Here is a 243,793-nt window from a genome sequence, read left to right on the forward strand (position 1 = left end):
AAAGATCTGCCTCAATGACGGGTGACTTGGGCTGCCAATCTTCAGGAGAAAAACTCAATGGGCTGAGGGAGGCAGTGATCTGACCCTGCACTTGTTAGAACTGAGGACTTGAGGGGGGCGCCTGGGTGGCTCAGTTGGTTGGGCATCTGCCTTCGGCTCAGGTCATGGTCTCAGGGTTCTGGGATCGAGTTCCGAGGCGGGCTCTCTGCTCAGCAGGGGGCCTATTTCCCTCTCTCACTCTCTCTCTCTGTCTGCCTCTCTGCCTACCTGTGATCTATCTCTCTGTCAAATAAATAAATAAAATCTTAAAAAAAAAAAAAAAAGGAAAACCCAGAGGATAATAATAGGGAGCATTTCCCATATGTACTAGAGATTGGGATTTCCCAACCCAATCCTGAGAAATAAAAGTCACATTTTATGAGAGCAAGATAGACAGAAGAGTAAAATGTCACATGTGTTCCTGATAAATCTGACCTTGGAGAATGTGGATTTTCTCTGTAGGCAGAAATACTAAGCTCACAATTAGACAGACCCACTCACCCAGTCTTGGAGGCGCTAGACGCGCTCCTCCACACCCCAACCCTTGTAAAAATTAGATGCATGGAAGCAGGACAGGGCTTGCGCTCTCTCACTCCAGAGAGAAAGAGGGAGGAGGGGTCTGGGCTACGTGTCATCTGTTCATGTTCCTCAATTTACCAGTCACTCTGTCCTGCCAGGAGAGAAGTGAGTGAGGGGCCTAGAAAGGCCAGGAAAGTTCTCCTCCCAACGAAACAGCAGGAATGAGGAATGGGTATTCCCCCTTAAGTACAGCTACTCTGCTCATGGATAATCTGAATTAAACCTCAGCAACCCGGGCGCCTGGATGGCTCAGTAGGTTAAGCCTCTGCCTTCGGCTCAGATCCTGATCCCGCATTGGGATCTCTGCTCAGTGGTGACCCTGCTTCCCTCTCTCTCTCTCTCTGCCTGCCTCTCTGCCTACTTGTGATCTCTGTCAAACAAATAAATAAAAAGTCTTAAACCTTCAACAATTTTATGAAGCTGGGATTACCACCATTCATGTTTACAAATGAGAAAGTGAAGCCCAGGTAGGTTAAATAATCACCTGGTGTCAACAAAGCCAAGTATGTGACAGGACCCGGCTGCCAAGGATCCTAACTCCAGAGACCAGAGTCTTAGCTCCCAGTCATGAATGTCATGAGGACGTGGTCTTTCACGGGAGAGAGAGAATAAAGAGTGGCTGACAGATCAGGACTCCATGAGCAAGCGAGCACACGAAGTCAGCCACCGATGGAGGCCGAGCTGGGGGACGGGGGGAAGGTATCCCCCCTCTCTAACTGTGGCCGGAGGGAAGGGTGTAGAAGGGGGAAGCGGAGGGCCTTCTCTTCTGATGGCTTTCTCAGTGAACGGAGAGTCTAGGTGCAATTACTTGAAAACATGTGTAGTTTCCCTCCTCTTGAATACAGTCAGGTCTTGGTAACTCCAGTGGGTAGAATGCCGTGGAAAGACTTTGTGTCTTCTCGATGCTGGTTCACATAAGGCAATATAGTTTCCATCTGGTTCATTCTCTTGGACACTTGCTCCCAGGACCCAGCCACCATGCTGTGAGAAATCCCAAGCCACACAGGGAGGAAATAAGGAACTGTTCTGTCCAGTAGCCCCATCTGAGGTCCCAGATGATGACCAGCATCAAATGCCGGATGTATAACGAAGAGTTCAAGGTGACTTCAGCCACAGCCACCATATGCTTATGACTGTATGAGATGCCCTCAGTGAGAGCCACCTCGCTGAGCTCAGTTAGCCCCAAGAACCATGAAAGATAATAATACTAAAGTGGTTGTTGTTTTAAGTCACTAAGATGTGAGGTGATTTCCCATCAGCAATAGAGAATTAGAACAGAATTAGAGGTGTGACGCTATTGTGAAAACAGACAACAACCCTAAAACATGAGCTGTTGGCTTTAGGACCAGGTGGTGGGTAGAAGCTGAAAAGAAGTTGAGGAGGCTAAGTATTGAGGAGTCTGTAGCCTGACAATCCTGGTGGGGGCTGTTCTCTCTCTCTCCCCCTTTACCCAGATTAAATTCCATATTCAGTCATTATCATCACTCTCCTTCAGAGAACCTGCACTCTCTTGCCTCCTTTTTTTTTTTTTTATTTTATTTTATTTTATTTTTTTAAAATATTTTATTTATATATTCGACAGAGAGAGATCACAGTAGATGGAGAGGCAGGCAGAGAGAGAGAGAGAGAGAGGGAAGCAGGCTCCCTGCTGAGCAGGGAGCCCGATGCGGGACTCGATCCCAGGACCCTGGGATCATGACCTGAGCCGAAGGCAGCAGCTTAACCCACTGAGCCACCCAGGCACCCTTTTTTTTTTTTTTAAACAAACATATAATGTATTATTTGCTTTAGGGGTACAGGTCTGTGAATCATCAGTCTTACACACTTCACAGCACTCACCATAGCACATCCCCTCCGCAAGGTCCATCACCCAGCCGCCCTATCCTTCCTACCTTCCTCCCCTCCAGCAACCCTCGGTTTGTTTCCCGAGATTAAGAGTCTCTTATGGTTTGTCTTGTTTCATTTTCCCCTGCCTTCCCCTATGATCCTCTGTCTTGTTTCTCAAATTCCTCGTATCAGTGAGATCATATGATAATTGTTTCTCTGACTGACTTATTTCACTTAGCATAATACCCTCTAGTTCCATCCACAATGTCGCAAATTCTCTTGTCTCCTTTGACTTTATTCCTCTTACTTGGCAAAACCACCATCTTGATCTAATTCAACTCTCAGTCCCCTCCAATCAGCATCTGTGCTGATTAACAGCCACTCTGTCCTCAGTCTCTGTCTGTGGTTCATCATGGGGCCAATTTTGCCACCACATCTGGGAACATTTGGCAATGTCTGGAGGCATACCGATTGTCACAACTGGGGAGAGGTGCCCTGGCATCTAAGGGGAGAGGCCAAGTATGCTAAGTATCCAGTTAAAGGCGGGACAGCGCCCCACAGCAAAGACTTATTGAGGCTAACATGTCAGTAATGCGGAGATGAGAAACTCTAGCCTTGATCACTGATCATGCATCCCAAGGGGGCCTTAGGGTCGACAATTACTCTGCCTTTCCCTAGTTGGTTCATTCTCCTGTTCTCTCAGCGGATCATCGCACGTCCTCAGTCATGTCACACCTCCACCTCCTTTCCCATTCCTTGCTCTTATTTGAGGACCCTTTTTCCTATTTCGCCGACAGAATGGAAACAATCAGAAGAGAACCCCTGACGCCTCTCACTGCCTCCTGCCCCTTAGCACCCTCCACGCCTGGACCCTTCACCTTTCTCCTTTACCATTTCAGATGAACTGTCTGTGCTCCTGGCTGCGGCCAACCCCTCATTCATGCCCTAAATACCCTCCCATCTCCCCTCCCCTCTCCCTTACTCCAGCAAATCCCTCCTCCCCTCCTCAGCATGTTCCTCTTTACTTGATTATCCGCATGGCCGTGTAACTGTGCTTTTCTTTCTTCCATCTTATACCACCAACAACACAAAACTCTCTTTTGACCCATATTCCCATCTAGCTACTACTGCCCATTCCTCTGCTCCCCTTAATGGCAAAGAGCTGTCCGTCTTAGTGGTGTCCTAAACTCAGTCAGGCTTTGGTGTCCCCACTGACAATGCTCTAACCAATGTCCTCAGCGACCTTCGTCATGTTAAATCCAAGTCTCAGTCCTGATCTCCCTGATCTAGCAGTGGACATGACACCACTGATCACATCCTCCTCCTTGAGACACTGTCTTTGCCAGGCTTGAATTGGACACCACCTCAGGGACTGTCCTTCTCAGACTCCTTTCCCGGGGCGTCTTCGTCTCCCTAATGTCAGTGTTGGAGTGCCCAGAGCTCAGTGCTTGCTCTTTTCTATCTCCACTTCCTGTCACAGTGACATTACTTAGCTGCACGGTATTAAACGCCATCTACGTCTGACCTCCCCTGAGGTCCAGACTCCCATGTCCCGCTGCCTCCGTGATATCTCTACTTGCCACTCCAACTCCATATGCTCAAACCCAACTTGCAACCTCCCTCTTAAAACACCTCTTCCATAATCAATGCAAACTTCTTTTTGTTATTCAAGCCAAAGACCTTAGCATCATCCTTGACTCCTCTCTTTCTCTCATGGGTCATATCCTATCTGGACACAATCCTGTTGTCTCTACATTCAAAACACATCAAGAATCCAACCACTTCACCCATCTCCTCTGCGGCCAACCAGATCTCTTAACCCCAAAGCCTCCTAATTGTTCCAGCCTTGAGAGCTAGTGGATCCTTTGCTCCATCTGAAGCTTCCCTCCCCATCAGAGGAGAAGCTGAGGTCCTGCCAGGGGTAGGTGAGGCCAGACTCCCGCTGTGGCCTCACCTCTCTGACGGCACTGACTGCTTCCTGCTCTGCTAGACACTCAGACCTTATGGCTCTGGAACATGCTGTTGCCTCAGAGCTTTCAACCTCCTCTTCTTTCTGCCTGGAGGCCTCTCCAGACCAGATGCTTTACTGTCTCACTTCTTGTGAGTCTTTGTTTAAATGTGACCTCCTGGGGCGCCTGGGTGGCTCAGTGGGTTAGAGTCTCTGCTTTCGGCTCAGGTCAGGGTCCTGAGATTGAGTCCCATGTCAGGCCCTCTGCTCAGCAGGGAGCCTGCTTCCCTCCCTCTCTCTCTGTCTGCCTCTGTGCCTACTTGTGATCTCTGTCTGTCAAATAAATAAATTAAATATTTAAATAAATAAATAAATAAATAAATGTGACCTCCTCTGCGAAGTCCCCCTATCTCCGTGATTAAAATGGCAACCCAGGGGCGCCTGGGTGGCTCAGTGGGTTAAGCCGCTGCCTTCGGCTCAGGTCATGATCTCAGGGTCCTGGGATCGAGTCCCGCATCGGGCTCTCTGCTCGGCAGGGAGCCTGCTTCCCTCTCTCTCTCTCTCTCTCTGCCTGCCTCTCCGACTGCTTGTGATTTCTCTCTGTCAAATAAATAAATAAAATCTTTTAAAAAAATAAAATAAAATAAAATAAAATGGCAACCCGTCCCGCACTTCCGCCCTGCCGGCACTCCTCATCCTCTGCTCTCGTTTCGGTGCTTTCTCCACCGCATTAATCTTGATCAGACACACCATATCGAGGTTTCTTTCTTTCTTTTTGTCAACTGACCTTCTCTCCCATGAATCTGTATGCTTCTCGAAGCTGTAACTTTTTTTTTTTTTAAAGATTTTATTTTTATTTATTTGACAGAGGGAGATCACAAGTAGACAGAGAGGCAGGCAGAGAGAGAGAGAGAGGGAAGCAGGCCCTCTGCTGAGCAGAGAGCCCGATGCGGGACTTGATCCCAGGACCCCGAGATCATGACCTGAGCCGAAGGCAGCGGCTTAACCCACTGAGCCACCCAGGCGCCCCGAAGCTGTAACTTTTTGCCCATTTTGTCACAAGGCCACAGTGTGGACAAGACATTCAATAAATAATGTATTGAATAAATGAGTGGACCCACTTCATACTTCCTACGGAAATTCATAACCATTAGTTATCGTCTTTGCCCCCTCCTCCCTGGTGACCTCTGGCAAGGCTGAGGACCTTTAGCTCTAACCAACAGATAAAAGATTGGCCTCTTTGCTACCGTGGTCTTTTCTTTGTCGGAGTTTTGGGAGAGATGAGGAAACTGTGTGAATGAGCTCATCACAGGCCTTCCTCTCAGAACGGACAGGGCCTGGGGTTTGCCAGGAATTTGTATGAAAAGGCAGAGGGATGGAGGGTAGGGTGTGGAGGCTAAGCTGGGGGACCAGAGGGAGGGGAGGGCCACCGGGGGCAGCAGGCAAGATGGTGCTGTGGTTCAGAGCCTTGGAGCCAACCTGCGTGGGGCAGAGTCCTCAGTTGGCCTTGCTGCTGCGTGGTCCTAAGGCAGGTTCTAGCTTCCCTGACTCTGAAACAAGGCTATACTCATATCCGTCTCCTGGGGCTGTTCTGAGGATTAAACAGGGTCATTGGTGTAAAGCACCTGACACACCTTAGGGCCTTACCAGCAGAGACAGTAGGCCAAGGGAGCTTCTGGTCTGTCCTTATTGGGGAGTAAGGATGGGAGCTTGGGGTCATGGCAGAGCCAGGACTAAGGTCTACAGACTCCCAATGCAGGGCTCTGTCCTCAGTTCCTGGATTGTCTCCAACCGTTTCTTCTCTTGCCTTGCCACACGGCCTGCCCCCACCACCAGGTCCCCTCAAATTAGGTGGAAGGGCTCTTCCAGATTCCCTTTCCTTTTTCAATTTTTTTTTAAAAAGATTTTATTTATTTATTTGACAGAGAGAGAGATCACAAGTAGGCAGAGCAGCAGGCAGAGAGAGAGGGGAAAGCAGGCTCCCTGCCGAGCAGGGAGCCCGCTGGGGGGCTCGATCCCAGGATCCCGAGATCATGACCTGAGCCACCCAGGCGCCCCTTCCTTTTTTAAAATTTAATTTAATTTTTTAAGATTTTATTTATTTGTTTGAGACTGAGCATGAGCGGGAGGGGGAGGGGCAGAGCAGACGCAGGGCTCCATCCCAGGACCATGACCTGAGCCAAAGGCAGACACTTAACCGACTGGGCCACCCAGGTGCCCCAAGATTCTCTCTCTGCCCTTCCTCTTGCTGTGCTGGGAGCTGGGGCTGGGTTTACGGGAGGGGGTTCCACGACAGAGCTAGGGTGGGGAAAGGGTGACTTTAGTCCGGAATGTGCCCTTAGTTCAAGAAAGCACCCCCTGTTCCCCACCCACTCGAGGTCTGGCCAGGGTAGCGGCCTCGGGAAGGGTCAGGGTGACATCAGCCTCACGATGCAGGCTGGGCTGGTTTGCTGCAGGAATTACCTCTCCCGAGTGAGCCGGGATTACCTCACCCTGGAGCAGAGCAAATGGTTAACCAGATGCAAATGGCACCAGGGGGCCGGCAGCCAGGGTGCGCTGAGCCTTAAAGACCTGGCTTGGCGGAGGGCACGTCCACAGGGCAAGAGACAGAGGAAACCCCTTGGCCCGAGCTGGGTACACGACAGTCCCTGCCTTACTATCTGTTACTTCTGGGATGCCAGGGTGGCTCAGTCAGTTAAGTGTCTGCCATTGGCTCAGATCATGATCCCAGAGTCCTGGGATCAAGTCCCGCATCAGGCTTCTCGCTCAGCAGGGAGCCTGCTTCTCCCTCCACCCGCTACTCCCCGTACTTGTGCTCTCTCCCTGACTAATAAATAAAATCTTAAAAAAAATTCTTTACCTGCATTACTGCTTATGAGCATTGTAATTTGACCACATGTGACCACAGGATATATAAATACACACGTGATATGGAAGGTTTCCTGACGGCAAACCACATTTTACACTTTGCATAGGCTCAGGTGGTTTTATATTCATTCAGTATTGTCAAAAAGCATGTATTTATATCTAAACCATGTAGAGCATTTATTGTTAAAATACCTTCTAACACTTAATGGGGCACCTCAGTGGGGCAGTCCAAGTCTCGATTTCGGCTGGGGCTGTGATCTCAGGGTCGTGAGGTCGAGCCCAAGGGGCCCAACACAGAGTCTGCTTGAGATTCTCTGTCCCTCCCCCACCCAATTAATCAATAAATAAATCTTAAAACACATACTTTGTACCACTTAAGATCTCAGTGTAGGGGCGCCTGGGTGGCTCAGTGGGTTGGGCTGCTGCCTTTGGCTCGGGTCGTGATCTCGGGGTCCTGGGATCGAGTCCCGCATCGGGCTTTCTGCTCGGCGGGGAGCCTGCTTCTCCCCCTCTCTCTGCCTGCTTGTGATCTTTCTCTCTCTCTGTGTCAAATAAATAAATAAAATCTTTAAAAAAAAAAAAGATCTCAGTGTAGTCTCTCTTCCCTTCATCATTCTTCAGATTCTCCATGACACCCAAAGTACTTCCGCCCCAGAAGGAGACCCGAGATTGAAATAAAATAACGAAATGGGATCAGCAACTTGCAACGGAAAGTTCTTGACTGGGGACAAACATGGAATTCCTCTCATGAAGAAATGTTGTTTCCCACGGGGAACGTTGCCTAACAAGGACTTGGACTGGAGTTCCTTTCCTCACCCACGAAAACTCCATTCATGTCTGAATTGGGTCCTCCTTCAAAAGAAGACTTCTCAGGATTCTTGTAATTTTTTTTTTAAAGATTTTATTTATTCATTTGACAGAGATCACAAGTAGGCAGAGAGGCAGGCAGAGAGAGAGGAAGAGAAGCAGGCCCCCCGCTGAGCAGAGAGCCCAATGTGGGACTCGATCCCAGGACCCTGAGATCATGACCTGAGCCGAAGGCAGCGGCCCAACCCACTGAGCCACCCAGGCACCCCGGATTCTTGTAATTTTTAAAAAAGAAACTACTTTCCCAGACAGTGTGCCTGTTGTGTAGCCGTTCCATTTTCTGAGGTAGACAAGGGCTGATTCTTAGAATCCGTCCCAGCAGTGCAGATGCAAATTTTTTATATTTTAGAAAGCGAATTTTTTTCTCAAAAATTTCTCAAGAATCTAGATGTTGGGGCACCTGGTTGGCTCAGTTGTTAAGCGTCTGCCTTCGGCTCAGGTCATGATCCCAGGGTCCTGGGTTGGAGCCCCGCATCGGGCTCCCTGCTCAGCAGTAGACCCGCTTCCTCCTCTTCCACTTCCCCTGCTTGTGTTCCTTTTCTCTCTGTCTCTGTCAAATAAATAAATAAAATCTTAAAAAAAAAAAAAAAAGAACCTAGATGTTTACAAAGCTAGATATATGAAGCTAAAAATTATATGTTTACACAAACACACATACTTTACATACATACATGCATATACTTACATTGTATATCTTTACCTATCATATATGTTAATATTACATATTTTTAAAAGAACAGTAAAGAAAGATGCAAATTCAGTAGAAGATATCAGAGCCGATGATCATGTGTACGTTGATTCATCCCACAGATTTTCATGAGCTACATCACCTTTCTAGATACACTGAGTCCTATGCTAGAAAGAGGGTACCGTGGGGGAATAGAACAGGGCTTATCTCTTCTCTCAAGGCTTTCCAGTCTGTGCGATTAAAGAATGATATTCTGGGCGCCTGGGTGGCTCAGTGGGTTAAGCCTCTGCTTTCGGCTCAGGTCATGGTCTCAGGGTCCTGGGATCGAGACCCGCATTGGACTCTCTGCTCATCAGGGAGCCTGTTTCCCCTCTCTCTCTACCTGCCTCTCTGCCTACGTGTGATCTGTCAAATAAATAAATAAAATCTTAAAAAAAAAATGATATCCTACAGCTGCACAGCTGGGGGAGGTCTGGCTGCTAGTTAGAGCTGACCTGAGTCAGAAACTAACTGATCCTGCCAGGCGAGACTGCTCTGAGGGGTCCACACCACAGACACAGCGGTAGTCCCTCCCATAGACCCAAGAGCACTCACCCACTCAGCACAAAGCACCTTGTGGAGAGTACATGACATTTTTAAGAAAATTCCAGACAATGATTTCTCAGAGAGAAATCATACATCCTGACATTTCTGGTTCACTCGGGTATGGTGCTGGGAGTTTGCCTACTCTGACCTTGTGTCCGGACTCTGCCAGGACCCCAACCCTCAGGGAAGATCTGGCCTCCCTCTCTATTCTGAAAATGCTTTTATTTGTTGCAATCTCTGGAGCTTAGTCCCTGGGGATTTTCCAGCCTGTCTTCTGTCTGCTTGGTTCCTGCCTGAAGGATTATTATCTCCCTACTAACTCAGATCCTTGAGCTATGTGACTCCTGGTCATTGGTTTCCACTCGGTGTCTTGGACATACCTGGGTTAGCACCAGCTCGAAGTCCCTTGGATGATATCGCTTGGGCCTTGCCCGGTTATATGGGTGGAAAAAAATGGCACCAGAAGGCTTGGAATGGAACCAGATGTAGCCTGTAGATTGGGCCATCTATCAGCTGCCCATCAGGCATTCACAGAGTGGACAGCCAATCCTCAGGCTCTGGGAGTGCAAAGTCTCCCAGAATAGTCCAGTTAATTCTTCACATAAGGAATTTATGTTTGGCTCCTTCTCTGCCTCCTTCACTGCCTCCTCTTTCTGGTGTCCCTGACATGTTTTCTGCACAGCCGGGCATAGCAGATGGAGTTCTGGCTTGTCCTCTGAAGACAGAAGCGGTGGAAAGTCTTCTGCTCTCCCAGCCTGACAATTCCCCATCTTATTCACCCCCCATGCCCTTGCCACATCTGCAGACCAACTAAGCTATTTATTTATTCTGCTATTCTCCTCTTTTATTTGGCTTTAATTTTATTTTTTATAAAGATTTTGTTTATTTATTAGACAGACAGAGACACAGCGAAAGAGGGAACACAAGCAGGGGGAGGGGAAGAGGAAGAAGCAGGCTTCCCACTGAGCAGGGAGCCCGATGTAGGGCTCGATCGCAGGACCCTGAGATCATGACCTGAGCTGAAGGCAGACGCTTAACAACTGAGCCACCCAGGCCCCCCATTCTCTTCTATTTTAAAGATATTTATTTATTTATTTATTTGAGAAAGAGAGAGCGCACGAGTGAGCAGGGGGAGAGCAGGAGGAAAGGGAGAGAGAGAATCTCAAGCAGACTCCCTCCTGTGTGGGGAGCCCGACTCAGGGCTCCACCTCACAACCCATGGGACCACGACCTGAGCTGAAATCAAGAGTCAGATGCTTAACGGACTGAGCCACCCGGCGCCCTCCTCTATTTTAAATAGGTTTCCCTTGATATTATAAGCGAAATAACCCAGACATATAAGGACAAAGACTGGGTACCTATACGAGGTACCCAGAATAGTCAAGGGCATAGAGACAGAAGGTCGGGGCTGGGGAGTGGGGGGCTGGGGAGTCACTGTTTAGTGGGGACAGAGTTTCAGTTGGGACGATGAAGTTCTAGAGTCGGGTAGGGTGATGGTTGCAGACTAATGTGAACATACTTTGCGCCACTGAACTTTACACTTACAAATGATAGAACGGATGGGGCGCCTGGGTGGCTCAGTCGGTTAAGCATCCGACTCTGGATTTTGGCACAGGCCCTGGTCTCAGGGTCATGAGATTGAGCCACTTTGGTGCAGAATCTGCTTAAGACTCTCTCTCATTCTCCCTCTGCCCCGCGCCCTCCTGCATGTGTGCTCTCTCATATAAAGAAATAAATCTTTTAAAAATGGAAGGATGGTCAATTTTTGTTTGTATATTTTACCAAAATTAAGAAAAAACCCTAGTTTATCAACACATAACATTTTTTAAAAGGATGTTATTTATTTATTTGACAGAGAGATAGAGAGAGATCACAAGTAGGCAGAGAGGCAGGCAGAGAGAGGGAGAAGCAGGCTCTCCGCTCAGCAGGGAGCCCAAGTGGGGCTCAATCCCAGGACCCCGGGATCATGACCCGAGCAGAAGGCAATTGCTTAACCAACTGAGCCACCCAGGCACCCTAAACATAACATTTTTATGTGATACCTAGAAAAGTTCAATTAGAAGGGGATTGTGACCTTCAAAAAAAGCTCCCCCTTTTACGTAAATAAATCTAATTCGAAAAAAAACTTCACATTTCTATTTCTCATCAAGGGTTTGACATGCTAGTTACCATTTTCCTGGTATGCATTAAAACGAATGCACATCTACTGAGTTTTTAGAAATGTTTGTCCTTGTACCCCGAGGACCAGTGAGGACGACCTTGAGTCATCAGCAGTACACTTGCCCACACCTTGCGATAGCCCGCCTTCGGGGAGGCAGCCTAGGGTACAAGCAAGCGCCCACTGAGGAGGTCAGGCAGACCTTGGATCCTCTCCTACCACTGCCACTGCCACATTTAAGCTACATAACCTTGAGCAAGTGGCTGATCTCTCTGAGCCTTAATTTCCTTAGCTGTCAAATGGGGATGCTAAGAGTTTCTGCCTCCTGGAATCAGCAAGAAGATCTGTTGGCGTAACGCAGGTAAAGCGTGCAGAGCAGCATGGCATCTCTCCTAAGCATCTACTACTAGAGTTATAACGGGGCAAAGGAAGGAGTGATATTTGGTCAGCTTTGGGTGGAAACCTTGGAAACCTTCACTGGCACCCTCCTCCACTACCCTGGACCAGGTTAGGGACATACTCCCGTGCGCTCCCTGACTCCTTGGGAATGTCGCCATCACCACATTTGGATCCAGTAGCCGTTAGGGGTAAGTCTGTAGCATAGCGACTCATGGGGTGGGCTGGCCCTAGGACAGCCAGTCGCTTTAGGGAAATGTGCGGGGGGTGGCTCTGTCACTCCGGCAAGGTGGCAGGTGTGTGTGCTCGGTGAACAACGCAGATTCAACAGACGAGGGATGGTTAGCGGGGGTGGTGTAGGAGCAGTCGCTTCCGTTCCCTCATTAGGGTCAGCCCACCAGCTCCCCCACCTCCAAGCCCCCATGCCATGCCATAAAAGTTCACCCTTCAAGACCTCAGGTGGCCTCTTTGCTCTGCCCCCATGCTCTCTCTTCAAGATTCGGCAGGACAGGGGCACCTGGGTGGCTCAGTGGGTTAAGCTGCTGCCTTCGGCTCAGGTCATGATCTCAGGGTCCTGGGATCGAGTCCCGCATCGGGCTCTCTGCTCAGCAGGGAGCCTGCTTCCCTCTCTCTCTCTGCCTGCCTCTCCGACTACTTGTGATTTCTCTCTGTCAAATAAATAAATGAAATCTTTGGGGAAAAAAAAAAAAAGATTCGGCAGGACAACTGCCTCACTGTCTTCAGGTCCTTACTCAAATAACCTCTGGGGGAGGCTGCCCTGGCCGCCCCTCCCCCAGCTCTCTGCTTCATCATTCTCCTCCGCACTTGCCGTGTTTTCATGCACAGGGCGTTGATGGATTTCTCTTGAATGTCTCCCGTCCCACTAGAGTGGACACTAATGTGGACAGGTAGGGTCTTTGTTTTGTCCACTGATGGATCCTGGCACCTAAGAGAGCGCTTGACCATGGTAGGTAGTCAGCAAATGTCTGCTGAGTGCGTGGAATTTTTCTGAATTTCCTATGGCCCTGGGTACTCCTGAGCATCTGAGATGGACCGCCCTTGGGAGGCAGGGAGCAGTGCTCTTCTCTTTCTGTCTGGGTTCCTAGCTGGTTCTTGCCGAGGCCCTTCCAGATGTCCTCAGCCTTCGGTCTGCCACCTCCTCTCAACTCCTTGAAATGGGGAGCTGAAGCCAAAAGGGCGTCCTTGCTCAGGGCAGGCCACCTGGCAAACCGGTGTCTCAGCCCCTGTTGCTCTCTAGCTGTGTCCTGGAGAGAGGCTGCGGGGTAGGACCTTGCCTGAGGCTGAGACCACAGACAGACAGACGGCCGGCCGTGAGAGAGGACAGGTGGGCCAAGGACAGGCCCAGGAGAGGGGAAGGGGGACCTGTGGAGGGAAAGCGCAGATGGCTCTGGCCCTGCATGCTGCCCCTCAGTATGTCCCCAGGTCTCTGGGTGTCAGCCCCCCTGGGGTGTGATGTGAGCAGCCTCTGGGCCGAGTGAGGTGCAAACAAAAGACTCCAGTCGCCTTTGTCCTCCGCCCGCCCCTTGTCCTCTGTTCACATCCTTCCTTCCCGTAAGTGAGTTGGGCACTGGGCCCCGCTGGCTGCCAGCCAGACACACCTGTAGGACAGGTTGGGCAGAGCTCCTGGGGGTGGGGAGCCGGCAGCCAGGCTGGCAGGTGACTTGGGCCCTTGGGGAGTGAGCTCTGCTCCTTTCCCTAGCACCACTGGGGCCAGGCTTGCTGCCTTGGGCCAGGGATTCTTAGCCAACTCCAAGAGGATGAGATGCCTCCAGGGTGTGTGGGGGGGGCTCCCTTGCCCAGAGAACACCAGGAAATCATGGCCAAGTCCCCAGAGGCTGGAGGACCAGCAACTCTGTTCTCAGTGGGCATATCCTAGAGGGAAAGTGAGGTCGAGGGAGAGAGAGGGTAGAGTTGGCAATAAGAGCCATGCTCGACCCACTGGACATCTCGATGAGAGACCCTGCCGTGCCCTGGGTGAGGCGGCTGCCATGGGGCTGGGCTCAGTCCCACCTTGGAACCAGGGGAGGCGCTCCCTCTCTGGGCTTTGTGGGGTCAGTCGAGCCAGTGAGGGTGAACCTGGAGTTTGTGCCTGTGGAGAGAGCAGGAGGAGAAGGCAGGTGGGGGAAGGGGTGGATGGGGGTACCAAAAGTGTCAGGTGAGGCCCATCTGGGGGAGACTTAGGAAGTCGAATCTCTATCCCCAAAGAGGGAAGATGGCGGGGGGGGGCCAGCCCCCAGGTTTATTTCCTGCAGGTCTAAGTAAGGCTGGGACTTGAGGGGGTGTGACTCAGTGGGGAGAAGTTTCCTCCTCCACAGGGAATGATTAACTGACCAAGTTCATGCAACGTGTGTTTCCCCATGGTCCCTTCTGTTGACGACTGGCCACTCAGTCACCACGTAGGTACTGACTGCCCACTACCCACGCAGCACGTTGTTGGGATCCGATCGCTGGCTCTGTGTTCACTGGTGTCTATCCCATCCCCGCACCCCATCGGTCAGAGCTGTCCCCGTCGGCGCCCCCTCCCGCTCCCCCAACACCCCCCAGTCCTCTTTTCCAGTGCCTGTAACCCAACCTCCTCATTTCCCCTCCCCAAATGATCTTGCTGTTTCCTTCACCAGAATAGTCGGGAAATCTGACAGGACACCCTTTGGTTTCCGGCCCATTGAATCTGCACCCACACCACCTTCTTTCCCAGTGGGGTGGGAGGGGGTGTGCCATCTCCACCCTCTTTGCAGGGGGCCCCTCTCAGGATGGGGGGCGGTGGTCAGCACACAGAAGCTCCACCCGAAGAGCCTCAGGGGTCCTACTTCAGGGGACCCTGCTGTGCGGGTAAGGAGGCCCCACGTGCCCAGCTGCCCGCTGTATTAGGATGCCCGTGCCAAGGCCTGCAAGCCCCTCTATGTCCCGGACACAATTTCTTGGATTTCATTTTCACCTGCTTCTTGTCGAAGACAGTGCCTGATGCCGCAGCAGGCCTCCGGGAGTGAATTTCTCTCCTCTCCTCCATGGTGGCCCCAAGACGAGGCCCCGGGGAGCCCGAGACCAGAGATTTCCTGGTTCCCGCCACCTGGGGAGTGTCAGGAGCTGTATCCCCAGGTCTCTGGCCACATCACCTCCCAGTAGCCCGTTCCTGCTTTGGCCACCCAGTTTGTCTCCCCCAAGGCCATGGCCAGTGGCCACTTCCCCCAAGCCTGCTGTGCCCCAGACCGAGGGAGAGCATGTCCGCAGACGTGGGCCAGCAGCCTGTTCCTGCCCCTGCAGCCCCCCGCATGGCAGGCTGCGGTCTACCCGCTGCTGGATTCACAGCCCACAGACTCTACTCCCCCAAGCCGCTGGGCTCCCACACCTTGCCCCCACGGGCCCCACTGGGTACCTCAGTGGCCTGGCGGTCCCTGAGCAGTGGCAGGCCGCCCACAGGGGATGCCAGGGTGCCAACAGCTGGCCAACTAAGGACTGGGCTGAGGAGCTGCCTGCAGCTGGGACCTCTGCCCCAAAGGGCACAGACTCTAAGGGAGACAGGCCCTCCCGGGAGGCCGAGCGCCTCTGCCCGGCTCTTGGTCCCTCCACAAGGGACTTTGCAGCTCTGCTTGCTGCCTCTCTGGCTCTTCAGAGCCGTGACTCTGCCTGTCTCCAGCCATGATTGCTCCATCTGTTTGTCTGTCACGAGGTTTCTCCTGTCCCTTAGAACATATGTCCCAGACTCCGCAGAAGGGATGGGAGGAAGGGGCCGGGGGTGCGGGAGCAGCTGCGTCTCCCATATGTGAGCGGCTTCCATATGTGGTCTCATCCCCATCCGACAGAAGCCCTGTGAAGTAAGTATCAGGATCCCGCGTGTACTGATGAGGACCTGGAGAGCCTCACGGGACAGCCAGGTCACCTAAGGCCAAAGTGTCAGCACCCAGCAGCGGGGAGCCTGGACACCAGCCCAGTCTCCCTTACTAGAGTCTCTCAAACTGTTTGTAGTGAAAGGACAGTTTGGTTTGGGTTTGTTTTGATTTTTCAATCAAATACTGTTGCAAGAGGCAATCAAAATGAGTAATTACACAAAAGAAAAGGAAAAAAAATGTTTCACAAAGTGTGAGCCCCTTTTTTGTTGTTGTTCTAGCAGCAGATACAAAATTATACCCCCGGATTGCTGTAAAAATGTTTAAACCCGGGCTGGCTCTGGTCTGTGGGGCAGTCACATGCTGTCTGAAGAGGATCTGGGTGACCCGTCCTCAGGGCAGCCATCCTCAGGGACAGGACCTGGCAGGTGGGGGGTGGGGTGGGGGAGGGGGAGGCTTGGAGGGAAAGCAGCCATTGGGTTACTGAGGGTAATATCACTGGTAATGGCAGGATTTAAAAAAAAAAAAAAATAGGGACTTCTTTAGTTTCTGGGGTGGGATGGCTGGACTATGGGTTATCAGGACTCGCTGATGGCAGCCAGCTCCTCGGGGAAGCCCAGGAAGCCGGAGGTAGCCTCTTAACCCCCCTGAGAGAGCACAGTCTTGGAGACACTCGAGGGGCTCACATTTCAAAGCCTAGGGGAAGACTTTGGACTCCTCTGGACCTTTGTTTATTCAATGCAAAATGGGGTGGATGGGGCCTTCTTATCTATTGACATTCAATAGACGTTTAGGAAAACACAAAGGAACTGAGGCCCAGGAGATGTTTTATAAATTCTAAAATTACCCCAGGGCAGCGGGGAGATGGTTTCTGACATGACTCTTCACAACGTCCGGGACCTTTCGGAGAGCTGCTCCGGGTCAAATTTACTCTGTAATTTAACTATTCAGTTTATGTATTAATTCATTGTGTTTGCATTCTTCATCCTGGAGGCTCCCTGCTGGAGTCCGAGGGAGGCAATGGAGGCAGCAAGACGCAGGTCCACCTTCCAGAGTGCCCTTGGGTTCTCTACCCTGGGGGGTGGGGGTGGGGATGGGATCATACGAAATGAGGTCTCTGTGACTGGCTTCTTGGATTCGGCACAACGGCTTCAAGGTTCATCTGTGTTGGTGCCTGCACAGTGGGCTCTTGAGCAGCACAGGTGTGGACGGTGGGGTCCACCTGGACGCGTGTTTTCTATGGCCCAGGGCCCAGGGCTGTCTGTGCATGCATTTCCTCTTCCTTATGATCGTCTTCCTAATGTTCTTCCCTCTAGCTTATTTTATTGTAAAAATGCGGTATGGGGCACCTGGGTGGCTCGGTACGTTAAGCATCTGCCTTCAGTTCGGGTCATGATCCCAGGGTCCTGGGATCAAGCCCCACATCGGGCTCCTTGCTCAGTGGGAAGCCTGCTTCTCCCTCTCCCACTCCCCATGCTTATGCTTTCTCTCTCTCTGTGTCAAATAAATACAGTATAAATACATATAGTGTACAAAATATGTGTCAGTCAACTGTTTAGGTTATCAAAAGGGCCTCCAGGCAACAACAAGCCATTGGTAGTTAAGTTTTTGAAGAGTTGAAAGTTATATATGGATTTTTGACTTTATAGGGGGCCGGTCCCCAACCTTCAGGGCACTCAAGGATCAACTGACGGTACTTCTTTCCTCTTTGTTACTGAATACTATCTCAACTACGTATTACTATTACAAATATTTTACGAAAGACCCGGTAGGCCCTGAGTGTGGCACAGAAATGAGAAACTGTCTAAGTTGTTAGCATAGCTCGTTTCTCAGAAACGCTTCTGTTGAGCATCTCTCCTCTGAAACACCGGAGATACACGTGTGAGCGTGACGAGAAAGATCTGGGCCCTCAGGTGCCTTATATTTGAGTCAACCAGGGACAGATAATAACCAAGTAAGGAAAGACGCTGAATAATTTCAGGAGACTGTAAGTGCTCTGAAGAGGACAGGACGACGTGTTAGAGAGATGGGGTGGAGTTGGGAAGAAGGTCTGCCTTTGGTTGGGTGTTGGGTGAAGGCCTCTCTGAAGAGGTGAGATGAAGCTAAGACTTGTGTAAAGGTGAGTGAGGAAACAGAGGAGGGCCCTGAGACCGGGCCAAACTGGGTGTTTTTAATAAGCAGCAATGCTGTGTGTTCAGGCCAGTCAACGCATGGGGTACCAGAAGAGACCGGAGAGGTAGACTTGGAGGGCCAGAATGCACAGGGTCTTGTGGCCCAAAGTGAAGAGTTGGGTGGCATTCCAAGGGAGACAGGATGCCATAGCTGTATGCTGGGGAGTAACCCAATCCGATCTCTGCTTGTAAAAGCTCACTCTGGGGACCACATGGAGAACGCAGGTGGGTGCAAGCCTGGAGGCGGGACACCGGTCAGGAGGCCATTGCCACGGTCCTGGGTGCAGGCGGTGGTGCATGTACTGGAGTGGGGATGTGGGAAATGGGCAGATTGGGATTATACTTTGGTGGTGGAACGGAAAGGGTTTGTTGATGGATTTGTGTATGCACGAGAGACAGAGGAACCAACGAGGGTGTCAAGGTGTTTGCTTAGGGGATGGTAATGCTGCAGTGGGGCCGGGCCCAGATGACAAAAGGTTGCTGTGACTGTTGCTCTGATCTGAACTCCCTTTTCCCAGACCTCATGGGGTCAAGACAGGGAGAGGCTAGGACTGGCACAGAGGCTAGACTTAGGTGTGCAGGGCAAGTACGGACAAGCCCCATGTGGCTTGATGAGGCCCCAAACCGTGTATCCTGGAAAAGGAAATGAAGCTGCCCCAAGATTCTGGTATCTATGACAACCAAGGTCACTGCGCATTCTCACTATTCTCCAGGAGACCTCAGAGAAAGTCCTGCTGGGTTCCTCACGCACCCAGGCTACGTGGGGACTGGGGTGAGGCCCTCCTGCCCGCCCAGTCCTTGGCCTCCCTTGTAACCATAGACACACCGATGTAACCTGAGCTGGTCTCACTGGTGTGCGGGTGGGTGTGGCCGTGTGGGCCTGGGGCCAGAGAACTAAGCTGAGCGTCAGACCTGTTGGCCAGCTGAGCCGGGTGCCAGTACTCTGCAAATAGACTGGAGTCACGAACCCAACAAAACACTGAGCCGGGTTGTCATCTCGGCACAGAGGGCAAATGTGACCGCAGAGGGTGGGGCTGGTCACACCGCGCTGACCAGAGTGTCCTTGCTGTGGTCAGGTGAGGGTTATCCTCTTGAGGGCAGACGAATGAGCTGATTGGGGGTGGCCTGGGGGATCCTGTGGCCCTCACTGGAAACATATCCCGGGGAAAGGAAGGCAGGTGGGGAGCTCGCCAAACTGCCTTTTCTGGTTTCGGGAATGGAAAGAAAGGAAGAGTGGAGCCCACGTGCCTGATCTGCCAGCGGGCGGGATGGGAGACCCAGCGTCGTCTGGCCACAATGAGGGGACAGTTTCATATTAATTCAATAAACACCTGTGGAGCACTTATTTATGTGGAAGACAAAGCTGAATGAAACAAGGGTTCTGCCCCTGCGGAGCTTAAAATCTAGTGAAGCTAAGCCACGGATGTCAATTCCTTATCCTGTGCCTACTTTCCTCTCAGCTTCTGTGTCTTCCCTCTCCTCTCTCCGCTCATCCATCCAACCATCCATCCGTTCATCCATCCGTCCGTCCATCCGTCCGTCCATCCGTCCGTCCATCCATCTGTCCGTCCATCCGTCCGTCCATCCATCCGTCCATCCATCTGTCCATCCGTCCGTTCGTCCATCCATCCATCCATTCATCCGCTTATCAGAGCCCTTATCACATTGTTTTATCACAGTTGGTGGACCTGCCTGTCTCCCTCACCCAAACTAATCAGGGATGGTGTCTTGGGCACTATTTTGTACTCAGCACTTACTACAAAATCTGGCACTTTGAAGGTCCTCAGTAGAAGTTTGTTGATTAAGTAAATAAATGTATGATTGACTATAATATGACATAATCTGAGATAAGTGCCTTCAGAGAGATTTTGTGGGGCGCCTGGGTGGCTCAGTGGGTTAAGCCTCTGCCTTCAGTTTAGGTCATGATCCCAGGGTCCTGGGATCCAGCCCCACATGGGGCTCTCTGCTCAGCAGGGAGCCTGCTTCTCCCCTCTCTCTGCCTGCCTCTCTGCCCACTATGTGATCTCTGTCTGTCAAATAAATAAAGAATTTAAAAAAAGAGAGAGAGAGAGGTTTTGTGTCTTTATTGCTCACTATTAAATCTCAGAGTCTGGAGCATAGTGGTTGCTCAATAAACATTAATTAATTAATTTATTTATTTATTTAACAGAGAGAGAGAGAGAGGCAGAGAGGCGGGCAGAGAGAGAGAGGGGGAAGCAGGCTCCCTGCTGAGCAGAGAGCCCAATGCTGGGCTCGATCCCAGGACCCTGGGATCATGACCTGAGCTGAAGGCAGAGGCTTAACCCACTGAGCCACCCAGGTGCCCCAATAAACATTAATTTTTTTTTTAAGATTTTATTTATTTATTTGTCAGAGAGAGAGGGAGCAAGAGCGAGCACAGGCGGACAGAATAGCAGGCAGAGGCAGAGGGAGAAGCAGGCTCCCTGCCGAGCAAGGAGCCCGATGTGGGACTCGATCCCAGGATGCTGGGATCACGACCTGAGCCGAAGGCAGCTGCTTAACCAACTGAGCCACCCAGGCATCCCTAAACATTAATTTTTTAAAAATGTTTTTGGCTCTGCTTTTGGCTCAGGTCATGATCTCGGGGTCCTGGGATCGAGCCCCGCATTGGGCTCTCTGCTCAGCAGGGAGCCGGCTTCCTCCTCTCTCTCTCTGCCTGCCTCTCTGCCTACTTATGCTCTCTCTCTCTGTCAAATAAATAAATAAAATCTTTTATAAAAATAAAATTAAAAAATAAACAAGTGAATGAATGAATGAATGGAGCTGTGAAGAGTCCCAAGAGGGGAACAAGCAGGTCCTCCTGGAGAAAAGGACATAAGATCAGAAAAGAAAGCTCTTGTATCTGAGAAGGCTTTCTGATGATGGGTCATCTGAAGGACCCTAGGAAGGTCTTTGACGTAGTAAGGACACCTTGCAGCACAAAATCACATTGAAAAAAACCTGGCTCTAGTCTTTGGGACCTATTGCAGAACTGATCCTTCTTGCTGGCGGCTTGTGGAATTGTTCTTGCCTTGGTATCTATCGCTAGGAAAAAATGTCAAATGCTTGAAGTGGGGAAGCAGGGAAGTGGGGCACTCTGCTATAGCTGACCAGACGACAAATCAGGGACCAATGAGCACAGATCACGTGAAGACGGATGTTGTCTTAGTAGAATTCCAGCCAGAGGATGGTCAGTTTCCTTCTGAAAAGGGAACACCGAGGTATGTAAGCAAAGGCTAGATGTCAAGAGCGCAAAGCCTTACGAACCTACCACTCTCATTAACAGCCACCGACGTGTGGGCTGCCTGGGTGGCTCAGTGGGTTAATGCCTCTGCCTTCCGCTCAGGTCATGATCTCAGGGTCCTGGGATCGAGCCCTGCATTGGGCTCTCTGCTCAGCAGGGAGCCTGCTTCCTCCGCTCTCTCTGCCTTTAAATAGCCACCAATGTGAACGAGGTCTGCTGTGGCTAAACCCATGGTCTTGTTATCCTCAGTCTGTCTGGTCATCTCTGTCCTCCAGGATGCCCAGCCCCTTTGTGCTAGAGACTTGATCCAACCTCCCATTCTCTCCCCACCTCCCACCAAACCCTCCTTACTTTCTGACCTCAGTGAAACTTGGCTCCATTCTGGGGTCAGTTCTGCCCCCTGCAGCCTGGTCACATCGAGAGGAGAGTGCTCCTGTCTCCTGTTTTGTGCGCTCGGGGGCCAGAGGTGAAGTAAACACTGTCTTCCCTCTCAGCTCAGTAACTGGCACTTCCATGGTCGCTGCAGCCCCAAATCACATTATCTTTGCCTCTTCTATACCTTCCTACTTCATATTTAATTTATCAGAAAATTCTATCAAACTTTAATTTTTTTTTTTTTTTTTTGTGACAGAGAGAGAGATCACAAGTAGGCAGAGGCAGGCAGTGGGGGAAGCAGGCTCCCTGCTGAGCAGAGAGCCCGATGCGGGGTTCGATCCCAGGATCCTGAGACCATGACCTGAGCGGAAGGCAGAGGCTTAACCCACTAAGCCACCCAGATGCCCTCTATCAAACTTTAAAAGTATTTTAGACTTATTCAATTCTCCCTATCTTCACCCCTCAGATCCTAGGTTTAGCTTTGGTCATCTCCCACCTGGGCTACTTACTACAAAAGCCCCTCAACTGGTCTCCTTGTTTCCATCCTTGACCTGCAAACATTCTCCACAGATTAGTCAAAACGGGTTTTAGAAACTCTTCTGAAAGAAAAACGTTTCCTACTCAAAATTCTTCACCGAGCTAAACTATTGTCCAAGTGGGAGAGTGGAATGGACGTTTTCAGCTATTAATAATCTCAGTAAAGCTACTTTCCTTACATTCTTTCTCAGAATGCTACTGGGAGGTGGACCTCACTAAAATGAGGACCTGAAACAATTTTGATTTTTGATCATATTTGGATACGCTGTCTGTCTCTGGCCATTTGTATAAGCTTGTAGGGCCTCTTGCTCTATTCCTGGAGTTCTAAAAGGTAACTGTGATGTATCTTAGTATATTTCTATTTTCAAACACTGTCCTGGGTACTTGCTGCCCTTTGAACTTGGAAATTGAAGGATATTTCAGTTCAGTTTGGGGAAATTTTCTTAGACTCTTTCAGGGATGATTTTTCTTACTTATGTTTTCTCTCTTCCAAGAACCCCTAATTTATTTTCAGAAGTTTAGCTCTCTGGGACTCATTAATTTTCTCATCTGTTGACTCTTATTTTTAATCTCATTGCCTTGTAGGTCTATCTTCTGGAAGACTTCTCAATTTTAAAAAAGATTTTATTTATTTATTTATTTATTTGAGAGAGAGAGAGAGAGAACTTGTGAGAGAGCACAAGCAGGGAGAGAGGCAGAGAGAAAGGGAGAAAGCAGGCTCCCCGCTGAGCAGGGAGCTCAATGAGGGCCTCCATCCCAGGACCCTGAGACCATGACCTGAGCTGAAGGCAGACGCTTAACTGGCTCAGGAACCCAGGTGCCCCAAGACTTTCTCAATTTCATTTTCCAACTATTTTCTATCACTTTCATAGCATTCTTTTCTTGCACATTTGTGTTACATTACTACATAGCACATTATTCCGAAACTCAGAGATTGAGATCAACAATAAACCTCTATTGTCTCACAATTTCTTTGGGTCAGAAATTCTGGAGGGGCTTTCTGGGTGGGTTCTGGGTCAGAATCTCCCAAAAGATTTCAGTCAAGATGTTGACTGGACGCTTGAGGGGACCAGAGTGTCCATTTACTCACGTTCTATTCTTTTTTTTTTTTTTTAATTTATTTTTTTGTCAGAGAGAGAGAGAGAGCGCGAGCGAAAGCGCACAGGCAGACAGAGTGGTAGAGGGAGAAGCAGGCTCCCTACAGAACAAGAAGCCCAATGTGGGACTCGATCCCAGGACGCTAGGATCATGACTTGAGCCGAAGGCAGCTGCTCAACGAACTCAGCCACCCAGGCGTCCCTACTCACGTTCTATTCTTATAAATGAAGTTGTCTCTGGCCTTTCCCACTACTGTGGGATTCGGTATGTCAATGTGACACAGGCACCAGTGGTCAAAGCTGGAACGATCTGAACAACGAAGTGAACAAAGTGGTATTGGGCTATAGCCAAGCACATCAGGTAAATGTCCAGACACCCGCACCATTATAAATAAATGCTTGTCCTACTGGACGGCTCTTGGTATCCAGCTTTTGCCTTTCCAACCCCATTTTTTTTTTAAAGAGTTTATTGATTTATTTCACAAATAAATCACAAGCAGGCAGAGGCAGGCAGAGAAAGAGAGGGGAAAGCAGGCTCCCTGATGAGCAGAGAGCCCGATGTGGGGCTCGATCCCAGGACCCTGAGATCATGACCTGGGCCGAAGGCAGAGGCTTTAACCCACTGAGTCATGTGCCCCTCCAAAGCCGTTTTTGATCTTGAGAGAAACAAAGACAAATCTCATTTGAGGGGCATTTCCCAAAATATCTGACCAGGAGTCTTCAAAATTTTGACGGTCATCAAAAACAAGGAAAGCCTAAGAAACTGTTGTGGCCAAGGAGAGTCCAAGGAGATATGACAGCTAACTTTAATCTGGCATCCTGGGTAGGATCTTGGAACAGAAGAAGGACATTAGGTAAAAACTAAGGAAACCTGGGGCACCTGTGTGGCTCAGTGGGTTAAAGCTTCTGCCTTTGGCTCAGGTCATGATCCCAGGGTCCTGGCATCGAGCCCCACATCGGGCTCTCTGCTCAGCGGGGGGCCTGCTTCCTCCGTTCTCTCTGCCTGCTTCTCTGCCTACTTGTGATCTTTGTCAAATAAATAAATAAAATCTTAAAAAAAAAAATACTAAGGAAACCGAACTACACTACAGCGGTGCCCCTTCGTCTGTGGTCTCAGTTTCCTCTGTCAGTCGCATGCAGGAGGCAGACGACCCGCCTTCTGAAGAGTCCTCAGAAGGTCACAGCAGCCTCACGTGACGTCACAGCGCCTGCGTCATTCCCCACACCGCGGCTCATCGCATAGGCATTTTATCATCTTACACCATCACAGGAACGGTGAATCCAGTATAGTAAGAGGTTATGAGAGAGAAACCACATTCACCTAACTTTGATTACAATCTGTTGTTATAATTATTGTATTTTATTATTAGTTATCGTTGTTAATCTCTTATTGTGCCTAATTTAGAAATTAAACTTTATCACAGGTAGGTATGTATAGGAAAAACAATATATATGGGGTTCAGTACTGTGGGTGGTTTCAGGCATCCACTGGGGGGGAACACACCCTCCGCAGATAAAGAGAGATTACTACACGGTATGGAATTTGGTTAAGAATACTATATCAGGGGGGCGCCTGAGTGGCTCAATGGGTTAAAGCCTCTGCCTTCAGCTCAGGTCATGATCCCAGGGTCCTGGGATCAAGCCCCACGTCGGGCTCTCTGCTCAGTGGAGAGCCTGCTTCTTCTTCTGCCTGTCTCTCTGCCTACTTGTGTTCTGTCTCTCTGTCAACTAAATAAATAAAATCTTTATTAAAAATAACACTGTATCAGTATCATTACCTTAATTGTGTCCAATGTACCATACTAAAGTAAGATGTTAATAATAAGGGACACTGCATATGGGGTATATGGGAACTCTTGGTATTTTCTCAATTTTTCCAGAAATTGAAAATTAGTCTAAAATTAAAAGTTTAGGGGTGCCCGGGGGTCTCTGCTCCCTGCTCCATGGGAAGCCTGCTTCTCCCTCTCCTGCTTTCCCTGCTTGTATTCCCTCTCTCACTGTATCTCTGTCTGTGTCAAATAAATAAATAGAATCTTTTTTTTAAATATTTTTTTTAGGGGCGCCTGGGTGGCTCAGTGGGTTAAGCCTCTGCTTTCAGCTCAGGTCGTGATCCCAGGGTCCTGGGATCAAGCCCCACATCGGGCTCCCTGTTCAGCAGGGAACCTGCTTCCCTTCCTCTCTCTGCCTGCTTCTCTGCCTACCTGTGATCTCTGTCTGTCAAATAAATAAATACAATCTTAAAAAAAAAAAAGATTTTATTTATTTATTTGACAGAGAGAGACCACAAGTAGGCAGAACAGCAGACAGAGAGAGGGGGAAGCAGGCTCCCTGCTGAGCAGAGAGCCCGATGCGGGGCTTGATCCCAAGACCCTGGGATCACGACCTGAGCTGAAAGCAGAGGCTTAACCCACTGAGCCAACCAGGTGCCCCAATAAATAAAATCTTTAAAAAAAATAAAATAGGGGCGCCTGGGTGGCTCAGTGGGTTAAGCCGCTGCCTTCGGCTCAGGTCATGATCTCAGGGTCCTGGGATCGAGTCCCGCATCGGGCTCTCTGCTCGGCAGGGAGCCTGCTTCCTCCTCTCTCTCTCTCTGCCTGCCTCTCTGCCTACTTGTGATCTCTCTCTGTCAAATATATAAAAAAAATAAATAAATAAAATAAAATAAAATAAAAAGTTTATTTTCAAAAGAGAGCTATAAACCAGATATGTCACTTGCCTGCTTAATTTCCAGTGACTTTCTATCACTCTTGAAGTAAAATCCAAATCCCTTCTCCTGGCCCATAGAGGTTAACAAAATCTGGCTACTGGCAACATTTCCAGTCTCATTTCCCACCACTTTCCCTGAGCCAGTCTGCTTCAGTTTTCTTTTCTTTTTTTTTTTTTTTTTAAAGATTTTATTTATTTATTTGACAGAGAGAAATCACAAGTAGACGGAGAGGCAGGCAGAGAGAGAGAGAGGGAAGCAGGCTCCCTGCTGAGCAGAGAGTCCAATGCGGGACTCGATACCAGGACCCTGAGATCATGACCTGAGCCGAAGGCAGCGGCTTAACCCACTGAGCCACACAGGCGCCCTTCAGTTTTCTTGGGGCTCCTTGAGCAGGTCATGCTGGGTTTTACCAGAGAGCTTTTGCAATGGCAGTTTCCTCTGACTTCTGGTCTTTCTGCTCTCCGTCGAAATGTCACCTTCTGGGGGAGGGGGCAACCTCCAAATCTAAAGCAGTCCCTGGTCTCTTGGAACCAGCTCTGTCACTGCAAAGCCCTGATTACCTTCTGATGTTTTTCTTGGTTAGTTGTTTTTCTGTGGTCTGTCTCCATCGGTGGGAATGCAAATGCCAGGAGAGTAGGACCCTGTCTGTCTTTTGTGCTGCTTTAATCCCCAGAATGTGGAAAACTTGGCATGTAAAAGGTACTGAATATTTGTTCAATAAGGGCAGAATTGGGGCACCTGGTTGGCTTAGTCAGTGGAGTATGCGACTCTTGATTGCAGGGTTGTAAATTCAAGCCCCATGTTGGGTGGACAGACTATGTAAACATAAAATCTTTAAAAATAATAAATAAAGGCAGGATCTTCAAAAGATATTTCAGGTTCAAATATTCTGTTGTCAGATTCTGCAGCTCTGGTTTGGTTATCAAAATATGATATATAAATGATTTATATATAAATATATAAATGAATGAAATACCATTCATTTAGACTGATCAATCCCATCCCTATGATTTATTGCTTTGTCTTGTCAGTTATTTTGTGATGTTGCCCTCATCAGTAATTTCAAACTACACTTTACGAAGTTCTAGTAGTTTCAGGAACTTTCATCATTAGGGGTAGGCTTTGGGGAAGACACTGGACAGAGTGACAGCTTAAGCCTTAGATCCCATCACCCTCCACCAACCCTAAGCCCCAGTTCTGTGTCTTGTGTATTAGACTTTCCTGTAAACTCTCCTCTGAAAAAGGAATTCTAAGTCTCAAGCAAGTGTGAAAAACCCTAAAAGGGAACATTTTAATTCCAAGCTAAAAGTATTGAGGCTAGCAATAACCACATGATAAGACGCTAACATCATTAGGCACTAGGGAACTGCAAATCAAAACCACAGTGAGACATCCCCAAGGGGGACTGTAATAAAAAAGACAGACAATCACAGGTGTTGGCAAGGACGGGAAGAAACTGGAACTCTCCTATACTGTGGGCGGCACTGTAAAATGGCGAGGTCACTTTGGAAAAGCAATCTAGCAGTTCCTCAAAATATCAAACATAGAGTTATCTCATGACTTAGCAATTCACTCCCAGGCCAGAGAACTGAAAACAGATGTTCACAGAAAACGTACACACAAATGTTCACAGCAGCATCATAGATCAAAGGTAAAAATTCTTCAACTGGCAAATGAATACACAAAATGATGTGGATCCCTACAGAGGAATATTATTCAGCCATGAAAATGAATGGAGGACTGATACGCTATGTGGAGGAACCTTGAAAATATGGCACTAAGGGAGAGAACCAGTCACAAGACACCACATGTTGTATTATTCTATTTATATGAAATGCCCAGAATAAAAGGTAGATTCCTGGTTGCTTAGGGCTAGGGGGTGTGGGAAGAATGGGGAGCAGCTGTGAACTTCTGTGGGGCTTCCTTTGGGAGTGATGAAAATGTTCTAGAAGTGATTGTGGTGGTTTTATAGCAGCAATGTCCACAATAGCCAAACTATGGGAAGAGCCCAGATGTCCATTGACAAATGAATGGATAAAGAAGATGTGGTGTATGCATACAATGGAATACTATACAGCCATCAAAAATGCAATATTGTGGGATGCCTGGGTGGCTCAGTTGGTTAAGCAGCTGCCTTCGGCTTGAGTCATGATCCCAGGGTCCTGGGATCGAGTCCCGCATGGGGGGGGTCCTTGCTCAGCAGGGAGTCTGCTTCCTCCTCTGCCTCTGTCTGCCTCTGCCTGCCTGTGCTCTCTCACTCGCTCTCTCTCTGACAAATAAATAAATAGGATCTTTAAAAAAATGCAATCTTGCCATTTGCAATGACGTGGATGGAACTAGAGGGTATTATGCTGAGCGAAATAAGTCAGAGAAAGACAACTACCATATGATCTCACTGATGCGTGGAATTCAAGAAACAAAACAGAGAATCATAGGAGAAGAGAAGAAAAAATAAAACAAGATGAAATCAGAGAGGGAGATAAACCATAAGAGACTCTTGATCATAGGAAACAAGCTGAGGATTTCTGGAAGGGAGGGAGGGAAGGTGATGGGGTAACTGGGTGATGGACACCTGTGATGTAATGAGCACTGGGTGTTATATAAGACCGATGAATCATTGACTTCTATCTCAGACACCAATAATACATCATTATGTTCATTAGCTGAATTTAAATTAAACAATGAAAAAATAAAATTGTGGTAAGGGTTGCATAACTGTGTGAATATACTGCAAACCATTGAACTGTGTACTCTAACTGGCTGAATTGTATAGTAGGTGAATTATATCTCAGTAAAGCTGTTTAGAAATATGATGGTCAAGGCCATGCTACATGGAGTGTAACTTTGGGGCTTCGATTCCTCATTCTTCACACATAAAAACAGGCCTATAACAATTAGTAGAAGAATGTTGCCCCTAGTTGAACAGAATGTTAAATCACAGGGCTCCATGAAAGAGAGAGAGAGAGACAGACTTTGTCCCCACCCTTCTGTGTCTGGGGACCAGAACAGTGCTTGGTAGACCATGTTTGTTGAATGGGTCATGTTGACTTGCTCCTTGGCAGTTATAGACAGACGATGCCTGGATCCCCTTTAGGGAAGATCTTGCTGTGTGGAGTAGGAAGCGACATCACCAGAAACTCCCAGTTCCAAGACAGCCTGGATCCAGACCCCGTGAGCCGAGTGAGAGAACAGCCGCCATCTTGCCCCAGCACAGGCCAACCCTGCAGCCAGTACTCCCTCCCGAACTCCCCGCTGCTCAGCCCTGGCTTTCATGGCACTTCTATTCCTCTGTCCAGCCCTGTTCTTCTCCCTGTCCTTCCAGAAGTGTCGGTCCTTCATACATTTCTTATATTCCAGCTCTGTCTCAGCGTCTGCTTCCAGAGAACCCAGTGGGGAGTGGTCCGAGAAAGCAGGTAGGGAGGTGGGTTTGGGGGCTGGATGCCTCCCTGCCTGGCGGGCAGTGGAGACCCCATGGCTGTGGTCAGCAGGTCACGCAGCCCCCCCATGGCTCGAGGTGCATCACTGAAACCTCGGCCGGTGGTAAATCGGGATGGGGTGTCCGTGGGAGAGAATGTACTAGAAGCTCTGACGAGCTTGGAGTCTGATAGATGTCAGAGAAACGGCATCTGTGAGGAGAAGGATATTGAAGGCCACTGCTAAGTTACCGATGCTGTACAGAAAAGTAAGGAACAGCTGAGGGGAATAGCAGGCAACTGAAAGTCAGGGGTCGAAGTCCCGAGGGCCTCTTTGGTAGGACACAGAGGAACACTGCAATGAATGGGGAGGCCCAGAAAACTGAAGCCCCGGCCTAGGATTTAAAAGTCAGAACATCTGGATTTCAAAGCTTAAATAGTCAATTAGGACAAGTCTATTATACCAAAGTCAGAGCCCTGGTTAGAAACTTCTGGAACCCTGACACATGGGATGCAGACGTCTGTGGATGGAGACCTGTGAGTGAACACCTAAGATGTTGATGTCCCAAGTCTGCAGATGTGGTCCGGCCCTCCATATTTAGAGCTAACACTGTCCTTCTCCACCACACCCCCACCCACCTGAAGTCAGGGACGAGGCCTCTCCCCCACCAGACAGCATGCACCCCATCAGGACCCACCCCCACCTCTTATCCTGGTTACTTGGCCTTTGAGTCTTAACTTAACCCAGCTGGGGAAGACCTGGGCCTGGTGCCAGAGCCAAGGGACCATATTCCAAATGAGCGGCAAGAGCCGGTGAGAGAGCTGAGCCAGGGGAGTCTGCCCAGAACCGGATCCTGAGGAAGCCGGATTGAGGGGCTGGAACAGAAAATGGAGTAAAAAGAATGTACTGACTTCTGGAGTCATCCTGAGACACAGGATTTAGTACCCCGGTGAGGACGCCGGGAGATAGTATGACCTTGCTACGGTGATAGCGTCTGGAAGCATGGGAAAAGTGACCGTCCGCAGGGCATGACATTGCAGTAGGAGCATTACTGTGCCTATGGGGAAGAAAGGATGAGGGGAGCAGGGCAGGGGGACGACTGACACGGATACACTGGGTCCTGTCAAAAGACCCACCTGGCCCTCATGCTCCATGGAAAGCCCTAAGGACACATCTTTGACCAAGACCATGGGAATGCGCTGTTCAGGGGGGCAAGGGTGACTGTAAATGGTAAGTACAATGACCCCACTCTGCAAAGGGCGCGATGACCAGCGGCTCAGGGAGCCCTGGGAGCCACACCTGGTGAGCCAGCTCCTGAGGCCTCCAGCGGGCTGGAGGTGAGCGACTCTAGAATGGATGTTGGAAGGCAGAGAAGGCTAGTGTTTATGGCTGATCAGAGACCAGAGGCAGCCCCTGAAAGTGTCGGCTGTCCCCCGACTCCCGCCAAGCTCCCCAGCAGGAAGCAAGGTCCAGGGCACCTGGGTGGCTTAGTTGGTTAAGTGTCTGCCTCTGGCTCACGTCATGATCTCACAGTCCTGGGATGGAGCCCTGTATCAGTCTCCTTGATCAGCAGGGAGCCTGCTTCCCCCTCTCCATATGCCGCCCACACTCGTGCTCTCTCTCAAATAAATAAAGTCTTAAAAAAAAAAAAAAAGAAATGGAAGCGAGGTCCTCCAGGATCCCAGAGCTGTGGCCCAGACAGACATGGAGATGTGCACCGGAGTACCAGGAGGACAGGCTGCCCCAGATGCGAAGACACAGGGCTCCAGTCCCTTTCCCCTTCCAGGAGGGACTTGTCGCTCTGCTGTCATGGGGGGTGGGGGAAGGCGGGGAGCCTGCCATCAGCAGCCAGCCTTCAGTTGTGACCTCTTTTGGGCTCTTCCTGGGTACCCACATCGGGTCAACGAGGACAGTGGCGGGGTATAAAGTCCTGGCAATCTCAGCCCTGCATCAGACGAGCCTGAGAGGTGACACTCCTGAGCTCCATGCCAGGTTGACGGAGGCCTTACTGGACCCACACTGCCGTTTGGCCTCTCCCTCTGCCTGGTTCTGTTGTTCCTCCCCTTCCGTTCCTGGGAAGCATGTTGCATCCCAAACTGTGACTCAGTGGCTGCTTCTTAAGAACCCAAGCAATGAGGGGTGCCTGGGTGGATCAGTGGGTTAAAGCCTCTGACTTCGGCTCAGGTCATGATCCCAGGGTCCTGGGATCGAGCCCCGCGTTGGGCTCTCTGCTCAGCAAGGAGCCTGCTTCCTCCTCTCTCTCTGCCTGCTTCTTGCCTACTTGTGATCTCTGTCTGTCAAATAAATGAATAAAATCTTAAAAAAAAAAAAAAATAAGAACCCAAGCAACGACGCGCGCCCAGGGACCGTCAGGAGACAGTCTCTGTGTAACTGCTTGGCGGCTCTCTCTGGAGCTCCGTGAGAGATTGTCTTCGGGACCGATGGGTTCATCTATTCCTCTAGTCTAGGTGGTCTTCCCCGGAGTACCCGGGACCCTGCCAAAGGTTGTCTCAGCCCCTTCTAGGGCACTATGGGTGATAAGAAGGGACACTGGATATGCCCAGGAGCCCCTGAGTTTGCTGGTTTAGAGTTCGGCAGAGAATTCCAGGTTCAGGAGACCTCACCAGATAGCGGAGGGTGTGCGACTGAGGACTCAGGGAAGGGACTCAGACGCGAGAAGAGGGCTCACAGGCGGGGTGGAGGGGAGGATTGCCATGCCTTCTAGAAGAAGGAAGAAATGCCAGCAAGGGATACTTTGAGAAATAAGACTGCTCCAGATGGGGCTTAGGCCCACTGACTCTTGGGGATCGGTGTGGGATGGCTTAGAATAAAGGGTAATAGGGTCTCCTGGGTGGCTCAGTCTGTTAAGCCTCCATACTCTTGGTTTAGGTTCAGGTCATGATCTCAGGGTCATGGAATTGAGCCCCATGTTGGGATCTGCGCTGCTGTGGAGTCTGCTTTAGATTCTCTCTTTCCTGGGGCGCCTGGGTAGCTCAGTGGGTTAAAGCCTCTGCCTTCAGCTTGGGTCATGATCTCAGGGTCTTGAGATCGAGCCCCGCATTGGGCTTTCTGCTCGGCGGGGAGCCTGCTTAAATATTTAAAAAAAAAAAAAGATTCTCTCTCTCCTTCTTCTCCTGTCCCCACCCCTGTCTGCAGGCACACTCTCTCTCAAAAAAAAAAAAAAAAAAAAAAAAAAGGACACCAAGGCTGAGACAGTATAGTACAGCACGTGGACACCTTCTGCTTCCACCATTACCATCTGGGTGGCTTAAGACACATTACCTAGACACTCTGGGCTTTGGTTTTCTCACCTGTAAAATGGTGGCTCTCCACCTGTAGAGTAGGTAAATCTATTTCCTGTGAGGATCATATGATGTAAAGCATCTAGAACCTTCCAGCTCACAGGAAGAGCCGATGAATGCCGGCTCTGACAGTTATTCCTGGTTCGAGGCACTTGTATACAGAACCTAGGGTGACCTTACTTCCCCATGTGCCCGGGACTATCTGGATTTATGTCTGTTGTTCCAGCATTATTGCTAACAGCGGGCCCCTGTCATTCTCCGATGTATCCCAGCTTGGATAATAAATTATATGGTCACCTTAACATTTTCCGATTTAATCATTGACATTCTATGAGTTAGATATTGCGATCCCAATGTGCAGATAAAGAATGGTGAGGCCTGGGGAATATGATTGTCTGCCAGCGGGTCGGTCTGAATTCCTGGTGACAGTCTGTCCTTTACTTCCAAGGGCTCCCATCCCTCATTGGAGAGCAACTCCAGAAAATTCAGGGCAGGTTTGTTGGGGAGGCAGGAGAAGGCAGACCCTAGAGGGGTGGGGGCAAGTGTTCCCATCCAGCCTGGGCCAGCTGAGGCTCCCAGGACCTGGCTGCTGGGCAGGCTGGTGGCGGGCCCCTGACGGTTGGCTGTGCCACACCAATGCACACGGGCACTCCCAGCAGACTCGAGGTCCCTCCCACTGCTGTCACCACCCTGACCTGCCTTCCCTTTGTTTTTAAAATATTTATTTATTTGAGAGAGAGCAGGGGGAGGGTCAGAGGGAAAGGGAGAGAGAGAATCCCCAGCAGACTCCCCACTGAGTACGGAGCCCAATGTGGGGGTTCAACAGAGGGCTTGGGTCATAATCTCAGCATCCTGAGACCAAGCCCTGAGCCCAAACCACCTGTCCAACTCTTAACCGACTGAGCCACTCGGGTGCCACACCAGCCTTCCTTTTTGTTTTGGTTTTCTCAATCCTTGGTTTTATAAATTGAAAAAAATGTTATCTTCACTTTGAATCTTAGTGACACCTAGGGCATCTTATCTTCCTAATCAGTGCTAAATGGCTGGCTTTCGGATTCCGGGAGTGGGAACATTGTGGGTGAGGCCAGACTAATAAAGTTATTGATTTGACCTTTGCCAAACCATGCATTGCCTGATTGCCTTCATCCATCCCCTAATGAATACGTCCTAGTTCTGCCTTCCTTTCCCCGAGTGGAAACTGAAACCGAGGGGGTGTCCCAGGTCCTCTTGACATCCTGCAGCCAGGATTTGGACCCTGATTCCTCTGAGGTCCCTGGGTGAGCCCTTGGCTACAACAGAGTGTGCGGGGGAGACTCAGAAGTGAGCATGTGTGTCCTGTGGTTCCTCAAGGGCTCGGACAGGGCTGATCCGTTCTCTCCACAAGCACCTTTTAAGCACTTACTGTGTGCCTGGCACTGAGGACACTGAAATGAAAAGGACCCAGGACGAGCCCTCAGGGCGTGAGTGTGCAGCTGGTGGAGACTGAAACACCAGGGTTACGGCAGGACCACCTGCCTGCTACCTTAGAAGTGTGCACCCCACATCGTGGGAGGTAAAAGAGGGGGCGATTAATTCTGCAGGGCATCAAACACACACGCTGATGGAGGGGTTGCCACGGGCCAGGCACTGTGCTGGGGGTCAAACAAGGACCCAAGAGGGACAGCAACGCCCCTAGACAGAGGGGACAGCAGCCACACTGTGGTTTGGAGGCGAGGGGCACTGTGGTCCCCTGGAGGGGGGAGGAGGAGGTGAAGAGAAGGAGACAGACGGGCTTGCAGCCACATCATGGAAGACGGTGCTGTCTACGTAAGGGGTTTGCCTTTTACCCCGTAACCACACACTCACCCAGCCATTTGGGATGTGAAGACCTTTTTGGGAAAAAAAAAAAAACACAGTTTAAAAATTTCTAAGGACCCTCTACGTCCTAGGAGTTCGGCTTCTGGTATCTTTAGGCGAAGAAAGACACATGCACTTGTGCCCTTTCTCAAGGTGTCTATTCCCCCCCCCCCCCCCCCCCCGTGCTGGCTCCAGAGTCTTTCCTGCAAGCCTGAGTCTCTCCCCTCGGAGTGCCCTCCCCCCACTCTCCACAGCCAGAGGACCTGTCAAAGCTGCAGATCTGGTCCTGTCTAGCGCCCACAGACAGCCTTTGGCAGCTTTGCTTTGTCCCTAGGGTCCAGTCTACACTCCTGACCCCGGCTCAGCAGACCTGAGAGGAGCCCATCTCCCCAGCCTCATCTTGAGCCTTGTGCCTTTCCCTCTCTCTGCTCCAGTCCCACTGGCCTTTCTTTGCTGATACGCTGCTCTGTATTGGTGTTGACGAGGTGTTCCTAAGTCTCCTTCTGTACGTTCTCCTTTTCTTGGTTGGCATTCGTCTGCTTCTCAGTGGAAGGGCACAAGGCGGGGAGGGGTCTGGTCGACTTCTGCAGATGTCGCACAAGCCTACAGCTAATCGAAGGAAGGCAGCCGTGGAAGGCAATGCACAAGTCCTTTGGGGCATGCAATGCTGTGCCCTCTCCCCCGTCCCCTCTCCTGCCCCTGCTCCCAGCTGTAGGGAGAGTCAGGGCCCTGGCTCTCCTATCTCAATGGGGCCTGGGCCAAGGCACCACCTGGTGTGAAATAAGGTGAGGCAGCTGTCAGCCTTGGCCTTCTGGACTTTGTTTGAGCTTCATGGGGGGGTCGGTGTTCTGCTGGGGATGGCGAGGAGACAGAATCCAAGGGCCTGGTCTCTGGGGCGGTGTGACCCAGTCTCCCCCCTGCTCACTGGGCGTCAGAGTCATAACGCTGACTTGGGCAGGTGGGAGGTGATTTCCAGGGGAAGGGTAGACCAGCACACCCTGCTCTAGTTCTCCCTGGCAAACTTCTCTTCCTTCCAAAGGATGTTGCACAGCAGGGTATTCTTAGAGGAAGCCTAACATCCAGGGCAGGTTTTGAGATCCCATGGCTCAGGCTGTAAGAGGAGGCCTAGTACCTGTCCTGAGCAGGTTAGTGATGACCAGCTGGACCCCTGGCTACAGCTTTTAGCTCTGATCCCACCTGAGGGGGCTTCCTGGAGATTCAGCCTGTTCCCCTGTCTCTCCCTAGGCAGTGGTCAGGACCATGGGGCTGAGAGTCTGGGGCCCTGATGAGTGAAGGGAGGGCAGGCACACAGCAGCCTTCCCCACGCCAGGCTAGAGACCTGGCACTGGGCTCCTAGCAGCCTGGAAAGCTGTTATTCTACAACCTAATAACTGCCTGGGCTGGGCTGAAGATAAGGGGCAGCTGTTTGAAGTCCAGAGAGATAAGAACTTCAGAGAAAGTTGATAAGAGGAGTGAGATGCACAGGGTTAGGCCCCCCGTCTGGCCTGCTTGCCTTTTGCCAGTCCCAGTGCCAATGTTCTACCCCCGAGTCAGCTCCCTCAGCACCGCCAGGAGCCTCTGTGGCCCCGGTCTCCTGTGCCTCCACCTGGCGTCCTGGAGTCCATCTCTGGACCTGCGGGCCTCTGCTCCCGTCCTAAGGATGCCTGTTGGCAGTGAGCTCTGCCTTCCCGACCTCACTTCTTTGCTTCCCAAACGCATTCACTCATATATTCGTTCATTCATTTAACAAATATTTTATGAGTGCGCACTTCGTGCCGGGCCCTGTTCTGAGCCTCAGAGATCCAGCAGGGAGCCCACCCGGCACAGTCTCTGCTCTCATGGGGTTGATGCTCTGGGGGGGCGGGGGGCGGCGGCTGGGGACAGACCATTAACGAGCGATGACAGTGAGTGGTGAGTGCCGTGGAGGAAATGGGGAGCAGGTGGTGGAGGCTAACGGGGGGCAGCAGCTGGAGTCCTTGAGATAGATTGGCTCAGATGTGGCCTTTCTAAGGAGACCTGGAGGATGCAAAGGGGCCAAGGGAAAACTTTTCTGGAGAGAGAAAGTGCAAAGGCCCTGGGGTCAGAGGGAGTGTGATCTGTCTGGGGGAGAAGCAGAAGCAGGATGGGGGACAAGTGTGGTAGCAAAGGATAGGCGCCAAGTGAAGGCAGCCAGACAGGCCCGCGTACGAGGTTTGGAGATGGTTACATGCACAATGGGAAGCCGTGGAAAGCTGATACACATCTTGAAAATTTCATTTTCGGGGACACCTGGGTGGCTCTGTTGGTTAAGCAGCTGCCTTTGGCTCAGGTTATGATCCCAGTGTTCTGGGACTGAGTCCCACATCGGACTCCTTGCTCAGCAGGAAGCCTGCTTCTCCCTCTGCCTCTGCCTGCCACTCTCTCTGCCTGTGCTCGCTCTCTCCTTCTCTGACAAATAAATAAATAAAATCTTTAAAAAAAAAAAAAAAGAAAATTTCATTTTCGTGGCTGCCTGGAGACAGGAAGGAAGGGACAGGCTTGAAAACAGAAAGCACAGAGTGGCACTATGAATCCGGGCTCTGCCACGCGTTGTCTGTTGGACGCTGGGCCAGTCACTTCACCTCTCTGTGCCTCTGTTTTCAAAGGCTGAAAACGGGCTTTCTTCAGCCTGTTTTAATGGCGTGGCCCCTGTGCCCAGATGCTGTTCTGCAGGCTCATGCGGGGGTGAACCGGGCCAGGACCTGGCTGACGTAGGGCTTGCATCCTAATGGGGAAGTCAGACGTGGAAGCAGAAAGCCAGCGAGGAGGCCCCGGTGCTTTGTGGGGAATTAAAACAGGACACCTGTGGGAAGGTGACTGGGTGTGGCCTTAAAGGTGGCTGGAGGAGGTGACATTCAGCCCAGCCCGGGACCCACCTGCCCCTGGAAGGGCCTCTCAGCAGTGAAGGGCCTGAGGAGGGAAGGGGCTTGAGGGAAGGTGACAACAGCTCCCGGGCCGGGGCCGGAAGGATTAAACAGGGGCCGGGAACAGGCCCTGGCCTGTGGAAAGTGCCCAGCGAGCTCATGTTTAGAAAGGTGGCCTTCTGGCAGGAGGACTGGGAAGACCTGGGGGTTTGAAAGCTGATGTGAGGGAAAAGAAAGGATCCAGAAGACCCCTGGGGCTTTGGCTTTATGGTAAAGTGAGGGTGGTTCTTTATTGAAGCCCTGCTTGCCGCTTGAAGGGTCCCTTGCCCTAACCTGAGGCTGCCCTCACCCTTAGGCCCTATCTCATTCCTGGGAAGTCTGAAATGTTCTGGATAGGCCCTTACCAAGGTCCACCTCCTGCCCCTCCCTGCACACCCTGCCTCACCTGGTGACCCACGGCCTGGTTCTCAGGATCTGGAAGCGAGCCGGCCCTCACAGCCCCCCTGAAGCCATCCCGCACCGCCTGTCTGGCACCCACAGACCCACAGAATCCTAGAGATCCGGTCTCATCCCCTCCTGTCTTCCGTGTGGGGAGACCGGGGCTGTGTGATTTACCTAGCACTCCTCTCCCTGGATTCCTTCAGCAATTGTCCTTCAAATACTTAGGGGCTCCCACTCTGTGCTATTTTAGATACTGGAGACACAGCACCGAATCGAACAAAACTGACCAAAAAAAAACCCCCTTCAGGAGGCCAGCATTCTACTTGGGGCAACTAACAATAAAAATGTAATGACCCATCAATAAGCACATGGTTATGTCATGCGTCGGCATGTCCCCTGAAGAAGAATAAAGCAGGGCCAAGGGACCCAGCGGAAGCCGGGGCGAAGGTGTGGGCTCCTGGTGAAAGGAGTGTGTGGCCAGGGACCCGAGCACGCCAGCCGTGGGGCCACCGTGGGGAAGCGGATCCGAGCGGAGAGCCCTGCCAGGGTGCGTGAGGCTAATGTGAGAAGACCTGTGCGGCTGGGACAAAGCACAGGGTGGGAGGAGACGGGGTCCAGAGCGGGCGCAGATCTTGTAGGGTCTTTGTAGGGCTTTGGCTTTCAATCTGAGTAAGATGCGGGGCCGCTGGATGACCTGGCTGCCGCGTGGGGACTAGCCCATGGGGACCTCTCTCAAGAGGATAGAACGTGTCTTTGAGCAGGATCTCTGCCTCCTTCCTCTCTCTCCAGAGTCCAGGCCACACACACGGACCCAGTCAGGGGCTCGGTTCACGAATGGTCTGCTGGCTGCCTGCCTCGCTGGGCTGCTGTCCTTGACCCCCGCGGGGGTCCCTCAGGTACCTCAATTGGGACTCACCCAGAATGCCGGACTAGTGTCCCCGTCAGGCGATGGAGGTGTGGATTTGCTGCCCCCAGCCTGCATGGTCCTGATGCCTGGCCAGGCGTCATGACATCACAGCCCTGCAGGCCAGCCTCCCTCCAGGTACAAGGTTTCATGTTCCCCGTGGTAGGCATGGTTTTCATGTAATCTCGTGCATTACAGTAACCGTGTGTTTACTCATGTCCCCATCGGTTAGCTCTTATCTGTCCCATCTCTGCTTGACTGTAAGCTTCCTCAGGGGAGGGACTAGGTTTGCCTGACATCTGGATCAATCTTGACTTTGCAAAAGGTCGTACACCCCTGGGGGTGGCTGCTGGCCGGGAGACAGCCATACAGAGGGAAGAGCAGGGATTCACATCCGTACCCTGGGAGTTAGGGGATCTTTGCCACTAACCTTGCTGAGTGACTTCCGCACTCTGACCCTCAGTTTCCCCATATGTAAAGTGGTGTGGACTGGGCGACGTCAGTGATTCCTTTTTTTTGTTTTGTTTTTTGGTTTTTGGTTTTTTTTGACGTCAGTGATTCTTACATTATTTTGAAATATCAACAAAATCTGTGGTTCTCCCTAGAATAACGAATAGAGACATCCAAAGGCCTGTGATGGGGAGGGGCGGGCTAACAAGCTTCTAGATTTGTCTCTAAGGCCTCATCCAATTCTGAGAATGTGATTTTGTTGGTGCTTTCATTGTAACACTGGGTCTGGGTGGGGGCTCCAACCTTGAGGGACGGACTGATTTTGACTTCCATGTGATAGAGGACTTATTTTTGTTGGTTTCTTTAAAAAGGTACATGGGATCCATTCGTGGAGGCAGAGAAGTTTGTGGTTCAGAGCCTGTGTCCTTAGTCTCCTCCTCTGGACACCAGCGGTGATGGAGAAGGGAGGCCCCCCAGATGCTGGCTGAGAGTCGTTCCCACGTGGGAGGGGCAGGGAAGGGGCGAAGGGCCACAAGGTGAGGTAGCACGGGGCTAGGAACTGGGAGGAGGCAGGGGTTGGAGGAGGCGACAGGAAGAGGGCTGCAGAGCTGGGGCAGAACAGAGAACCTGGGCCCCTGTGTCTTGGGGTAGAGACTCACCCTGCATCAAAGCAAATTCGAGAAGAGGCCCCTGAGAATCTGAGGCATGGCCCGCCCCCTTGACTGAGGATCTGGGAGATGGGGGTGGCGCTGGGCCAAACCAGGCACCACCCTTTCTCACCAAGTAGTGCCTCTCTGCACGTTCACACCCAACGCTGTGCTGGCAAGGGCTGTAAATTGAGCCCCGAGTGCTGGGGGAGGCGGCAGGAGGGGTGCCGGGGACCCGCCCTGTCCTCCTCCATCTCCCCCAACTCCCTTCCACTCCGAGGTTCCCACAGGCCCAGCCCAGGGAAGAAAGTGTGTTTTCAGTGGGCTCAGGACGGGTCGGATTAGGGGCTCAGGACAGCTTGTCAGCCAGGCTGAGGACAGCTCCATAATCCCCAGCACCACGCACGCACTGCCGTGCCCTTTGATCCAGCCTCTGAAAGCTTGATTATGAGACACAGCCCATGTTTCCATAAAGGGGAGAACAATTGTTTCCAACCCAGACAAAGGACTCTTTGTACAGCCCTGGGACCTGAGAGAGAGCCCCGGGAGCCGCTGGGGGCGAGGAAGGACAGCCCCGCCCCGAGGTGGCAATGTTGGAGGGGGAGGCGGGGAGGGCTGGGTGAGGCTCCCACTGAGCCTGCCCCTGATGGGCAAAGGGCATTAGTGACGTCCACGGCCTGCCTGAGGGGCACGCCCAGGCCCGGATCGGGTAGATGGGGGCTCCTCTCTGAATTGCTTCAGCCTTGGACTCAGCATGCACACAGCCTCTATCCCTGTGAGGGCTGGCGTCAGGGGGGATTCGGCTGCTCTCCTCTGTTGGAGAGAAGAGCTGGCTCCTCCAGGTGCCCAGTTTCCCCCACCTGACCACGCAGGTATCAGGGTAGAGAGTGAGCGATGGGGAGTAAGAGTATCTGGGGGTCAGGAGAATTGGGAGAAGGTTTGGAAGTAGAAGGGAAGAAGCGGGCATTTGGGGGGAGGCGGTAACTCTCTTCGTGCAGTGGAATGGGTCCAGCTGGAGCTTCTTCCTACTCTTCCCCACCTGCTCTGGTGGCTTCCCTGGGGCCCAGGTATAGAATATCCTCAGGTTTTGCAAAACAAATCAGGCTGTTGGAGGGGGTGGGGTTTGGCTCTCCTTCCAGCACAAGGGAGAGAAGTCTGGATTGGTGGGGATTCTGTCCACCCCCAGATGGACCCCTCACCCATTTGTTAGTTAAATCCAACCCCTTCCCTCCCTTCCACCTCTTCTGTCTGCAGGGGACAAGGGGGGGCAGGGGGGGCCGTGCAGGGCAGGGCCTGGCTCTGGATTGGCCCCCTGGGGTAGGGGGGGCAGCTCTAGGGCAGGGAGCTGGGTTTGGCCTCAAGGAACTCAGGAGACACACTGTTCAGGGGGGCTGCAGACAAGTTTGGGGTCTTACTAGGGCTGCCCTGCAGAGGCCAGAATGAGTCATCTCAGGGAGAAGATAACAGAGTGTTGAATGTCTACGCTCCAAATATTACCAGCACAGCCTACTGATAACACAAAGCCCAGTTCACCCTTTACCTTGGTGAGGGATGGGGGCCATCCCAGCAGGGGTCTGGCAGCCTCTAGAGCCAGGACAGCAAGGTCCAACTGTTTTGAGAATTGGGAGTTCGTCCCAATACAGCAGTCAGGGACTGGTAGAAACAGCAAAGTGAGCATTTCTGAAGCAGAAGATCTAAAGAATTTAAGGGAGCAGACTGTCGAAGTCTTTTTATCTGGAATTAGTAAGGTTATGCTACTGGACATACGGGACATACTGGACATACTGGACAACGGGACAGTAAGGTCATATTTAAAAAGTCATGTAAGGGGCGCCTGGGTGGCTCAGTGGGTTAAGCCGCTGCCTTCAGCTCAGGTCATGATCTCAGGGTCCTGGGATCGAGTCCCGCATCGGGCTCTCTGCTCAGCAGGGAGCCTGCTTCCCTCTCTCTCTCTCTGCCTGCCTCTCTGACTGCGTCTCTGTCTACTGTGATCTCTCTCTGTCAAATAAATAAATTAAATCTTTAAAAAAAAAAAAGTCATGTAAAATTGTGAAGATAAGTAGTCTCTGTCTTAGGTGGAAGTGGGGAGGGTGAATTCTCTAGGGGCTTTTTGGGGGTTTGCAGTTGAGTGGCTGGCGTTGCTATGGTCCTAAAGAGTGGGGACCGGACTGATGGAGACAGAGAACTTTTATACCTGGAGAAGTTGGGGCAGGGGGGTTGGGAAGGAACTCCAGCTGACCCCAGAAGAGGCCAAGACCCAAGTATTGGGCTACAGGTGCCAAACCAGTCCCTGCCCATTGAGACAGGCTGTGTTGACTTTGGCAGCCCCACCCCGAGTCTGCTTCTACCCCAGAAGGGCCTGAAACTGACACTGGGCCCTGCGGGAGCTGGAGATGTTCCCAGTCCATCCTGCTTGGGCCGGCTGGGGCAGGCTGCGGTCCTGGCAATGGAAGCCCAAGGCGGGGGTGTGGAGGGGGCGGCTGCCCCGGGGGTGAGATGCAGGGGTCGGGGGTGGGAGGGTGTCCCGGGGGCCCTGCTCACTGAGACCAGAGCTGGGGGACATCAGAGCTGGAATGAGAGACCTCTTCTTGGTTTCAGACTGAATACCTGGGCAGACAAGGCAGGGGGAGGAGAGAGAAGGGCAGCGGGGACGCCAGCTGGTGTCCTATGAGGTTCTTCTAACGGTGGGTGCATCTACAATGAGCTGAAATGTAGGGACGCATTCCTCACTTGTCACAACAAACCATTTATGGGGGCGCCTGGGTGGCTCATTCGATAAGTGTCTGCCTTTGGCTCAGGTCATGATCCTGGGGTCCCGGGATCAAGCCCCAGGATCGAGCCCCATGATGTCACTTTCCCTCCCCCACTTCCCCTGCTTGTGTTCCTTCTCTTGCTATGTCTCCTTCTGCCAAATAAAGAAATAAAATCTTTTTTAAAAATTATAAAGAAACAGAGGTGTTGGGGCGCCTGGGTGGCTCAGTCAGTTGAGCGTCTGACTCTTGGTTTCAGCTCAGGTGCCGATCTCAGGGTGGTGAGACGGAGCCGCGGAGGCCCTGAGCATGGGGCCCTGAGCCAAGCGTGGATCCTGTTTAGGCTTCTCTCGATCCTTCTCCCTCTGCCCCTCCCTGGGCACTTGCTCTCCGTCAAAAAAAAAAAAAAAAAAAAGCAAAGCAAAGAAAAGAAAAGGAAAAAAGAAACAGAAGCGCAGAGAGCTTCAGTGCTTTGGACAGACTGGGATGAAGTCATAGTCAAGTTCCTGTGGCTTCCAAGGCCACCTCTCTGTGGTGCCACTTGGCAGCATCCCTTGCGCTTTCCAGGATGTTGTTCCCGTGGAAGCCAAGAGGGGAAGCTCAGATCACTCCCGTCTTGGCTAAAGGGAGGAGGTGACAGGCAGACACAGATATGGGAAGAACAGTGAGAGGAGTGAGGGAAAGGGGAGTCCGTTCAGAGGGGTGGGCAGGAACAGAGACAGGGAAGACGGCCTGGAGGGTGTAGCCAGAGAATGCATGTGTACAAGTGTGCACAGGGGCACACATATACGTGTGCAAAACTAATAGCGTTCTGAAGTTTGAAAATCACCTTCTGCCTACTGCCCCTTTCCTCAGAGAGACAGGAGCAGGTGGAGTGAGGCCTTAAGGGAGCCAGTGAAGGACAGAGAACTCCGACAGTGCAGAACTGGGGAGAGCGTGGTTGCTGGTGATGGGGACGGCCGGCCAAGGACTCTGTCTCCTGCCTCCGCCGCCCCTGGCTAGTCCTCCGGACAGAGACTGCGCCTTGCTGCAGGCTGAGAGGTGGGGTGGGAATGAGCATGAGGCCCCCTGCTAGGGGGGTCTGAGACGCTGATAGGAGGAGTCAGGTGGGTATCCTGGGTTCCCACGGACAATGGGATGGTTTGTCTCCCCAGCGGAGGCTTCCTGTCTCGTAACGACAGACTCTATTTTCAATGAAGAGAAAGCCTGGGTCCTATGAGAAGCCAAGGGCCATCTTTCTTGAGGAGGGGCAGGCAGGGCCAGGAAGAGAGGAAGACTGGGAACTGGGACCCCTGGGTTTCTCACACCCTATGATCTCAGCCTCATATCATCGCTCAGCCATGCCTCTCAGCCTTCCCAAAGGGACTTAATTATAACAATAAGAAAAGTAAGAGCAACTATCGTTCACTAAAAACATACCGTTGGCCAGACACTTGGTTAAGTGACTTACTTTAATTTTATTTCTTTTTTTTTTTTTTCTCAATTTTATTCCTAAAATTTGCAACAACCTGGCAAGTTAGGTATTCTTTTTCTTTTTTTTTTTTTTAAAGGCAGGTTTTAATTTTTTTTTTTTAAAGATTTCATTTATTTATTTGACAGGCAGAATCACAAGTAGGTGGAGAGGCAGGCAGGGAGAGAGAGAGGAGGAAGCAGGCTCCCTGCTGAGCAGAGAGCCCGATGCGGGGCTCGATTCCAGGACCCTGGGATCATGACCCGAGCCGAAGGCAGAGGCTTTAACCCACTGAGCCACCCAGGCGCCCCGCAAGTTAGGTATTCTTATACCCATTTTATAAGTAAGGAAACTGAGTCCCAAAGAGGTTAAATCACTTTCTCACTTGGTCTAGGATTCCTTTTATTATTATTATTTTTTAAGATTTATTTATTTTAGAGAGACAGAGACAAAGACAGAGTGTGTGGAGGAGAGGGAGAGAGAGAGAGTCCTAAGAGAGTCCACGCTGAGCGTGGAGCCAGATACGGGGTTCAATCCCATGACCCCGAGATCATGACCTGAGCCAAAACAAAGAGTTGGACACTCACCCAACTGTGCCACTCAGGAATCCCTAGGATTCCTTCAAAGCACCTCAGGTTTGTCTAGGTCTGATCCCTGCCCCAGACACCAACCCACCCTCATGGCCAGCTTTCTGTGGAGGCTGTCCTCCCCAGAGGCAGGCCACACAGCCACCGAGCCCCAGCCTCCCCATCAGGCTTGCAGATTAAATCTTTGCACACAGATTCACTCCCCATAGGCTCATCCCCTTGCTGGCCTGAGCTTCCTCTCTCCAGACCAAGCCTTCCACTATTTCCTTTTGCTCTAGACTTTTCCTTTTTGCCATCTAAAAGTCTTTTTTTTTTTTTTTTAAGATTTTATTTATTCATTTGACAGAATTCACAAGTAGGCAGAGAGGCAGGCAGAGAGAGAGGGAAGCAGGCTCCCTACCGAGCAGAGAGCTCCATGCAGGGCTCGATCCCAGGACCCTGGGATCAAGACCTGAGCCGAAGGCAGAGGCTTTAACCCACTGAGCCACCCAGGTGCCCCACCATCGAAAAGTCTTGACCCATGAAAATTCTCTACATGCTCCACTCAGCCCTTTGATGGATTTTTCCCAGCACCTATGGCCTCAATAGACACCTGGCTCCTCTGAGGCCCCCAGTTCCCAGCAGCATCCCAGGGCAGCTGTGACTCTCCTACCTTCCAGGTGCTGAAGGCAGACCTTGCCTACTAGTGTCACTTTCAGGGGTTCTGATGAGGCCCCTTCCCTCTGGCTTTGCTATCTATCCTCTCTTTGTCACTCTTTTCTACCACCTGCTGGTCACTTGGCCTCTTTCTTTATGGATGGGAGACCTGTGTGGGGGTGTGTCCTCATCCTGCTATTATTCTGGGTGGTTTCAAAGTCCCTGGAGACAACATCCACTCCAGTAACCTCTTTGTTTCTTGACCTCAACCCCAAAGATCTTCCCTCCCATCTCTGTCAGCTGTCTATCTCTGTGACCATGTCCTGTATTTTGTCATCAGTCAGAACTGCCCTACGACTTCAATCTTAAATTCAAATATCCCATGACCTCCTCTTCCCCTCTACAGCTCTCCTGGTCTCTATAATACAGAATTTTGAAACCTCCAGTCCCTAGGGCACTTCTGCCTTATTCCTAAATCCATCAGATACTTTCTGCTTTTGTTCGCTACAAATCCAATTCAGACCTCAGCCTGTTGCTCTAATCCCTTTTTAGCCCCCTTGCTCCTTAGTTATTCTTTTGCAACAGTTGTTAAGTGCACTCGATTGCAAACAATAGAAAGCATTCTATTTTAAGCAACAGGGAACATTTTTTTAAAGCATAAGACTAGGGGCACCTGGGTGGCTCAGTGGGTTAAAGCCTCTGCCTTCAGCTCAGGTCATGATCTCAGGGTCCTGGGATCAAGCCCTGCATCGGGCTCTCTGCTCCACAGGGAGCCTGCTTCCTCCTCTCTCTCTCTGCCTGCCTCTCTGTCTACTTGTGATCTCTGTCTGTCAAATAAATAAATAAAATCTTTAAAAAAAAAAAAAAAAGCATAAGACTAGCTTCCAGAATTGTTGGAAGGGCTCAGCACACAGAATCTAGGCTGAGCTTCCGGAAAAAAATGCCCCAGATCACATCATGGCATTAGGCTGCCCCTGTGCTGATGCCTGGTCTGTACTGGGGGATGGGGGAGCGGGGAGCCATTCCCACCTTGCCGGATGGCTCGCACCTGCCCCTCTGCCGTGATTCCCACCAGCCAATGCCAATCTGTTAGGGGTCTACTCCACCATGTTGGGAGTGGAACTGGCCTTTAGTCTTTGCTTTAAGTATTTTGAAGAACACGCATTTCTTTTGTAATTAAAACCAATTTCGAAATTGAAATTGGTTTTAATTACAAAATTGAAATTGACGGCCCACCATCAACCTTGGCTTTCATGCAGACATCAATGCCTATTGCCTGGTCCACTCTAACAGCCTGCAGATGGGTTTTCCAGCCGTCAGCCTGGTGCCCGCTCCCCAGCCACCTCCCACCTCCAATTTATTCTCTACCGTGCAATCAAGAAATCTTTCTGAAGTATACCTCTGACTTCAAAACTCTTATTTTTTTTTAAAGATTTTATTTATTTATTTAACAGAGAGAGATCACAAGTAGGCAGAGAGGCAGGCAGAGAGAGAGAGGAGGAAGCAGGCTCCCCGCTGAGCAGAGAGCCCGATGTGGGACTTGATCCCAGGACCCTGAGATCATGACCCGAGCCGAAGGCAGCGGCTTAACCCACTGAGCCACCCAGGCGCCCCTCAAAACTCTTATTTAATTCCTTCCGTGGCTCTCCATTGGCCACAGGATGAAGCCAGGACAAGGTCTATCCTGGTCTGACTGCAGGTCTCTCTCGGCATCCCTTCCCCCTCCCCCAAAACTCTACTCCACGGTGGGCTTGCCAAACCCCTCTCCATGTCTCCAATTTTGCAATTTTATTTCCTCAGCTGGGAAAACTCATCTTTCCTGTCCTTGCCTGACTCACGCTTACTTTCTTCCTAAGGAGGCCATAGCTTAGATGGCACCTTTTCCAGGAAGCATTCCTGGATTACACATGCCACCCTCAACACCTCCCCGCCCCCCGATTAGTTTCCCCTTCTGGTTATTCTGCAGAGCACTGTGCCACTCTGTTTCATCATAATCTGTCTCCCAACCAGACTGTAAACTCCTGGCAGGATTGTGCCTTGTTTCCTGCTTCAGGCCAACAGCTAGTAGAACTTGGTGACAGTCAATGCATGTGAAATGAACGAATGAATACTTAATTCATTAATTAGGAAATGCCCCAAGCTCACATAGCTAGGAGGTGTCAGACAAACCAAGATCTGTCATTTTCCTTCATGCCATTCTGCTTCTCTGAATAAGTCAGGACAATCTGGTTCTCAGGGTTTTTTTTTTTTTCTTTTCTTTTTTTAATATTTTATGTATTTGACAGAGGGAGACAGAGTGCGAGAGGGAACACAAGCAGGGGCAGTAGGTGAGGGAGAAGCAGGCTTCCCGCCGAGCAAGGAGCCAGATGCAGGGCTTGATCCCAGGACCCTGAGATCACTACTCAAGCCCAAGGCAGACGCTTAACTATCTTAGCCACCTAGGCACCCCTCATCCCATCTCATTTTTACCTCTCTTCCTCCATGATCCTCTGCCTTATTTCTCACATTCCACATACTGTGAGATCATGTGATCATTGTCTTTCTCTGATTGACTTAATTCAGTTAGCATAATACCCTGTAGTTCCATCCAAACCATTGTAAATGGCAAGTTTTTTTGATGACTGCATTATATATATATATATATGTATGTATATACACCACATCTTCTTTATCCATTCATCTGTTGAAGGATATCTGGGCTCTTTCCATAGTTCGGCTATTGTGGACATTGCTGCTATAAACATTGGGGTGCAGGTACCCCTTCTTTTCACCACATCTGTATCTTTGGGGTAAATATTCAGTAGTGCAATTGCTGGGTCATAGGTAAGCTCTATTTTCAACTTTTTGAGGGACCTCCATACTATTTTCCAGAGTGGTTGCACCAACTTGCATTCCCACCAACAGTGTAGGAGGGTTCAAAATGGGGATGATTCTAATGGTGCTTACCAGAAAAGATTTTTGAGGATTGAACCAGCTTATGCATGGAAAATATTTACAACAGTGCCTGGCACATGAAAAGTGCCCCATAAATATAAGGAGGGGATCAGAGTATGTCTTCCCAAAACATGCCACTTTGGCATAGAGATTCTTTTGAACTGAAGGCAACTGAGAGAAAGCAGATACAGAAAAGCTCTCTGCCCTTCCCCTAGCAGCCTAAAAGCAGGGCATAAGTCTCCCTTGTGAAGCTGTCCCCCCACTCTGGTACTAGGAAAAGAAGAACAATCCTTATCACCAGAGATGAATCTGCATAAACCAAATCTTACTAAATAATCCTTATCTTCCATTAGTTTCCCATATATAATTCCCTTCCTACAATTTACCACCCCTAGAAGCCCAAACCCCTTTTCCTTTGTCTTCTAATGCCTACAGTTTTTTCCTGTTAAAATGATAAGCTTTTTATTTTTATTTATTTTTTATTTTTTTTTATTTATTTGACAGAGAGATCACAAGTAGGCAGAGAGGCAGACAAAGAGAGAGGGGGAAGCAGGCTCCCTGCTGAGCAGAGAGCCCGATGTGGGGCTCGATCCCAGGACCCTGAGATCATGACCTGAGCCGAAGGCAGCGGCTTAACCTACTGAGCCACCCAGGTGTCCCAAAATGATAAGCTTTTTAAAAAAGCATTTATTATATAAATAACCTCTGCCTGTAACATGGGGCTCAAACTCACCACCCTGAGATCAAGAATCACACGCTCTGGGGCGCCCGGGTGGCTCAGTAGGTTAAGCCTCTGCCTTTGGCTCAGGTCATGATCTCAGGGTCCTGGGATCGAGTCCCGCATCAGGCTCTCTGCTCAGTGGGGAGCCTGCTTCTCCCTCTCTCTCTGCCTGCCTGTCTGTCTACTTGTGATTTCTCTCTCTGCCAAATAAATAAAATAAAAAGTCTTAAAAAAAAAAAAAAAGAATCACACGCTCTTGGGGTGCATGGGTGGCTTGGTGGATTAAGCAACTGCCTTCAGTTCGGGTCATGATCTCAGAGTCCTGGGATGGAGCCCCGTATCGAGCTCTCTGCTCAGCAGAGACCCTGCTTCCCTCTCTCCATCTGTCTGCCTCTCTGCCTACTTGTGATCGCTCTCTCTATGTCAAACAAATAAATAAATAAAAATATTTTAAAAAAGAAAAAGAATCACACGCTCTTCCAAGCGAGCCAACGGGGCGCCCCTAAAATGGTACGTTTAACTCACTCTTTATATCTTCATTTCTCTGAAGACCTGCGTGCACATAAATATTAAAACATTAACATCAAATAAGTGTTTATACTTGTATGCCTTTTCTCCTGTTAATTTGTTTTTCATTAGCTTTATTTGCATATCCTAGTCCCTGAACCTAAGAGGGAAGAGAAAAAGCTTTTTCTTCCTCCACCTTATCATCCTTGGTTGTAGCAGCAAACAGCCTATTAAACAGTCCAGAAAAGCAGAAAATGGCACCAAGAAGAGCCCTCAAGTTTTAAAGCTTTTATTTTAAAACCTCCAGGGGTGCCTGGGTGGCTCAGTGGGTTGAGCCTCTGCCTTCAGCTCAGGTCATAATCCCAGGGTCCTGGGATCGAGCCCCACATCGGGCTCTCTGCTCAGCAGGGAGCCTGCTTCCCCTCTCTCTCTCTGCCTGCCTCTCTGCCTACTTGTGATCTCTGTCAAATAAATAAATAAAATCTTAAAAAAATAAATAAATAAAATAAAAAAATAAAACCTCCAAGCATCAGCAACAGCTATCGTACCTTTTGCAGGATAACTTCCACAGGGACCACGAGGAACCCAAAATAGACATGAGGTCCCCGTCTTCAAAGAGTTCACAACCAAACACGCCATGCCCGGGCCTGAGGAAGTGGGGGGGAAGTAGATAAGAGCTCTGGGATCTTCTCTCACCTTTCCCATTTATGGCCCCTGCAGTAAAGTGTTTTCACGTGCATTTTCAGATTTTATCCTCCCAATAATCTTGTGATGGTAGGCAGGGGAAAGGATTAATATCCATCTTTCCAAAGGAAGAAGCTGAGACTTGGAGAACTTCCGGGAATTAGCCACGGGTGGAAAAGATAGAGCCAAGATAAGAAGGCAGACCTCTAGGGCCTGTCTGGTGTCCTTTCTGAAACACTATCGTGATTTGCATCATGCAGGAGATGGAAGGCTCGAACACCAAGCAGAGTGCTTTCCACTCTAACGCAGAGCTGGGGACCTGCCCTGACAAAGCCTGCTCCCACCTGCAGACACCTGCGGATTCCAGCCCTGTTATCTCCTTCCCACCCTTCTCAGCAGAAGAGGAACACCCTCTTTCCCTGCTTTCCCAACCCTTCCTCCAGGGCTCCCAGGGACCTTTCCCTTCTCCCCTGCTTTTTTTTTTTTTTTTTTTTTTTTTAAGAGCAACTTACTGGAGGGGCACCTGGGTGGCTCAGTGGTTTAAGCCTCTGCCTTCCACTCAGGTCATGATCTCAGGGTCCTGGGATCGAGCCCCACATCGGGCTCTCTGCTCAGCGGGGAGCCTGCTTCCCCCTCTCTCTCTGCCTGCCTTCTGCCTACTTGTGATCTCTCTCTGTCTATCAAATGAATAAATAAATAAAAATCTTTAAAAAAAAAAAAAAGCAACTTACTGGAGATACCAGTTCCAAACAAAATACACTCATTTCACATATCCTCCCGATGAGTTCGGCTCATGCATGTAATCCTGTATCAACCACCACTATCACTACCAGCCTTAGGTGTTTCCATCTCCCCCTGAGTCCCCCTGGAGCTCCTTTGCTGTGTGTCTCCTCCTTCCTTCCCCAGCCCCAGACAAACCATCAGTCTTCTTTCCCTTGCTATGGTTTCGCTTCTTCTAGAATAGACATGGAATCCTGCAGTCTGTACTCTTTGTGTCTGGCTGCTTCTAACCAGAATCTGAATGTTTCTGAGGTCTGCCCGGGATGTTTTATATACCAGCAGTTTATTCCTTAGTGTTGCTGAGCAGTGTTCCACTGTGCGATATACCAGAATATGTTTATCGGTTCCATTGTTGCTAAACACCGGATCGATTCCAGTTTTGGGCTAGTATGAATGATGCTGCTGTGAACATTTCTGGATGTGGCTTTGTGTGGACATACGCTTTCATTTCTCTTGGGTAGACACTAGGAATGGCATTACCAGGTTGTATGATAAGGGTATGTTCATAAAAAAACCACCCGAACAGTCTGCTAGTGTACTATTAAGTCAAACGTCCACTCACCTCTATTTGAACATGACACACACAGCCCTCCTTTGCCACCGTGACTTTGTATGCACGCCATCAAAGTACTGCTTTCAAGGGCACCTGGGTGGCTCAGTGGTTAAAGCCTTTTCCTTCAGCTCAGGTCATGATCCCAGGGTCCTGGGATCGAGGCTCGCATCAGGCTCTCTGCTCCATGGGGAGCCTGCTTCCCTTCCTCTCTCTCTCTGCCTGCCTCTCTGCCTGCTTGGGCTCTCTGTCTGTCAAATAAGTAAATAAAAATCTTAAAAAACAAAAAACAAAGTACTGCTTTCAGAACATGAAAAACATGAATGGCTATGAATAGTAAGCATCCATCAAAGCTTCAGTTTAAGTGTGAAGCAGGTTCAGCAGCCAGTACGAGAGACCCCATGTATCTAGTCAGTGGGAAGCAGCTTACTGGAAGAAGATGGTAGAGTTAGGTACGAAGTTGGTTGTTGTCTTATAAAACAATAATACCCACTCTTTGATAGGATTTTTTTCCACCAGTTAAAAATTACTTGCCATGGGCGCCTGGGTGGCTCAGTGGGTTAAGCCGCTGCCTTCGGCTCAGGTCATGATCTCAGGGTCCTGGGATAGAGTCCCGCATCGGGTTCTCTGCTCCGCAGGGAGCCTGCTTCCTCCTCTCTCTCTCTCTGCCTGCCTCTCTGCCTACTGGTGATCTCTCTGTGTCAAATGAATAAATAAAATCTTTCAAAAAAAAAAATTACTTGCCACTTATCAGTTTCCTGCAAGTTAGCACCTACATTTTTACAAAAGATTTTATTTATTTGACTGAGAGAGACACAGTGAGAGAGGAAACACAAGCAGAGGGAGAGTGGGAGAGGGAGAAGCGGGCTTCCCGCCAAGCAGGGAGCCCGATGTGGGGCTTGATCCCAGGACCCCGGGATCACAACCTGAGCCAAAGGCAGATGCTTAACAACTGAGCCACCCAGTTGCCCCAGTATCTACATTTAGACAGCCCTATGGGACCTTACTCAGTCATGAATAGTAAGTCAAACCGAGCTGTCTCCCCTAAAGCATCTGGGCATCCTTGCATGGGCTTGTTAATGCCGTGCCGTAGGGTATTTCTGAAAGATCACGCAGTCATCCTTTGCCTTATTCCCAGTTTGGGGGTAGTTTTTCTTAAGGAGGAATATTAAAAGGAGCATCTCTATACTTACTGGATGGGATGCTGTCCAATTTGTGAATGGCTTAATAAGGCCAATTACATCTTCAAAAGAAAAAAGAAGGCATATTAAAATCCTCCAGGTTCTAGAAATATCCCGCCCTTCCGTGTCTCTTTGGGGTAGGGGGTCTGTCTCCTCTCAGCGAGCTGACTCAATTCCTCCTTCAGACCTGAGGTCAGATGTCCTGTCTCTGACATATCCCCCCTACCCCCCATCTCCCCCAGTTTCTGGGCTTGGGAACTTTCTGGGCTCTGCCACCACCCCTGGCTTCCCTCCATCCCGACATCCCAGCCAGCTTGCTTCTTGGTCTCCTCCCCTCCGGAAGCTTGCCGCCTTTCACGGGGCGGGGCTGTTTTTTCATTTCTGTATCCCCAGGGCCTAGCCCAGTGCTTGGCACCCCATAAAGCTAAATCAATGTTTGCTGAATAAATTGAATGAGGTGCTGGCTAGATGCCTCCTCAAGGTCTCTTCTAGACTTGATGAATCTTCATTTATGGATTGGTTGCTGTGGTTACTCATTTATTCTCCCTAACCCCCTTCCTCCCTCCTACTCTCCCCTTCCCTCTCCCCTCCCCGTCCGCACCCCCCCAACATTTCCCCTCTTCTCCTCCTGCACTGAAATACAAAGGAAACAGAAAAGGTCTTTCCATGTGAGCTGGTGGATGTGGAGAAACTGAGGCATCTCTCCGCGCCCCCTCAAGCCCTTCCCCTGAGAGGTCGTTCAGCCGAGCACGGGAGAAGAGGGTCCATACTGGTGTGGATTTGGGAGGAGGGGTCCCAAGTCTCCTCGCCTTTCCCCTGGGCACTTTGGGGCTGGGCACTCACTCACTCTAGGGGGGTAGCTAGCTCCCCCTGAGAACTCTTGCAGCTTTAGCAACAAAAAGAGCTTGATTGTAAGGTGATTTCCTCTTTACATATTTATCCTGGGCCTACTGAATTCGCTGGAACTTCACTGTCTTTTAGTTTTGGCTTCCTTAATTCAAAAAGCCCCAGAGTGTGAGGAGAGGAACTTTTCTGCTGGGAGGCACTTCACTCTGGTCCGTCTGCCCCACAGGTGTCTTCGTTGTCCCCTGTCCCCTACAACCCCGGCCCAGGCCCGGATAGCGCATTCTACCAGTGACCCACAGCACATCTGGGAAACTGAACAAAGGGGTGACAAAAAGGAAACAACGGAGAAGACTAACACGAAATCTCTGGTTGGCAAGACCGTGTCTCCTGTCCAGGGTTCTCAGGCCTGGGGTGACTGACTGTCACTCTTTAAAACTGGACAGCCTGGGACGTGAAGGGGGGCGCAATGAACAATCCTATGGACAGCAGCCTACACTGTGACTGTCCAGGGCGCTCTGAGATGGACAGTCCGTTAAGCCCTTCACCCTACACAGACCGGAGAAACAGGTCATGGAGAGAGCCTTGCAGTCCATGCATTCATGGGGCAAATGTTTGCTCTTATCTCTAATGGGAATTCAAGATAGCAAGAGGTCTCTGGCCTAGGGAAGCTTCCAGTTGAGATGACAACTCATCGGAGAGTGTGTGGAATGCTTGGATAGGCACGGTGACAAATGGCAAGAAAGGAAGCACGGGGGCTGTGGGTGCCTGTGGGAGGGCAACGCCCCCCCCCCCGAGGGGGTGTTGTTGCTCTGTGTCAGCCTCTCTGGGGGTTTGAGGGAGGAGTAGAAATGAACTGGTAACGAAGAGGTTGAGAGTGAACAGTGAAGAGTTGTAGTCAGAAAACACAGGTCCCCCGTAGGCACAGAGAGGAAAGGATGCACGGATGTGTGCAGTAGCCAGAATGCTCCTGCTGTTCTCTGGCCTTCCTCTCAGTGAGATCCTGGAGCTCTGCTTCTGGAGGAGGGGCCCCACGTTAACTCCATTAGCCACGGTGGCCACAGGCACCTCCTCAATGACTTTCAGAAAAATGTGGCATACAGGAAAGACAAAGAGTCCACACTATTCGTCTCTGTTAAAAACTCGGGGCAAATTAGAGTCCTCTTCTCTACTATTTTTAGCTTCCAGAAATCAACCCCCTATTGTGATATGCCAGAACTTGCCCCGGATTTTTATACTTGGGTCACTCCTTCAATTGTCCACAACAGTTCTGCGAGGTAGACGTTCTCATCTCGGCGTCACAGAGGAGGCTCAGTAAGGCCAGAAACCTGCCTCGGTCTCCGCGGACCGGACCTGACAAGTGAGATTTGCCAGCATGACCTGCTCCTCTCATGTCGCTAAATGCCCCCCCTCCTAACCGCAGTAGCACACGTACTCAGGAGAGGCCGGACTTTGTTATTCATAGCTTGGCCCCAGAAGACTGACTCAGTCAGCCTGGGTGCAGCACCCAGAGGGTCCTGGGTTTCAGGAGGAGGGAGGTGGGCAGCAGGAAGAACATTTGGGGAGTTTCGGTCCCCCTCCCTTGGTGGGTTTGCTGCCTCCTGTGGCGTAGGGGGTAGGAAGAGCTGGCTCTGGCCTCCAACACAAAGCCAGACCTGGATCCTTCCACACCCCCCTCATCAGGGTGGAACCGTTCTTTCCAGCAGAGCAGGTCCAGCCCCATGACGTCACGCCATTGGGCAGGGCTTCTGGGGATTGGTGACACCCTGCTGACCGCTAATGGCAGGGGCAGGGATGGGGCAGGGCCCCACGCACGCGCACCCACGTCTCCCCTGTGCCCAGGGTAGCTTTGGGACTGTCTGCTTCTTTAGCAATGGTTACAGTTACAAATCTCTCTCCCGACTCCTTCCCGGTAGCCTGTGGGGTCTGATTCTGGGCAGGGCAAGCCTGCTGGGAGCTCAGTTTCTGGCTCTGGGATTCAAACCCACAGCTCAGAAGTCCCAAGACCAGCGATATGCCGTGTGTTTCTAGATAAGTCACCTGTCCTCCCTGGAGCTTCTCTAGGGCTCAGTCCCCTAACTCAACAAAATAAAGATGTCAGAAAAGAGATTTCGGAGGACACTTTCAGAAGTCCCAGAGGAGGGGCTTGTGGAACCTGCGTCAGCCTGTGTTGTGGCCCCATCTGTCCTTACCCCATCCTCCACTCCCCGTCTCATCCCTGGTGGCCTCAGAGTGAGAAAGTGAGTCATCTGGCTCCTGGCACCCAGTTTCAGCCTCGCCCCGCCCCTGCCGTGGGCCTTGCATTTGCTGTTTACTCCCAGGAGCAGGTGCACCTGGGTCATTTCACGGTGGGAGGGAGATGGGACCTGGAGACACCAGGGGCTCTGTCTAACTCCATACCCCCACAGGTGCCCCAAGGCCAGGATGGCATCTTGGGGCTCCCAAGCCAGTGGAGAGATTTGAGTGGCCTAGAAAGCCCCTCCCTGCCCCCATCACATGCTCTGCCACTCCCAGAGGCTCTAGGTTTCAGGCACCCCCCCCCCTCCACTCCCCACCAGCTGCTGAGTCCTCAGCTATCTGCCTCTAATCTCTTCCCCCGGAGTCTTCCAGACTTCCCTGGTCACCGGTGGTTTCAGTATTTGTCATTCAGCAGCTACTCCTAGGGCAACTCTGGCCCCACCCTTGACCCCAAAGCCCCCCGCAAGGGAGTGCTCAGCTTGGGCAGGGGCGGGGCTGGGGAGAGCACCCTGAAGGTGGTGAGCCTCCCAGAGCTGCTTCTCACATTGAGGAGGTGTGGAGGGGAGGCGGGCCCTACAAACCCTGCGCCAAAAAGAGGACAAGGGGCTCCTTGGTGGCTTAGTGGGTTAAGCATCTGACTTCGGCTTGGGTCATGATCTCGGGGTCCCAACTCAGGCTCTGTGCTCAGTGGGGCGTGAGCTCATTCCTCTCCCTCTGCCCCTCCACCCACTTGTCCTCTCTCTCTCCCGAATAAATAAATTGAAAATCTTAAAAAGAAGAAGGAGGAGGAGGAGAAGGGGAAGGAAAGCAGGGCTGGGAGATGGGTACCCCAAGTTAATGTGAGATCAGGAGCGAGAAGAGGAGAAGAAAGCTCTGGGGGATGACTAGAAGGTGTGGTCAAAGACACTGGAATGTGAGTCTGGAAACCCGGATTTGAGTCCTGGCTTGGCCACCACCTCCTTGTGTAACCTGGGGCATACCCATTAATCTCTAGGTGCCTCATGGCCCCATCTCTACAAGGCAGGGTGAGCCTTGGGTGAGCCAAGACTCCTTCTAACCCTGGTGCTCTGTTGGGCACCCATGTGGGCTTCACAGCCAAGTGACAACTTAAGCTCCCACATCTCTCTATAGAGGAAAGGAGAGACCTTGTCAGCGGCCGTGGAATAAGCCAAGAGTTGGTTAGTCTTGGGTGAGGTCACCCAAGACAACCTAGGGGCTCTCCTCCATGTACCTGAGGAGGCCTGCCCCACCCCAGGCCCAGGCTCCAGACCACAGAGTGGACAACAAAGCCAGGCAGGTGGAAAATTCCCTCTGGCATTCTGCCCAGGCGTCCCGGACGGCATCTGTGCCAGTCTGGGTGGGCAGGGGCTGGGTGTCCAGGGGACTACTGAACAGCTTGGCAGCCACGAGGAGCTGGCCAGGGGCCTGCCAAGGCCTCTCAGCACAATCCTGCCCCACTGCCCAGACACAAAACTTGTATTCTGCTCAGGTAGGCAGAGGGAGGAGGAGGGATAGGGAAGCTCGTGGTTGTTTGTTGAAATCCCGGAGCTTCTCAGAAGTCGCAGCCCTCATTCAAGACAACAGTGAGCCAGCTCCAGAGTCCATGCCGAGTGGTCCCTGGACACAAAGGGAGGACTGAGGGTGGCAGCTGCTGCCGTGGCCAGGCAGGAAGAGAGCTTCGAGAAGTGCTGCTGGGGGCGGATGTCCCTGTGTCCGCTCCTGCTGGCTGCTGATCTCCATCCTGTGACTTAGGCCCTGTGTATCCCTGTCAAGGCCTTGCTCTGTCCCATTTCAAACATGGGGATAGACGTGTGGGCCCATCCCTCACAGGCTGAGGGGGCGGGGGGGCATGAAGCCACACCCACAGAGGGCCTAGGGAAAGGGAGAAGCGCTGTGTGTACCTGTGGCCTGAGACTGGGAGACAATGCACTTCCCACGGCCTATGTGTCTGGGGGTGTCTCGTGTCTGAAAAGCCAGGGTAGAGGGCCCTTTCTCCCACCTCTCTCCTCCTCTTTATTAGACCCTCAGAAATTGCTGAGTTACCATGGCCACATTTCCCTGCCCGGCTCCCTGGAGGCCTTTCCCAGAATCTGGAATTACCTTCTAGAATGTTTACCCACAAACATTTTATGTTGTTAGTCAGTTCAGGTGAGGCTTTCAGATCTGAGGAAACCCCTTTGTGGCTCTGCCAGGCTACAGCCGGCCAGCGAACAGGCCCCTCGAATCACTCCCAGGGTGGGTGCCACTGGGCACAGAAGGCTTGAAGTGTCGGGGTGTAGCAAGGTCAAGGTGAAACCACGGACTGCTGGGAAAGCTACCCACGGGGACATGTCCCACTGACCCGCAGTCAGCAGCCTGAAAGCGTCATTGCCGATACAGGGAACATTGTCCGTCTGGGCTGGCCGGGGAAGGCTCTAAAGATAAGGCAGGGCATGAACCTGACTCCATGACAGCCCATTAGCTCTGCCCCAGGGACCCAGCTCCAGTGACTCACGGACAGCCAATCAGAAGGCGCTGAGCCAGAGACCTTTTTCAGCCAGACACACCTGTAACCTGCTCGCCATCTGTTGGACCACACCCCTGCCCCAACCATTCCAGAAAGAAATGTAAATCTCTGTGTATAGTTGCCTTTGGAGAGCTCTGTAACTGTAACATGGAAGGGGAGGCACACCAATCCTATCGACCTCAGACACATACACGGTGCCATCCGCCTGGGCTAGAATCGGCAAAAGAGAAAAAGTCCAGGGGATTGCAAAACAGACTTGCATATGTCTCTCCACCGTCTGGTGCCTGCTTTCTATGAACCATTCCTCACCCAAGAAACAAAAGCAAACAGACAAAAATATCAACTAGGTTCATTCATTGACGTTCCACTGTGAAATACTGACTTTGAAAAGGACTGAGAGTTCTTCCAGCAAAGCCTACGTTTATAGGCGATGGCTGGGTCCCAGCAGGGGAATTCTCTACCCAAAGGAAGGCACAGTGCTCCTTATTGTTGGCAAGGGCATCTTGCCAAAGTCCTAGGAGCCAGGTCAGACTTTGGCCACATGGGCCCATCTGGGGGATGTCCTGAGTGGGGACTCCCGAAGTGGCAGTGGTGAGTCAGGCATGCCCACATATGGGGGAGACACGGGAAAGGGGCAATGTATTGTCTTCCCAACCTTCTTACCCTGAAGCCTGCCCAAGTGTTGAGAAGTCTGGGATTTCCTGTCATTTCCGATGGACAAATGGCCGGAGTTGTGGTAAGTTCGTAGGAGCCACAGCTCAGGGTTGTGGGCTAGAGGGACCTCAACAGAGGGAGACGGGGACAGCCTACCACACGGTAACCTAGGAAGAGGGTTCGGAAGAAATCCACACATACTAAGTCTTCCCGAGGCTGGCTGTCTTTGCTGCAAGTGGTGAGCTTTTCTGCATGGTCTGGACTGCACAGCCCTGCTAAAAACAAAAACGATGAGTACGTATGAAGTGCAGACTTAATGTCAGGAGCCCCGCTGGGCACCGGGGTGCAGCAGCTAACCAGGCACCCAGGCACCTGTCTCCCTGCCGTCCATTCCCTCATCAGGTAGCTTCAGCAAAGGCCTTCCCTTCCCGGTTCCCATGGTCACAGGATTCAAAGTCAGGCAAAACCACGAACGAGTCTGCAAGGAGACCGGCAGGACTTTGGGGCTGGTTTAGACAGGAAAGAAAACTCCTGAATCCCAAAGGATTCAGAAGGGGAAGATCTGACCTCTGCCGCCCAGGCGAGCCAGAAGTGGGAGGAGTTTTGCCTGAGGCCAGAAATCGTTCTGTCCACCCATGGGGTCAAGTCTCACTAGAGACCTTGGACAGCTGGCTTGGATCTGCTAATTCCGGGGAATGGGCTGGGCTGGGATTCCAGGGCTAGAGAAGCCCAACCCCGGGTGGGGTCTCTGAGTCTGTCGTTAGCCTCCTTTGCATACGGGGGAGTCTCCTCCATGGGTCCTACAGGGGGCTGCAGCCAGGGTCTTCTAGCTCCCCTCCCTTTGGAGCGTCTTCTCCTTCTCCACCCCGGTCTGGGGCAATGATCAAGGTGGGCACAGATGAAACCTCTCCCCCTAGGAGAAGCAGAGAAGACCCTCGAGCTCATTCCAGGGTCCCTCAGAGTCCCGGGATCTTGGCAACATGGAATGGGGTCCCATCAGCAACCCGAGTTGGGCTGCGTGGCCAGGCCAGTTGGACAGCAGGTCCAGAGGCCTCACAATGTGGAGAATCCTGGGGCAGAACATTGTGCTTCTTGTGGCACCAGAGGAATGCGGACTGGTGTCATGGACAGGCTAGGACTACATGGAGACAGGAAGAAAATTGACAATGAATTGATATTTATAAAAAACTTGCTTTGGTCAGGGATGTCACTTGAGTTGTATAATTTAAGGTTCAGAACCACCCTCTGAAGTTTGTATTACTGTTCTCATTTACCATCAGGAACCCTGAGGGTCAGGGAGGTTAAGTGACTTGCCCAAGGCTACAGGCAGGAACTACGGAAAGAGTGGTCTGTGTGAATCTAACTTCGTGCTGTGTCTAGGACGTTCCACCAACTCCAGACGGTGCCGCTCTTGGGCTCAAGGACTCAAGAGCAGAGAAGTTCAGGGGCGCCTGGCTGGCTCAGCTGGGAGAGCGTGTGATCTCGGGGTGGTGAGTTTGAGCCCCGCATTGGGCTTGGAGCCTACTTTACAAAAAAAAAGCAAGAAAAGAAAAAGAAAGACAAAGTAGAAGTTCAGCTGTCTGTTCCCGCAAGCCCGACCCTATCTGCACCCTGAATGCCGCCCAGGCAAGGGTTAACCCCTCCTCCTTGGCTCCACACTGCATTCTTTTGTGCTGAGCCCCGACTGGCAGCTCAAGTCAGGACATCAGGGCAAGAAAGCAGAAAGGACATGGCCAGGGCACCTGGCAATGAATAATCTGCTTGTCCTGGCCCGGCTGCCCCAAGGCTGTGCGGTGAGGGCTGGGGAGGAGAGATGGCCGCCAGCGCCAGCACCTGAGGGCAAGGGGCTGTGGGGGCGGGGAGCTCAGGGAGGCCGTGGGGGTGGTGTGGGGGCAGGACCCTGGAACAACACTGTGTCTGGAACTTGCTTCATCTCCCAGGCTGTCACCGCTTAAACAGAAACTTCAGTGGCTTTCCCCACATCCCCATGGCTGCAGCCACACCTCTGAGAGTCACAGCCTGGGGCTTGGCTCTCCCCCGGATTTATCCCAGCCAGGTCCCAGCTCCAGAGAGCCCTCCAACCTGCTCCTGGGGGCGAGAATCCAGTAGAGGTATCCTAGGGAACAGCCCAGTATGTCAGGGACTTAGGTGGCCTCGTGCTAGAGAGCACCCGGAAAGGACCAGACGAGAGAGGACAGAGGACCGCCTTCCGTGCGTTCCCCAGACGCCCTCAGCCTCACCCCGATGCCGCCCAGCTCTTCACCTGCCTGCTGTTGTGACTCCGGGGCCAGGCTCGCTCCTCGGGCTGGGTGACACTCTGCTTCACCCAACAGGCTGGATCTGCCTGGAATCAAACCCTCCTCCCCACCTCCCTGCCAGGAAATTTTGCCCCACCTCCTTTCTGCCAAACCAGCTCCCTCACTTCCATCCAGACTCTGCTCCAGAAGAAATCCCCTGTAAGACTTCTCTCTAGGAAGCCTTCTTTGACTCATTGAAGACCTGCTGTTGGCCCTCGCTCTTGTCCTGCTGGTGTCCTACACACACCTCTGCCCGTCGCTGGGGCCAGTCCTACTCCTTATGGAATTGATTTTGGGTCCGCTGAGTATCTCACACTAGATGATGTGTGTGTGTGTGTGTGTGTGTGTGTGTGTGTGTGTTTTCTGTCTCCTCCAGGGAACAGATCCAGAACCAATGGGTGGGTCTTCCTGGAGTCACATTTCTAATAAAGGAGCAACTTCCACATGATTATAGCATCTAAAATGGGAATGGGCTGCCTCAAATGGTAGTGACCTCTCTGTCCAGAAAGGGTTTCAAAGAATGGCTTGTTGCTCATCAGTGACAAATGCTTTTGAACATTAATTATGTGTCTGGCACATAGTAGGCTTTCGATAAACATTTGTTAAACACGTCCAGCATGACCCACTCCCTTCCTACAGTAGGTAAAAATTTGGGATTTTGTGCTGATGGAGCCCAGCAGTTGGGTCCTGAAAGTCAGGGTGATCTCTAAAGCATCCTGATGGGGGAACCTTAACCCAGAGGGTAGTCTAGGTGGGCAAGAGAGGACTCTGGTCACCCCTGGAGGTGAGTAGTACCTATACTGAGCTCCTGGTGCTGGCTGCTTGCTGGGAACCACAGTGGAGGTGCTCAGGGATCTGGAAGGTAAAATGACACCTTGTTGGCCACACTGCCAGATTCCTTGTAACGAGCTATGCTTAGATCAATGAGGCAACCCGAACCTTTCCCCAAGTCTGAGCATTCCCGCCTTGGTTCAGCTGTACTGCAGAGGGCTGGGGAACGGGGAGATGTGTCTAGAACATGGCTTTCTGGGCGGGGGTGGGGTGTTTAGGGGTGTGGCCACGCCTGGGCAAGAGCTCTCATGAGAGACACCCTGGTGTGGACGTCTTCCCACTGACTACCTTGACTGTGGTAAGTCTTCCTTTTGTTGAGAAAACCAGGGGTTTCCTCCCCAGTGAGGGAACTTGGGTATCACAAAACAAGTAAGATTTGGTGAGTCGTTTTATGACTCTACTTACCGTTTATTTGTTCTCTCTCTCTCTCTCTCTCTGTCTTTTTTTTTTTTTTTTTCCTTAAACACATATATCAAGCATCCACAATGCCAAGGACTGAGGAAACTGACGGGAAGATACCAGAGCTCTGTGAGTCGGTGTTCTGGGAGCTCCCAGGGCCAGTTTCTTCCCTCTGCCCCCTCCACCAGCACAGCCCAGAGGGGTCTGCAGAGACACTCCCACCCACCGCCACTGGAATTCCTTACACACGGCTTCTCAAGTGCAGCACGCATTGCAGTCCTCCGCAGAGTCTGCTGCAACGTGGGTCCCTGCGCCTGCCTCCAGAGCTTCTGATGGAGCGGGTCGGGGAGGGGCCTGAGAATATGCATTTCCACTAAGTTTCCAGATGTTGGTGAACCCCTGCCATACAGTACCGTGGTCGTCTTTCCTTTGGCAAATGCCTTCACAAACGCCCACATTTCATTGCAACAGCATCCTCAGGAGACCTCTGGGCCGAGATGATGCTCCTTACCTTTTATGGAGAAATCGGGAGGACAGAGAGGTTCCCCGACCCCAGGGCACCATCCTTTTACCGTCCGTGTCCCCACACTTCGTCGGCATGCTTTGTGGTGGTTAGTTTCTTCAGTGGCTGCCTCCTTTCCTTCACATGAATGGGAATATGAGGGGGGCAGCGGTCATGCCTGTATTGTCCACTGTTTCCTGAGTATTTAAGATGATGTCAGGCACATAGTAGATGCTCAATAAGTATGTGTTAAATAAATGAATGAGTGATTACTGAGGTTACAGGCAGGCTAGCAGCAGAGTTGGAACCAGATGTCAGATGCCTTGACTTTTAGAAACACGCTGTCCCATTTGGGGCCCTTTGCCTGTCCTCCAGAGCGGGACTCCAGTGCCTATTGGGCCTGGGAGCGCAGAGTATGGAGAGCTGGCCTGGGGGGGATCCAATGCGGTCAGAGGTGTGTACACCTCCCCTCGTCCCCATCCTCGTCTGGTGCCGGCTGCCGTCCCTGTTCAGGCTGAGAGCCTGGCAGGGGGAAACCTGGCTCTGCATTCCTCTCCTGCCTCTCTGGGCTTCGGTTTCCCAATCTGTGACAGTGAGGATAAAAGCCCCTGCTTCAGAAGGTTGCTGCGGGAATTCAGTGAGCTGTCACGGCCGCGAGCGCTTTGCTTACTTTGTGCCAGATGTTGTGCTGGTGATTTACCTACCTGAGCTCATTTCACCTCCACAGCAAGCCTGCTGTTACCCCCAAGATATAGACGGAGAAACTGAGGCACAGAGAGGTTCAGTGCTTGACCAAAGTCTCTCTCTCTTCCTCTCTCTCTCTCTCTCTCTCTCTCTCTCTCTCTCTCTCTCTCACACACACACACACACACACCCCGAGTCAGGGCACAGCCATTGAGCAGTTACATCCGGACAGGCTAGTTTCAGAGTGTGCACTCCGCCGGAGAGCGCATGCGCAGAGCCTGCTCCACGAAACGCTAGCTCCGATGATTCCAGAAGGCACTGCCACCACGGTCCAGACACCTTCACCTTGCTCAGTGCCAGGGGACAGTCCCAGGCTCTCTCCCACCCTGTCCCACCTCACTAGCTGTTCTGCCAGCTCTGGGGAAATTCCCAGGGAGAGGAATGGGGGAATTCCTGAGATCCGGGAGAGAGACATTCCCAAGGGCTAGGGAAGCCTCTGCCTTCTGCTTGGTGTGCTTGCTGAAAGCGGGAGGCACTTGCAGCTGGCCCAGGGAGAGGACTCCCCAAAGCAGAAGCTGGCAGGGATAGGAGAAGAGCACCTCTGGCGGACTTGTGCTGGGGGCCCTCAAGGTGGCGTGAAACGGTAGGTAGGGGATAGTGAACCCCCACCCCCGCCCCCTGGAACCCCCACCCCGGGCTATTGGGAACCCACCCTGTCACAGCTCCAGACTGCCCCCTCAGACAGCTGCAGAGAGTCTGAGGACAGGTCTTGGGCAGGGTGGGGTGGGAAGGAGGGGAGACAGGATGCACTTAACTTCCATCACTGAACATCTGGTTCCACCTAGTGGCCTCTGAGGTTCCAACAGCCCTAGCTGCACCCACGAAGCTCAGGACCTGCAGAGGGGGTGCCCTTTGAGCCAATGGATGTTTCTGGAGCACCTGCTCCGTGCCAGGCATACTCTGCCATGCAATGGGGGCGTATCCATAAGTATAAAGAAGTGGGGGGCTAACATTTTCCTGGCTCACCCCATGGCAGTCCTGGTCTACGGGTGACACTGTGTTTGCACACGCCTGACACAGAGCACTGGGTGTCAGAGTCTCGCCTTGACTTCTCTGGATTTCAGTTTCCACTTCTGAAAAGTGACAGGGCTGGTGAACATCATCCTTAGGGTCTCCTCCTGGATAAAAATTCTGTAAGGCTACACAAAGGAGTGGTTGAGGGTTTTAGCTTCGGAGTTGGACAAACCTGCATCTGGATTTCAGCTGGTGTTCGCGAGCTGTGTGCCCCTGGGCAAGTGACTTTACCTCTCTGAGCCTGGGGTACTAATATCAAGGTTAAGTGTGAAAATTATATCAAGTGTTCAGTACAGGGCCCGGCATTTGGTGAGTGCTCAGTGAACAGTGGTGATGATGTGGGTTGTGACTCTGTTTACCAAAAGAGCCATACCACAAGGCAGAAGGTCGTTTGAACAATACCCCAAGTGTCATGGGCATTTGGAAGGAGCTGGCCCACTCGGGGGCAGGTCCAGGGGTCAGTTCTCCAGTGGGACTGAGAAAGCACAATTCCAAGGGGGGACATCATGATGCTGGGGATGAGGGCTGCGGCGCATCTCCTCCAGCCCCTCCTCCACCCTTCCCCAGGATGTGACCTTGAGTCCTGGCTGCTCTGCTCTGCTGGGGGGTGGGGTGCTGCCAGGGGGCTGCTGGCAACAAAGGAGACAGCGGAGTCCTTGGCTGACCTGACTTCTGAACCCCAGACAAGGTCAGTCCTGCGGCCACCTGGGCCTCTTGTCCCCACGAAAAGGATGACCAGTAGGAAGCCAGAAAGACAAGTGTTGAAAAGGCTGAAGACGCTTCCCTGACCTTGTCGGAGTGTATGTCAGTGTTTCTCTTTTCTTCTCCTCCACCTCTTCATTTTTTTTTCTTGTGATTCCTATTTTCACGCAGCAGGTCGGGGCCCCTGTGGGTGTGGAGGCTTTGCTGGTCAGGAAGTCTTCCAGGAAAGTCCCTTCCAAGATGCTCTGCTCCTGGGAGGCCCTGGTTAATGTTTGCTGAGAGCTCAAGTGACCTGCAGCTCAGGCCCCAGAGGTCTAGCAGCTCTTGTCTTGCTCTGGCTGGGAGGCATGGGACACCGCAGCCTGCCCTCTCCTTGTTTTTTGTCCATTTTCTTCCTGCGCCCCTTCCTCAGGCTGCCTGTGGGTGAGGGGGCCCTCAAGCCTCACCCCGCACCCTCCCCTCAGTGTGCTCACTCTCTCTGGCCCCCTGACCCACACCTCCACCCTCCCATTCCACATCCAGCTCTAGCCTAGATCTTGACCCAAATGACTGTGGCCCTTGCAGTTCCACGAGCACAAAGCCGAGGTTTTCTCCCACCATCACACCACGTTCTCCCCCGCACAGATGAGTGTCTCCCGGTCCACCTCACGCCCAGGGATCAGCCAGAGCCCCTAACGCTGGCAGTTTTCCTGTGCTCTGTTCTTTGCCACCCTCCAGACTGCTGCCTCCCGCAAGGGTGCCCCTGCCTCCCGTCCTCCTGCACCCCCCACCCTCCAGCCCCCGGCTACCTGCCATGACCCCAGGTGGCCATCAGGGAGCCCTGGAAATAACCCACAGAAGGCACTGTTCGTCTGCTCAGCAGCCTGCAGCACTCTTCACGGCCTTTGGGCTAAATGGAAACCCCCCGGCCTGGCAGACACAGTCCTTCCCGGAACCAGTTGTTCTGACCTGTCCAGGCTCCCCAAGCTCCCAGGCTCTCTCCCACAGCCCCCTGTATCCCTGTCTCCTTGACATTCCTGCTGGCTCTCAGGTGCATTGCCCCTGTCGCATCACTGAGCCATCGCCCTGCTGTATCCTCCGCCCAGAGCACTGCCTTCCCCATCATCTGTGTGGCAGACTCAGTCACATCTCAGGCACCATTCAAATGCCTGTTCGTCTGGGAGGCCTTCCAGATCCCTCCAGGCCCCTGTGGGTTCCCTCAGCGACTTGTCCTTTGCCTTTCACAACATCTATTACACTGAATTATAATTATTTATTGACATGTTCCTTTCCCCTTCAGAGAGAAAGCTGCCTGGTGTCAGAGGTCTTTTATACTTCTGTTTTCTGACTGTCTGGGCATAGCAGGTGCTCAGTAAATATTGGTTATTGTGAATGTCCATCCATCGCGTGCCTGGATCAGAAAGTGGTTTTTTTTTTTTTTTTTTTTTAAAGATTTTTATTTATTTATTTGACAGAGAGAGACACAGAGAGAGAGGGAACACAAGCAGGGCAGGTGGGAGAGGGAGAAGCAGGGCCTCCGCTGAGCAGGGATCCCGACTTGAGGCTCGATCCCAGGACCCCGGAATCATGACCTGAGCTGAAGGCAGATGCTTAACAAGTGAACCACCCAAGCGCCCCAGAATGTGGTTTTAAAGTTTTGATTTTGCTGCTTTCCGAGAGGAGTTCATGTGCTGAAGAGGCAGGCGGGTGGACCAGTGCCTGTTGAGTTACAAGCTCTAGAATTGGACCCGGGGGTCCTGGGCTGGGCTCCAGCGCAGGTAAGCTGTGTTCTAAGTCACTGACCTCTGCAAGCCTGAGAAATGGCAATGGTAGTATTTGTGTAGTCGAGCAGTTGTGAGCATTAATGGGAAGTCTGTGGGGGGCTAGGATTAAGGACAGCGAGTGTCATCGGCAGGTTTCAAGTGGAAGGAGCTGCCTGAGAAGTGTGTCCTGAGGCCAAGGCTGGAGGCCCATTGTTTCGGTCCCGGCTTGGGTTTTGGTCCCGCCTCGGTCTCTGCGCACCGTGGGACCCTAGGCCAGCCACGTTCCCTCTCTGGCTTCCGTGGCAGGAGCAGGTGGTCTCCACGGGCTCCGAAGGTCTGATCTGCTGCTACCCTTTGGGGCTCCGAGGAGGAGGACAAGGAGGAGGAGGTGGAGGAGGAGAAGGAGGAGTGTCCTGGAGGGTGAGACATGCGAGGGTAGCCAAGAGTGCTGTATGCCCAGCAGAGGGCCCTGCCCAGCCCGTGGCCGGCGGGGTGGGAGGGAGCCGCTGGAGTCTACTGGAGCAGGCTGGTGATGCCAGACGCCTGACAGGAGGCGGACCAAGAGGCCAGCTGTCTCTCTCTCTCTCTCTCTCTCTCTCTTCTCGGTCAGCCCCTCACTTGGGTCCGGCGCCCTCACCTGCTCCTCTGGGGGCAGCTGCCTCCTGCGCCTCCGGCCATGCGGCAGCTATGGTCGCTGGCCATCTCTCTCGCCGTGGTACTGGCCGCGGGGCTGATCAGCGTCTCCGGGGGTGCCGAGGCCCTGGAGTCGCAGAACCGGTCCAAGAGAGGCACAGAGGACGATGAGGCCAAGGGGGTACAGCAATATGTGCCTGAGGAGTGGGCCGAGTACCCCCGGCCCATGCACCCTGCTGGCCTGCAGCCCACCAAGCCCTTGGTGGCCACCAGCCCCGACCCAGACAAGGATGGGGGCACAGCAGGCAGCGGCCAGGAGCCTCGGGCCAATCTGACAGGGATGCCGGGCCAGAGGCTACAGATTCAGAACCCCCTGTACCCGGTAACTGAGAGCTCCTACGGGGCGTACGCCATCATGCTCCTGGCCCTGGTGGTGTTCGCCGTGGGCATCGTGGGAAACCTGTCGGTCATGTGCGTCGTGTGGCACAGCTACTACCTGAAGAGTGCCTGGAACTCCATCCTGGCCAGCGTGGCTCTCTGGGATTTTCTGGTCCTCTTTTTCTGCCTCCCTGTGGTCATCTTCAATGAGCTCACCAAGCAGAGGTTGCTGGGTGACGCCTCTTGCCGGGCCGTGCCCTTCATGGAGGTGAGTGTGCGTCCTGCTGGAGCTTGGCCAGGGGCTGGCGGAAGTGGGCTCTGTGGGTGCGCAGGAGCCCAGGGGCCTGGAGCTCTATCTCGTTTCTCCTCCGGTTTGGGCAAGGAGACAGATGCTGCGTTGGTTGGTTCCTGGTAGCTCTCAAGTAACCGTGGCCAGCTGAGGGGAGCAGGGAGTTGAGCAGGAGCCCTGGGGTTCAGACCCAGCCTGGGCTCTTGCTTCCAGAGCAGCCTCAAGGAGCATCTCTCCCATTTCTCTTTCCTCTGAGCTGCCCCCTCCCCCGCCTTAACCCCCCTTCATTTGTCCACCCAGGAAATCGCTCTGTCCGCAGTTTCTCTCCTTTCCCTCCCTCTGCCACTGCCGCTGCCCTGCCCTTCTTTACTTCTGAATATCCTGCTTCTGTGAGTGAAGAGTGAAGGGAGATCCCAGTTTCCTGCAATCCCCCCAAAATCAAGTCAGTGTCCAATCCCCATGAATGCAAAAGCCAGAAAGAAAGTCTCTTCCCTACTATGATGGTCGTTGCTCTCTGAAAGGGTGCTGGAGTCCGGGGGCAGGGGTTCAGTATCAGCTCTGTCTCCGACACACTGGGTATCCCTGGGCAGGGCACATCTCCTGTCTTGTTTGCTTAGCTCCCGACCACGGGGTAGACCAGAAGGCCCCTCTGACAGGTTCCTTCCACAGTTCCAAAGTAAACCATCATCCTCACCTTTGGGGACTTCCACCTTAAGACAGGTGCACGGGTGATGATGGAGGTGTGACCATACAGACAGCTTAACCAAAAACTTACAAAAATATACCAATCTATGTGCGTTTAGGCAAGACCCAGCGAGGCAGGCCACTGTGTCTGTCCAGGAGCACAAAGTAGGCAAACGGCCTTTTAGTGAGTGGCCTCCCCGTGAAGGCTGCTGCTCTTCCTGAGAGTGGAGGGTACTTTGGGACGTGGGTGACTTGCCGGGGCAGAGAAGGAACCAGGATCAGGTGTCTGGGCCCTATTCCCTACTCGGTCCCCAGTTCCCTGTGCATTTAGCAATGATTTCGTATTTGGACGGCCTGAGGCTCAGCAGTCAGCGTAGCCCTTTGTGTCCTTTTCAGCCCAGGGAGACCACCTACCTGGGACCCAAAGGTACTCAAACCTCAGAGACGATCTGCCCCTGGGGCTATCCTTGGCCTCTTAGTTAGCACGGAGGGTGCCGAGCGTAGGGGCCCTGTGAGAGGTTGGATGCAAGGACTAGGTCAGGACTTGGGGTTTGGCCCTCTGTAGCTGAATGACTCAGGTAAGTGACCTAACCTGTCTTTACTCAGTTTTGCCCTCTGTAAGTTGGGGGTAATAATAATTAAAACTGTCTGAATGAATTCTTGAAGGATTAAGTGGATACTAGTTATAAAGTCCTTAGAATTAACATAATTCAGGAAGTGTTGGGTTTGGCCAGGAGAGGAGGAGGGTAGATGCATGGGAACTCTTGTCTGCATGGAGCCTGGCCCTGCCTGACTGTGGGTCTCAGCATTCCTAATACCCAGGCTGTGGCCTCCCTCCTCCTCGAGGATGGAGATATCACGAGCTGATAGACCCTCCGGTTAGGCCAAGTGATGGAGTAGGAGTTAAAATAACCTGTTCTGGAACCCTTTTATAGGGAGGATCTGAGGATGGTCCCCAGGAGGGTGCAGGAGAAGGCAACTTGGAATTTGGGTTTTTTTGGTTTTGTCCAAGCCCCAAAGTCTGCTCCTCCTCGGGCCTGGGGTTCCCTGCCATGGGAGGGGCACGGGTTCTCACAAAGATCATTCGGTGGCAATGTTAATGAGCCAGAAGAGGGAAGAATTTAGACAGAAGGGGGGATCTGAGCACAATCCCTGAGTGTGGTCAAGCACCACCCAGCAGCCTGGGAGGGTTCTCCTCTTCCTCTCTTCTCTCTGGCACTTTCTTCCCCTGCTGCTCTGGCCTCTTTCTCTTGGCTCCCAGGGTGATTTTCCTCAGTGCTCAATGAATAGCATTGGGGAGGGTGGGCACAGGCTGTTTTGGAGGGAGGCTGCTTCCCCTTACAGCCAGGCCCTGGGCTTTTCTGGCTAGGATGGGGAGAGTGAGTCTGTACGTGAATGTGTGTGCGTGTGCATGTGCGTGTGCGTGTATCTCAGCCATGTGTCGAAAACCTTTCACCTGATGCACATAATGGGATGTGGGAATGGAAGGGCCTGCAAAGACCCAGAACTTCTATGTCTTTGTCTGGATGCTTCAGTAGAGATGATTTTCCAAGGTCTCAGAGAGCATAAGGGTCTCTGGGACCCAGGCCGTCCATTCCCTTGCCCAAGAGGCAAAGAAGCAGGCTGGAAAGGGTCAGGCCAGTCTGCACGTGGACCTCAACTCTGCCATTGACAGAGTCACTCGTCTTGCCTCTGCTAGTTTCTTCCCCTGTGGGATGGTTGGCTGCAAGGATCGGGTGACAGGTGTGAAATGCCTGTTGCCTAACGCGTGAGAAATGCTCACTAAATATCATTCCTATCATTTCTACACTTGCCATTCAGCTCCCTGTCTAGGCTGGAGACCAGGCACGGCCCCCCACCCCCGGGGCCCCCTGGGTTTGACCACGTGCTCTTCTCCTCCACGCCTTTGCCCCCAGGTCACATCGCTGGGAGTCACCACCTTCAGCCTCTGCGCCCTAGGCATCGACCGCTTCCACGTAGCCACCAGCACCCTGCCCAAGGTGAGGCCCATCGAGCGGTGCCAGTCCATCGTGGCCAAGCTGGCCGTCATCTGGGTGGGCTCCATGATCCTGGCCGTGCCGGAGCTCCTGCTGTGGCAGCTGTCACAGGAGCCCTCCGCCACCGCGGGCACGCTGGACTCGTGCATCATGAAGCCGTCGGCCAGCCTGCCCGAGTCTCTCTACTCGCTGGTGATGACCTACCAGAACGCCCGCATGTGGTGGTACTTCGGCTGCTACTTCTGCCTGCCCATCCTCTTCACCGTCACCTGCCAGCTGGTGACGTGGCGGGTGCGGGGCCCTCCGGGGAGGAAGCCCGAGTGCCGGGCCGGCAAGCACGAGCAGTGTGAGAGCCAGCTCAGCAGTACCTTGGTGGGCCTGACGGTGGTCTACGCCCTCTGCACGCTCCCCGAGAACGTCTGCAACATCGTGGTGGCCTACCTGTCCACGGAGCTGACGCGCCAGACCCTGGACCTCCTGGGCCTCATCAACCAGTTCTCCACCTTCTTCAAGGGAGCCATCACGCCCGTGCTCCTGCTGTGCCTCTGCAGGCCGCTGGGCCGGGCCTTCCTAGGCTGCTGCTGCTGCTGCTGCGGGCAGTGCGACGGCCCGGAGGCCTCAGCCGCCGGCGGCTCGGACAGCAAGCTCAAGACCGAGATGCCTTCCTCCATCTACTTCCACAAGCCCAGGGAGTCGCCCCCGCTCCTGCCCCTGGGCACACCTTGCTGAGGCCAGGCTCCAGCTGGGGGGCGGATGGGAGCAGGGGCACGGAGGGGCAGGGAGGGTGCCCCCCCCCACAGCCTGGGTCTGGTGTTTCTGTCCCCAGAGGTCTTGCTTCTCGGCCGTCTTGCCGTCTAGAGGTGGACTTCGTTCCTCTTGCTGGGGTTCGGTTTCAGGTATGGCAAAGCCCCCTCCCCCAGCAGGATCACTCTCTGGGGGCTTCCAAACCCTGTTCCAAACCCGCTCGCAGCGGGTGGGTGGTGATGCTTCCAGGTCCTTAGAACTGCCTAGAAACTCTTAGTCCCCTACCAGCCAGGACTTCACCTGTCTCTGTTGTGGAATCTGCTAGACTTTAGTTAGGCCCTCTCTAAGTAGTGTCTCCCTGACACTCATCCATCCTAGAATACAGGGCCTTTGGGGGCCAGGCCTACCTTGGTCTTCTCTGGACCAGATCTCCCTAGTCCTGGACACCTCCTTTCCCTCCTGTCAACTGCCTCCCCACCCCTCGCTTCCAGAGGATTTCTCTCTCCTTCCTCTTCCTCCTTTGACCTATCCTGGGTTGTGCTGTCCCCACCTCCCCTGGTAGGTCCCCCCCTATAGCAGGCCCTGCTTCACAAACAATAAACTAGGTAGAACTATCCCTGTGCCCACTGGAGTTTCTTGTGCCACACCCTGACAGTGCCCAGAGGCACCTGGCCCTTCTCCAGGACAGGTGGGACCCTAGGGGGATTCCTCCTGGCCCCTTTGACCCTGTCTGGCCTGTGGCTGATATCCTCCCTGGCCCTACAGCTTTATGGCTTTTGAGGGGCAGAGTGGAAGGAGGGCTTGGGAAGTGGAGACCAAGTCTTCATCCTGACACAAACCCGAGCATCCTTGGGAAGTCAAAAGGCTGCAAACTTGTCTCTTCTGAAGCCCTGCCCTCTGCTCCTGGCTCTCCACCAAGTCCCCATTTTAGAGAACCCCGCAGCCCTCCTTCCCTGAGCCCAGGGGGTCCAGCCTCTGACTCTGAGAGCTGCTCTCATTCAGCTTCTTAGAACAGACTGTTTCGCCTGTAGACGGCCCAGCTGCTTGTTCCCCGTCTGCCCCAACCCCGCCCCCATCGCACCCCATCCTGGCAGCCAGAGCTCCATCCTGTGCCCCCAGAGGCCCTCCAGGTCCTCCTGCCCGTCCGGCCCCGAGTATCCCGCTTCTGCTGGGTTCCCTCTCTGGGCCCCTTAACCCTGTCTGGGCCCAGAGAAGCAGGCCCAAGGTCAACCAGAAGGGGCACCTCGGCCTAATCACTCCCTGCCTTCTGCCTTCTGAGCCCAGCTTCCTTCAGAACCACCCTTCCCAGTGCAGAGTGCCTCTCCGGGTCGCACCGGCAACTTCTGCCTGCCAGATCTACCTAGAACCTCTGCAGGGGGCCTTGGAAGGGTCCCAGGGACCCGGCATGATGAGGGACAGTGGTTGCTGAGGGCCCCATTCTTCTCTGTCCACCCCACCCACACCCCTTGGCCTCAGCCCAGCCCGGACCCAAGCCTCCTTCCCCCCCTCTCTTGGGGATCTTAATGGCCTTGTTCTTTCTTCCTGGCACCCACCCCCAGGACGGGTGACGCCAAGAGAGAGGGAGGCCGTTGCTAAGTGATGAGGCTGCCATGCGCACACTCTTTGTGCCGGAGAATGACACCCACCCATTTCTCAGCAGACCTGTTGCCACAGTGACTGAAGCCCTCAGCTTTGTCTGGAGAAACTTGAGATGGGTGGGTGGGGGGCAGGCTGAAGAGGGGGCCAGGCTTACGCCACTGAGGTTACCGGGGCCATCTCCCCCACACCCCCACCTCCCTCTCTGCCCCAGTCCCACCCCCAGTCCTAGACTCTCCAGGAGCTTCCTATGGGGTGGGGGGGACAGGGTGAACTGAGGTGAAGTCTGGCACTGGGATAGGCCTGAGGATGGAAGCCTGAGGGAAGGGGAGGGGGGGGCGCCTCAGCATCCTGTTTGTGGAGGCCTTTTCCACAGAGGGCACCCCCCACACCCCTGCCTCTCCCCTCTGCTGGTTGGCCAGCTCAGAGCTGAAGCGGGGGGATGGTGTCTCCGAGGCCCTGCCACCACCGCGCCTCCCAGGCCTGCCAACGTGAATGGCTTGCAAGATCAGTCAGCAGCCCAGCAGGGCCTTGGGAAAGAGCCACTGTCCCTCCAGCCTGGGCCAGCTGGGGGAACAATGTGGCATTTGTTGCTTAGGGGTCCCAGGCTTGGAATGGGGGGGGGCAGGTTGGCACAGCAGTGGGCGGTGGATTTGAGCTGGGATGCTCAGAGGCAGGGCAGACATTATCCCACCCCCTTAGGGCAAGCTTTAGGCCAGCTCCCAGCCCCTGATGCAACCCACCTAGCCTCTCCCCTCAGCTGGGAGTGCGGAGCAGAGAGCACGTGCACTTAGCGAGGATAGTCGCCTCCCTCTGACCAGACTGGACACGGTTATGAGCCTCTCAGTTTCCTCATCTGTAAAACGGGAACAACCCCTCTCTCCCGGAGGACTACAGTCATTAAATGGGACAAGATATATAAAGCATCTGGCATGACGCCTGGCACCTTTTCTTTCTTCCTTTTGGGAACTGAATTCTCTAGTACTACAGAGTAGGCTTGGCCAGGGTGCTCCCAGAACTCATCCGGGCTTTTGGCACCTTGAAGGGCCCCAAGCACGAGGATTTACATATGTTCGCACAGTCCGCTCCCTGTCCAAGTTTCCCAAGTTCTTTAGGTCCTATTAGGCACCAGGCCCAATGGCAGGAGGGCCGCTTGCTGGTCACCAGCTCATCCTCTCTAATCTCCAATCTCACCCCTCATCAGGGGATTCAGGACAGGGGAAGGCAGGTCAACCCCGACACCTGCCCCGTCCTGCCCAGCCCCCCAACCCCGTATGAGTGACAGGCCTCTTCCAGCCTCCCGGGCCAGGGGCAGCCTCTGCAGCCAGGAACCCACAGGCAGACCCTGGCCCCAGCTTCAACCTCCTTAAGCAGGAGGCACGTTTCCTATTCCCCAGAGCTGGAAGACACCTTCAAATCCTTTTGCTCCCTTTGCCAAAATCTACCTGCCTTCTTTCCTCAGACTCCGGTGGGAGCTAGCTCTCCAGGCGAGTCATTTCTGACTAGTAAAGTGCCTCTAGGAGAAAGCCCTGGGCCCCAAGAAAGGGCTGGTGAAGTTCAGAGTAAACAAGTCAGGCTCGGGACCCTGAGCCCTGGGATCCCTGCTCCCAGATCTTGGTGAACCCTGTGGCTCCTTCTTCCTACAGAGGCAGGACAAGAGGGCATGGGGACAGGGCTGCTGTAGGGGCCTGCTCCATTTTCCAGGGGGAAGGGAGGCTGAGGAGGGGCGGAGCAGGGGGGAGGCGGGGCTTGCTGCAAAACTGGGTCAAGATGGCCCCGGATTTGGGTAAACAGGACCCACAAGGCTCTCAGGGAGCAGCTGTGGGCGAGGAGGGGAGGGTGAGCAGCGCTGGAGGTTGGGGTCAAGTGGGGAGAGGACTGGGACTGGGCAGAATGATAAGGGGACAGCCTCTCCCAGAAAACCAGGAGCACCGACAGCAGCAGGGGAGCAGGGAAGGAGGGACACCACCGGGGTCTGAAGGCGACGCACTGGCCCTGGAAGCCGAGTGACTGACTGGCTTATCGTTGGGGGGGGATGGAGTTCTGGCTTCGGCCCAGCTCTGGCTGCAGGTGGGGTTCTGAATGGACTCTCGGGAACCAGAGGCTCAGGCACCCCCCACACGGGGGACGCAGCTCCACACCCCCCCACGCTGACCCCAGCCCACGGACTCGCGGGGCTCCCCTTGGCAGCTGCAAGCAGAGAGCCGGGACCGCGTGCGAGTCTGACGAGGGAGGGAGGCGGCGGCCGGGCGAGGCCCCGGCGCACGTGCGGGAGGCAGCTTTGTGAAGTGCCATTGTGTGCCCAGTGTGAGCGCGTGCCTCGCTCTCTGTGGTGTTTGTGCCCAGCACGCAGGCCCGCCAGTCATCCCGCGGCGTCTGCGGACAAATAACCAGCCCCGGACACCTCCCCAACACAAAACTGGTCATTTTATTCTTGTTGTTAGGAGGCAAAAAAATGTACAATTACAAGAATCATTTTCCAAACAGAGGTTAAATATGAGCTAAAAGTGTAAAAAAGGAAGAGGAACATCACTTTACAAATCATTAAATTAAACAAATAAACAAACAGAAAACAAAACCCAAAGAACCAACCCCCCATGCTGAGTTCTCTCCTTGTGCAACTCTGCAAAACGAGAACAGAAAATGAGGTGGCCCATGGAGTTGCGGGCCCTAGGGAGGGGCAGGAGCTGGAGCCGGGAGCGGGCGGGACGTGCTCCCGGGGTCATGTGGACGCTGGCTTCCTGTTGGCCGGTGATCTCTCCGGCACTTGGGTATGCCCAGTGGCCCTACTGAGGCTGGGGGCAGAGAGGGGCGCCTCTGGAGGCTCCTGTCGGCCTGTGTCATTCAAGCACGGCAGGGATAAGCCAGACTGGGAAGTGGAAACAAACGGGACATGGGGACGGTCACCAGTGCCCAGGCTGGCACCTGCCCCAGATGCTAGCTCTCGCCTTCCCAATCTCGACCTGCCCGGAGCCAGCCCTGCCTCTCTTGCCTTCTTCCCACACCGCCCCCCTCCCAGAGCCTGACGGGCCCCTGCAGCATCAAATGGTTGATTTTTAGTCTTTGCTTAAATTAAAAAATTAAAATATATATACATATATATACTGTACACACAGGACGATAACAGAAGAGTGTTGAAAAGGGCAGCATAGGGGCGGGACACGGGAGAGAGGAGGGCAGGGGCTGTGGGGCCTGGGCTGTTAAGGGAACGGAAGCAGGGGGGGCAAAGGGCAGAGAGAAGGGGGGAGGGCCAGAGGTTAGGGGGCCCAGAATGGGAGCAGTTTATTTTACAATAAAATCAGGAGTTCAAACCTCAGCAGAACAGGACTCTGGGATCCCCAGAGGGCCCCTCCCCACGCTGAGTGAGGAGCGGCGGGCTTATGGGGGACGGTGGGGTGGGCGGGGAGCGCGACTTCGGGTTTGGATGACAGCAGGTCCCTGGTCCGAGGGGGAAGGACTGCAGTCTCAGCTTCTCCGTGACTTTGAGTGCTGAATAAGCCACTGTAAGGTGATGTCTGGGTGGGGGACAACAGAGAAGTTTAGAGGCCTTCCTGTGCTGGGCCGACTGGGGACACAGTGAGCAAATACCCAGCCCAGGGCTTCCGAAACTGTAACTGGGGATCAACTCTAAGGGCACCAAAAGCCAAGAGCCGTGGGGTGCCACAGACAGAAGGGGCCTGGAAATTGCCTGGTCCGACCCGTATAGTGGGGGAAGTGAGGCCCAGAGAAGGGAATGATTTGCCTAAGATCACAAAACCAGTCGAGGGCATAACAGGGGTAATGCTCAGATGCTAAGTTTCCTAGATACTGTCCTACCCCAAAAGGTTCGAGCTTTGGTCTTCAAGGAAAGTTGTGCAGGGAAAGGCTTTGAGAGCCACTGTTCTAGAACACCCAGGAGGGCCTCTCTGCCCCTCCCCTCGCCCTGTCTGTTCCCAGAATGCCAGCAACTCCCCCATACACACGCGCACCAATGTTGTCCTTTTCTTTGCAAGAGATGGAGTAGCAGCAGATCTCTCGGTCCTGGATGGCAGAAAGATTCCTGGGGGGAAACCAGAGCAGAACCTGCTGAAGCTAGGACTGCCCAGGGGGCCTGGGGCTGGGGTCAACAGAGACCTTTTCTTGCCAAAGGAGCTACAACGGTGAGGGCGAGGCTCCTGGAGAGGTGGGCTCTGCTGCCACCGTGTGGCAAGTACTGAGAGCAGCAGCAAGCCGTCTCTCTGGTGCCTGGAAAATTCAGGGAGCAAGGAGGGACAGAGAAGAGTAACCAAACTCACATTTTCTCAATCAGCTCCTTCTCATCCAACGCTCCTGGGAGGTCCCGCTTGTTACCCAGGACTAAGACCTACAGAGAAGGGAGAACAGGGACTACTAGGTCAAGGGCCCCTGTGTCAGCTTGTCCATTTCCCCTCCCCCATGCCTGGCCTTCACCTGCCTCCCCCCCTTCCCCTGGGGCCACTTCCCAGCGGGCTCCCTCCCCTCCTGCTCCACTAGGGTGCTGACCGGGATGCCCTGCAGCTGGGGTTTGTCCAGTAGATTATGCAACTCATTCTTGGAGGCCTCAATCTTCTCCTGGTCAGCGGCGTCCACCATGTACCTGGGGGACAGCGGGTGGGGACAAGCATGTTGACATTACAGGCTGAGAGGTAGGAAGGACAGCTGTGCTTGCAGCAGGAAACATCTTTCTGGAGCTTGGTCACCTCTGGATCTATGGGCCACCTGGTTCTCCTCCATCATGGGCCATTATCCTGCCATCCGAAAGTCCCCTTTGAACAAGGTGTCCCGCGGGGGCGCGGTGGAGTGGGGGAAGCTTGGCCCTTTAAGATTAGGTGTAAATCCCTCCCGAAATGACCCCCTTACAGACCCCTTAGGTCTGTATAGGAAGAATAGCCCTGGTTGAGTCAAAAAATCAAAGGCAGCCCCAGATTTTTTTGCAGCAAGATACTTCTAAAAAATGAGGTTAAAACAATGAAAACAAAACAATCTTTTGTTGGGCATATACATGTAGGATAAAATTATTTTTAAAAAGCAAGGAAACAAACCATTTAAATCATACAGAATCTGGAAGAATGGTGACTCTAGGCTGGGGAAGGCAGGGGGACAGAGGGACTTGGGGCGGATCAATGCTGTCAGGCTCTCAGGTTGGGCAGTGCATGCTCGGAGTGGTTTTGCAGATAAGAAACACACAGCCCGGGGAGTAAAGGCAGGCTTCGTATGGACAGAACAGTGAATCCTGAACCAAGGATGGTGACTAACCCCGTTCTGCGCCTGTGGTCCCTGCAGGCAGTGAGGCTGGGGGAAAAACCAGGGAGGGGTCCCTACAGGTAGTGAGGTTGGGGGCGGGGTGGGGGGAAGCCAGGGGAGCCCCCAACTCCGGCCCAGCCCTACACTTACACGATGGCACTCACTCCTCGGCAGTAGCGCTCCCACATGCTGCGGAATCGGGGCTGTCCCCCAATGTCCCAGAGCTAAGTGAGAAGAGGGCGACATGGTCTCAGCTGGAGGCAGGCAACCAAACCCAATGGCTCCAATTCCCCCTCCCCCAGATTGCCAGGGATTGGTCTGCTGTCCATCCCTCCTATGCCTACACCCCTCAGAGTGCCTTAGAAGTCTTGCGTACTTTTCCCACCTCTCCAAGCCCCTGCTCTCCTCCAGCTTCTTCCAGGGTCTCAGATACCCTCCCCAACTCCTTCCTTGTGGGCGCCCCGCCCCAGCAGGCATGCAGGTGCGCTTCCGTGGCCCCGAGACCTTGTGCCCAGAGTTTTGGCTTCCTGACACTCACCTTGATGGTCACATTCCCTTTGGTGATTTTGCGCATGTTGAAACCCACGGTGGGGATCATATCCTCATTGAACTGTCCTGACTGGGAAGGAAGAGTCAGAATTGGGAAAGGGGTACATATCGACAGAACCCCGCTGTGCCATCCCTGGTAGCCACAGCCACAAGGACGCAAGAATAAAGCAGTGTCGCAGGCACCCCTTTGTAAGGGGCATGGGGGCATCTCCTGAGTGTCCCTTGCTTTCAGGCAGGACGGCCATAAACAACTCAGGTGTCTCTCCTGTGAACAAGAGGCCACATCTTCTCCAGGCCCCCTCAAAGTTTCTCAGCCTAGACTGAGAAAAAATTCTTCCTAAGGTCTAACCAACATCTCTCCATCGGAATGGAAGCCCCTTTACTGAACCGAGGCTCCAGTGGAGCAGAAGAACAATTAGCTGCCAGCAAAAGGACCTCAAACAAATCACGGCAAACAGTGGGGATCACAAGGAAGCAGACATATCTTCAAACAAGCAGTAAAATTTTGAGGGAAGGTAATTAGGCCACCCCAAAAGGCGCCTGTACACCAAGAAACTTGGATTATCCTTGCTTCTGGTTTCTCTGCACTATACTCTGTTTGTTAGGACGGACAACCCACACCCCACATTCCCTGTTGACTCACGGGTCTCCCACTAGACTGAGAGTTTCCTGGGGAGGGGAACCATGCCCCCGTTAACAATGCTAGCAAATGTTTGCTGAATAATTTGGACTCTAATTCCATATCCTGGAACCCATTTTCAAATTCTAATGATCTTCCTGTCTTCCCCTCTGAATTATCTCCAGGATGTCTAGATTGCTTTAAACTAGCCCCAGGCCAGGCCAAACTCCTTCCAAGGTCATCTCCACGTTTGTAGGTAGGACACTTCTGCTTACCACTCTCCTTCCCCACATGCAGGAGACGGGACTTTACTTAACCTTGAATCTTCTGAGGGTGACAGCCTCGTCTCTGTACCATGCCATTTTCTTCTTCTAGGTAGCAGGAGTAATTTGCCTGTCACAGAAGTCGGGAGCTCTGACCATTAACCAAGGTGTAAGAGACGATAAATTCTTACTCAGAGCCTGTAGGCCTGAGGGAATACTCCTGAGGTCCCATCTGAATGAGAGTGACTGATTCTTTTTCATCTGCAGGAATCACCAAGGCCCTTGGAAGTGAGAAGTGAGCCCCCAAGATGGATGCTTGTTACAAGGCAGACCAAGAGTTCCTAACCTGTGGGCCACAGACTGACTTCAGAGAGTCCCCAAACCCCCTGAAATTGCACCTAATCTGCATATGCAAAATTTCTGTTTGTATGGCCACTCCTCTGTAGAGTGTGTATGGAATACTTCTATGTGTCTTGGTTTTTTTTTTTAGAGAGGGAGAGTGAGTGAGCAGGGGGTAGAGGAGCAGAGGAAGAGAGAAACTCTTAAGCTGGCTCCATGCCCAGTGTGGAGCCTGAGGCAAGGGCTCGATCTCACAACCCTGAGATGAGATCATCACTCGAGCCCCGAAACCAAGAGTCGGACGTTTAACGGACTGAGCCACCCAGGCATCCCAAGGGTCTCGTATTTTTATCAGCTAATCAAAAGGGCCCGAGAGCCTTAGAAGTTAGGAATCACTGAGAGAAAGGAATGCTCTGATGGAGGACAGCTTCTCTTCTCGCTAAGGATGGAGACCCTAACCACATGCGGCCCAAGTGCCAAACCCCAGCAGGGTGCCAGGGTGGGGATGGGGGCACCTGCTGGACCAAAGCCTATTCCTCTCCATCTGAGCTCATGAAGAACCTAAGGGTCTGAAGAAGAAAGCCTAGTTTTTGTTAATCACTCATCGTGGAGGAGCTTGGACAAGGACCTTTAACCTCTGTGGACCTCAAGGTTTCCTTCTGTGAAACGGGGAGAAAGGTTCTCGTTTCCTAGAGACTGGCAAATAGGGCTCACAGAGTGCTTGGAAATGGCCTGGATATAGCACAAGGACCCATTTGGCATCTCTGGGAACTAGAAGCCCTACAGGCTCCCATATAAAGGAAAAGCCTAGCCCGGCTGAATGTGTTCTTGGGTAGTAGGACCCCCAGGGACCCAGGCTCCCCGGCACCCATATTTCCAGGGCAGCTGTGAACCAATGCTAAGATGGAACCAGGTTATGACTTCATTTCCCTGCTAATGCCTCCTGATCTCATGAGCTCTTCATTTAACACTGGAAGTAACCTCAAAGTCAAGCGGTCTAACCTCTGATCTTGGGTGGGCTCCACCTCTCTGAGAGTTCTTCACAATGAGTCAAAAGTCCATCTTCCTGTGACTCCCACCCCTTGTTCCAAAGGCTTGGGTACCCTGAGACTAGTTCTTCCACAGGATAGTCTTTTACATAATTAAATGGCTTGAAATATTTGAAAACGGCTCCCTTGATTCCCTCGGGCAAAACATCTCCTACTTTGTACATCGCGACTTCTTCAGAAGATCTCAAAAGATCAGTTTTAGGTTCTTAGAAGCACTGTGAAGTCTCTATATAATTTTTTTTTTCCCAGTTCACATTAGGTGCTGAGTGGTTAGACACATCAACTCAATTTCTATTTACTGTCAGACCTCATAGAGCCAGCAGACAAAGCCAAAAGGGGGGAAAGTTGAGACAAACAGATGCCAAATGAACAGGCAAAGGTGATTCAGAGTCACTAGCGGTCACAGGAACAGAGCCCACGGGTCCCAATTCTTCATCTCTTTCTGAAAGACACTCTACCGTAGTCATACACAAGGTGGGCAGAAATGCCAGTGCAGGTGCCCAGGGAGACCCGAGAATACCAATTCCCCTGATGCTAGAACTCCCACTGAAGTCCACAAGGGGTGGTTTTTCTTGGAAGCCTCTTTAAAGGGAAATTTTGCTTGCACTTTTAGGATGTGCAAGCCCAAGTGGAAAACTGACTATCAAAAAGGGGAACGCATGGCTTAGGAGCGGGGTGCGTTCCTGCTCCTCCCAGCAACTCTGCCCCTGGCAGTGTCGTCTGTGACTCCTGCGTTCTGTTCCTGTTTTGGACATGATGCACGTCTAGGAGAGGCCCTCCTGACCAGGAAGTGGAACCCCCCAGGGGACCTGTGGGTCTCTGGCCAGGAGCATGGCTTTCATAAATGCTCCACGAGGAGAGTTCCCCTGGGGACTGGAGGTGACACCGAGGCTGAGCCATTAGAGCCACAGCAAGTTGTTCTTCCTCTTGGCCTTACCCCGGAGACACCTCCCAGATCGAAATGCCTAGAAGCCAAGCCACCTAGGCCTGCAGGATCAGAGTCCAGGCATTATACTCCTGCCCAAGGGGCCCTAGGGGCCCAAGAGGCCAAGTCAATGCCTGATTTAACTAGGCGGCCAGACTCCAGGCCCAGAGCCTGGGCACACTGGAGCTCAGGGGCACCTGCTAGCCAGGAAACATCTCATGCCAAAACACCCGCATGGGCCTGAAGGTCCTGCCCTGTCAGACGAGGAGCCAGGAGCCATGCGGTGGAGGAAGGGGCAGAGGGCATCTGCAAAGCATGTTTGGAAAAGGAAGCGGGTGCCCAAACTTGTGGCCGTGGGGTACCCGGAGCCTTCCTTCCCTCTGCCCTCCTGCCTCAGGCAGCGTTCCTTCCGGGATGCCGAGATACGTCAGGGGCTCTCTTCTTCAGGATGGGCAGCAACAAAGGCGCAGGGAGGTACCTAGGCTGACTGGCCATACTTCTTTGACCCCCTCTCTTACGGTGCGCGGTTTGGGCCAGTACGAGGCCAATTCGCAATTCTCAGAAACCCTAGTATGGGGACGGCGATAACCCCAGCGCCCCCTGCCCCAAGCCTCCCTCAACCCCACTCGCCCAGTCCTGCCAGGCTCCTCCATGCAGGCCGCAGCCATTACTGCAGCCTTAGCTCACACACCCGTGGAGCTCTGTCTTCCCTTTTTTTGAGATAGATTTTTTAACTCCTTCCCCACCACTCCCTGGCGGCAAAAGACAGAAAATTGCCCACCTCGGACTTGACTACCCAAAGCCCTCAGAGCCACTCTCTCCCCTGTCCCCAGAGTGGGCAGAGCCCCTCTAGCTCATCCTCCGGGCCAAGATACCTCCAGCTGCAACTTCTGAGCCAAGCGGAGACTCCAAACTCCCTTTACGACGCCGTCCTCCCCGGACCCCCAGCTAAGTCGCCGCGGGTTCCTGGAGAGGAGGAGTCTGGGCTGGAGCCAAAGGCCTCAGCTGAGTCCACTACCCCTAGGGGGTACGTCCCCTCCTCCTCAAGAGCGCGGGGCTTCCTCTTCCGGCAGAGAGGGGTTAAAGCCTCTGGGTGGGGCTGGGCTCGCCCAAGCCCCCTCCCCAAGCCGCTCCCGCTGCCGGGTCCCGCGACCCTCCGCACGCGGGGCGGGAAGGCCCGGGCACTTTCGCCCCGTCATGCCCCCCTGCGCGGGGACCGGAGGGGGCCTGTCTCTGCAGGCGCCGGTTCCCTTCTGCCTCGTGACCCCTTGGGGCCGCCAGTCCCAGGGCCCCAGCCCGTGTCCGCGTCCCCCTTCTCCGCCCCCAGCCGTGCCACCCGGCCCGGGCGGGAGAGCGGGTCGCGCGCCACCCGGGTCCCCCACGGGCCGTGCTAGGCCCCAAGCGCCCTGGCCCGCTCCTCCCCCGCCCGGCGCCCGGCGGTGCCCGGCCATGCCAGGCGGCAACCCCGGCTCCCCAGGGCGCGGCGCCGGCGGAGACAGGCCCGACCCTCGGCCGGCGCCCCGCGCCCCGCGCCCCCGTACCGCGATCACGTTGACGAAGGTGGTCTTGCCCGAGTACTGCAGCCCGACCAGTGTGAGCTCCATCTCCTCCTTCCAGAACAGGGCCTTGAACCAGTCCAGCAGCTTGTTGAACAAAGCGATCATGGTCGCTGCCGCCGGCCCCGCCCGGTGCCGGCTGCCCGCCGCCCCTCGCTGCCCTCGCGCTGCGGCCCGGAGCGGCCCCTCCCCGGTGCGGCCCGGGTCCCGCGGCTCGGTGCGGGCGGAGGCTCGAGCGCAGCGGCCGACGACTCGCTGCCCCCGGATCCGCTCGCCGATGGGTGTGGCTTCAGCGCCCTCCTCCTCCTCCTCCTCCTCCTCCTCCGCCGCCGCCGCCGCCGCCGCCCTCCCGCGCCGCCGCTGCCGGGCCGTGTCCGGCTCGCACCCGGCCGCGCGCCCCTCCCGAGCCCCGATCCCGGCGGGCGGGTGGGGTGCGCGGTGGGCCCTCGTGCCGCCGGGGTACGGCCTGAGCCTGCTGGCGTCCGCGGGCACTCGGGGAAAGAGGTCCAGGCTATTTCCCCTCCTTCTCGGGCTGCCGCGCCCTGGGTGGCACTCCCTTCCTCCCTAAAGGGTGGTGGGCCGAGGTGGGTGAGGTCTCTGTTAAGCGGGGTGGAGGAGCAGGGGCCACCCACTTTCCAGGACCCGGAGATGAGATCTCTGTGAAGGACAGGCGAATGGAGGCTTTTTGTTCCCCGAGTCCTTGCCTCTTGAACATCTCAGGGGGGACTGAGCTTTACCCTCTCCAAACCTGACCCACGGAGAGTAACAGCCGGGTTTGGGCGTGTTAATGCTCCATCTTGTTTTGCTAACCACAGTTTACCAGGACTGCTTGTTTAGGAAGCCTCTGGCCCCAAGTGAAATAAAGAGGTGTTTGAGGCCCGACGCTGATTTTCCCTAGAATCACCGTAATTCGCAGATAAAATCCTGCTTGGGGGCTGGGAATTCCAGTGAAAAAGTTGGCCTGTTTTGGTGAGAGCCAAAGTTTCCTTCAGGAGGACAGCTGTCGGTGGGAGGTGGAGGGCAGGCGCCCAGGCCCCAGGCTTCTGAGGTTAGAGCCACAGGGCCTGTTAATCCCAGGGCTGGCTGTTCCCTCATGGTCCCAGGCTTCAGGACAGTCCCCGGGCCTAGGATGAGTGCTCCTTAGTTCTTGGTTTTATTTCTAAGATATTATCTATTTATTTGAAAGAGAAAGCATGGGGCGGAGGGACACAGGGAGAGGGAGAAGCAGACTTCTGGTTGACCAGGGTTGCCACCCCCCCACCCCCAATGTGGGGCTTCATCACAGGACCCTGAGATCATGACCCCAGTGGAAAGCCTGGGGACTGAGCCACCCAAGCGCCCCAGTATCTGGTTTTCAAACTTATACACATGTAGTCTATTGTTGTAGTTAAAAGCACATAAATTGGGGAGCCTGGGTGGCTCAGTGGGTTAAAGCCTCTGCCTTTGGCTCAGGTCATGATCCTGGGGTCCTGGGATAGAGTCTCGCATTGGGCATTGGGCTTTCTGCTCAGCAGGGAGCCTGCCTCCCCCTCTCTCTGTGCCTGCCTCTCTGCCTACTTGTGATTTCTGTCTGTCAAATAAATAAATAAAATCTTAAAAAAAAAAAAACCACATAAATTATCGACTTAAACAGGATCTGTCAAAAGTACCCAAGATGACCCTCAATGACCAGACAGTGGCCAAAGAGGATGGATCACAAAGTATCATCTTTCTAGCTTTTGCCCCTTATAGTTCCCTATCTAGCTCCTAAGGGTACACCTGTGCCCCATTTCCTAAAGTGACCCCAGTAGCACTTTGGTGTGTCTCAGGAAGTTCTAGAAATGTGCATGTCCTGGCACAAGGATCTGCAGTCTCTTCCTGATGTATGGATTCTTACTCTATTGCTCTAAAGAGGCTCCAGGGGCCCGAGAAAAAGATGGAAAGAAGAAATGAATCAGTCATCCACAAAGCCTTTATTCTCCCACTTGGTTCCTTTTCCAGAGCTTGTACTTTTCTAAGTTCTAGAACGGGGTCAGGGCGACAGTGCCTGGGAGGGGAGCCTCTGGGCCCATGCCCGTACATGGTGTGAACTCCTTGCCCAGCTTCATGAGCCCAGGCTGTGCATGCCTCGCACAGGGGTTAGACAAGTTGTGGGTGCAGGAGAGCCCACTCCCGGGGCTGTAAAGAAGGAGGAATTCCATTGTAAGACCAAGCAGAAGCGTTAAGAAAATTAACCCCAGTTTCAACACTGCAGGTTCTTCCGAAGAGATGTCATGAATGAGGAGGCTCAGCTGTTCTCCAGGACCCAGTCCCTCAGGGGGTTCCTCAGAGAACTGGCATCAGCCGAAGCAGACCCAGGGGCTGGGTTCCCGGAGAGCTGCTGCCTTCCTTCATCCCCATAGGCAGCCCATCTTGGACCCAAGGATGAAGGATTTGGAGGTCTTCCCAGCAGTGTGGAGGTGAGCCTTCAGACAGATGTGGGGTGCCCTGGAACTTGTGTTGCTACGGAGATGCTGAAGGTAGTTCATTCTCTGGAATAGACCATGGGGACCCCAATTTTGTCTGAGCCCCCAGGTCTGCATGGAATGTGTTCACCCTCATCATTCGTGGACTCAGCCAGGCTCTCCAGGTGCATTCTGCAAATGCAAGGGGCTGGTTTTCTAGTCAGGCCAAGCTCTTTGTTTCTCCATCACTTCTTCTTCTTTTGTACCTCCTGCTACCAGTGATCTTCCAAGGCCATGGAAGAAAGACAGAGGATGCTGGGCCTCCCTAGGGAGTAGCTGGAGTGAGTGGCTGGCAGGGGTAGCCCTCTGGACCTCTGAGGGGTCCCCACACTTTCCCTCTTCCAGAGGTTTCAACTGCCTGGCTTGGTCACCTGTGTAGCCTGAACCCAAAACTCAAGTGTGGGCACAGGAGTCGTCTGGGTCTTGTTCTCTTGGGTGTGGTGTCCGGCCCACCTCACGGATGCAGGGTGAAGAAGCAGAGTCACTGGTGGGATGTCAAGATCTTGGCCATGGTCAGGACCAGACTTTTCCCAGCTCTGGCATCTGGCCTATGCTTGGGCAGGCCCCAGGCGGAAGAGCTGGGGATCACTGTCTTGCCAGCCCCAGGAAGGGGATCTAGGTGGAGCGGCTTCTAGGAACTTCTGTGATTGCTTTTAACTATGTGAGCAAAACACCTAATGTCTGTGTCCTAGACCGAGAGATGAAACACCAGGACTCCTGGGCTCCTTCCTCAGCTCTGTGGTCAATGCCGGCTCCTGGCTCGCAAGTCAGAGAGACATGGGAGGTCCCCCCAAGTGTCCGTCTGGGGCTAGTTGAGGAAGCAGAAGAGCGGCCCATCTTTAAGACCTGGAGCCCAGTCCCAGTCCTTGCTGATGTAGCTCCCAGTGACTGTGTGTGCCCCCAAGGAGACACCCCTTCCCCGGGCCCATCCAAGGGGTCCCTCAGATCCAGAGGCCCACTCTGCCCGACCCCCCTACACCCAGGCCTGGGGGACTTTGGTTCCGGGGCTGGTGGAGGGCACCAGGGCTCAGGGGCAGGGCTCATCAGGGAGCTGGGCCGCATACAGGGCCAGCGTGTGATGTAGGAACTGGTACTGCTCCGTGGTCTGGATCATTCCACCCCTGTGAGGGAAGCATAGAGGTCATGAGTGGAGGAGGAGGGTCAGGCCCGACATCTTCATAATTCACCAGGGAGGTTCTCTCAAAGAACCCGTCAACTACTCCATATAGTCCTCCTCTGGGCTTCCTACTCCTGCTTGCTGCCCCTCACACCTTCCCCACAAGGAGAGTCCCTTGGCCCCACACCTGGGGCTGAGCCCCTCAGCCGGCTGTGCCAAGGAGGAGACACCCCACACTGGAACTCTCTGACCCGTCAGCCTCCTGGGGCAGAACCAGGTCCCTGATTCCTCGGGCTGGGCCAGGAATATTCCTGAGCCTCCAAGTTTCCTCCTCCCCATCTGTGAAGTAAACATGGTAATTCCCTATTTGTGTGTAATAGGTTCTCATATTCGAAAAACACATTCACAGTGAGTTAACGCATTCCTTACAACAGCTCTCTGAGGAAAGGAGCCATTATTTCTCTCTAGATAAAGGCCCAGAGGCCCAGAGAAATATCATGACAGCTCAGTGAGGTACAAGGCAGAGTCTGCACCTCGGTTCCCCGTCCCCAGATCTGGGGACTTCTGTGCGCTCTCTGTGTCTGCGTTCATGTCCCCTCTTCCCCCACCTTTCCCTGAGTAGGGAATCTGGAAATACAACACCAAAACAGAGACAAGGCTCGGCTATCTGCAGACTGGCATTCTAGATAGAGGTTATTCCCTGGGTGTTAGTGGCAAAAGAAACGATTCTTTAAGCCAAGGGCCCCTTCTTTTCTCAAGGGAGGTGCTTGAGGGGGACGTGCCTCTGAGTGCTCTGGGGCCCAGGAAGCAGGAAGGCTACACCTTAACGTTGTCGGTCCCGTCCTCATCCACAGACCCACCTGTCCAGCCGCAGCTGGCACACGATGCCCAGAATGTCCACTTCCCCGCGGGCCTTCAGTTGCTGACAGCCAATTCGGGTGGCGATGAAGCAGCCAGTCCGGCCAATCCCTGCACTGGACACAGCCAGGGAGGCGACAGGGAGGTCACAGGAGACCAGGGAACATGGGGGCCAGGTGAGTGAGGGAATATGGGAGACGGGACCAGGGAACATGGGGGCTGGGCCTTAAACTGCAGAGAAAAGCCACAGGCACTTAGGGCCTCTGTTTTGGGGGGTGTGGACCTGAGGAAGGATGAATGCGGCAGGATCTTCGCAGGTGAGAGCAGGCATTAGAGGAGTTGACATTTTTTACTGGCCCCTCCATAAACCTATCCCGGGTCCCCCTCCAGTCCCTGTGGAGATTCCAAGGAGCCGTCTTCTGCGCAGCTGCAGGCAGCAGCGGTTTCCAGCTGTCAGGCCTGCTGAGCTCCTGGGTCCGCCTTCTACCATGACCTCATCCCCCCAGCGGCTAACACTCAGCCCCCTTTCCCAGCCCTGCATCCTTCCCACAGTTGGCCCTCCACTCTGCTCTGTCTTGCTCTTTATTTCCAAACCTGCCTGGCCCCCCTTTTTGGGGAAGGCTTCTCATCTGGAGCCCTGATAGAAGCCCCTCAGGACTTCCCAGCACTTAAGGTCCAGGTGTCACCTGCGGGGTGGGGGCTCATGAGTCCCCTCGGTCTGTCACCTCGGTCTGTACTTTTTTTTTTTTTTAAGATTTAATTATTTATTTGTCAGAGAAGGGGTGGACGGAGAGAGAGAGATGCAGAGGGAGAAGCAGCCTTCCCACTGAGCAGGGAGCCCAATGTGGGGCTCGATCCCAGGACCCCGGGGGGAAGGCAGACACTTACTGAGCCACCAGGCATCCCACCTCTGTCTGTACTTCTGCGACTATGTTCTATTTAGGGCATGTACTCCCGAATGGTTTCGTTATTATAAGCTTGTCCCCTGTATTACCCGTGACTCCATCCCAATCAGATTCTTATTCCGTAGTCAAAGTATCCCTTTGGCTAAATCCAAATTTCTTAGCCAGTCCTCTGAGGTCCCTGGCCTTTCAGACTTATCTTTTACCCCTCTCCTCCCTTCCCTCACGTGACCTCCAGGCCCCCATCCTCTAACTCCACTCTCAGCAGTGTGTCCATTTAGAAATGTCATCTAGGGCACTGGGTGACTCAGTCAGTTAAGCGTCTGTCTTTAGCTCAGGTCACGATCCCAGAGTCCTGGGATTGAGCCTGCGCTGGGCTCCGCTCAGTGAGGAGCCTGCTTCTCCCTCTCCCTCTGCCTACTGCTCCCCCGGCCTGTACTCACTCTCTCTCTCTGTCAGATAAATAAACAAGATCTTTAAAAAAATAAAAATGTCAGGGTGCCTGGGTGGCTCAGTGGGTTAAAGCCTCTGCTTTCAGCTTAGGTCATGATCTCAGGGTCCTGGGATCGAGCCCCGCATCGCCTGCTTCCCCGCCACCCCCCCCCCCCGCCTGCTTCTCTGCCTACTTGTGATCTCTGTCTGTCAAATAAATAAATAAAATCTTAAAAAAAAAAACAAAAACAAAATAAATAAAGAAATAAAAATGTCATCGAGGAGCCTTTGTACATCCTGTTCCATCTCTTTGGAACGCTTCCCTTTTCCACTCTTCACCTGGCTAATTCACCGCGCAGGTTTTCACTTAGTTTAAATGTCCTTTTTCCTGGAAAACCTTCTCTAGCCCAAGTCTGGGATGGGTGACTTGGTCCTGTGCTCCCGGACACTGCCATCAGAGCCCTCGCCACACTTGCTGGGCAGCTTTACTTTATCTCCAGACTGTAAGCCTGTCAGGGCAGAAGCCGAGCTGTCTCCTTCGCATCTATCACTGTGCCTGATGATAACAGGTTTTCAATAAGCATTGGCTGAATAAATGAGTTTCTCAGCAGCAGGGACCATGTTGACCTCTCCCTGCCCCAACCCTGTCCTGAACAGACTGCAAAGCTTTCTGATACTCTGTCCCCTCTGTGGCTTGTGCCCGAATGTCCTGCCCACATGCCAGGTTTTTCGTGAAGGAGAGAATAAACACAGGGCACTTTGCAGAATGATCTAGAGAGTCCCATCCTGGGAAGAATTGGGCCTGCCTGATGCCATCCTTCCTGAATGCATTCTAAGGAGAGACCCAACAACAGGGGAAGGGGGGCCTGTGTCCATGGCTCACCATGGGGGGAGAGGGGGCATACCTGCAGTGGACCACGATGGGCCCAGTGTTGGCAGCTGTCTCTGGGCTCTCTTCCACCTCGGCCACCAGGCGCAGCAGGGGGCCAGCCGACTCTGGGGTCTGGTGGTCAGGCCAGGCAGAGAAGAGGACGTGCTTCACTCCCCGACACTCCTCCTGGTGCTGGCAGAGCAACAGGGCATGAGAACCAGGGTCGTGGAGGGGCCACTGCCAGCCTTTTCTGGTGCCCAGAGGTCAAGGGCTAGAATGATTCCATGGCACAGTCAGGGACCGTGAGCAGGCAAGGTCAGCCCTCCCTTCTCCTGCGCATCAGACTTCACAATTCCCTCCCCTGAAAGGCTGGAAGAAACGCTGTCCAGGGATGGGGGGAAAGACCCAAGTTCAAGTCCTGCCTCTGCCTCTGCCTCTAACTAGCACATGACTTTGAGCAGAATCCCTTAACCTCATTCTCTTCACTTAGAAAAAGACAGTGATAGCTTGTTGATTGACTTCTCTGGGTGCTTGGAGGATAAGGAGTTGATAGAGAAATGCTTTGAAAAGTACAAAATGCTATACGATAATAGAAGGCATTTAAAGCACGTCGCATGTGTCATCATCCGTCTCTCTGGACTTCCTGGGGCTCCTTCAGCATGACTCCGGGACCCCACCTCTCCTTTCCCAACCCATTCAGTGCAGGTGAATCGGCCTTCCCAGCGGCTCCTGCTGGGTTTGTTGGCTCTGCCCTATTAGACCAGAGTGGTACCCGTGTTCCTCTTTCTTCTGTGCCTCAAGCTCTTCTTTTAGATTCGTGTTCAAGAAGGTTTAGATGAGCCAACCCTGGGATCCCAGGGAAGGCGGGGCCTGAGTTTCAGAGAAGCCAGAGATGGCCTGACCTTCCCGTACCTGGATGGTGAGCTGTCGCACGGTGTACTCTGGACACTCTTTCGTGTCTTGGATGCGGAGCCGGAAGGGACCATAGGTTTCCTCTTCTGTGGGCCAGTAGTGGACACATTTCTAGGAGGGAGGGAGCTGGGAGTCAGAAGGGGGAAGTGTCTGTCAGCCCATGAAGGGGCCAGGACAGCAGAAAGGGTAGTGGGGCCCCTCCCCATCTCCCACCCCTGTTGGAGGGGCTGCTACTGCCCGGGTCAGGACCTGGGACAGGCTCTCCTGAGCTTGGCACTGTGCAGAGGACATGCTCATCCCATCCCCCATTATGGCTGTGGAAAACCCCCATGGCATATAGCTCGGAAACTTTTCTAAGACGTGCAAGCTGGGCCCAACAATAGCTATTGTCAGTTCCCGGGGAGCCCCTAGTCCTGAGGTGCCCTGAGTAGGGGCATGTGTGGCGGAGTAAGATGTAGCCCTTTCTGGGTTCACTAAGGACCATGGCTCCTACCTCCTTGCCCTCTCGGAGCTGAGTGAGCATGACGATGAGTGACACTTCTTCCTGCCACACCATCTCCCAGAAGTCTGACACGGTGTTGGGCATGGGGCCCTGGGTCGCGATGTAGACCTTCTCCTGCCCATCATAGCCCTGGGGAGGTTGAGGAACAAAAGGAGGAGTGGGAAGCAGTGAGTGTGTTAGCTCTCTGGGGACTCTGCAGGTCCTGGGATCAGGCCTAAGCCATTGGACGTGCACACAAGACGCACACGTGTGTGCACTGGAAGCCACGTGGTGGAGAGGACACAGGTTCCAGAGGGAGGAACATGTGGGTTCAAATCCTTGTTCTGTGCTCCCTGGCTATGCCACCATAAGCAGGTTACCTAGCCTCCTTAAGCCTCAACTTTCTCATCTATCAATTGGGCATAATATCTAACTTGCAGGCATAGAGTACAGATTACATTCCACAAAGCATATGACGAGGCTAGCACATACCAGATCCTTTGTCAGTGAGTGCCCCTTTCCTCCCCTGCTGCTTTCTACTAGCACAAAATAAGAAAACCGTGTTCAACATTGCTGGAGCGAATGTTTCACTTCTATGTATTACTTTTATGTATTTAGTAGCCAGATGTAGCACACTCTTGCTGGGCCCTTCCTCTCCCTTCCAGAATCTCAGCTTCTCAGGATGACGAAATCCAAACAGACCTCCCTTCACCAAGTTTCCGGGACAAATGGGAGGTCTTCTTTCCTCAGGGGGCCCTGGCTGACAGCTTTCCATCTCTTGGCACCTCGGAGCGCTGTCTTACCCACTTTGAGCCACTAGGGGGTGCTGCTTTTACAGCTACTTAGGGCTCTGGAGTTGGGGGTGCTGGGGTAGAGAGGCCACCTTGCCTCCCTGGCTCCTATAGTTTGATGTTAAATCATCCCCACAAAGGAGGGGCTGCTTTGGAGAGTAGTTAAGGCTAGAGAGCGAGAGAGAAAAGAGAGACAGCTCAGAGCTCTTGTTTGTGCAAGCACCTCCCAAGCAGAGCTAAGAGGGTCGAGCCCTGGGGATAGGCGGGAGTAGGTTCAGCAATGCAACTTCCTCCCTGCGTAGAGGGTGAGCAGGGATGAAGTGATCGCGTGCGTGGAGACTGGGTGGTTTCTTCTCAGCTTAATATCTCCTCTGTCTTCTTGGTTGGTGGCTTGGGGCCTCTTCAGGGTCTGCCCCTGCTTGGCGTCCGTGATTTGAAGCAGGAACCCACAGTTGGAAGATGTTCTCTGCTCCCCCCTCTTCCCTCCCCCTCCGCCAGCCCTCACACCCCCACTCCCTGCAGGGCAGCCACAGCCAGGCCACTCACTCGGATGTAGTTGGCGTTGATGTAGTCTCCGTCTTCTTGGCTCTGTGCCCGGCCTAGACAGACCCGGCTCTGGGGATCTAGGAAGTAAAAATCAGCAGAGGTCAGGGGTCAAAAGGGGACCAACGAATGCACATGCCAGCAGGGTCAGGAAGAGGTGAGTTCCTGTGCTTATCACAGTATCTCCGGCATAGCAGGTGGCCAGAGACCCACTAAATTATTTTATATGCAGACAATAGGGAGCCACAGAAGGTTTCGGAGCAGTGGAGTGACACGATCAAAGGAATAACTGGGGAAGGTTAACTGGGTGGTGCCGTGTAGGACAGACTATTAAGGAAAGGGAATGGAGCAGCAGGGCCTAATGGGTGCTGAGTGAGTTATTCTAGCCCTGAGATCGGTAGGGGTGTGGAGCAGAAGGTACCAACAGGAACAGAAAACGAGATGCCCTGGAGAAAGAGTTTTTTTCTGCTGGTGAATACCGGATTTGGATGAGTGACTTGGCCTAAAATCCCAAAGTGGGGAAGCAGGACAGAACTTCCGCTTCATTCCGCTACTGGGTGTGTCAGCCTCTCCCTCGAAGAGGGAAGGCTTTCTCCAAATCCAATTCAAGCAGGGACAGAGAACCTAGCTTGTGAGCAAAGGAGACTAGCTCTCCCGGTGCTGGTGCTGGCTTGGATCTGGACAAAGGGGGATTTCAGGCAGAGGGACCTCTCCCGTCTCTCACGGCCGCAGGCTGGTTAGACTTGGGCCAAGCACAAGGGCTGCTCCCTCCCCCTCACTCCGGTGGATGCTGGCCCACCCCTGCGGGCACAGGGCTGGAACCACAGGAGCTGGTGGTGAGCTAAGGGCTCCGAGACTGGGAGCTGCTGGAGATGGGTTGGCCAGACAAGGCTGCCCTGAGTGGGGGCGGGAGAGAGCCTGTGAGGGTCTCACGCTTGCCTCTGAAAAGTGGGAGGTACTGATCCCTGGGTCCTTTGAGCTTGTGGGGACAACCCCTTACAGCTCCTGGACTCCCATCTCCAAACCTGTCCCCGCTTTCCTGCATCTGAGCGGCTCAAAGCCCTCTCTCTGGGAGCCCTCGTGATTGTGCCTTTCCTACTGCCTCTGCGGGGTGTTTCCCACAGTGGAGGAAAAGCAGAAAGAAGTCCTGATCTTGGGCAAGTTATGCAACCTTTCTGAGACTCTGTTGCCTTGTTTGTAAAAGGGGGGCATCAACTTCATGGGGTCATTTAGAGAAATGAGCTACTGTCAGGGGCTTTCAGCGCTGCCAGGCCCTCAGTAAGCATCTACTATGAGTGGCCGTGTTCTAACTGTGGTTAGGGTTCTCGCTCCTTCTTCCCCCAGCCAGGGCAGGTACCGGGATTTCCCTGCTGAAAGCAGGTGCCCCTGTGAGGGAGCTCTTCCCCAGCTGAGCCGGTGTGTCTTTCCTTCTGAACTTTGCAGCCCCAGGGACAGCACTACCTCCCTTAATGGCTGCCACAGTTCTTACTTGGCAAGATGGTCTTATATCTGTCTTTGGAGGCGTGGCCAGGAATATCCAGTTCTTCAGGGTTGACAAAGTTTGAGGGGATCTTCTGGCAGAGGGAGGAAAAGAGTGAATAGCCCATACCTCTTCCCAGCCTCCTTCCCCTCCCCCACGTTCTCCACCCTGATCTAGTGGAGCTGGTCCTGGCTGGCCCCTCCTGGCTTTAGGTCTGTGTGGGGTGGAGGGCAGAAAGTGGGGAGCAGGGGGTGGTTTTTCTCCCTCAGCACTAGGGTTCTTGTCGTTCCGGAGGGCCCGAAGAGGAGACATACCTGTAGTGCCCAAGATAGTACGGTGTGGGCTGGCTGTCTCTGATTCAGAAGGGCAGAGTGACTCGGAGGGGACCCTAAGTTCTTACCAAGAATTCCTCTTCCAGCTGCTTGGGGCTGGGTGGCTGGTGCTGCAGGGCCCAGCGGGTGAGGGGGTGTCCAGCTGTGCGCAGAAAGTGTAGGGTGACCTCCCGGGGTGTGTTCACCGAGCAGATGGGTTCCACAGCCCCCAGGGACCGTACATCAAGCATCAGAGCAACATTGGAGCCCCGCCTGCAGACATAGGCGACCAGCGCCTTGTGAGCGCCCAGGAACAAGGGCTGCTTTAGCCATTCTTACCCAGACCCCCAGGAGATTCAAGGGTTCAGCAGCCCCCCATGCCTTTTTTTTTTTTTTAAAGATTTTATTTATTTATTTATTTGACAGAGAGAAATTACAAGTAGATGGAGAGGCAGGCAGAGAGAGACAGAGGGAAGCAGGCTCCCCGCTGAGCAGAGAGCCCGATGCGGGACTCGATCCCAGCACCCTGAGATCATGACCTGAGCCAAAGGCAGCGGCTTAACCCACTGAGCCACCCAGGCGCCCCCCCCATGCCTTTTATTTGTCTCTCAGATCAAGAAGCCTTGAACCTCCAGCTGCCCACCCCTGCCAGTTCCTTGCAGGCCCCTAAAGCTCAGACCTATAACCAGATCAGCTCTTTACCTATAGCTCAGACCTATATCCAGATCTACATAGGTAGATCCTCGGCCCAACTTAGGGTTTGGGGAGCAGGCGCAGGGTTGACATGAAATGTTATATCCCAGACATGAAAATGACATGCAAACGACACGCAAATGAACACATCGGGTTTCCTTTCCTGATTGGAGTCAACAGCTGAGGGCCCTCTGGACCCAGCTGTCAGAGCTGGAGGGGCTAATGGAGGGAACCGAGCGGGGTCCCAGGGCTGGGAAGAGACCCTTCTCCCAGGCAAGATCTCACCTCTCCTGAAGCCTCACATGCTTCTTGACCGGTGCCTTGGTGGGTGGAGGCTGGGTCATGGCTGCCTCCGAAGACCAGGTCGGCAGCTGTGCTCGGGAGCACCCACCACGGTCCTGGACCATGCTGGGGGGGAGGGTGTGCTGGGCCTCACTCATCCATGAGGTTCACCTGAAACACAGGACCCTTCAGCTGCTGACCTCTGGCCTGTCCACCTGGCCAGGGGAAGGCTCCCACGCCCAGGCCGGCTGCCTGCTTTTTGGCACCCCTGTTATCACTGGGGTGTCCTCTGTTCCCTGAGCAGTTCTGTCATTATCATTACAGGAAGGCCGGGATCTCTACAGGAGGACCCAGGGCGGTGGGCAGTCTGGGGTTGGGGTAGGGACCAGACAAGGCACAGAGACTCCAGAAGGACAGTGAGAGGGGACAAGAGGCTGCCTGAGGCCAGAGTGCAGAGGGCTCAAAGTTGGGGCCCCGGCAGCCGAGAAGGCAAGGGAGGAAACAGAAACGATGTGTTCTGTGTAGAAGGGAGAGAGAAAGCTCCCAGAAACCACCTCTAGTCCAGGCCTTCTCTGAAATGAGAGGGTTGAGGCCTCCCGCACCCCTGGAGCCAGTTGGGGACCCTTGTAGACCCTGTCCTAACTGCTGGCAGTTCCCAAGTTCATTCTGGCTTCTGGGGTCTCTGTCCAGGGAGGTAGACTATGGTGGGGGGGGGTGTTTCCTTCTTCCTCTGCCCATCCCCCCATCTCCCGCCTCTGTAACTGTCACAGGAAATGGCCTCACCAAGCCCTTGAGCGGCAGTGCATGGTGAGGCGACAGCTGGGGCACAAGAGGGGGACATGGAGGTGGTGGGGCCCCTCTCCTCTTGGGGGACGGTCCCCAGCTTCCAGAGCCAGGTCACAGCTTCCGAGGGGTGGTGGCGGTGTGAGAGTCGCTAAGCCCACAGGCACAGAGGTGAGGGGACAGGGTGGGCCCGGCTCAGATGTATGTGGCAGAGAGAAGCTCTCCCAAAGCAGGCAGGGGGTTGTTGACCTCTGCTCGCCCTGCAGCCCCCCTGTGGCTCCCCTGCCCCGTGCTCCTCGGGGATATCAGCTAGGTCAGCGCCCATTCCCCAGCCGGGCACTGTAGCTCCCAATGCAACCTTACTCACACCGGCCTTGGAGATGCCCACCCGCCTGCCCCCCCAGGACTCACCCCCCCACCCCGGACCACAGGGCCCCTCCTCCCCCCATTCAGGTACTTACTGAAGCAGCTGTGTCCCCCCAGGCTGCCTCTTGCCAGCTGTCTGTCTGTCTGTTGGTCGGTCTTTGAGGGCTGAGGAGGCTTCAGGAAGCCAGCTTCCTCCCTCTGCCCCTCCTTGCTGCCACCCACGCACACCCCAGCTGCGTGCTGCCCTCCTGCGCCCGCTGCCACCACCAGGGGTCGGGTGCCTCTTGCCTGTGCCCCTCTGGGGGTGGGCTGGCTGTGGCCTGGCACTTCTGTCACGGGCCTAAGGCCCTGCTCCGTGGGGATGGAGAGGGAGGGGCCGGCCCATTCCTGACCACCCTGGTCCCCCAGCTGCCAAACCCCCTTGCTCCCTGGACTGCTTGTCCTCTGGGCCTTTGTCACATCCAGTCCCTGCCCGCTTCCTAGGCGGAGCTCAGCTGACCCCTAGCTCCACGCTGGCCCACACAGAAACCCCAAGTTTTTCCTGCTGAAGCTGGCCCTGTCCAGAGACTGACTTCTACTCTTCTTCTGCCTCTAAGCCCCCATCCCGGAAGCCCTTGCCCCTTCAAGTCCTGTGAGTTCATGGTCAGGTACATGTTGTACCTTCTCAAAGCAGAGCAGGGTGTGGACTTGAGGTGGGCTGGGAGGTGAGGAAGGAGGCAGGACTCCTTGCGCCACGCTGGGGAAGAAAGGCCCAGGCTGGACCAGAAGGTCCTCGATTCCCCAGGATTCGAGCCACACCCCAGCTGTCAGCTACCGGTGGCTGGAGATAGACCAGCTGGCCAGGAAGTAGAGAGGAGACAGGTTGTAGGAGAGTCTGGGGGGGCTTTGTCTCTGGCCCTAGCCCCTCCAAGCTTCCTCCCAGAATCCTGACATCTATTAGAAGACTTACAGAGAGTGGACAGTCTCTGGCCCTCACACCAGGGGGACTCCCGTGTCTTCTTCGCTTCTGGGGCGCCTGGATGACTGGGGCCCGGGAAGTGGCTCCCGCGTCCAAGACTCCACTGCCCCCGACCCCTGCCTCGCCTTGGCAGGCCCCTTGCTGGCCAGCAGCCCAGCCAGTTCATGCTCGCTGCACGGCTTCTTCTACCTTGTAGCGTTCCAAACACCCTTCCCTTCCGGCCCCAACGCGCGCCATCCCCATCCTCTCTCTTCCTCCCGCTTCTCTGATTCAGCTGTCAAATGGTGACAGCGAAAAAGAAATGATTTACAGTAGACACAGGGGGTGCACACACAGGAAGGATGGTGGGGAGGGGGCTGGCCTCTGCTGCTGGCCCGTAGGGAGTTGCGGGGGGACAAAGACCAGAATGACCCTTTGGAGCTCGGGAGACCTCCTAGTGCCTGTTGCTCCCAGAAGGGGTGGGGGTGGGGGACCAGGCACTGGCTCCTTTCTGAGCCCCTCCAGGGCCTGCTGGTCCTGGACCCTTCTTCACTCTGGGGAGTGGGTGGTTTCCCTGAAAGGAGGGGCCAGAGTGGCAGTCAGCCCTGGTAGCCAGGACAGGATAGGGGCGGGGGGCAGGAGAGCCTGGGAATCCCTGGTAAATCTGTGGGAAGTGACCCGAAGCTGACTTCTCCTCAACTGCTCCCCAAACCCACCCGTCTGTCTGGACAAATGGGCCACGGGGCCCTGGGGATCAAAAAAGGGGTCAGGAGGGGATCACAAAGAGGTCCACCCCCGCAGGGCCAGGCTGTTGATTGTTATCAAGAACAGGAAGCTAGGATACCACAGGGGTGAGGAGGAGGAAGCAGGCAAAGCCTTCCCCCTCACTGGTCCACCAGTACCTCCAGGTTTCTACCAAGTTTCCAGGGTCTGAGCCCCGTGGTGAGTGGTGAGCCGTGAGCCCACCCTCTACCCTCCCAAGGCTGGGCCGAGCAGCAGTTTGAGGAGCCGGAAGCTGAGCTCTCTGGGGAAGAGCAAGGAAGCTGGGGGCCAGGAGGTGGGAGAGGGAGTTGGGGGTGGGGGTGGGGGCGATGGCATTGGGCAAGACCCTGAGGATCTCTCAGTTCCCTTTGGGTGTGTTTGGGGTTGGGGGGATAGTCAGTCCTTGCCCCCTGTCCTTGCTCTCTCCCTTCTGCTTAGAGATGCCTGGACATTCATGGCAGTGTGTGGCTAGAGCTCACAAGGTGTCCTGCAGCAGCTCCTCCCCAGACCAGCCAGGTTGCTGGAACGGGGGAAGGCCTGGTGTTCCCTCAGAGAGACTCCTCCGCCCCCAGAACCTTCCTCGTTCCTGGGGTGGAACAGCCCCAGACAGCTCTCAAAGCTCATCTCTCCAGGAGCTGATTTGCCTTCCAGAACTGGGGTTTAGGTCCCCGCCATCCCTTGACCCCAAAGAAAGCACAGCGATCGTTGAAAGCCAGATTGTGTCATGTGCAATGACTTGAAACTGTGCCACATTAGCTGTGTGACGAGAGGCTCAGTCTCCACATCAGGCTATCAGGCTTCTCCCTCCCCATGGGGAGGATCCTGGCTCTTCTCTGATCCATCGAGCGGGGCTGGGCCTCTGAAGGGCTCAGGAGCTGTCGGGGGTGGGGGGGTGCAGCAAGCCTAAGGAGGGGTCCAGGGGAGGAATGTCTGGTGGGAGGATCCATGTCTCCTCTCTCCCAGACCCCCTTCCTCCAGACTGCTCCCTTCCTCCAGCCAGTCTGCAGGGACAGAGCAGCCTGGGCCCATGCCCCCTGCCCCCCCGGCTTGGGCCGCCCCCACTCCATTCCCCAGTCCCAGGGCTGCCAGCCACAACTTGCTGTCCCCAGTGTCAGAAGCCCCTTGGAGGGGCAGCTGTGTCCTTCCCAGAGGTTCCTTGCTCTCTGGCAGCACCTGGGGAACAGGCCAGGCGGCCACCAGCTCCGGAGTCAAAGGCTGCCACCCTATAAAATTCCAGAGGGGAAGGATCTTGGGTACTGGACCTGCTGCTGGGGCGCCAGGACTCTGGGCCCCCACCCACTCCACCTGTCTTGTTCCCCTCCCTAGCCCTCTTCATGCCTCTCTCAAGAAGCCCTAGGATCATAGCTCCTCCCCCACATCGCCCCCAAATCCTGGGCCAGCCGAGGCCTGCCTCCGCCCCAGTGCTGCAGGCTCCTGCTTGCCCTGGCTGTGTGGGGGAGACAGAGATGCAGAGAGCTAGGAGCCGGGAGACCTCATCCTACAGAAGCGGGGAGGCCCTGGAGGAGAGACCCTGGGTGAGTGGGGCAGACTGTCGCTGTTAGGCCGTGTGGCCATGATCTGGGCCCGCTGGTGTGAAGTCTGGAAGGAAGAGGGAGACCCAGGGCCCTACCTTTGCTCCAGCCATCCCAGAAGCTCATCCCCCGCCCGACCCACTTTCCCTGACACCTTTTGGGGACCCGTTGGTGAAGGGGACTTTCCCATACCCCAACCCCCGCCAAAGGACCAGTGAGTCAGGCCAGCTCAGCACCTGGGGAGCCAAGGCCAGCCTGCCTGGAGATCCAGGAAAATGTCCCATTCTTGGCCAGCTTGCTGGAACTCAGGTCCCTTGTTGGAGGACTCTAGGACGGAAGAGAGTCCCTCCCTCTCTCCCAAGGCCAGAGCTGGTGAGATGGACATCTGTTGTACAACAGGGTCCTTCCTTCCTCCCAGGGACCCTCCTGTCCCTCTTCCCCCGACGATGTCCTTGGACACCCCCATATACACACAGATGCCTACATGAGGACGTTCATCCAGATAGGCATGTGCACCCTCGCGGCTCACGCATGCACACACACGCACAGAGTGTGTCCCTCCACACTCGTGCCCAGGCTGCCGGTTCTCCATGCACCCATCTCACCGGTCTGTAGCCTCCTGCCCCTTGCTGTCTTCCCACAGCCCGGCCAGAGGAATCTAGGCCTCCCCCCTCCCTGGTGACCTTCCCCAGGACGTGGGAGGAAGAGTAGGAGACTTGGCTGTCCGGATCCATCTACTCCTCTCCTGCCTGGTGATTATCTTCCCCTAGCGCGGGGGATGCCCAAGGCCGGGCTTTAGGCCATGGGAGAGGAGGGGGAGGGCCGGAAGGGAGCCGTGTGGGACAGCTGCAGGGAGAGCCAGGGCTGGCTCACAGTTGGGAATCAAGATGCCTGGACCTGTCTCTTGCCCTCTTCTGCCTCCCGGGTGGTTCTCTCCAGAAGGAATCAGTAAGGTGCTTTGAGACCTTAGGAGGACCCCAGGGGTTCTCTAGGGAGAGGATGTGGGTTTGTCTGTGGGAGGGGTTACCGGGCAGAAGACTCAGCCCTTGTGGTCCTTTTTTTGCTGAATGGAGAGGCTTGGGCTGGGTAGGCGGCATCTCATCTGTCAGATCCTTTCTACCCCCTCTTTGGAGTCCCTCTTCCATCCACAGGGCTGGCAGGGGCCTGACAGGTGTGCCTTCGGTGGCCGGGTGCCTCCTCCGGGACTGTCCACAAGACCGGCTGTGGAGTCCTGGGTGTTCTCAACAAGCCCCTCTTTTGGGGGGAGACTCTCAGGCAGGGTCTAAGACCTGCCCCCCCCCTTACCTACAACCGCGTCCTGCCATAGCTCTTCTTAGATTCTGAATTAGGATGTTTCCGCCCGCCCCCCTCTTCTCCCCTGTGCTGCTGCTGCTGGACACTCTGCTAGAAAGAGTAGAGTGAGGTGACCCAGGGGAGGTGGGGTGGACCTCTTGGCCAGGCCAGGATCTTGTCTTTTGTATCAGCTTCCCCAGTGGCTCTCTGCGCCTCCCCACTGCTCCCCTTTGAAAGAGCACATGCGTGCATGGATATAGACACACACACACACACACACACACACACACGCTGCCTGGAAAATCTGATGATTTTGCAGTGCTCAGTTTCCAGGCCCCTGTCCAGAGGCCGGGTGGGTGGCTCTGAGGTTTGGGGCTGGGTGGAGTGGGGGAAGGGCAGGCAGCCCCTGGTTCTGAACTGAGCCAGAGAGAGACTGAGCGGGTCTCCATGCAGGCCTGTCCTTCCTGCTGGGGCTGGCCCCTGAGAGCCTGGCTCCCACCAAGGGGTCTTGGTGTTCGGTTTCTATACCTGCCTGTTTTCTGCCTATTCCCCCTCCCCATTTCCTGAGTTGGCGTCTGAGTCCTGGGCCTCTTTCCCGGGGCCCAGAGCCATTTCTTCCCCTTCTGTTCTTTCTCCCCTCCCCCTCCCCACCGTCAGCTGTCTTGGGGTGGGGACACATGGGTGAGCAGTTCCAGGTGAGGAGCTGGATTTAGGCCCAGGTGAAGCCGTCTTGCTTCTAGGCCAAGCCTCAGGGAAGCTCCCCTGGGCCTTCACCTGCCTGCAGCCTGGTGGGGCCTGGGTGGGGGAGGGGTGGGAGGCGTCAGGGGAGTAGGTGGGCACCACTGACCTAGGTGGGCGGGGGAAGGAAAGCAGATATCCTAGAGATTTAAGTAGCTCCTCAGAGAAGTTCAAGCTGAGGGGACCCCAATTTGGGGGTGAGGACCAGGATTTGCCTTCTGGGGCTGGGCTCTACCCTCTCTGGAAATGAGCTTCCTCATCTGGGCGGTGAGAATATGGGAACAGATTGGTCCCAAGGTCCAGGTGGGCTCTTCTAGATCTATAATCCCTGTGACTCACAGTCTTTCGAACGTGCTCCTGTGACTCTGTCCACAAAGGCATGGTGCCACATGGATGCCCAGAAGGGGACACAGACTCCCAGCAGGTCCCTCCACTCCACAGTGACACACATCCACGTGGTGTCACCAGGATCCACCCCTCCCCCCACAACAGAACCCAAACAGCCTATCTTCTGTTGATAGAGTCAACAGAACCGCACTCTTCCTCTGGGGTCAGGGAATGGGGAGCCAGCTGCCTCTGCCCTGTGTGTCCACTGGCAAGGCCATCTCTTGTCTTGGTCTTTCCTGAGGCCTCCCTGGAAAGTCAAGTTCTGGAGGAGGGGTGGAGGCGGGGGAGGCAGCGGGAGTGGTGGGCTTGTCTGAGGCCTGACAGGTGCCGTCCCCTTCTACCTCCCGGGGCCTGGGGTCTTTCTCCCCTCACAGAAACTTGCCAAGTTTCTGCTGCTGCACTGGGTGCAGTGAGCGGTTAGGGTCTGGCCTGAGAGGCAGCCCCTCGCTCTTTGGCTTCCTGCTGCCTGCCATCTGCCTGGAACTCGGCCTTCCCAACCTTGCCCGCCTGCCCATCCACCCGCCAGCCCGTCCGCCCGCCGGCACGCCAGCGGGGCAAGGGGAGGGTTGGGGGGACTGGCTCCTCCCCTGCTGCATCTTGTCTTTCCTTTACAGACGTCGGGATGAGGCCCTCAATCCTGTTTGCTGCCTTGCTCTGGCTCCAGGGTTTCTTGGCCAAGGTATGGTGGGTGCTGGGGGCAGGTGGGCGGGTAGGACCCTGTCCTCTGGGGCCTGTCCAGGCTCCCACCTCTCTGCAGGGGCCCACAGCTGGTCTACATTAGGCAGAGCCGAGGCTGCTGCTCCTTCCTAGCTGCTGGCTCTGAGCACAGCAAGAACGAATTGCTTCTGCCTGCCCGGGGCTGCCTCCTGAGCCATCTCAAAAGGGGTGATGTCCTTTTGGCCCTGTCTGGGGGAGGGCCGGACAAGAGGACAGCCTTCTCTCTGATCCTGGCGCTGTCCCCCAGTGGCTTTCACAGAGGCTTAGGGTTCTGGGGTCTCCTCTCCCCTCCTCCCTTCCTTCCCACAGGGAGATGAGTGTTATTCCCTGGCCAGGAGCCCGGACGGAGAGAGTGGAGGTAGGTGTCTTCAACGGGGGAGGGAGGTCTGGGAGGTAGGGAGTGGGGGCAGGCTCAGTTTCTCCGTGCTAGACTTGGCCTCTACTCTGCCCGCCTCCCTTTACGTTTTCCTTCCGTCCTTTTTTAGAGGAGAAGGGGCTTTGGGAGACTCTGAGTGCACCCTCTTTCCCCAGGACCACCTCTGAAAGTCAACGTCAGCAGCCAGGGCAGGCCTACTAGCCTCTTTCTGAGCTGGGCAGCCCCAGGGCCAGACAAGCTGAGCCATGCCCTCCGCCTCACCCGCCTGAGTCCCCTGGGCTCTCCAGAAGGGCAGCCGCTCCAGGCCCACACCAACGCATCCAGCTTTGAGTTCCGGGACCTGGTGCCAGGAAGTCGCTACCTGCTGGAGGTGACCGCCCTGCAAGCCTGTGGACAGAACACCACTATCACCATTGCCACCCGCACCGGTGTGTGGTCCACAGGCTAGGGGGGCAGGAGTGGGCTGGCATCGCCCGGGGTCCGAGCAGGAGGTGGCTGTCCTGGAGGGTTGGCCAAGGAGGGCAACTTCTCTGAGGACCATGCCTGGTCCAGTGATCCATGTAGAAGCACTAGAAGAACAGGGGTGATACCCCTTTGGCCCTGACCTTGGTGCTTCTCTCCACCTCTGACACAGCCCCTTCAACTGTCTGCAACTTGCGGTTCTACAGCCCTGGGAGCCCATCCAGCCTCGAGGCCTCGTGGGGGGCTGCCCCCGGGGAGCAGGATGGCTACCAACTTCTCCTCTACCACCCAGAATCCCAGACGCTGGTGCACAATATCTCCATGCCACTGGGCACCCTGTCCTATAATTTCAGCCACCTCTTAGCAGGTAGTGAGTATGTTCTGGAGGTTACTACCTGGGCTGGCAACCTCCAGGCGAAGACCAGCGTCCACCAGTGGACAGGTAAGGCAGGCACCTGGCAGGGCACGGGTGGCAGCCGATATGGGAGCGATAGAGGCCATCCAGAGCCTCAGGGGCAACTCTGTCGCCACACAGCTGGTTGACGCTGGGACGGCCTGGGCTGGCGACAGGGTCCGACTCCAGGGCTCTTTCTCAAGCCTGGCTTTGTTCTCGCCATCCTTCCTCCAGCCCCTGTGTCTCCTCCCAAGCTGGTGCTGCGGACCCTGGGCACCAGTGCCCTACAAGCCTCCTGGAACAGCTCCGAGGGGGCTGCCTGGCTCCGCCTCGTGCTCACGGACCTCCTGGGTGGCACCAACCTGACCGCGGTGGTCAGACGCGGGGTCTCCAATCACACCTTCCTGCACCTCTCTCCAGGCACCCCCTACGAGCTGACGCTCAGTGCTGTGGCCGGGCCCCAGCAGGTGGCGGGGCCCAATGCCACTGAGTGGACCTGTGAGTGCTTTGCGGGGCGTCTGGGGGATACAGCAGAGGCTCCTCAGCTCCTCTCTGGCAGAGGGGGAGAAGGGGGAGGGATATAACAGGTGGAGACGGGTGGCTTTGGATTCCGCGGGGAAGGGGTGAGGCTCGCAGGGAGCACCCCCTCCTGCTGGCCGGTGGGGCGTCCACGTGAGGCAGCGCATGGGGGTACTTAGAACCCCGCTGACATAGATACCCCTGGTCACTGGATGTGTCGTTATTTCTGTGACCATTGTTCGGGGACAGATCCCAGAATTCACCCAGAATGGTAAATGGCGTGTGCCTGCCCCGGGACAAGACACTTTCTGGTGCAAACGGGTGGAAGCTGCCACGAGGAGGGGAGGATGGCTCTCGTCCACCATTTGGGTTTTTCTGCACATATTTGCTCTTTGCCCCCCTAGATCCCTCTGCCCCTCTGGACCTGGTGCTCATTCCCCTGCCCTCTGCACTCTGGGCAAGCTGGAAGGCAGGGCCGGGTGCCCGCGATGGCTACCTGCTCAGGCTGAGCGGGCAAGTGGAAAAGAACAGCACTCGGGGTCCTGGAGCCCTCAATGCTACATTCCCGGGGCCCCTGCCTGCTGGACACTACGTTCTGGAGCTGAGGGCTCTGGCTGGGCCCTACAGTGCCTGGGCCCGGGCTAGTGCCTGGCTGCATGGTGAGTTTGGGCTGGTGGGGAACAGGCTGGGGTCCTGCCCTGGGGCACCTGTGAGGAGAAGCAGCCAGGTCCTCACTCCTCAGAAACAGCGTCCTCTGCAGATTCTGCTGCCCAGCCCAGACAGAGCAACGGGACCAAGTTACAGCTGGATAGGCTGGTGGCCACTGGGGAGCCCAGGAGGCAGGCACAGCTCTATGATGAGGGAGCCCCAGGCCTCCTTGGAAACACCTCTGTGCCACCTGCCACCACCCAGAGCACGACCCAGAGCCTCACAGACCATACCAGTGAGTGCCAGCTACTGACCCCGGGGTGAGGGGTCACCCCTGGGGTCCTCACCCTGACCCCGGGGTGAGGCCTTTCCTTGGGGAGGGACCTCTGGGTAGGGGGGAAGCTCAGGAAAGCTGGGAAGGGGCTTCTCAGGGCCACAGACACTATATGGCCCCCTGACCAAACTGCGCCTCCCTTCAGAGCCCCTGGTGCCCCAGGGGTCACTGGCAGGAGCAGCCCCTCTTACCTGGCTGTGGGTTGGGCCCCAGTATATCAGGGGCAGCAAGAAGGCTCCAGGGCCACCTGGCATCAGGAGGGCAGCCAGAGGTCATGGGGCAGTCTTGTTGCCTTGGGACCAGAGAGTTGCAGCCTGACTCCCAGGTCTCTAATCCCGCTACATTGTGTCAGTGTGGACCTGGGCAGGGAACCCCAGCTCTAGCATTGTGAGGACGCGTGCCTGCCCCCATGAGTTCCTGGACTGCAGCCTTTGGGAGGCTGGCCCAGGACCGTGGGGCTGGGGTCCTGGCTTCCTTTACTGTCTGCTCTTCTGTGTGCATGTTCTGGATTTGGAGGGTCATGTGCCCGTCCAAGGGGGCTTTTGGTGAATCTGTTTGCAAGTATTTTCTACTTCGTACCCTCGGGTCGGCCATCCATCCACCCATTTAGCCAACAAATATTTAGTGTTTCCCATGTTTTAGGTATGGGGCTAGGTGCTGAGGCTAAAAATCATGAATAAGACAATCTAGAAAGGAAGACTGACAAGTAAACAGAAGAGTATATATACATGCACACACATATTCTATGCTATTTTATGTATCGGATCACAAACGTAAACATGGGATAGAGATATGCACGATGTATTTCAAACCATATGCAGACTCTCTTCTTACAGGTTAAAATTGATGACTATCAGGGATTTTGGGTGGTTCAGTCTAATCTTTTAGGACTCAGAAAAGGGAAACCTGCTTAGGGAGTCAGAGAAGGCTTCCTGGAGGAGGAGGAGGAGGAGAGTGAGCTGAGAAGGCTATGGTCTGAGTCAGACAGACAAGGGCTTTCTGGAGAGGCTAAGCATGCACCAGGGCCCTCAGGAGAGGTGGTGTGGCAGGGGGGAGGGTGAGAGAGAAAAGGAGAAAGAGGGAGAGAGAGAGAGAATGAGCTTGTGGGAACTGAATGTCAGCAGGTGAGCTGACCAGGGCCCTAGGGGCTTAAAGAGGTGGGTGCTGGGTCTTGTGGGGACCCTGTGAGCCAGACATCACACCCTCAAGGAACTGACAGTGTGGGGAGGAGGTAGGGGAGCAGACAGGGCAGAGATCCATGTTTTTCAAGTGGTTTTCTTCCTTCCTTCCTCTTTCCTTCCTTTCTTTCCCTCTTTCTTTCTTTCAGATTTATTTAGCTATTTGAGAGTAGTGGGGAGGGGCCTCGGGGAGGGGGAGAGAGAATCTCAAGCAGACTTCCTGCTCAGGGTAGAGCCGGATGCAGGGCTGGATCTCACGACCCTGAGATCATGACCTGAGCTGAAATCAGGAGTCAGAGGCTTAACCAGCTGAGCCACCCAGGTGGCCTTTTCTTGGGAAAGAAAATTGAGCGTGCTTAGAGCCCCACAGAAGCTGGATTTGTGGGCTGGCCATGTTTGGGGCTCTTGTGGAGACCCAGGAAAAGGGTGCAGGCAGTGGGGAGGGAGACAATGGTAAGGCATTTGGGTCATTCCTATTCTGTTTCTTCCTTGACCTTGCAGTCCCTGCTCCTCCTGCCAACCTGAGCCTGGGCCTCGCCTCCCAGCCTCCTGCCCTGATGGCCTCCTGGAGCCCCCCACCCGGGGACAGGGATGGCTTCCAGCTGTGGCTTTACCGCTTGCGGACCCTGACTCTGGAAAGCAGGGAGACTCTGCCTCCGGAAGCTCAGAACTTCTCCTGGGCCCGGCTGCCCCCAGGCACCGAGTTCCTGGTTCAGCTGGCCACCCTGCGGGGGCCAGATGAGAGCAGCAGAGCCAATGCCACAGGCTGGACGCGTGAGTGCCACCCGCACACCCCGCACACCCCTTTCTCCCTGGCCACCCTTGCTGGCTGGATTCCCCGGAAACATGTGTTCTCCTCGATGTCTTTGTCCATCCCAGGGACCATGTGACCTCAGACAGGCCTGAGAAGAAGCTGGAAAGAGCTCTGGCCTAGGAGGCAGGAGACCTGGGTGCTAGCTAGGGCTCCAACCCCAGAGCAAACCTTGTTCCTCTCTGAGCCTCAGTTTTCCCAGTTGCAAAGGAGGTGCCGACTAGGTGACTGGGCCAGGCTTATGTGACTCCGGGGCCTGGGCTCCAGCTGAGGGTGAAGGGGTGCCACTTGGGCCCCCAGGCATTGCCTGTCCTTGAGAACCTGCACAGTCACATGGGGGTCTTTAAAAGCTGCTTGGGTACAGGGTCTGGAGCTGGGAAAAAGCACCTGATTTAATCCTGGGGCTGTCCAGTCCAGCCCTGTGTCCGGGAGTGGTGCTCTGGTAGGGAGAGGGCCTGATTCATTCGTGCACTCCTGGGTGAGCTTGTGCGCGGCTGTCAGGGACGAACCGTGAGCCGTGATGTGGGGCCGCTTCTGTTGGGGAGACTCTATTGGGGAGATGCTAGGGCTCACCTGAGCTGCTGTTTCCTGACCAGGGAGGATGGGGGGGACACCCAAGGGAGGAGGGAGCCAGAGATTTGGTTTGCTTTCTTCTGCATTCATTTACCAGTGCTGCCATCACAGAGCACCCCAGGTGGGGCGGTGGGGGTGGGGCTGGGGCTCCAGTAGCAGAAATGTATTGTCTCCCAGTTCTGGAAGCAGGAATTCTGAGATCAAAGTGTTGGCAAGTTTGGTTTCTTCTGAGGGCCCTGAGGGAAGGACGGGTCCCCAGCCTCTCTCCTTGGTTTGCAAATGGCCATCTTGTCCCTGTGTCTTCCCCTGGTCTCCCCTCTATGCGTGGGTGTGTCTGAATTTCCTCTTCTTACGAGGACATCGGTCCTGTTGTGACCTCATTTTACTTAATGATCTCTCTGAAGACCTTATCCCCCCTCGCAAAATGGTCATATTCTGAGGTCTTGGGGGTTAGGACCTCAACATGAATTTGGGGGGGGATGTGGTTTGGCCCATAACACCCCTCTTCTCATCAACCTTCCCATATCTTGCTCTCCCCACAGCCCCCCTTGCCCCTCCTCTGGTAAACGTGACCCCTGAAGGTCCCACCCAGCTCCGGGCATCCTGGGTCCATGCTCCTGGGTCACGAGATGGCTACCAGGTGACTCTGTACCAGGCAGGGGCCCAGGCAGGGGTCAGCACCATGGGAGCTGAGGTGGACAGCATGAGCTTCTCAGCCCTGACCCCAGGCACCCAGTACGAGGTGGAGATTGTCTCGAAGGCTGGGCCCCTCCGCACGGCAGCTGCCAACGCTTCCGGCTGGACCTGTGAGTGGGGGCTGGAGAGGTGGGCAGGGCTGCCTCTGAGACCCCCGGATTCTTTTCTTGATAGTCCCTGAGCCCCCACGTTAGTTCCATTTCCGAAACTCCACACCCGAGGGCCCCACCTGGGGTCAGCGGGCCTGTGGCCTCGCGCGCTGGGCCCTCAGCAGCCGGCTTCACCCGCTCTCCTTCTCTCCACAGCCCCGCTCACGCCCAGTGAGCTGCTGGTGTCCATGCAGGCGAGCAGCGCCGTAATCAGCCTGGCCTGGGCCAGCGGCCCCCGGGGGCACGGGCTGTGCCATGCCCAACTCTCAGAGGCTGGCCGCCTCTCCTGGGAGCAGCCCCTGGGGCTCGGCCAGGCCCACCTCATTCTAAGGGACCTCACACCCGGACGTAATCTCTCCCTGTCCATCCTGTGCCAGGCGGGGCCGCTCCGGGCGTCCACTCACCCCGTGGTGCTGCCTGTTGGTATGTCGGTGTCTGTCGGGGGAGAAGGCCATAAACGCCCGGTCCCTTTGTATCTGCTGGTTTTGAGAGCTGCTGACCCAGACGCCAGCCTCTTGGGGTGTCCCGACGCCCACACAACACCAGCCCTTTGCTTCCCGCAGAGCCTGGCCCTGTGGAGGACGTGCAGTGTCAGCCCGAGGCTGCTCACCTGGCCCTGAACTGGATGGTGCCCTCGGGGGACGTGGACGTCTGTCTGGTGGTGGCGGAGCAGCTGGCCACCGGAGGGGACGCGCATCTCGTCTTTCAGGCCAACACCTCGGGGGACACGCTCCTCGTGCCCAGCCTCGTGCCTGCCACGTCCTACCGCCTCAGCCTCACTGTGCTGGGCAGGAACGGCCTGTGGAGTCGTGTGGTCACCCTGGTGTGCGCCACTTCTGCGGAGGGTAAGTGCTTCCCATGACCTGGGGAGCCCCCTCTGTTCCCTTAGCTCCCCTCCAGCATTGCCCACGGGGGTTCTCCCTGCCCTGGCTCTCCCTGTTCCCCAGCCCCCAAGGCTTTCTTTGGCCCTGATCCACATACCATAGGCTCTTGAGCTCCTACCCGGACCCCTTGCCTGGGGGTGGGGGGTGTCCTAGTCTTTATTTAGTTGTGCGCATCTGATATTAGTTGCCAAGCATTGAAAGAAGTGCCGGAGACATGACTGCATGGCCCATGCCCTTGACTCTGGCACCTAGTTAGGACCTCACTCTTCCCCTCGCCATCCCCAGGCTGGCACCCCCCAGACTTAGCTGCAGCCCCCCAACTGGAGCCGGAGGCAGGGACAGGAGTGATGATCACACGGGGTATGTTTGGCAAGGACGATGGGCAGATTCAGTGGTACGGCATCATTGCTACTACCAACATGTCACGTGAGTCCTGGCCCTGGAGGGGATGGGGAGAGCCTGGCCCATGCCTAGCATGAGACGGGCGAGGGGGCTCCAGACCCTGGGCTGGTAAAATGCAACATCCGAGGCTGGCGTGAGCGCTGGAGCAGGAAGGGAGACCCAGAACATTCTTATGGATAGGACTGCTGTTGTGCTGTGCATGGTGGGAATATGTGAGAGAAATGGGGTAGCTGCTTTGTGGTGGGGAGAGTGGCTTCAGCCCCACGGCTGACTCTGCTCTGCCCCTTTCCTGTTCCTCTGCAGTGGTTCGGCCCCCCCAGGAAGCCATCAACCACACGTGGTACGACCACTACTATGGAGGATGTGACTCCTACCTGGCCATCCTGCTTCCCAACCCCTTCTACCCGGGGCCCTGGGCTGTGCCGAGATCCTGGATGGTGCCTATGGGTACAGAGGACTGTGGCCAGACCCAGGAGATATGTAATGGGCAACTCAAGCCGGGCTCCCAGTACCGGTGAGGGCTGTCACTGAAGGGCGGGGGGGTCCATTTCACAAGTGAGTTTCATTTACGGGTTGTTTGCACATTTTCTCCATAAAAGATCTGGACTGACTTACAAAGAGAAAGCATTTGCTGGTCCATAAGAGTCCAGAGAGTTATTTTGACTGGGTCTCCTGGCAGGCGAGGCAAAAAAGGGAACACCCATCTGTTGCATGGTTCTTTTTTTCAGAAAAAACAAAAAAACAAAACAAACACAAACAAAAACAGGAGTGGGGATGACTTCTGTTTCAGCTTGCCAAGGGTATGCAGACACTTATTTCTAGGGCTTCTTGCTGTTAGAATAGGGCAGGGGAGATGGAAGGGCAGTTAGGGGTGGCTTGTTCTAAACTTGCCACGTGACACATAGCCTGTTAGCCGGTGAGGGGCCCTCTCACTTTCTGAGTGTCTACTGCTCATAACTCCATTTTCTGGAAACGGCTCTGCCCTCTTTGCCCCTCCCCAACAGAAGGTCCTGTTTCTCTGTCCCAGGTTCAGTGTTGTGGCTTTTACCAGACACAGCCCTCCTGAGACCATTATCTCCTTCTCGGCCTTTTCAGGTAGGGTGGGCACCTGGCTACAGTCCCAGCTGGGCCCTGGGGGAGGGAAAGAGTGCTGGGGACCCCCCTCCCTTTCTGAGGCTGGAGGAGGAATTGAGCATAGACTCCAGAGAGAGCAATGTCCTACCCAGCAGAGCTGGGAGACCCAGAGCCAGGCATACAAGTGCTCCTGGCACCACACTTGGCCTGGGTGGGCTGAGGGGGCGAGTAGAAGAGGCAGGGACATTAGTGAAACAGTGTGTCACTCCCCATGATCCAACTACCTTCCAGCACTGCCCTTCTCTGTGCTGCCGCTCCCAGATCATCGAGGTTCTAGAACAGTCCAACAGTCTAGAACAGTCCGATAGAAAGAGAAAGCAAGCCCCAAGTGTGAGCCATATATGTCACTCAATATTCCTCTGTAGCTACATGAGACAGGTAAAAACAAACAGGTGAAACTAATTTTAGTAACATTTTATTTAAACCCAGAGATTAAAAAATTATCGTAACCACATGGGATCAGTTTAAAAATTATTAATGAGATATTTTACACTCTTTTTTCTATTACTAAGTCTTTGAAATCCTATGTGTATTTTATACTTAGAGCAAATCTTAATTTGGAGCAGCCGTATTTCAAGCACACAGTAGCTCCACGTGGACCCCTAGCTACCATACTGGACAGTGCGGTTCTAGAAGGTCTAGGAAGCCAGGTCCTGACCCTCTTCTTTTCTTTGAGAGGGTCAGAGAGGGGCGGAGAGTCTTTGGGGCATGCTCAGAAGCCAGGGGCAGGGAGAGCTGGCTGGGTGTCCTTGGTCCCCGTGCAGGACGGTCCTGTCGATAGCCATCTCTGGCCTTGGGCTGGAATTTGGGACTTCAGAGGCGGGTTGTCGCCGTGCCCTCCATCCAGAGGTTTCAAGTCCAGGAGAGGTTGGCCTGTCACCACAGGGGGACAAGGGCTACTCCATTCCACCCTTTCCTTCGCCCTTCCTAGAGCCCCGGGCCAGCATCTCCGGGGCAGCCATGCCCCTCCCCGCGGCGGTGGCCATCATGGGGGGCTGTGTCCTCACTGTCTGTACCGTGCTGGGCCTGCTGTGCTGGAGGAGGGTGAAGGGGCACAGGTGAGTGCGAGGGCGGGTGGGGGCCAGCATGGCTGGGGGAGGAGGGGCTTCTTCCCTGAGAAGCTCCCTACGCCCCTGCTCCCTTGGGCTCGCTCCCACAGGCCTCTCCATCCTTCACAGGGCAGAGAAAACTCGGTTTTCCCAAGAGCTGACAGCTTACAACCTGCGGTGAGGGCGTCTTCCCATCTCTCTTTGTGGCGTGCTGGGCAGTGAGGGCCTGCCCTGCGCCGGCCACGAGGCCACTGCGCCCGCTGTCCCCGGCAGCCTGTCCCCTGGGCCCGCATCCCTTCCTGGTCTCTTCACACCTTTGTCACACCTTCGCAACGGTGTCCCACCCAGAGCTCTCTGGCTCCTCTCTGCCCTTTCAGCCTCCTCCTCAGCTGCTGCCCTTGACCCTGACAAACCACCTGCCAGGCGTGGGGCTGAATACATTTCTCTCCTTTCCTTCTCGGGGGATGTGAGATCTGTCCCTCCACGCTCTGTCCCTCCTGCACTCCCTGACGTTGACCTCATCAATTCATCAACTGTTGAACTGACATCAGGGAGCGGCGGCTGTGCACCGAGGATGGCGTCTGCCAGACTCGAGGGCGCCTTCCCGCATGGAGCCTGACTGCCCTGCCCTCCTCCCGCCATCCCCTTGCTGTCTCTTTGCATTGGGGGTTGGCAGCCCCGAGGTGCGGTCCAGGTCTATCTGTCCACGCGTGCTCCCACCTGACCAGGTTGAGCTGCCAGGACTGAGGTCGGTCAGTGGCTCTGTTCCCACCATCCACTGAGCTCAGGGTGGGGCTCCGCTATCATCCTACCCTCTCCCCTTCCCACCAGGCGGACCCATCGGCCCATCCCAATTCAAAGCTTCCGGCAGAGCTATGAGGCCAAGAGTGCGCATGCTCACCAGGCTTTCTTTCAGGAGTTCGAGGTAAGGCCGCTAGCACCCTCGGGCTCAGAGCAGAGAGGACCTGAGGCCCCTGGCTCAGGCTGGACCTGCTCCCAGCTGTGCACCCCTGCCCCCATCCCTCTCCGGGGGTGGGGTGAGATGGGTCCTCTTCAGCAGCCACGGCCTGCTTCCCAATCTCTGCAGGAGCTGAAGGAGGTGGGCAAGGAGCAGCCCAGACTGGAGGCGGAGCACCCGGCCAATGCCACGAAGAACCGTTACCCACACGTGCTACCCTGTGAGGGCCGGAGCAGGGCAGTGGGCAGGGGCAGGGGGCCGTGTGTCCACCCGGCCCCGGACACTGAGGTTTTCCCGTCTGCAGATGACCACTCCCGGGTCAGGCTGACCCAGCTGGAAGGAGAGCCGCACTCCGACTACATCAATGCCAACTTCGTCCCAGTAAGGGCCACCTGCAGGGCTGTCTGTGGGGGGTGTCTGCTTGGAGACGGGCGCCTTTGCAGGACACACTGTCCCACCCTAGCTCCAGCAATTGTCCTCGAAGATCACCAGCTTGTGTTCCTCTAATCAAGCCAGCGGGTATTTGCTGAGGGCCTACTGTGTGCCAGACACTGTACTGGGCCTGCCAGGGGCAGAGCTGGCTACCTGTAGTCTCGGCTTCAAAGGAGCACACTGTGTGCGTGTGTGTGTGTGTGTGCGCGCGTGCACTGCGTGAGTGTGTCACCTCTACTGCTCCACATGACAAGTGCTGTGTTAAGCGAACAAACATGGTACTCAAAGCACATAGAAGAAGAAATTAAGTCTACCTGAGGAATCAAGAAAGGCTTCCTGGAGGAGGGGACATGTACTTGCTTGAAGGATGAGTAGAATTTTGATAAGAGATAAAAGAGGGGAAGGGCATTCCGGCTGGCAGGAATAGCCAGAGAAGAGCTGGGTGGGAGCGTACAGGTGGGGTGTGGCGCTGAGGTTGCCTGGTGGTGGCACACGAGACAGGAAAGGCACATTGGGTCTGGATGAAGGAGGGACTTGAATGTTAAGCTAAGGGCTCTGGATTTTACTTGGGCAATGGGGAGCCATGGAAGATTTTGAGCATGGAAGAAACATGAGTTTGGTTTGAGAGAGGGGCTGGTGAAGAGGTTGGACTGGGGACACTATTTCTGGCACATGAAGACCTTGTTATTTTCATGTGGGTTGTTCTGGCCCCTTAAAGGTCATGCTAGGGCGGTAGTGGCAGGGTCTCTGAAGCCCCCTTCCTGATCTGAATTCTTGGTGTGCACGTGTGTTCACGTGTTTGCACACATGTAGGCACAGTATCTCCCTCCTGGAGATCTTACCTAGGACATTTACTGCTGTATGCTCACTGGGGCCTGGGGGACCAAGGGGTCACCGAGGAACACGTTCCTGTCTTCCACCCCCACAGGGCTACACCGACCCTCAGGAATTTATTGCCACCCAGGGGCCTCTCAAGAAAACTCTGGAGGACTTCTGGCGGCTTGTGTGGGAGCAGCAAGTTCACATCATTGTCATGCTGACTGTGGGCATGGAGAATGGGAGGGTGAGCATGCCCTGCAGTGTCCCGGAACGGCCACCAGGTGGCAAACGTTCTCCTTACAGGAGTGGCCCTCCTGCTGTCTCAGCCTTAGGTCTGGGAATGTGGGTCAGGCAGGAGTGAAGCCAGTTAGGCTTAGAGGTTGGTGCGGGTCCCCAGAGCCACCCAGAAGAGGGAGGTGGGAGGAAGGACTAGGTACTTAAGCTCTCAGGTCGACTCCGTTTCTCCTGACCTTTGCTGTTTCTCAGTTTCTCCACTTCCTCTTGCTCTAGGCAGAGAGGGGCAAAGAGGTTAGGAGAGAGAATGGGGTACGGATGGCCCCAGGGTGGGCATCAAAGATAGGGCATTCTGCATCCTTTCTTTCAAGAAGCCCAGTGGATGTGTCCTCCGTGCACTGCTCAATGCAGGGCCCTGGGACAGAGAGAACACCTGCTGGGTCTGTCCTCTAGCTGGCACTGTGAGGCAAGGCCAGACAGCCTTAAATAAAGCCACCTAGTTTTGCAAAGGAGCCCAGCAGCTGCCCTGAAGTCCTAAGGGTCATATGAGAGGTGCGGGGGTGATGGTGCCAGAGGCCAGCCAGAGGAGAGTGGCTTCTGGACGAGGTAGCCATGGAGCTGGGTTGGTACAGAGAGCAGAATTTCAGCAGGGGGACAGTGACCAGAAAGATGGGTGGGAAGGGTCATCAGGATAAAGCCATAGCCACCCCCTCTGCTCTGACCCTCTGACCGTAGGTGCTGTGTGAGCATTACTGGCCAGCAGACCCTACCCCCATCACCCATGGTCACATCATGGTCCACCTGCTGGCCGAGGAGCCCGAGGATGAGTGGACGAAGCGGGAATTCCAGCTGCAGCATGTGCGTGCCCCAGGGGACAGGGCGGCGGGCACCGTCCAGGGAAGCTGGTTAGGGAGGGGAGAGGGAGGCACGAGGCACGGAAAGGTTAAAGTTTTCTCCAAAGCTGCATAGTGAGAGGTAGAGCTCAGGGCTTCCTGCCTCACCCACCCCCCTCATGCTCACGTGCCTTGCCAGGCTGTGACAAGGGCAGACCAGGGCAGGAAAGCCAGGGACTGGCATCACCCCTCTGCCTGGGCACCCCGAGAGGCAGAGACTACCCAGGAGGCTGGGAAAGGAAGGGGCAAGGGAAGCATCAGATCTGAGGAGTGGGCATCAGCCACTCTGCCCTCAGGGATCTGGTGAAGAAAGCTGAGGGGGGAGCAGAGGGAGCTCAGGGTTAGGCTCCCCCTTCTTGATGCCCCCCCACCCCCGTCAGGTTGCCCAGCAACAGCAGCGGAGGGTGAAGCAGCTGCAATTCACCACCTGGCCGGACCACAGCGTCCCCGAGGCCCCCCGCTCCCTGCTCACCTTTGTGGAACTGGTACGGGAGCAGGCGAGGGTCATCCAGGGCACGGGCCCCATCCTGGTGCACTGCAGGTGAGGGCAGGCGGGCCTGGGGGGTGGGGCTTGGGGCCGTTGGGTGGGGGGACTCCCCTCCACCCACTCAGCCTGGGTTGTCCCCACAGTGCGGGTGTGGGCCGCACGGGCACCTTCGTGGCCCTGTCAAGGCTGTTGCGGCAGCTGGAGGAGGAGCAGACGGTGGATGTGTTCAACGCTGTGTATGCGCTGCGGCTGTACCGGCCCCTCATGATCCAGACCCCGGTGAGGGCTCCGCAGGGACCTGAAGGAGTGGGCGGGACGTGAGTGGCCCTGGGGCCACGGGCGGTGGTGGTTGGGGCAAGGGGGGGGGTGGGTAACGGGGGGGGGGGGGGTGGTGGCAGGAAAAGGAATCTCAGGGACACACAGGGGACCTAAGGGCAGGGCTTGAACAGGTAGCCACCCTATCTGTCTCCCTTTCTGTCAGAGGGGAGGTGGGACAGTCCCCTGCCAGCTTTAACCCCTTGCGGCAGCGTGGGCAAAGTTCCCAGACGCCCGCCTTCCTCACTCCATCCCTGCCTTGCTGGTCGGAGGCTGGAAAATCTCCGCGCTGGGTCCTGCTCCCTCAGCTGACCCAGGCCTCCTTCTCCTGCCAGAGCCAATACATCTTCCTGCACAACTGCCTCCTGAACAAGATTCTAGAAGGGCCCTCTGCCACCTTTGAGTGAGTCGTAGCTCCCTTGGGGCCCTTGTGGTGGGAGAGGGCACAGGAAACCTGTGCCCCCTCCCACCAACAGGCCCCCGATCCTGTCCATGGGCAGAGCTGAGAAGACTAGAAGCGGGAGCTGGGGAACCCCGTGTGCCTTGTCCACTGTCCACCCCTCCCCCAGGTCCCAGCCCATCTCGGTGACAAACTTTGCACAGGCCTGCGCCAAGAGGGCGGCCAATGGCAACGCTGGCTTCTTGAAGGAGTATAAGGTGTGTTTCAGACCAGGGGGGTGGCAACCAGGGGGGGCTGTCCCTGCCCAATCGGCCCTTCTGTGGGGTCTGTCCGCTGAGCCTCCTAACGCCCTTCTCCACTGGGCCAGCTCCTGCTCCAGGCCATCAAGGACGTGGCTGACTCTTCTGCGCCCCCTCCTGGCTATGAGCAGGACAGCATGGGCTCCTGTGAGTGCCTGTGGTCCCACTGGGTCCCCCCCCCCCCCCGCCCCCGCCCCACAACAGGCGTGGGTGGAGGGCTTTTGGCACCCTCACCCTCCCCATCTCCCCTCAGACAACGACTATCAAGTGCGGTTTTCTCCGGTGGAGGACAGCCCCCCTAATGAGATGCTGGAAGCCTGTCTTTTCTCTGTGAGATGATGCCCTATCCCTTGCCCTCTCTGGTCATTTGTGCTTCTTGGGCTGGAGCTGGGGTTTCTGGGGGCTCCCTAGAGCTGTGATGGACAGGGAGCGCCCTCAGTCCCTGGGAGCCAATGTCGTGTGCTCCACAGGGTGGGCCTTCGGGCCATGACCACGTTGTGCTGACTGGCCCTGCCGGGCCCCAAGAGTTCTGGGAGCTGGTGTGGGAGCACGGGGCCCATGTGCTGGTCTCCCTGTGCCCACCTGACACCTGGGAGAAGGTGAGGAGGGGCAGAGAGACGATGGTGGGGGGAAGCCTCAGTGTTGGGGCAGGGCTGGGGGAGCTCATGGCGGGGCTTATGACCAGGGGTGGGCAGAGAGCTTGGGAAGCCACCTGAGCGGCTCTGACTTGGTCCCTGGTCACAGGAGTTCTGGCCAACGGAGACGCGGCCTATTGTCACAGACATGGTGACCGTGCACTGGGTGGCCGAGAGCAACACGGCAGGCTGGCCCTGTACCCTCCTAAGGGTCACACATGTAGGTGTCAGACCCACAGACTGCGGGGTGCTGGGCTGTGTGGGGAAGAGGCTTGTGCTGGTTTTCCTCTGCTCCTCCCTGGGCTGGTGCCAATGGCTTTGCCCCCAGGGGAAGAGCAGGAAGGAGAGGCAGGTGCAGAGACTGCTGTTCCCTCGCTGGGAGCCAGGGCGGGAGCTCCCGGCCACCACCCTGCTGCCCTTCTTGGCTGCCGTGGGCCGGTGCTGCTCTCGGGACAAGACGAAGCCGGGCACGCTGCTCAGCCACTCCAGGTGCTGCTGGACAAAGAAAAGGCTGGGGGGGGGGGGTGGGAGTGGGTGCCCAAACCCCCTCACTGCCTCTGCAGCAGGCCCTCACATTTCATCAAGCCCTACTTGAGTGATGGGTCAAAAGGGCACACTTTCCCAGTGCTCCCATCTCCTTACTCTGCCCTGATATCTCTGGGGAGTATGACATCTTTTGGGAATTTACCCCCTCCTGGCTCAGACCCCGGCCTGTTGGCCCACTAGGTGCCCAGGGGTCCCTTCCCAGTCCCCAGGCCCAGGTGGGGTTTCCCCATATACCTGGATAGCCCAGCGTTCTCTGCCCCTCCCCCCGCCCCTGGACCCCATCCGACCAGAGGTCAATTGCAGCAAGGGTGTGGCCCAGCTGGGCACCTTCCTGGCCATGGACCAGCTGCTACAGCAGGCGGGGGCTGAGTGCACCGTGGACATCTTTAACATGGCCTTGCAGCAGTCCCTGGCCTGTGGCCTCATGACCCCAACACTGGTGAGAGGCCCCCAGGGATCAGCTGTGGGAAGGGGTGAGGGAGCAGGGAAGGTTCCAGGAGCCGTCTCTAGGCAGCACACTTTGGGCAGCCACTAGGTGGTGCTGGGGACCACGATGATCTCAGATGGAAGCCTAAGGGTTGGGAGACGCAAGGGAGCCTTTCTGCCCTAGATGTGGCAGGTAGGGTGAAGCTCCTTCCCCCACGTCTGCCCCCAGGAGCAGTATATATACCTCTACAACTGTCTGAACAGCGCACTCATGGACGGGCTGCCTTGAGTCAGCACTGGTCACCGTGCTCATGCGGGAGCAGAAGAGGTCTGGGCCCTGCCAGGCAGGGACCAGCAGCCCTCAGCACACCCACTGGGGCCTGGCTTCCCCAGGAGGGCAGCCTGCACACTGAGCACTGTGTTGTGACGGGCAGAGTTGAGGAATAAAGAATGTGGTCAAGCCTGAGACTGAATGTGTTCTGTCCGTCCACCCTCCATAGAGGAAAAGAATGGCCTCTAAGACTTGTGCGACATGGGGCCCAATGGGAGGGCCTGGTGGGCAACCGTGAGCAGGGTAGGGTCTGGCTGAAGGGTCTGACGCGCAGCCTGCATGCTGGTGGCTTTTCCTGCGGAGCAGACCCTGCTGCCTCATCTTCCAGTTTTCCAGTAGCCTTAGACCTGAGTCTCTGGAGTCTTGGGGTGCCCCAGATTCAGACCCCTGGTTACTCAGGGTTCTCCTGCCCCACCTCCCACCCCTGTATGCAGTAGGACCAATGGTGTTTCCTTCTAGCATTTGCTTGCCTTCTCCTGCCATCCCCAGCCGTCTTACCTGCCAGTGTTTGCAGGGTCGCCCTCAACCCCTCTCTGCTGCCCCCAGAGTGCAGGAGCCGCAGGCTCGCCGAAGAAGAAGGCAGGAGCTGGGGGCTTTGCTGCTTCATGGGAGGTGGCTGCTCAGGCCAGAGTGGCCAAGTTTTCTCTGCTCCTTTGCCCTCTTCTTCCTCCCTTCTGCCATAGGAGGGAAGGAGGAGAGAAAGCAGGGAGGGAATTTTGGAAGGGAGGAAAACCGGGAGGAGAAACGGAAAACAGGGTGGGGTTGAGGACCTGGGAGAAAGCAGTTTGTCCCACCCTGTAGGACTGGACTGCACAGCACATGACATGATATGGCCTCATGAGCTCCTGTCCGACTTCCAGACTAGGCCGCACAATTTTGAACAGCAAGTTGCCTAATACTCAACATCAGTTGTCCCTGGTGGAAGGCCCTGGGGTGGGGGTCGGGGCACAGAGAGAGCCTGGACTAATCAGAGCGGGAGGCCCTGAAACGCAGTTAGAACCCCAAATGGAAGAGGAGGCAGAGCTCTCACTGGCCAACCTGAGTTCCTAGTAAAGTACGAGGGGTCAGCGGTGAGAGAGGGCCTTTCTCAGGCCTGGTTGGAGAAGGGGAACAGAGGAAGAGCTCTCTGCTCCATCAGGACCCTTCCCAGGATGAGGTTAGGCTCTGGTGCTCCCCAGGGGGAATGGAGGTCATGGCCTCTTCCAAACTTCATTAGGAGTCCCAGAGGTAGGCCCCATCATGACCCTCAAATTGGCGGGCTGGAGATTAGCTCTGAGTCCCCCAAACCCCCCATGAAGGGCTGCTGCTGAGGTTGAAACAGGGCTCAAGCATGGTTTTTCCAGTCTGGGCCCCTCCTCACACTGGAGCAGCGGGAGCTGCAAACAGGCAGGGGAATGGAGCCAAGCTATGGATGAGTGAGGCCGGAAACAGAGGCTGATCTGGGAAGGCAGGGCGGCTTGCATTTCTGGGTCTTTTCTGGTAATGAGAGCCAGGACCATCCGTGCAGGACCTTCTCGGGCCTTCCTAGGGGGCTCAGCCCCATTCAGGGCCATGGACCCAATTGGACCCTGGGGTCAGGATGCACTGGCTGACCTGGGGACCTTGGGGGTTAACAGCAGAGGCAGAGAATGGGATGGGGGGATGGTTGATGTGAGGTATGAAGGGGTCTGGAGGTATGGGGTAGAAGGAATAATGGCTGCCTCTGAGTCTCCAGGCTTTGGGATACTCTCTGGCTGGGCCACGGGAAGGTAGAACCCAAATGAGAGACAGGGCAAGCTCTAGCTCCCTACTGGGGTCTGGTTCAGCATGGGAGAGAACAGAGAAAGCAAAAGGCTACATGAAGGAAGCACGGCCATCCCAGTCTGGTCTAAGAAGAGAGCAGAGATTGATGCCCCCCTTAGTCACCATCTGCCCTGCCTGTCAAGGCCCTGGGACTCACCAGAAGGCCCCCCCTGGAGCTCAGCCTCAGGGCAGCTGGGCTGCAGTTGCAGCGCTGGACTCCAGGTGGCGCCCATTCGCGGATTATCTGGAAGCCTCCGATAACCCAGCCCAGCTTAGTGTCTACCTAGTTTGGTCCCCAGGACAGGATCCAGTTGATCCCAGGGCCTTGGACCTGAGTGGGGTTGCATGCATGCAAAGTACATTCAGTGGGTGGAAATCCGCACTTCCTTTGGTGGCAAGCCCCGATGGGCTCAGTGAGAAGGCCCTTCCTTTTTGCCCACTGCTCCCCTCCTTGCATAAGGTGGAAACTTTCACCACCTGACCCCTTTCAGGATGACGCCTCACTTCCCTCCTCTAGGAGACACGACGACAAGGACAGGCCCTGAATTCCAGTTCTGGGAATCCCCCCTTCCCCAAGCCATGTGACGTTGAACAAATCACTTCCCTCTTGGGTCTCTGTGGAAAATGTGGTAGAGGGGTTGGGGTCTCATGGGAACTCTTAAGGTTGCTTCCAGAGAGGCTCCTCCAAGTCCCTGGGACCCGTGGCTGACCCCGCAGGCAAGAGGGTCCCCAGCCCGCAAGCCTAGGTCCTGGGACATCCCATAGTTTCCAAACAAGTGCAAGAGCAGGTCCCTGACGTGCCATCTCTGCTCACTCTCTTAGAGTCTCTTTGCCTTTCTTTCTTTCTTTTTTTTTTTTTTTTTTTCTTTCCTGGATGAAATTCCTGCCAGCTCGGAAGGAAGGAGGGAAGGGGAGCGAGCCACAGCGCAGAAAGTTTCCTTGACTCCTCCTCCGCCTGTGTCTCCCTCCCTTGCCAAGCCCAGCCTGTGAAACTGAATAACGAAGATCACTCAACAATGCCTGCCCCTCTCTGACTGCACGGTCCCCGCGCTGCCGCCGCCGCCACCACCACCCAACAGAGCCCGCGGGGCGGTCCCCACCGACGGCGCAGCCCGCCGGCCCGGCCGCGGGACCCAGAGGCAAGCAGCGGCCGCCACTGCGCCGGAGCGCTCGCCCGTCCTCCGGTCGGTCCGCCAGGTGCTCCGGCCCCAAGATGCCCAGCCCGCCGGGACTGCGGGCGCTGTGGCTGTGCGCCGCGCTGTGCGCCTCCCCGTGCGCTGGCGGCGCCCCCCAGCCCGGCCCAGCGTCCGCCGCTTGCCCGGCCCCCTGCCACTGCCAGGAGGACGGCATCATGTTGTCGGCCGACTGCTCGGAGCTTGGGCTCTCCGCCGTGCCCCGGGACCTGGACCCCCTGACGGCTTACCTGTGAGTACTAGCCCGCACGTCCCTCCCTGCTCCCGCCTGACCGCCCGCTAGCGCCCAGCCTTGGCCTCCGGCTAGGGCACCTGCCAGGCTGCTGCCGGGAGGCATGGGCGTCTGGGGAGGGCTCTTCCCCTTCCAAGTGGACTGCAGCGGGACAGCAGTCAGGCGGGCCGGGGGGTGGGGTGGGGGGAATCTGAGACTGCGGATCAGACAAGTGGTGAGGCTGGGCTTCCCTTGGTTTCTCAGTGGCCCCTGCCTGTGGTTCACTGTGGGAGCTGGGACTTGGTAAGAGGTTGGTGTCTGGACCGTGAAGCTGGAGGGCTCAGGGGCTGGCCTGCCCTCCTCTTGCTGCTTTCTCCCCGGCGCCCCAGTGCCCAGGACCGGGGATGAGTGTGAAGCTGACTGATTTGGTGACAGAGGAGAGAGGAGGGCCTCCAGTGGGGTGCAGAGATTGTCTGTTCCTCTGCATGGCAAGGAGAGAGGAGCTGTCACACAGAGGCTGGGTGGCGTGGTTGGTGGGGAGGGGGGGTTATCCCAGAAGCTGAGAGAGGGGCCTTGATCACTCTTGGCTTCTCCAAAAGCGCCCCTGCCAGCACCATCTCCCTCTGCTGAGGCCTCCTGGCTCCCCCAGGGGCCTCCCTGAAGTCATGTCCCAAGAGGCCGTGTTGGAGACACTAATTTGTGGGCAGGCGCTGAGGCTGAAAACCAGAGAACCATTTTTAGAGCTGAGTTGGGGTGAGATGGACTTGTGAGGGGACCCTATTGGGGACAGCTGTCCCAAGGAAGGCTCAGAGGAGCTTCCCCTTCAGAGACTGAGGGCTGGGGGCTCTCCCTGCTCCCACCTGGGCAAGAAGAGGGTGTGAGAGCGCATTCCAGACCACCTAACCCCACCCCCACCTCAGTCTGTGGAGGAAATCCGCGCCCCCCACCCCCACCCCCGGACCCCCAGCCCTGCCCAGGCTCCTTCACCTTTTCTCAGAGAAGTTCAGGTGGGAAAGTCTGGGACCATCTGTCCCAGGGACAGGCTCCGGGGCTCCAGGACCTAGAAGCCCTGAGGGAGAGGGGCTGGGCTAGTTTTCACAGGAGTCTGGCAGGTGTCTGTTGAGCTAGATGGGATCAGCGCGATCAGCTGTGGGGCTGTCCTGGTGGCCTGTGGAGGGCCCTGAATTGCAACCCTTCATGGAGCTCCCCTCCCAGTCCTTCTGTCCCTAGCTGGATGTCCCTCTTGACTTCAAGAGGCACAAGCTGGGGACCAGGGCAGAGAGTGAGAGGAGAAAATAGTGTTCGTATTCCAAAAGGGCAAATTGAATCCTTCAGAGCCCAGGAGATGAAGGCAGGGGTAAACCCTGTGTGTCCCTTGAGGGGCTAAGAGGGTGTCCCCACAGCTGCCAGAGGAGGACTGGCCCTGGCCCCCGTGTCTGCAAAAGCTAGGGCAGCCCCACTTTTAGCCATTTTATATCTTGGGGGTATATGACATTGCTTCATTTGAAGACAGGGTTCTGGGGCTAGGAAGTGTTTGGCAATGGCATCTGTCTTTCTCCAGGGGAGCAGAAGGAAGGGTCTTTTTCTGGGTTGCATGGGGGGTGGGGAATAGGGCCTTCCAGAAATTGGGTGCTCCAACCTCCTTTCTTAGGACCTGTCTTTCCAGACGGAACCTTTTTCTGGAAGAACTTGGGGAAAGAGAGATACGATGCCACCTTTGGAATCCAAGCGTCCCAGCATCTATGCTGATGGAAGGTTTTCCACCGCCTTGTCACAGTTCCCAGGGGCTGTGAGGTCTGCATCTGGGTCCAGTGGAGGTGGCACCTTCTGAATTTGTCTTGCGGGTCTGTGGAAATAGAGGAAAGCTCTCTCTCCCAAGACTCAGACCTGTGGGAGTGGGGAGGAGACGGAGTAGGGTCCTGAGGCAATGTGGGGGATTTAGTGGTGGGCTCTGGAATACTGGAGGGAGGTGGTAGAGAACCACGGCCGCTGCCCTGGGCTGCGGATGGGTCCCATGTGGGTAGTGGATGAAGGGCTCTCTGTTGGGGGCAGCTGGCCTGAGGGTGGCTCACAGGATGAGGCTTCTTCCTTTGCCTCTCAGGAATGAGGGTTTGTCACTGAGAAGAGTGAGGGCAGGGAGGTCATGGAGCTCCCTTCCTTCTCAGCAATGTCCAGCAATGCCCAGTCTGGCCCCACCTTGAGGAGCCCAGCCCTAGTGGAGGACGGTGCAGATTGATGATGGAACCAGCGGGGCCTCTCGGTCTGGGCCCCCACATCCTGGTTCCTTCCCAGCTTTGCCACCTACTGAGTCACTGAGCTCCTCTGAGCCTTGGGCTCATCATTTGTGTACAGAGAGAAGCGGGTAGCAGGGAGGATTAAGTGAGATAATAGGTCTATAAGAAGTCCCCAGAACAGTGCCTGACACACAAGGGGTGATGTAGAAATAGTGGCTATTATTATCATGCCTGCTGTTGGGTGTGCAGTGGAGGTGGGAACAAGCCCCCAGGACACTTCACACAGGAGGGAAATTGAGTCCACGGGTGGGTATAGAACTCAAGGGCGGGGCACCTGGCTGGCTCAGTCAGTTGAGCATCCAACTCCTAATTTTGGCTCAGGTCATGATCTCGGGCCCCACATTGGTTGGGCTCTCCGCTCAGCATGGAGTCCACTCGTCCATTCTCCTCTGTTTCTCCCCGCCTCCACCAACTCTCTCTTTCTCAGATAAATAAATAAATTAAATATTCAAATAAAATGAACCCAGAGGGAATGGTCTGTGGCAGAAAGAAGAGAGGTGTGTGCTAGGAAGTCATCTGCAGGTGCTGGTCTTAGTCAATGCTTGGTTGTTCGGGGGCCCTGGGGTCCAAGGTATTGGTTGACAGTGGGGGAGGGGATGGGAGGGGAGGGAACACTTACATCTTCCTGACACTGGGTGGAGAAGGTGAAAGATAAGATTAAAGCACTTGGGTGTACAGGAAGTGGCAGGCCTGAGGTACCTGAAGATTCTTAGAAGGGGCCGTAGATTGAACCGTAGGAGGCACCAACGAACTATGGACTCCAGAAGATACCTGGCAGTCCTAGATCCACCCCAATCAAAATTACTTCACATCTGCCTCCTCACCCTGGGAAGGTGAGGCTCTGTCCTTCTAGCCAGTGACCTCTCATGGTGCACACACCTCTGCCTTCCTCCATCTTGGTTCTAGCAAAGACTGGAAAGTCTTCTTTATCCCCCACTGCTACCCTTTGCTTTGACACCTAAGTCCAAAAATTATGATTCTTTTGGGGCCCAATGCCAGCTCTGTTTGATCAAGCTTGGGAGGTCAGATTTGAAATACCCACAATTTTCAAGTATCTCTCATTTTTTGAAGTCTTCTCCCAAACTGAGTTGCCATGAGGTTCCCTGGGGGTTGGACCTTCTTCCTGAGTAGAGTGTCCTGGGAACCCATCTGGAGGAGGTAGAGCTCTGGGGCATCCCAGTTTGATGGTGACACGAAGACATGATGCCTCTTGCTGTATTCTACCCCACATACACACAGTGAAGGGACAGGAATGCCCAGATAGCAAATACTGGTTGGCTAAGTCTCAGAGGTGTCCCCGAGTGGGAGAATCCAGGTGGTTACTCTGTGTTCCTCATTTTGCTCCCAATGTCCAGCCATATCAGGAGCGGGTGGTGGGAGCAAAGCCTTCTTGGGAGGCAAGTTGTAAAAGGCCTGAGGCTCCTACACTTGTACTTGGCCCCGAGCATCTGTCTCCATCACCCACTGCTTCGGGGGCTAAGAGAGGGGCGGCCCTTCTGGGCAGTCCTAGTCAGGCTGCTCCCAGCATGTCCCCATGGGCCTTGCCTAGCACAGGAAGAAGCAGAGAAGCATGAACAAGCTGCTTCAGTGGATGAGAGCTGGCCTTGGGCAGGATGAACCCAGGAGCTCAGTGTGCCTGGTCTCCTGTCTCACCTCCAAGGCTATCCTTCCTGGCTTAGGCCTCAGTTTCCCTTTCTGGTAGATTCAAAGAGCCTGAGCATCTCTGCCTTCCTGGAACTCGGGGTCTGTGAGTTCTAATCCTCGGTCCCTCCGTTGCTGTGAGGCGAGCTCCCACACTTTCCTGGACCTCAGTGTCTACACATTTCATGGAAAAACTGGAGTGGGAGAGGCAGGGAGAAATCAGTCCCGAGCCTGCTCCCTTGAGGCAGGATGGAGAAAGCCTCCAGGGAGAACTGCTTGGCGGAGGTGGGCAGTAGAGCAAGGGACTGAGGGAAGAGGAGGATCCAGACGGTGCCCAGACCAGGACAGAGAGGAGGAGGGCAAAGCTGGGGAAAGTGATTCCAGGAAACGGGGTGCCAGCCTTCCTCCAAAGGGCAGCCCGGGGGGACGGTCCCATCAGAGGGCAGTCCTGGGGGGTCGCTGGAGGAGGGTGAGTGCGTGGAGGAGCCAACACCCCAGTTCAAAGGAAAGGCAGGAAACAACCCTAGGCAAAAGAAAAAGGAAACCTCTGGGCTCTGGCAGCAGCGGGTGCTGGGCGCGGCCGGGTGGGGCGGCTGGCGGAGGAGAAGAAGGCCTGGCTCTGAGCAGAGTTGGCCCCCAGCCCACCCCCTGCTCAACCCGCCTTCCCGCGTGCCATGGGCTCTCAACCTTGATGGCCCCACATGAGCCGCAGTCTGCTTCCCGACTGCCCCGTGCCCACCAGGCCAAGGGACGGACAGGACCCGGGACCTGGGACCGGGCGCTGCGTGGGGAGGCCCTGCCCTGGAGGCAGGGGAGCACCGCCTGTGGTCTCCAGTCTTTGCCCCAGTGGCTAGGGGCTGTGCGTCTTTGAACTAGTCACTTAACCTCTCCACAGTTCGCTTCTTCATCTTGAACCTGGAAGCAGGAACAGTATTTGCTCCGAAGGGGAGGGGGCAGCTCATGAGACAAAGCGGAGCACGGTGTCTTTCCTGTTCAGACCCACTTTCAAATGGTGACGATTTTTATGGCTTTTCTCCATCTTTTCACCTGCAAATGATCTGCTGAGGCCCAGAAAGAGAAGAACAGAGCCACTTGGGACAGGGTGGGGATGTAAGGTGCCTGTGTGATCTTCTAGAGCCCCCCCAGATCACCTGCCCACCTGCCTCCCTTGCTCCCTCCTTCCGTACTAATAACGCCCCCTCCCGCTGCCCTTCAGGGACTTGGGCCTTTCACGGAGCCCAGTCAGCTCCTGAGCTCCCAGCCCCCGGGAGGATGGAGGAAGCGATCCTCCCCACTCGTGAGGAGATGAGCCCTGGCCTGACACCTGGCGCAAGACTTCCCCAGAGGCGAAGTCGGAGCTTTCACGTCACTCCTGTCTGCAGAGTCCAGCTTCTCCCCAGAATCGGGAGTTCTGTGGAACTAGAGCCTTCTCTGGTACAGCCTGAGGAAAAGAAGGTGTTCGGGGCGGGGGGGGGCACTGGGATTTCTGCCTGGGGACATGCCCTTAGGGGCCCATAAGGATTCTCCTCTGAGTCCATCCCTAACGGGCTGTGTGACCTTAGGCTAGTAACTCACTCCATTGGGTGCCAGGCCAAGGCAAGGATCGCACTGGGGATTTGGGAAGGTATAAGAGACGGGGGTGGGGGAGAAATTTCCAATTCTCTTTTTTCAAGTGGGTAATGATGCCAAACTGAAACGGGCTCATTGACTCAGGGGCTTTCAGGGTTGCGGGAGCCCCTTTGTGCTAACTAGTTCCTTGCTAAAAAAAAGGGGGTGGTCTCCAATTTCTAATGACAATTCAGGTCTTTCCTACCGCCCTTCAGACATGGGAGAACAGGTCTCAGGAGAAGAAAAACACCCAAGAGGCCAAACTTGGGCAGGGAGCAGAGTTATTTTGGAAGCAGCGAAAGGACATGGGGGGAGGGTAGCGGGTAGGGCTCAGGGGTTGGCACTGCGCCCCCCGGAGCCATGCCAGAGCAGGCCACGGGCGGGCTGGCAGCGGGCAGGTGGGGGCTGGGCCTGGCTCCTCCGAGACAGGGCACCTCCAGAGCCGCCGAGGTGTCGTCTGGGAGCTAAGAAGGAAGCTAAGTCCTCCAGGGCTAAGAAGGAAGGCCTGTATCTTGACTCTCCTCCGCCCTGGGGCATCGGGGCTTCCTCTGATGAATCGTGTGAGATACAAAATCTAAGACTGAGGCCAGGGAAGCACCTCACGCCCAGTTTCCTACCTTTCCTGTCTGCTCTCGTGCATGGTGGGGATGCCTTCCTGGTGGACATTTTCATTCCCGGGACCGTAGGTTTTCTTCAAGGAAGAAACCAGATTGTCAAGAAGGTCATCCTTGGGGCCCAACAGACATACCCAGGAAAAGGCCATTGCGAGGACCTCCCTGCCTTAACCTGCAGTGGGTACTAGCTGGCAGTGACTCCATTTGGGTAACTCTCCTCACATCCTCTCGCAGAAACCCCGGGGGAGGGGTACTGGTGTTATCCCCATCCTATGGATGAGGAAACTGAGGTTTTTAGATATTAAGGGTTTGACCTGAGGCCGCCAGCCAGTAGCCGGATTTCACCCCAATCACTGCCACTCAGGGGGGTCAGAGCTGGGGATTTGGAGCTCTGAGCGAATGGGCGAGACTCTGGGCACGTTAAACCCCCAGGCAGAGCAGTCCCTTAAAGTCTGTTTCCAGTTTCTTGTCTTTCTCGAGAAGTGTCAATGGTTTCATATCTATCCCATCAGCCAGCAGGGTCTCTGGGAGCTCCTCCGTGGGGGTGGCTTGAAGGGATGGTGCTGGGTCTCTTTGAGGCAGTCAGGATGCGGAGGGGGATGTTAGAGGAGACAGGAAGAGTTGGCTCACCATTCCAGATGGTCATGGGGAGTGTCCCCAGAGGACCAGCAATAAGGACAGGAGCACTTTGAGGACAGGGAGGACCGTGTTGGTCAGGGGAGACCCTGTCCTGAGTCCTGAAGGACCAGGGGATTCAGACAGGGAGCAGACAGGGAAGGCCCTCCAGGAGAAGGGAAAGCAGGAGTCTCGAACACAGCACACTGGGGCTCTGCTCCTTCCTCACCACAGACTTTCCGTCTCACTCCTCGAGGCAGGATATGCCAGAGCAGGCTCTCGGCCTTTTTCACCTCAGGCCACACGTTTAAAAAATAAAAACGGATTCAAGGTGTTTAGCAGCTGGGATAAATCAGCTAGGCTGCTCCCAGCCAAAGGCATCTAGCCAACCCCGGCAGCATCCGGACCCCCAGGGCCTGAGACCCTCTCTCTCTCTCCCTCTCTATCTCTGTCTATCTCCCAGCCACACCTGGAAGCAGTCTTTCAGAGGAAGAGGCTTGAATTTGCAGCCTGACTGCACAGGTTCAGATCTCAACTCCAGCGCTAACTCGCTGCATGGCCCTCCCGGATTCTTTACCTCTCGGAGCCTCTACTGCCTTAGCTTCGAAATGGCCGTAAGAATATCAAGCTCTTTGAAGGACATTTGCAATTTGGCAAGCGTGCTTGGCACCTGGCACATGCCCGATCCTCGGGAGCTATGGTCATTACTAACCCTGGTCTTCCTTGGAAGGAGGAGACTTGCAAGGAGAAACTGAGGCAGGCACAAAGAGGCCCGGCGTCTTACCGATGCAAGTCGGCCAGTCTAGGGCTGAGCTGGGAGTGAACCCAGAGGGCTGGATCTAGAACACAGCTCTCATCCTCACCCGTTCGTGCCTCTGTCCCCTCCTCTTTGCCCTTGGAGGCACTGGAGGAGGTGGGGGTGTCCCTGAGAGTGTCCAGACAGGCAGATGGGAGGACGGTGTTGAGTGCCTTTCATTGCACTCGTGTTAGGGATTTGGACATGGTCCCTAGGCCCAAAGCCAAGGCAGATGGACTACTGAAGGGGGAAGAGGGGAGGAGTGGTGGTGCAAAGAAGGTGCCATCACCATTCCCATCTCCCACCCTAGCCCCGTGCATTGCCAGAGTCACCGCAGGGCAGGGAGGAGGTGCTTGCTCTGGTGTCCCACGGAGGATCAAGACTGTCTGAGCTGTATTCCACCTCCCTGTGTGATTGGCTAGTTTGAATGGTCCCCCGACCTGAGTCATCACTGACTCCTGGGAAACAGGCCAACCCTGCAGCCGCTAAGGGGCTTTTAACACCTCCTGTAGGAAGGAAGCCTTCCCTTAGGTTGACCCAGACTAAGGATTCTTTCCCCCAGGTCCTGGGGTCTGTCCCAATTTGCTTCATGTTCCTTGGCATATAGGATCATGCCGTTCAGTGGGGATATCTCTGGGGGTAGAGTGCGTTTAACCCCGGGTTCAAGGGCAGTTGCTGTAAGGCGCTGTTAGCATCCTGATAACACCTCTCCCCCCAGCTCACGCAGTGCTCTCCCCTTCCCCTTTGTTAATGGTCAGCAATCATGCCACTTAAACTCCCGAGCTGTGTGGGGAGCAAACATCCGTTTGAGAGCACCGTGCTGAAGCCTTTCTCGTGTGTCCACCCTCATGGACCGGCACTGTCCCATCCTTCCTTCCCGTCTGAGACGGGGAGGGGGACACCCAGTGCAGGGGGACAGCCAAGGTTAGAGGTAAGCTTGGGCACTCCGAAGCCCATGCTCTTTCCTCTGTCCCTGGGGGCTCGGAGAGGGAGAGAAGACAAGCACACAAAGAACGGTGACACTTTGCGGAGAGTGTGACGTGCACCAGGCAGCTCTAGATGAGGAATGGAGGGAGGACGGGCGCTTGGAGGAAGGAGAGCTCATGCTAACTGATGCCACTGATGCAGAAACCCCTGGAGAGGCAGTTGTGCAAGGGAAAAACCATGGGAGTGGGTGCTAGAAGCTCTAGATGGACACTCACTTGCAAAACAGAATCTCATCTCTCCCGGATGACATGGTTGTGTTATGCAAGCTCCCATGTGGATGAATGCTTAGCACATAGAGGATGTTATTTCCATTACCCTCTGCTGCCCCGCTGCTGCAGAAATACCAAGTAGGACTGCATACCCATGTCTGTTGAGGGTGTGTGTGTGTCCACCTGTCTGTCCACCGGCCTCATCAGATTCAGACTGGGGGCAGGAGTGGTGCCTCTTTGCATTAGAAGTCAAAGCTCTCAGGGGAAAGGCCAGAACTAAGGCTTCAGACTGGGAGCTTCCTGAAGGCAGGATCTGTGCTCTGGGTTCCGTTCTTCTTAGGACCTCATTAGACGCCCCCACCCAACTTCAAACACATAGGTATGTGTGTGTACACACACACACACACACACACACACACACACACACACCCCAGCCTCTGCCTGCAGGGGGCACTCTGAACAGGGCCATCAACACCAGAGGACTATGCATTCAGTCTTTCTCCCTCCCCCTCAGCTCCAGATCTGGGGCAGCCCAAGGGTGGGGGTGTCTGAGGAAGGGGAAGTGGATCGAGTGTCCAGGGATTGTGAAGGTTGAGGCAGGAAGGGGCCGTAAACTAATCCCCTGCCTTTGTGGTGGACAGAGCCGATTAGGAGGCTGGGAGGAGAGAAGAAAGGAAGGGGACTATTGTCTAGGACAAAAGCAAGAGAGAACAAGAATTGGGACAGGGCCTGGGCTCCCGCCCTCATCTACCTGGGGGCAGATCCGGGAGAGCCCCGAGCCGGGAGCCAGCTGGCTTCTCAGCCGGGACTGGACCCCAGCTCTCCCGGCACGGTGACCAGCTTCTGCCCTTGTGAACTGGGTGACTTGGGTTCACCCCTTAGACCTCCTTCACAGACGCGGGCCTCTGCCTCCACACGGGCCCTGTGCTTGGGTGAATGCTGTCTGCTCATGCCATCTGACAATTCTCATCACTTTTTTTTTTTAATTTTTATTTTTTATAAACATATAATGTATTATATATTTATAAACATATAATGTATTATATAGCCCCAGGGGTACAGGTCTGTGAATCACCAGGTTTACACACTTCACAGTACTCATCATAGCACATACCCTCCCCAATGTCCATAAACCCACCCCCCTCTCCCAACCCCCCCTCCCCCCAGCAACCCTCAGTTTGTTTTGTGAGATTAAGAGTCACTTATGGTTTGTCTCCCTCCCAATCCCATCTTGTTTCATTTATTCTTCTCCTACCCCCTTAACCCCCCCACATTGCATCTCCACTTCCTCATATCAGGGAGATCATATGATAGTTGTCTTTCTCCGATTGACTTACTTTGTTAAGCATGATACCCTCTAGTTCCATCCACGTTGTCACAAATGGCAAGATTTCATTTCTTTTGATGGCTGCATAGTATTCCATTGTGTATATATACCACATCTTCTTTATCCATGCATCAGTTGATGGACATCTCAGTTTGGCTATTGTGGACATCACCACTTTTAAACAAGCGGCCTCACATTTTTGTTTTGCTCTGGGTCTTGTAAATTGCCCGGCTCTTCACCTCTCTGAGCCTTGTAGTTCTGGTTTGTAGAATGAGGAAACCTCTTGACCGGCCTCCCATCTCCCATTTCGAGTGGTCACAGATTCAAACGAGACCCTTTTCTGTGCTCTGTCCTCAGATTCCTAACATGGCAGTTACGTGGCTTCTGTTCTTACAGTTCTGCTAGAGGAGGACAAGGGCAGCCATGGATGGGAGGAAGGGTCTCCTGAGAGATGGCAGAGGGTAGAAGAGGCAGCTTGTGTCCAGATGCGCCTGATGTGGCCCTGGGGCTGGAAGGGACACTGGTATCACTGGGCTGGGGGCGCTCCTTGGCCTAAGCATAACATCCGGAGGGGACAAGGGTTATGGGGTGCGCTGTGCCAAGGTGAGGCATGGGGCACACCTGAATCTTAGAGTAACTCTGGGGGGCAAGGTCTTTGCTTGAATGGGAGGGCCTCTGTGTGAGTTGTGTTGCGTTTCAGTTTTCCCGAGAACAGCAGAGCGGTTAAGTGCATGAGCTCTGGAGCTGCCCCTCCAGGACTCTGATCCTGGCTGGGCATTTCATCAATCTTTGGGGAAGGATTTACTCTTTGGTGCCTTAATTTCCTCACCTGGAAATGACAGGGACCATAATGAGAGCCCCCTCCCAGGGCTGTTGCGAGGGCTGAATGAGTTAATATATAGAAAAGGCTTAGAACGGTGTCTGACGCATAGTAACCTTGATGGCTGTTAACTATTATTATTCATTCATTTATTCAACTGATTGACTTTTACGGAGCATATACTCCCTCAGAGGCACAGCTGTGCTCGGCACGCTGTCTTATACCAACAGTTTTCTTCTACATAACAGCCACAGTTGGCTGGTCCAGGCTGGGAGACAAAGATTTCGTGCCCTGTGCAAGCCCCCTCCCAAGATCTTTCCACCCACCTGCAGAAACCTGCTAGCTCTGCTCTTCCACCCTCTAGCTACCATGCAGTGAGGGGCTGCTCATTCTGGAAGAATGGGGAGAGGGGAATGTCAATAGGTCCCCTCCTCCAATTCTGTCGGAGACTCCGTGGGCACAGGGCCCACCCGAGCTGGAGGTCTGCTCTCTGTTCAGTGGAACAGGAACCAGGAGACCCTGGGCTAGAATTCGTCTTTGCCACCAACGTGCTGAGGACCTTTGGGCAAGTTTTCTGATCTCTCTGGGCCTGTCTCCCGTCGGGCTGGCAGTTCCTGATCCCAGGATATTATAAAGATAAATGATCGTGTATAAATGGAGCAGGAGAGGGAAGAGAAGGAGCATGAGCGAGGCCATGTTGAGACGGGATTGAGGGAGGTGTCAGGATCCCCAGAGATTTGCGATTTCACTCAGTGAGACTTGAGATTCCGGGGGCTGGGACAAGGCACAGCCATCACCAGCACCTCCAGGGCTGCGTGCCCGGCCAGAACAAGGCCCCCCATTAACTATGTGCAGCCAGCGGAAAGAGGAATGCCCACCCCCCCGCCAGCCGACGCCACGCCAACCCTCGCTTCATTGCTGGCTCCCCTGATCTGAATGCAGAAGCCCAGGGTGCCGCCTCCCCCTCTGCCTGTCCTGCCTCTACCTGCCAGAAAGTATTAGCCTCATCCTCCAGATTGGCATGGGGGTGCAGAGGCACCATGCTGCGGGGCCCGGGGGACCTGCTGGGGGTGGGGCTTGGGGTCAGGAAATACCTGGGCTAACCCCTAGAACCCTGGTGTGCCCGGCACTGATGGACAGCCTGGGAGCCCGTAGGGGGCAGGGGGTAAAGAATATAGCAAAGGGGAAAGTTTTGGAGACTCAGAAGCTTGCCCTGGGGGCCCTCCTGAGGTTTGGTCCTAACCCAAGCTAGAACCCCCTGCACAGGCAGACCAAGTCCTTCACCACCACCACCACTTGCTTTTAGCGTGGCCCTTCAAAATGTGATCCCTGGGAAGTTCTTCCTGGTGTCCCTGCATCCTTCCTGTTGTAATATCCCTGAGTTTCCTTCCTGTTCTGGTCAGAGGGGAGTGAGCCAGCAGCTACCCCTGCTTCGTTAGCCTCAAACGCATGGGGGTGCGGGGGGGGGGCGTGTACTGGGTTTCACTTCACTTGCTCCAAGATGAAGTGAACCAACCTTACGGAGGCAAGCTCAGACACAGGAGGCAGAGATGGGGTGCAGTGCCCAGGGATCCTGGAGGGGTTCCCGAGTGTCTCTGTCCACCCCTCCACAGGGGCACTGGATAGCCCTGCAGCTTCCTGCCCCACAACCCCCTGGGGCTGCCACCAGCCCGCTCACCATGCAGGAAGGGCACAGAGTTGGTGAATAGAGCAAGGGCCGGATTTCAGCCTCTGCTTGGCTTTGTCCAGGTCGGGCCACAACTGGACATCTCTGTGAGTCAGTCTGGTCAATACTTAGCAAAAAAGTGATTGGAAAACTATTTATGAGGGGTTGCTTGAAGAAGATTTATTCTATCTAGTCCTTTGGATCTCCCAAAGCCTTTTCACTCCAGGTATGGGCTGCAGACAGCAGTGTCGGCCCTGGGGACTGTTAAAGTGTGCAGAAGCTCAGGCCCCACCCCAGGCCTACTGAGTCAGAATGTGCATTTCTTTTTTTTTTTTTTTTTTTTTAAGATTTTATTTATTTATTTGACAGACAAAGATCACAAGTAGGCAGAGAGGCAGGTAGAGAGAGAGGAGGAAGCAGGCTCCCTGCTGAGCAGAGATCCTGATGCGGGGCTCCATCCCAGGACCCTGGGATCATGACCTGAGCCAAAGGTAGAGGCCCTAACCCACTGAGCCACCCAGAACGTGCATTTCAGAATGTGCCACGCACTGCCCCAAAGCTTGTCCTTGCAATAAGTCAGACCATCAGCCGAGTCTCTGGCCAGCCACTTCCCCTCCCCCATACCCTCCCATCCAGAATTGCTTTAATCTCATTTATACTTAGGTGATGCCCCTTGATTTACATCTAGGGCACTAAGAAAGAGCCCTGTGGACATCACTGTGAGTTTACTGCAAGGATGTGGTTAAGAAATGGGTTCAGACAAGAAGCCTGCAGCTCTGGGGGCCAGTCTTCAGGGGAAGGCAGGGGAAGCATCAGCTTGATTTCAGATACAAGGGGCTGACCGAGATGTCTCTTCTTCAGGAAAGCCTTCCCTAATCTCTCAGCTCTGGGAGAGGGCTCCCCTCTGTGTGCCTGCTCGACCCCAGGGCTCATCCCCTGGGGTTCTACCCTCTGGTTACTTGTCTGTTTCCCAAACTAGGCTGGGAAGCCTAGGAATGCAGGGCTCCAGCCACCAATGCACCCTGGTATCCTTGGTGCTGGCCCCAAACTCTTGCACAGGGGTGCTCCAAAGTGTTGGTGGAATGCATGAAGAAAAGAATGAAAGGAAGAATACAGTAAGGAATGGCCAGAGGCAGGAGGCACAGAGCAGGAACCAGCTTCGGTCAAAACACATGTGCTCACCTGAGAGTGAGTGCCGGGATGCTGGGAGGGAGCACCTCCGTCTCCAGACTTGGTGGTGGCCCTCACCTGGCCGCGCCCTGGGCCGGAGGTGTGGCATCCAACCCAGACAGCTGCGGTGAGCCGGGAGCCATGCTGGGGAGCCTCTTAAGCTGCCAGTTTGCCAGCTCGTGGCCAGGCTTGGGTTTCATTAGAGTGAGACATCTGTTCTAGAAACCCTTCTACTTAGAAGCTTTTGACTTTCCTATCCATTCCTTTTACTGCTTTTTCTTTTAAAGGACACTTCTTTTGAAAATTTCCATTTAGTTTCCAAACAAGCTGAGACGAACAAAGGTATGTGCTTGCCTCTAGGCTTGGATGGAGAAAGGGCTCCAGCGACTTGAGGCTCCTGGTTTCTCAGTCTCCATTGAGTGTCTGGGTCTTGCTTGAGCTCTGAAGGTCCACGATGAATGAGTCCTGTGGTCTGTGCTAAGAGAGATCTAAGGCTCGTGGGTCAGAAGGTTACCATCTTGTAAGTGCTTGGATGAGGACAGGCACAGGCTGGTCGTGGGTGTACTCAGGAGGCAGAGGGCAACAGTGGGGAGGAGTGGGTCCCCCCATGGAATCCTGCGGCAGTCTGGGGTGCTGGGGCCAATGGCCAGGGAACTCTGGGAAGGAAGTCTGAGAACACCAAAGCCTTTGGCCAGGCCAACAGATGTCAGTAAGTGTTTCTTGAGCACCTACTACATGCCAGAGCCTGGTGCAATGTCCTGGGGATACAGAGATGAATGAGATGATATTGAGTCACGGATCGAACTTCCGATTTCAATTCAGTGAGGTGAAAAGTTGGGAAGTATTGGCAAGATGCCATGGGAATCTAGAAGGAGCCCTTATTCAGGGTTAGAGCCAGAACCCTTAGCCAGTTTGAGGTTCATGGAAGATTATTGGAATGAATCTCTCTTTTTTTAAATTAACTTTTTATTTGAGAATAATATACATCACAGAAAAGACTACCTATTGCCGGCTACATTTTTACAAGCTGTGTACACTGACATCATCAGCACCAGACTAAGAAACAGAATGTCTGCACCTACCTAGAAATTCTCCACGCACCATGCCTTCTTCTAGGCACTACCTCCCACCCGTCCACCCCCCGTAAGGGTAACCACTCTTATGATTTCTAACAACATAGGTACATTTTGCCTTTGTTTTGCACTTTATATAAATGGGGTGCTATTTTATGTATGTCTTCTTTCCCTCGCTGTGTTGAAGTATATGTCCATACTACGCCCTTGGGGACAGCCGTGGCTCACTCTCGCTCATTGCTGCGCAGACTCACTTCGGGAGAACACAGCACAGTCTATCCATTCTACTGCTGACGAGCCTTGGACACGTCCCAGTTTGGGGGCTTTGTGGGTAGTACCGACGTGGGGAGTTTTGTATGTTTGGTGAGCGTCTGGGTGTGTTTCTGTTGGTTATACATCCAGGAGTGCAATTGCTGGGTCATAGATCTGGGGGGAGTCTCCAGAGGGAGAATGAGTTTTCTAGCTGAATGTGGGATGGCTCATCAGCTTGGTCTGATTATCTCAGGTCGGGGGGCCAGTAGCAGAGGGTAAGGAGAGGGCCGGGGCAGGGGGAGCCTGCCACAGGGCCTCAAGGACCCTCAGTATGCTGAGACCCATCGGACTACTTACTGTATACTTTCCCGTGGCTCCTATTACGAAGTAGCGTGAACTGGGTGACTTAAAACAACAGGAATTGGTTCTCTGGAGAACTGTGCTGGAGGCCAGAATCCAAAATCAAGATGGCAGCAGGGCTCCACTCAATACAGAGGCTCTAGGGAAGAATCCACCATGCATCTCTTCTAGCTTGTGGCCACGTCACTCCAATCTCTGCCTCTGTCTCCACATCACTTTCTTCTCTGTGTATGTCTCATAAGGGCACTTGTCATTGGACTTAGGGCCCATTCAGATAAACCAAGACGCTTTCCTCATTTCAAGATCCTTCTCTTAATTATAACCGCAATAACCCTTGTCTTAAGTATGGTCATATTCACAATGTCCAGAGATTAAGATGTAGACTTACCTTTTTTTTAAATTAACATGTAATGTATTATTTGCCCCAGGGATACAGGTATGTATCAGATGGGCCCTCCCTGTCTGTATACACGGGCACACATATGCCTCCTCCAGTGCTCAGCGAGGCTCGACACGCAAGGGCACTCGGAACAGGGAACTGAGGCTGAAGGCACCATTCCAGGAGGTGCCTCTGCCTGGCCCAGCCCAGGCCACTCTGCCCACTGGCAGTCCAGTGACCAGCCTTTCTCTATGTCCCTCTCCCCCAGACACCTTGTCCCAGGGTTTCTGTGGCAGTCCTGGTTACACACACACACACACACACACACACACACACACTCCACAGGGAGGAGGGAGGAGCCTGGGAGAAGGGGCAGGAGCCCAGCCCTTTGCTCTTCCTTGGAGGAGGCCTGGGAGACAGGAATGCCTTTGGCTGGGGGACCCTGGCCAGAGATCAGAAGATCAAAGGATGCGAAGATCAGGGCTGGGGCAGGTGGCACTCACTTGGAAGCAGCAGAGAGAAGTGGCAGCTGGTGCCTCCTAAGGGCAGGGCTGACCCAGAACGCCCTCCCCTCCCTTCTCTTCCCCTCCCCTCTGCCTCCCTACCCCATTTCCGTTGTGACCCTACTGTGCTGCTTCTCCAGGAGGGGCTCTAGGGGTTGAATGCAGAGGAGGGGTGGGATGTTAACTGGCATTCACGCCACTTGGGAGGCCCAGCCACGACCCCCTACACACAAGAATTGTCCCATGTAACCCTCACAATTCCTGTAAGAGGAACCATTACATAACCTGTTTGAGATGCAGAAACTAAAGCCCAAAGAGGAAAGGTAACTTGCCCAATGTCAAACAACTGGTAAGTGGTGGGGCCAAGATACAAACTCTGGGCAGTCTGACACCTGAGCCCACAAGCTACGACACCCTAACAGAAGGCCCAGAACTCTGTACAGCCCAACTACAGCATGAGGAAGTGAGGCTAGACTTCAGGAAGAACTTCTTGCTGGGCAGGGATGTTAGATCTAGATCTTGCATCTAGTCTTTGTATGAATCTGATGAATCCGATAGGTAGGGAGTTAGGGAAGGGGGTAGGTCATTGGGGCACCAGCCAGAGGGTGGAATGGAGGCAGTGGGAGGACTGGAGAAATTTGTCAGAGAGAAGACAGGAGTCTCTGGAGCACCAGTCATTGGGGACCTCAGCAGCCTGCCGACATGGGTGTGGCAGGACCTCCCCGTGGCCGAGAGGCATGCGCAGGTGGGATTGGAGGAGGGGAGTTGAGTTCTGGAAAGTTCCACTGGTTCCCAGGGGCCCCTGAGAGCAGGACTCAGAACCTGATGATGAGATGGGTGGGGCTTTCCCCGAAGGCCCTAATTCCCCTGCATTGTTCCCGGAGATGCAAATGACCCACTGCCTCCCTGGCTTCCAGGCCCTTCAGCCCCAGGGCCAGCCTCACAACTGCTGGTGCCCTCAGGGACCAAGCTGCCAAGCTGCCGCCTGCTCTAGGGCGTCCAGCTCCCCTCTCCGCTCCGGTGTGCAGCTGGGTTCAACAGAGTGAGCTGGCAGGCCTTTGACTCTGCTGCTTATTCACTGTGAGTAGACGTGAGGTAGCTCAGTATTTACCAGCCTCCGTTTCTTCACTTAAAATGGGAATAAATAATGCTTCACTCCCTGGCTTGATAAAAGCATCAAGTTAAATGATACCAAGGATGCACCAGGACTCTATGAACTGTGACAAACATTCAAATGGAGGGGAACTGGAGAGGCAGAGGGGTGGGTTGGACACGATTTGGAACTTTGGCATCAGAGGGACCTTGGTTTTGCTGAGTCTCCTCTGTAAAATGGGTCTGTAAAGCCTTTGTAAAGCAGTGTCTGCCTCAGCAGAAGAAGCTCTTATTACATGCTCTGAACTTCCAGCTTTTGCTCTTTCCCACTGGATTCAGGTAGAAGCCGGGACCAGGTCCAAGTTTGAAAACCTTTTTGCTGGGGGTCTGGGTGCTGCCCCTGGCTGGGGTGGGAGTAAGTGGCAATCGGGGGCTCCCTCATGTGTTTGTTCATGGAGATAAGTGGAGTTGCTAGGTGGGGAAGGGGAAGGGGCCCTGATGTGAGAGGAAACCTTCCATCTGGAAGGTGGGGGTAGGAGGTATGTGACTCTGAATACAGGGGTGTTTCTTCCGTTTTCCACCCAGACACACCCTGTCCCTTTATCCAGTGCAATAAAGGCTAAAGGCAGCAGGACCAGGAGCCTCAGCTAAACAAACAGGGCTCCAGGCTATGGTCTGTGCACAAAATGGGCCCCACCTGCAGCTCTCACTCGGCCCTAGTCTTTCCCACCTGTGCCCCCTCAGCTCCCCACCCCACCCAGCCCCTCAGGGATTTCCCCAGTCCTAGGAGAGACACATAGTTCTTCCCCTTGGGGAGGTTTCTCCCAATGGGACAGCACCGTCCTCTCTGAGGTGCTTCAAGTCTGAGAGGACAGCCAGTTCACACCCATTTACGACTCCGTGCACAGAAGCGGTGCCCTTCTAGGTGGAGTTAGAGGTGGGAATGAGGGCTGGAAAAGATGCTGGCAGGTCAGGGGAGACCAGAGCTTGATGAGGTGGCCCTGTGACACTCAAGCCTCTCAGTCCCAGCACTTGTCACTCAGGCTTGTAATTGTCCACTCTTGTTAATGTCCCCACTGGACTGGGTTCCTTGAGGGGAGGGATCATACATTATTGGACTTTGTAGCTTCACCACCTAGCAAGCCCAGTGCCTCGTATATAGTGGGTGCTCAGCAAATGTTGGTTGAATGACACATGGCTGGATAAATAAATGTGTGGATGAAGACTGGAGGCTTCCTATAGGAGGAGGCACTTGAGCTGGGTCTCAGTGAATGGTGGAGGCAGGCAGAGGTGCTTGCGGGTCGTACTGGTTGCTTATTTACTCTGTGCCAGGCACTGGCTGAGCACTTTACCAGTGGGGAAACTGAGGCAGAGAGAGATGAAGTAATTTGCTTAAAATCACACAGCCGGTAAGTGGCAGAACTGGGAAGCAAACACAGGTTCACCTCCAGAGGCTGTTACTGTGCTGTCCAACGTCCCTGTGATGAAGTACGTGCTCTAGATCTGCGCTGTCCATTGTGGTAGCCACTAGCCACGTGCGGCTATTGATCCTTGAACTGTGCCTAGTGGAGCTGAGGAACTCAATTTTTAATTGGACTTCATTTTAGTGAACTTAAATTGAAATAGTCGTACATGGGTGATGGCTACTGCACTGGACCGTGGAGGTCTATGCTGCCTCTCAGGAGAAAGAGAGGAGAGAAGGGAGTCCAGAGCCCATCCTCCCCAGCTTCCAGAAGCTCTGTCCCTTCATGTTCATGGGTTGTTCTCAGACCACCCTGCCTGGGCCTAGGACACCTGGGTCCCTTTCAAGTTCTCCACCTGTGGGTGGCATGGCTTGGCCGTGGGGGAGAAGCACATGCATACACATATTATGCAATCCCTGGGCCATGCTTCACTCAGGAGGGCCTTCGCCTGGCTCTGGGCATGGACGAGAGTCAGCTCCCACCGGCCCAACTCTTGACCGTCCAGTGCAAGTTCTCTGAGGGTCATGACTAATTGCCTGGCGTGGAAGGAGCAGGTGCACCTGACCTGTTGTAACACTTCTGACAGGAACTCAGGGACACTGGGGGCTACCCCAGCTTAGCCACTTTGCACCACAGAGCCAGAGATGTCCCTTAGCCTGGGATGAGCCTGATTCCCTCACAAAGGGATTCCCCTGCAGAATTGAGGGTCAGAGCCCAGCCCAGAACTCCAACTCTAGCCCCAGTGCCTGTCCCCGTCTTTGCTCTGCCCAGGCACCCACACCTTTGACATGCTATTGCTGTCAGATTTCCCCCTCCTTTGTTCAACAAGAAGAAGGCAGAGCCATAGAGTTTGGTCTGAGGTTGGTTCTGATCGCCCCAAAACACGTTTTCCCAGATCTAGCATCTTTGGATGGGAGGGACCTCTCCTGGGCCTCTTCCCTTCTTGGCCTTCTTTCTCTGCCATCAGAACTTGAGACCCACGCCACACAGATGAAGTATCGTGGTACCCAGGAGTGACTTTCCCTGACTTCTATGGTCTTTTAACCCAGGGCTTAAAAAACAAACAAACAAACAAACAAAAAACCTTGTACTTTTGTTTCACCTGACTTATAAGAATGTCTCCTTCCCTCACCCTCACCCTCCCTGCCCTGCCTTAATAAATTGGATCACCTGATGGGGGGTGCCTGGGTGGCTCAGTGGATTAAGCCGTTGCCTTCGGCTCGGGTCATGATCTCGGGGTCCTGGGATCGAGCCCCACATCGGGCTCTCTGCTCAGCAGGGAGCCTGCTTCCCTCTCTCTCTCTCTGCCTGCCTCTCTGTCTACTGTGATTTCTCTCTGTCAAAAAAATAAATAAAATCTTTAAAAATAAATAAATAAATAAATAGGATCACCTGAGAATGCTCTGGGTGTCCTGGCTCTCCCTGGTTCTCTTCCTTGTGCAAGCCTCAGATCTGGGGAGCAAATACTGGGGATTTTCTTTCCCCTTACAAATGAACCCCAAGTCTAGGGAGCCATGCCCATCCCAGCCACCCCTCCAGCTTCTTGTATGCTGTCCGCTAAGTCCCTCCATTCTACACCCTCCTGTGCCTCCAGGCAGGCTGGAAAACTTGCTTGTTACAAACAGGGGAGCTGGGACATAAAACAATGAAGCAACAGTACTTGTATTGAAAACTACAGCATTGTTCTCACGTAAAACTTTGTGCAAAGCCTAAGAGAATGTGTCCCAGCTGCCTTGTGAAGACAGATACATTTTATCCTGATTGCAGTACTCTCCCTTGTTTGGAAATCTGGGAAAATTGCAGAAACCCAAGAGAACTTTGTGTCAACTAGTGTGTTTAGAATCTCAAAGAAGAGATCTGGTACCACGTCATCTCTGATAAAGTCGTGCCACCTATAGGGGAATCAGCTGGGCAAGGGGAAACTGCTTTAGAAAACCCAAGATCAAGGGGTGCCTGGGTGGCTCAGTGGATTGAAGCTTCTGCCTTCCGCTCAGGTCATGATCCCAGGGTCCTGGGATCGAGCCCCGCATCGGGCTCTCTGCTCAGTGGGAGGCCTGCTTCCTCCTCTCTCTCTGCCTAGTTGTGATCTCTGCCTGTCAAATAAATAAATAAATAAAAAGAAAACCCAAGATCAATGTGGTGGGGTGGCAAGAGCATTGCCCTGGGGTTTAGGAGACCTCATTCTCACTGCCATCAACTTGCTATGTGACGTTAGATCACTTTGTCCGGCTTTGGATCTGTTTCCTTGCTTGTAAACTGATTGAGGGCAAGAAGAGGAAAGCACCTTTCCTTCAGGGGTGTTTGGAAATGCATGGGGTGTTTTGGATGGTCACAACAACGAGGAAATGCTACCAGCACCAAGGAGCAAGTTCAGGGTTGCTAACAGCCCTGCGGTGAATGGCCAGCCCTGTTCACTGTGCTGACGAGCCCCCTCCCCCACTGCGTAACATGGGGTGTTCTCTGGGTGCTTTCCACTCCGAACTCAGTTCTGTAAGCTACTCATGTCTCATAAACATCCCACCCTCGTTTCTGTCCCAGGAAGCCATGCTGGTTTACCCTTTCCCCCTTCTGAACCTCTGTTTTAGTCTTGAGTCTAGACACACAGCTCAGAACTTAATTGGGATCGTGGTTGAGGGAGTCACTTGTAAACCACAAAGCAGAATACATATGTGGGTTTTCGTTGCTACTCTGGGAGTAAACAATCCTTCCCCAGCAACACTATAAACTCTTGGAGGGCCCAGACCCTTCCCTGTGCTTTGTCTCCCTTCCAGGATGCCTAGCCCTATGCTAGGCACACTGCAGCCAGTCAGGAAAGAATGATCTGTAGGGATTGTGGGTCAGGGGAGAACCTTGGTATTGGCTTCATTGAACCAGCTTCCCTGATTCCAGATTCCACATTCTTTCCCCTTTCCCCTGTCACCTGCCTCTCTTGTTGACCGAGGAATTCAGCAAGTGTTTCCTGAGTGCCAGATGGTTCCTGGGGCAGCCAGCCTGTCTACTGGCCCTTTTCAGTGGGAGGGACTTCCCCATCCCCCTCACTGGACAATTTCTATCCTGGCTCATCCTGTTCCCCGTCAACCCCGAAGCTGTCTCCCATCATAGCAGGAAATGCACCAGGCCTGGCCTGGCCCTTGTGAGGAAGGGATGTTGTGGTAGCACATTAGGCCCTAACCAGAGAGGAAAAGTCCAAAAAGAAACCTGAAGGTTCAGGATAGGTGCTTCAAGGGATCCTTCAGAGGATGACCTCACTTTTACCTTCTCTAGACGATGCTAGATGGAGAGACGAGTGAACATTGTTATCAACAGGCCCCATGGGTTGTGCACCAGACTGGAACTAAGCACTGACTAGGTTTTTTACGGAGGTTTACGCCCTTAACATATCATTGGGAGAAACTAAAATTAGACAACAGGAAGAACTTCCTAGGAGCAAGATTGTCAGCCGCAGGAAGAGAAGCCAAGGAAGGCAGGATCATCGATCTCCAGTAATACATTCATTTGCATGTCTATTGCACAACCCTATTTGCCAGGTATCCCGCCAGGATTAGAGGATACAGAGAGGTCTAAGATGAAGTCCTCACCTTGAATTCATAGTCGTATGGGTCATTACATACTAATCATTATAATTTAGTTAGATGAGTATAATATTAATAAGATCTATTAAGCACTATGTTTGTTTTACATTTAGTAACTCGTGTAATTATTGCTACAACTAGCGTGAGGTAAGTACTGTTATTATCATCCCTATTTTACAGATGGGAAAATGGAGGCTTAATGTCAAGTGGCATGACCAGAGTCATGCAGCTAATTAGCCTTGTGCTGGTTTAATAACGAAGGTGGGTACAGCACTAGATACATAGCAGGAGCTCAGCCATCATCGCGAGGGAGCGTGTACAGAATATTGTAGGTACCCAGAGGACACCACACCAGCTCTGCCTCCAGGGGCTGGGCAGGGCCGTGTGGAGGAGGTGACCTTGGGGCGTCAGGCCTAGGGACAGGGGCTTATCTCCTACTCACTCTAACTGCCCTTCACCTGGCTGCAGAGATGGGCAATCTTGGCTCGAGGTGGAGACAGTGTTGAAGGGACCCTGTTTCCCGGGCTTCTCCAGCCAGGTGGGGACAGTCCTCCCAGGCCTGTCCCAGCAGAGCCCAGAGGATACGCTTTTCTCTGTTGCTTCTCCCAAAGGAAAAATGCAAACGGAACAACTTCACCAGCACCCTTGGGTATCAGCCAGATTGCCAGGGCGTAGGGTCCCCTATTGCCTCACCCCCCTCCAGTTTCGGGTCTTGCTGCTGTCTGTCCCCTTAGTTCCCCAGCATCCTCCCTCTTATCAAACCCTGTTCCTCGTCTCCATGGTGACACTACTGCCTCACCCAGCTTCCTTGGGTGGTCTGGTTGCCTCACAGGGTAAAACTCTGAGAACATTTTCCTAATGTGCAGCCAGAAACTTCCACTTCCTGTGCCCAGGGCTGCCCTTCTCTTCACTCACCTCCCTCCCCTCCTGCCAGCCTCGCCCCACTGACACTCTCCCGCCCCCCCCACCAACCCATGGTTGTGTCCAGCTAGAAGAATATATAGCCCCTCTGAGTCCTGCAAGAAAACTTCAGAATGGGGTTGCAACCCATCCCCTCGATCCCCCGCAGTTTGATTGAGAGAAGCAATTTGCAGGGCTCAGTGCAACATGAAAATGTGGTGCCTCCTGTTCAGAATTTGTTAAGGATTTCGAACCGACAACAGCAGAGACTGAACAAAGCCGGACCCTTCTGAGTGTGTGTGTGTGTGTGTGCGCGTGTGTGTATAACTACACCGGTCAGCTCTCATGCCCAAGAAGTTGGTCAGGAAGTTGGTCAGGCGACCTGTAGTGCGTGCGCGCGCGCGTGTGCGTGGCTACGTGCGCGTGCATGTGAATACGCATACATGGGCATGTGTGTATTCGCAGTGGCCACGGAGCAATCGTAGAGGACGGTTTGTTTCAGTTCAGGCATGTTGTGTCTAATTCAGCCACAAGTTGGACGCGCAGACAGGGTCACTGAGGGACCTATGCCCCTTCCTGGGGCCAGGAGATAGGCCCGAGAGGAGCTCTGAAGCCAAGAGAAGGAACCCGGCTCGCCAGAGGTCACACAGCCAGAAAAGGTTTCCAGCCCCAGGAGTGAGACTTGGGTGAGGCTGTTTGTTTCTCACAAAGAGTTTCTATCTTTTAACATGTGATGCTCTGAGAACGTTTATGACTTTTAACAGTACGCTAGTCCAGTGTGCACATTCTAGATAGGCACATGTCCTCACACATGGCACATGCATGCCCAGCACCCTACAAGACAGGCACACCCAAGAGCTTGTAGACCCCAATACAGGCCTCCCCTACCTTGTAGATACCGACAAGTTCATACAGCCAAGCAGATGTGACCACAAGCAAACACCAGCATCCTCCCCTGCCCCCCAGGATTGGATGCCCTCTTCTTTGTCTTGAGTCCAAGCATGGCCTGAGTGTGCTCTCTGGCTTGCACAAGGACAACTGACCTCGCCCCCCGCCCCCCCCAAGGGAAGTACTGTCTCAGAACCACCACTTTCCAGGATGATCCCTGTGTTCAGAGTGCCTGCATGCGGCTCCCCCCCCCGCCTGCCCAAGACTGCCCAGGCGCACCTCTCCCCCAAGCAGGGCCTGGTGCCTCTTGCCAGGGCCCTCCGCTGTTCCCAGGGCCTGTGGCATCAGCTTGGAGGATCTCAGCTCTGAAACCTGCCCTGCACCTCCCTCTCTCAGCTCTAACGCATTCCTCTTCCTCTCCCTTTTCTGGGCATGAGCCCTACCCCTCGCCTTTTTTGAGAGGGCCAGGTCTGAATGGGGCTCCCCACCCCCAGCATTGGAAATCCACCCTCCGGTGCCCCTCCTTACCGAGCCCTGCAGCTGGGCTGTGTGTTGTCTTGGGCAGGATGTGGGGGCGGGCTGGGGGGTCCAGGCCCCCTCCTCCCCAGGGGAGAACAATGAGGCCGCTAGTTAGGGTGGGGGGGCGGGGGGGGAGTGGGGTGGGGGCATGGAGCCACATCAGAGCCTCTGAGGTGCGGCCCCTGGAGGGACAGCTGAGTGATGAGGTCTGAGTCACATGCCCCGTGTGCTCCTTGAACTCCCGCTGCCGTTCCTGTGGAGACACGTTCAGAAATGCACAGGGTAAATATTTAGAGGTAATCGTTTTTGGGGCACCTTGTGCCTCCCTGCCTGGCTGAGAATGAGCCAGGCCCAGGACTCAAAGGGGAGGAGTCCAGTCAGACGCAGGTTCTGTGGGCCTTGACATTCCTTCCCCTACCACGGTTCTGTGCACCCCCGCGTCTTCACCTCTCCACGGGAAGCCCAGGCTAGTGGGGCCTAGATACGTCCCGAGAACCAAACTCTGACATAAAATCCATCAGCGAACTCTCTTGGTTCTGCTCCTTAAACCATGACCATCAGCACACCAGCCACCTCCACCCCCGCTTCTGCCTAGCCCTCTTCTGGATGGGATAGGCCCAGGGATGGCCCTCCTGTCCCCACATGGAGCAGAGAGGGAGCTGTGGACAAGAAGCATCCCTGAGTTCAGCAGGCCAGTTCCTTGGCTCTTCTCTGAACAGAATGTCTTCCTTCTTTAGAGGACATGGTGTCCAGAGTTTAAGCTTTATCAAAGATAAAACATTTGAGACTAAACAGTCTTTTTATAGATTGGAACTGGGCTCCCAAGCACACATTTCCCCATCATCTCTAGCCTGCCTTTCTGAGCGTCTACATAAAGCACACTCATTTCTTGGGGGAAAAGGGAGACACTCAGGTTTGACAGCAAAAGTGCATTCGTAAGGAAGGGAGAAAGCTGCAGGCTGGCCTGGGGGTGGTGCCCAGCCATCTGGTGGTCTGGTTTGGACCTACCTCTGTACCCCTCAGGGAGGGGGCTGACAGAGGCAGGAAGCAGCTGTTAAGAGTTTGAAATAGGATGGAACCCAAATGTGTGAGACGCACACACTTGAAATCTTGAGACACCATTGCTCACCCAGACACAGGCAGAGAAGGAAATGCTAGCACAGTACGTGACCAAGCAGTGAAAGCCCCAACTCCTGCCCACTGAGCTCCCGCGCCTGTTGGGCTAGGACACTTGCGCACAGGTCACCGAGGGGCGGGTGGCAGGAAGAAAGCAAATACCGTGTATCCTATTTGTTAGGCATTCTGTAAGCACTGGCTCGCTTATAAAGCTTTTAGGAGTTTGGTGTTATTCATCCCATTTTTATGGATGAGGATACTGACGATCACAGTGGTTAAAATCCCAAGGTCTGATAAGTGAGTAGAAGACAGAGTTGACCTCAGGGCCTTTTGACTCCAAAGCCCATTGTTTTTTCCTTTTTGTTTTCTTGAATGTGAAATGGAGAGGACATAGGAATCTACCTTGGGGGTGTTGTGAGAATTACATGGAATTATTTGGTTAAAGATTAGCCAGTGACTGACACAGTAGGCCTTGTAAGTGGCCTACTCTGTAAATATTGTGGTTCTTTTGTGTTGAGGTATCTTTAGAGGACAGTGACCATGAAACCACCCACTGGGTCTCTCACGGGATATGGGAAGGTTGGAATGATCCAAAGTAGGAGTCCTTGGAGGAATCAGGATGTGCATCTAGAAGCTAGTCATCTTTGGGGACATGCTGGAGGTCCTCTGGTAGCAGGAGTGTACGGGAGGAAAGCCAACAGGAAAGCGACTGGCAGAGAACACAGAGGGCAGCGAAATCCCACTGGTTCTGGGATTGAGTAATAGGATGATCCCACGTGGCTGTTGCAGGGATGGGCACACCAGTGCATGGATATGCACAAACTGGCTCCACAGAGCATAATGGCAGTAATCTCTAGGCTTCAGATTCCCCTTTGGTAAAAAGAATTCGTGAGGCATCACTTGTATTAAGTGACCCCTCCCCTCATGCTCTGAAACTCTACGGATGATTCTCTAGCTTCTCCCATTATATGGACGTCAGCCTCCTTCATAGTCCTAACCACAGTCGTTCTTGGGGGAGTCTGGCTGAGGGAGGAGGAAGGCAGAGGGCAAAGTTGGAACCCATGGAGGGAATGCACACAGATGGACCTGGAAGGCCTGACTCCCAGCCCAGTGCTCACTCTTAGAGACTGCACCTGCTCCTGCCAGGCTGGCTTTGGAATTCGAATGGCACGGCGTGTATGTGTGTGGGGTGTGCTGCGGGAACGGCTGGAGCTCTCTGTGGGTGTAGGGACCTGGATAGCACGGGTTGGGCCTAATGGGCGGCTCACAGCTCCCTTCCCGTTTTCTCTCCATGCAGAGACCTGAGCATGAACAACCTCACAGAGCTGCAGCCTGGCCTCTTCCACCACCTGCGCTTCCTGGAGGAGCTGTGAGTAGATGCTTCATGGGATTCAGGGGCGAAGCTGCGGGACCACTGATAGCTGTAGGAGCTAGGGTTCCCCAGGAGGAGTGCTGGAACTCAAAGGGAAGGGAGTGGGAAGCTGTTCTTGCTGGTACCCTACTAGCCAGCTGTGAATCCCAGGTGCTGTGTGGGACCACATGGTATGGGACTCTGAAATCTGGCTCTTGGTCCTCCCTGAGGCCAGCTCTTACCTGCAGCTTCCCCTCTGTCAATGGTGGTTTCTCTTCCTGGGGGTCATCTTTGACCTGCTCCCATCCAGCTACCAGCCACCCCCGACCCCCGTCCCGGTGTTTCTTTCTCTGCGGCGTCTCTTACCTCCACGCCTTGCCTCCCTATTCCCACTGCACCAGCCTCCTCTCAAATATACTCTGCCATCGTCGGGGGCATCTCCCCAACTCCAGAACCTTCTCTGGGTCCCCAAAGGATCCACTACTACTACTACTACTACTACTACTACTACTACTTCTTCTTCTTCTTCTTCTTCTCCTTCTTCTTTTTTTTTTTTAAATATTTTATTTATTTATTTGACAGAGAGAGACAGAGTGAGAGAGGCAACACAAGCAGGCACTGGGCAGGGAGCCCAGTGTGGGGGCTCCATCCCAGGACCCTGGGACCATGACCGGAGCCAAAGGCAGAGGCTTAGCAACTGAGCCCCAAAAGATTCACTCTTAAGGCCTCTCCCAGCCTGGCCTAAACCTACCTGGTCAGCTTTGCCCCACTGAGGCCAGTCACTTTTACTATCCTGGTTTCCCCTCCTGCATTTGAGCCAGAGACTTCCCCTCCAACCAGTGTCCATCTTCTCAGGCACAAACCATTCCTCTATCACTGATGAATACATAGGCCCGCTACTACCTCCACCAAGTCCTCCCCGGTTAATGCCTTCCCATAATGGCTGTTGCTCTCCCTCTGGGGTCCTTGGGGGCTGGGCTCAGACTCCACGGGTGCTCATGAATCAGTGATCTCTTCGGTTAGAGTCCCTCTGCTCCCGATCCTTGCATTTGTCCCAGCCCGGTTTCTGTCCTCCAGCCCTTGTTTCCAGCCTGCTTTTTCTTGGTTTTCACCACTATTGATACTCAGGGTTCTACTAAGGTTTGCTTAAACTGCACAGAGCATGGGCTCCTGCCCCTGAGAACATTCACAATTCCACCCCACCCCTGGCTCTGCTGCTGCCCTAACTGGTTACCCATCTCCATTCTAGGCAGTGCACCCCCAAGATGTGGTCAGCCTGCCCCTGCTGGAGTTAGGATTTGGTCAAACCCCAGGGCCATGGATGGGTTTTCTAGACCCCATACTTACTGAGCTACCCCTCTGTGTGAAAGACAAGCTCAAGGTGCTCTGGGGGGAAAACAAGATAGAAATTCAGGGAGCTTCTAGGTGAAGCATTAGAGCTGTGTCCCAGCAGGTGAGCAGGGGAGTCTGTGTTAGGAAGTGGTCAGGGTGCAGGGGTCGGGGAGCTCTAGCCTGTGGACAGGGACTCCTTTATGGAGGAGGAGTGTTAAGCCAGTGCTCAGAGGAAGTGACAGAATTGGAGGCAGCAAGGGGCCCTCTGAGGTCGAGGTGCCACAGTGTGGGTGTGAGTAGAAGCAGGTGGGAAGGCTGAGACGCTGGAGCACATGACACCCACGGCGCAGCCTGAGGACGGAAGGCTCAGCTTTCATCTTCCGTCCCTGAGAAGGGCTGGGCCCTTTTAAAGGTTCCATCTAAAGGATCTTTCCATGGCAAATGGAAAGATTCTTATTAAAGATAGATTTTTTAAAAGAAGATTTTATTTATTTATTTGACAGTCAGAGATCTCAAGTAGGCAGAGAGACACGCAGAGAGAGAGGGAGGAAGCAGGCTCCCCACTGAGCAGAAAGCCTGATGCGGGGCTCGATCCCAGGACCCTGGGATCACAACCTGAGCCAAAGGCAGAGGCTTTAATCCACTGAGCCACCCAGGTACCCCTAAAGATAGATTTTTTTAAAAACGAAAACAACTTGGGGCGCCTGGGTGGCTCAGGCATTAAGCGACTGCCTTGGGCTCAGGTCATGATCCCAGAGTCCTGGGCTTGACCCCGGCATCGGGCTCCCTGTTTGGCGAGAAGCCTGCTTCTCGCTCTCCCACTCCCCCTGCTTGTGTTCCCTCTCCCACTGTGTCTGTCTCTGTCAAGTAAATAAATAAAATCTTAAAAAGAGAGACAGAAAGAAAGAAAGAAGGAGCAACAGCTTCTGAGGTGTGTCAGCCCAGCCTGTACACCCACAGCCTCCCAGCAGGAACAGAAGGACACCATAATGTGGGGGACTTGGGAGATCCCGAGTGCCTTCTGCACCAGCCACCGTTCGACGCCACTCATTCTGGTTTGGGCATTAAGGATATTCTGTCACATTTGCTCCCCTTTAGAACTGGCAGTCACCCCATGACCAGCGTGGAGACGCTTCATTAGACCCGGATGTTGAACTAATTCTAAAAGCCCATTTCCTAACCCTCCTGGATTAGCGGGGGTTAGCTGTGTCATTGAGGGCATGGGAGACATGGTCCCACCCTGTGTGTACCCAGCCTCCCCCCGGTGACAGGATGCAGAACGGCTCAGCAGCTGAGGGCAGCACGTGAGTCATCCCAGGTTAGCCGGGGAGAGGACGTGGCGCTGCAGGGCGGACCAGAGCCTAGAAGTGGATCAGGTCTAGCTGACAACACCAAGCTCGGCCACTGCCTGTCTCTGTCACCGGTAGGGGAAGTGACTTGACCACCTCTCGGAGCCTCCGATTCCTCCTTTGAAATTTGGAGAGAATTCTAGGCACCTGACAGGGTTATTGTAATGAGTTAAGTGAAAATGGGCATGAAGCAATGAACACATTGGTGATATCAGTAAATGGTGGTTATCACCCCATCCACCCTCCCAAATCCCAAGACACTGAGTAAGTGGGTGGGGGGGGGCTCCCCAACTCCTCCCATTTGGGTTCCCTGCTGACATCACTGACACTTTTCCCTGGTTCACAGGCGTCTCTCGGGGAACCATCTCTCACACATCCCGGGACAAGCATTCTCTGGCCTCTACAGCCTGAAAATCCTGTAAGTATAAGTCTTCCCCGTTTCCCCAGAGGTGCAACCCCGAGAACTGTAGGCAGGTCAAGCATTTGTAAGCCAGGTCTTGGTTTGTCACTGGCTTGCTTATTCCCTCATCTTTACTTTTCATTTTAATTGTGATTAGCATTTCTTTGTCTTCACGTTTTCTATAACAGACATTCTGACTTGTAAACATTTCATTGCAGCTGATAGTTATGGCAACCCTCCATGGAAGTCAAGTATCTTTATTTATTTATTTTTTTTTTTCATAATGTAAATAATGACCAGAGAGGCAGGTCTTTGCTCTCCCCTCATGAGACCTCTTGGGCCAGGAGAGGAGGAATCCAGATTGGATTTCCTGGGCCATTTTTCTTCCTGAGACCCAATCTTAGTCCCTGTACCTAACAGCCCTGAGTCCCCATTTCCACGGTAAATATTTCGCTGCCCTCTGTTTCCAGGCTTCGTCATCCAGCTTCCTTTATCTTTCCTTTAAGGCAAAAGGAAAGTGAGAATTGGAGAGGACCTTGTGTTAGTGCACTGACTTACCCACTTGTTATTGAGCTGACAGCCCATTTTAGAGAAGGGGAAACTGAGGCACCATTTCCTTCCATCCCCATCCATGGCTCACTTTGTTCCAACCAAGACTGTCTCCCCCAAGGCTTCCTTAATGTTCTTAGGAGGAGTGAGGATAAAAGGCTCTAGGGGAAAGTGGATGCATGGGGTCTGAAACTAGATAGGAGAGGTTCCTGGGGAAAGCGCCTCACCACAGAGACGGGCTTGATAAGGAAATGAGGATCTTGACAGCTGATCCTGGAGCAATAGAATGAGTGTTTGGAGCTTCCCTAAACTGGTGAGCCATTCCCCAGCTCTGCCGCTCCCAGTCCTCACTTGACCTGTAGATCTTCTTTGTATGGTTGAGCAGGTGGTTTACTGCACAAGAACATCTGGCTGAATGGGTACAGAGAGGCTGAAATCCAGTCCTGTGCCTGGCTTGGGTCTCGTCTCTAGCCACCTAGAAAGGAATATCTTTTTTCGAATGTGCTCAGAGTTGTTTATGGGCTAGCAATGGCCTTGGCCCCTTGGCCTGTGAGCTTCAGTCTCTTAGGGGGTCAGCAGTCCATGGTCCATGGCTAAGCACTTTCTTCCTTTTCACGTTCGTGGTCTTAGAACCCCTCTGGCCCTTTGCCCCTCTCTGGATCTTTTGCCTCCAAGTCTGACTCCCAGGCTGTCCCAGTCTCTTGTCCTTCCCTTTCCTTCTGCAGTGCCCGCGGGTCCTGTGGGTTCTCTCTAGCCTTGGTCTCCGGTCTCTCCCGTCTTCCCCTTCTCTGTCTCCCAGCCCTTGCTTTCCGGCCCTTTGCCCCTCTGTGCCCCACCTCTCACTTCTCCTCCTTCCTGGTTCTCCTCTTGGTCTGTCTTGATCCCCATCAACATCGCTGCCCTGGGGTGTGGGGAGGCATCCCGAGCCAGACGCAGAGCACAGGCAGCCTGCTTGGTGGCGTGTCTGTGCCCAGTGGCAGGCTCAGGCCTGCAGCTGGGATTAGAGCGCGGGCTCTGCTTGCTGGGCCTTCAGAAGATGTGAGACTCCTGTCCCATTCCTAAGACTCTGGCTTAGAGATGAGCCTCCTCTTTCTTCTTTGCCTGCATTAGGCAATAAATCAAAGCCTCCGAGAAACCGCAAGCCTCCCGCCCCCTTTCTGCAAACGGCGCCCTTGGCTCTGGGAGCTGGGCAGCCAGGAGAGGCAGCTGGTTGGAGCCAAGGACAACTGGACTCCCACTCCCCACTCTGCCATTGACCCCCATGTTGCCCCAGCCTCCGAGACCCCAAAGCCTGGTCCCCCAAAGCCTTCATGTCAGTTCTTTGCCTGCAGAGTTCTCTACTTGAGAGATGAGTTGGGTGGTCTTGGGAGCTTAGGCTCTAACTCAAGTGCTTCAAAGCAGAGGATTCCTCCTGCATCTGGGCAAGAAGGACTTTCAGATGTCTCATGTGGGTTCTCTTGCCGCCTTGTCCTTCCGTGCTCAGTGTTCACAACTGCAAGAAAAATAGAGCAGTAAGGGGCGCCTGGGTGGCTTAGTTGGTGAAGCATCTGCCTTCAGCTCAGGTTATGATCCCGGGGTCCTGGGATGGAGCCCCAGGTCGGACTCCCTGCTCAGTGAGGAACCTGCCTCTCCCTCTTCCTCTGCCCCTCCCTCCTGCTCCTGCTTTTGCTGTCTCTCTCAAAATGCATAAAATGAAAGAGCTCACAAGCCTTTTGTAAGCCTTGGTGACTTACAAAAACAACAGTAACAACAACAACAACAACAAAAACAGAACCATGAAGCCCACTATCAGCATAATAACCTCTTTTTGTACCAGGATACTGTCCCTTTAGCTACTCCCCTGTCTTCTCAAGGTCTGACTCTTACGGGAACTGCATCTTCCTTTCTCAGAGGCCTGACTGTCCCTATAGGACACTTTGCCTCTTTCCTCTCGGAAGCAAAGGACAAAGAAGGGGGGAATTCCCTCTCTGATCTTCTAAGTGCCGGTGGCAGACCCCTCCCTCCGTCCTTCCCACTGGCAGCCCCACGCCTGCCCTGGAGGTGTTACTCTTGGATCCTCTCCTTCCTCTGCTGCTTTTCCAAGTCTTGGAGGCCACAGGCTCTGGCCAGGCTCCTGTGGGGAGAGCCAGCCCTGCAGGGGATTTCCAGTCTCATGCCTTTTCTCCAGACTGTAGGTAGGAATGTCTGTCCTCTAGAGTCGGGGAGTTGAGGCTCTGGGTTCACTGCCCTGTCCCTGCCCATTGCCGCCGTCAGAACTGTCCTAAGGGAAGCACAGTTCTTGGGGCTGCTGCTGTGTGGGAAAGAGCCTGGCCCTTGGAGGGCTTCTGCCGTGTGTGCCCTGTCAGGGTGGCAGAGGCTGGAGCTCCTGCATCCGGATCCACAGCCTGAGGGCGAGGAGCTGGCCTGTGAGGGAGCTGTCCTGCCCTAGATGGCTCCTGCCTCACACAGAGGAGGAAGAAGGGGCAGACAGAGGGAGAGAGAGAGAATGGGGTGGGGGGGGGCAGGACAGAGAGGGAGGGAAAGAGAGGAGAGGGCTAGAGAGAGTGTGTGTGCCCCAGCCACCTCTTCCCTCCACACAGCTGCCTCCTTCTCCTCAGCTGCGTGTGGTCTGAGCCTTGGTGACTTTCCTGCCAAGGCCGACACCTTACCTATGTCAGGCGGGTCTGGCTCATCTGGAAAGACTCCTGATGGGCCTCAGTTGTTTCTCCCCAGACCTAGATCTGGGAAATGGGGGTTGACGGGTCAAGGATTTGCTTCCCGTACATGCCCCCAGGAGGCTGGGCAAGAGATTTTCCCCAGACTACCTATGCCTGGTTTGAGCCCCAAATCTCTGGGAGGCCGTGGTTTGGGGTTCCTAGCTCATGCTGCCTTGGTGAAGCCTGAGTCTCATAAGGGGCAGCCGTCGGGGAGCTATGGCTGATCCCATCCGAGCCCTGCCCTGAGGCCATCAAGGGGTGGGCAGCCTAAGTCCCTCTCCGGCACCATCCCTGAGGAAATCTCCCTTGGCTGTCCTCTAGTGTTGCCCTCTTCCACTGGACTGAACAGTCTTCGATTGACATGGACTGTGTTTACTCTCCTCCTGGCTGGACAGCAACCATGTGTGGCCCACAGTTGAGCTTCCGCTGGTGTTGATGAAATGAATTGGACCGACCTAGGGAGGAGAGACTTGTGAACTGTTTTAGAGTGGGGCCTTCCTGCCTGGCTTTTGGGAGAAGGATGCTAGAAGCTGTAGGAGCCCAGGGAGATCCTCTGAGCTGTTCTTCTCCAGGAGGTGGAGCCTATCGCCCTGGTCCTGTCAAATGGCTGGATGTCAGGAAATGGGTCTCCGGTGCAGCAGATCCCAGAATACCAAGGACACTGAGACTTCCTCCTTTTTTTTCTTTCTTTCTTTCTTTCTTTCTTTCTTTCTTTCTTTCTTTCTTTCTCTCTCTCTCTCTCTCTTTCTTTCTTTCTGTCTTTCTTTTCTTTCTTTCTTTTTCCTTTTTAAAGATTTTATTTATTTATTTGACAGACAGAGATCACAAGTAGGCAGAGAGGCAGGCTCCTCGCTGAGCAGAGAGCCCGATGTGGGTCTTGGTCCCAGGACCCCGAGACCATGACCTGAGCCGAAGGCAGAGGCTTTAACCACTGAGCCACCCAGGCGCTTCCTCCCTCCGTTTTCTTACCTTTAAAATGGGGACATTTGAATACATTTTCAACATTTTAACTGCAAAAACTTAAAACCCAAACACCTCTTGCAGAAGTCCCAATGTATAAAACAGATGAGGGAGGATTTCTCTGGTCACAGTGGATGAGGGGGTGGGCAGCCTCCAGGCCCCATCTAAGCCACCCACCCTCGTGACCCCCAAGGCCTCTCCACAAAACCAAAGGAAGGACCTTTGTCAGCCACAGGTGGATCGCCTCTCTGGAACCTTCTAGCTATTAGTGCTCATGGTTCCTGCCCCCAAATGCCTCTCCAAACAGAGAGAGACTCCCCAGCGGAGCTTCACGGGTAACGGGGGAGACATCCCCTAGCCTAGGGGTGAGGCGGTAAGGCTTCCCCTAGCCTGGGGGCACTGCACATTAGAGTACCTGGGATTTTGCCTAAAATCCCCTGCTCAGAGATTTGGCCCCGGGGAATAACTGGGCTGCCGTGTGGCCTGCACATTAGGATTTTTTAAAAAAATCTTCCCAGGTGGTTCTAACGTGTAGCCGGGGTTGAGACCCAGTGCACTGGACAGATTCTGGCTCACCAGGCAGGACCAGGGCCAGCGAGAGGAGCAGAGAAATGTGGTCACCAAAGCAGTGGCTTAGGAGACGGAATTGGGTCTTAGTCCTGATTCCGCCATTAGTTTGCTTTGTAATTGAGGACAGGTCACTTCCCCTTCCTGAGCTCCCATCTCCTCGTTGGGAAAACAAAGGGGCTCTTCCCTTCTAAAGGTACTTCCAGCTTTGATGACCCAGTCGTGTTTCAGTAAAGGAGTGATGGTTGGGCAAGGCGGCCAGGGACAGCAGGCGGGGGACAGCGCCAGGCCCAAAGCCAACCGCCATGCTGTCCTTCAGGTTAGTGGGTTTTGATTCCATGAAAGCAAAGCCTTTCTTGACAAACAGATCGGACTGCCTGGCATGGGATGAGTTTTCTGGGGCGGCACTGACTTCCCTGGCACTGGAAGGATGATTGTGCCCTGCCCAGGTGCTACAGCATCTTTGTTGGGAGAGTGGTACAATTCGGAGACCTTAGAGTTCTGTCTAGATCGGGGATTTGACAGAGGAAAGAGTAAGGGGATCTGAGCAGGTGATGGGGTAGAGATGCATTGCGATGCTCAGGGGAGGTGGGCTTCTGCCTGCACAGTCACTGGATGCAGGCTCAGGGGCCCTTGGAGGGGTGGGGGCCTGTGAGGTGGCCTGAGAAGATTGTGTCCCTTCCTGTTTGCCAACCATCATTTCTCTGTCTCCTTGCTCCAAGCATTGTGAAGTCTCTGGACGAGAATCAAGGCAGCCCCCTGAGGTCCCCAAGTAGAGTTCCCACTCTTGAGATGCAAGATTTCGACGTGTCTAGAAGGATAGAAGTACTAAGCAGGGTGAAAAGCAGGAAATGTCTTGGGTCCCTGAATATTGTAACTGAGCAAGGGATTGTGCATCATCTGGCAGCCTCTTCCTTTGAAAGATGAGAATATTGAGGCCCAGAGAGGGGGAGTAACCTACTCAAGTCGTCCAGCATGCGATAAAATTACGTCAGAATACGTCAGCTGGCGTGCTGAGTGCCTCCTCCGCCGTTTAATCAGTGTACAAGGTCAATATCATCATCCCCAGTTTACAGATGAGGAAACTGAGGCCCACAGAGTTTAAGTAGGAGCTTGCAGCCCTCACACAGCTGGACAGAGGCAGAGCTCAGGAGCCAAATCCAAGGCTGCCTGATTTCAGAGCCTGCCGAGAGACTGCTACACTTTGAGGAAGTCTGGGAGGCTCAGTTTTAAATTGTACCTTTTTTTTTTTAAAGTTGATTTTTAAATTAATTAATTATTTATTTTTAAGTGGGGAGTGGCAGAGGGAGAGAGAGAAGGGGCCCAGTGCAGAGCCCAACTCGGGATTCGGTCTCACAACCCTGAGATCACGACCTGGGCTGAAATCAAGAGTCAGACGCCTAACCAGCTGAGCTACCCACATGCCCCTCATTTCTACCTTTGAAGCAAAACTATAGTTGGAAAAGCCCCATCCTGGGCTGCATGGAGCCTGGCTCGGAGGGGCCCAGGGAGTGTGGCCCCGTAGGAGCTCAAAGTATGAGCAGGAGGGGACCCTGAGCACTGCCTCTTCCTGTAGCCTGACCCTTCACTTCATGTTGTGCTCAGTCAGCCTCAGGGGCAGGGGCAAGGAGGACCCCAAGCCCAAAGCCCCAGTTCTCTGCAGTCCTCAGCGTCTGGCCCTCCTCCCTCCTTCCTCAGTTGGCCAGCATCAGGCGCTCCTCTCAGTCTCCAGGCCCACAGTGAGGCCAGCGTTCTTTTGTTCTTGTGGTGCTGTGTGGTTTGGTTCCTGTTTGGGATTCTTATGTATCTATAAAGGGGTTTTAGGAGAGGTAACGGGGGTGGCTCTGACCAGGACAGTCACGTAGGAGGTGTGGGTAACTACTCGGTGCATTGTCGTTCCCCTCTGCATTTTGGGGCCCTCACTGTCCCCTGCTGATGGAGGCCAGGTATGTGATGGTTAGGTGTTTGGACTCTGGGACCAAACCCTCTGGGATAAGTTTGAGTTAATACATGTAAAGCTCTATGACCAGGCATGTCAGCTGCTACTGTTTTCAACTTAAAGATTAGGAAAGGAGCTATTCTTCCCGAAGCACGGCAGCCCTCCCTACAGGATCCTGAGTGAGATGCCCCTCTCTGCTGAGCTTTCCCCTCTGAAAGATTGACAGGCTGCCTTAAGGAGGGACGGATGCTGTACCCGGCACACAGTGGGACTCCCTGAGTGCTCCTCTGCTCCTGGTTCCTGAGGCACCTGGCCCATCCGGATGCACCCCTCATCCCTGGGGCCATGTGTGGCCCGGGGGCCCCTGGATGGGGTGCGGTGCGGTGCAGGCAGGCTGGGTTGGGGGAGGGTCCACTCGCTCTGTTGGGGGCACTGGGCAGCTTCCTTCCTGACTCTCTAGCTATTCTCTGGACTCCAGAGCACCCACACCCCATGTGCCCTCCTCCTCTCCATTGCTGGGACCCAGCTCTCCAGGTGTCCCTGTAAAGAATATTTGGATGGTAGTGCAACCTGCGGGCTTTCCTATCCTTTCTTCACTTGGTCAGGAATCCTTGTTCAGGGCCCTACGTCTTAGAGTCCGTGTGCCTTGGAGTACCTTGTTCAAACATGTCTGAGGCCAGCTGTGATGCCTGAGGACAGCAGAGCCACCCAGAGGGACAGCCCAGGCCTCCATGTCTCCCCTCTGTGTGCTCTCTGACCCTCTGCCCTGTGCGTCAGGTTTCCCAGGTGCCCAGAAGAGCTCCAGGACTCCTCTCTGTGGGGTGGTGCTGGGGTCCTGTGGCTGGGCCAGTTCCAGAAGAGCAGCCTGCCGAGTGGATCAGGTCCGCTGGCTGGCACGTTTCTTCTGCGGGACCGTGAGATGCGGCCATCAGAATAGTGCTCGCATGCTGATCTGGGGTGCCTCACGTTGTCTCTTTAGACATGGCTTCCACAACAACATATTTGCCAGGATCCTGCCACCCAAGGGGGGCGGTCTTGCCCTCATCCTCATCCTCCCCTTCCCCAAAGACACTTCCAGCCTTTCAGTTGCACAGACAGGGAGGGACACAAGCCTGGGGAGAAAAACCTGCATTTCTCCGCATCCTTCCTGACCAAACTGTGGCAGAATTGCAAGTGTTCTGACTTCCAGCTCATCTTGCTTCCTTCTCTGCTTCTCCATGGTCCTCTTCAGCCCTGCCTCATCCCAGAAGCCCTCCTGAGCCCCGCTCTGCCCCCACGCACAGCTCGCAATTCCTTGGCAGCCTCTGAACCCCCCTGATAGGGCAGGGCGCTGGACTGGGACTCTGGGGCTCGGAAGCTGGGGCGAGAGGGAGGGGTCTGGTGTGGCTCAGGGGGTCGAGGGAGGACCCCCCAGCTGCACACGCTGTGTGGGTCCTCCAAGCCCTTCCCTCCCCTTACAGGATGCTGCAGAACAACCAGCTGGGAGGAATCCCCGCAGAGGCGCTGTGGGAGCTGCCGAGCCTGCAGTCTCTGTGAGTCACTGGAGGGCTGGGCTGGGGAGCCAGCTTCCTGGGGCCTGACTCACAGCCCTGGGCCCCCTGCCTCGGCTTCCCCTCCTTTTTTGCGGGGCCCCCTTTCTCACTCCGTGTTCCAGACAGCATGCCGCTCCAGGCTTTGGTTTTTTTCAGGGGTTTTTGTTGTCGTCAGTGTGTGTATGTGTACACTTGTGTGTGTATTTGGGAAGGAAGGCTCTAAGCCCCAACCAGAGGACTGTGGGAATGGGACCTCCCTAGGTGGGGCCACCAGGGCAGCGGTCCTGGGCTGTCTGGCATTCTGCCATGGAGCCTGGGGCAGAGGTTGGAGTCTGCCACCCCAAAGAAGTGTCGTGAAGGAGCTATCTCCCCCACCTAGCCTTCTCTAACCCCCAGGGTTTGCGGTGGGGTGGGGCAGGCTCAGACACCCATCTCCTCTGCTTGTGGGTGGGACTGTATTCAGGGACTCACTGGCCACCCAGGACAGAGCCATCTCTTCAAGGAGCCCTGTAGTTCTTTTCTCGCCCAGTAGGGGCATCATGGAGGCAAGACTGAGTCCAAAGGAGGAAGCAGAAACAGGTGCTATCCAGTGATGTCAGCCCTCCAGCTGGGATCCTCTGGGCCAGGAGCTGCATTTTATTCATTTTATTCACGCAGATCCCATCTCGGGGCCTGGGTCCTAGCAGGTGCCTAGTACAGGCCCGCTTTTGAATTTCCAAGTACATCTGCATCTGATGGGAGAGTAAACAGATGTTTTGGGAGAAATCAAAGTTGAGAGACAGGCTTGGCCATAACATTTAACCATGGGGGAAACCGAGGTGCAGGTAACACCCACTGTGTTAGGACGAAGGCCTCTGACATCCTCAGCCTGTGGGTTCTTCCGTGGTCCCTGCCCAGTAAGATGTGTCTGATTCTAAACTGTCCAGATTCTCTTCAGGCGGAAGGGTGAAGGAGGTGGAAAGGTGGCTTTCCTTCCTATAACCTGTATTCAGGCCCCACTGCACCATAAATAGAGGGGTCCAGCCATGGTGGCCCTGGCCAGCTGTCTGTGCCACACCCATCCATGGTCCAGACTTGCCTCTCCTACCCCTGCCCTGGTCATCTCCTACCCTCTTCCTTCTGTGTCAGCACCCCAGCGCTCCCAGCTGCCTGACTGGCCGGCCCCTGCCTCCAAGCACTCTCTCACCTGCTCACCCTTCATCCCAGCAAGTGCTGGGCCTCTGGTCCCAGACACTTTTTCTCCCTCCATCCAGGTCACCACTGAATGGGGCAGGCAATCCAGCATTTCCCTAGAGGCCAACATCAGAAGATCAAAGGCCAGCAAATCCTATGCTTGATCTCCACCCCCGAGTGCAGACTAAACATTTGCTTAGGGCACCAGCAAAGCAGGGGCAGCCAAAAATGGAGGGGTGCGTGTGTGCAGAATTTGACATTTCATCCAAAGGATCAAAGAGGTATTCATAAGGGGAAAAAATAGAATTTTGCTGGACTTCACACTTATTTTAAGGTTAAGTTTTGTTTGTTTTAGTTGTGAATCACATCTTTTGCCTGTTTAGGGGTTCCAAAGGTCCTGTCTTTCAGACCAGGCATGAAGCTTTGGGGCTCTCAGGCCAATTCTTCTGCACTTTCTGAGAGATGGGCAGCCCCTGTGGCTGGCGGACCTAGGTAATTGGCTTCCCTCTGCAGCCCTATTACTCCCTATTGTCTGGGTGGGTCAGGGCAGGGCACAGAGGCCAGCCCCCCACTTCCACAGTCTTAAAGCAGATGAATAGGTTTTGCCGTTTGCAGTCCAGTGAGGAAAGCACTGGCCTGTGAAGCAGAAAACTTGGCTTCAGGTCCTGGCTCTGATCCTGGCTACTGTGTCACTTACCCTCTCTGTGCCTCAGTTTTTCCACCTTCAAGTTGGGGGTAATTATCTTCCCTATCTCAAAGGGTTATCAGGAAGACCAAATATATAGTAAACAGGAGAGGGATTTGTAGAAAGAAGACTCCACACAGCTGTGATGTGTCGTGACGCTATTATGACATTATTCACTTAACTAGTCATTGATCTATTCGTTTTACACATATCTTTGAGGCTTTGCTGGGGAGGCAAAACCTGACTTGCATCTTGAAGGATCAGTAAGTGTCAGCTGGGTGAAGAATCAGGGAAGGACATTCTAGGCAGAGGAACTAGCACATGCAAAGGCACAAAGATGAGGAACCCAGTAAATTCTGAAGACTTTACAAGGAAGTGAGTTTGGCTGATCTGTGCGTGTGTTGAGGGACTGGTGGGAACGGCAGTGCTGGAGAGTGATCTGGAATTATCAAGAGGTAATGCCTAATGAGTAGGTGCGGACCTTGCTAAGAATTTGAACACTCAGGAGCCATAGGAGAATTTGTAGCAGGAGAGCAGTATGATCAGGTTTGCATCACTGAAAGATTACTTTGGCAGTTAGTTACGGAGGACAGCCTGGAGGCGTGGAGCCCATAAGGGACTGGTGAACCCAGGGAGCCTAATGGCAACTGAAGAAAGGCAGCATAGAAGTGTCAAGATGCTGTGTCGTCAGGACTCTGGATAGATGTCCTGGGGTTGGCTCCTTTACTTACGACCTGTAGGACCTTGAGCAGATTAGTTAGCCTCTTGGCTTTCATTTGTTTAAGGGTAAAATGGAGGTAGTGTCTATGTACCTCGATAGGATAAAATGAAATGAGTTAAAATACACGAAAAAACAGTATCTTTTGTTGCTACTACTACAGTTATTGCCAGTAGCCGTGGTATGGACTAGAGGTGGGAATTGAAGGGGAGGAGGAGTCAAGTGGATGGGCGTGTCTCTGGCTTCCACATCTGGGTGGACGGAGAGACAGGCTGGTCACAGCGAGCCTGGCACATGGTGAGAGCACAGTAAGAATGTGGTAGTGACCCGCAGGGTGTGAGCGCTCTGGGAGGGGCACAGGGAGACCTACTGAGTGTGAGGTACCTGTGGGTAGGGTGACCAAGCATCGTAGACAAACTGGAAAGGGGGTCGCCCCACCTGCAGGACATCAGTGTGTGCTTCTGTGTGTGTGTGCTGGGGAGAAGTGGGGCGGGCGGTGCATAACCCAACTCGAATGTTCTCTTTGGCAGGTGTTATATCCTGAGCTTTGGGCAGCTCGGGACCTCTGTATGAGGCTCTGTCCTACTAACCCAGGTTCCTCCATCTCAGATAGAGACAATAAAACCAGCCCAGGTTGGTAGGATGAAAGGAGGGGGTAGGTGCAAATGACAATTTGGGGATCCCCTCTGTGTGCCAGAGCTACCAGAGATGTTTAATGTGTATGATCTGTCTTCATTCTTGCCAAAACTCCTTCATAATTGCTTCCTCTGTCGGCAGATGAGGAAACAGAGGCTCAGATAAGTTCAGGGACTATTCCAAGGTTAGAGCTAGTGAGTGGGGAAGACAGGGCTATACACCAGTGTTGTTGCTGTGCCCTTTCCATCGTGGCTGCAAGGGCCAGTCATTTTTGGTGGCCATCACTGGGTCACCCTCCCTCCTTCCTGGCAAATACCAACTGATAGAAATCTCCTCCTTTCTGTAGGAAGTCCATGGATCAGGGAGGCTGTATATAGGAGACGCATCTCTGCCCATGTCACTCCTGGGGGTGGTACCATCTCCCCGGAGCAAGCCAGACCCACCCAGGGGTTCAAGTCCCTGGGAAAGGCTGTTCCTTGCCTCCAAAAGGCAGGGTCCCTTCACAAACTCTTGTGGGCATTCTTGGAACCCCAGTGAAGGTTCAGTCCTGTGGTTCACCTCTACCAGCTAGAACCAGACACTGGGGAGTAGAAAGTGGGTTTGGATTAGTCAGGAGTAGGGTCACGTTTAGGGAATGGGGCCCTAAGTGACCAGTTGGGCATGATACACAGGCTGTTTGTCTTGGCACCTGGGTGGGTAGCACCCAGCTCCACAGTACCTTCTCCCTGGATACACTTGCTTCTTCCCCGACCAGTGTGGGAGGGAGAGGATGGCAATGCCAGATGTGTCACACCAGGCTTGAGCCAAGGCCAAGAGAAACCACGGGAAGCCAGTGGAGCCTGGGGGAAAATAGAAACTGGGTGGGGGTGAGGCAGGGCCAGGGGGAGAGTGCATGGAAAAGCAGAAAAACAGCCCTGAAAGACCTCAGGATGGGGCTGGGGTGGGGCCCCAGAAGTGCAGGCTGGCTGGTCCCTGGAGAAGAATCAGAAAAGCACAGTGGCAGGAATAAAGGGGAGAAAACAGGAAAACAGCCCAATCCTGGACACCCTGCGGGGAGAAATGCATAATTGCAAAGGATAGCCACATGAAACTGGCCAGCATTGTGCCGAGCTGGGGAAATTAATCAACAGTGGTGCCAGACTCCAAACTGAAACCCAAGTTAGAACCACCACAACTCTCTTAGCGCAAGCCAGCCAATCTAAAACACATTGGCTGCCTGCAGCTGAGGGGGAAGTGTTAGAGGTGTCCAGGATGGGGGTGTGTGGGGGCGCATATACCTGTGTGCATGGGAAGGCAACTGGGCTTAGGGTGATGTGGAAAGGGAGTAGTGGCTCCCACTTATCATACTTCAAAATGTTAAGTACATTTGTATCTCATTTAATCCTGAAATTCCATTTTGGGATAGAAGACCATTTTATAGAAGGGGCAACTAAAGTCCAGAGAAGTTAAACAACTTGACCAAGATCTCACAGCTAGGATGTAACTGAGCTGGCATTCTATTTTAGCTCTAATTCCAAAGTACTGTGTTCTTTCTTTTTTTTTTTTTCCTTTTGGAGATAAAGAGAAAGTGTGTGGGCATATGTGTACATAGGGGGAGAGGGCAGAGGGGGAGGGGCAGAGACAGTAGGGGAGAGAATCTTAAGCAGGCTCCATGGCCAATATGGAGCCCATTGGGGGCTCAAGCTTATCACCCTGAGATCATGACCTGAGTCAGAGTCAAGAGTCAGATGCTTAACTGACTGAGCCACCTAGGTGCCCCCAAAGTACCATGCCTCTCTCTCTTAGCACTTCTAAGGCACAATGCTTTGGGATCCAGAGACCTGGATTTAAGTCCTGGCTCTGTCACTGACTAGCAGTGAGGCCATGGGCAATCTTCCCTTTCTGAGCCCAAGTTTCCCTATCTCTAAAGTGGGTAGGTCAGATGAGATGGTTGACAGAAGGTGTCCCAAGAGAAAGGATGTCATGCTCCAGATACAAGGAATGTTCTAATGGGGTTACTGGCCCTGTTCTCTGTCACTTATGATTGCTGTGTGTTTGCTCTCTCTGGGTCTCAGTTTCTGTCTCTGTGCAATAGACAGCATCCTCCTTGAATCGTTTCAGTCTCCTGGGAATCTGGGAGGGGGGATGAGGAGGAAAGACTCAGACTTTTCCAGGAGAAAATGGCAAAACCGTTCTGGCCAGTGCCAGAGGCCAGTTCCATGAGGTCGAGGATCAGAAAAAGTGAAAGCAAGGGGCTTCTGAGCAGGTCCCCCTCATCCTGTACATCTGACCACCCCCTCTAAGGGACAGTTGTCCCCCTGGATGGATAACCACTGCCAGACCAATAATAACCAGCCCTTAGATGGCCCTTCCCCTGTGTGAGGCGTTCGTCCTTACCTCTCTTACTCCTTGCAGTTCTCCTCTGGGACACTTACTACTCGTAGTCTCATCACGCCATTTGACAGATGAGCACACCACTGAGGCAACAGGCAGGATGTGACTTGATGGAAGTTATTACAGGGAGTATATAGCAGGGCCGTGGTCCAGGCCAGGCAGCCTGGCCCAGAGTCCGTGCATATAGCCGTGATGCTGGGCTGCCTTTCATCGGCATTCTGAGGCTGCTGAGTGAGCCGATGACAAGCCCTGAGGACTGGGTCATCCCTGGGGCTCTGGAGACCAAGGTGTTTCCAGAGCACCTGCTCCCAGGGCTGGCTTTGGGGGGTGCACTCTGCTGGGGGATGCTGGAGGAGCCCGGACTGGGCTGTCTCTGTCCTTACTCTGGCTGTCCCAAGCTTGAATGGAGTCAGTCTGGGCTGCTCTCACCAAGTACCATAGACTGTGTGGCGCATGACCAGGAGAAATTTCTAACAGTTTTGGAGGCTGGAAGTCTGAGATCAGCTGGCCAACTCGGTTGAGTAGAAGGATGAGGGTCCTTTCCTGAGTGGCAGACTGCTGGCTTCCGGTTGCACCCTCTTATTTGAAAGAGCAGAGATAGGAAGCAGGCTCTGTCCTGACTCTTACAAGGGCACTAATCCCATTCACATGGGCTCCATACTTGTGACCTCACCTAATCCTAATCACCACCCAAAGGCCTCACCTCATAAACCCCTCACATTTCAGTCCATAACAAGGAGAGAGTATTGGTTGCCTGGAGAGCTAGGGCTACTGACACTGTGGCATGAGCATTGATCCCTGAAGACTCTGGCTTTGATCATAACCCCCAAAGAAAGAGGGCCTGAGGCTGGTTGTCCCTAATAACCATCTACTTGTGAAGAGCATTAAGATCTTTCTAGAAACTTTTCATGAGAAACAGCTTTTCTTTTTTAAGATTTATTTATTGTAGAGAGAGAGAGCGCACAAGCGATGGGGAGGGACAGAGGCAGAAGGAGAGAGAGAATCTCAAGCAGATTCCCTGCCAAGCATGGAGCCCAATGAGGGGCTTGATCCCATGACCATGAGATCATGATCTGAGCCGAAATCAAGAGTTGGACGCCTAACCAACTGAGCCACCTAAGCGCCCTTGGAACAGCTTTTCTATTTTACCCTTGCAAGGAATTGCACCAACATTTATAGCCCATTTTATAGACCCACCTGAGAGGGAAGGTACAGAGGGGAGGTCCTCTGCTCAAGATTCCCTAGTGAGTTAGACATGGAGCCAGGAGGGGAACTAAGTAGGATCTTCTTGTGGTGAGGGCAGAAGAGCCCAACCATGACTTACCTCTCACCACCTGCAGCCTCCCTGAAGCAAATCTTTGAGAAGCCCCAGTGGAATGCCTGGGTGATTTCAAGAGAAAGAGCCAATGATGCATGAGATTGGGGAATTCCCTCAAGGAGGGAATTCTCAGCTCTCCTGAGCACTGTGGCCAGGAGGAGGACATTACTGGGTGGGGGACAAGGAAGTTTCTTTTGGGGGACAGAATGGGCCAAGACAGTCATGAATAGGACTTATAGAATAGTGGTTCTCAAAGTGTGGTCCCTGGGCCAGCAGCATTGGCATTACCTGGAAATCTGTCAGAAATGCAAATTTTCAGGCCCCACCTTGGACCTACCGAATCAGAATCTGTGGACCAAAGAGACCAGCAGTCTGTGCTTTAAGAAGCCTTCCAGGGGATTCCGTGCATGCTGAAGATGAAGAATCGGGCTGGGAGAACAGAGATCTATTTGTTTCCTTGGGCTGCCACAGCACATTGGGCAGCTTAAAACAACAGCGATTCATTCGGTCATAGTTCTGGAGCCCAGAAGTTGGAAATCAAGGTGTCGACAGGGCCTCCTACAGCTTCCCTTGATGGCCAGCGTTCCCTGTGGCCACACCATCCAAACTTGGCCTTCCATCTTCACGTGGCCTGCTCTTCTCTCTGTGTCTCTCTGTGGCCACCAGCAGGACGCTTGTCATTAGATCCAGGGCCCGCCCAGATAATCCAGATGATCTCACCTCAAGAACCTTGACTTAATGCCATCCACAAAGACCTTTGTGCCAAATAAGGTCTCCTTCACGGGTTCTGGGAAGCGGGCCAAGGTCTTATCTATTAGAGATAAGGGTCTATTATCTATAAAAGGGTCTATGATCTATAATAGATAATATCTATTATCTATTAGGGTCTTATCTATAGGGAGCCCCTCTCCAACAGGCCCCAAGGAGTAAGGTGGATAGTGGGGAAGGGCGAGCAAGCCTGCAGCCTCCGGGAGAGCGCATGGGGTGGAGAGCTGAGAGTCGGTCGTGTCAGAATGAGGACAGGAGGCTTACAGAGAGCCGTAGCCCAGGAGCCAGGTGTGCGGGCACCTGGCAAAGTAGGGCCCAAGGCAGGCAGGCCAGGGGAGAAGAAGGCCCCGAGGGCCGTGCAGTTCTGTTCCACGTCCCATCCTGAAGATGTCCACTCTGCCATGGAGGAGCCCCCCAGGGTGCCCCTGAGCCCTTCAGGTGATCCAGGGAATCTTGTCATTCCCAGCTTCCATGTCCATTCACCCCTGCCCTCCTCTCCTAAGCTCTTGTCAGTGCCACCCAAACTTCCCTGCCTGAGGTCCAGCCGTGCTGTGGGGCCCAGCTGAGGGGTCCCCAGGGACGCCCGAGGTGGCAGATGGCCTCCCTGTCACAGCTATTTTGGGCTCCGTGATTATATGCTACCATATTTGGATCTCCCCAAGGTTCCGGGAGTTGATTACTACATTGTCTGGGGCAGAGGCTGCTCTGAGGTGGGAGGGTGGGTGGGCGAGCACGCGGGCAGCCCCCTGCATATGATGAAGCTCTGGATGTGGGTAATTTGGCTCCTGGAGATTCTAGGAGAGTGTCCGTGGTGGGCTGGGCTCTGGGATCCTGTGGGGGTTTTTTCAGCTGTAAATGCTGGTCTGAGATAGAGTCAGCCCAAGCAGGGCCACCCAGGAGCAGCGTGGTGTCTCAGCCCCATGAGGAACACCTCAGTCCAGACTTGTGGGTCTCCCCACCCTCCTGCCCCCTGAGTCCCCTGGAGCTCTTCCAGGCTTAGGCAGGAGAGAGGCAGGAGCACCCCAGATTGGGATATGGGAACTGATGACTCAAATGTGGTGTAGGTGCACGTGGGCCCCAGGTAGAACCAAGAACTGGGTGACCCCCTCCCCTCCCCAACAGAGGCAAGTTTCCTTCCTCCTGTATCAATGCCCTCTCTGAGCAGCTGACATCAGGACAGAGCTCTGGCCTGGGTTCTGGGTATGTCCGGGGAAAAGAGGAGATCCAGCCACTGGTGTCTGTCCATCCATCCATCCATCCTTCCTTCAATCCATTGGCCTGTTTGTTCAAGCTTTGCTCAGTGCCTGGAATGCCCGGCAGAAAAGTTACCGAGATGAGTCATAAAACAAGGGCCTGTCTTTCAGCAGCTTGTGGTTTGATGTGGGGGTATCACACACACCCAGACACCCATCCTCACTCCGCCCCTCCCATACATTATGGGAGGAAAGTCAGTGCAGGTGAACATGATATAAAATTAGTGTACAAGAGCAAAATAGGAGTTGACCAAAATGTCAAAAACCAGGCGAGGCCCAGTAGGGGTGTGATAAGAATCCCGGTGGTTAACATTTGCTGAATGCTCACCGACCCTAGGCTGATGCTTCGCAAATAGCACCTTAGTTCCTTGTGACAAAAATCTCTGTAGGAGGTACTATGATTTCCATTTCATAGAAGAGAAATTTAAGGTTTGGGGAGTTGATTGCAGAATTGATAAAAATGGTTCACCTGAATTCCAAGCCCCTGCGTGCCCTTAACCACCATGTAGACTATGCAGATGAGGTCCGTAGCTGGGAGGGACCCCCTAGGTCTGGTCCCCATGGTTGTCTACCTCACGGCACTTAGAGAAGTTTACAAAGTGCAGATGCCCAGGCCATTTCTCAGACCCCCTGACTAGGAATCTTGAAGGCTGAGGCTCAGGACCCCAGATGTGAGGAAGAGCCCTATAGGTGGTCTCTGAGGCAGAGCCAGATTTGGGAGCCTGCGTTCTGACCCTCAGTCCTCCAAGCGTGGCTCGCAGGCCAGCAGCCCTTGTGTCTCGGGGTAGTGGGAGCGGGTCAGCATTGCCCTCTCTCAAGCTCCAAGGATTCCGAATCTCCATTTTAACAAGACCCACCCTGTTCCCTTCCAGGATATTGGTGCGCAGTTACAATTTGAGAATCACTGTTCTTTTGTCTGGGAGCTTCTGGGGGCACCCCGCCCCTCTCCTAACCTCAGTGAAGATGGGCCTCAATCATTCCCATCCATCCATGTCTGTTCACCCCTGCCCTCATCTTCTAGGCGCTAAGGACTTTCTATGCAAAGTCCTCAAGCCTTAAAGCTCTTTTTTTGCATCATCAGTTGCACCTGTAGGGTGGAAATTCGAGGTTTGGATTAGTTTGGTTGTGGACCCACCTAGAGGCAATGAGCTGTATCAGATGATCTCTTGGAGGATGGAGGTGGAGACATAATGGCTAGACTCTGGGAAGAACTTCCCAGCAGCCTAAACCACAGGGAAGGGGAAAGTCTAGAGCACTTCTTCTGAAAGTCCTCTGGAATCACACTCCCCACATCTGGCCGGGGAACAGGAAGTGGCCCCATCTCACTCCGATCCACTCTTGACATTTTCTGGGACCTCACGACATCTTGTCAGTTCTGTGCCTCAGAAGCCTTAGAGTAGTCCAGAGAGGAGGTAGGAGAAGGCTCAGATCGCAGCCAGGAAGAGGTGGAGAGAGCGCCTGTGTGCCTGCAGCCAGCCTTTCCTGGCTGCACCCCTGCCACCAGGCCACCCGCTCCGCGTGCCCCCCTCCCTGCTCCCGAGCCTGCCGCCACCCACCATCCCTGTGAGAGAAGACTGTCAGGGGCTGGGAAAATGTGGTCTTTTCCGAGAGTCTATGAGTAATTTTCCACCCGTTTATGAGCCTGTGGCTGCCAGCCGCTTGCTGGAGTGTGGAAATCCACACACCGACCGGAAAAGGCTGTGAACGCGCCGGGCTCCTGCTCTGGCCACCAGCAGAGGCTGCGTGGGTGGAGGCTGCCCACCCCAGACCACAGGACCTTAGAATACCCAGCTGGAAGGCACTGCGGGGGTCACTTAGTCCAAGTGCCTCTTCCACAGGTGAGGAGACCAGGCAGCAGAGAGGGGAAGTGTCTCTCCTCGTGTCACCCAGTAAGTTAGTGGCGGGGGCTGGAGCCCAGGTCAGCCAGCAGATGCTTTTTGGTTCTGAAAGGAAACAATCTATTTATGAGCCTCTGTGACCTCTCCCACCAGATGGCTCCAAGAGCGGTTGTTCTGGAATACGCCCCCCTGGGGGACTCTGTCACCAAGGTGGCTTCTCCTCCCTTGCTGGCCCTAACACCTGTTTTTGGATTGGTAGCCAGTTCCTTCCCCTGTCACCCTTAAATAAAATAGCTCCAACAATGAGCCGGTCAGGAGGACCTTGGGAACCTTGAAGGGGCCTGGGTGCCAGGGAGGGAGCAGAGAAGGTCCACAGGGCTTGGTGGTGGTGAGCTGCTCTGGGGTGGTGGCCCTTGAAAGGATGCTGAGTTTCCAGGGGGTTCTGGCAGGCCCTGGAGAGGAGGTCACTTCTGTCCCCTGCAAAGCAATCTCTTCCCTGAGGAAAAAGGGCCAGCTTGGCTATCCCAGCTCTTTTCCCTTTCCCCATGTCTCCTGGAAGAAATGGCCTCTTTCTCTGGGAGCTTTTTCAGGGTGCCCTGTCTTGATCACCTTGGAAGTGGGGAATCTAGCCAGTCTGTGGGGCTGGGGCCACAGAGGATCATCCAGCAGAGGTGACCTTGGCCCCATGCCTCTCCTCAGTGCGAAGGCAACAAACAGTATGGGACAAGACTCAGGGAAGAGTAGGAGAGAAGGCAGCAGATGGAGGGGAGGGAGAGAGGGAATCTTTCCCAGAGCATCCCCCATGTGCCAGGCATCCCACCAGTGCCGTCAGCAGCCGGTGCCACCAGGACTCTGCCCTAGGCCACTTCCAGTTGCCACTCTCTCCTCTCCCCTCCTTTCGGTCCTGCCAGTTGCCTCCATTTTGTCACCTTCAGTCCGGCTTCTCTGGGCCTCTCAGACCATCAAATGGTTCTTGCCAAGGTCACTGGACCTTCGCTCAGCCCAACAGGCTCTTTCTAGGCCTTATCTTCTAGCAGTATGAGCCCGCAGTGTGGGCCACTCTCTTCCAAGCCCTCTCCTCCCATGGCTTGTGTGCACAGAACTCAGTCTCTTGCTTCTCCCCTACCCTTCTAGCCACGCCTCAATTTCTTCACAGGTGCCTCTCCCTCTGCCCACCCTATAAAATGGCAGAATTTTGTGGGGGGCTCTGTTCTGTGTGTTCCTCGATTTGTCCCTAGGCAGTTTCTTACCTGCCTGTAGGCTCCCTTACCCTCCACACTGATGGCCCTGGGAAGCCCTCGCCAGCCCAGACTGGCACATGAGTTACCTGTTGGACTCTCCACGTGGATGAGCCAATAGTACCTCAAACAGAACAGTTCCCCAAATGTGCATCATCTTCCCTCCTGTGGACAGTCCCTCTCCCATCACTGTCCCAAGAAGAAATGGCACCACCATGCATTTCAGTCCCTCATCCAGAGACTTGGCAGTCTTCCTTGACTCTGTCACCACTCCCACATCTCATCAGTCAAGTCCCAGTGACTGCACGTCCAGATTGCTTGGGAATAAACCCTCCTGCCTTTCTTCCCCTGCACACCGTCACCTGCCCGCCACCAGCCCTTGCCTGGCTTGCTGCAGCAGCCTCCGAATGGTCCTCAGCTTCCGTTCCAAAGTCACCTTAATCTATCCCGCACGTTGCAGTTACTTGGGTCTTAAAACACAAATCTGATTATGTCACTCCCCGACTTAAAATTCTTCAGGGGCTCCCCATTGCCTCCAAGACAAAGCCCAAACCCCTTGGCTCAGCTACAAAGTGCCACCTGGTTTCTGACTTCCTCCCCCTAGTTCACTCTCCTGCCGTCGGAAGGTGCGGCTCGGGCTCTCCTGGACCTGCAGCTCGTGTTCCTGAAACACTCGATCCTACTTCTCCTGCTTGCCCACCCAAGTCCCCCTCACCCACAGGCCTTAGCGTAAATGTCTCCTCCTGGGGGAGGCCCTTTCTGAGCGCCCCCATCCATCCAGGTACCCCTGTGATGTTCTCACAGAGCGGCCTGCAGTCCTCTTCCCACACTGTTTCATTGTCGACGTCTCCTTCTATACTCTGAGTTCTATGAGGCTGACACTGCATCCTTTTTGTTGTTATTGTTATTCCGGGTTGCCCGCACCTAGTACAGTGCCTGGCATGTAGTAGGCACCTAGAGGTCTTTGCTCATGAGTGCACGAAAGAACAAATGAGGACACAGGGTCAGAGAGGTGAAGGAATTTGCTCAGTGACACACAGTTGGTGTGACCGAGGCCTGGGATTGAAGCTCAGGGGTGGCTGATTCTGATGCCCCCACTTTCTACCACGGCCCACCGCCTCCCACCTGCCCGTGGGTGCTTCCCAAGAGTATCGAGAATATGGGAGCATCTCTGAGCAAGGCGGGAAGTCCAGGGGACCAGGGCCCTTCCTGCCCTCCACTGCCACTTTTAGGGGAGGTAGGATAGCAGACGGAGCTAAGAAAGGAGTGAGGGTGTGGAAGTGACCCAAGGGGTTCAAAGTGAGAGGAACGCAGATTGCCGCCTGACGCCGATGAGTGCTGTGGCTTGGGCTGTGCTTGGGGGGTCTCCCAGCTGTGTGTTCACAGACAGAAGGTGTGAGGGGGACCGTAGGCACCCCCATCAGGTGGAGCGGTCAGGGGCTGTGCGTTACTGTGTGTATCAACCTAAATAAAACAGAAATGGGAAATAAACTAATTTTTTTAAAACCCATGTCATACCTTCCAAAGCCAAGAATAACATCATTTAGAACTACCTGTTACTTAGGGTCCATCTCTGTCCTGACAGCGCTTAGCCCTAGTGGGGCACGGAGCTCTTAGTGAAATAAAGCTTCAGGGGCTGGGGAAGCACTGCCTCAGGCTGACTACCCTGGGTGGGGGGGAGCAGGGCATTCATAATTTCTGGAGCTCCAGCTTGGGGTGGGGGTGGGGATAAAGAGGAAACCCCAGATTCATCCCAGCCAGGGAGCTGGGAGGCTCTATTCCCCAACTGGGACAGACCCCCAACCCATTCCACTTTCCTTCCTGCTCTGTCAGCTGCTGCTGGCAGGAATGAGGCTGCTAAGCCTCCCCAGGGAGCTATCAGGCCTTCTGGGCCAACGCAGCTGCCTCAGCCCCCTGCCTCAGCCCCTGCGGGCTCCCTTGGCCCCCATTAACCTGCCTTTCAGCTGCACATCTGCTAACCTGCGGCCTGAAGGATCTTACAGTAAAAAACCCTTCGGAACATCTGGAGTGCAGGGGAGGGGCCCACCTGGAGGAGAGAAGAGGTGGGAGCGGGGAGAGGGAGAGGGGACTGAGTGGGAGAGCATAATCTGGTGTGTGGGGTAGGGGAGGTTGTGGGGAGGCTGGAAGGAACTAAGCAGTCCCTGGGTTCTTAGTTCTGTTGCTGAGGCAGAATGGGTCAGAGGGGGCGTGGTGAAGGCCTAAGGTGCCCACAAGTTATCAGATGGCACCACAGGAGTAATCTTCCTCCTCTGATTGGAAACCACCCACAGAGCCCCAAGGACTAGCTAGGGGCAAATCTTCATTTGAGTTCTATCTGCTTTCACGTTGGTGTCCCTGCTTTCCACACACTCCAGCAAAGTCACTGACCCTTACATCCCTGGCTCCCCAAACCTGTCCTCTTCTACCTCTAAGCTTTGGCTTAAGCTCTTTCTCCACCTAGGATGCTTTTCCTCTTCCTTTATGCCAAGCCTTCCCTCTCTACTTCCTATATCAATGCAACATTCATCTCCTCCAGGAAGACCTCCTAGACTGATTCCATCTGACTCTGAGCCCAGAAGCAGGGATCCTCAGTCTTCATAACCAGGAGGGCAGAATAAGAGGCCCTAGCCAGAGGAGAGAAGGAAAGATTTGAGCAGAACTCTTGTCTTTGCAAGACCTAGAGAAGGAGCTGATCAGAATTCAGATTAGTAGAGAGGGACAGGGTGTGGGTACAAACAATAAATATTCCTTAGGTACTGTCTAGAGATCTGGTTTCAGAACTGGGACAGGGGTGGTAGGATTGCTGGGACACTCAGTGGTCACCTTCTGGCAAGTCTGGAAAGTTCTGAGTAAGGGCTCCATGCCTAGCCCAGGGCAGGTGGCCACGCTTCTTGGTTCATCTCCTTAGTATGACCTGACAAGTGTCCTGAATCTCACTGGGCACAGGCTGCTCTGAATCTGGAAAGTCAGAAGGCAGAAGGAAATTAAGTCTTAGGGAGTGTTTGCTGAGTGCCTGGTGCTGTGCCAGACACATACCTGGGCTCTCTCACGCGACCCCTTAATCAAAACCCTCACAAACCCAGCCTGGGAACTAGCATTCTTCAAGTCTTGGCTCAGTCTGGGGCTCTAGATTGTGGTGACCCAGAGAATCTGTCTCCTTTTGGCTCAAAGTGTGGCTTGTGATTTGAGGGTCTTTCTCTGGAAATAGCTGCTGCTGTTCTTTGGAAACCAGCTTTGCCATTTTCTAGGTTAAGGATCATGGGCGAATTGTTCTGAGCCTTGGTTTTGTGATCTGTAAAGTGGGGATGAGAAAGTGATTGTTAGGAAGATTCATGGGTTAATGTATAGATACTGCTTAGAATCTACACTAGGGATATCTTAAGGGCACAATAAATGGTGGTCCTATCATTAGACTAAACTCCAGAATTGTCTCCCACGGTGTCACCATTTTGCACTAGTATAGGGGACCTGAGGAGGATGACTTGGGTGGCTCAGAGAACCCTGGCTGGGAGGAACTGAACAAGACAGACTCGGGGGGCTAGGACTATGGTCTTCCACCCCCCACCAGGCACTGCCGCAAAATTAGATGACCCTGAGAGGGATGGGTTCTCCCCCAACCCCTGCCCCCAGGAGTGGTCTTTTAGGGGGTCAGTCACTCTGCATCGAGTGAGTGAGTCTCACCCATTTCATATCCCTTTCATCATGCGGATCCATGGTGAGCACCTTCCTTAGTGAGTTTACAGTTGGGGCGTAGAGGGCTTATTCACAAACATACATGACAGGCTACGGCTGGTCCATGTGTCCAGAGTGCAGTGGGCAGGGGCAGCTCACACCTGCTGGGCTCCTGCAGTGTCAGCTGCTGTGCCAAGTACCTCTCAGCACCGAGCATCAGAGCTGAGATCTCAAATCTGTATCTAACATCCAACTCCTCCTACTCTGCAGAGGTGAGAAGTCTGACAACCTAGTTTCTTATTTTTTCTTTTTTCGTTTTATGTATTTACCTTTGAAGGGCAAAATACTTAGATAACTTAAATACAAGTCCAACAGAATGATGGTAGTGCAAGGCAGCAGTGGTGCCAAAATGTGTTCTCTCTTCCAGACCCTAAACAGCGCTGAGTTTTCCGTCAGTAAAAGAAAAGGCGGTGGGGGGAGCGGGGGGGCATCTGCTACCTTATGCATAGGCAGCTTTCTGATCTGCAGTGTAATCTGCCGTTTCCTGTGGACACCTGAAGTTTTCCACATCCGTCTCAGGAATTTCAAGCCCAGATTCATCCTCTGAGGTCATGGTCATCTCCACGTGGTCCAGCTAAGCTGGGGTCTTTCATAAAATGAGAAGCTACTGAGAGGTTTTTGGGTCAGTCTTGTCGGGGAGGTTGAACACACAAAGAACACATCCTTGGCTCCCTCTCCCATCAGAGTGGGGGCGTCCCTGTGCTGGTAGCTCAGATGTGCAGCTCTGCACAGAACCTAGAGCAAGGGCAGGAAGGAAATGTTGGGCATAAAGGGCCTCTAAATACATAAGCCCAGAGCTGTAGCATCTTTCCCCAAGTTTTTAGGGCTTTAGAAAACCCACATCATCTGACTCTATTTGTGGCCATCAGGTCACCTGGAGTCCCAGTGCTGGTAGTCACAGGAGCCTGACAATCCAGCTTCTGAGATGAGAGGGGAGGCGGTTGGTGTGGGGGACGCCCTGTGGCTGGGAGGGTCAGCAGACCCTGTGCGAGAGACCACGCTTATGTTGGGTATTGAAGGGAGACTAAAAGGGGGACAGGTGGAGGTCAAAGGACACCTTTCGCTGGGAGGGGAGGGGCCTGAGCAAGGTGGAGGCAGGAGATCCAAGGCAACCCCAGCGTGGGTGGGGTAGGGGCATGTAATGCTGGATTCAGGGAACTGCAGCTTTGTTTGGGATGGGCCTAGCCACCCTAGCTGGCAGCACCATACCCCATCTTGCTTGTGAGAAGATCTGGAGCTTTCAACGACCAGCCAGGGACTGTCTCAGAGGCAACGGAGGTCACTGCAGGCTTTTCACGGAGGCAGACCTTTGCCTTTGAGAGGGCACAGTGGACCTCGCTGAAGCAGGGACAGTGAGGCCAGTTACGAGGCTGCAGCAGGATAGGGCCTCGGCTACAGCAGGGACCCTGGGCTCAAGAGGAGGGGGCACAGCCTTGAGGTTCCTTTGCTGGGGCCTGGTGATGGCTTGGGTAGAAGATCCAGGGAAGGGTGGGGCACAGAGGTGATACGATGCCTTGAGTCTCCTTCCATTGCTGGCTCTCCAGGCTTTCCTTCCCCGGCGCCCTTCCCCAGGCCAGCTCCGCGGAGAGCTCCCTTGCTGGCCTCCTTCATCTCAGCACTCCAGAGCCTGGGACTTAATTACACACTGACGCACTTTGTTTTTAAAAAAACATGTTTATTTTGGTTCTGACTCATTGTAGAAAATTTAGAAAACACAAAAAATAAAAAGAAGAAAATAAAAGTCACCCACAAGTCTACCACCCAGACACAATGCTTGTTAACATTTCTGTGTACTTCTCTATGAACACACATGTTCTTATAAACAGACATGCTTCTTTTATGATACATTAAATCTTTACAAGTTATTTAGGATCTGTTGTTTTTTTCTTCAAGATTGTACTAATAGAGCACCAGTATAATTATTTTAGGTTTAAGTAGTTTTGAAAATTGAGATATAGGGGCGCCTGGGTGGCTCAGTCATTAGGCATCTCCCTTTGGCTCAGCTCACGATCCCAGGGTCCTAGGATCGAGCCCCGCATCAGACTCCCTGCCCAGCAGGAAGCCTGCGTCTCCCTCTCCCACTCCCCTTGCTTGTGTTCCTTCTCTCGCTGTGTCTCTCTCTGTCAAATAAATAGATAAAATCTTTAGAGAAAAAAAATTGAAATATAGTTCATGTAGCATTAAATTCACCCTTATGAAGTGGACAGTTTGGTGGGTTTTAGCATATTGGTGAATTTGTGCCTCTATCACATGATCTAATTCCAAGGCATTTTCATGACTCATTAGCAGTTTTTCCCCCATGTCCCCTCCCCCCAGCCCCTGATGAGCGCTAATCCACTTTCTATCTCTCTGGATTTGTCTGCTCTGGACACATATAAATGGAATCATACAATAGGTTGCTTTTTGGGTCTGGCTTCTTTCAGTTCTCATGATGTTTCCAGGACTCATCCATCCTTATATCCAGGCATGTAATCAATACTTCATGTCTTTTTGTGGCTGAAAAATATTCCATCGTATGGATATACCACATTTTGTTTACCTATTCATCAAGCCGATGGACACTGGATTGTTTCTGTTACGGCTTGGTAATCGTGAATAATGCAGCTCTAAACATTGTGTAGACATATGTTTTCAGTTATCTTGAGTATTTAGGAGTGCAATTGCTGGGTTATATGGTGACTCTACGTACAACTTTTTGAAGAACTGACAAGCTATTTTCTGAAGTGGCTACTCCGTTTTACGTCCCCCCCCCCCAGCATGGTATGAGCGTTCTGATTTCTCTACATCCTTGTCAACACTTGTTACTGTCTTTTGAATTATGGTCATCCTCATGAGTGAGGTAGTGTTTCATTGTGGTTTTAATTTACATTTCCATAGTGACTAATGAGATTGGGTATTTTTTCATGTGCTTATTCGCAATTTGTTTATCTTCTTTAGAGAAATGGCGACTCAGATCCTGGGCCCATTTTGTGTTGTGTTGTCTTTTTTTTAATTGTTGAGCTGTAACTGTTCTTTATATATTCTAGATATAAGTCCCTTATCATATCTATAATTTGCAAATATTTCCCCTGTTCTGTGGCTTGTCTTTCCATTTTCTTTTTGAAAAAAGCTTTATTTATTTATTTTAGAGAGAGAGCATGCAAGGATGGGGGAGAGGAAGAGGGAGAGGGGACAAGGGAAGAGGGAGAGGGAGAGAGGAAATCTCAAGCAAACTCCCTGCTGAGCGGGGCTCCGTCTCACAACCCTGAGATCATGACCTGAGCTGAAATCAAGAGTTGGATGCTGTCCGACTAAACCATCCAGACTCCCCTTCATTCTCTTGATAGTGTCCTTTGAAGAACAAAATCTTTTCATTTTGATGAAGTCAAAGTTGTCTGTTTATTCCTGTTTCTTATTCTTTTGGTGTCATAATCTTTTGGTGTCATAATCAGGAAGATTTATGTGTATGTTTTCTTCTAAGGGTTTTATAGAATTTTAAATCTTTGATCTGTTTTGAGTTAATTTGTGTATATGGTGTGAGGTAGAGGTCCAACTTTATTTTTTTGCATGTAGAAAGACAGTTGTTCCAACACAACATTTTCATCAACCCAAAGACTATTCTTTGAAAAGACTTGTTCTTTCTGCTGTTGAACTGTCTTAGCAACCTTGTTGATAACAACTGTCCATTAAAACATGAATTTATTTTTGGACTTTAAATTTTATTCACTTGATCTGTATGTCTGTCCTAATGCCAGTACTATACAGTTCTGATCACTCTAGCTTTGTAGTAAATTTTGAAATTGGGAAGTGTGAGTTCTCCAACTTTGTTCTTCTTTTTAGAGATCACTTTGGATATTCTGGCTCCCTTGCATTTCAATATGAATTTTAAGATCAGATTATCAATTTCTTTTCTTTCTTTCTTTCTTTCTTTTTTTTTTTTTTTTTTGAAGAGAGTGGGGAGAGGAAAAAGGCAGGGGGAGAGGGAGAGAGAGAATCCCAAGCAGGCTCCTCCACCCAGCACAGAGGCTGATGGGGGCTCAATCTCACAACCTAAGATCATGACCAAAGTTGAAATCAAGAATCAGCTATTTAACCAACTAAGCCACCCAGGTGCCCCTCAGCTTGGTAGTTTCTGGGGAAAAAAAAAAGACACCGTGTATTTAGTAGGGATTACATTGGTTGTAGATTACTTTTCAGAGTAATGCCATCTAAACAATATGAAGTCTTCCAACCCATGAATATGAGATATTTTTCCATTTATTGATATTCTTTAATTTATTTTAACAATGTTTTACAGTTTTCAGAGTATAGATCTGGTACTTTTTGTTTGATTTATTCCTAAGTATTTTATTCTTGTTGGTACTCTTGTAAATGGAATTTTTTCAATTTCATTTTTTGATTGCTTATTGTAAGTTTGTAGAAATACAGTGGATTTTCATATATTGATCTTATAAACTGCAATCTTGCTATGCTCATTATTAGTTCTAATTAGTTCTAATAGCTTCTTATTAGATATTTTAATGTTTGATAGGGGAAATTCTAGTGTATTTTTTGGTGATATTTTTCTCATTTATTTATTTTATGACATGAATTTTAGTTTTATTTTGCTAAGGCACCCCCAACCCCTCCCAAAAAAAATCCCATTGGGATCTTAGTTGGAAAGACATTAAATGTCTAAGTTGAAAATGTCTAAGTTTATATATTTATAAAATTTATTTTCATACAGGATTTATTGCTCTTATCTCAAAACATCTTTTATACATTTCAGTAATCTTTTGTAATTTTTTTTCATTAAAGATCTATGTATTTCTTGCTAGAATTATTCCACAATATTTATTGTGTTTTGTTTGTTCATGAGCTTTAAAAAAAAAAAGATTTTATGTATTTATTAGAGAGAGAGCTTGCATACAGGTTGGGAGAGGGTCAGAGGGAGAGGGAGAAACAGACTCTCCACTGAGTGGAGAGCCTGATTTGGAGTGGAGGGCTCGATTGCAGGTCTTGATTGCAAGACCCCAAGATCATGACCTGAGCTGAAGTCAGATGTTTCACTGACTGAACCACCCTGGTGCTTCTGTTCATGAGCTTTGTTTTAGAGGTTATTAGTAATGTAAAGGAGATGTTTTCAGCATTATCTCCTGTTTGTTTTTGGAATTCAGGAAAATATTGCAGAATACCCATCCATTTGTATCTGGTCACTTTATTGAATTCATTAATCTTAAGGATTTTACCATTGGTTCTCTTGGATTTAGAGCTATCTAATGCTCTTTACAAATAATAAGTATAGATAGACTTTATTTCTCTTTTCTGCCTTATGAATTAATTAGAATTTTCAGAAGAAAGACTATGATTATTAACAATTATGACAATGAACATATTTATCTTGTTCTGGATAATTTTTATTTTTTATTTTTTAATTTTTTTATTTTTTTGAAGATTTTTATTTATTTATCAGAGGGAGAGAGGGGGAGAGAGCGAGCACAGGCAGACAGAATGGCAGGCAGAGGCGGAGGGAGAAGCAGGCTCCCTGCTGAGCAAGGAGCCCGATGCGGGACTCGATCCCAGGACGCTGGGATCATGACCTGAGCTGAAGGCAGCTGCTCAACCAACTGAGCCACCCAGGCATCCCTGGATTTTTTTTTAAAGATTTTATTTATTTATTTGACAGAGAGAGAGAGAGAGCATAAGTAGGCAGAGAGGCAGGCAGAGGGGGAGGGAGAAGCAGGCTCCCCGCTGAGCAGAGAGCCCAATGTGGGACTCAGATCACAGGACCCTGAGATCATGACCTGAGCAGAAGACAGAGGCTTAACCCACTGAGCCACCCAGGTGCCCCTTGTTCTGCATTTTAATAGGAAAATCTCTAAGATTTTCTCTAAGATAAGAACTTATCATTTTGAGAAAGCATTCCTCTATTTCAATATTTTAAGTCTTAAAAATTAGGATTTGGGGATGTTTCAGAGTGACTTTTCAGTATATATTGAGATTATATATACTGAACCCATTATACTACAATAGAATTCATTATTTTAATTATTATAGTATTCTTGGAATTACACTATCCTCATGGTGGTCGATGGTAGAATTATTCTTACTGTATTATTCTGTTGCCAGTGTTATATTAGAATATTTATATCCTAATAAATATTCATAAATGAGAATGATCTATAGCTTATTTTCTGTGCTTACATTGATAACTTTTGTTATTAGGTTAAACTAAGTTTGAAGAGTGAATTGAGTATCATTCCTAACTTTTTTTTATTCCTGCCTCTGTTTATAAAGCATCAAAGTTATTTTTTACTTGCAAGTTTGGAAGAACTCACTGATAAATTGTCTGGTCCCAGACCTGTGTTATAGAAGTAAATTCTTTGATAATGTTCCTAATTTTTTCTTTACTATTAAATATTTTGCCAGAATGTGACTAGCTGTGAATTTCTTTTCATTAAGTTTACCTGGAACACCATAAACACTTTTTAACAATGTAACTTTTCAGCTCAAAGCCTTTCGTTTTGTTTCTTCCCCCCAGGTAGCGCTATCTTGTCTTCCGCTCCATTCACTCGGGCTTTAATCCTATAGTTCTTAAGCTCAAATTCAATTCTCTCTCCTATTTATCTCTTCTTATTTTCATAACTTTCATCTTTTACTCTGACTTCAAAGGTCGGGTCTCATGTTTATTCTCCCTGTTGCTGATTTAGTTTTCTTTGGTGCCAATTCTATTTTTATTACCTACAATGCAAATCTGAGTTTTACTCTTTCAACTTTACCTTCCTGGCCACATTCTTTTTTTTTTTTAAGATTTTATTTATTTGACAGACAGAGATCACAAGTAGTCAGAGAAACAGGCAGAGAGAGAAGAGGAAGCAGGCTCCCTGCTGAGCAGAGAGCCCGATGCGGGGCTCGATCCCAGGACCCTGGGATCATGACCTGAGCCGAAGGCAGAGGCTTTAACCCACTGAGCCACCCAGGTGCCCCTCCTGGCCACATTCTTATATATCCCACGCAGCTCCCTTTGCATTTCAGCTTGTCTTCCAGATTTACCTTTATTGTTTTCCCATTTTATGCTGTAGTTCTTCTGTCTCATCTTTTTTTTTTCTTCTTCGGATTTTTGCTCTTACTTCACAGAGGTCATAATTTTTTGTACGTTATTGAGGATGCCAAAAAAGCTTCTACTTTTTCTTTTCTCATTCTGCTAATAAATTATTTTCAGAGATTTGATCTTTTTCTGGGTTTTGAGATGCTATTAGCACTTTTTTATTTTTCAGAATTTTTTTTAAAGTGCTTTAAAATTTTTCTTTATCTTTTGAAAAAAATGTATTTAAAGGAATGTGGCAAAATACATATGACATAAAATTTATCATCTTTACCGTATTTAAGTATATAGATAAGTGGCATGAAGTACATTCATATGGCTGTGTAACCATCACCAGCATCCATCCACAGACCTCTTTTCATCTTGCAAAACTGAAACGCTGTGCCCATTAAACACTAACTACACGTTTCCTCTGTCCCCCCAATCCTTGGCAACCGCCACTCTACTTCCTTATCCATGAATTTATTGCTCTAGGTAGCTCTCATGCAAGTGTGACTGCTCTATTTTACATAGCAGAATGTCTCCAATGTTCGTTTATGGTGTAGAGTGGGTCAGAATTTCCTTGCATTTTACAGCTGAATGGTATTTCGTTGTATGTGTATACGCATATACCATATTTATTCATCCATTCATTCGTCAACAGATGCTTGGATTGCTTCACCTTTTGGCTCTTGTGAATGATGCTGTGAACATGGGCTAACAAATATCTCCTGGAGTTTGTGTTTTTTCCTCCTAATCTTTGAATACAGTAAATTTTATCTAGCTACAGTAATCGTTAGGGAGGTCATGTGAGTTACACTGTTTTGCTTTCTAGCCTCCTGGTGCCAGTTCAATCAACTTCTCAGATACACAGATAGAAAGCAAGTTGGTGTGTACAATTCTTAGGCCAGTTTTCAGCGTCTCTGCAAATGCTCATCGGGCGTCCTGCGGTGGGATCTTGCTCCTCACCCAGGGAGGAGTTCTCTGATCTGCTCCACCAAGGCCTCTAGGAAAGCCTACACCAGTGGTTTGCTACCCTGGCTGAACATTAGAACCCCTGGAGGAAATTTTAAGTGATACTATTTTTATGCCCCACCCTGAACAAGAGGACTCAGAAATTCAAGGGATAGGCCCAGGCACTGTGGTTCTAGGCAGCCCCGTAGGTGATGCTCCCATGGAGCTATGTCTCAAGACGTGTGACCACTAAGGATGCCTCTCTCTGACCCAGGATGGTCCTCGACTTTGGGGACACTCACCTCCCAGGATGAAAGTGTCACTTCCAATCCTTCTCTCCACCTTCCTGCCATGTTGTTTTCAGGGAGTTAAAATCTCTAGGTAAATCCAGAAATAGGGGTTATGGTGGTGGCGGTGGAGAGTATGTTTGCAGCCTCGGGAAGCATCATTCGTACAGAATAGGAACATGGCTGTCCAGTTTTCTGGATTCTGGTTCAGAATAGATAGATGGGGAAGGAGGACTTGGTTCCATGGACCTCCTAGATAGCAAAGGCAGCAGATCCTGGTTAAGTGTTGCTTTTGGTCAAGGTCTAAGTTTTCATCTTTTTTCTATGTCTTCACAGGTGTTTTAGTGAGAAGGTGGCTGAGTTTTCTTCCACTGGAACTGAAAACAACTTGAGTGTGTCTTGCTTTTTTCTTTCATTTCCCTCCTAGGCCAGAGGAGAGGGATTATGGCTAGTCTCCTTGTGTCAGGGATTTTAGTATGGAGTTGGGGGTACAGTGAGTACTTATGGATCAATCAGGAAGGACGGAGATGATGAGTATTGGAAGGACCAGCACCATGTAGAGTTCGGTCAGGACGCTCCTGAAGGAGGGGAGTTTTAAGCTTTGAAGAGAGGAGGGAGAAACACGTTTCTAACCATGGCACCAACCTTTCAAAGGTACAGAGATCAGTAAACCATGAACTCTGAAACAAAGAGGGAGGCAGAAAGGCATATTTCCCAGATGAAATGGAAATGGGGGGACCTTCGGAGAAATGAAGCTAGCAAGAGAATTATTTCAGGAAAAGAATCTTGAAACCCAAGCTTAAGGGTTTGGAGTTTACTGGAAGCCACGGATGACTGTGATTAAGAGAGAGACAAGATCACAACATGGTCAGGGGAGGGGTTCTCTAGTTCGTGTGAATAAATGGATAGATGGATGGGTAGACTGATGGGAAGTGGAGAGGTTGGGAAGGAAGGAGAGGACCGAAACCACACATCTGTAACCTCCCTGGTTCTCATACTGGTCCACAGGGAGCCTGGGAGCCACTAGAAATAAGGAAGGAGAAAACAGACTGGGAAAGACTGGAACCCTGTATTAAGGAGGCCAGATCTGATATAGACTTTTCCCTTTCCTCCTTCTCCTCTACTTACCATGGTCCATGCGGAAGTATTAATACGTGGCCTGGTTTCCCATGGTACTGCTTACGGCAGAGTCTGCTGGGATGGCCTTTAAGTATCTTTAAAGTGCTGCCATGTTGCTTATATTCCCTAAACCTGTGACATCACCTCTCTGGAGAGGCGAGTTGGGAAAATCCCCATCTGCCTCTTCCTCCACCAACCACAGCTGCCTTTTGCCAAGGGCAGGCATCCAGGCCCCAGGGAGCCGCAGGACCCACCTCTCAAACACATCCCAGACAGCCCAGGAAGGTCCCCAGAAGCCAGCCTTATGTCTGGAATCCAATGGCTAGAGGCTGGGGGATGGAAGAGATGGCTTTTTGTAGTCCCCACCCGAGGATTCTGAGATCGTCACCCACACAGCTGGCCTTCTGCCCAGATCTCTCTAGGTCTCCGTCTTCAGGGGAAGCTCACAAAGTCTATACACAGAGCCTTGTCCCTGCCTCCATCCTGGAAGGGTGGGTAATTATTTCTATATACTGCTGCCGATTAAAACACAAGGAATGACTTGGAGGAATGCTCAGGTATCATCCTTTGATGTATACAAAGGAAGCGCCTTCCCTGCCTCCTGGGGTTCTTCCGAGTCCATCAGTTCTCTTGACAGATGGAGAGAAAAGGCGATTTGGGCATTAGCATAGCCTGGAGAACCAGTTGAAATTGCCTTCGTTTTAATATCCCACCTTTGATCTGTTGCAAGCCTGACAGTGAGAGGGGAAGGATCTTATTAGGAGGCATAAATCAGAACTGATGAAATCACTTTCTCCCAACGAACTCAGACCTTCCCCTGTGCAGGGAGAAGGAAGGGAAAGCCTTGCTGCAGCATGGAGCTGCCCTCCCCCCTTCAGCCAGGAGCAGGGACACACAGATTAACTGAAGGCTCTGTCAACCCCACCCCGCCCCCTGCAGGGAAGCTTGAATTCTCTAAGCTTCTGGTGGCTCCACAGGGTTCTCTGCTCCCCGTGCTCTCTGTCACCATGGGACCCATCCATCCATCCCTCGTGGACTGTTTTGGTTCCAGCTCCCAAGAGTTTTCATTTCTGGACTGTCAGAACTTGTGCCCACCCTGTGAGGGCCTGGTGATGGGTTCTAGGCTAGGACCCAAAGTTGGGACCCAAATGTTGGACTCTGCTGGCAATGGCTCTTGGAGACCAAGCTCTTCATAAGACCTACTCCAACAACATAGGGAGGGGTGCAGCCATCCTCCTGGGATCTCTGGGAAACTGTCCCCATGGCACTGTCTCTGGGGGCAGAGCTTGATGAACAACCCCCAGGTGAACAGGGCAGGAGAGAAATAAACCCTGGACTCAACGGCCAAAGCGTTCTTTGGCTCTACTGTCTATTCACTCTCTGACTTTGGATGCTCACCCCTTTCCTCTTGGCTGAGTGGGGTCCCTTTCAGCTCTCATTTCTATGACTGGTCGTCTCTTCTCAGCAGGTAGTACCCTGAGCAGTGCTGGAAACAGTCATGATTTCATAAAACAAACAAACAAACAAAAAACAACCCCACAGATTGAATGCCTACTGTGGGCGAGTTTCAGGGAAAGGGAAGACAAAGTCCATGTCCTCAAGGGGTCTTCCAGTCTAATGAAGAGAAAAGCGATCAAAATGGGAGCTTGGTAAATTTGCTCAAAGGTCCAAAGTTGGCCCTAGCCTTTCTCCCACCTAGACTGATCATCCCTCCCAAGTCTCTCTAGCCCAAAGCTTCTTGCATTCCAAGTCTGTGTCCCATGTCCAGAAGTTTCTCTCAGAAAAGCTGTTCTCCGTTTAAAGTCTACTTAATAATACTTGCTGGATTAAAAAATATATTAATTGGCAACTTGTACATCTAAAAAGGAGTATTGTCCAATGGGTAAAATTTTAGTCATCTTAAAATATTTGTAGGTCATGGGGGTGGGGATTGGCTGTCTTAAGCTGCCGCATGACACCAAATGCTTCTAAGTTGGCCTGCCCGGTAAGCCCCTATCTCAGGTATCCAGGGATACAACACAGAAGACTTGTCCAAAGAAGGTATAGACACCCTGAAGGACAGAGCAAGAAAGACACTCCAGGCCTCCCTTTGCAGGTGAAGAAACTGAACCCAGAGAAGGGAAAGAGACCTGTCTGAAGGCAACAGCCCTGTGCACCCAGAGGCACAAGTCCTTTGCCATCCTCCCCTTCCCAACCAGAGTTTTGTTTTTCAATCTCAGCTGAGAAATGCCTACACCTTCTCAATGCCTACAAGTGACAGTTCAGCTTCATAGAGCCCCCAAGGACCAGCACATGTTCTTGCCAACTGCTTATCCCATCTTGCTCATCTTGCTCAAGCCCTGGCTCCTGGCACACGTAGCTAGTTCACTTGTACGTGGGTCAGCACCTTGGCACGCATTCCCCTCTCTGCCGGAGATGCTTGTCCCCTTGTCCCCTTGGTGAAAATTCAGTTACTCATCGAGGCCCAGCAAAAATGTACCTCTTCCGGGAAAACTGTCCTACCTTCCCTTCCTTGGATGAGTGACTCACACTGTTCTGCACACACTTCTGCTTGTTCCCCCAACTCTTGGTGCACATCCACATGGATTCTCTCTCTCTCATTCTTCGTCTTTCTCATACACACACACTGCATCACAATTGGTATTTTATTTATTCATCCTTATTGCTAGGCTGTAAGCTCCTCCAGGCAGGAACCAACTCTCATTCCATGTCTGTCTCCCTAGTGTCCTGCAAGGACCCTAACTAATTGCTTACAGCCACGACGTCCAGCATGGCAGCCACAAAGCATGTGTATCGATGAAAGTTAAATGAATTTAAAAATGCAGTTCCTCAGCCACACCAGCTACATTTGAGTGTTCAGTGCCAAGTGGCTGCCATTTTGGACATTGTGGATATTGAACATTTCTCCCATCACAGAAAGCCCTATTGAACAATAATATCTTAGAAGAGACCAGAGACCTACAGTCCCCAGGATGGAGGAATCATGGGTCTAGGAAGACCTTAGCTGCCCAGACTACATATACGTCACTGCCTTGCACAGAGAAGATATGTAAAGGGAACATCCTAGAACTGGGTCTGGAGTTCGATCGCTTGGCTTCAAGGCTTGGTTGCTACTTTTAGCGCAGACACACTGTCAACACCTTTCCTGGCTGTAGCCCCAAACTGTCAGCTCTCTCAGAGCCTCCACTGGACTGCTCTCCTTAGCTAGGAAATTTCCTTCCATAGAATAGAAAGGGCCTTTCAGGACAAGGGCTGATGTTCACGTCTTGCTAAGGAGAAGCCTCATCAGTAAATCTGGACTGAGTGATGGCCTCTTGAAGGTGAAGAGCTTTGGATCAGAGGTTGCCTAGCTTCTCCCTTTTCCCTCCCCTGACCCTTTACCATCCTAGGACAGGAGTAAAGGGTGTTGGTTGAGACAAAGTGTGCACTTCCCTACCACTCACCTTCCACAGCCCCCATGAGCTAGGGGATCAGGGTGACGGGGCCCGCCCAGCACATGACCGTCATTGGCAAGATTTCATAGAATTATGCAGCTGACCCTGGACCTGTCATCTGTTCTGCACAGCTGAGGGGCATGAGTTCCTGGTCTGACAGCCTGGGAAAACTAAGCTTGCTTTTCCTTGGTGTCTCACATTTCCCGTCTGTACTCTTTCTGTTCTCCTGAGCCCTGTCCTCCAGGAGCCTTCCTTTATCATAAGGAGACATCTTTGGCTTCTGTACTTAGACAGCCTCCCAACTCTTGCACTGCCCTCTGCCTTCACCCACCCCTCCCAATCCAGTCTCAACACAGGAGCCTCAGTGATCTTCCGAAAATGCCAGTTTAACCTGGGAACCACTGTCATCTGCCCCTTTCCAGTTTTGACTGTCTGGTCTCTGGACCTTCCTCGCTTACTTCGACGTCATTGACTATGTTCAGTGATGGTGAGGTACCCCCGCCTTGCCGCCTCTGTGGTTTCTCTTGTGCTGTTCTTTTTTGCCTGTGTCTCTTTCTCTAATACTGCCTCTTCAGAAAACTCCTACTCCCCTCTTGGGAGCCAGCTCAAATGTCACCTCCTCTGTGAGGTCTTCTGGATTTCCCAAGGAGGAAAGAGTGGGATCCAGCTTCCAGAATATTTTCCATTCACTTGACTGAAGTATGTATAATTGTGAGTTTAAAGCCACAGACTTTGGGGTCAAACAAATGGCTTCGCCTCTGTGTTCTTCCTTTTCTACCTGTAAAATGGGGATAATAAGATTCCTACTCCATCGAACTGGGATGGAGATTAAATATAAAAATATATGTAAAGTGCTGAGCACACCTGGCAATCAGCTAGCTCCCTGCTGATGTTAGCTGAAGTTTTTATCCTGTCTTATTAAATAATAAAGTAAATAGTCTGAGAGCTTCTCTGAAGAGGGACTCTGTGTTAGGCATGTTTGAATCCCAGCACAGAGCACAATGATGGCCTAGCAGTAAGTATTCAGTGAATGTTTAGTGGATTTAATCCAATCCACCGGATTGAATTTTTTAATCCTTTTTGATTGAACTAAATCCAATCCGATTGAATTCTAGACCAAAGGAATGACACTTGGTGATTGAGTTGAGGCTAAAGTAATAAGGGGGCATTTCAGGCAACCTGATGGGTAGTGGGGAGATATTTGGGGGCAGTGGAGACATGATGGCATCCTCAGGAAACTGCAAAGGGCCTTCACAGGAATTGGGCTGTGGTCTCCACAAAGGGAGCTCAGGGGGGTGTCAGCTTGTGCAAAGGTAAAGGCACCTGAGTGTGGGGCCCGAGCTGGCTGAGTCTGACTGGGCCCCAGACGCATGAGCCCTCCCTAAGCAGGGCCAGGGTGTGCTCCTCACAGGAGAGCAGCCCCCTTCCCCGCCCCCACCACACTGTTAGAGCCCCATGGCCCTCCCTGTGGAGGCCGGTGCTGGCACTGGCAGCTGCTGCTGGTGCGGGAGGCTGGGGCCTCCTGCCCGTGGAAGGCCTGGGGGTACCTCCTTGCCGCTCTGCAGGTGCCAGCCTGCTCCCTGCTGGAGCCCTCACCTTCCCTGGCAGGCTTTCCGTCAGGGCTGTTGGTCCCTCCAGGCAATGAACAGTTCCCACATGGAATATTTTCCCCACAGAATAACCATTTCCGTAGTGGCTCCTTTTTGTTCTTTCTTCATTTTCAATATCCTCCCCCTTCCACCCTGCCTGTACTCCACCCCAACCACAGCCTGAGACGCCCCTGCCCCCGTGCGGGCCCTATGCTCTCTTTACTTCTCCTTGCCCTGCCGCAAGTCACCTCTGTTGCCTGTACGTGCTGGGAAGGGGGCTGGGAGCTTCCAGGTGAAAAGCCAGGCCGTTGACAACTGGGTGCCAAATGCACAGTCCTTGTCCTCAAGGTACCTCATCCCCAACCTCTTTCTTATCCTCACACTCACAATTAGGATTTGACAGCGGAAGGTGTGGCCCACAGCTTTTGAGGATTTCTGAGCTCGGGAGCAGGACTGGCTTCCCTGGCGTGTGCCCTGTGCCATTGTTCAGGACCTCCGCGCAGAAGGTTCAGTGCTTGGCTCTTGCCGTCTTGAAATTCTTCATCATTTTTGAATAGGGGTTTCCCATTCTCATTTTGTGTCAGGCTCCGTGACTCACAGAGCCCATCCTGCCTAGGAGGGCTGGAATGGAGAGAAGCTTCAAGGAGAGGAGGTAGCTAGGTTGTAGTGGGAGTTGGAGCAGAGGAGCGCCACCAAACTCAGTGATCAGGTCAGGGGCGAGAGGTGGCCAGGGGCTCCTCCTCTCTAAACTTCTGCATTGGAAATGGCACACTGGCCCTCCTTTCTCACTCTGCAAAAACCTAATGGGCTGACGAGGGAAGGGGATACTCTAGAGCCTAAGATTGGCTGGGGACACTTTCTTAGAAAGGGGGCCATATCAGGGAGGGGCCCTGTAAACACCCTCTGCCTCCAGATAGATGAAAAGCAAGAGTCTTCTCCATGTCCCCAGCCCTTGGAACCTACTTCAAGCCCATCTGTCTTCACGGATCCTGATTTTCAGCCTCTCTCTACTCCTACGTATCCTGTCCTATAATCACTATGTCTTCTCGTATCATGTGGTTCAGAACTGGAGAGAGAACTCAAGTCACACCTGACCTGAGTGCAATAAAACAGAAACCCCCCCCCTTTCCTCCCTGCTGTCCTCCTGGTCCTGCCCAGGGACATGTTGACCTTTAGATTCAAAGTCACCATGTGTCCTGGGAGCAGGTACCGGGTGGCAGCTACCTAGCTTAGAGCTTCATGTGAATGATCCCTTTTAAATGAATACCTGGTGACATCCATGCGTCAGCTGGTGATCCACTAGGAGCCCTGAATCTGTCCCTCTAGTCTCATATTTGACTCAGATCTGTTAGGAAATAAGATAGATTAAAGAGGGAAATTCCAGAAAGGGCCCATTAGGTCTGCAAATGCCCTATGGGCTGTAAGGGACTTTGGTTTTCAAATATAAATGTGTTTCCTACAGCTCAGAGAGGTGTATGTCTTTCTGTCCTCCAGTCCTTTTAGGGAAGCCAGGCATTAGAAAGAAATGGAAAGGAGCCCTGAGTTTGAGTCCCAGCCCTGCCCCTCCCTTTGGGCATTTTCTTTATCTCTCTGGGCTTCAGTTTCCTTATATAAAATGAGTGAGACTGCCAGGCTCCTTCAAGCTGATATATTGTGATTCTGAGTTTACACTGTTGTTCTTCTGGGTCATTGTCAGTGAACAACTTCTTGCTCTCTAACCTGACTCTCTGCTATAGCCACTTGCACCCAATTAGGTCTTGATCTCATTTTAATTCAGTAGGACCAGGTTCTCATGTCACCAGCTCCCTGGAATGGCCTATGGCCAGGTGACTTTGAGACCACCTTTCCCATGGAATTTGCACCTGGAGGGAAGACACTCCAGCCATCACACACTTTCTCCCCACCCACTTCCCCGCCTCAGCCTCGGCCCTGGGCTGGGGGAGTCTGAGGAGCACTCTGGCCCTCTAGAGGTTAAGCTGTTCCCCCAGAGCCCCAGCAAGCCAAAACTGGCCTGTGAGGTCCTTGTTAATAATCTGTCCTATTACCGCAGGTAAGAATTATAGTCAGAAATCATTCAAGGAGCCCAGGCCCACAAGGGAGAAAGAGAAGGGCTGTTGGGGGTTGTTGATTTTATTCTAGGGCTTAATTGGTGTAATTGCTCTTTTCTTCCTGCCAAACCAGAGTCCGTCTGGATTGACTCTCCCACCTGTGGATGGGTCCATTAGTCCCAAGTGGTGAATTCAGGCTGCTTGGAAGCTCCTTTGTCTTCCCTCCCAGATGACATGGGAGCCCGGGCCCGTCTGCCCCAGAGGGGCCCCAGGACAGCCTGAACCCTGACTCAAGGGGGTCAGGCAGCTTCTTCAGAGAGCACCTGATCCTGCTTGCGGTGGGGCGGAGAAAGAGTACAGGGGACTTCTCAGGGCTCCCCAAGTTTCAGAGGTCCCTGAGGGAGGGAGGGGATGCCCCACAAGAGGGAAGGGGGAATACAGAAGTAAGCACTGCTCCATTTCTTCCCCTGTTGCCTTCCCCACTCCTCTCTGGGCCCCCTCGGGAGCCCACTTTGAAGGGAGTATTCTGTCTTCACGGACAAACCTACCATGAGGACCCATAATTGCCAGATGCCCAGTTCCTCCCTTGGGTCCCCAGGGCACCCGTGGCCAGCCTTCTTGTTAGAAGGGAAGCTAATGCTGGGGCCTCTTATTTGCATTTAACCTCAAAACAGTCCCTGGGGTGGCCAGGTAGTCACACTACAGAGCTGAGGAAGCCAGCCGAAAATGTGAAGAGAGGGCCTTTGTGACTAGATCTTTCTGGAGGCTAAGCCTACACGTCCTCCAAGCTCATAGGATCCCTCGGGGATAGTGTCACTACATAAAACAGGAATATTGCATGGGACCTACTTACGTTTAAAAAGTTGTTCCTTGTGTATCTGAAATTCAAATTAAACTGGGCGTCACCCCAAATATTACGTGGGACACATTTATACTGACAATTATTTGTTACTTATCCAAGATTCAAATTTTAATGGGCAACATGTATTTTTATTTGCTAAACCCAGCAATCCTCTGCTGGATCCACATCCCAGCCCAAACCAGCCTGGCCTGAGTGAAACCCTGGGACCTTCTGCTCACCCTAAACACAAATTCAGATCTGACTGATTTCCTCCATGCGCTTATACCATTTTCTTCATTTGCCAGCTTGCCTGGTTTCCCCCTCTGGCGTGTCCCTGCCCCCAGGCCTCAGGAATCCGGCTGTAGGCACCTTCCTTCCACAGCCCCAGGCATGCCCCACCACACTGCTCCTGGAGATCTGCAAGGCCTTGCAGGAGAGGCCTTCCCTCTAACAGAGCAGAAAGGGGCCTGGCTGTTAGTCCAGGCCAGCCCTCACCTGGGAAAGTATCATCCTGAGCCAGGGCTGTGCTTGGCCTGGCCTCTGGGAAAAATGGCCCTTCTCTGGCCCTCCCGCCTCTGGATTGCACAGAATGCAGGCAGTGGCCTAATCAGGGCCATAGGTTACATGTGAAAGTGTGCGTGTGTGCACATGTGGGTCATGTGTGTGCTCACACATACACGTGTGCATGAGAGGCAGCTCCCAAATGCCCCCACAGCCACAGAGGAAAAGATCATTTCCCTCTTGCCCTGCCCCAGCGCCACTTCCTGTCTGCCCCAGAGTGCCTTCCCTCTGTCCACAGAGCAGGGCTACTGCCTACCAGGGGCTCGGTCACGGCGTCTGCCCTGTTTCCCAGGCTCCGTCAAATAGGTCAGCAAGTTCTTACCTCCCTCCCCCAGTACCAGCATCACACAGTGGCGAGACACATGAATTTGGGCCCCAGACAACCTGGGTTGGAGCCCCAGCTCTGTGGGTCACTAGTTAAGTGGCCTTGGGCAACTTAATCTCTCTGTATAATGGGGCTAACCAGAGATTTCTCATGGCATTGCTGCAAGGCACAGATCACACACTCGTCCCTGGCTCTGCACCTGGCATATGACAAGGGCTCTATATGTGGAAGCGTTGACTGCTCTTGGTGTCACGGCTGTCACGATAGGGTTGCTCCCAGCCCCAGGCTTTAGAGAGAAAGGGAGCACCCCCCACCTTGGGGACTCCAACCTCCTGAGTCTCTTAATTCCTCCCCTTTAGGTAGGCAGTGGCAGAGACCCAGGCCCAGGCTGTCTGACGAGCCAGACCCCAGCTGTCCTCGCCCCCTACATTCAGTGGGTTGTTAGGCCTTATCGATTTGACTTCCTAAGGATGTCTGAAATCTGTGCCCGCTTTCCCCATCCACACTGGCCCTCTATTCTCCTGCCTCGGGGCCTTCACTCATGGTACCTCACCTTCCACCTTGCCACCAAGACACTGCCCTCACTGAGCAGAAGGAAGTGGCGGTGGCATTCTTATGGGATGCTAAGAAGACTCCTGGCATTGCTTGGTGACTTTATTGTGCCAGGGAGCCTGCCTGCCAGCCTGCTACTGTCCCAGGTCAGGAGCAACAAGAACTACCCCTAGGAGAGGATGCTTTTTAGGACTGGACAGCAGGGTGGCCAAATTCACTTCTCAGGCTTCTTGGGCCATGGCTGTCCCTTTCTGGATGAGGAGGTTGTGTAAAGCAACTATCTCTTTGCTCATCTTCCTGCCTCCAGTCTGGCCCTTCTCCTATACCAACAAGGTCTTCAGAGGAATCTTTTCAAAACAGAAGTCTGGCTAGGTTCTTCCTTTGCTTAAAACCCTTCATTGGCTGTTTCCTTTAACACAGCATTGCTTACGAGACCCCGAGAGCTCTGGCTCTCTGCCTGGCTAGCTCACCTTGCACTCTCCCCACATGCTTCCCCTCCCTCCAGCTGCAGCCCTACCTGACCGTTCTCAGCCCCGTACCTTGCTGTACCTCCACCTTCCCACTTGCCTTCCCTCTGCTCAGGATTCTTTTCCCTATCTCCTCCCCTGACCAATTCCTCCTTAGCCACCGGGTCTCTATGTAAGCATTACTTTCTCCTGGAGGCCTTTCCAGATGCCCACACAGGTGTGCTTCCCCTGCTTTCACTGTCCTGTGAGTACATCTGGCTTGCCCACTGGATTTAAGCTACATCAGGAAGGGCAGGGACATTGTCTTCTTCATAGCTGATGTGTATCCAATATTTCCCAAACCTGTCTGTGCACAGAAACTTCTAGGGTGTTCTTTAGAAACAGATTCCCAGGGGCTCCTGGGTAGCTCAGTTGGTGAAGCACCCGACTCTTGATCTTGGCTCAGGTCTTGATCTCGGAGCCGTGAGTTCAAGCCCCATGTTGGGCTCCAAGCAGAGCATGGAGCCTACTTAAAAAGAAACAAAAACAGAACAAAAACAGATTCCCAGGTCCCCTTTGGACCTTCTGAACAACACTCTCCTGGGGAGGAGCTTGGGAGTCTGTATTTTCACAAAGTTTCAGCCAGTCAGACCATCAAGAGTATGGTGACCACCATGGACCGACCATATCTGGAGTGATAGGCCTTGCCAGTAGAGGGCACTCACTGAAGGGTGGTTGGTCCCATCCTGCCAGGTTTGATGTGGGTGGGTGGTCTTTCTAATCTCAGCTTTCGAGAACAATCCAGGTCCGTTTGCTTTCCCATCTAAGGTCCCAGCATTGATCTGTTCTCTCCCCTTGGTGGTGAGCCAGGGAGTGTCTCCCAGTGACCCTTAAGACATTTGGCAAGAAGGGCACTGGTGAATTTGCTCAGGGAGGAGATAGAAGCCCAGCAGGACCTTCCTCTGCCCACATCACTTGTTCTTCAGGTTCAGGGCTATGGAGTCCTTGGGCCTTTGTGGACAAAGGCTGGGTTGTCAGTGACTGAGGTGCCATATACGTGTGGGAGAGCCATACCTCAGGGCAGAGCCTCCCCTCAACATAGAAAAGTTCAGGAGGGGGTCCATAGTCACATGCCAGCTTGTCTGGTCTCTGTGGGACCAGCTACCTAGAGTGATCCGATTTCAGCCCACACTGAAGGCAGAATAGTGTATTGATAAAGGACATCGTGGCTGTCAAAAGCTGACATGGGCAGTCTCCTGTTTGACTGGGCTGAACTTCTAGGTCTTCTAGAATTTGCATCAGAAGTTCCCGTGTCATCTGGGAACCTCTGGTTGTCACACAGACAGGATCACTACCATCTGTTTTCCTGTTCTGAAAAGTAGCCTAGCAAGGACTTCAACTGTAGCATATTTGGGACAATCAATTGAGCAGGAAGCCCTAGGACCTCGGCAGGAGCTTCATCAAACTACCGGGTCCTGAAGAGACAAGGAGCAAGTGGAGCTGGGGTCAGGGGTCAAGGAGTGGCTTGAATCTTTGGGGAAGCCTTCTCTTTGGCTAGGTCCAGAAGGAGGAGATTTCCCTCTATAAATGGTGGGAATATCCCTACTATATGGCCTTGAACTGGACAGGGTTGGGAAGAATAGTGTCTCACCCGAAGGAGGGGAGCTATGGCATAGAGTGAGAAGTCTAGGGGTGTGAGGGAGATACTGGTTATCCACAGAGGGGCTATGGGTTCAACATTGGGTCTGAGAGGAAGAGCTGGTGCCATAAGTAGGAACATATGGCATTAAAGGATCAAGAATTATGGGTTGGAATGGAGGCGAAATAGGGGAACTTGAAGAGGCGGGGTATAGGCTAAGTGGCGGCCAAGTCACAGCTGTAGTCCTAGGGTACCTTGAAGGCCCCGCAGGGGTCGGGGCTGGCCCAGCTCAGGTCAGTCCCAGACCGTGGTCTGCATCTTGCCCGGGATTGATCCTTATCCATCCTCTCTTCCACCAGGCGCCTAGATGCCAACCTCATCTCCCTGGTCCCGGAAAGGAGCTTTGAGGGGCTGTCCTCCCTCCGCCACCTGTGGTTGGACGACAATGCGCTCACCGAGATCCCTGTCAGGGCCCTCAACAACCTCCCTGCCCTGCAGGCCATGACCTTGGCCCTCAACCGCATCAGCCACATCCCTGACTACGCCTTCCAGAACCTCACCAGCCTTGTGGTGCTGTGAGTGCTGTACTGCCCGCCCCCCCCCCCCCAACTCCCAGCTGGGTCCTGCTGGGGCTGCGTGTTTACTCCAGAGCTGGGTTGGAAGTCTGGGTAGCTCTGCTCTTCTCTGCATGGTACTGAACCTTCTGGCCTCAGTTTCTCCTTTTTAAACTGAGGATGATCATCCCCTGTTGACCCCATGGGGATTATCATGAGGTCAAATGACAGTAGAGCTATAGAAGTGCTTCGAGAAGCCAGAACACCATGATCAGAAAACGGGAATTAAACTACTAGTTTCTCGCTATGCAAATATAAGAACTATACCTAGCTGATTGGAATATAAGTCAACAATCTATTAAGCGATTTCTACCACATTCAACAATTGGGTGTTGCAGTCTTACGCTTTGGCACAGGGATAGGATAAATTCATATCATTTCCCAGACTCTGAGAAGCAGAGAAAAGCCATCACTCGTAATTAGACAGCAAAGCCCCGTCAGGGTAATTACCTGAGAGATAGTATCCCTGGCAGGAATTGGGGACCGGGGTTACCTCTGCCTCCCCGGTGGGAACTTTGGAGTGCAAATTAGCTCCCAGCTAATTGCTATGAGTGATTGGAAGTTCATAGGGTAATTACTAAGGGCTTGGAGGTCATGTGTAATTGCTTTGGGTTACACGCTAATTGCTGCGGGAACATATGCGTTAGTGACTCTGCTAAACGGCAACTTGCCTCCCTGGCTTTTGGAAATCTGGTGTGATTTTCCAGACCCGAGCATAGATGAGGTGTAGGTCCATCTAAAAGCTGAACACTCAGGCACCAGTTTGTTTGTCTAATCCTCTGTCCTGGGAGACTGGAAAACCAAGAGGAGCATCCTTACGGATCATGTCCTTTTATCAGGATAGCCATTCCATCCCTGCTTCTGGGGGCCAGTGGGGGTATTAATAGAGGGTGAACAGAGCAAGGTGACTGATGCTCATTTTGGTGACAGCCCAGTGATACCCTGAGGGAATGGGATCAGATCGTCATGAGAGACAAGACTGGGAAAATGAGGGCCACATGAGGGGTTCCAGACAAATGAGGAGCAACAGGTGTTTCCAGAACCCGTATGTGGGGTTCGAACAACGGCTGCCCTCCAGGAGCTGACAGTCTAATTGAGAGAGTGGACTAAATAATGGAAAAGACAGCTGGTGATGTACTGTACCTTATGCCAAGATAGCTGGTCACAGATACAGATCCATGCAGTGTCAGAAACCTGGGCCGATGGGGAAGGCTTCATGGGGAAGTTGGGGTTGGTCCTGGGCCTGGGAAGATGAAGAACCAGACAGGTGAAGACCAACAGTGTTCCAAGCGGTGTCATAGAAGTCCAGCTGTTTGGTGACAGTGAATAGGCTAGTCTGGTGTGAGCAAAGGATCCTCCTGCAGAATGTGGCTGGGAAGGTGGGTGAGGGGACTCAGAGTCCGAGCAGGGTCTTTGGCTTTTGTCGGTCAGGGGGATAGGGAAGCTTGAGGGTTTTCGAGTAAAGATGAGCAGGGGGATATTTCAGGAAGGCTAGTTTGGAGGATGGGTGGGAATAGGGGACAGGTAGAAGGCTCTCGTCTATCAGCCGAGGTCTAGTATAAGGGGTGGGAGAAGGAATGGAAGGGAAGACATGACTGTGAGGGATGTTTTAAAGGAAGGATAAATGTGATCTAGGAAAGACCAGGAGGAAGGGGAATCAAGAATGACTCCAAAGTCTGGTTGGGAACCAGGAAATTGGAATGCTAGGCATGCTGCATATCTGGCGGGGGGTGGGGGGGACTCCACTGGGCAAAAGGAGGGGCAAGAGAAGAAAACCTACCAGGGCAGAGCAAAGCTCAAAGGGAATTGGTTGGTCCCTTTACCTGGAGCAGAGCCAGAAACATGACTCCTCTGTCCTGCTTCCAACTCACCAGGACCTGGGAGGGAAGAGAAGTCTGGAGGAAGCTGTCCAGGGACTATGGGATGAGGTATAAAAAGACCCAGGAGGCAGATAAGGAAGACTGAGGATGATAGGAAGTAGGAAAGTTTGATTAAACCCAACTGCTGCGTAGGAGTCTGTCTGGCAGCATAAACAGACAAGTGAGGTGGAGGAGAAGGGGCTTCTGTGCAATCCAAACCCAGTCTGCTTTGATCAGGCTGCTGTGAGCGTGTGGACCTCCTTTGCCCACTGCTCTGATGTTGGTGGGACCCCCATGCAGCACTTAACTGGCTGGGTTAAGTGCAGATTTTGCAAACATGCAAATCTTGTCTCTTCATCTGAACTAGAAGGCCCCAACACCCTGCCCCAGGCTGGGCTGCTAGAGGCACCTAGGATGCCCGGGCTGAGTGAGTGGTTTAGAAGAGGGAGTCGGAACCCTGGAGATGGATATTTAGGAAGCTGAAATGGTGTAGATCAGAGTTGCTGGGGGAGGAGGAAGGGGCTGGAAAATGGAAACAAGAGTCCAACAGGACACAGGAAGAAATGGTTAAGTTTGGTGACAGTCGGGATACAAGCATCAGGCAGTAAGGAAAATCAAAAGCCCTTGTTAGGGGAGAGAGTATATTCCCAGTCAAATCCAAAGTTGCCTATGGCAGGGGCCTGTCTCCCAGTGGAACCTGGGAGGTGGACAAGGATGGGGAAGACTTACAGGACCCACAACTCTCAAGACCCCTATTTCTATCCATGTGTGCTGGATGGGGTCTTCCTGTCACCTTGGTATTTGAACAGCATTTTGGAGGCCTGTGTGATTTCCTCTCCTTGTAAGAGATTTCCTTTTTCTGCCTGAAGAGGCTTCTTAATTCTTGAACTTTACTAGCTTAACTAGAATATGTCATGGTATAAAATGTTCTGTATCTGATTCTTCTGGAATATTGTATGCCTGTGAGCTGCAGATTCTATGCTTTCTCCACTAGAGAATTTTCATCCATACTCTGTGTTTGAATACATCTTCTGTCTTGTGTTTGGGTTCTCTCCCTCAGAAATGTCAATTACCCTTGTATTGAATCACCTTTATGTCTTCTCCATCTATTCACTTCTGTTCTAACCTTTTGTCTCATTCAGCCACATTCACCATGATTATCTCAAGCTTTTTCTGATACCAGTTCATTTCAGGCAGCGTTGACCCTGTTTCTTGGCTCAAGTTTTTAATAGTGTAATTTCAGTTCTCAGTGTTTTTGTTGCCTACGATGTCATTTTCTCTTTCTTTTTTTCTTTTTTTTTTTTTTAAGATTTTATTTATTTATTTGACAGATCACAAGTAGGCAGAGAGGCAAGCAGAGAGAGCAGGGGAAGCAGGCTCCCCACCAAGCAGAGAACCCGATGCGGGGCTCAATCCCAGAACCCTGAGATCATGACCTGAACTGAAGGCAGAGGCTTTAACCCACTGAACCACCCAGGCACCCCTTCTCTTTCGTTTTTAAAACTTCATTTTGGAAATACTGTTTTTTGAGTTTGTTTTGTAGCAGGAGGCCATGGTGGTAATTTTCCTTCTGTGTCTCATCCATTCGTTGTATTTTTTTTTTCCCTTGGCTTGAAACTTTACCTGCCTTTGCACCTTCTCTTCTCCCCGTCCTTGGTCTCCCTAGTGCATCCATAATTGCCATGCGATTTCTTTGTTCTGGCGTATGCATGGACAGCTGTCTCCTTGTTCTAGCTGTGTCATCTGGGGAGCCCCTGGTTCTCCCCTTCTAGCTGTCGTTTGTGGGCTATTGTGGGTAAATGAGATTCCATCTGCTTTTCTGTGCCCCAGCGGCAGGGTGAAGGTAGGGGGAATGTGCTCTGAGGGGGAGCCCAGCCTTTGTCAGGCAGCCGGGGCTCTGTTGTATCTGCAGGTTTAGAGTGTGTTAAATGTGTGAGTTCACTCCCTCCACCCAAGAATTCCCTCGGGCTTCAAGTCATTTCCTCGAGTCAGTGAGTAGCTTGGAACCTGTATTTTACTCCCCAGTGTCACCTGTTTCCTCTGGAAGCCAGACGTGGGGAAGGGAAATAAACCTTCTCCATAGAGCTGCTTCTCTTTAGTTTTGGGGTTTTAGGGGAAATTCTCAGGGTTTCTTTTTCTTGCCAGCTCAGTTCCTGGAGAAATCAGGACTAGTTAGGAGTTCCAGACTTTCACCTCGATCACCAGTGTGTGCAGTTTGTTTACATTGGGTTATGTCTCTGTCCTTGCTTTGCTGCTACTTGTAATATTTGGGCCAGAGTCAGGGGTCTTGTTTTTGCTTATTTCGTTAGGAGTTGGGAGAAGATCATTCTGTCATTCGTTTTCAGTTAGCTCTTTACTTGGGAAATTTCTTCCGAGCTGATCTCCCACCTCCCCCGACCTACATGCGCTCTGGCCAGGCGCTTCACCATCCAGCACAGACACTCATGCTCATTCCCACCTCCCCTCCTCTATCCCCCTGTTACCTCTGCCTGGAATGCCCTTCCCTCTGCTTGTCCAGATCACCTACCCTTCAAGGCTCTGCTCTGGATTACCACCTCTGTAAAACCTTCCCTAACTCCTCTGGTCTTACCAGTCTCCCATCTCTGAGCCTGTCTACAGCTCTCTCCAGCTATAACAAAAAGCTTAGCCTTTAATTATATGTTGTCTACCGCGGTTTGCTGTTGGCTCCCCTAAACGCGTCTGGCCACTGAGTCAGGCGGGCTGGGTCCTGGGGAGCAGGACCATAGAAGAAGCCTCAGAATGGAGCCCCCCTGACATGAGGACTCTCTCAAGAGCTTAGTGGGAGCCTGCCTTAGCCTTGGTCTTGGGCATTCCTCTTGTGTTTTCCTTCAGTAAGAAGTGAAAACCATGTAGCCCATGGTTGATTCAGCCTTGGGGATTGTAACTTCAGAAGTCAGTCTTGGCTAATCATTTTGTCCCTGGAGACAAAGGGCTGGACCACTGGGGTCAGTGTGTTCATGCTTCTGCCTCCACCTTCCGACTTAAGCCACTGTCTGCTTTCTGCCCCCACCCCGAGCCCGATGCTGTGGGCACCCATTCTGACGTGCCTTTCCTTCCCACACAGGCATCTTCATAACAACCGCATCCAGCATCTGGGGACCCACAGCTTCGAGGGGCTGCACAATCTGGAGACACTGTGAGTGCTGGGATTGTGGTGGGGCCCTGTCCTGGTGAGGAAAGCCTGAACGCCTGGAGGCCGGGGGGAGGCTGGCAGAGGGAGAAGCCAGCGGGACTGGGGTGCTGGGCACTGGCTCCAGGCCTGCTCACCCATGTGGCCCTCCCCGGCGTTCTCTCTAGGATGCCTCTCTGAATGCATTCCTTCCTTCTTCAGGTGGGTGGAATGTGCCCTCTGGGAATTCAGGGTGGCCCAGAGAAGGAGAATCTAGGATCCCTGCCAGCAGAGACCACCGAAATAATGAACATTCCAGATAGGAAAGCCAGAAGAATGAGGATCTTGAGGCTGGGGACTGTAAGGCTTAGGGATGGGGATGGGTGGACTCTATGGCAGTTTTGGCACGTGTTTCAGGGTGGCTACTGATGGAAGGGAGGGTAATACCATGGACTCATGCCTGCATGGTTGGCCAGTCGATCTAACTAGCCAAATGATTAATGGGGAGATGGCCCATTCAGCAGTCCAGCCTGACTATAAAAAGCACCCAAGTTGTTGACTCTCAAAAAGCCATATTATTCACACATCATCATCCTGGAATTCAGTTAAGGTCAGAACGCACCCAAACCCTCCCATCATTTCCTCTGGAGTCCCGCCAGCCCCCACAGAGTGGGCTGAGTGGGCCCCATTTGAGCAGACAACTGGCTGGGCTCTCTAAGCTTGCTGGCCATGCCAGCTGAGGTCCAGCAGTTCCCACAAGGGAGCTGGCTGCCACAGCCACCTGGTGCAGGCCACCACCGCCAGGGAGAGAGGGAGCCCCACCCCACCCCCGCCCCCGTCCCCGGTCACTGAGAGTGAGCCATTAAGGTTGGGGCAGGGCTCACGTGTCAGGGGCATGATCACAGTCACCGTGCCTTTGGCCTCCCCTCCTCCACCTCCTCCCTCCCCGCCCAACACCCAGACAGCACCCAAGCTCCCAAGGTGAGGGATTTTTCAAGAACCAAAGCAGCCCAGGAGAAAATGCCGGGAGACAAGCTGTGACCCAAGGAGGCAGTGGTTTGGGGAAAGCCATTTGGCAAGTCTAGCCCAGGAGGTCTGGGCTGTCTGCGTCTGTGGTTGTGGAGGGGAAGGGAATAGGGAGGCCGAGACCAATGCTCTGCTCCTCTTTCCGGTAGGCGGGAGACCCAGGAGCCCAGTTGTTCTCTTGGGCGCAGCCTGGAGCAGAAGAAATAGCAGAGCTGGGCCTGGCTTTCCCTGTGCCCTCACTCTGCCGCTGACCAAGTGCCTGGGAGTGGGGGGTGGGGGGATGTGCCCCAGCCTGGAGTCAGGAAAGTTGGAACCTCTCGCCACCATTGTGCGTGACTTGGGCTCTGTGTTCTCTAGCCTCCACAGACAGCCGGCCAGTGAAAGCCGGACACTGTAGCCCACTCCACCAACACACGAGCAACCCAAGGTCCAGGGAAGCGGCATGGCATGCCCAGAGTTACTCCCTCCGTTCGGGACAGAGCAGATCTGGGATGTGTTAACTGAGAAAATGCCCATGGAAGCTCCTAGCTTATTGCCCTGTGCCCCTCAGCCATCTGAGTCGACTGTGAATTGTGCAAGTCTACTACGGCTTGGGGTCAGGGGTGGCCAGGGACCTCTTAAGGCCCATGCCACCGATACCACCCTCTCTCAGGAGATATGGGAGTGGGGGGGGCGGAGTTTGGAGCTGCTGGGCATCAGCAGAGTGGCAAGGAGCCCAGTGTTATCTGCCCTGGGGTGCGAGGGCTGTTAGTTCTGCCGGGAAATCCAGTGGGGAGGGGGCACACATACTGGGTGTGGGTTGGCACCTCTAAAAAGCCACCTAGCAGCTATTTCTTCACTTTTGGGGCACACTGCCTAATTCTTTCTCAATTAGCCGCTGGATTGCTGCGCAGGGCATTTGGCTCAGCTGGTGCTGGCTTAATTACAGAGCAATCCTGCCGCTAAGTGCCCACTGTACCTTTCATCTGTGAGAGTGCTTGGCTCCGTCACACAGAGCCCAGGGCCTGTGCCCACTGCCCAGACGCAAAGGCAAGGCGAAGAGACAGGAGAAAGCCTTATCGCCAAGTCTGTGGCCCTTAGCATCCGATACCTGGGGCTCAAGCCAGTTCTACCAGCTGTGGGACCTTGGTCGAGGCATTTGCCTTCATGAGTCTTAGTTTTCTAATCTGCAGTGTAATACCACTAATCACCCTGATCTAATGGGTTGATGTGTGGATTAAATGAGCTGATGTGTGTACAGTCCGTACAGAGCCTGGGAATCCGTGTTAGGAACCTGCCCTGCACTCCTTTCTCATCCCCACCCCCTCCTCTGAGGGCCTCAATCTCCACAACACAGCTTCCCTCCCTGCCCTTGAGGGATAAGCTCTTCTTCCAACTTTTGATCTCCAATTAAAAAGGGGAAAAGCGTGTTCTTTATCCTCTATCCCCCCCCCACCCCCTAGCATTTGCTGGGGGAGCCTGCAGGGGCAGCCAGATGTGGAAAGGGGGCGGAGTGGCCGGGAGAATAAAAGGAGAAAGAAAGATAGTGAAACCTTTTAATTGTTGCATAATTGGCACACTTTGCAGCCTCGGTTATTACTTTGGAGCTTTTCATGTGAGCGTCTTCATTGGAAGGGTATTTGTCCCTCGGGCCCCATAAATCTCTGCCACTTAGACCTCTCTCATCTCCGCAGCAGGGGAAGATCAAACCCCCCTAGCCGGAGCTGTGGTTTGGCTCTGTCTGCAGTCTTCTTTGGGGGGAGAGCGGCTCCCAGCCCTTCCACCTGGGGAGGAAGGGCCAGGTACGGGCCGGCGCATGCGTGGTCACACAGCCATCCCTTACCGCATGCAGCGGGTGATGGACATGCACAGTGCACGCGCCACCACGTGCCGATGCGGCTCGGGCCCTCCACGCTCTTTACCGCACAGTGCAGCATTCCCACCTCACACCCCCGCACAGCACACAGATACCTGGTGTAAACATGCCTCGCGGCAACACGGTCTCGCCTATGCCCTCTGCTCTGGAGGTCAGGCCGCCTGGGTCCCACCCCTGGTTCCACTTCTGCAAGCTGGGTCAGCCACAGCAAGAAGCCACACCTCTGCAAGCCTCGATGCCCCTGTCTGCACAATGGGCTGCCTCCGAGCCTGAGGAGTGAGTGAGATAAGCAGGCACTGTATTCTCATTTATTCCAAAAGAACCAAGCTAATCCAGGTGATTTGGGCAGGGCCCAGGGTCTGGGTGAGCAGAGCAAAGCATGCGGACTCCACAGGCCCCAGGCAAAAGCCTTACTGCAAAGGGAGAAGCTCTGGGACCTGGATCCCATTTTTCCTGATGCCTTCATCATCATTCCCGACCTTGCCAAGAAATCTTAGCGGGTGGGAGACAGGATGAACTCTGTCCTGCCCCCACAGCTCCTTTCTGCTTCCACAGTGAGGATGTTCCACCCCTGTTGGGAATTTCAGAATCAGAGAGAGCCAGCCCTGAACCCTTGAAATACCTTTTTCTTCTACTTTCCACATCAGACCAAATCCAGAGATTTGGGACAAGTTGCCCAGATTTCTGCAGTTTGTAAGTGATGATGAACCACTAGAATCCAAACCTCTTGCCTCCTAATACATTGCTCCACATAACCCTAGCTGCTGTGAGGTCAGATTAATTACAGGACTTCCCAGACTGAGAAATAAGAGAAAGCATGACCAGGAACAGTTCTGGGAAGGTTCTCCCAGGAGATCCCAGGGACTTGAAACCAGGCCCTCGTGCCCTTAGGTCAGTTGCCTGGAGATCCATGCTCAGAGACCACAGGATGCTAGTCAGAGGCTGTCACATCATGATCCTTGAATCCCCTGCCGTACCTACCAATAAAATTTGTGCTAAATACGTACATATACATACATGCATACATACAGCCTGGCAAATGCAATTACAGCCCACAGGCCCACCCCCACTCCCTAGATCTGGGGATCTGATGTCTGTATCTTGGGTAGAACTCAGAGGGGCAAGGCCTAGGATGGATCTGGGGACAATCCATGGATGGATCTGGGGACAACACGCTTCTCCACCCTTATTCCTGGGCAACGATATCTGGGCCCTGTTAGACCCTCATTGAACACATCAGACCCTGTTGGAGCTCCTGTGCTGGCTAGACCTCTCCGCCTTTGGAGGGGAACTTGGGGTCATAGTAGGAACAGAAACCTCTTGTACAAATCAGCCCCAGCATTCAGGGGTCTGGGAGGAGAGGAGAGCAAAGCAGGAACTTACAGAATTCTGCCTTATAATATAAGATCGTGCATTCCATGTAAACCTCCTTTGGTGCCAGATGCCCCAGTGAGCTGCTTCTACAGAATACTTTTATTTCAGTGGCAGCTGTGGCTTCAAAGTGTTCCTCTGTCTCCATGTCATTGAAACCACCCCTACCAACAGATTTTGCTCTAACTTGGTCCTGAGAGGATCTGACCACCTCTCAGTCCTGGGCCTGATGATCAGCCTTTGGCCTGGGCGGAACAACCAAACAGGTCTCCCCTGGAGGCTTTTCCAGGGCTCGGGGACATTCTAGAGTCGAACAAGGACTGGAGTAGAGTTAGCACACCTGCTTTGAGATCCACATGCCACCAGCACGTGACCTGTGCGAGTCCCCTGACCTCTCAGGAGACTCAGTTGCCATCAGAGAAAAGGGGGATGATATTTTACCATTCATAAGCAGTATTTACAGTGCCTGGAACGCTCTACATGCTTCATTTATGTTGGTGTTCTCTTTCTTGTCCTCCCATTTAATGCTGGATAGACAGCAATGTGCCACCCCCCCCAAATTACCTAATTAAATAACTTTTCTTTCTTTCCTTTCTTCCTTCCTTCTTCCTTCCTGTCTTTCTCCCTCCCTCTCATTCTCCCCCCTCTTCCTCCTCCTCCTTTATTTGACCTTAGGTCTTAGGGTGGCAGGGAAGGTATTGCCCAGAGGTGTCCCTTCGTAGCAGTCCATGGGTGACTCATCCCCTCTAGAGGGTGGATAGAAGTTCCCAGGAGTCAGGCCATGGCTACTGTATAGTTTCCTGTGGCTGCCGTAACAAATCACCACAAATTTTGTGGCTTAAAAACAAAACCCAGAAATGTATTCTCCCACAGTTCAGGAAGAGGCCAGAAGTCCAAAATCCAGGTGCTGGCAGGGTTGGTTCCTTGTGAAAGTTTGAGGCAGAATCTGTTCCAGGCCTCCCTCTCACTTTTGGTGGCTGCTGGCGACCCTTGGCATTCCTTGGCTTACAGATGTCTCCGTCCCTCCAGACTCTGCCTCTGTCCTCACATGGCCTTCTCCTTGTTTCTTCTTCTAAGGACACTTGTCATTGGACTTAGGGCCATCCTGTTCATCCAGAATGATCGTACTTGAAGATCCTTAATTACATCGACAAAGGCCCCTTTTCCCAATAAAGTCATAGTCACAGGTTCCAGGGCTTAGGACTGGGACATATTTTTGAGGGAGCTACAGTTCAATCCACCGCAGCTGCCTCTGAGGCCGGGCTCTCTTGAGCAAAAGCATGGGTGGGGCAGAGGTTCAGATGAATCTTGTCAATTTCCTTTCTTTCTTTCTTTCTTTCTTTCTTTCTTTCTTTCTTTCTTTCTTTCAAAGATTTTATTTATTTATTTGACAGACAGAGATCACAAGTAGGCAGAGAGGCAGACAGAGAAAGAGAAAAGGGAAGTAGGCTCCCTGCTGAGCAGAGAGCCCGATGGGGGGCTCGATCCCAGGACCCTGAAACCTTGACCTGAGCCGAAGGCAGAGGCTTAACCCACTGAGCCACCCAGGCGCCCCTCAGTTTTTTTTTAAGACACTGCTGATCATCACACCGATAATTCCCTGCAGTTTAAGAGAATCAAAAGTAGTTTTGTAAAGGCTGTTTCACCTCAGAGCTCCCTTATCCCCACGCCCACCCCGTCCGGCAACCACTTGTTGAGGAAAACAAGGCAGGAATTATGCATCCTTTGTGTTAGAGGTGAGGAAACTGAGGCAGAGAGGGTTTGACTCACTCATTTCATTAAAAGCAGGGACTTAAACCTGAGTTTCTCTGTCCTTGGCGCAGCTTCAGCCCATCAGACCACACTGCTTCTCCCGGCTAACCCTGTAAGAACCAAGGACCTCTTTCCTCGCCAGTTCTTAATCATCTTACATTTGTGGGTTTATTAGCTGCAAATTTGTGGGGTTTTGTGGCTTATAGAGGAATTTATTGTTCCATATAAAACTTTTTTTCTGGCTTTCCCCGCAGAAGCACTAATGACTTCTCAGAGGCAGAAAATCGAGCTGCCCAGTGAGTTTGTGTCGTGTTCTCATACCATGACATGTTATCATGGGTTCTTCCCGGTACCGCGTTCCCGTGCCCATCACCCTGGTGTTTGGGGTGACCAAGGTCACCATTCTTTTCACTGGCAATGGGGCCAATGCTTCTACTCTCAACTTCTGCTGCTCCCACAGGCACCCTGGCCAGCTGGTTTGCAGTTGGGGGGTGGGGAATAGGAGTTTAAGGGGGCGGGTGGGGAGTGGGGCGCTGGTGGCACCGTGTTGGAACCACTTAGCAACAGGTTCTCTGGTAGACACCATGGAGAGGAAATAAGTTCATGGCTGATCTTTAATATCTGTGGGAAGGAGGAGCTGGTAAGAATGAATAATTACCAGGGGCACCTGGGAGGCTCAGTCGGTTAAGCGTCTGACCTTTGATTTCGGCTCAGGTCATGATCTCAGGGTCGTGAGGTGGAGCCTCATGTTGGGCTCAGCACTTCGTGGGGAATCTGCTTGGGATTCTCTCCCTCTGCCCTTCCCCTTGTTCTCTTTCTCGCAAATAAATAAATAAACAAATCTTTTTTTTTTTTTTTTTTTTTTTTTTTTAAGAAACAATAATTACCACTCTCTTTTCTGTTTCTTTGGATTTTCTGATTCCATAAACATTTACTGAGCTGATAGTTTGTGCCCGGCTGTCACATGAGCACTAGGGAAGCACTTATGAACAAGAAAATTGTGGCCCCTGCTATCACAGAGACTAAGGGTTCTAGATCAGGAGTCCTGACTTCTTTTTTAACTTATTACTCATGTACTGTTGCCAGCATTCTGACCTCATCACCCTAGCTCCCCAGAATCTGACTACTCACCCTTCGACTGCTACTGTGCCGGCCCAAGCCAACACCCTTCTCTCATCTGGTCCCTCTGCCTTCATCCTTACAATCTCTTTTCAACGCAACAGCCAGAAGGATTCTTTTAAAATACAAATTAGATCATGTTACTTTTCTATTCAAAACCCTCCGGTGGCTCCCCAACATCCTCTGGAAAGAAGCCAAAGTTCTACAAAGTTCTGGACAAAAGCCTACAGGCTCCACAAGGTCTCAGGTGATGTGACACCCTGCTACCTCTCTGGTCTCACCCCTTCCTCAATCTACTCCAGTCACAGTGGCTTCCTTGGATATATCAGATGGACATGCTCCTGTCTCAGGACCTTTGCACTGACTTTTTTTGTCTGGAATGTTCTTCCTAAAGTTATCCACATCTTTCAGGTCTTTTCCCACATGTTACCTTTTTAGCTAGGTCCTCTCTGATCACTATTTTGCAACATTTCCTATTACTCTTCATCCCCTTTTCCTACTTGATTTTCTCTGTGGAGCTCACCAATCTGATACCAGTTTTATCTGTCTATCTAGGTTGTTTGTTGGTTGTCTGTCTCCCTCCTCTCCATGAGGTGTTTTTTTCTTTAACTTTATTTATTTGACAGAGAGAGCACAACATGGGGAGCGGCAGGCAGAGGGACAGGGAGAAGCAGGTTTCCCACCAAGTAGAGAGCCCAATGTGGGGCTTGATCCCACCTGAGCCGAAGGCAGACCCTTAAGCAACTGAGCCACCCAGACACCCACTCCATGAGTTTTTGTAGCCCCTGACATGGTGCCTGGCACGGGGAAGGTACTCAGTAAATACTTGTTGAATATATGAATGGGTTTATGGCCCTTGGCAAGTCCCTGCTCCTCTCTGAGCTTCAGTTTCTTCACCTGTGCTGTGAGGGCAGTGGATCCCCCAGTCTGTAGGGTTCAGCCCGGCTCTGATCATCCATACTTAGTGCGGCGTGAAGTCTCCAGCCCAACCCAGAGAAACAGGTGGAGAAACAGAAGCCCTGAACATGGGCCGAACCCACTGGGATGGTCCCTTATCCTTATCCTTGCCATAGGGATAGGTCCCCCCGTTCATTCCCGATAAGCCCTGTGGTTGAAGCCCAGGACCCTGACATTAGACCAGTGAACTGAAGTCACTAGCACAAATCCTCAGGCCGTATCCTGCTTGGACCAGGGCAGTCTCAAAGCTGTCAGCTCACTGGGCGCCTGAGTGGCTTAGTGGGTTAAAGCCTCTGCCTTCGGCTCAGGTCATGATCCCAGGATCCTGGCATCCAGTCCCGCTTTGGGCTTTCTGCTGGACCAGGAGCCTGCTTCCCCCCACCCCCTTCTCTCTCTGCCTGCCTCTCTGCCTACTTGTGATCTCACTGTCAAATAAATAAATAAATAAATAAATAAATAAAAAATAATAAAGCTGTCAGGCCCCCTGCATTAATGGGCCCATGACCTCCAGGTGAGGGGGGTGCTGCCCCAGGGTCCGCCCACATCTAGAGGATGCAGTTCTGTTGTACCATTCCTCCGTGTGGCTAGGGCTTTTCTGGGGAGAGTGGTGGCAATATGAAATATCCACGTGCCTTGTTTACATGTGGGGGAAGTCTTTGGTGGAATATGGCAATCATCTTTGGAAGACAGTTACGCATGGTCTTCCAGCTGACAGGACACGGGCTAAGGGAGGAAGGAGACGGGGTGCTTGAGCTCAGGGTGAGGAACTGTTCCTTAATCTTCAGGGCAGCCCCACTGTGGCTCCCTGGACGCCCGGCCTGGACAGTGGGCCCTGCCATTTGCATAGTCCAGGCAGAAACCGGACCCCCGTCCACTTGGAATCTCACAGAGGAGTCCCGCTCGGGAGCAGATTGGACTGTTCCATGCCTCCCTTCCAGGGCTGGGCTTCTCTGATCCCAGGTGCTTCATGAAGGTGCGGCAGCAAGCGATGGCAGGGGCCGGGGGCTGGCAACTTTCATTCCAACTGGGGCTGCTATGGCTTCGGGTATTTTCTCAGTTTTCTTTCTGGCAGGGAAGTGAGTGTGGGTGGAGGGAGGTTAGGAGGAAGGTGTGTCTGTGTCTCTCAATAGAAACTGAGGACAATTTTACTAATTGCTGCATTTATTAATGGGTGGCCTTTTATGTAGGTTGTTTAGAAGGTAAAACAATGCTGTTAGTCATAAAGTCTTTGTTGGTTCCTGGCTTGCCAGGTCATCTGCCCCGAAGCATGTGGAGTCAGATGGAGATAAAGGCTCAGTCTGCAAGACGGGAAGAGCAATTAAGCCACGGATTTGTTGCCCGTCTTTGTTACAGGCCTTTGGGAGATAAAAATGGCTCAGAGTTTACAATCAGGAACGTCTGTGTTTTGTGTTTCACACGGGGGAGCTAGGCTCACCTGCATTCCTCCATGTGCCCTTATCTGTGATCTGATTTAATAAACACAAATATTAGCCTTGAGAATAAAAGTGTAAGCGGAAGACCAATTAATTATATTAATCCTCCTTTATTGTTGTGAAGAGTAGAGAGACCAACTTGTGTGTCTGCTGTTGCAGTGTCTGATGAATAGAAGCATCTGTTCTGGTGTCTCGTGTCTAGTAAAAGGAAGAGAGGGAAAGAATTGGCATTATTTTTTTTTCTTTTCTTTCTTTCTTTATTTGTCAGAGAGAGAGAGAGAGAGCACAAACAGGGGGAGTGTCAGGCAGAGGGGGAAGCAGGCTCCACGCTGAGCAGAGAGCCCTATGTGGGACTTGATCCCAGGACCCCGAGATCATGACCTGAGCTGAAGGCAGACCTTTAACCGACTGAGCCACCCAGGCATCACAAATCGGAATTATTTGAATAACTACTTTGTGCAGGCTCTGGACCTGGTGAACAGAGCAGCCTTATGTAATGCGCATTCCTAATGTATAGATGAGGAACAGACGGACCAAAGTTAAGTGCCTGCTTCAAGGTGATCTGTCGGTACATAGAGGACAAAGCTCCTTCTACTCTAAAACCGGTAACACACAAATGGACATCTAGCCTTGTAACCAACTGGCTTTGACATGCATGGTGGCACCCAAAGAGACTGCCACAGGAGTTTCTTCCCCTGGGGGGAAGCCTGGTCCTTCCCCTCCATTTATCCTCCTTCCCAGTCTCCCTAAAATCTTTTTTCTCAGCCCTGCTACTTGGAGCCTAGCTGGGATGCACCTCTGGGCGGTCTATAGAAAAGATGTTAAACCAAGAGCCAACAGGCCTAACTTCAAATCCAGGCTGTGGGATTTGCCATGATTTACCTCCTCTCTCTCTGAGCCTCCATGTCCTTATCAATAAAAAGAAGACTCTAGACAAAATGACTCTTAAATCCTGCTATCTCTGCTCGAAGGCCATGGTGAGGCTCCCCAGAGAGCTCAGGAGTTGGCCATTTCTGCACAGCCAGATGGGAAGGAGAAAATTGGGGATGTGGATCCTTGAACAGCTTGGGGCTTGGGTCACCTCTTTAGCTACTTTTACGGAGGGTGTGGGTCTACCATCAGTTTTGATTAGGTTTGCCTGGAAGCAGCTGAGCAGATGAAGGGGGCTATTAGCTGTGGACAGCTGCAGCCTCTGGACTGAATTCTGGTTGGAACTGAAAATGGTTTTTCTTTTACCTCAGCCCTTCCCTGCCTGCTCCCAGCTCCTGGGAACGGCATACAGAACAATGAACTCTCTTCCTGGGCTTCTGGCTGATTCTGGACTATTAAAGATAAAAGACTATAAAGCCATGGATGAGTTGTCCAGCTGAAGTTTAGGGCGTCCTACACCGCCCTGCAATGCAGGAGTCAGACCAAATGAGCTTGTGCCAGGAAAGGTCCTTCCTGCGATGCGATTGCCAAGAGGCTGCATGATAGCTTCTAATCCCAAGGGGCTGAAACAGTGCCCGAATGCGGTCAGCCACAAAGGCCAAAGCAGCTTCCATCTCCAGGCCTTGACAATATGGTCATCCTTGACAATGACTATTCGCATATGTGGCCCTGTGCCCGGGCTTCAGGAGACCCAAAGGGAACCCACGTGCTTCTTGATGGCGATACGCTTCCTGTCTCATGGGAAGACACTAAGTACACAGATAAGCCCATGCTGGACTCAAGCTGCCTGGGCTTCAGTCCCGGCTCTTCGGTCCTGTGCCCAGATTGCCTCTCTCTGTGCCTCAGTTTCTCACATGCAAAATGAAGATGGTAGTAATATCTACCTCAAAGGGTTGGCACGGGAAAGAAATGAATTAATATCTTTATATAAATCACCCAGAATCGTGACTGTTCCATAGTAATTACTATCATTATTATCATCATTATTACCACCACCGCCATTATTACCAGTCTAATGGTAAGCATGTTTCTGGAGAAAACCTCAGAAAAGCATCAAGAGAGTAAGTGATTCATTCTGACTACAGGCATGGGGTTAGGTGTGCAAAGGAAGGGGTATTGACTTCAAAGGGGGCTAGGATTTCGACAGATAAGTGGAGGGAGGGGGAAGGGTATCCCAGGCTGCAAGCATATGAGGGGCACCAGGAAGCACCCAAGGCTGGGAAGACGCGTGGGGCCGAGATGGTAGATGGAGCTGAAGGTTGCATGCGGCATCACAGCCCACTGAGGAACTTGAACTTTGTGCTGTAAGTAATGAGGAGGCCTTTTCAGATTTCTCAGCAGGAGAGTGACACAGGCAGCCTGGCATTTTAAAATGGTCTTTCTGGCAGATATGTAGCAGCTAAGAGTATGGATTCTGGACTCACACTGCCAGGGTTCAAATCCTGGCTGCGATGCTGACTGAATTAGTTAAGGTAGGCTAAATTGTGTGGCAAATAGGCCAAAACATGTATGATGGCTCAAACATAGTAGAAGTTTATTTCTGGATCATATAACAGTCTGAAGCGAGTATTTCTTCTTGGAAAGTGTCTCTCTTCCATGTGGTGACTAAGAAACCAGGGACCTGCCTTCTTAGGATCTCACCATCCCCATAGCCTCACTGTGTTTGGTGTCTAGCTAGTGGAAGGGTGGAGAGACCATGGAGAGACCATGGAGACAGCCTGGCTATTTAAAAATCCTACACTAGGAGTCAGGGGTTGGGGTAACTGGGTGATGGGCATTAAGGAGGAGGGCACATGACGGAATGAGCACCGGGTGTGTACATGACTAATCAACCACTGAACTCTACCTCTGAAACTAACAATACACTATATGTTAATTAATTGAATTTGAATAAAATAAAAAATTTAAAAAAATTTTTAAAAAGTAAAAATCCTGCACTAAATGTGAGACAGATCACTTCCGCCCACCTTCCATGGGAGAGCACACCCACCACGAAGAAGCCTGGAAAATATTCTAGTCCCATTCCTGGCTGTTCCGGCCATTACTCCGGGATGGTGATGTCCAACAGAACTTTCTGTGATGAGGGAAATGTTCTAACTCTGGGCTTCCAATACGGTAGCCACTTGCCCCATGATATTTTGAGCCCTTGAAGTATCCCTAATGAAACTGAGAGATGAACTTTGAATCATACTAACTTGTAATTAATTTACATTTAAACAGCTACACATGGCTGGTGGCTATGGTATTGGGCTGTGGGGCTGTAGAGAAAGGAGAGAGTGGATTTCGGTGGAGAGAGAGTGGTTTCCGGCACAGCAGTTTAACAGCTGTGTGACTGGGCAACATATTTAACATCTCTGTGTCTCACTTTCCTCAACTGTAAAATGGGTATGATAGTGGTATCTACCTCTTAGGCTGTCATAAGGGTTATGAGATCATTCAGGCACAGCACTAAGTGCCCGGCACATAACCAGCGCTCAACCAAGGTCATCCTGTGGATGACTTGGAGGCGGGGACTCCGGTTAGTCCTGGAGCTATACCACGTCTCCACAAAGCCCTCCTGGTCTTCCCAACTCTGTGTGATCTCTGAAGGTTCAGCATCTGCCACGTTGTGCCAAGGCCACTCATCTGATTGTCTCGTGCCTTTGTCCTGACTGGGCTGTTTGTCGCCCATCTCTCCGCCTTCCACTTTCCCCAGCAGAATTCTCTGCATATTTTGAGCAGGTAACAAACATCGATTGAACTGAATTGAATCCATCAAGGGCAGAGAGAGTCGCAAAGACAGGTTCCCTGGACAGTTAGAACCCGAAGTCCCATCTGTTGGGCCCCAGATGTAGCAGGGCTTTGCTACTTACCCAGGTCATTGAATGTGTGTAGGTGTCCAAACGGGAACATTCAGGCCACCCCCCTGGTGTGTAGTTTGCAGTATTTCTTTTAACATTTGCACAGTTTTTATTCTCCACATAAGACACACACACACACACACACACACACACACACACACACACGGCCATTTAGTTCACATGCCTTTATTCTGTGTCTTTTCCCACTGTCTGGTAGGCCATCCCTGGCAGAATTCCTGTCCAGAAGCTGTCAAGGAAGACTGGAACTACTCAGTTTGGCTTCCTGGACATGAGTCCAATGACCTGTAGAAGGGGTCGGTGATAGCAAAATCATATGGGACCTGTCCCTGGGCCCTGGGGCCATGAGCAAGCCTCACAGTGCCTTTTGGGATTCTCTAAGTGCCTCAAAGTCTTAAGGATGTTCTGCCAAATATTCTAGATACTCTTAAGAGTCCATTAATGCTTTTCATCAATCAATTTATCTAGACTGTCTCATGTATTCATTCAACAAATATTTGTTGAGCCACTGTTCTATGCCAGTATTTGGTGTTCAGAAGATGAAACAGAGTTTCTGTTTTCAAGGAACTTTCATTTCTAGTAGGGTGGGAAGAAAATGGACACATATATATCAGCCCTCAGTATGTCCTATGAGAAAAAGGAAAGCAGAATCTCTCCTTGTCTACTGCTACATAACAGATCAGCTCAAAACATCAGGGCCTTTCTCATACCTCTGTGGATTGGGACCTTTGGGACCTTTGCTGTTGGAACCTTCCCCTGGGCTCACTCATGAGGCCGCAGTTGGCCAGAGGTTCAACGACAGCTAAAGGCTCTGAGGAGTCTAATTCACAAGTCTGAGAGGTTAGCCTTGGTGCTGGCTGTTGGCCGGTCCTCCCCACATGGCTCCGCCACGGGGGGCTAGCCCGGGCTTTCTTGAGTGGTGGCAGGAGCATTCCAAAGGAAAGCACAGGCTATGAGACCTCTCATGACTTAGGACCAGCTCACACTGTGGCCTCTCTGCCTCATTCTGTAGAATGAGACTGTCAGGGCCAGTCACAAGCCAGCCCCTTCTCAGGAGTGGGGAGGCAGAGGCCACTCCTTGACTGGAGAAGCCACAAGGGACTTGTGCCACGTTTTCTTCTCCAGCTTTATTGAGGTGTCATTGACATACTGTGTAAGTTTAAGGCATACAGGCTGCTGATCTCATACACATGTATTGCAATAGGAGAAGACGTGTGACCACTTTTAGTCTACCACACAGGGTAAGGGAACACAAGTGATGCTCTGTTAAATAGAGGACTCAGACGAGTCCTCTCATGAGGTGCTCTTTGGGCAGAGACCTGAATGAAGTAGAGGCATAAGCCATGCAAACCGCTACAGTGTTGCAGGCAGATGGAAGGGCAAGCTAAAGCTCTGAGGTCAGGCAGCTGCAATTCTTTGCATTTTATGATAACCCCACAATATGAAGGCTTTAAGAGAAAGTGCTCTTCTGTTACTTACCCAGCTCTCCCTGAGGCGACGGTAGAGAATTCCAGAAAGGGCTGAGCGGAGTTAAAAGGAGGACCCTTGATTTGGAGACACTGAGATGTGAGGGTGAATCCTTTATAAAATTTAAGACCAGAAATAGCCCTTCTGAGAGGATCAAGTTTTGAGTCATTGGAGGGATAGGTGTAGGATTCACAAAGGAACGGGGCAGAGCAGAGCAAAGTGGGAGGGTTTATGCTGTAATTAGCCAAGATCACCATGGGAGTCTGAGGGTAATCGGGTAATTAGTGTGTTTGGGGGGGGTAAGGGAGGTGAGGGGGTGCAATTACCCGGCTCACCGGCTGCCAGACGGTTGTCACTGCTCTTCTGACCCTTGGGCCAGGTTCCTGGCTCTACCTGTGGACTATTAAGTGTAATGACCCCGTCATGTAGGGGAACCTGTCATTATCTCTGTGTTAACATAGTATTTACCCATAGAATCTGCCAAGTCACTCTGTGATTAAAGGGCCTTGGCATGGTCCCCTGCCCTGGCATCAGATAGTCCTCTCATGAGCGTGGTCAGGGCAGGGAGGGCTGGAAAAGACTGAGAGAAGTTGGGCTGGGGTCCTCCTGGGCAGGGGGGTGTCAAGAGGGACACTGTACCTGAGAATGTACCACAGACTTCAGTCACAGGAATCTGGAGACGCCGAGTCAACCCTCACACAATCAGGCACATTTCCACATGGAGCTAACTCATTAGCCACTGAGGGAAAACAAAAGTCAACTTTAAAATCTTGAAGGTTAAAAAAATAGTAATGAAAAAAAAAAAAAAAAAGAAATCTTGAAGTTTGAGGGACATCTGGCTGGCTCAGTCAGAGGAACATACAATTCCTGATCTCAGGGTTATGAGTTCGAGCCCCACTTTGTGTATAGAGATTACTTGAAATTAAAAATCTTTTTTTTTTTAAGATTTTATTTGTTTATTAGAGAGAGAAATCACAAGCAGGCAGAGCGGTGTTCCTCTCTCCCATTACCCTGTCATTGCCATAAGGGCACAAACCCAGAAGACCACTTAAGAGGGTAGAAGGAGCAAACCTGTGATCACGTGTGGGCCAACAGTCTGGGCCCTGATGTCTGAACAACACTGTGCCGAGCGTCCTCATCCATCTACCTTCACACCCAGGGGTAGACTTTTCTGTAGGTTGAATTCCTGGACTTGGGGTGACTAGGTATGAATCTTTGAATCTGAAAAGATACTGTTGAATTATGTCTAAAAGATGGTGCACATTTAATCTCCGGCGAATCATGTATTAGAATGCATGTTTCCTTGCTCCCTTTCCAACGTGGGTTGCTCCCACTTTCTCTTTTAAGATTTTATTTATTTATTTGAGAGAAGAGAGAGAGTACGAGCAGGAGGAAGGGCAGAGGGAGAGGGAAAAGCAGACTGTCCGCTGAGCAAGAAGCTGCTGGCACCGGTCTCAATCCCAGGACCTGAGCTGAAGTCAGACGCTTCACCGACCCAGGCATCTCTAGTTGCCACTACTTTCATTGCCTCCATTGTTTGCGGATTGTATGTGTGATACATGTTCATTGTAAAAAAAAAAAAAAAAAAATCAGGAAATGAAGAAAAACTAAAAGAAAATAAAAGCTAGCTGTCCTGCCACCACCCAAAGATAAAAAGCGTTGGTCTTTCTGAGAGACGGCAGAGGCCACAGCTAACCAAAGTAATCACCTGATGGAACCTTCTGGAATCCCTAGTGCTGGTGACAAGGTGGTAAAGATGGCCTCATTCTCTTCTCTGTCCCTTCCCCAGCCACTGATGTCTCCAGAGGCTTGAGGTATTTTCCTCAGCCAGTGGGGACTTTTCCTAATGGAGTCCATTCCAGGTATCCATATCCCTCATGGGTCTCCTGAAAACGATTCCGCTGCCAGGAAGCCTTCAAGCCTGAGGATTTGTGGAGTAGGAATGGAATACGAACATTCCAGAAATGTGTTTCCAGGCACTGACAGCTGGATCTGACAAATTGGAAAACGCATCTCTCCAGCCAGTCCCAGAGCCAAGTTTGTGTTTCTCGGGGGCCCTGACATGCCCTGTTAAGCCACCCGTCTAATGACGGCTCTGCTTTCCATTCCAGAGACCTGAACTATAATGAGCTGCAGGAGTTCCCCGTCGCCGTCCGGACGCTGGGCAGACTGCAGGAACTGTAAGCTCTTCTGCTGCGTTCTGGGGGTGTCCTCTTCGCTCTTCTCCCAAGGGCAGGGGCTGAAGCCGCCGGCCCTGGGCCGCCCTCACATCCTCCTATCCTGTGGTCCTTGTGGGAACCGGAGCCACGTGCCCTCCCCGGCCCCCGGTGCGGGTCTGAGTAGTCACAGGCCTCCTTAGTTTGGCACGGAGCGTTTCCGAGTGGCCTATCATCAGCAGAAATGGCTGTGGGCTCTTCCAGCCTGGAGGGACACATGGCACACAATACCTCTCGGTCGCTGGGCCCAGCACTCCCCCCACCTGGGTTGGGGTGCGTCCAGAGACGAATGAGGAGAGGAGCTGGGGGCTGGGTAGCGGGGTCACTGCTCCAGCACCGGATTCCAGGGAGGAGTTGAGAAACCGGCTGTGGCTCGTTGCAGACACCACTTCTTTTTTTTTTTTTTTTTTTTTTTTTAAAGATTTTATTTATTTATTTGACAGAGAGAGATCACAAGTAGGCAGAGAGAGAGAGAGAGGGGAGGAAGCAGGCTCCCTGCTGAGCAGAGAGCCCGATGCGGGACTCGATCCCAGGACCCTGAGATCATGACCTGAGCCGAAGGCAGCGGTCCAACCCACTGAGCCACCCAGGTGCCCAGCAGACACCACTTCTTGTTCCTTGGTTTTAGCACCGACTGTGCCAAGCACTATGCTCGCTGCTCAAGACAATCCGGGAGTCAGATAGTCCTGGGCTGACCCTAGGGATCTTTTAGGTCTGTCAGGGAGCGGGACAGAGCAGCTTCGGGTGGGTATATAATTCCAGCTCTAATGGTACAGTAGTGGCTAAAATGACTGGGAATCCAGAGTGACGTGGAAAGAACACTGTGGACAAACACATCTGAGATTAGCCTTACAGGATGGATGGGATTTAGGTGGCCGTGGCAGGGGAGGGGAGGAGGCGTTTCAGACAGAAGAATGGAGGAGGCAGGCGGAGATTGGAAGTTGAATGGGCAGAGAGATGACTGCAGAAGAGGCCAGTCTTACTGGGGGAGAGGCTCTTGGCAAACAGTAGGAGATCTATTGTTAGTAAAGTGGGACCAGATTAAGGGAGCCTGACATTTCTTTTCTTTTTTCTTTTTTTTTTTTTTTTAAGATTTTATTTATTTGACAGAGAAAGACACAGAGAGGGAACACAAGCAGGGGGAGCGGGAGAGGGAGAAGCAGGCTTCCGGCTAAGCAGGGAGCCCTATGTGGGGCTCGATCCCAGGACCCTGGGATCATGACCCGAGCCGAAGGCAGACGCTGAACGACTGAGCCACCCAGGCACCCCGAGCCTGACATTTCTGAGCAGAGCCCCGCACTTTTAAGTAGCCTCGTACTCAAACTACCACCTGAGACCTTCAGGACCAACCCTATGCCACCCACCATTGCCACCCCGTGCAAAGTTGGAAGGTGTAAATGCTAGATGTGTGTAGCCAAGAAGGAGCAACTGGACCACCTGTGGGGGGAAGGGTCGGGGTGAGAAACTACTGGAAGTCCTCCACTGCCGATGAGTTGCCAATGAGTATGGGAGTGTGCGTGTGTGTGTGTGTCTGTCTGTCTGCCTGTCTGCCTGTTTGTCTGTCTCTGTAATCTCTCTGTCTATTGAGAGAAGGCTGCTTGAGGACAAGGCCTCTAAACTTCTAAATCTCTCGGAGCTTAGGCACAAAGCCTAAGCAGCTTTAGGCACAAAGGAGGAGTCTAAGAACGTAGAACGAGTGAGTTAACAAAGAAATGAGTGGGGAGAGCAGCCTACGTGGGTCGTATGGGCTGGGGGTGTCTGCGGGGACCTGCGGGGAGAGCATGAGAGTGGAAATAATAAGGGGAGGGGAGGGAGGAGAGAGAGGAGTGGAGGCAAGGAAGGCATGAGGAGACACTAGAAATCTCCCGTGAAAAAGAGGGTGGCTGGGAGGGGTCTGCTCAGGCTGGATCATGTGTTTCTCGGTCCAACTTTTTTCTTCTAATGTTCCCCCCAACTAACCAAATTGTAATTCCTGGCTTCCAGAGCCTGGACATTGGGACCTGGAGCGGGTCCTGGAGAGAGTCCCTCCCTTCTCACCTCCTCATGAGGCCACCCAGTCCCTCAACACCCGCTGCCTCTCCCCCATCTTGTGGCCGCTGTCCTTCTAGATTCCTTAGTCTCCAGGCCTGAAGACCAAGCCAGCCTCCATTTGGGGGACATCTCTCATTCCTGCAACCCTCAGAAGCTCTGTTTTTCTCACACACTCTCAGCTACCTCTTGGGGACCCCGTAGGTTTCCTGCCACACGGGACTGAGGAGAGGACGCATGTCCTGGGGTCTGAACTCAGCCTGCTGCCCCCAAGCCCCACCCCTCTGCTCCCTAAGGCTCGACTTTTCACTCTTTTCACAAATATTGGAGAAAAGGACAGGTGTGTGATGGAAAGAAGCAGACACATCCCAGGCAGAGGTGAACCTGGGATCTCGGGCTGCCATCTCATTGGTCTTATGGCCCTTCTAGTCAGCTTTCTGGACGCTTCATGGAATTCTGTTTCTCCCTCTCCACACCTCTCTCCAAGTCCTTACTGACTCGTGGTGTTGTCTTCCAGGGGGTTCCATAACAACAACATCAAGGCCATCCCAGAAAAGGCCTTCATGGGGAACCCTCTGCTGCAGACAATGTGAGTCCTCACTTCTCTGTCTCTTGGTGGGGGGACTTCCCCGGTGTGCTCTTTCCTGGTCTGCTTTCCTGGACAAAGCAGAGATCGGCCTGGGTCCCAGCTCAAAGGGCCAAGTAGCTAAATTCGATGTTCGGGTCTTTTTCTTCCAGACACTTTTATGATAACCCAATCCAGTTTGTGGGGAGGTCAGCGTTCCAGTACCTGCCGAAACTGCACACACTGTAAGTTGGACCTCCCCGAGGCCTCCCTCCTTCCCGCCGCCTCTGGCCTCCCTTCTGCAGGTGTCACACCAGCAGGGCGCTGTCCCCACTGCAAGGCCTGGTCTCCGACGCTGCGGCCTCTGCTTCGGCTCAGGACTCTTCCCGGACCCGGCTGCTCTAAACAGCCTCCAGTCAGCTCCCTATGGCTTCATCCCGGATCCCAGATGAGTGGAAGAGGGCCTTCCTCCAGAGCCCAGGAGTCTGATCTGGCGTCTTCAGAGTCCTGCTCGAGGGAGCTGTTCCAGAAACTTTTGCTGCAGAAACCAACAACTGGGAGAAGGGTCTGGTTCTCCAGTGACCTTGGAGCATGGACCCCTCGGCCCTTTGCCCTACCACCTTTATTACTTTGGGCCCGACAGCATTCCCTTGTTTCCTTTCTCCCATTCTTTTCATTCCCAGCCCAAGTCCCACTTCTTCAAAAATCTTCCATGGCTGACACACGACATAGGGCATCCCAGGAGCATAACTAGCCTTTTCGAGTGCACCCTTCCCCTTCATGTCCATTACCACGTTTCACTGCCATTCTAACCACATGACGCAGGGGTTGTTAGCACATTTTGTGGATGGATCTCGAGGTTCCCGGGCTCCGCTCTGTCATGAGCTAGGCCCCTGGTCTCCAGCTCCGAGAGGCTCCTTTCTGGACCCTACACTGCCTCCTTGTGGTCTGGCAGGACCCTTTTTTTGCTGTGCTCTGGTTGGGTCCCTGTCCTCAGCCCTGTCCTCACCGGCAGGGGATGGACAGGAGGGGAAAAGCCATCTGTCTAAAGCTGTCTGGGAGAGAGCCAGTGGGGAGGTGGTGGCAGTGCTTTAGTGGATGACGATTTAGTGGATGACGACACTTTCTCAGACTCTAATAAGCAAACCCCTGCAGCCAAGAACTTTTTCAGAAACACCCACCTTGGAGCCTTTTAGACAGAGTCCATTCCCTTGTCCCTTGCCTGTATATTTTTGTTTGTTTGTGCATTTGTTGTGTTTTGCATGCTGGGACCCAGATGCCAGTTTGGGGGCTCTGCCAGGGCTCTAGGGGCCTGGGCCAACTTAAGGAAATAGCGGTTTGGACCCTGCTGAGCAAAGCCCCTCTCCTACAGGCCTTGAGTAGCTGCGGTATTTTGAGGCTGGGAGAAGGATAACATTTTCCCAAAAATCAGTGAGATCAGTGATGGTGGGGAGCCCAGATATCAAGATGCTCTAACCCCACCCTTCAGAGTGTGTCGCGTCTGCTTCCAGATCCCTGAATGGTGCCACGGACATCCAGGAGTTTCCAGATCTCAAAGGGACCACCAGCCTGGAGATCCTGTGAGTGGGGACCCTCACCCTCCACCTCATGCATGCCCCTGCTCCACCCCCAGGAGCTGTCTCCTGGAAGGCTGCTGGAAGGATCCTTTACTTGGCCCTTATCTGGCCTGCTTCTGCTGCCGGCTCCAGCCTGGCCCAGAGGTCACCTGGCTCAGCCCCAGGAATCCATGGCCATCTCCTGATGTGGCACTGCTGCAGGCAAGGCCAGGGGTAGCAGATGGTTTGGGGGTGAGGAGGCTGGTCTTCTCCTGACCATGCTTGGATTTTTCAGGCATGCCTTCAGAGTTCCTAACCCCAAGTTGTAAGCATCCTGAAGACCCATGACAGGGGAGAAGGGTTGTGGAAATACATCTCCTTTGCCTTTCTGAATCGCGATTTCAACAAGGACTTTCTCATATGTTCTATTATTATATCCTGTAGAGTGGGGGAGGGGTGCCAGAGCACAGTAGGACCTCAACACATTTAAGAGGATGAATGGAACAATCAAGCAAACACCCAGAGGGAGTGTTAGGAAGCCAACCGGCCTGCCCCCCATCACACAGCTCATTCATGGCATGGCCCAGACAGGAACGCTCTCTCCTCTGTGCCTCTGTTGTCTTCCCCGAGATTTGCTGGCATCTGGAAAATTTTCCATGAGGGAAGTAATAGTTCCCCAAGAATGACCTTGGCCTTGGGTATTTCTTGGGACACCCTGTCCCTAGCCAAAACTGCCCCACAGCCCTCTCTGTCCCAGCCCCAGGTCCTTCCCTTCTTTCCCACCCCTTCCCCTTCCCCGGGGCACAGGGAGCAGACTCTGTGCAAGGTTCCCATGGCTCCACTGGGGTTGTTTTGTTTCATTTTTCCTATCTACTCCCTGCCCATGGCTATGCCCCCTCCCTCTCTAAGGAGGGCAGACGAGATTCTAGTTCCTGTCCTACATACCCCGTGTTGCCGGAGACCTCTCTGGGACAATGGGTGGGGACCCGATGGGTGGGTGGGGTGTGGGCCGTGCAGGCAGGAACTGTCCGCCAAGCAGAGAGCCCCTGGGCTGTGTCTCTCTCTGTTGCCCACCCCCACCCGCCTCCAGTCCCAGGGGAGCTCTGTGCTCAGATGCTAGAGTTGCTCCTTTCTCTCCCTATAGCCCCACCCCTGCCCTGTGCTTTCTGCCACTTCTCTTCTGTCAGCTCTGTGCTCCCGTGTCAGCTGCAGGCCCAGAGCTGGAGGCGGCGGCCAGGGATGGCAGGGCCTGGTGCCAGCTCTGTCTCTGCTCTCTCTGCAGGACCCTGACCCGTGCAGGCATCCGGCTGCTCCCACCGGGGATGTGCCAACAGCTGCCCAGGCTCCGAGTGCTGTGAGTGGCTCACAAGTATTCCCCAGTCTTGGCATTGTGCCCTTGCTCCCATGGGCTGGCAGAGGCCCCTCCTGCTTCTGTCCCAGTGGGTTACTTTTGCTGGAGAATGGGACAGTCTGCAGAGTACCTGCTCGGGAGGGACTGGGCTGTCCTCTCTTGCTCGGGGCAAAGGGACAACGGCCTTGGAGTCTGACCAGAGTTTAAGGCCCAGCTTTCCCACTTAGTAGCTATATGAATTTAGACTCACTCTCTAACGTCTCAGGGCTTCAATGCCTCATCAGCAAAATATGGATAAATGTGTGAGGGTTGAAAAAAATGTCTGTCCAGCACCCAGCACAGAGTGCTAGCACATAAAAGCTGCTCAGCCAGTGGCATTGCTTATCTAGTAAGAACATTAAGGTCTTCCGGAAGCATGGAGGCATTTAAGTGGCCTATGAAGTCAGGGGGAGTTTTGTTCTCCCTCCTGAATCTGTTTGGAATGTGAGGCTTCTCCACGTGGACCCGCAGCTCAGGATGGGGAGGCTGACCCAGAAGACACTGCGTCCATAGCTGTGCTAGCCTGGGTGTCTGGAAACATGGGCTCAGCTTCCAGCCTTGCCACTGACTGGCAGTGTGTCCTTGGCAGGTTCTGTCCCTTCCCTGTGCCTCAGAGTCCTCATCTGTTAATGAAGGGGTTGGGCCAGATGATCTCCACAGGCCCCCGCTTACCCCCCCACCCCCACCCCGGGACTCTGTGCGTGGGGACTACAGGGATGTTTACTTGTGTTGGCTGTGACCGGCTTGCCCAGTAAGTCCTGATATGGTCCCTGCTGGCTGCCGCAGAGCCCGGCACTTTCTGCTCCTTTTCTCATCTCTGTGCCCCTCACACTTCCTGTCTTCCTACCCCCCAGGACCCTCCCAGTGTCCCCTAGGACTTGGGATGCAGCAGGAGGAAGGGAAGTCCCCTGGCTGGGAGGCGTGTCAACAGCTGCATCCCTGCAGGGGCCTCCCAGCCCTCGGCTGCTTGACTGGAAGGCACACCCTGCGGAGCTGCTTCTCCTGGCCCCCAGCTTCACCCTCACCTGGGGTCTCTCTCTCTCTCTCTCTTCCCCCAGGGAATTGTCTCATAATCAAATCGAGGAGCTGCCCAGCCTGCACAGGTGTCAGAAGCTAGAGGAAATGTGAGTTGGGGGCATGGGAGTGAGGTAAAGGCATGCAAGCCAGACTCGGGACAAGCCTGGGAAGGGGGGGTCAATGAGCACACTCGGACACTTCTCCCTTCTCTGAGCTGGTTGAGTCCAAGGGTTAGGGCTGGGAGCTCAGCAGAGACCTAGACAAGGCCTCTAGGGACCACCGACGATGGACCCACCCTGACAGTCTCAAGGTGGCTCATTGGGGGTCAACCACAACAATGAAAGGCAGTAGTGATTAGGGCCAGTGGAGGGCCAGGGTCCCATCAGCACTAGGAGGTGGGACACACTCACACACAGGAGAAGAATCCTAGGATTCAAATTTGACAAGGAAAAAAATCACCTGAAAAATTCTCTAAACTCTTTTCACTCAGCTTCTGTTTTTGTTTGCTTGTTTGTTTGTTTGTTTGTTTGGGTTTTTTTCAAGCTTGGTGGGTCTCCTGAGCCTCTGTGTCTGTCCCTTGACCCTAGGTAGGGCAATGCCTTTTGGGGCCCAGGCAGGATAGGGGTATGAGGGTCTGTCCTGTTTGTCTAGATGCCAAAGGAAAGAGGGTCTTCAGCATTACAGAGGGACACGCTCCATCTCCCATTCAGACAAGCAGTCCACTGAGCTCCGCCCCCCAGCTTGGGCCTGTCACTGGGTCATCCACGGGCGGGGCAGTGCTCTGCTGCTGGACTAAGGTCCGGAGAACGCAGGAGCGAGGTTGGCTGGGCTGGGAGCCAGCCCCGGTGGGAACCCTGGAAACTGACTCCCTTCTGGGCCACAGGGATGGTTTTGTGGCTTTGTCTCCTGACCCACTTACCCAAGGCAACCGGATCCCCTTGTGCTCCCTTTAATTCTGGTGACTTCCGCGGGCCCTTTCTTCCCATGCCAGGAGAAGTGGGGGGCTCTCCTTTCTTCCTCATAGTGCGCGGGGGGCGTGGAACGGGGCCAGGGCTTGAGCCTATTGGCTCATCTAGTCTCTCTTGCTGCCCTAGAGGCCTCCAGCACAACCGCATCTGGGAGATCAGAGCAGACACCTTCAGCCAGCTGAGCTCCCTGCGAGCCCTGTAAGTATCCTGCAGCATCCCAGGCTGGACCCTATGGGGGCCCACTGTGCCCTTCTCTCAGGCACACTCCATACCCACAGTGTACGTGGCAGTGACAGACACAAGACTGCCCTGCTCGGTATCCCTGCCCCCAGTGCGCGCATACACACACACACACACACACACACACACACACACACACCAGGAGAGGTGCCACACACACACACACACACACACACACACACCAGGAGAGGTGCCTCCCCTTCCAGATGGCTTCTGAAGACACTTCTCCAGCTGGTGCCCAGGGGCTGATGAGATTCTGAGGCCAATCTGCCGAATCCCCTTTTCTGTGGCCCCAGCCAGGCAGCAGGTACCTTCCCCGAAAGGCTGAGGGTTCTGCTCCTGGGAGCAGCTCAGACAGGGAGTGTGAGAAGGAGAACTCAGGATGGGAACGGCGAGCCCTGCACATGTCCCGGGTCTCACCTGTAATCCCCTCTCTGTGCACAGGGACCTGAGCTGGAACTCCATCCGGTCCATCCACCCTGAGGCCTTCGTGACCCTACGCTCCCTAGTCAAGCTGTAAGTGCATTCTGCACCCTCCTCCCACTGGATGGAGACCAGTGGGGACCCTAGGCCCGGCGGTGGGGGGGGGGGGGGTTGGGCGGGGAGGGGAGGATCCACCCCAGAGTGGGGCCATGCACGAATGTCTGACCGCACATCCCAGTCTCATCAGTCATTCTGACAGTCCGTTTGACAGGCCGTGGGTCTTGATAAACTCCTGCAAGCTCTGGAACCTCATCTGCTAACGTTTGGCAACATCTTAGTGGCCTCAGTGCCCTGTGCTCCCACCCCCTCTGGTCTCAGGCCCTCCCCAGCCTCTACATGTGCCAACAGAGAGGAGGTTAGAGCCCAAAACTCCTTCACAACCTGGGACAGTGGCAGCAGGTGTGGGAGCCAGGGTCTCAGCTCAACAGTCCCCCACATGAGCAGTAACACTGGAGGGCTGCCATTCTGCAGGGAGGCAGAGGCTCACAGCTTCCCTAAATTATACAGGCTGCAAACAGGGAGCATATAGTGCTGGCTGCATGGTCATTCGGTCAGAGCTGGAAGGGACTTCTGGTGGAACTGTCACACACTGTGGTGCAGGCTGTGTACTGCACAAGGGCTCCCACCCAAGAGGTAACTGACTGGCTGTTTCCATGTCCCAAAGATGTGTCCATCCTGATAGGACCCTTTTCTGATTAACACCCAGACTCCATAGGCTAGCCTCCAGTCCTGGCCTTGGAGATCATCTAGCCCAATCCCTCACTTCACAGGAGAGGCCTCCAGGCCCAGGGGAGAAGCCTGCTCAAAGCAAGGCCAGAATGCAAGCCTTCCAGGAGGTTCACAGTGCCCCTCCTGTCTGCCACTCTCTAGGCTCTGGGCCGGAGACTTGCAAAACTCACACCTCAGTTTTCCCTCTCCTGTTTGCTCTGCTCCTGCCAGATAGGTAGGGTGGATATTTTTATCCCCTTGAAAGATGAGGACATTGAAACTCAGGCAAATTTGTGACTCCCCTTGGTTATACAGGGAGTCGGTGACAGCACCAGGTTTCCTACCTTCCAGTCCAGGCTGTTTCCACGACGCACAGTCTGTGGTGCTGGTGTTTGGTTTGGAGTGCTGGTTCCCTGTAATGTGTCTCCAGTCGAAGACCGTGCATGTCCTCATCTCTGGCTACAAAGCCAGCCCCCAAAACAGAACAGATGACCAAACCCCTGCTTGTAGTCAGAGGCCAGCTCTGTCCAATCCCTGACTCTGGCCTCTCATGTCGTCAGAAAAGTGGGAGAATAAGGGGAGGCAAGTACAGTCAGATGCCCTAGGGGGGTGGACAGGGACCCTCCGATGGGACTGGGACCTGGGCATAGGAGCTGTGGTTAAGGAACTCTGTGACCTAGGAGTTGGGATGGCTTGACATTACCTTAGAGCAATCCCTAGTATGTAGTTGGCCCCCAGTATTTGATGAATGAATGAATGAGTGAGTGAGTGAGTGAGTTAGGGATGGTGCCTCTAGCAATCCCTGACCATCCTCCTGCCCCAGCATTTCGTGTCTTCGTCTCTCTTCGCTGATCTTCTGTCCTCTGCTCCTCTCCTCTTGCTTCCATCCCAGGCACCCCGGTCACACCCTCAGCACAGCCCTGCCCCCTCAGCATTCCCACTGACTGCCAATAACCCTGACCATGCACTGTCCTAGGGACCTGACGGACAACCAGCTGGCCACACTGCCCCTGTCTGGACTTGGGGGCCTGATGCATCTGAAGCTAAAAGGGAACCTGGCTCTGTCCCAGGCCTTCTCCAAGGACAGTTTCCCGAAACTGAGGTGAGGGCCTGGCTTTTCCCCATCCCCAGATAGTTTTGTCCCAAAGTAGCTGGGGAGGCCAAGGAGGGACAGAGAGAGGAAAACCATGGGGCTTTACCTCGAGAAAAACCTGATGGCCCAGAGGCGTAGGATTTGGTCACTCCTCAGTGGGAAGGGCTCGTGCCTCCCCTTCCTCGTCTCATTCACAGCATTTCTTTCTGTCCCAAGCAGCAGCCCCTGGGCTGCTGAGACCTCCTGTGAGGACAGGAGGAAGATGAGGTGCAGGCCCCCAGACCTCCTTGCTCCTTGTCCCCTTCGGGGCACGCAGACTGCCTGTCCTCACTTGAGCAGCATCTGGGCCCCTGCGGTGAGGGCCGAGCCCAGGGCACTGAGGAGTGGAAAACAAGCCGCCCGGCCGGTCCCTGGTGCTAATGACATCCAGGCCTTCTGCCTGCAGCAGCAGCACAGCCTGTGTGGCCCAGGCCGCCTCAACTGCCAGCTAATGAGCTGCCTGGGGGCATCAGCCCTCGCCTTCAGAGGGCACCAGATTTAGCTCTGCTGTGCCCAGGGGTGGGGCTGGGGGACAGGGCAAGGGTGAAGCAAGAGTCACTATGAGAATCCCTGTCTCCTGAGATCTAAAAAAAAGAGTTGCTGGCTGGGCGAGGAGCAGAGCACTGGAGTGCTGTGTGATCTTGGATGAGGTGGTCCCAGCCCTGAGCCTACTGAGGGGACCCCATAAAGGACAGAAAATTTATCTTCCCATCTCATTCTCAAGATGAGTGAGGAAAAGATTGGCAGATGCTCAGAGGTTGTAGGATTTGTACAAAGAAAGCCCAGAGGGCCGCCTGCACTGTCATCGGGGTGCTTTGGGGTTGAAGGGCCAGTGCTGAGTGCTGGGTCCCTGGGTGGGCCGCCTAACCATCCCTCAGGCAGCTCATTTTACCCCTGTACCCCCTTGGCCCCCAGGATCCTGGAGGTGCCCTATGCCTACCAGTGCTGTGCCTACGGCGTCTGTGCCAGCTTCTTCAAGGCCTCTGGACAGTGGGAGGCTGAGGACTTTCACCTTGAGGAGGAGGAGGCTCCAAAGAGACCCCCAGGCCTTCTTGCCGGACAAGCTGAGAACCACTGTGAGTGATGGGGCTCCTGGGCAAGGCGGGTAGGTAGCCGTGGAGAAGAAGTTAGGGAGGAGGCCCGGGGGACCCTGAGAGAGGTCTGGCAGGGGCTGCGGAGGCAAACCCCAAGGGGGACCTGGGAGGTGACCTCTGTTTGCACCTTGTCTCTCTAAGAACGTAGCCCAAAGGTGCTTGGGGAGAAGATGATGACAAGGACAGTAGTAATGTTTCCATATTTGCCACGCCCTTCTTGGTCCCCAAGGTGCTCCCTGAGCTGCATCTTGTGGAGCACTCTTGCCCTCATAGTTCGCACGTTCCTTCTCCATGACTGCCTCCTGGCTACATAGGCCCTGTGATTACATTCTCAGAGAGGACACCCACTTTCTCAATCAACCTGAGCCAAGCAGGATTGAATTAAGTCAATTAAATTAAACCTCTGTTTAAAAAAAGAAAAAAAAAGTCCCCTCACTAGAGTGGAACAGCATGGGGATTATCACTCTCCAAGTCCTCCTGCCCCTCAGAGGCCACTGGCTGCAAGAGGACCTTATTGAGAAGGACCACATGGGTCTCTTTCTAGAACAGTTGTAAAAGAAGGAAGGGTGGAAGTAGGCAGCTGAGGGGGCTCCGAGAGACCATCTGCCAAACGGTGTCTTAGATAGAGGGCAGCAGGGAGGGCTTCTGTCCCCCTCACCGTCACCCCACGTGACAGAACACAGGTAGAATCAGGAGGAAGCAAGAAAGGGCCCCTGATATTTGAATTTTGTTTTCAGTCTCTAATCCCCTCTCCACAGTATGTCCATGGAGAAGCGAAACAGAAAAGTCAGAACGAAAACATGTAAGAAAAGCATCTTACGGTGGTGTAGACAGACCTGGGTTCTAAATCCAATGACACCGTTTACCAGTTGTGTTGCCCAGGACAAGCTCTTCAACCTTACTGAGCCTTATTTTTTGGGTTTTTTGATCTGTACAGTGAGAACGATACTACATATCTCACAGGCCATAGTGAGCAAAGCATGACTCCTGGTAGTACCTGCCACTCTTACTACTGGGAACAGGGGCGGGCCCTCCCGGTGTGTGTGAGGAGGGACGGCGTGTTGTGTAGTTTGGAACACAGCTTATGGAGGCCAGTATTCCACAAGCATTTAAGGGGTCTCTGGGGTCTCTCTCCCAGACTTCTCCCCAGGGAGGGCGTCAGGACCCCTTGAAGAGCTCAACGGCCAGGCTGGCTCTGGGCCGGCAGACAGCTGTCCCCAGGGAACATTCCCGGATGTCTGTCTGCTGTACACTCCCTCAGGGGGCTGGAAGGAGGAATGGAAACTTTCCTTCCTCAAGGTGAAACTTTCCACCAGGCTTAGGTCTTGGAGAGCCACAGGGCGTCAGAATCGTGGGCTGCCTGCCGCTGGTAACGGGAGCTGGGGCAGGGCCCCCCACTTCCTGTGGGAGCTAATAAGCCTTGAGGAAGAAAGCCAGGAGCTTCGGCTGCAGCCAGATTTGATTTCCTCCTCGTTTCAAGAGTGGTTACTTAACACCTTGGCTGTGACTTTCCCAGCCTCAGACGGAGTCCGCGGGCCTCAGCCCGTGTGTTTCATTCATGCATTCTGATTTCAAAGAATTGCTGAGCTCCATTCTGGAGAGCCGGGGTGGCAGGGAATGAAAGGTAGAGAGGAGAGGAAATGCCAGCTCTCTGTGGGCACACCTCGGCCTCCTGCCCGCCCTGATGGTGTCTGGGCCAAGGGCAGCTCTGCAGAGCCTTTCTGCCTCCTGGGAAAATGTCCAACTGAAGGTGTTTACCCTTTAAGTGGGGAGGAAGGAAACAAACCACATGAGTCAAAGATGGGGACAAGCATGACACAGAGTCACCCCTTGTTAGTGTGTGGTGGAGGACAAGCCCACGGGGCGCTGTCGTTGAGGCCCGGTGCCTTACAGGCGTCCTTCAGAAGAGAAGCAGGGCTCTCCTACCACTTGGGGCCTCAGACACCTTGCCTAGTCTCATTAGAGAAACCGAAGTCTTATTTTTAAAAAATAGTCTTTCGGTGATGAATTATTGCTACAAACAAGCGTTTTGTCTTTATAAATGGTAAGATGTTTAAGGTGATCATTTCAAAATTCTTGTAGAATTTCTGGACTCCCAAGCTATCCCTAACACCCCTGGAGCTCATAGACTCTGGTTTAAGAAACCCTGCCATAGTGACTAAGAGGAGAAAAAAACTCCTACGTGATTCAAATAAGTTACAGAGTTTAACAATGGATTTATCTTTGTAATCCTATTTTCCTAGGCTAAGGGACCGCATGGTCTAGACTTAGAATGGGAAGGATTGGTAAAGATGATCTAGACCTGCCTCTCACCCAGCTTAGGAGTGCCCTTTCTCTTATCTGGGACTTTCTGTTGCAGCACCTCTGGGGACAAATGATGCCCAGGTCGTGCATCTATAAAGCTGCCCCCGCATTCCTTCCAGGCCGCCCCCCGCCCCCCACCAATCAGGAAAGCATAACCGTTAAATACCTGGGCTCTGTAGTGAGACAGACCAGGTCAGACTTCTGCCCTGCTGCACACCAACTGGGAGACCTGGGGCAAGTGCCTTCGCTTCCATGAGCCTCAGTGTTCTCATCTGTCAAATGAGGTCAAAGGACACCTGCCTCGTGCGACCGCCGGAAAGGTTAATGAGACCGTGAAGACCACGGCTCGCTGAGCGGAGCTGGCACAGGAGCTCAGAGACTCTTAGCCTCACTGGCACACAAATCTGTTAGTTGACACGGTTCATACCACTGTGACTGCCGGATCCTCTTCTGTCTCCATGAGTTCCCTGAGACCAGGACCGTGTCTTCCTCATCCCCAAGTTGCTCTGCCCTTGCCCGAAGCCCAAGCAGATGGCAGGCATGGCGTGCAGCCCCTGGGACCTCAGGCCCACCTCTCTGTCAGCTCTAAGTGTGGGAGCTTATTTGTGTTAGTAACTAGGAAAGCTCATTTGAATTGTTAAATCGTCTCCTTCTATGACCCTTCCTGATTCTGCCCTCTGCACCAACACCGCATGTAGGAGCACAGTTCCTTTATGCCTGATGGGACTTCAGCTCCTGGAGGACGGCCACGGTCTTCCCACTTAGCCTTGCCTTGACTAAGTTAATACCCCAGGGGCTTCGACCATTTCTCAAGTGTGTGGCTTCTACTCGCTCACTCTCCCTGGTTCACCTCCTCTGAATACAGTCCAGCTCACTACTCTGTCTTAAGAAGATGTCCTTCCTGGGGCACTTGGGTGTCTGACTCCTGATTTCGGCTCAGGTAGTGATCTCAGGGTCATGGGTTCAAGCCCCGCTTCGGGCTCTGTGCTGGGCATGGATCCTGCTTAAGATTTTCTTTCTCAGGGGGCCTGGGTGGCTCAGTTGGTTAAGCATCTGCCTTTAGCTCAGGTCATGATCCCAAGGTCCTGGGATAGAGCCCTGCATGTGGCTGCCTACTCAGCGGAGAGCCTGCTTCTCCCTCTTCTTCTGTCTGCTGTTCTGCCTACTTCTGCTCTCTCTCTGTCTCTCTGTCAAATAAATAAGTAAAATCTTAAAAAAAAAAAAATTCTGTCTCTCCCTCTGCCCCTCAACCCAGGACTTGGGTGTTCTCTCTATCTCTCTCTTTCTCCGAAGATATAAAAAAATAAAAGTAAAAAGATTTTCTTTCTTGCGCGTGGTGTTCACAACTGGACAGGGAATTACAGTGGGGGACCAGCCAGTGTGGAGAACTGTTTGATTACCAGCTCCCATTTTTAAGGCAGCCTCCACCCTAACTCCAACATGGTAACTCTAACGCGTACTAACCTAGCACAGTAACGAGGCTGCCTGGAGGGGACGTGCGTGCTCAGTTACAGGACAAGACAAGCAAGTCTCAGATGAAAATTGGCCGTGAAGAACAGACAATGCAAATAATCCACATGTGGATAATAGGAACAGACTCTTTTCACCCAAGAGTAGAACAGATGTGCAGGGCTGCTGGGATGACCTGTGCCGAGCAGAATGAGCTGGGGATGGCAGCTTAAAGAGGTGGGCATTTGGAGAAAGATGGGGCTTGATTGTCACCAAGACCTGGCCCCCAAGCCACCTTCTGGTCTCACCTCTCAGATGACCTGGATCTGGACGAGCTCCAGCTGGAGATGGAGGACACAAAGCCACACCCCAGTGTCCAGTGCAGCCCCATTCCAGGTGAGATGGGTGCCTTGGCACGGGGTTGGGGGCAGGACTGGGGAAGGAGTACCCAAGTATTTAGATGAGATGCTCATTCAGCCTGGCATGTTTATAACCATATTCAGGCGCCTTCTCTGCCTAAAAGCCAACATTCTGAGGGGAAGACAACCTCTTCTGGTGGTTCTTGGGGACAGTAGGGGAGGGGCGACAGCGGGGGGAGGGAAGTCAAAGCAAAGATCAGCCAATGAGAAGTTAAACATCCTAGAGAAAGTCTCTCATTGAAGAGAGTAGCAGTGAAGAATGTCTTGACCCCATTGTTCTGGGTGGTGTGTGGTGCTGCTTCTGAGCGTCCCCTCAGTCTAAGAGTCACAGAATCCTAGAGTCAGATGGGCCTCCGAAAGGTTGCCTTCTCCACCCCTCTCTGCTCTCTTTCTTAAAACTCTCCAGCGTGGAAAAACTCCACAGTACCCCTGGATAACTCATTATAGGACTGTCCAGCCCTTACAGCTGAGAAAATGTCCTATAGAGTGTCACCTGAATCTTGCTGAAAAGAAAGAACGAGAACTCTATTTCCCTTTGATGCAGTGAGGGAAGAAGCCCCTTCCCCTGGGTATAAAATCCTAGCAGGCCACCCCCCAGAAGGCAGTAGCACATTACTTAAGCCAGGACAGGAACTGTTGGGAAAGAACAGAAAGCAATGAACAGTGTGCTTCTCTATTTCTCCTCCCCTCCATTTTCCCGTTTTATATCTGTCTTTGGTTCGTGTCCCTTGGCCGCTCTTGCTGTCTCTGAGCTAAAACAGTGCTCAAGGACTGCCAGCACCTGCTCGCAGCACTCAGTGGCTATAGCACGCCCTCTAGTGTCATCCCAGAGCAAGAACACCAGTGCAGTCTGGAGGAAACAGGTGGTGTTTTCGTCCTGACTTGGAAACCCACAGGCTTCACACTGCCACAGAAATTTCACCTCTGAAAACCAATAATCAGCAGTGATGAGGTAAAAGAGGAGGCTCCAAAAGGCAAAATCTAGCTTGAACTTGCTTTAAAAATATAGATCGTACAAATGGTCAGATAAATTATGGTACATCCATATGGGCAAGTATTTACTACGCAGACATGGAAAACACGTTTTGGAGGAAGATAAAGATTTGGGAAAGTGTGCATAATAAAATTTTAACTTAAGAAAGGGAATTAAAGCCTATACGTGGAAAATCCCAGTTTAGTTTAAAAACATATATGTTTGTATGTATCTTTTAAAAAATGGGAGGAGACATACCAAAACGATGAGTTCTTTTGGAGAGGTGGAATGATAAGCAGTTTTAATTTTTCCATGTTTTATTTTCCAAACTTTCTGCAATGACCATCTATTATATGGTAGTCGGAAAAAAATATGTTTAAAAAATAGTTCCCACAAAAGCCTCTCAAATTCCCAAGCTACTAGAAATACATTGCAGAAGAGGACTCTGAAGCCAAAAGAAATGAAGACATAACGTGTCCAAAGTTACAGGGTGATTTAAGGACAGAACCTGAGGGGAGAGACAGAAAACACCACCATCACAACCATTTGCGCAAAACCAGGTTGGAAAAACCCAGAGTCATCTGTGTTTTCATTTACTTATTATGCTTTTTTTTCCGAATACCGATTGACTCTGTGAGTACCGACCGTGGTCTCTCTCCCCACCACAGAGCAAGGGAAAGCCAGCCAGGTACAACACGTCATCCACGGTGGGATCCCTGGGCACTGACTGGGAGAAGCAGAGCCTGGGGATGTGGACTGGTCACTCTCCGGGCAGCCCCCCACACCTCTGTGTCTCCAGCTCTGCCATATCCCAGTTCAGATGCCCCCGTTTTACGGCACACTCCTGTATGCCGTCTCATCCCTTCCTTGCTCCGAAATGCTTTGGAAAGTCTGCTTTGCTGAACGTTTCCTCAATGCCTGGGTTTGCACTATGTACTTTGTGTACAAATTTATTTATTATGTGTTTCTATTTCTGCATGTATTGGGTGAGTGTTCCTTGCATTTGCAGCTCCTTGGAAGAAGAGCTGCGTATATGTCCCCACTGCCCCCTACCCCCACCCCACCTGGCAGTCCTCGGAGACCAAGTCAGCCCCTGTCAGCCCGGGAGTTGTTGGGGACAGAGGCTGGGTCAGCCTCCCCAGCCTCATCCGCAGCACCTAAGCCCAGCGGCCTCGGACCCAGAGATAATGTCTCATCCCCTCTCCCGCAGGCCCCTTCAAGCCCTGCGAGCACCTCTTCGAGAGCTGGGGCATCCGGCTGGCTGTGTGGGCCATCGTGCTGCTCTCCGTGCTCTGTAACGGGCTGGTGCTGCTGAGTGTCTTCGCAGGTGGGCCTGGCCCCCTGCCTCCGGTCAAGTTCGTCATCGGTGCCATCGCGGGTGCTAATGCCCTAACCGGCATATCCTGTGGCCTCCTAGCGTCTGTCGATGCCCTGACCTTTGGCCAGTTTGCCCAGTATGGAGCCCGCTGGGAGATGGGGCTGGGCTGCCAGGCCACAGGCTTCCTGGCCGTCCTGGGGTCCGAGGCTTCCGTGCTGCTGCTCACCTTGGCCGCAGTGCAGTGTAGCGTCTCTGTCTCCTGCGTCCGGGCCTACGGGAAGGCCCCCTCCCTGAGCAGCGTCCGAGCAGGGGCCCTGGGCTGCCTGCTGCTGGCGGGGCTAGCCGCGGCCCTGCCCCTCGCCTCCGTGGGAGAGTACGGGGCGTCCCCGCTCTGCCTGCCCTACGCCGCGCCCGAGGGCCGGCCGGCCGCACTGGGCTTTGCCGTGGCCCTGGTGATGATGAACTCCTTGTGCTTCCTGGCCGTGGCCGCTGCCTACATCAGACTCTACTGCCACCTGCCGCGGGGCGGCTTCGAGGCCGTGTGGGACTGCGCCATGGTGCGGCACGTGGCGTGGCTCATCTTTGCCGACGGGCTCCTCTACTGCCCTGTGGCCTTCCTTAGCTTCGCCTCCATGCTGGGGCTCTTCCCTGTCACCCCAGAGGCCGTCAAGTCTGTCCTACTGGTGGTACTACCCCTGCCTGCCTGCCTCAACCCGCTGCTCTACCTGCTCTTCAACCCCCACTTCCGGGATGACCTCCGGCGCCTCTGGCCCTGCCCAGGGACCCCAGGTCCCCTAGCCCATGCTGCTTCCAGCGAGCTGGAGAAGAGCTCCTGCGATTCTACCCAGGCCCTGGTGGCCTTCTCTGATGTGGATCTCATTCTGGAAGCTTCTGAGGCTGGGCGACCTCCCGGGCTGGAGACCTATGGCTTCCCCTCAGTGACCCTCATCTCCTGTCAGCAGCCGGGGGGCCCCAGGCTGGAGGGCAGCCATTTTGTAGAGCCAGAGGGAACCCACTTTGGGAACCCACCACCCTCCATGGATGGAGAACTGCTGCTCAGGGCAGAGGGAGCCATGTCAGCTGGTGGGGGCCTGTCAGTGGGCAGGGCCTTCCAGCCCTCTGGCTCTGCCTTTGCCTCACACTTATAAATGTCCCTTCTCACTCTTTTCTTCCCATGTCTTCCCTCCCCTCTCCTCCCATTCCACGAATGATGGCTGCTTGTAAAATAAATTCAACCAAAACTCCACAGTGTGATCCACAGCAGGATGGCCCAGTCCCGGGGCCCTGGGCTCCACTGGTCTCCTCTCTTCCATGGCCATCTCCAACATGTGCTTCTTGGCCTGGGGTCCTCCCCTTGGTCTTCCTCTGGGCCTCTTCCCTCTCACATCTGAAGCTGTGGACCAGAGATCTGGACATCTGTCTGGCTGAGGAGAATGAGGGATGAGGGAAGCACAAAAGAGTGACTGGGATGGGGAGCCGAGCAGGTCAAGGATCAGGGTACAATGGGCAGGGGGGCCTCACCGGGAAATAATAATAATAAGGGGACCGCCAAAGGCATCCAGGCATCTGCCCTTTGACTTGTGGATTGGACATGAAATGTATCCTGTGTCCTGTTAATCTCAAGATAGGACATGCAAAAAGACTGTTCAAATCAGTTTTAGAAGATACGACACATTCTGTCCCTTTCTCAGAGAGTCACAGTGCATATTAGCCCAGTAACGGCTGCCAGAATTCCCACAGCGGTAAAGTCTGTTGAACTTTGTTTAACCCACTTCCCTAAAACATTTGACAACAGGTTTTTGTTTGGTTGGTTTTCATGGATTGTCCGTTAACGTCTCACAGAATGTAACACTGCTCTCTCCTGGGGCCCCTCATGTCTACACCACTTAGTGTTTCCCAGTGACCTCACAAGTGCCACCGATCCTAGAAAACCCCTATTGTAGGAGTTTCACCTGGGGCAAAGATGATTCCATCAACCGGAGAAGACTTTCCACGCTACTTTCCCATCCTTCTTGCTCTGCTCTGGGAAGGATGGGGAAGAGGCTGCCTTTAGCCCCGCTCACTGGGGCAGGGATTAAGAGATCCCACACGGGGTCCCCCCTCTTCCCAAAGCCCAACCACCAGTGCAACTTCTGCCCTTAGTAAGAGAGCGTGTCCCCGGATCCTGGCAGGGTACACACAGGGAAGTCAATGACTGCTTGGCTTCCTTCTGGCTCTGACTTGCCTTCCTGTGGTTCTCCACCATAAGCCTCTTGCCAACTCCTGCCACAAGCCTAGTTTCTTTGCATCCCAGGTCCTGCCTTCTCTGTGGGACGGGGAGCCCCTGGCCAGCAAACTAGAGGGATGTTTGCATTGTATGTGTTATTTTGTAGGAAGCATTATAGAAATCTGGGGTCCCTGGATGCCCCAAAGAAGCATGACGCTTCTGCCCCTCCCGTCATAACCTTCCTACCTTATGGTTTACCAGGTGCCTCTGAGCATTCTAGCGCTCCCCACCCCAAACACACACGCATTCGATCTCAGGATGAGGAGGTGAGAGCTAGAACATTCTTGGAGACACAAAAAGGGAACCCAAGGCTCAGAAAAGGGGTTCTACTATTAAGATAACTCTGAGAAGGTCCTTCCTAGCCTGCAGTTTATCTTGTCATCTGTCTCCCCACTGCCCCTGGTGCCCAGTGGAAATGCTAATGCATGTCCCCAAGGCTGACTAGGCTGGGGATGGAGGGATGAGGCAGAGACCGTGAGTGGAACTTGGCGTATTTCTAAACCTCATTTGACCAGCAAGTTGCCCGGACTCTTACAGGCTCTGGAGCTAAATGTGCTGACCTTGTGATCACCCACCCACCCTGTGGCTCCTAGCATAGGGTTAGCCTCAGAGTAGGCACTCACTGGATGATGGGGAATTCATTCAGCAATTGGTTGAGAACCCCTGGCTCCTGTTTTCTAGGGCTGATGAAGAGCCTTTCATGGGAGGAATTTGCTCTACGTTGGGTACTGGGAGTTGGTGACTGTTATGTGGAACGTTTCTCAGAGGTGCCCCAGGGATGTCAAAGTAGGTGAGATTTGGGGGAGCCTGGACTTCTAGGAAGTCCTTCAGGCCCTTCCTCACAGCCACCCCCACCCCATGTGATCATTTTCCCCCTTGGGGCCAGGGAGCTAGTGTTGAGTGGAATGTGGAGTGAAGTGGCCGCGTGTTGGAGGTTTAGGAGTCATGGGAACAGTCCCCTACAGGTGGCCTCTTCTGTGAAAAGGGCGCCAGTGTTTTTTGGCTGCAAGCTCTTGGGTAGCACCACTGTCCTCTTATCATTTACTCCCAAAGATCTGGGCATGTGCCAAGTCTGGCCCTTCTGGACAGAGGAGAGGTGTGGCGGAAGGGAGTGGAGGCATTTACCATGAACTGTTTTCATTATTCAAAAAGCCTAGTCGATGCTGTACATTTACCCAAAATAAGGTGGTGAAGTAGTTTCTTTGTTTCTGACAGACTTTCTAGCAAGTCAGTATGTTACTCTTTTGGTTATCTCCATTATAATCACTAGAAGATTATAAAGTTTTTATATGTCTTTGATGAAACCCAAAATCAAAAACCAAATAACTCAGTGCATGTGAAATCTTCCAAAATGGTGTCCATGGGGACGAATCCATGCAAAGGGCCGTGGTGGTAGAAATGCTGGGAGCTGCTGACTTGGGATGTCCTCCCCAGGCCTCCGTGTGTTGTGCCTTGGCAAACAGTGCCAACCACAGTCTCTTCTCAGACCAACTATATTCGACCAAGGTTTTTAAAGCACCTCTGCACATATCAAGAGGAAAACTCCTTAATTCAGTGCTGAGATTTGACGACTGTGGATTAACAGAGCCTCTGGTTATGCCTTCTCTTTGCCTTCCTCTTCCTACCTCTTGCTCCTCAACCTCCTTCCGAATTTTCCTTTTCCAAGAAGAATAAAAGGTTTGAGGATTGAGGGAGGGGAAAGAGGAAGAGTTTCCAACAATTAGTAGGGCCTGAATGAGTGAGGATGACGGGAAGTAGCTAGAATCCTTGATCCTGTCTGGCACCATCTCCTCTAACTACCTCTGCTCTGGTGTAGCAAGTCCTTCCACCCACCCTGTGTCCCTCACATCACTTCTGGGTTCCCCGCCCCTGTGCCCTCTCCAGCTGTGTGAAGTGTAAGAATTGTCAAGATGTAAATATTTGGATTCTTCTGTACAATAAAGCACCAGTGAGGTATCACGTGTGTCCCTCGACGCGTTTCTGCTGCTGCCGATAGCTCTGTGGGGGCTCCTCCAGAGGTGGGGCTGCCTTGAGAGAGGAGTGACCAGAGAGTCCAGGCTCTTCCTCACCCCGTCCCCTGAGTACTAGGGCATCGGGGGCACAGCCAAGGAGGCTCAGGTTGGAAGTTTAGAGGGATCAGAATCCATTTGGCTCACCCGTGTTTACCTGGCCTTTGGGGGCTGGACCTGGGTTAGGCAGAAAACAATCCAGAGAAAGCAGGCAACATGGTAGACTTGCTGATACCCAGCCCCGAGCATCGTCTCAGACCCAAAGCCTATTCCTGGGGTTTCCTGATTCTGTGAATCCCAAAGAACCCATCAGCTTCCTTCCCTCTACTTGGGCAACCTTCTTCACCCAGTCTCTGCCTTGAAAATCTTCTCCCTGAAGCCTTGACCCAGAATGGGATGATGTCCCTGAGACAAGCAGATAGGCCCCTTCTAGAGGTAAGGGAAAGAGAGTGGGTTGAGTAAAATCCCAGTCATGACTGGGGAAGAGATGTGAGCCCTTCAGGGCCTTACTGACCTAGTGCCCGACTTCCTTCTGAGAGGCCAGACAGTGCCTTCAGGAGCACCTTTCTTCCACCCTTACTGAAGTTAGAATTCCAAACCCCATCCATCCTTGTGGCCCACCTTGTGGCCCAACTGCCGGGAAGGCCATTTTGTTGCTCCTGCTGGACTGGACAGAGACGGAGATACAGAGGCTAACTCAAGTAAGTACATGTTCCCTGACAGGGTCTGTGGGGAGCAGGAAGGCAGGCAGAATCTCAGGAAATCGAAGACCAGCATGGCTGCAATGGGCCATTCTGGATGAGAGGCCATTCTGAGATCCAGCCAATGGGAGTCTGTGGTATGGAGCCCACCAGCAGCAAGCAAAGCTGCCCTCTCTAGGCCTGCTTGGATATCTGTCTGCCTCTCACCACAGTCCACTGCTCCTCCTCACCCCCTTTAAACCTGGAGTAAGTAGTACCCGTGCATGGTTCGAATAAAACCCATCTGTTTAACCGTCCCCATTTGCCCACTTGCAAT

The 243,793-nt window shown here is 53.2% G+C and overlaps 5 protein-coding genes across 23 annotated transcripts; 3 read left to right on the plus strand and 2 right to left on the minus strand.

The window, feature by feature from the left end:
* The first annotated feature begins 67,516 nt into the window (after nucleotides 1–67,516).
* Nucleotides 67,517–74,316, plus strand: GPR37L1 (G protein-coupled receptor 37 like 1). The gene is made up of 2 exons (XM_032317798.1): nucleotides 67,517–68,338; nucleotides 70,960–74,316. The coding sequence occupies exons 1-2, from the start codon at nucleotides 67,736–67,738 to the stop codon at nucleotides 71,767–71,769; spliced, it is 1,413 nt and encodes a 470-aa protein (XP_032173689.1). The 5' UTR covers nucleotides 67,517–67,735; the 3' UTR covers nucleotides 71,770–74,316.
* A 1,474-nt stretch (nucleotides 74,317–75,790) lies between these two features.
* ARL8A (ADP ribosylation factor like GTPase 8A) lies at nucleotides 75,791–84,223 on the minus strand. 3 transcript variants are annotated; one of them, XM_032317808.1, is made up of 7 exons: nucleotides 83,907–84,223; nucleotides 79,160–79,240; nucleotides 78,772–78,845; nucleotides 77,881–77,974; nucleotides 77,655–77,722; nucleotides 77,349–77,442; nucleotides 75,791–76,895 (listed from the first exon to the last, which is right to left on the minus strand). In XM_032317808.1, the coding sequence occupies exons 1-7, from the start codon at nucleotides 84,027–84,029 to the stop codon at nucleotides 76,668–76,670; spliced, it is 762 nt and encodes a 253-aa protein (XP_032173699.1). In that variant the 5' UTR covers nucleotides 84,030–84,223; the 3' UTR covers nucleotides 75,791–76,667. The 3 variants fall into 3 exon arrangements, with proteins under 3 accessions (XP_032173699.1, XP_032173698.1, XP_032173700.1); XM_032317807.1 differs by lacking the exon at nucleotides 83,907–84,223 and adding an exon at nucleotides 83,241–83,858; XM_032317809.1 differs by having other exon boundaries at nucleotides 76,721–76,895; nucleotides 77,349–77,419; nucleotides 83,907–84,221.
* A 1,627-nt stretch (nucleotides 84,224–85,850) lies between these two features.
* PTPN7 (protein tyrosine phosphatase non-receptor type 7) lies at nucleotides 85,851–97,459 on the minus strand. Of its 7 annotated transcripts, none has more exons than XM_032317806.1 (10): nucleotides 97,322–97,459; nucleotides 96,081–96,248; nucleotides 95,192–95,375; nucleotides 94,801–94,882; nucleotides 93,315–93,391; nucleotides 91,990–92,127; nucleotides 91,497–91,607; nucleotides 90,619–90,776; nucleotides 88,382–88,495; nucleotides 85,851–87,525 (listed from the first exon to the last, which is right to left on the minus strand). In XM_032317806.1, the coding sequence occupies exons 2-10, from the start codon at nucleotides 96,233–96,235 to the stop codon at nucleotides 87,432–87,434; spliced, it is 1,113 nt and encodes a 370-aa protein (XP_032173697.1). In that variant the 5' UTR covers nucleotides 96,236–96,248; nucleotides 97,322–97,459; the 3' UTR covers nucleotides 85,851–87,431. The 7 variants fall into 7 exon arrangements, with proteins under 7 accessions (XP_032173697.1, XP_032173690.1, XP_032173692.1 ...); XM_032317799.1 differs by having other exon boundaries at nucleotides 94,801–94,885; nucleotides 97,322–97,451; XM_032317801.1 differs by lacking the exon at nucleotides 97,322–97,459 and adding an exon at nucleotides 96,721–96,797 and having other exon boundaries at nucleotides 94,801–94,885.
* LOC116576043 (receptor-type tyrosine-protein phosphatase V-like) lies at nucleotides 96,854–120,106 on the plus strand. Of its 9 annotated transcripts, none has more exons than XM_032317789.1 (35): nucleotides 96,866–96,884; nucleotides 97,710–97,857; nucleotides 100,252–100,460; nucleotides 103,490–103,554; nucleotides 103,902–103,950; nucleotides 104,124–104,396; nucleotides 104,603–104,872; nucleotides 105,059–105,322; nucleotides 105,748–106,002; nucleotides 106,086–106,286; nucleotides 108,005–108,277; nucleotides 109,430–109,693; nucleotides 109,889–110,155; nucleotides 110,296–110,577; nucleotides 110,902–111,042; nucleotides 111,322–111,532; nucleotides 112,046–112,113; nucleotides 113,084–113,210; nucleotides 113,331–113,378; nucleotides 114,033–114,126; nucleotides 114,289–114,379; nucleotides 114,464–114,540; nucleotides 115,520–115,654; nucleotides 116,380–116,502; nucleotides 116,918–117,078; nucleotides 117,168–117,303; nucleotides 117,675–117,724; nucleotides 117,816–117,996; nucleotides 118,107–118,185; nucleotides 118,292–118,368; nucleotides 118,509–118,637; nucleotides 118,783–118,893; nucleotides 119,002–119,162; nucleotides 119,523–119,658; nucleotides 119,875–120,106. In XM_032317789.1, exons 4-35 carry the CDS (start codon nucleotides 103,498–103,500, stop codon nucleotides 119,932–119,934), a joined length of 4,851 nt encoding a protein of 1,616 aa, XP_032173680.1. In that variant the 5' UTR covers nucleotides 96,866–96,884; nucleotides 97,710–97,857; nucleotides 100,252–100,460; nucleotides 103,490–103,497; the 3' UTR covers nucleotides 119,935–120,106. The 9 variants fall into 9 exon arrangements, with proteins under 9 accessions (XP_032173683.1, XP_032173682.1, XP_032173680.1 ...); XM_032317790.1 differs by lacking the exon at nucleotides 96,866–96,884 and adding an exon at nucleotides 96,917–97,031; XM_032317791.1 differs by lacking the exon at nucleotides 97,710–97,857 and having other exon boundaries at nucleotides 96,857–96,884.
* A 2,556-nt stretch (nucleotides 120,107–122,662) lies between these two features.
* Nucleotides 122,663–242,716, plus strand: LGR6 (leucine rich repeat containing G protein-coupled receptor 6). 3 transcript variants are annotated; one of them, XM_032317795.1, is made up of 18 exons: nucleotides 122,663–123,183; nucleotides 150,324–150,395; nucleotides 153,405–153,476; nucleotides 161,630–161,701; nucleotides 198,630–198,845; nucleotides 203,829–203,900; nucleotides 220,753–220,821; nucleotides 223,403–223,474; nucleotides 223,624–223,695; nucleotides 224,962–225,030; nucleotides 226,289–226,360; nucleotides 227,455–227,520; nucleotides 228,508–228,579; nucleotides 229,066–229,137; nucleotides 230,789–230,914; nucleotides 231,860–232,020; nucleotides 236,107–236,187; nucleotides 238,394–242,716. In XM_032317795.1, the coding sequence occupies exons 1-18, from the start codon at nucleotides 122,972–122,974 to the stop codon at nucleotides 239,647–239,649; spliced, it is 2,904 nt and encodes a 967-aa protein (XP_032173686.1). In that variant the 5' UTR covers nucleotides 122,663–122,971; the 3' UTR covers nucleotides 239,650–242,716. The 3 variants fall into 3 exon arrangements, with proteins under 3 accessions (XP_032173686.1, XP_032173688.1, XP_032173687.1); XM_032317797.1 differs by lacking the exon at nucleotides 198,630–198,845; XM_032317796.1 differs by lacking the exon at nucleotides 161,630–161,701.
* Nucleotides 242,717–243,793: the final 1,077 nt, after the last annotated feature.

The sequence above is a fragment of the Mustela erminea genome, chromosome 17 (genome assembly GCF_009829155.1).
Source record: "Mustela erminea isolate mMusErm1 chromosome 17, mMusErm1.Pri, whole genome shotgun sequence".
NCBI classification, from domain to species: domain Eukaryota; kingdom Metazoa; phylum Chordata; class Mammalia; order Carnivora; family Mustelidae; genus Mustela; species Mustela erminea.

Excerpts from the sequence above, each read along its gene's own strand:
- LGR6 (XM_032317795.1), top strand. The coding sequence starts at position 122,972 with ATGCCCAGCCCGCCGGGACTGCGGGCGCTGTGGCTGTGCGCCGCGCTG. Across the intron at positions 150,396-153,404 it reads CTGCGCTTCCTGGAGGAGCT|GCGTCTCTCGGGGAACCATC; the intron begins GTGAGTAGATGC and ends CCTGGTTCACAG. Across the intron at positions 203,901-220,752 it reads CTGCACAATCTGGAGACACT|AGACCTGAACTATAATGAGC; the intron begins GTGAGTGCTGGG and ends TTTCCATTCCAG.
- LOC116576043 (XM_032317785.1), top strand. The coding sequence starts at position 101,345 with ATGCCTGGACCTGTCTCTTGCCCTCTTCTGCCTCCCGGGTGGTTCTCT. Across the intron at positions 117,079-117,167 it reads CCCATCCTGGTGCACTGCAG|TGCGGGTGTGGGCCGCACGG; the intron begins GTGAGGGCAGGC and ends TTGTCCCCACAG. Across the intron at positions 119,163-119,522 it reads ACGCTGCTCAGCCACTCCAG|CAAGGGTGTGGCCCAGCTGG; the intron begins GTGCTGCTGGAC and ends GGTCAATTGCAG.
- ARL8A (XM_032317808.1), bottom strand. The coding sequence starts at position 84,029 with ATGATCGCTTTGTTCAACAAGCTGCTGGACTGGTTCAAGGCCCTGTTC. Across the intron at positions 77,723-77,880 it reads CCCAGCTGCAGGGCATCCCG|GTCTTAGTCCTGGGTAACAA; the intron begins GTCAGCACCCTA and ends CCTTCTCTGTAG. Across the intron at positions 77,443-77,654 it reads AAGGAGCTGATTGAGAAAAT|GTTCTGCTCTGGTTTCCCCC; the intron begins GTGAGTTTGGTT and ends TAGCTTCAGCAG.
- GPR37L1 (XM_032317798.1), top strand. The coding sequence starts at position 67,736 with ATGCGGCAGCTATGGTCGCTGGCCATCTCTCTCGCCGTGGTACTGGCC. Across the intron at positions 68,339-70,959 it reads GGGCCGTGCCCTTCATGGAG|GTCACATCGCTGGGAGTCAC; the intron begins GTGAGTGTGCGT and ends CTTTGCCCCCAG.
- PTPN7 (XM_032317799.1), bottom strand. The coding sequence starts at position 96,235 with ATGAGTGAGGCCCAGCACACCCTCCCCCCCAGCATGGTCCAGGACCGT. Across the intron at positions 94,886-95,191 it reads AGCTGGAAGAGGAATTCTTG|AAGATCCCCTCAAACTTTGT; the intron begins GTAAGAACTTAG and ends TCCCTCTGCCAG. Across the intron at positions 87,526-88,381 it reads TGCCAGCTGCGGCTGGACAG|GGGTGGAATGATCCAGACCA; the intron begins GTGGGTCTGTGG and ends CTTCCCTCACAG.